General features: G+C 61.6%; 26 protein-coding genes and 1 long non-coding RNA gene across 51 annotated transcripts; 13 read left to right on the forward strand and 14 right to left on the reverse strand.

Moving 5' to 3' along the window:
• Positions 1–14,408: 14,408 nt before the first annotated feature.
• Positions 14,409–18,170, reverse strand: LOC134514922 (uncharacterized). The gene is made up of 5 exons (XR_010070837.1): positions 17,959–18,170; positions 16,542–16,604; positions 16,091–16,146; positions 15,842–16,004; positions 14,409–15,733 (listed from the first exon to the last, which is right to left on the reverse strand). It is a non-coding gene; the product is annotated as an uncharacterized LOC134514922 (long non-coding RNA).
• A 24,673-nt stretch (positions 18,171–42,843) lies between these two features.
• On the forward strand, positions 42,844–46,014 carry MPEG1 (macrophage expressed 1). The gene has a single exon (XM_063332290.1). The coding sequence runs from the start codon at positions 42,913–42,915 to the stop codon at positions 45,073–45,075; it is 2,163 nt and encodes a 720-aa protein (XP_063188360.1). The 5' UTR covers positions 42,844–42,912; the 3' UTR covers positions 45,076–46,014.
• A 455-nt stretch (positions 46,015–46,469) lies between these two features.
• On the reverse strand, positions 46,470–56,349 carry DTX4 (deltex E3 ubiquitin ligase 4). The gene is made up of 9 exons (XM_063332289.1): positions 55,935–56,349; positions 51,935–52,658; positions 51,039–51,100; positions 50,742–50,903; positions 50,534–50,595; positions 50,064–50,216; positions 49,203–49,364; positions 48,735–48,824; positions 46,470–48,343 (listed from the first exon to the last, which is right to left on the reverse strand). The coding sequence occupies exons 1-9, from the start codon at positions 56,143–56,145 to the stop codon at positions 48,110–48,112; spliced, it is 1,860 nt and encodes a 619-aa protein (XP_063188359.1). The 5' UTR covers positions 56,146–56,349; the 3' UTR covers positions 46,470–48,109.
• A 4,668-nt stretch (positions 56,350–61,017) lies between these two features.
• Positions 61,018–62,601, reverse strand: CNTF (ciliary neurotrophic factor). The gene is made up of 2 exons (XM_063333095.1): positions 61,832–62,601; positions 61,018–61,491 (listed from the first exon to the last, which is right to left on the reverse strand). Exons 1-2 carry the CDS (start codon positions 61,943–61,945, stop codon positions 61,018–61,020), a joined length of 588 nt encoding a protein of 195 aa, XP_063189165.1. The 5' UTR covers positions 61,946–62,601.
• Positions 62,602–63,047: 446 nt separating this feature from the next.
• ZFP91 (ZFP91 zinc finger protein, atypical E3 ubiquitin ligase) lies at positions 63,048–85,322 on the reverse strand. 2 transcript variants are annotated; one of them, XM_063331579.1, is made up of 11 exons: positions 84,265–85,322; positions 83,539–83,564; positions 72,843–73,052; positions 72,556–72,592; positions 71,974–72,063; positions 71,489–71,611; positions 68,632–68,682; positions 68,038–68,116; positions 67,557–67,671; positions 66,946–67,045; positions 63,048–66,570 (listed from the first exon to the last, which is right to left on the reverse strand). In XM_063331579.1, the coding sequence occupies exons 1-11, from the start codon at positions 84,603–84,605 to the stop codon at positions 66,060–66,062; spliced, it is 1,683 nt and encodes a 560-aa protein (XP_063187649.1). In that variant the 5' UTR covers positions 84,606–85,322; the 3' UTR covers positions 63,048–66,059. The 2 variants fall into 2 exon arrangements, with proteins under 2 accessions (XP_063187649.1, XP_063187648.1); XM_063331578.1 differs by having other exon boundaries at positions 71,974–72,066.
• Positions 85,323–85,488: 166 nt separating this feature from the next.
• On the forward strand, positions 85,489–88,303 carry LOC134515355 (uncharacterized). The gene has a single exon (XM_063334232.1). The coding sequence runs from the start codon at positions 85,544–85,546 to the stop codon at positions 87,491–87,493; it is 1,950 nt and encodes a 649-aa protein (XP_063190302.1). The 5' UTR covers positions 85,489–85,543; the 3' UTR covers positions 87,494–88,303.
• A 2,545-nt stretch (positions 88,304–90,848) lies between these two features.
• Positions 90,849–94,016, forward strand: LPXN (leupaxin). Its single transcript, XM_063332573.1, has 9 exons — positions 90,849–90,964; positions 91,816–91,964; positions 92,088–92,143; positions 92,504–92,609; positions 92,684–92,839; positions 92,932–93,105; positions 93,176–93,257; positions 93,517–93,665; positions 93,750–94,016. Exons 1-9 carry the CDS (start codon positions 90,952–90,954, stop codon positions 94,014–94,016), a joined length of 1,152 nt encoding a protein of 383 aa, XP_063188643.1. The 5' UTR covers positions 90,849–90,951.
• Positions 94,017–95,165: 1,149 nt separating this feature from the next.
• On the reverse strand, positions 95,166–126,132 carry CTNND1 (catenin delta 1). 7 transcript variants are annotated; one of them, XM_063331681.1, is made up of 21 exons: positions 125,875–126,013; positions 111,540–111,658; positions 110,416–110,729; positions 109,204–109,275; positions 108,781–108,939; positions 108,039–108,571; positions 103,683–104,146; positions 103,387–103,570; positions 102,995–103,112; positions 102,186–102,339; positions 101,767–101,784; positions 101,446–101,514; positions 99,929–100,056; positions 99,220–99,370; positions 98,756–98,948; positions 98,535–98,649; positions 97,875–97,962; positions 97,511–97,558; positions 97,293–97,390; positions 97,063–97,134; positions 95,166–96,868 (listed from the first exon to the last, which is right to left on the reverse strand). In XM_063331681.1, exons 3-21 carry the CDS (start codon positions 110,608–110,610, stop codon positions 96,857–96,859), a joined length of 2,871 nt encoding a protein of 956 aa, XP_063187751.1. In that variant the 5' UTR covers positions 110,611–110,729; positions 111,540–111,658; positions 125,875–126,013; the 3' UTR covers positions 95,166–96,856. The 7 variants fall into 7 exon arrangements, with proteins under 7 accessions (XP_063187751.1, XP_063187750.1, XP_063187752.1 ...); XM_063331680.1 differs by having other exon boundaries at positions 97,063–97,137; XM_063331682.1 differs by lacking the exon at positions 101,767–101,784 and having other exon boundaries at positions 97,063–97,137.
• A 7,639-nt stretch (positions 126,133–133,771) lies between these two features.
• BTBD18 (BTB domain containing 18) lies at positions 133,772–135,647 on the forward strand. Its single transcript, XM_063331451.1, has 3 exons — positions 133,772–133,890; positions 134,477–134,613; positions 134,733–135,647. The coding sequence occupies exons 2-3, from the start codon at positions 134,484–134,486 to the stop codon at positions 135,554–135,556; spliced, it is 954 nt and encodes a 317-aa protein (XP_063187521.1). The 5' UTR covers positions 133,772–133,890; positions 134,477–134,483; the 3' UTR covers positions 135,557–135,647.
• Positions 135,648–135,659: 12 nt separating this feature from the next.
• On the reverse strand, positions 135,660–137,544 carry SELENOH (selenoprotein H). 3 transcript variants are annotated; one of them, XM_063331455.1, is made up of 5 exons: positions 137,292–137,544; positions 136,726–136,872; positions 136,494–136,639; positions 136,307–136,420; positions 135,660–135,851 (listed from the first exon to the last, which is right to left on the reverse strand). In XM_063331455.1, the coding sequence occupies exons 2-4, from the start codon at positions 136,869–136,871 to the stop codon at positions 136,320–136,322; spliced, it is 393 nt and encodes a 130-aa protein (XP_063187525.1). In that variant the 5' UTR covers position 136,872; positions 137,292–137,544; the 3' UTR covers positions 135,660–135,851; positions 136,307–136,319. The 3 variants fall into 3 exon arrangements, with proteins under 3 accessions (XP_063187525.1, XP_063187524.1, XP_063187526.1); XM_063331454.1 differs by having other exon boundaries at positions 135,660–135,855; XM_063331456.1 differs by having other exon boundaries at positions 135,660–135,855; positions 136,726–136,900.
• Positions 137,545–137,683: 139 nt separating this feature from the next.
• TMX2 (thioredoxin related transmembrane protein 2) lies at positions 137,684–140,374 on the reverse strand. The gene is made up of 8 exons (XM_063331452.1): positions 140,126–140,374; positions 139,444–139,504; positions 139,160–139,273; positions 138,721–138,797; positions 138,537–138,643; positions 138,384–138,449; positions 138,138–138,267; positions 137,684–138,039 (listed from the first exon to the last, which is right to left on the reverse strand). The coding sequence occupies exons 1-8, from the start codon at positions 140,312–140,314 to the stop codon at positions 137,893–137,895; spliced, it is 891 nt and encodes a 296-aa protein (XP_063187522.1). The 5' UTR covers positions 140,315–140,374; the 3' UTR covers positions 137,684–137,892.
• MED19 (mediator complex subunit 19) lies at positions 140,324–142,461 on the forward strand. The gene is made up of 5 exons (XM_063331453.1): positions 140,324–140,753; positions 141,334–141,590; positions 141,677–141,773; positions 141,864–141,958; positions 142,115–142,461. The coding sequence occupies exons 1-5, from the start codon at positions 140,558–140,560 to the stop codon at positions 142,181–142,183; spliced, it is 714 nt and encodes a 237-aa protein (XP_063187523.1). The 5' UTR covers positions 140,324–140,557; the 3' UTR covers positions 142,184–142,461.
• A 1,443-nt stretch (positions 142,462–143,904) lies between these two features.
• ZDHHC5 (zinc finger DHHC-type palmitoyltransferase 5) lies at positions 143,905–165,626 on the reverse strand. The gene is made up of 12 exons (XM_063331449.1): positions 165,518–165,626; positions 157,976–159,327; positions 149,518–149,639; positions 148,907–149,064; positions 148,620–148,792; positions 148,406–148,508; positions 147,811–147,902; positions 147,572–147,704; positions 147,023–147,146; positions 145,944–146,056; positions 144,913–145,787; positions 143,905–144,519 (listed from the first exon to the last, which is right to left on the reverse strand). Exons 2-12 carry the CDS (start codon positions 158,077–158,079, stop codon positions 144,354–144,356), a joined length of 2,163 nt encoding a protein of 720 aa, XP_063187519.1. The 5' UTR covers positions 158,080–159,327; positions 165,518–165,626; the 3' UTR covers positions 143,905–144,353.
• Positions 165,627–165,861: 235 nt separating this feature from the next.
• On the reverse strand, positions 165,862–168,685 carry CLP1 (cleavage factor polyribonucleotide kinase subunit 1). Its single transcript, XM_063333802.1, has 3 exons — positions 168,572–168,685; positions 167,808–168,433; positions 165,862–166,635 (listed from the first exon to the last, which is right to left on the reverse strand). The coding sequence occupies exons 2-3, from the start codon at positions 168,411–168,413 to the stop codon at positions 165,964–165,966; spliced, it is 1,278 nt and encodes a 425-aa protein (XP_063189872.1). The 5' UTR covers positions 168,414–168,433; positions 168,572–168,685; the 3' UTR covers positions 165,862–165,963.
• Positions 168,686–170,270: 1,585 nt separating this feature from the next.
• Positions 170,271–172,359, forward strand: YPEL4 (yippee like 4). The gene is made up of 4 exons (XM_063333804.1): positions 170,271–170,548; positions 171,145–171,188; positions 171,640–171,748; positions 172,080–172,359. Exons 1-4 carry the CDS (start codon positions 170,405–170,407, stop codon positions 172,167–172,169), a joined length of 387 nt encoding a protein of 128 aa, XP_063189874.1. The 5' UTR covers positions 170,271–170,404; the 3' UTR covers positions 172,170–172,359.
• Positions 172,360–172,487: 128 nt separating this feature from the next.
• On the reverse strand, positions 172,488–180,466 carry SERPING1 (serpin family G member 1). Of its 2 annotated transcripts, none has more exons than XM_063334504.1 (9): positions 180,117–180,232; positions 177,340–177,410; positions 177,046–177,115; positions 176,403–176,931; positions 175,728–175,865; positions 175,444–175,647; positions 174,539–174,681; positions 173,996–174,215; positions 172,488–173,370 (listed from the first exon to the last, which is right to left on the reverse strand). In XM_063334504.1, exons 3-9 carry the CDS (start codon positions 177,112–177,114, stop codon positions 173,120–173,122), a joined length of 1,554 nt encoding a protein of 517 aa, XP_063190574.1. In that variant the 5' UTR covers position 177,115; positions 177,340–177,410; positions 180,117–180,232; the 3' UTR covers positions 172,488–173,119. The 2 variants fall into 2 exon arrangements, with proteins under 2 accessions (XP_063190574.1, XP_063190573.1); XM_063334503.1 differs by lacking the exon at positions 180,117–180,232 and adding an exon at positions 180,404–180,466 and having other exon boundaries at positions 172,490–173,370.
• Positions 179,319–182,922, forward strand: UBE2L6 (ubiquitin conjugating enzyme E2 L6). Of its 5 annotated transcripts, XM_063334512.1 has the most exons (5): positions 180,009–180,085; positions 180,707–180,796; positions 181,428–181,614; positions 181,699–181,909; positions 182,728–182,922. In XM_063334512.1, exons 1-4 carry the CDS (start codon positions 180,065–180,067, stop codon positions 181,860–181,862), a joined length of 462 nt encoding a protein of 153 aa, XP_063190582.1. In that variant the 5' UTR covers positions 180,009–180,064; the 3' UTR covers positions 181,863–181,909; positions 182,728–182,922. The 5 variants fall into 5 exon arrangements, with proteins under 5 accessions (XP_063190585.1, XP_063190582.1, XP_063190580.1 ...); XM_063334510.1 differs by lacking the exon at positions 182,728–182,922 and having other exon boundaries at positions 181,699–182,392; XM_063334513.1 differs by lacking the exons at positions 180,009–180,085; positions 182,728–182,922 and adding an exon at positions 180,234–180,314 and having other exon boundaries at positions 180,707–180,774; positions 181,699–182,392.
• On the reverse strand, positions 182,750–185,555 carry SMTNL1 (smoothelin like 1; the record flags this gene model as incomplete). Its single annotated transcript, XM_063334516.1, has 7 exons — positions 182,750–182,898; positions 182,983–183,134; positions 183,212–183,314; positions 183,971–184,111; positions 184,319–184,352; positions 184,609–184,804; positions 185,187–185,555. Coding segments are annotated over 7 exons (1,140 nt in total), but the record flags the coding sequence as incomplete, so codon positions are not given.
• Positions 185,556–187,127: 1,572 nt separating this feature from the next.
• TIMM10 (translocase of inner mitochondrial membrane 10) lies at positions 187,128–188,058 on the forward strand. The gene is made up of 2 exons (XM_063334517.1): positions 187,128–187,288; positions 187,813–188,058. The coding sequence occupies exons 1-2, from the start codon at positions 187,218–187,220 to the stop codon at positions 188,012–188,014; spliced, it is 273 nt and encodes a 90-aa protein (XP_063190587.1). The 5' UTR covers positions 187,128–187,217; the 3' UTR covers positions 188,015–188,058.
• A 625-nt stretch (positions 188,059–188,683) lies between these two features.
• RTN4RL2 (reticulon 4 receptor like 2) lies at positions 188,684–194,339 on the reverse strand. Its single transcript, XM_063334505.1, has 3 exons — positions 194,076–194,339; positions 190,976–191,460; positions 188,684–190,157 (listed from the first exon to the last, which is right to left on the reverse strand). The coding sequence occupies exons 1-3, from the start codon at positions 194,107–194,109 to the stop codon at positions 189,408–189,410; spliced, it is 1,269 nt and encodes a 422-aa protein (XP_063190575.1). The 5' UTR covers positions 194,110–194,339; the 3' UTR covers positions 188,684–189,407.
• Positions 194,340–200,235: 5,896 nt separating this feature from the next.
• On the forward strand, positions 200,236–205,578 carry SLC43A3 (solute carrier family 43 member 3). The gene is given in 13 exon segments (XM_063331569.1): positions 200,236–200,312; positions 200,432–200,513; positions 200,515–200,561; positions 201,068–201,114; positions 201,207–201,283; positions 201,383–201,475; positions 201,886–202,025; positions 202,837–202,943; positions 203,381–203,542; positions 203,621–203,734; positions 203,907–204,093; positions 204,831–204,954; positions 205,313–205,578. Coding segments are annotated over 13 exon segments (1,413 nt in total). The 3' UTR covers positions 205,469–205,578.
• A 1,343-nt stretch (positions 205,579–206,921) lies between these two features.
• P2RX3 (purinergic receptor P2X 3) lies at positions 206,922–211,501 on the reverse strand. The gene is given in 13 exon segments (XM_063334506.1): positions 206,922–207,099; positions 207,326–207,403; positions 207,572–207,637; positions 207,712–207,805; positions 207,896–208,026; positions 208,676–208,817; positions 208,909–208,986; positions 209,095–209,188; positions 209,270–209,312; positions 209,314–209,337; positions 209,438–209,509; positions 209,587–209,722; positions 211,362–211,501. Coding segments are annotated over 13 exon segments (1,221 nt in total). The 3' UTR covers positions 206,922–206,976.
• Positions 211,502–213,571: 2,070 nt separating this feature from the next.
• SSRP1 (structure specific recognition protein 1) lies at positions 213,572–221,821 on the forward strand. 2 transcript variants are annotated; one of them, XM_063334500.1, is made up of 17 exons: positions 213,572–213,708; positions 214,449–214,604; positions 215,303–215,488; positions 215,752–215,857; positions 216,486–216,676; positions 216,761–216,991; positions 217,085–217,188; positions 217,313–217,441; positions 217,804–218,025; positions 218,114–218,186; positions 218,677–218,815; positions 218,955–219,000; positions 219,706–219,829; positions 220,308–220,478; positions 220,629–220,720; positions 220,863–221,046; positions 221,619–221,821. In XM_063334500.1, exons 2-17 carry the CDS (start codon positions 214,551–214,553, stop codon positions 221,685–221,687), a joined length of 2,121 nt encoding a protein of 706 aa, XP_063190570.1. In that variant the 5' UTR covers positions 213,572–213,708; positions 214,449–214,550; the 3' UTR covers positions 221,688–221,821. The 2 variants fall into 2 exon arrangements, with proteins under 2 accessions (XP_063190570.1, XP_063190571.1); XM_063334501.1 differs by lacking the exon at positions 213,572–213,708 and adding an exon at positions 213,713–213,741.
• Positions 221,822–222,731: 910 nt separating this feature from the next.
• TNKS1BP1 (tankyrase 1 binding protein 1) lies at positions 222,732–234,466 on the forward strand. Of its 5 annotated transcripts, none has more exons than XM_063334490.1 (13): positions 222,732–222,981; positions 223,490–223,592; positions 224,228–224,371; positions 224,554–225,199; positions 226,014–226,086; positions 226,784–228,010; positions 228,300–230,788; positions 231,873–232,206; positions 232,443–232,575; positions 232,679–232,815; positions 233,033–233,199; positions 233,784–233,849; positions 234,155–234,466. In XM_063334490.1, the coding sequence occupies exons 3-12, from the start codon at positions 224,275–224,277 to the stop codon at positions 233,842–233,844; spliced, it is 5,364 nt and encodes a 1,787-aa protein (XP_063190560.1). In that variant the 5' UTR covers positions 222,732–222,981; positions 223,490–223,592; positions 224,228–224,274; the 3' UTR covers positions 233,845–233,849; positions 234,155–234,466. The 5 variants fall into 5 exon arrangements, with proteins under 5 accessions (XP_063190560.1, XP_063190559.1, XP_063190561.1 ...); XM_063334489.1 differs by lacking the exon at positions 222,732–222,981 and adding an exon at positions 223,084–223,371; XM_063334491.1 differs by lacking the exon at positions 222,732–222,981 and adding an exon at positions 223,084–223,339.
• Positions 234,467–238,560: 4,094 nt separating this feature from the next.
• On the forward strand, positions 238,561–240,042 carry APLNR (apelin receptor). The gene has a single exon (XM_063334509.1). The coding sequence runs from the start codon at positions 238,701–238,703 to the stop codon at positions 239,811–239,813; it is 1,113 nt and encodes a 370-aa protein (XP_063190579.1). The 5' UTR covers positions 238,561–238,700; the 3' UTR covers positions 239,814–240,042.
• A 4,740-nt stretch (positions 240,043–244,782) lies between these two features.
• Positions 244,783–248,703, reverse strand: LRRC55 (leucine rich repeat containing 55). 2 transcript variants are annotated; one of them, XM_063334508.1, is made up of 3 exons: positions 248,520–248,703; positions 246,996–247,854; positions 244,783–246,902 (listed from the first exon to the last, which is right to left on the reverse strand). In XM_063334508.1, the coding sequence occupies exons 2-3, from the start codon at positions 247,606–247,608 to the stop codon at positions 246,667–246,669; spliced, it is 849 nt and encodes a 282-aa protein (XP_063190578.1). In that variant the 5' UTR covers positions 247,609–247,854; positions 248,520–248,703; the 3' UTR covers positions 244,783–246,666. The 2 variants fall into 2 exon arrangements, with proteins under 2 accessions (XP_063190578.1, XP_063190577.1); XM_063334507.1 differs by lacking the exon at positions 248,520–248,703 and having other exon boundaries at positions 246,996–248,113.
• Positions 248,704–252,375: 3,672 nt separating this feature from the next.
• NLRP6 (NLR family pyrin domain containing 6) lies at positions 252,376–262,990 on the forward strand. 5 transcript variants are annotated; one of them, XM_063334497.1, is made up of 11 exons: positions 252,376–252,991; positions 253,853–254,194; positions 254,436–254,474; positions 254,564–256,295; positions 256,776–256,865; positions 257,132–257,305; positions 258,389–258,559; positions 258,769–258,939; positions 259,854–260,024; positions 260,654–260,824; positions 261,286–262,990. In XM_063334497.1, the coding sequence occupies exons 2-11, from the start codon at positions 253,876–253,878 to the stop codon at positions 261,374–261,376; spliced, it is 3,129 nt and encodes a 1,042-aa protein (XP_063190567.1). In that variant the 5' UTR covers positions 252,376–252,991; positions 253,853–253,875; the 3' UTR covers positions 261,377–262,990. The 5 variants fall into 5 exon arrangements, with proteins under 5 accessions (XP_063190567.1, XP_063190568.1, XP_063190565.1 ...); XM_063334498.1 differs by having other exon boundaries at positions 252,376–252,931; XM_063334495.1 differs by having other exon boundaries at positions 252,376–252,911.
• Positions 262,991–265,574: the final 2,584 nt, after the last annotated feature.

Raw genomic sequence — 265,574 nt, forward strand, 5'->3', positions numbered from 1 at the left:
CTTCTTACCTGCAGTTCTCTAAATGGGATAACATCTCCACCCAAGGAGCTGAGTGGCCTTCAAAGCTGCAATCGACTGAAGGACAGGCAGAGCTCTGGCCCTGGAGATGCCTGGCAGTGGAATAAGCTTCCCCAGCAGAGGCTGTGGGTTACATAGTCTGGCCCTGCCCACCGCCCTTCCCACCATCACCTGGAAAAGGGGCCTGGCTGACCTCCAGAAGGCATAGAGCCTGCCAGAGGAGGAGCCGCTCCTTTTCTGACAGGCCTGAAAATTACAGCATGCAAACACCAAAACAGAGAAAGCGACCCTTACAGGAACAGACAATACATGCTCTTTTATTACAACTATCTCAATTGTGTCAGCAACAGGGCCCAGTAGGTAAGTAAACTTAAACTTTTGCAGGGCATAGACAGAAAGAGAAAGACATCATCCTAACCTAAATAGGCAAGAAGATCATTAAGCACAATAACAATATTTTTATCAAGACTCAATGTGCTTTCGTTTACTTGTAAAAGAAACCCCAGAACGAGTCATACAGCATTTCGAGCAAGACAATGCATATAACCCGACTTCTGCCAGAACCGTGTTCTAGATCGGACCAACAGAGTGCAAGCAGAGGTTTGTACACCGCCTGTAATGCAGCAGCTGAGAAAGAACTGAGACTTGGGGCTGCCACTCTCCACGGCCAAGTCTGCTCCCGTGCCCTGTCCCTTGTTGCTGTTGTGCCTTAGGCCATGCAATAAAAGAAGTGACACATGCTCCCTTTTAACTTCTCTCCTGAGGCAGAAAAGAACAAGAGAGAGAGACTTAGGGACTGAAAGATAAACTGAAATGTAATGAAATCTTAACAGCAAAAATAATACTGAGAAAAGACAACAGTAACAAGAAAACAATTAAATATATACAGGACATACACAACCCGATACGGAGCTCCCAGGATGACCACTGCTTCACCGGCAGGCATGGGGAAAGTCCGGGACCAGACTCGGTGACGGACTGGAACCAGATTCCAGACATGGTTGCGTAAACGCATGGATCAGGGTCAAAGGACGATGAACAGACAGAGGAGTCCTCAGAGGCCAGATGACAGGTATCAACACCTTCGATCCCTCCGCTTTTATACTGAGCGTGATGACGATGGGATGCAATACCCCATCAGTCAGATTTGGGTCACCGGTCCTGTCTTCTCTTCACCGTGGGTGCGACCCCTCTATGCTTTTCCGCTTCCGACCCTCAGATGGGTCATATATAAAAGTTAGCTGAGCTGCGCTGTTACAGCAATAAGTATAAGCAAGAGCCTCTCTGCATGGCATCCCTTGGCATTAAGTGTAAATACAAGGTCTTGGCGCTCTGAAGAGAGATACTACCTGAAAAATGCATCATTATCTTCAGAGAGTTCAGTTCGTTGGAAGAGACTTACCTGAAAAGTAAAGTTACTGGTACAGTGGTTCCTTTGTACCTCAGACCCACACACGGCTACGTAACCTCAAAGGCAAATGTATTCATGGAGCCACCAGTCACATCTTCCCTTTATTACCTTGTGCAGAGCCACCTTTGTACTGCACTCCTGTCGGCTCCTCTGCATCGCCCTGTTCATCTCATCTCTCTGCATCTGAAAAAAACCAAACACCAATATCAAACATTATCCTAATGCAGAGCAGTAGCTTAATTCCAAAGGTCTTCTTTCTAATTAGGAACCCTGTTCACATAAGTCAAACTAAGTTCACCTAAGTCCAACTGCCATCCAAAAAAAAAAAAAGTAAGCCCACAAAAATTACACCCCACAGAAAGCAGCCTTACTGTCTTTGAGATACTGTCTCCTTCACTAACCGTGAACACCCTCTCCAAATTAGCTCCGCTTATGCCAGCGCCCGCTAATGAAAGAACCATCCACACAGCCTCTCGAGAGCTAATCGATTCGAGACGACTATGCAACCTTTGCCTGGGTCTAGGCAGATCCTCATATTCACTATGGACTCTCATCGTGATTCTGCCTACCCCAGACGCTACGCACCTGGGCAGGGCAGCCCCACACCAAACACACACAGTCGTAGACCAACACTATGAAGAACACCATGAAAGACACGCCTGAAAAGACAAGAGAAAACTCTCAGCAAGAAAGACAGAAGGCCTGCAGGACTGTGGTGGTGATGACATGAAGAGGCTCCACGGAACCCCCTGAAACAAAGTGTAGAACATGGCGGTCCCTGATAAGAAGGGATCGTCGAGCCCGACAAGATGTACGCGCAGGAAGCCTGTCTTCAAGACCTAAGAACATAACGATGCAGGGAAGAAGTCCCAGTCACGGAAGCGGGCTGTCCAGAAACTTCCAAGACACAAGACCAATGCACGCCTAAAGCTTCTAACGCAAGAAGAGCAGCAGACAAATGGTGCTATGCCCATGGATCCGAGCATTCGAGACCCTAAGGATGATGCCCGAGTCCTCACGCCATGCTCGTTGAGCTCAAAGATGACCTCAAGACCCAAGAAAGGGATAAGATACACAACACAGACCACACAAACAATGACACGACAACACACACAGGCTGGAACTGCCCTGCCTGGGATGCACTAGCATCACACTGAACAGTAAGCCACATCCTTTACCTTCCCAAATACGACTGGGCCCCGGGACAGCCCTCACCACTACACTAACGTCAAAGACCTCATTTTGCAGTTGTCCACCTCGGCCCCTCTCCGGCGCCTGACTATCTACTTAACTTTTGGATGCCTGGGTGGCATCCAAATCCATCCTTGAGGCAGTCCACGAAAACCAGCCATCCGATACATTCCTGCAGTCACCAGCTTCCTCCTCTTCCTCTGTAAAAAGAAAAGAAAAAAAAATAATCCCAAGAGCAGCCACAGCACAAGAAATAAGCAGCCTGAGAGGAGATGCCGCCTCCACAACACTGTCACCCTCCTGAATGCCGTACCCCGCATGCTGTGGGGAAAGGCAACAAGCCGTCCCACACCCTGAAAGACATTATACCTTACATCCCTCTTCCTTTCCTGAGAAATGCGAAAGCTCCATCTACGACTGCAGACAAGATGCTCACCCAGTCCCTGCAAAGTAATCTCATCATCTGCCCGATTGAGACAAATTCTATTAGCATCTTACCTGGGATACAGCAAAGCCAGTGCAAAAAAAAAAAAAAAACAAATGAAGTTCCATCTTCAATACAGTCAGGGATTCCAGGAAAACACACTGCACCTAGAATAAAGAAGTCATACTGTTAAACCATCTTGCCGCCTCTGAACGGTCATTACAACATGACTGACCTGAAAAACTACAAGGAAAAGAAACAGTATACAAGAGCTCTCTCTACTATACATGCTGCCAAACCTCACCTGGTCCTGAAAGTCTTACCACCTCCAACTTCTTACCTCCGATTCTCTAAATGGGATAACATCTCCGCCCAAGAAGCTGAGCCGCCTCCAAAGCGGCAATCGACAGAAGGACCGGCAGAGCTCTGACCCTGGAGAAGCCCAGCAGCAGAATGAGCTTCCCAAGCAGATGCCCGCCGTGGTCCGTGTACACCAGCCCCTGCCCGCCCCCCTTCCCACCATCACCAGGGAAAGGGGCCAGGCCAACCAGCAGAAGGCATAAAGTCTGCCAGAGGAGTGGCTGCTCCTTTTCTCACACGCTTGAAGATTACAGCATGCAAAACAACAAAACAGAGAAAGCGACCCCTACAGGAAGTGACAATATGTGCTCTTTTACTACAGCTACATCCCTTGTGTCAGCAACAGGACCAGGTAGAGAAGTAAACTTAATTAAACTTTTGCAGGGCATAGATAGAAAGAGATACATGTCATGCTAACCTACACAGGAAAAGAGATCATTAAGCGCAATAACAATATTTTCATCAAGACTCAACATGCTTTAGCTACCCTGTAAAAGAAACCCCACAATAGCTCATACAAAACAACAGAAGAACTGCAAAGAATAAACGTACTTTTGTTACATTGCCAACAGAGGAATTCCAAAAGCGGCACCCAGGCAAAGGCACACAAGCGACTCTGTAGGTGCTGCAGAGCTCAGCTGATGCTAGCTGATTGCTAAGCACCCTGTTTTCACTGGTCTATCAGGGATTGACACAGGTAGAGTTTACTGCTGTTCTTCGATCTTTCCCACAGCAGAGCAGGGGTCTCAAGCATGTTCCTTAGGGTGCTTCTCAGTCTACAACAGGCCTCTTATAAGTCAACAGGTCTTCTACTTGTTAAGCACAGAATACTGAACACCACTTAAGATACAAATGTTTTTCTACACCCCACCCTTAGAGTGACCTCCAAGTCACTTGAGCATGTTCAGAACCATCCTCACCAACATTCCCTTTTCACTGCCCCCCACAGGCTATCTTTGACTGTGGCATCTAAGAGACCAAGACACAGAAAATTATCATTGCACTTGAAAGTAATCGCCAGCCCCGTGCACCTGCTCTCTACTATCCCATTCATCTCAAACGCTCATCTGGTTCCACAGGCCGCCCACACGTACCTGAAAATGAAAGACAAGCACTCCACTGAGCTGCCATGTAGTATTCTGCTGCTACACACCGATGGTACCTATAACCACCTGACCAGTTTGAGTCCCTTATCAGCATGTGGCATCACCCCTCTGAGCCTGGGTGTGGCACTTGCAAAAACCCAAACAGAACAGCACATGCTGAGATACTGCCCAAATCCATAGCCTGCATGCACCAATTCCCTTCTCCCACCCCTTTACCTTGACACCTTGCTGGCCCATCTTCCATCAGGTTGGGTTGCCACCTGGAGGCTTGCACACCACCTGTAAAATCCACATCAAACAGGTTGTTTAAAGCTTGACCCACAACACAACACCTGAAAAAATAACTGCAACTTCAGCTCATCACTTACCTTGCCCTAGTCAGCCCTGGTGGCCAAATCCAACATCACTTCAAGCTCCAAACTGAAAAAATGTTACCGTAACACAGTCATAGATCCACACATCTCGTCTTCACTTTAATACTACCCACTGACCCCCTTTGTTACGATGCTCCCCTCGGCTCTCCTAGGTTGCTCTGCACAGCTTGTCTCTCATGCATCTGATATAACTATATCAAACCAGTCAGCTGGATGCAGCTCAATATTTCCATAACACCAAAATTCTTCTTCCTATTTAGAAATACCACCTTGGCTGTAACTACAGCGTAACATTAAAAACCCCATTAACTTTAAGCCCCACACAAAACAGCCTTGACATCTTTAAGATGCAATCTCCTTCACTGTTGAACAGCCCCTCCCACATAGCTCTGCTCTTCCCATCGAAGATTAATGAAGAACCTGTCCACACGGCCTGCTGATGGCTACTTTGAGATGACTGTAAAAAACCTTTATCTCCGTCTAAGCAGATCCACATATTAACCACAGACTCTTCTTGCTGCATCTCCTACCCCTGACGCTACACACCCAGGCAGGGCAGCCCCAAGCCAAACACACATATATGCACAAGCCAACGCTACACAGAATACTACAAACAATATGCCTCCAACATGAGGGGAAACTCTCAGCAAGAAAAGTGATGCTTATGAAAGAAAAATCTCATCAAGAAGAACATGCCTAAATGGAAGTCACCCATAGGGAAGGTGGCCTGCATGCCCCTGATGGTGATGTGAGGAGGATCTAGGGAAGCCCCAGGAAATCGGTAGAATGACATGGCCCAAGACAAGAAGTGACTCTCAAAACAGAGATGACATATGCACAGGAAGCCTGGATTCAAGACCTAAGAACCTAATGATGCATCTCAGAAGTTTCCAAATGGTCCACTTCCACAACTGGGACTTCTTCCCTGCAAGATCGATCTACACTTTGGGCGTGTAACACAAGAAGAGCAGCAGATGATTGGTGCTATGCCCACAGGTGCAGGCATTCAAGACCCTAGGGATGGTGCCTGAGGCACCATGCCATGCTCCTAGAGCTTAAAGATGACCTTGAGACCCGAGAAAGGTCTAAGATGCAGAACACGGACCACATGAACGACATGACAACAGACACAGGCTGGAACTGCCCTGCCTGGGATGCGCTAGCATCACGCTGAACAGTAAGCCACATCCTTTACCTGCCCAAAGGGGACTGTGCTCCAGGACAGCCCTCTCTGCTACGCTAACTTCAGAGACCCCTTTTTGCAACTGTCAACCTCATCCCCTTGGCCCCTCTCGGGCACCAGTCTCTCAACTTATCTTTCAGATGGCCAGGGGTTGGAATCCGTCCTCGATGCAATCCACAGAAAACAGCCATCCGATATCTTCCTGCAGTCACCAAGTTCCATCTCTTCCTCTGCAAAAGGAAAAAAACCATGAATCACTAAAGTAACCACAGCACCAGCAATAAGCATCTTAAGAGGAGATACCAACCTCTACCACAACACCCTCAGCCTCCCAAACGCCATGGCGTTCCGCTCACCTGCTCCACAACAATTCTGGAGACCAAAGCTGCAGCGACAATTATTCACAGCACCTAAGATACCAAGAGACAAAACGTTACCAATGCGCTTCTGTGAAATCACCAGTTCTGTGCTCCTCCGCACTACTATCTGGCTCACCTCAAGTGTGAGGTGCTAGAACACACCAGACCCCATCAACACCCAAACCCAACTGCAAAACCTGTCTAAGACAGAATTGTGAACCCACCTCCCTTTCCCAGCCATCCCCCGGCACCAAAACTTTAGAAACCCTTTCTCCTGAGCCATCAGGAAAAAACACCACTTCTTCCTGACAACTCCTGCCCTCCGTTGGCCAGCTTGAACCCCCTGCATCAGTCACTCCTCAGGAGCTGCTCTTCCGCACCCTGCCCTGCATTCAGCAGTCACCTCATATATTATGTCTTCCTACAGACTCTGGGCTCTGCTACAGACCCGGAAAGTCAGTGAAGCCCTGATATGACCTACCAGTGGCCTGCTGCAAGCTGCAAAGGCTCTAGGACTACTGTGATACTCTGCATACCATCAGGGAAGACAATGAGCTGTCCCATACCCTGAAAGGCAATATGCCTTACATCCCTGCCACTTCTGCAAAGCACTAAACTCCCATATATAAACACATAAAAGATATTCACCCTAACTCCTATTCAATAATCTTATAACTGGCCCAATTAAGGGTAATAAGAACATCTGTTTACAGAGTGTAGCGCAACACTAGAGAAAAAACTAGAACACCATCTTCAATAAAGTGAGGAATTACAGTAAGACACACAGCACCTGAAATAAAAAAAGAGACATACTATTAAACCACCTAGCCACGCCAAATATTCATTGTGAAACCACTGATCTGAAAAAAAAAAAACCATACAAGAAAAGTAACATATGAGTGCATTTTCTACTATATATGGCATCAAGCCTTACATTAGCTGAAAAGCCTTACCTCTAATTTCTTACTTATATTAGTCTTAATATTAAAAAAGAACTACCCAAACAGCTGAACAAGCTCCAAAGCTGCACTTTGCTTAACAGGCCACAGAGCTCTCACCCTAGAGAAGCCCAGAAGCACAATGAGCTCCTGAGCCGAGGCTGTGGCTCATATACCCTGGGCCCCACCCACTGCCTTCAGGCCCCGCCCACTTCCCTTCCCACAATCTCCTGGGGAAAGGGTGGGGCCAACCCCCAGAAGCATAAAAGCTGCTGGAAGAGCAGCAGGCTTTGTTATTTGCTTTAAGTTTACTGGGTGTGAAGTGGCAAAGAGGGAGAGTGACCTTTTCTAGAAAAAGTGATACCTGCTGTTTTACTACAACTCTATCTATTGCATCAACAACATGACCAGGTAGGCAATTAGATTATTTTTTTGTGGAACATAGATAGAAAAAAATAACAAAGTTTATGTACTTGAGTATCCTCTAAAAAAAAAAAAATCCCAACATGCTATTATGGGCTTATTCTTTGTTATTGTAAGACTGTGTGTACTGCTGAGCTTCTGCCAGAACTGCATTGTGGATGGGAGTGAATGACAAAATAGAATCAGATTTTGTGAGAAAACATTCTCAACAACATGTTCCTCTGCAAAATAAGTTATTTACTATAAATTATTGGCAACTTAGTCATATTGATGATCTCTTTTTAACTTATTTACTTACAGCACTACTTGAGTCCCAAAAGACAGAAAGCAACAAAAAAAGCATGGAAATACAAGTAATGTACCTGAAACTGCATAAAGCACACTGATTAACATCTAAGTAGCTAGAACAAAAATAAGTTGTAAAAGGCAGCAAAAATAATCATGGCAGATATATTGATAAAAGTAGATGAAGGCTAAGAGGGGATCTGAGCCTATGATAGACATTGTTAGGGTACCATATACAAAATAGAAACATACTGTAACGCAGAAATGGAACAGACTGCTCTAGAGCACAGAGATGACTTTGGAAAAGGTTCTGGCAAAACGAGAGGCCAAAGGGGCCAGAGAAACCAAAGATGTCTTGCGATACGACGAGCTCAAAAGGGAATCAAGCAAAGTACGGTTGTCCTCAGGGGACAGACTGCAGGTGCACCAAAAAGATGAGAGGACCAGAAGACTGATGGGGTTAATGGTTGCGGACTCTAGAAAGGTTCTGAGGGGAAAAGAGGGGTTCAAAGTGCACTCCGGGACTAAAACAGGGCTCTGTGGCATAGGGAATGTCTCATGAGAGCTCGGCAATGGGAGTAGGGGAGTCCCCACCTGAGAGACCAAATAAGCCTCAGAGATAACAAGGCAGAACTGTGAATGGGATTCTGACAAAGTACAGATGATGTCAGGGAGCTGGAGACAGAATGAAGGCATCCTAAACAGCAAAGAGGAAGTTAAGGGCACTCTGAAGAGCGCAAAAAAAACAAAATCAAAAGGGAGCTGAAGTGCTGAGAGTGCTGTGGAGTATGAGAAAGGACTTGGAGGACATGGCTTTAAAGAGCAGAGGCACTATGAGGGGGCATGGTAGGAAAAGAAGGCTCAGAGACACAGTGAGGGCTTAGGAGTCTTGGGAGGGGGTCTGGGCAAACTACATGGATGAGTGAGAGAGGAACCAAACGGAGAAAGACGGGAGGCTCTGATGGAACAAAAGAGATAGGGAGATAAAATTCTATGAGAGGCTGTGGAGTTTGAGGAAGGTCTCAGGAAACTTCATAAGGGTGAAGAGAGGAGCGTTGAGGGGGGCTGGTAGACAAAAGAAGGCTGGGGTAGGACAAGGAGGAACTCGGATGATCATCTGAGGGGAGTATGGATGTTCCCGGGTGGCCGGGGACTGAACACAGAAATCCTACGTAGCGTAGAGGAACAAACGAAAGCTCTACAACTCAAAGACGGGCCCACCTAAAATGCTACGAGACGGATGTGGAGTGCCAGGTAACTTCTGGGGGGCATCGTGACCAGGAGCAGAGAAGTCCTGATGGAGCCAGAGAGACAGAAAAATGATAGGGACCGCAATGACTAAATCCAGGGGGGATCTGAACTGAGTAAACATTGCCTTGGAGGCCAGGGAACTAATAGAGGCATGGCTAGAAGGAGGAGAGGACAGAAGAACTGTGCTGGGTGTTGAAGAAGAGCGCGGGAAGACCCTCCCACCGAGTGGTGAGGTTCAGACTGGACCCCCTTGCTTTCTAAACTCCATCTCAGAGAGGAGTCCAGGTGTGGCTGGATCCAGTCTTAGCCTCCAACTGTAAAGACCAGTTTGGACCCGGGTTCTGTCACAGAGTCGGTTTAATATGGCTTGAGCTGGGTACCTCAGAATAGGGACCCCCACAATACTTTTCCTGTGCTTTGTAAAGCCTCACAATCTATGACATAAGCTATTTGTGCCCCTGTTCACGTGACAAGCATGTGTCTCATCTCTGATAAAATTGTTCAGCCATTAAGTGTCCTCTTCGATGACTGGAGTTTTGGTGCAAATGCTTTTACCTTCTGACCTGGTTTTGTGACCTCTTTGTCACATCTGCACCTATATTTTATCCTCCTTCTGCTGACTCGGGATAGAATGGTCCCTTTCTTCATTTCCAAGAATTAGAGTTCCCTTTCCTTTGGTCATAACGGTCACTGCAATTCATAATGTTAGGCATATAATCTTCATTAATGTTACTTATACAATTTCATTGTGTTAGTTAAGTTTCAGTGTATCAAAGTAAAACAAAACTACTATCCATCCTTCTTGGACTAAGAAGCAGTTCAGCCAAAGTTTGCTATGTTGCTAGGTTACATCTTGCAGGTAAGGCTTTGCTGGTCTAGGTACTTATGCTAAGCAAAACTTCAGTGACCGACACCGGGTCACAGATATGGAGTCGGGAAGCCTTCTGAGGGAAGGAGAGGGGTGTGCGAGGTCCACAACAAAGCTGAAGATGTGCTAAGGGCAACCTTGAAGACATCTATAGCTGTCGTGACACCACAGGAGGGGTCCTGAATGGGCCAGAGAGACCGAAGAAGGTACAGGGACATGAGGAGGAAGTCCGGGGGGGATTGCAATGGAGTACAGATGTCCTCAGGAGGCCAGGGACCAAATGGAAGCATCCTAGATGGCACAGAGGATGATAACGGCTCTGAGGCACAAACAAACCCAAGGACAGGTTTCTGAGGGAAAGAGCTCAAACATAAAATTATGTAAGTAACAGGGATTAAGAAAATAAGGAAAAAATTAAAAAATAGAAACAGTGAACTTAAAACACATAGAAAGGAAATTGAAAAACAAAAGGCACTAAGGAAAGACGAGAAATAATTAAAAATAAAGACAGCAAAGGAGATACATGTAGACAGAAAATCTTAAGAGCATCTGTGATTAAAGAAGCAAGGAAACAAATTACAAAATAACAGCAGCAAACTAAATTGGAGACATAGAAGGAAAAATTAAAAAGCAACAGCACTAAGGAAAGAATAAATAATTTTAAAATGACAGCAAAGGGAATAAAAGTAGGCATAGCAAGAACATTTAAAAAGTGCTAGCTGGTAGGGTAAATAAAGAGAAATATTACAAAATAGGGATGGCAAACAAAAACAGATGTAGAAAGAAAATTTTAAATGTGACAGCAGTAAGGAAAGACAAGAAATAATTAAAAGATAAGCAATAAAGACAAACAGGATAAAAGTAAGTAATTTAAGAAGTGATGGGGATTGGGGAAACAGAAGGAAATAATTAGGAAATATGGACAGCAAAGTACAATGGAGATGTAGATAGAAAATTTAAAAAAGCCTCTGCATTAATGAAATAAGGAAAAAAAAAATAAAAATATACCCAGTGAATGAGATAAAAGTAGACAGAAAGAACCTTTTAAAAGCAAGAGCGGTTATGAAAAGAAAGGAAAAAAAAAACCATAGGGACAGCAAACTAAATAAAAATGTTTACAGGCAATGAAGTACAAGACTGATACAGACCAAACAAAAATTGATATTGGCAGCTTCATAAAAGTAGACAGACAAGTTTTAAAGTGAGGTGGTAAGAGAAAGACAGGAAAAATAAAAAGGTGAGGTTGGCAAACTAGATAAAAGTTGACATAGTAAGAAAATTTAAAAAACAAACTGATTAAGAAAAGAGGGGAAAAAATAGGGTCAGCAAACTGAATAAATAAAGACAGTGAAACAAAATGTTAAAAGTAACAAAGTAGAGGACAGGCAAGAAGAATTAAAAACCACAGACGGTAATCTGGGTAAATGGAGACACAGAAAAAAAATTTGGAAAGCAACGGGGTACTGGCCATACAGGTAGGTAGGAAGTTAAATAGCAGGAGATGGAGTTGGATCAATAGCCACAGGCAGAGGACAATGGAAGAGGGATGGGGGGTGGAGCAGAGGGAGGCACTGGAAAAAGAGATGGCTCACTGGGTAGAGAGAGACCTACAAATGCAATTTTCACAAGCAATAGTGAAGAAGGCAGTGTGGGAAGAATGAAATAATAGCACATGGGGAGCTGGGAAGGCAGACTCGCAGAAAGGAAACAGAGAAGGGGACGGAGTACAGGGTGGCATTGGCAGAGGAGCAAAAACTTTTGGGGAGCCAAAGCCTGGGACAGGCAAGGACACAGGCAGAGATCAGGAGAAGTGTGGCAGGGAAGGGCCTGGACACACATGAGAGGGCAGGTGACTCACCGCAGCTCCTGGCGCAGGTGGGAGACCTTCACAGCCCAGAGGCTTCTCTCTCTGCCCCTTCTTCCTCAGTGGTGCTGGCAGCCTGACCCTTGCCTGCCTATGAGTGGGTGGTGGGTGCCCCAATGCTCTTCTCCTGTGAGGCATCCTAGAGGCACACTGTCTCACATGTGCAGACAATGGAGGCAGCGAGCTCCTGATGCTCTGTGCTGGTGGTGCGCTCTGTTGGGGATGGCTGGGAGAGATCCTTCCTCGCCGTGGGGACCGTCTGTTCCTTGCTGGAGGCGCATGCCTGTGGAACCCCCTTTGTGTCACTCTTCAGCCAGCTCCAGCAGGCAGCCATGCCCATGCCCAGGCAGGCCCCTCAGCACAGCAGAGCCAGCTCCATCCTCAGCCTCACTGGCTGAACCTGAGCCTGGACCAGCCCATCCTCACCTCATGGGTCTCACCTGAGCTGCCTCAGCCCCAGCTGGAGCCCACTAGGAAGAGGGGCCATTGCCAAAGCCCCACAGCACATCACCCCCTCCCCTGAGCCTGTCCCCAGCAATGAGCTCTGCACCCTGGGGGCAGCAAGTGCATCCAGGGGCACAGAGGAGGCAGGAAGTGTTTATTCCTTAACATGCCTAGGAAATCCCGGCAGTGAGTTGGCTACGAGGCTCAGCGCCCAAAGGCAGCAGGACAGAGGGACAAAAGGGAAGGAAACAGCAGGAGGAAGGACAGAGGGACATAGAGAAGAGGTGTCGGACAGGAAGCCAGGAAACGGGATGCCACAAACAAGAGAGGAGTGGGAAGCAGGACTGCGATGCAGCGAGAGGAGAGACTGTGCAAAACAAACCAGGGACAGACAGATGGAAGAATATATGAGAGACAGGGAGCAGGAGAGAGAGGTGGAAGGGACCAGCAGGATAAGATGAGGCAACATACAGGAGCGGGGGAAAAGAAACATGATCAAGAAATAAAAAATAGGACAGGGACCCAGGCAGAACTACACATTGAAAAAGAATTTTGAAAAGTGACAAGGTACAAGAAACATAAGCAAAAAATAACAGGCAGATGTAGAAAAAAAATTTAAATAAATGGCAGGGTGCAGACAAGAGAGGGAAGGATTGGGAATTATAGGCAGGGAGATGGCTTGGAGGAGATATAGACACAAAATTTTGAAAGGCACAGGATATGAGAATCATACCCAAGACTTGAAAGATAGGTGCGCAGAACTGCATAGAAAGAGATCGAGGAAGATAATTATGAAAAGCAACAAGGTACAAGAACATGGTAAAGAAATTAAAATTAATTTGGGGAGACAGAGAGAGGGAAAAGTAGCAAGAAAATTTTAAAACCAACTGGGTTCAAGAAACCTAAGCAAGAATTTAAAGAAAGGGATGGAAAGGAAGAAATAAAGTTTCAAAGAGATTGGGTAAAAGAAACATAGTCAAGCATTAAAAAACAAGGACACAAAGCGTAATAGAACTAATCTGTGGTGGATTGACCTCGGCTGGCCCCTGGGTACCCACCCATCCTCTGTATCGCTGCCCTTCCTCAACTACACAAGGGAAGAAGTTAAAATGAAAAAGCTTGTAGGTTGAGACAAGGACTAAGAGATCACTCGTAGTCACAAGAACAACAGACTCGGCTTGGGGAAATTCATTTAATTTATTGTCAATCAAATAACAAGAAATAAGAACTAATTTAAAAAACACCTTCCCACCACCCCTCTCTTTTTCTGGGATCATCTTCACTCACAACTTCTCTACTTCCTACCCCCGGACAACACAGGGTGACAGGGAATTGGGGTTGTGGTCAGTTCATCTCGCATTGTCTCTGCTGCTCCCTCCTCCTCGCACTCTTTTTCTGTTCCAACAGCGGGGCCTCCACGTGTTGCAGGGACTCTCTGCTCCACTCACGGCCAGCGTTGCTGTTGGGCTCGGCTTTGACCAGCAGCAGGTCCCTCTCTGAGCTGGCTGTGCGCAACATGGGGGGAGCTTCTGGTGTCTTCTCAGAGAACTCACCCCTGCAGTCCCTGCCCCTGCAACTCAGCTAACAAAACCTTGTCACTTAAACCCAATACAACAGCAATCTGCTACAGGGCAGAGAAGCAGGGGGTGAAAAACAGGGAAAGGGAGCCACAGGGGAAAGAAAACAGCTATGGACTACAGATCAGACATAGGAGGAAGCAACCGGGAGCCAGACAGAGAGAGAACCATGAAGGCAAAAATTGTCTATGGGATGGATCTTGTAATATGATAAGATTGTTTATATAATATAGTAGATACGGGTTTTTATTTTGAACTCCTTTTTATATACATACAGTCATATTTTTCAATATGTATAAAAATTAGAAGTTGTTCTTTATTTCAATGCCTCATCCCATATATACAGGTTTTATTATTTTTTTAAACACACATTCCCCGCATGAATTTTCAGGCATTTTTGGGCTGTGAACTGTCTCTTTTGGAGGGAACCCTGTGTGACACGCACACACCCTCAAAAAGGTCTTGTTTTGCCTTAGAAATACCATCTGGAGTACAATTACAGCCTGACATTAAAAAAAATAACATACAAACATTACACCCCATACAAAGCAGCCTTAACATTGTTGAGTTGCAGTCTGCTTCACTACTGCTGAACAGCCCCTCCCACATAGCTCTGCTCATCCCAGGACAACCCCATTAATTAAAAAGCTGCCCACAGAACCTGCTGACAGCTACTTGATGGGAGTTGACTGTAACACCTTTGCCTCAACAGTCTAGGTAGATCAACAAACTAACCATAGACTCCTATTGATGTTCCACCTACCCCTGACTCTATGTGACCAGGCAGTGCAGCTCCAAGCCAAACACACACAAGCACAGACCGACGTTACACAGAACACTACAAACAATGCACCTCACAGATGAGACAAAACTCTCAGCAAGAAGGGTGACACCAACATAAGCAACTGTCAGGCAAGAAGACCTGCGAGACCATGATAGTGACACGAGAAGGCTCTAGGGAAACCCCAGGAAATGAGTACAATGTAATGGCCTGGGACTAGAAGCAACTCCAAAGACATATGCGCAGGAAGCCCGACTTCAAGACCTAAGAACTTAAGGATGCAGGGAACAAGTCCCAGTCACTGAAAATGGATGGCTAGAGAACAGAGCTGCTCACACAGTCAGTAACAACACTGCAAACGAGGACCACCCAGAAACTTCCGAGATGCAAGACCAATCCACTGTTTAAACTTACAATGCAAGAAAAGCGGGGCCTGACTGGGGCAGTGCCGATGAGTACTGGCATTCAAGACTCTTGGGATGGTGCCTGAAGTACAGGCTGTGCTCCTCAAGTGTAAAGAGGACATCGAGACCCAAGGAAGGTCTAAGACACAGAAGACAGACCACACAGACAATACAACAGACACAGGCTGGAACCGCCCTGCCCAGCTCACGCTAGTGTTGTGCTGAAGACTAACTCACTCCCTTTACCTGCTCAAAGGGCATGGCTCCAGGACAGCCCTCTGCCCTTCTCTAACTTTAAGATGTCACCCTGCAAATCACAAACTTCTCCCCTCCCAGCCCCTCCCCAGCCCTGGCCACTCAACTTAGCTTTCAGAGGGCTGGAGGTCTTAAATCCCCTGTGGACAAAAAAAAACCAAAACAGCACATCAACTATCTGGGACATTCCTGTAGTCACCAGGTTCCTCTTCATCATCTGCAATTAAAGAAAACCAAACAGTGACAGCAAGAAGTTTCAGAGAGCCCAGCGCCAACCTCTTCCACAGTTTCCCCTTCCTCAAAAGCACAATGGGATTCCACTCACTTGCTCATTCCAGATTCAGAAGCTGCAGCCATCATTGCTTGAGATACCAAGGAACAAAATTACTGTTGCACATGTAAGACATCACCAGCCACAACCTCCTCCTCACTACTGCCTCGGCTCACCTCTAACGCTCATCCACTTCCAAAGATGGCTCACAGGGCACCTGCAAAACCAAAAGATAAATACTTAACCAAGTTGCCGTATAATACTTCACTATTAAAACACCAATACGGCCCACAACCACCTCACCTTCTCAGCCCGCTCATCAGCATGTGACTTAGCACCTCTGAGCCTGCATCCTGCACCTGAAAAAAAAAGCCAACCAAAAGGCATATGCTAAGATACTGCCCAAAACCTCAGTCTGCCTACAGCCATTCCTGTCTCCTACTCCTTTACCCTGGCCTCTCGCCCACCTGCCCTCCATGGTTTTGGGCTGCCGCTTTGAGGCTTACAGACCACCTGTAAAACAGACCCAAAGGACACTAAAAACTTCACCCACAATATAACATCTGAGAAGAATTGCTGCTTCAGCCCACTAGTCATTGTCCACCTTGCCCGAGTCACGTCCGATGCCAATATCCTGCTTTACTCATCACTTCACACCTTCAAAATTAAAAGAAAAACCCACATACCACCAAGCCATAATATAATCACATAGCCACCAGTCACATCTTCCCTCCAGCACCATGCACTGACCCACCTTCTTATGAGGTCCCGCTTGCCTTCTCCATGACTCTTTGGTGCACATCTTGTCCCTCTGCATCTGAAAAAATTAGTAAACAAGTCACCCAGATGCTGATCAGTAGCTGAACAATTCCAGGGGTATTGTTTCCATTTAGGAATACCATCTAGGCTCCAACTACAGCCTACCATTAAAAAAAATTGGGCCCAACATTAATCCCCACACATACAAGCCTTAACACCTTTAATTTGCTTCACTACTGCCAAACAGGCCCTCCCAGAAGACTCCAATCATCTCCATAAAACACTATGGAAGTGACTGTCCCTGCCAATGGCTGCTTGACCCCAGATGACCGTACAACCTTTGGCTAAACATTCTTGGCAGATCAACATATTACCCCTAGATTCTTATTGTTGTTCCACCTACCCCTGACTCTACACCCCCAGGCAGGTCAGCTCCATGCCAAACACACCCATGTGCAGCCCAACACCACACAGCACTAGAGACAATGTGACTCCAAGATGAGAGAAAACTCTCCACAAGAAGAATGACTTTCAGACAAGAGACACTGTCAGGCAAGACCAACAGGGCCACAGCACTGACGTGAGGAGGCTCTATGGCAAAGTTATAAAAGAGTGAAATGTAACGGCCCATTCCAAGAAGTTCCTGTCAAAATGGAGATGACATATGTGCAGGAAGCCTGGCTTCCTGAGAATGTAAGGATGCAGGGAAGAAATCGCAGTTCATAGAAGTAGATAGCTAGAGCTGCTATAGCTCAGAGAACAGAGCTGCTCATGCAGCCAGGAACAATGCTGCAGAAAAGGACCATCCAGAAACTTCTGAGAAGCAAGTCCAATCTGCACTTTAAAATTGTTATGCAAGAAAAGGAGTGCCCATTGGGCACTCTGCCAATTAGCACAGGCTTTTGAGACCCTACAGGTGGTGCCTGAGGTACATGCTGTGCCCCTTGAGTGCAAAGAGAAACGAGGACATCAAAACCTAAGGAAAGTCCAAGACACAGAAGACAGAGCACACAAACTACACAACAACAGACACATGCCAGAACTGCCCTGCCCAGCACACACTAGCTTTGTGCTGAAGAGTAACCCACTCCCTTTACCTACTCAGACGATACTGCTCCTGCATAGCCCTCTGCTCTACCCTGACTTTAAAACTCCTCCCTGAAACTGTCAACCTTGGTCCCCCTCCAGCACCTGTACCTCTACTTAGCTTTCAGACAGCCAGGGGTCTGAATTCATCCTTGACAAAAAAACCTACAACAAACAGCTAACTGATGTGTTCCTGCAGCCACCAGGTTCCTCTTCATCCGCAAAACAGAAAGAAACCATGGCTCCAGCAGTGACCACCATGACAGTAGAGGCCAACCTCTTCCACAGCACCCTCATCCTCAGAGGTGCCACGGTAAGCCACTCACCTGCTTCACGCCGATTCCAGAGTCAGAGGCTGCAGCAACAATTATTTATGACACCTAAGATACCAACAAGCACAAAATTACCATTGCATTTCTGTGAAATCACCAGTCCCACGCACCTCCTCAATACTATCCAGCTCACCTCAAATGCAAGGGACTAGAACAGACCAGACCCTCTTGACACCCAAATCCAAATGCAAAACCGATATGACAAAGACTGATGAACCTGCCTCCCTTTCCTAGCCAACCCCCAGTGCCAAAACTTTAGAAACCCCTTCTCTTCTCCTCAGCTGTCAGGGAAGGACCCCCACTTCTTCCTGACAGCTCCCATTCTGTATTTGCAACCCTGAAACCCCTGTGTCAGCCACTCCTCAGGAGCTGCTCTTCTGAGACATGCCCTGTGTTCGGCAGGCGCCTCCTATCTTCTGTCTTCCCCCAGACTCTGGACTCTGCTATAGACCCACAAAATAAGTAATGCCCTGATACAATCTATGAGGGGCCTGCTGCAAGCTGCAAAAACTCTAGGGACACCATGGCACTCTTTGGGCAATGGGGAAAGGTGATGAGCCATGCCATACCCTGAATGACACTATGCCTTACATCCCTGCTGCTTTCTTGAGAAGTGCTAAGGTGCAATATGCAGATGCATAAAAAATGCTCACCCTAACCCCTACAAGATAATCTCATCATCAACCCAATTAAGAGAAACAAGATCAGCAACTCACACACCATACTGCAAAACTGATGGAAAAAAAAACACAGTTACATCTTCAATAAAGTCAGGAATTCTAGGAAAATGCAGCACTCCTAGAATAAAGAAAAGCATACTATTAAACCATCTGGGTATCCCCTAAACACTCATTACAGAGTTACTGACCTGAAAAAAAAGAAACAAAAAAGCAGCATACCAGTCAACTTTCTACTATACAGGTGGCTGGACGTGTACTGGTCCTGAAGGTCTGAGCTCAGCCTTCTCACCTCTGCCTCTCTAAATACCAAAACATGCCTGCCCAAACAGCCGAGCCTGCCCCAAAGCTGCAGCCAAGTAAAGGACCAGCAGAGCACCAACCCCAGAGGGGCCCAGCAACAAAATGAGCTCCTGAGCCGAGCCTGTGGCTCATATACCCCGGGCCCCGCCCACTGCCCTCGGGCCCTGCCCACCACACTTCCCACAATCCCCTGGAGACAGGGACAGGGCTAACCCCCCAGAAGACATAAAGGCGGCCACAGGAGCAGCAGCTCCTTTTCTTCTGCCTTAATTTCCCAGCAGGCAAAACACGACTCTTTTTTATTTCCATTGGGCACTCGCCTCTGGTGATTGTCTTACCGCTTTTGTTTGAGTTCTGTCTACTTGTTGCTGTAGAGAAGAGAGTTCTGCAGGAGTTGCTTTATTTTTGCGATCTTCAGATATTTTTGTGGTTAATTGTTAATCATGTTTTATGGTTTTGGAAGAGTGCTGGAAGTAGGTGATTTCCAGAAGACTGATGAGCACTTCCAGGATCCTGGAGGACTAAAGTACCATAGAGACGATCTTCGGAGGACTGAGGGAGATCCTGGAGGACTAAGGTACCATAGAGACGTGCGTCGGCGGACTGAGGGGGCACTTCCGGGGTCCTGGAGGACTAAAGTGCCATGGAGAGGCGCGTCGGAGGACTGAGGGGGCACTTCCGGGGTCCTGGAGGACTAAAGTGCCATGGAGACGCGAGTCGGAGGACTGAGGGGGCACTTCCGGGGTCCTGGAGGACTAAAGTGCCATGGAGAGGCGCGTCGGAGGACTGAGGGGGCACTTCCGGGATCCTGGAGGACTAAAGTGCCATGGAGAGGCGAGTCGGAGGACTGAGGGGGCACTTCCGGGGTCCTGGAGGACTAAAGTGCCATGGAGAGGCGCGTCGGAGGACTGAGGGGGCACTTCCGGGGTCCTGGAGGACTAAAGTGCCATGGAGACGCGAGTCGGAGGACTGAGGGGGCACTTCCGGGGTCCTGGAGGACTAAAGTGCCATGGAGAGGCGCGTCGGAGGACTGAGGGGGTACTTCCGGGATCCCGGAGGACTAAAGTGCCATAGAGTCGCGCGTCGGCGGACTGAGGGGGCTCATGGAGGACTAAAGTGCCATAGAGACGCGCGTCGGAGGACCGCGGGGCCATGGAGATTGACACCCGGAAAACTGACGGGGGTGCGGTAACGCGTAAGAGCCGATACTGGAGCGCCGACGGCCGCTCTCGAGGCCGGCCGGGCGGCACCGATCCCGCTCCAGGTGGCGCGGAGCTCGCCGGAGTCCCGACGGTCCTGGGTTCACCCTCCAGCGCTGCGCTCTCGAGACCGGCGCCGGACCGTCCTCCGCGAAGCCGCGCATGCGCACGAGCTGCGGAACCAACGCACAGCGCCGCCCGCGGGCGGGAGGCGGCGCCACAGCGCACGGAGGAGCGCACACCTGCAGGACCAGCCTTCAGCCGCCGGGCGGCACCACTCCCTTAATTATTTACATATTATATATTTAGGGAATTTATATTATCTGTTTGCACTTATATAGAAAATCTGCTTAGACTTATACATTAGTATTTATGATACAGAATATCTACTCGGACTGTCTGCTTACACACCTATTTTGACACTAATATCTTTTTATAAATACATTGTTTAAAAAATTTTTGTATTCTAGGATCTTTTATGTAACACAGAAGCACAGAATCAGAATCCTTAGACATAGAGGTTTTTATTTTGAACTTATTTTACATACATAATATTATTTCTTAATATATATATTTCTCATATATAAATGAGATTGTTCTCTATTTCAATGCCTCACACCCATAGTTACAGGTTTTCACATTTTTTTTAATGCATCCCAAGATTTTCAGACGTTTTGGGGCTGTGAACCACCTCTTTTGGGAGACTCTCATGTAACCCCATGTCCCCCACTCACCTGCTCCTCCGCTGCATCATCGCTGTCCCAATGACATCGAGGTATCCCAAATGACATCATCACAACCCTGAGACACACAGACACCCTTCTATTCACCCCAAAAAAGGCCCAAAACACCCAAACCCAGGGCTGGCCCCTTCCCCTCAGGGGGGCTCCACCACCGGCTGCAAACCTGGACTGGGGCATTTCTCGAGCAGCATGAGACGCCTACAACAATGCACCTGGAAAACAAAAATCCCCAGTTATAGCTCAGCATCTTAAAAAATAGCCCAGAAGAGAGTAGACGAGTTCCGTCAGACTGAGGGACGGGACAGGAGCTGAGCTACAGGATTCTGGGGAAACAGCTCAGCTCCAAACACAGCACAGCCTTCAGAAGCCAGTGCCAGCTCAACTCTTGAAGTCAGGATTAAGTCTAATTGCTACAATTTTGAACATGTTCTTAGCATAACAGTAACCGTTCTCACTGGCGTTGGGAAATACCTTGTCCCTTCCCTTTCGGTTAAAAGGTGTGCATTATGTTTGTATATACCATATAAAAACACTGACACTATAGAAGTATTTGACTTTCCTCTGGCACTAATTTAGCTTCCGCAGCTGTGAATTGACACCATAACACTCTGTCTCTCCAAAACACATAGTTATAATTGGACTACAAGGTTTTCTGTGTGTTACGCAATGAGGAGGGACATCTGGCCAGAGGCACTGCCTGAGAGAGATGCCACTGGACGGCCGGGGAAACACACCACTGAAAGCCAGACAGAAATAAAGTACTTCAGAGCACGCTGTCTAAATATTGGGGGGGGGGGGAAACGTTACATTCAGTTGCCTCTTTCTAAAGGTTTAGAGCAAATACCTTCCTCCATCTCCAAGGCACCTTGTGGCACTTCATCTCCCTTTCCCTCATCCTATCACAGCCCCCATCGGTCTCTGCTCCGCAGCTCCTTTATCCTCCTCTCTGCATCCAGGGGGTCCCCGCTCGGTTCCACTCTCACTCACTCATCTCTCCCTTGCCGAGATGCTCTGTCAGGCTCCGGCATTCCCAGAGCATTTGGCAGGAGCTGGTGTCCCCTGGGAGGTGGAAACAGGTGTAACGGAGGTGCTAGTGGGATGTGGGGGGTACCAGGGGGGAATCCAGGGGGTCCTAGAGGGTTCTGAGGTGTCCTGGGGGGACCCAGGGGACTCTGGGGTGTTCTGGGGGGGGTGTGTGGGAGGGTCCTGGGGGAATGTGGAGGGTCCCAGAAGGCTCCAAGGAGTCCTGGGGGAACATGACAGGTCCCAGGGGGATCCTGGAGGGCCCTGGGGGGGCTCTCAGGGGGTGGGGGGGGGTGTCCCAGGGGGATTCGGCAGGTACCGGCAGGGGGTGCCAGAGGGCTCTGGGGTGTCCTGGGGGGCTCCAGAGGACTCTGGAAGATCCTAGGGGGGTGTGGAAGGGTCCCAGGGCATCCTAGACAGCTCTAAAGGGGCTCTCCGGGGGTGTGGGGGCTCCCAGGGGGATGTGGGGCATACCATGGAGGAGTCCAGGGGGTCCCAGTGGGGAGTGGGAGGTCCCAGAAGGGTCCCAGGGGGGTTCCAGGGGATCCTAGAAGGCACCAGGGGCACTCTAAGGAGGTGTGAGGGGTCCCAGGGGGATCTGTGGGGTGCTGGAGAGGGTGGGGGAGGGTCCCAGGGGGCTACAAGGAGTCCTGGGGGAATGTGGGGGTCTCACGAGGGTCTCAGAGAGTCCTGTGGGAAGACAAAGGGTCCCAGGGGGTCCTGGAGGACTCTGAGGAGCTCTCATGGGACTGGGGGGAGGTCGCAGAAGGGTCCCAGGGGAATGTGGGGGATACCAGGGGCAGGCTCCAGTGGGTCCCAGAGGGCTCTGGGGGGCTCTAGGAGATCCTAGAGCACGTGTCAGAGCGACCCAGAGAGCTCCGGGGGATCCTGGAGGGCTTGGAGGGATCCCAGAAGTCTCCAGTGAGCCCCGGGCGGAACATGAGGGGGCCCAGGAGATTCTAGGGGGCTCTCAGGGGTGTGAGGGGTACCCACAAGGGTCCCAGAGATGTGGGGGGTATCGGAGGGAGCTCCCAGAAGGCTCTGGGGGGTCCAGGGGGGCTCAGGGAGGTCCTGAAGGGTGTGGGGGAGGATCCCAGGGGTCCTGGAGGCCTCTGGGGGGCTCTCAGGGGGTAAGAGGATGGTCCCAGGACAGTGCCAGGGGGACATTGGGGGTACTGGGGAGGAGCTCCAGGGTGTCCCAGAGGGCTCTGGGGTTTTCTGGGGGGCTCCAGGGGGGATCTCTGGGGTCCTGGAAGGGGTGTGGGAGGGTCCTAGAGGGGTCCTGGGGGGAATGTGGGGGGTCACAGAAGGCACCAGGGAGCCCTGGGAGGAACATGAGAGGTCCTAGAGGGTCCCAGATAGTGCCAGAGGGGTCCTGGGAGAACATGAAGGGTCGCAGTACATCCTGCAGAGTTCTCAGGGGGGCAAGGGGTCCCAGGAGATTCTAGGGGGTCTCAGGGTGATCCTGGGGGGTTTGGGGGATCCCAGGGGGTATCAGAGGGCTCTGGGAGGTCCCAGGGTAATGTGGGGGTCCCAGGCTGTCTCAGAGAGCTCCGGGGGGGTCCCAGTATCCCCGTACCTGTGACATGGACAGCAATGGCACAAGCCCCCAAGGAAAAACTGGTGTGGAGGAGGCAACCTGTGCTGGGGGGAAACATGGCAGTGACAGGGGATATTCCCTTGAAGCCGAAGACAATGACCTTGGAGGAGTCACTGAGCCCCTCACAGACCCCCGGGTACAGCTCGCTGTAGGGCTCCTCATCCTGCAGGAGGGGGCACAGTGGGGGGAGGGTCACAGGGACCCCCAAACGCTGGGGGATGCCTCGACCCTCCCCCCCAGCCCCCAGCCCCCCTGCACCCCCCCATCACTCCTCAGCCTGTCTCCATCTTCCCCTCACAGCCCCACTCCAACTCAGAACCCACTTTAGGCCACAACCTCCCTCCCCAAACTCAGGGCTCCTGCAGCACCCACCCCCCACCTCAGGGCTCCCCTCATGCCCCACCACCACCACCACCACGGCCCCCACAGGGCTCCCTTCAGCCCCCCACATCCTCTACCTAACCCCCTTCAGTGCCACCCTCTCAGATCCCCCCGTTTGCCCCCATCACACTCTCAGGATCCCCCTCCCCACCGTCCGGGCCCCCTCAGCCCCCCCGTTCCCCCAGCCCCCCTCAAGGCCCCCGGTCACCCCTCGGGGCCCCCTCGGCCCCCCAGATCCCCCTCAGCCCCCTTGTTCCCCCCTAAAGTTTCCCCCCTCCGAGAGTCCCTTCAGCCCCCCCCATCATCCCTCAGTCCCCCCCCGGGGACGCCTCAGGACCCCCCAGCCCCTCTCAAGGCCTTCCCATTACCCTCAGGACCCCCATCCTCACCCTCAGCCACTCCCCAGGGACAACTCAGCCCCCCCGTTCCCTCTCAGAATCCCCGTATCCCGCCCCTTCAGCTCCCTCCATCACCCCTCGGGGCCACCACAGCCACCCCGCTCCTCCCAGCCTCCCTCAAGTCCCACCCTCAGCCTCCCCAATCCCCATCGGGATCCCCCCAGCCCCCCCAATCACCCCTCGGGGCCCCCTCAAGCCCCCCGCCGTTCCCCGCCACCCCCCGCTCACCTTCAGGCGGTCCAGCTGCCTCACAACGTGCTCGCGGCTGCCCGACGGTCCCGACCCGACCGAAGGTCCGCCCGCCGGCCCCCGCTGTCCGCCCGGACCACGCGCCTCCGATTTCGAGCCAGCCGCCATTTTCCCCCGGCCCGCTCAGCTACCAGAGCGCCCCGCCCACGACGCGCTCCCATTGGCAGCCGCCCCGCCCCGCCGCCCGCCCCCCCCACCTTATTTAGAGCAGCGCCGCTCCATTGGTCCGTCGCCGTCGTCAATTCCCACCGCGCCACACCCCCTGCGAGCGATACGACCAATGAGAGCGCGGAGTTGCGATCCGACCTATAGGAGCTCTGATTGGCCCTCCCGCCCGTCCATCCGCCCGGCAGCGGTTGCAATGCCTCAATACAGCCCTACGGCAGGCAGCACGCCGCGCATGCGCAGTACAGTCCGGCGGCAGGAAACATGGCGCACTACAGAACAGAGGGGGCGCGCACGCATAGTACAGCCGTACGGCGGAAGGGCGCGCATACGCAGTACATAACAAAGGGGGTGCGCATGCGCAGTACAGCCGTAGGGCACGAGCTCGGCCCACGTGCAGTACAGCCCCACAGCATAAAGGGAGCGCGCATGCCCAGTACAGCAATACGGCACAGCACTCACTGCTGGCACTTTGCGGACACAATGCGGTACTGCAGGCGGAGAGGCAACGCATGCGCAGTGCAGCCGTACAGCGGAAAGGAAGCGCGCACGCGCACTACACTCGTACGGCACACGGGGCGCGCATGTGCAGTACGGCCGTGCGGCACAACGGTGCGGGCATAGCATCCTTAGAGATTTTTTTGTTGTTGTTTTGAGCTCCTTTTAGATACAGAAATGATTATTTTTCAATACCTATAAAAAGGAGAGCTTGTTCTCTATTTCAGTGCCTCGTCCCCGGAGTTACAGGTTTTAACCCCACCCCCCCCGAACTTTCAGACATTTTGGGGCTGTGACCTGCCTCTTTTTGGGGGAACTCCACGTAACCCCCACATCCCCCACTCACCTGCTCCTCTGCTGCATCATCACTGCCCCGGTGACATTGCGGTGTCCCAAACCCCCCCGAGACATACACACACACAGACACCCTTCTATTCCCCCCCAAAAATCCCAAAACGCCCAGACCCAGGGCTGGCCCCTTCCCCTCACGGGGGCTCTGCCACCATCTCTCAAGCAGCACGAGATGCCTACGACGAGGCACCTGGAAAACAAAAATCCCCAGTTAGAGTTCAGCGTGCTAAAAAAGTAGCACAGAAGAGAAGAGAGTAGAGGAATTCCCTCAGACCAAGGGACGGGACGGTAGCTGAGCTACAGGAGGATTCTAGGGAAACAGCTCAGCTCCAAACACAGCACAGCCTTCAAAAGCCAGCGCCAGCTCAACTCTTAAAGTCAGGATTAAGGCTAACGGCGAACCCTCTGGCCGGCGCTGGGAAACGCCTGGCCCCTTCCTCCCAGCACGGACACAGGGACATCCATCACCCTGCGTGCAGGGCGGCAGGACCGGGCTGGGCCGTAACACCAGAATCGACGCTGACAGACCCACCGCCACAGCTACAGCCCTCGCGCTGCTGCCGCTGCCACTGCCCACCTCGCTCACTGGGTCGATGCAGCCGAGAGGGAAGGGTAAACCGTGAAGAGCAAAAGCAACAATAAAGAACAAAGCTCGGCCATTCACTTTATGCTGAAAAGGTGTGCCTACATTTATTTGCATTCAATAAAAATACTAACGCTATAAAAGTATTTGACTTTCCTCTGGCACTAATTTAGCTTGCACAGCTGTGAAATGATACCATGACACTATCTCTCCCCAAAACACACAGTTATAATTTGACTACGGGGTTCTGTGGGTGCTACGCAAGGAGGAAGGACATCTGGCCAGCGGCACTGCCCGAGAGAGATGCTACTGGGCTGCCAGGAAAATGCGCCACTGAAAGCCAGACAGAAATAAAGTACCTCAGAGCACTCTGTCATAATAGTGGGGAAAACCCGGTACCATTCAGTCACCTCTTTTTTTAAACCTTTAGAATAAACACCAAACTGCTTAAATATGCCTCATAAATTGTATGCTACAGCTATTTGGCTGTTGCACTTTAAACCATGCAAGTCAGTGGGTAAATTATACAATGCTAACTTTTTTTTTTTTAAGTTTAATTTTGCACAGAAAAATCAGCGAGGTAAGAGATCCCGCAAATGGTTTTACTTTTGAGGGTCAGGGGGGAAATCAAATCCCCGGTGCTGCAATCCATCAGGCTACCAAAAAGAACTGGCAGATTAGAGACTGCTTTTGGCTGTGTAACATGCTCCAGAACAGACCTTATATGATTTTTAGTGTTTTGTTAAAATATTTCATACAAAAACTATAGGAGAGCTGACAAAGCCTTCATGTTAACTTCAAAGTCCACACTATAAGGACCCTAGGAAAAACACAGATGCGCATCGCAGACGTACCTCGTACTTGCAAAGCACTCCGGATCGTTTCCATCTCTCCTGCACTGTCAGGGCACAACAGAAGGGCGACCGTGGTGAAATGCTGGCAGTTGACATTCTGCCGAGAGAGGAAAAAAACCTTTAGCAGAAAGCTGGGTAGGAATCTAAGGCCTCCTTCTTTCGTGGAGCTTTGCAAAGACTACAGCCGAGTGGAGGAAAAACTGTTAGGCATCATCTCTGGCACAGCTGTTGATGCAGGCCACTAGAGTTTTGCATTTTTTTGACTCAGTGGCACCTTTAGTTTCCCTAGAGCCACTTTCTGAGGTACCCTGGGGCTCTGCACTTTCCTGGCGACTTCATCCTCAAAAACACCTTATTTCACTCTCCCAGGGCCAGGTCAAAAACATCAAGTATACAGCAACTGCTCCCACACCAAAGGTGTCAGGAGGCAAAGCCGTGGCTTGTCCTCCCTGTCCCGCCACAGCGCTTTCATCGCCCCAAAAATCTTGGGGCTCCACACTTTCCTGCAGACTTGATCCTCAAAAAAAAAGATTTTTTTCCATGTGGGGGAAAAATTTTTCCCTTCCATCCACTCTCAGGTAACTCCATGGTCTGCCAGGGAAACACGCCACTGGAAGCCAGACAGAAATACAGAACTTCAGAGATCCCCATCAAAACATCGGGGGGAAAAAAAGTTACATTCAGTCGCCTCTCATTTTATACAAGCACAACCAACACCCTACTGCTTCAGTATGCCTTGTAAAATGTATGCCACAGCTATTTGGCAGTGGCAGTTTAAACGGAATCACGGAATCTTCAGAGTTGGAAGGGACCTCTAGAGATCATCTAGTCCCACTCCCCTGCTAGAGCAGGATTGCCCAGAGCACATCCCTCAGGGCTGCATCCAGGCGGGTCTTGAAAATCTCCAGAGAAGGGGACTCCACAGCCTCCCTGGGCAGCCTGTTCCAGTGCTCGGTCACCCTCACCGTAAAGAAGTTTTTCCGTGTATTTGAACAGAACTTCCTATGTTCTAGCTTGTGCCCATTGCCCCTTGTCCTGTCGCTGGGAACCATTGAAAAGAGCCTGGCTCCGTCCTCCTTAAACCCACCCTTTAGATACTTGTAAACATTAATCAGGTCCCCCCTCAACCTTCTCTTCTCCAGGCTAAAGAGTCCCAGCTCTCTCAGCCTTTCCTCATAAGGGAGGTGCTCCAGTCTCATAATCATCTTGGTTGCCCTACACTGGACTCGCTCCAGTAGTTCCCTGTCCCTCTTGAACTGGGGAGCCCAAAACTGGACACAGTACTCCAGTTGTGGCCTCACCAGTGCAGAGTAGAAGGGGAGAATGACCTCCCTCGACTTACTGGCCACAGTCTTCCCTATGCAGCCCAGGATGCCATTGGCCTTCTTGGCGACAAGGGCACACTGCTGGCTCATGGATAATTTGCTGTCTACCAGGACCCCCAGGTCCTTCTCCTCAGAGCTGCTTCCCAGCATGTCCGCCCCTAACATATACTGGTGTTTGGCATTCTTCCTTCCCAGGTGCAGGACCCTACACTTGCTTTTGTTGAACCTCATTTGGTTCTTCTCTGCCCAGCTCTCCAGCCTGTCCAGGTCACGCTGGATGGCAGCACGGCCCTCTGGAGTGTCGGCCACCCCTCCCAGCTTGGTATCATCAGCAAACTTGCTGAGGATACACTCTGTCCCCTCATCTAGGTCATTAATGAATATATTGAACAAAATTGGTCCAAGTATTGACCCCTGAGGGACACCACTCGTTACAGGCCTCCAACTGGACTCTGTGCCGCTGATCACAACCCTCTGGGTTCTGTCACTCAGCCAGCTCTCGATCCACCTCACTGTCACCTCGTCTAGCCCATACTTCCTCAGCTTCCTAATGAGGATGTTATGGGAGACAGTGTCAAAAGCCTTGCTAAGGTCAAGGTAGATGACATCTACGGCTCTCCCCTCATCCAGCCAACCCGTTATAACATCATAGAAAGCTATCAGATTGGTCAGGCATGATTTGCCCTTGGTAAATCCATGCTGACCACTTCCAATAACTTCCTGTTCCTCTATGTGTTTGGAGACGACATCCAGAATGAGTCGCTCCATTACCTTCCCAGGGACGGAGGTGAGACTAACCGGCCTGTAGTTCCCTGGGTCCTCCTTCTTGCCTTTTTTGAAGATTGGAGTGAAGTCAGCCTTCCTCCAGTCCTCAGGCACCTCTCCTGTTCCCCACGACTTTTCAAAGACGATGGAGAGTGGTCTAGCGATAACATCTGCCAGCTCTCTCAGCACTCATGGGTGCATCCCGTCAGGGCCCATGGACTTATGAATGTCCAGCTTGGCCAAGTGGTCTCTGACCCGGTCCTCCTCAACTAAGGGAAAATCTTCCTCTCTCCAGACCTTCCCCCTTGCCTCCAGGGTATGGGATGTGTGAGGGACGGCTTTATCAGTGAAGACCGAAGAAAAGAAGGCATTCAGTAACTCTGCCTTCTCTGTGTCTTCCACCACTAGGGCACCCGTCTCATTCATCAGTGGACCTATATTTTCCCTAGTTTTCCTTTTTCTGTTGATATACTGGAAAAATCTCTTCTTGTTATCTTTAACTGCAGTGGCCAAGCTGAGTTCTGATTGAGCTTTGGCCCTTCTAATCTTCCCCCTGCATACCTTTGTTATATCTTGATAATCCTCATAAGTTGCTAAGCCCCTTTTCCAGAGAATGTAAGCCTTCCTTTTTTTCCTGAGGTCCAGCCAAAGCTCTCTATTTAGCCAGGCTGGCCTTCTTCCCCGTCGGCTCATTTTTCGGGACATGGGGATGGCCTTCACCTGTGCTTCTAAGAGCACCTGCTTGAAGTATGTCCAGCTTTCCTGGGCACCTTTGCTCTTCAAAACTGCCTCCCAAGGGACACTCTGAACCATGCTCCTAAACAGGCTAAAGTCTGCCCTTCGGAAATCCAAGGTGGCAGTTTTGCTGGCTCCCCGCCTCCCTTCACCAAGAATTGAAAACTCTATCATTTCATGGTCACTCTGCCCAAGACGACCTCCAACCTTTACATTCCCCACAAGACCTTCTCTGTTAACAAACAGTAGGTCCAGTAGGGCACTTCCCCTAGTAGGTTCCTTCACCAGCTTTGTTAGGAAGTTGTCTTCCACACACTCCAGGAACCTCCGGGACTGTTCCCTCTCTGCTGTGTAGTATTCCCAGCGGACATCCGGGAAGTTGAAATCCCCCACAAGAACAAGGGCAGATGATCGCGAGACCTCTGCCAGCCGCTTATAGAATACTTCATCGGTTTCTACATCCTGATTAGGGGGTCTATAACAAACTCCCATCATGATATCTGCCTTGTTGGCCTTCCCCTTGATTTTTATCCATACACACTCAACACTGTCATTCACACTGTTGAGTTCTAGACATTCAAAACCGCCCCTAACATAGAGGGCCACCCCACCACCTCTCTTCCCTTGCCCATCTCTTCTGAAAAGCTGGTAGCCATCAATTACAGCACTCCACTTGTGTGTGTCTTCCCACCACGTTTCCGTGATGGCAACCACATCATAGTTTCCCTGCTGCACGATGGCCTCCAGCTCATCCTGCTTATTCCCCATGCTGCGTGCATTAGTGTAGATGCACTTCAGTTGGGTTAATTGTCCTACCACTTTCTTGGGGGGACAGGCCCTGATTTGCACCTGATCATTCTCGGACACTACGGTAGTTACCAAATTATCACTACGCCTTGTGTCTATGCTGCCACACAATTCACTATCCCCCACCATCGCTGAGACAGGCTGCAAGACCTTGCTATCACTTTTACCCATGAGCACTGCTATGTTGCTCCCAGGCACCACTTTTGTGATCCTGGTTTCGTCCCCATCCCCCATCAATCCTAGTTTAAAGCCTTATGGATAAGCCCTGCTAATTCTTGTCCCAGTCTCTTTCTTCCCCTTCGGGTTAGGCTTCCCCCGCCTGATGCCAGCATGCCTGGTTTCCTGTAGATCAGCCCATGTTCAAAAAAGCCAAAGTCCTGCCGGACGCACCAGTCACGGAGCCAGGAGTTAATTTGCTGGCTCCTCCTATTTATCCCCTCGTCTACCCCTGCAAATGGTGGGATAGAGGAGAACACTATTTGTGCTCCCGATCCCTTAACCAGCTGTCCCAGGGCCCTAAAGTCATTCTTCATTGCCCTCAGACTTCTGGTACCTACTTCGTCACTGCCTACCTGAAATATCAGTATCGGATAGTAATCTGATGACTGGACCAGGGAAGGGAGTTTCCTCCGTATGTCCTTAATTCTGGCCCCAGGGAGGCAGCTGACTTCCCTGTGGGATGGGTCCGGTCTACAGATAGGACCCTCTGTTCCTCTCAGAAGGGAGTCACCTACTACAATAACCCTTCTTTCTCTCTTTGTTGAGGACGTCCTGAGGCGTGGGGGTGAGTGACGAGCACTGTGCATTTCACTGGATGGATCAGCTTCTCCATCCTCAATCGCCTGGTCCTCAATTTCCAGAGCCTCATACCTATTATGTAAGGGCAGTTGGGATGGTGAGGGGGGCTGTGAGAGGTTTCGCTTACCTCTCCGAGGAGGGATCTGACTCCACTCCCCCTTATCCCTTGAGTCCTCTCCTTCTGCCTGGTGACAGGCGGGAAGTGGGTCATCCACTTCTGATAGAGCCTCTCCCTGCTGCCTTTGCCTCAGGGTATGGCTCCACCAATCTATTTCGTTTTCACAGTTCCTAATACTTCTTAACCTTTCTACCTCTTCCTTCAGTTCAACCACCTTCCTGAGCAGATCATTTACTTGATCGCACCGTATGCACACAGTGTCTCTGGAACCCTGTGGGAGCAGTGCCAGACTCAGGCATTCATTACAGCCCGAGACCTGCACAGCCACATGCTTGCAGAGGAGCTCAGTCTGAGTTCCCACGTTCTTCCTCGCAGAAGCTTTTGACTGTTTTACAGCCATGTTCTTTTCTCGTGCCGGGAGATGGAGGATCTCTGCTGTTCGCTTCCCCCGCACCCTGAGCCGGTGCCCTTGCACGACGATGTTCCTCTGCTTGTGGTTGCCCAGCTTCTTTACCTTAGACTCAAGGCTTCCAGTGACCCACCGTACGAAATGCTGCTCCTTGTTCGTTCGCTCGCACTGCGGTGCCGCCCTGGGTGACCCACGTAGGCTACCCGCGTGCTGGGTGCGCAGCGGCCGGCCGCTGCGCTCCGGGACCACCCGTTTAGAGCTGCCGCGTGTGATGCTGACTCCGGCCCTGCCGCGTCAGCAGCCCGCCCCCGAGCTGCCGGTTTCGGCACGAGCTAGCCGCCTTTCCTGGCTACAAGAGCCCTCGAAAGAGCCCTCAAAAGAGCCCTTTGCCGGCCTTATCCGCCGCGATCCCCTTCCCCAGTGAGGCCTTACCTGCACTGAAGCTGGTCTCCACGGTCTCCACGACAACACGAGTCAATTTGTAAATTATACAATTTCATCTTTTTTTTAAAAAGTTTCATTTAGCATAGGAAGATCAGCGATATGAGATCCCCACCAAAGGTTTTACTCTTGAGGGCTGGGGGGGAAATCAAATCCCCAGGCTGCAATCCATCACGCCACCAAAAAGCACCGGCAGATTGGCGAATGCTTTTTGCTGTGCTGAACGCATGGAGGAACATGGTTTTATGAGATCTCGACTGTAACAACCGAGAACACAAAGGCCGGCAAAGGGGTGCAAAGAGAGTGCAAGGTCTCGTTGCTCACGACTTCTACTGCCCAGCACTTCATCTCTGAGGACCTGCTCTGACGGGAACTTCACAGAAGGCAACTGCTTTGAATGAGAAACAGTTCCATTTTGGAAAAATCTCTTTCCAACTAAAGTCAAAAGGACACACTGTTGGTCATGGACAAAGGATGTCATTGGAAGCCACAACTCACCAAAACCATATTGGGACTTGCCCTCACTACTTACGAGGCTGCTGATGCTTCGTGGCAGAGACCGGAAAACACGCAGAAGTGACGCCGCTTTGTCCTGTTTGGTCCATGTCTCTTCTTTGACCTTGATTGCTTTTAGGACAGATGCCAGTATCTCAGTAAGGTTTTTGAGTAATACCATAAGATATTTTTAAAATTTATCGACTGAAAAAGCATAAAGCTTTTATCTGAAAACAAAGTCTGCTGCTTCCAAACACGTGAACCCTTGCGAACGGTTTCTTCCCTCTTTTAGTACACAGTTATTTTCACAGTATCATTTAATAGACAGCAGGCAGAAAGAGAAGATTGTGCTTTCAGGAAGAGAAAAATAAATGCAGGGAAGTAAGCTTTGCACAGGTGTAACATGCTCCAGAACAGACCTTATTTTACTTTTAGGATTTGGTTAAGATATTTCATAGAAAAAATATAAAAAGAAAGCCGGCACATCCTTCATGTTAACTTCAAAGTCCACACTACAAGGACCCTAGGAAAAACACAGATGCGCATCGCAGACGTACCTCGTACTTGCAAAGCACTCCGGATCCTTTCCATCTCTCCTGCACTGTCAGGGCACAAAAGAAGGGCGACCGTGGTGAAATGCTGGCAGTTGACATTCTGCCGAGAGAGGAAAAAAACCTTTAGCAGAAAGCTGGGTAGGAATCTAAGGCCTCCTTCTTTCGTGGAGCTTTGCAAAGACTCCAGCCGAGTAGAGGAAAAAGCATTTGTAATCATCTGTGGCATAGCTGTTGATGCGGGCCTCTACAGCCTTTGCATTTTTTAGACAAACCTGCCTTTTTTTGACTCGCTGGCAGCTTCAGTTGCACTAGAGCCACTTTCCCAGACACACGCAGATACATGCTGCGACAAACACAGATGCCTACATACATTTTCTCGAGCCTACGTAGAGACAGGGTTTCCTCACCCTACGCATCCCTAGTTGAATATTTTTGTTAAAGGGTACGGCAACCCACCTGTCCTTCTAAACTGCCTCCTTGCAACAAAGCAGTGGCTTTTGCCAGGACGTTTCTGCCAACAGCCCAGAATCTTGTCAAAATGCCACCAAACCTGCTCAGGGTCCCTCCTGGCTTTTAACTGCCCTTGGATTTACCAGGCACATGCTCTCTTCCACCTTCCAACGGCAAAAGTATGGCACGCTCAGAGCAGAGCGCAACCCCGCGGGGGCCCGGCTGCTTTGATGAGGAGCCCCCGAGCGTCCCCACGAGCACAGGCTGCACACCCAAGGTCAGCTTCACCCACACCCATTTCAGGGCACATGGTTTCTGAAGCTGTGAACTGAATCACGGAATTTTTCAGAGTTGGAAGGGACCTCTAGAGATCATCTAGTCCAACTCCGCTGCTAAAGCAGGATTGCCCAGAGCACATTACTCAGGACTGCATCCAGGCGAGTCTTGAAAATCTCCAGAGAAGGGGACACCACAAACTCCCTGGGCAGCCTGTTCCAGTGCTCGGTCACCCTCACCGTAAAGAAGGTTTTTTTCATATTTGATCGGAACTTCCTATGTTCCAGCTTGTGCCTGTTACCCCTGGTCCTGTTACTGGGAACCATTGAAAAGAGTCTGGCTCCATCCTCCTTAAAGCCACCCTTTAGATACTTGTCAACATTAATAATGTCTCCCCTCAGCCTTCTCTTCTCCAGGCTAAAGAGTCCCAGCTCTCTCAGCCTTTCCTCATAAGGGAGATGCTCCAATCCCTCAATCGTCTTTGTTGCCCTACGCTGGACTCTCTCCAGTAGTTCCCTGTCTCTCTTGAACTGGGGAGCCCAGAACTGGACACAGTATTCCAGTTGTGGCCTCACCAGTGCAGAGTAGAAGGGGAGAATGACCTCCCTTGACCTGCTGGCCACACACTTCCCTATGCAGCCCAGAATTCCGTTGGCCTTCTTGGCAACAAGGGCACATTGCTTGCTCATGGATAATTTGCTGTCTACCGAGACCCCCAGATCCTTTTCTTCAGAACTGCTTCCCAGCAGGTACACCCCTAACCTATACTGGTGCTTAGAATTCTTCCTCCCCAGGTGCAGGACCCTACGCTTGTCCTTGTTGAACCTCATTAGGTTCTTCTCTGCCCAGCTCTCCAGCCTGTCTAGGTCACGCTGGATGGCAGCACGGCCCTCTGGGGTGTCAGCCACCCCACCCAGTTTGGTATCATCAGTGAACTTGCTGAGTGTACACTCTGTCCCCTCGTCCAGGTCGTTGATGAATACGTTAAACAGTACTGGTCCAACTATTGACCCCTGGAGGACACCACTGGTTACAGGCCTCCAACTCAACCCTGCTCCATTAATCACAACCCTCCGAGTCCTGTCACAAAACAGCATCTTGACACTCGGCCACAGCAGAAGCAGTCCACAACGAGAACTCCACAAAAACCTAGCAACACAAATTGCAAACCCGCATTGGCAGCAGCTTCAGACACCGGGCACAAAGGAGAAAAATATAACAGCTTCATCTGGCACACAGGAAAGCGGCAGATGGAGAAAAGAGTCAGCGTTGTTAGCCCTTACAGAAACGGGCATTCTCCTTCCCTTCCTAAACCCATCTGTTAGGCCTAAATATCGCAGCACTACCGTGGCCATACTGAGAGCAGGGAACAACAGCCCTGCCACCGGACATTTACGGAGCAGGAGACACAGACAGAGGCGCTTCTTTTGCCACACACAATACTGAATTTCCTGAAAGCTTATGTTTACCCAAAACAGCCACGTGGAACATACTGCCAAACAACATTTGGCAATTAAACTTGGACGTGTCAGACACGCACAGTTTTTGGGGAACTTGCCTTTTGCTTCCTGCTGCTGTTGTTCTTCCTTCAGAAATTCTACTTGTAGCCAAGTCGATTACCTTCCCAATATAGCTAGCACTTTTACACAGGCAAGTCGCTTAATTGCTCTTCTAAAATGATGCAAATGAAAGTTGTAGCCACGAAAGAGGAGTGACAAAAAAAAGGAGAGGTCAGGCAGCAAAAGAGCTCTGCAGGCTGCCACCTGCAGTCAACAGTGCACTCTGTTTTTGAAAGCGCACACACCCCCACGCCCACAAAAGAAAACAAACAAACAGACAAAAACCGCAGGACCTTGCATCTTTTTTTGTCTGCCGGAGCTCATCCCCATCTCAGCCTATCGTCTCATCAGAGCACAAAGCCACGATCTGTATCTCAAGGACATTTGCACATGACGAATACGTGTTCAGAAATAGCCAGGATCTCTAAGAGTGGTGTCATTTTTCCGGTTTTAATAATCGTAACTCAATTTTATTCACTGGCACGTTTGGGAGGAAACTAATTAACTTTTAAACGTAGCCTCTGCCTGGGGGGAAAAAATGTGTTAGAGACTGAAAAAAAAAAAAAAATTATGATTCAGAGCTCCCACCCATGAGGGAGCTGCAGGGACACTAACGGAAGTGAAGACCAACAGCAACAACATCCAGTGAAATTTGGTTTTAATTCTGATCGTGTACTTAAGAGACACTCCGAGTCTACACCTCAGTCCTAGGAAGGACCAGTCCTTTTCTGGAACGACAAACTTTTTTTGCTTCAAAGTCCTAGAATGAAGGCTCCACGGAACAATGTGGATTGAGCCACAGAAAAACATGCCATCCAGAGTCAAACAATAATAATAAAAAAGAATAAAAATCAAGCGACACATCAGTTTCCATCATGTTTCATTCATTAAATTTCTACTGGCATCTAGGGGCTCAAACGTTAACTAGACCGACACCACAGGCTAGTCAAAATTGAGTTACGCATAGGAAAATAAAAGGCTATTTCCCACTTGCCCCTGGAACCAGTAGGAACAAACAGAAGAGAAACGCTTGACCCTAATGAAGGTAACAGGCAGTTCTTAATTTATCCTAGATGAAAGTTCAGGCTTTGACCCCAAAGGAAACCATTCCTAACTACCAAGGGACCTGCTCAGGCAGGAGGCATGCTCTGCTCACTGCAACTCCTCGTCAGCTTTTCTTCACTGGCAGCAAATTTGCCTTTTCTGCGGCTTTGATGTGGACTATCTGTAGCGTCCTTGAACTCACAAATGTGTCTCCCCACTCCCCCAGCCCCACACGTGCCATTACCTGAGCAGCAAGTGGAATCAGCCGTGCAGGATTTTCTTCCCGTGCCGCAGAAGGTGACCCTGGGAAAAGAAGAGCAGAGAAATTAGCCTGTTTGTCTCACACAGCCAACAGGGACGAGCCAGGGGACCCGCAACCCACTGCTGCCCTCGGGAGCGGGGCCGGGACAGACCCTCCGTGCAGAGAGATGGTGCCTGGCACGGATTTCATCTCCAGCCCATTCCTGATCCCAAAGCCACACAACTCCCTCTCTTTCTCAGCCCCAAAACCAGCCACACGAGCCTGTTTGCCAGCCCCGGGAGCAGGAGACTCGCTCTCTGGGTCGGGCCCCAAACCGGCTCCCGCTCTCTGCCTGTGCGCCCCCTCTGCAGCCCCCTTGGGCGACGCTGAGGGAGCGCAGCCGCCCCACAGCCCGGCACCCCCAGGACCCCACGGGCACTTTCGGGGAGCGCTGGGGAACTGTGTAGGCGCTGGGAAACCGCGTCCCTGTGGGACGGCACCAGCACGGCCCGGGCACCGCTTTCTTACCGCCGTTACGGGCTTTATTTCTCCGGCATCGCCGGCACCGCACCCCAAACCCCACAGGCCGAAGGGACCCCGCGGGGAGACGGGCCCAGCCACCCCCTCCAAGCCCAGCGCGGCCCGGTGTCCCACCCCCACCCCAAGAGCCCCCGGCCCTGGCGGCAGCAGCTGGGGCCCTTCCCCGCCCCTGCGGGCACCGGGACCCGCCCGCCGCCGCCGCCGGAGCCCCCCGGGCCGCCGCTGCCCGACCCGCGCCGGGAGCGGCAGAGGCTGCCCAGCCCCAGCCAGGAGCAGCTGAGCCGGGCGGGGCCGCCCCTGCGCCCCCCGACCGGGCACGGGCTCGGCCCCGAAACCCACCCCCCGCCGGTCCCAGGAGGGCAGAGCCCGGACCCGCCCGGCCGGGGGATCCCACGACGCACCCGCGGCCCCTCACCCGCCCTGGCGCGGCTCCCGCGGAACGAAACTCTGTTACCGGATCCTCCTCCGCCGCCGCTCTGCTGGACGCGCGCGGGCGGCCCGGCGCCGCGCCGGCCGAAGGGTCTCGCTCGCCTCCCCGCTGGTTCCGGCCCGGCCCCGCCGCCGGGGATGACGCCCGGCAGCCGCCCGTGCGGGGCCGGCGCTGCCGTACCGCGCTTTGGCCACAGGGGAGGCGGCAGCAGCGACCGCGGCAGCACCGTGGTACGGCAGTGCCGGTACCGGCGGGCGGCAGCGCGGAAAACGGGCATGCCGCCGCGCATGCGCGGGTCGCGATGTGCCCTACCGGTGTTGGTCGCCGGGTGGCAGCAGCGCCGCGCGGGGGTTTGTTCTCGCACAAAGGCCGCCCCGCGGGGGGTCGCGCTGTGGGGAGGCCCCGCCGCCTGCTCGGTGAGGCGGGGACAGCCGTGTGTGAGTGGGGAGCCCCGCGGGGACCGGGCAGGTCCATGCTGCCTGTGTGTCCCCGCTGCGGGAGGCTGCCCGGGAGCACTGCTGCAGGGCCGGTGCTCTCACCGGGTGTGTGAGCTCGCGTCGGGGCAAACCACGTTGGAGCTGACCCCGAGAGGCGGCTACGGGCGCGCAGAAAGCCATCCGGTATCCCTGAAGGTGCCGGGGAAGCTCTGCTAGCCCTGGACAGCGCTGTGACCCGCGGGACACTGCTGTGCTGCAGCCACTCCCGGGGAAGGCTCGCGTCGGAGGTAGAGTTGAGGCCAAGGACCAACCTGCGGGATGTGAGACCCGGCTGGCTGCAGAAGGGGCTGACGGCCTGCTCCTGCCACCGTCCGCTCCAGGCACGGGGCGGTGCGGGCAGTGCGGTGAGGCTGACCCCCTGCCACGGCCAGGGCAGGGCTGAGGGGGAGCCCCAGGAGGGGCAGCCGGCTTGCCCAGGCTGATTCTCATTGCCTTGTCCTCCTGCCGGGATAGCATAGCCCCCCCAGTGTCCCCAAGCCCACTGTCCCCTTCCTGTCCCCAGGGTACCCTGCCCCACTGGTGGGGTGAGGCCCTTCACATGGTTCTCTCCAGAACAAGCCCACATGTTTATTTACAACAGAGCTTTTTTGAAAAGTGGCAGCTGCACAAACCCTGGCACTGCCACTCCATGGCGTGGCAACCGTGGTCAGAGGCAGAGCTCCCCAGAGATGGGGACACCTTCCTTTGCCACTGGCAAACCTTCTCCAGGACCAAGCGGGGAGTGTTGCCAGTCAGCACCGCTGCAGGACCCTGGGTGCCATGGGCCGGGCGCAGGTGGCATGAGCATGTGTGCCTGGTGGCCAAAGCACTGCAGTGCTGCTGCCAGGACGGGCTGTGCTGGCTGGGTGTCCCTTCTGAGCTGGAGGGTGTTAAGGTGGGAGGTGGCACGGCCATCTGGGCTGGCGTTCCCTGTGGGAGTCCAACACAAGGCCACCGCCCTTGCAAGTCCATGCTCCTGTAGGTGTCTGGGACCACACCCCCAGCCTGGGGAGCTCTCGGAGCTGCTGGGGCACTGCCTCCCCGAGGACCACCACCTTTGCCTTTCGTGGCCTGTCTCAGCCCCATAGAGCTTGGATGCTGTGATCCCCTCTGGAGCAACGTGCTCTCTGCTCCTGTCTGGCCTTGCCATCCCTGAAGGCATGGTGGCCATTGGCAGTCCCAGTGGTGCAGTGAAACTGTCCCCAGGGGCCTCCTGGGCTCCTCGCTGCTTTTGCAGCTCTCTGCTGGGGAATGACCAGACCCTGTCCAGATGGTCCACATCCACATAGGTCCACATAGGTCCACAGAGGCCTAAAAATTTCAGGAGATCACTCATAGAAAAACAGGTTGTGGCTGCCTTTCAGGAGAAAGGGCCTTTCTACCTGAAGGTGCTTTGAGTTTGGGTCTCTCTAGGAGGCAGGTCTTGACACTGGGTCAAATCACCACCTTAATGCAGAGATGTTCATTAAAACAAGCAGCCAGGACCATGCTTACAACCACTAAAGTCATACCTGCATCTGCATCTACATGGCCCGAGTTCCCACTTAGTCTCCATTTACCAGCCTGTGGGCTGGGCATAGAGCTCGCAAAATTGCTCAGTCCCACTTTCTCCACAGAAATCCACAAATCGGGCCACCTCCTCTACCAACTGCTAATAGTCACAGCTGGAAAAAGGAACAAAACTGAAAACATAGTTAATTTTGGTGGCTTTTGAACTCACATTTCTCTGCTTCTTATTGCGACAAGATTCTCCAAGCTTTGCCTAAAAATAAAACATCAACGAGGACAAAAGATTTGTTTTCTGTAAAACTATCCCCTCCCCTTTCAGGTTTCCACATAGCCAAGAAAAGCTTAAATATCTATGTGTGGGAGTGTATATATAGACTCTCTCTCTGTCTATTTATTTGTTGACATGATATATACACAGTTTTTCATCAATCCTAAGCAATTTCCACACTTTGGTGCTGAGCAGATCCAAGCCCGCAAACAACCACTGCCTGACACAAGCCGTGGTGGCTGTGGGATAGCTCATGTTTCTCTGGTTTAACATCAGTCTCAGGTGATCCCCACAAGCACTGATGCTCATGTTGCTCAGTGGTTACAATCTGTGGTTTTTCTGTTCACTGAGTAACAATCTCTAATTCCTCCCACCAGGAACTTTGCTGCAAACTGATATATTTATTAGTAGCCCTTGTACATTTTTCTAAGGCCACCTGCTTTTTACAGCCAGAGCACCGAACTGTGCTGCCTTCCCAGCCTAATTTACTCTCAACATCCCAGTGCCAGGAACTAGCAGCGGAACAAGAGGAGGCTATACGAGCAGCAGGAAGAGGCTATACGAGTGGCAGGAAGAGGCTATATGATGCACCACTGCAGGGAATCCCAGCCCACAGGAAGCCCCGGCACGATGATGATGATGCACGATGCTGGCGTGCTCAGGTGCCATGTCCTCAGGACTGGGACCCGGGTGGCCAACGGTCCCCGCCAGAGCCAGCAATGGGGCCAGAAGTCAGACTTGGCACCCAGCAGCCCTGAAGCAGCACCAAAAAGGTTTTCCATTGCCTCCATCCATCCTGGGCCATGCCAATTTGGGTTGCCCAAGCGCTGTGAGTTGCCATCAGCAGCACGTCCTGCCCCTTGCCCCGGCCCCAAGCATTTAATGTCTATGCTGTTTTCGGGGGGAGGTCCAAACCACATTTCCCCCTCCTGCTCCAGCACCTGCAGCTCCGCTGGCAGCCATCCTCCCTTGCTTCCCCTTCCTCACCCTCGGGACAGCGGCAGCAGCCCTGCCCAGGGCTCTGCCTCCCCTCCCAGCACCCACCAACTGGTGAGGATAGCTTGTCTTCCACTTCCACATTTGCTCATTTCCCGTGATGGTCAGGAAGGAATTATTTAATTTTTTTAATCCCACAGATGAGTGTGGTGGATGGATTTTGCCTTGCTCTGCCGCATGTCGGTCACCACAGCATCGGATGGCTCACAGCAGCAGACACAGCATGGGGAAGCCCCGGTTTCTGTTTGGGAGCTGCTCCTGCATGGTGGAGAGACGAGGCAGCTCCTGTCTGCCCCACAGGGCTTCTCTCCCTCCTCCAATCGCGGGGGTCACAGCCATCGCCGGCCACGGCTCTCTGCCGGGCCAAGCCACTGCTTAGGCTTCAAAGTTGGGTGGCAGTGAAACCCGTAGCTGGATTTTAGGTGAGGTGACCCCACAGCCCACTCTGAAATACAGATGGCTCCAGGTGGTGTGGGAGCCTCCACCAAGGGGCTCCCCACACCAGGGTTTTCCAGCTACTGTGGGCCCAAGCCCCACGCCGGGGCCAACAAGGCCATCCTCGGCCGTGTTCCTGTCGTCTGTCCCCCTGGCTCCCAGCATTATCCTGGCAAACGCACACATGCATCTTCGGTCCCCCTGTCTCGCTTCAGCCTCGTCCCATGCCAGAACCGTCCTGGGAAGAGGAACTACTGAGCAAAAATAGGGGAAGTGAGCCTGTCCATATGGAAAGTCACAGCTTTCACAGCAGAAGCTGCTTTAACTGTTTATTCCCCAAAACACGCAGCAGCTGCCCTGTGCCGCTGAAACTGGGACTCAGCCAAGCATCAGCATCCCTGGGCAGAGCCGGCTCAGTACCACTGTGACCAGCTTCCCGCGGCCCAGAAACCCCACGCAGGAGGTGCTTTTCCCAGCTGGGGCACTGCGGGCCCTGGGGGGAGGACAGGGGTGGGGTAGAGGGAGCTAGAGAGGGCCCTAATGTATGTTTGGGGGGGGGGGGACGACGGATGGACACCTGTGCCATGGGCTGGCTACCTCCAAACCCACCAGTGTCTGCCCCAGGGTCTTGGCCAGCCTCTTCCCCAAGACAGAAGGGAAACAAGCACCACACTGGCCCACCCCACTGAAACCACACTGCACGCCCTCCCTGCTTCCTCTCCTCACCTCTGACACAGAGGAAAGCCTTGGAGTCAGCAACAAAGTCCATGCGACAAAGGCCAGATGTCACCCCATCACGTAAGCAGGACCCCAGGGCAGTGGGGCTGGGGACAGATCCCTTGCACGGCACAAAGGAGCCAGGGTCACCCAGGGGCAGGGGGGATTCATCTGGGGTAGTCACCCAGCCATTGGTCGAGGGAGATTCCCCCAGTGAAATTCCCTGGGCATAGCGAAGAGCCGAAGGCAAGATTTCTCCCTGGCCCATCCCCAGCAGAGCAATTTCATGGGGACAGAGCTTTTGCAACAAGGGAGGCAATGAGCTCTGGGCACCTTTACTTTCTGCTCCCCGCCTGCTTGTCTCAGCTCCACTCAGTCATTTCTCACATTCATCAGTTCTCACTTCTCCTTTCCCTTTTGTTAATTCAACCCCCAAAAGGAGGAACCACCCCGCAGCTGCACCCCCAGACAGCTCATTTCCCCAGCTCCCGCCTCACTGCTCAGACGTCTGGCGAGGGTCCTGCGCCGGTTCAGCCATGGGCTGGGTGCTGTGCGGGCTCCTGCTCGCCTGGATGTCGGTGGCTGGGGTGAGAGGCGCTGAGTGGTCCCAGGAGCTCTCCTCCTCTGTGGGGTTTCCAGAGTGCAAGAGGGCCCTGAAGCTCCCAAGTCTGGAAGTCTTACCAGGGGGAGGCTGGGATAACCTCAGGAATTTGGATATGGGCAGAGTCATCAACCTGGGCTACTCGCTGTGCAAGACCACAGAAGATGGATCTTATATCATCCCAGATGAGATCTTCACTATCCCTCGCAAGCAGAGCAACCTGGACATCAACTCTGAGATCATCGAGTCCTGGAAAGATTACCAAAGCATCACCTCTGCCTCCATCAACCTGGAGCTGTCCCTCTTCTCCTCCATCAATGGCAAGTTCTCCTATGACTTCCACCGGACCAAGACCCACCAAGTGAAAGACCGTGCTGTCACCACCCGAGTGCAAGTCAGGAACCTGGTTTACACTGCCAAGATCGACCCAGGGGCGGTCCTGGACAAGGGCTTCAAGAAGCAGCTGCTGACAATTGCCAGCCACCTGGAGAATAACCAGACACGGATGGCTGATTTTCTGGCTGAGGTGCTGGTGCTTAACTATGGCACCCACACCATCACCTCCGTGGATGCCGGAGCCAGCTTGGTGCAGGAGGATCAGATCAAGGCAACCTTCCTGAAGGACAGCTGGGCCACCCGGAGTGCTGTCACCACCTCGGCTGGCGTGGCCTTCCACAGCATCATCGGTGTAAAAAGTGAGGAGTCCCTGGATGTCACCTCTGACCTCACCAAGCAGTATATGGGGAACCGCACCAATTCCAGGGTGGAGAGCATCGGCGGGACCCCCTTTTACCCAGGCATCACCCTCAAGACCTGGCAGGAGGGGATCAGAAACCAGCTGGTGGCTCTCGACCGCTCAGGACTGCCCCTGTACTTTTTCATCAACCCCAGCACCCTGCCAGAGCTGCCCACCCCCACGGTGAAGAAGCTGGCCAGGCGAGTGGAGCTGGCTATTCGCCGCTACTACACCTTCAACACCTACCCAGGCTGCACCGATGCCACGTCAGCCAACTTCAACTTCCATGCCAATGCCGATGATGGGTCCTGCGAGGGTGCCATGACCAACTTCACCTTCGGAGGAGTCTTCCAGGAGTGTGCCAGGCTGGCCGGCCCCGACACCAGCACGCTGTGCCAGGGGCTGGAGCAGAGGAACCCACTTACTGGGGCTTTCTCCTGCCCCACCACCTACACTCCGGTGCTGCTGGGCGTGCAGGAGCGGGAGGAAGGCCACAGCCATCTGGAGTGCCACAAGAAGTGCACCCTGGGCATCTTCTGCCACCGCGAGTGCAGGGACGTCTTCTGGCTCTCCCGGGTGCAATTCAGCGCCTACTGGTGTGCTATGAGTGGGCCAGTGGCTCCAAACTCGGGCTATCTCTTTGGGGGGCTGTTCAGCGCCCACAGCGCCAACTCCATCACTGGTGCCCAGTCCTGCCCCTCAGGGTACTTTCCACTGAAGCTCTTCGACGAGCTCAGGGTGTGCGTGAGCCAGGATTACGAGCAGGGCAGCCAGTACGCGGTGCCCTTTGGGGGCTTCTTCAGCTGCCAGGCAGGGAACCCCTTGGCGGGGCGGCACCAGGGCACTGCCGAGGACCCCTATGCCAAGAGCTGCCCCCCAGGCTTCAGCCAGCACTTGGCGCTCATCAGCGATAGCTGCCAGGTGGAGTACTGTGTCCAGGCTGGCATCTTCACAGGGGGCTCACTGCCGCCCGCCCGCCTGCCACCCTTCACCCGGCCCCCCACCAACCTGCCGACCATCAACACTGTGCTGGTGAGCAGCGGGGATGGGGACAACACCTGGGTCAGGGACGGGCAGAGCCACGCGTGGCGGCTGGCCGGGCCAGAAGAGATGCAGCACGCAGCAGAGATGGTGAAGGGCCAGGGGCTGACGGGGGGCAAGATAGCTGGCGTCACCGTGGCAGTCCTGGCAGGGCTGGCCACCATCCTGGCAACGGTCTGCTACAGCCGCTGGAGGTACAAGGCGAGGGGGTACCGCGCGATGGGTGAAGGGAACAGTCTGGTGGCTGCAAGCCCTGAGGACAGCACGGTGCTGAGTGTGGGCGAGGGGTACCAGCAAGAGCCAGAGGGGCTGATGGCGTGAGCACTTCCCCTTCCCTGCAGTTGCCAGGCTACACCTTGTGCCCCAAACCCGGCCAAAGTCCCCTGCCCACCCCCCTTTTCCAGAGGCAAAGCTACGCAGCACCAACAGCCCCCTGGCCTCACCCCCCCGGAGCCGAGGGTCCCTGTCCCCACAGAGGCCCCAGGCTCTCCCCTCCATGGGGCAACACATGCTCTCACCCTCCACCAGGCCCCCAAGCTCAGCCTTGAGCACCTGGGAGGCTCTGTGGCCCTTCAGATATCCCTCCCTAGCTGACCTCAGAGGCCAACTCCCAAGGTCAACCCACCACTGGGGCCCATCACGATGTCCCTCTGCCAGCCCCTGCACCTCCATGGCTGCATCCCCCTCCTCAAGCAGTGCTGGGCCTTTGCACCTTCAGAGATAAGTGAGGTTTCCCTCCACTGCAAGCCATGCCCCAGCTGTCCCCCCACCCCAAAACCAAAAAGAGGGGACCCAGGGCCCTTCAACAAGCTGCTGGGGACGCTGAGGTGCCCAAGGAGAAGGAAATCTGAGCACAGACACCTTCTTCCCCCCTCAAAAAGCCAGGGGAAGCTGTGCAAACCCCTACCCTCCCCTGACACACAGGAACACCAGCAGGACTTGCACATCCACGGTGGAGACTTGCTGCTTGTAAAAACATTGGGTGGGGATGCCTGCTGGGGCCCGAGGCCTGGGAAAAGAGGTCCCAGCCCTCTGAGCCCCCCAGCTACCACAGGCACGCAGGGCCAGCACAGATGCCATTAGCAATGCTTCGCCTCAGGGGAAAGGAGGGAGCAGAGGGGCCCCGTGGGGACGCACCGAGTTAGCCACTGATTTCTGCCCGCGGCAACCGAAGGGCAACCCCTGTCTCCATGTATATCTATCGGGATAGATATACACACGCATGCAGAGAGGCACGGATCAGTTTTATTTCAGCCAGCAACTAATTGCGTAGGCAACAGAGCATTAAAAAAGAAAAAAAAAAAGTCACATTGTAAAAAGACTGTGTCACATTAAGAGCCGTCAGGCCGGCAGCTGGGGAGGGTGGGTGACACCACCACCCCCCCTCCTCCCCCCCTTCCTCCCCCAGATCACGGGAGGGTTTTGCATAGCTCCAGCCAGGGTTTTTCTGCAGTGGGGGAAGCCCGGGGCTCGGGTGGAGGAGAAATCACAGTCCTGCAGCTCTCCCCTGGCTGCAGAGCTGCCTGAAAAGGGGTTTTCCGGGGGAGAGGTTTTCTCCCTTGAGGTAGAAAATAACGACCCATGCTAAGGACGGCTGGAGACAGACCGGTGCAAAGGGGCATCAGGGGGATGAGGGGTACCTGGCCCTCCCCATGGTGCCCCCTCACTTGCCTGGCCACACAGACGACGGACAGAAGACAACAGAGAGGCCAAGCCGTGCAGGGACAGCAAGCGTCCCCTGCCATCCGCTTTATTGACCCCCCCTCCCCATGGGGCAGCCAGCTGGGGGCCATGCGTCCCCGGGCTAGGGAGAGGAAAAACAGCGACGACAACAGAACCGTGCACAGCAGGACAGGTCCCCCTCCCACACCACCGTCCCCTGGGACAGAGGGCGAGGTGACCCCCCCAGGAAAACAGGAGGGGAATGCAACAAAACAGGCTGGGAGGCCACAGTCCCCCAGGGAGCACCAGTGCGGGGCTAGGGGCAGCCTAGGCAGCAGCAGGTGCTGCCCCTGATTCCACTCTCCAATGCTGGGGGTCCTATGGGACAGGGGCATGAGCACAGCCAGCCCCCAGGGCAGCCCCCAAGGCCGTGGCCACCTGCCCGGCACCTCATCACAAGAGGGTCTGAAAGGGCCTCTGTGAAGTCCCCTGGGGGCTGGCAGGGACCCAAGATGCCATGCAACAACCCCTCCCCTGCCCCCATCACCCACACTCCCTTCCCCATGCCAACCCCCCCGCCCCAGCCCAGAACTGCTGTGCCAACCCACCGCCAGCAGCAGCCTCCTCCCAGCCCCACAAGGGACCTCTGCGGATGGTGCTGGCACGCAGCAGGAAGGGGAACGGAGCCCACCACACCTGTGTCTGGCCCCCCAGGGACCCACAGGTGACAGCCCCACTGTGAGGCACTGACCCCTTTGGGGCTGGGAGGGGTCCCCAGAGTAGGGGAACGGCACTGCCCCTGTTGCGTCTCCTCCCCGAGCGCCACTGCAGTCCCCAGTCCAGCCGCAGCATCCCATTCTCCCAGCCCCCAGGCCACCTCCCAGAACGCCACCACCTATATGTACATATATACGACAAAACCCCAAAACACGAGGTATATAAAAATTCAACGCGGGGACGCCCCCATACGAACAGTTCAAGGAACCCACTATGGGGCAGGGGGGAGACAGGCCAGTAAACATGTCCCCCCCCGCCCCAACTTTCTACCACCCACAGCCCCCTACCCGGCTGGGGCGGGGGCAGCCCAGATAAGGGGACCCTGCAGGGCACAGCTCAGACATAGCCAGGAGGAGAAGGGCGCACGGGACTGGGGGGCCAGCTGAGGCAGACCGTGCCCCCACCCCCAGCCTCCATGGACACAGGAGACCAGTGGGGAGGTACCGGACAAGACAAACAAACGAATAAATGGCTGAGGGACAAGGCAGAGCGAGGGGGACTCCCACGATCCCCCCCCTCCCACCCCAGGCCAGGTCCCAGCCACAGGTGGGTGTCAGGGGCACCGGGCCAGGCTGGGACCGTGGGACGGATGCGGAGGGAGGGGCAGCCTGGCACCCCCCAAGCCCTCAGCGTGGCAGCAGCAGGGATAGGACACTGGCCAGACAGAAGCGCCAAGCCGGCGTGAAGCCCCGCGGCTCTGTGGGGGGAGGCTCCCTTCCCAGGGGAGTGAAGGGGCTGGTCAAAAGGACCTTCTCCCGCGTCCCCAGACTGGAGATGCTCCCGCTGGGTGGGTGCCACCGGGAGCAGGGAGCCCCAGGTGTCCCCTGCAAAGCCCTCCCCAGACAGGTTTCTCCAGCAGCTTTATCCTTGTGGGCGAGGACATGGGTGCCCCTTCCCTTGCCTCCCTGACGTGGTCTCAGTCCTTCTCCTGTGCCAGGCTCTCCTCCGTGATGCCCTGGGCCGCGAGCTCAGCGAGGACATTGTCCAGGTAGTTGATGTCAGGGTAGCCGTGGCCAGTGAGGTTGGAGCCAAACTCTGTCTTGTGGTGGATCTCGTTCCAGATCACCGTGTCTGACTCGCCTGTGGTGCTTGAAGTCCCGATGGCGAAGATCAAGCGCCGATCCCAGGCTACCAGCAGCAATTTCAGTACCTGTGGAGAGGAGAGATAGGGCAGGCAGCAAGGCAAACGCTGGGGGGAAGCACCCACTTCTGCTCAGGGCACACCTGATCATCCTGGTACACGCCGGCAATGTGGGCAACCCACCATCAAGCCCTCCCAGGGAGCTCAGGATCCCAGCATGGGGTCCTACCCCAACCAAAATAGTGGGACCAGGCTGCAGAGCTCTCCCAGCGCATAGGAACATCACTGGGCTCCTGCAGAGCATGCTGGATGGGCTACAGGGAAAACTTCCACCCAGATTTGATTGCATAAGCCCGATCTGCTTTTCCCCATGCTCCCAATAGCTACTCATTCCCTCTCCCCTGCGATAGGCCCTTGAGCATGCCTTGGCCGGCAGGAGCCACCCGGGTGAGCCCCTCACCTTTCTGCCCTTCTCGCTGTCTGGCAGGTAGCAGTGCCGGGGGAAGCCGCGGGCAGTGAAGCTCTTCCCGGGGTTTGGATGCTCCGGTCCCTGTAGTGTGTGGAGTGGGAGAGGAACAAAACCCTTTTGGAGCTCAGAAGGATGCTCTGGGCACAAGGTAACCCCCCAACCTCAGTGGATGTAGAGATGCTTGCTGCTGTGCTGGGCGACCACGCTCCAGCATGGTGGCCCTAAATGCCACTGTCCCCCTTGCCACCAAGCAGATGGAGCCAACACTTTCATGCAGATGTACTCCAGACTTCCCACAACATCCTTATGGACACATCTCCCAAGACATTGTTGAATCCAGAGCCCTGAGTCAAAGCACGAGCTGCAGCATGACCCAGGGGTGACGCAGCAGCGACAAGAGCCACCAGCCCCCACATGGGACCATCCATGTACCCCCCTGGGCCCAAGGCCAGGCCGTACCTGCACCCCTGGGGGGATGTTGTAGATGATGCGGATGGTTTTGCAGTCAGAGTGGCCAGGCAGCGCATGAGGGATGATGTGATACTCCATCTTTCCCGGGGGCTGTGTCCCCGTCTTCACCCCATAGATGGTTTTGCAGGTGGGACACTGGAGGCTCCCATCCTGAGAGCAGGAAAAGAAGGGAGCATAATGAAACCCGTATCCTCCAGCACCGCGCCAGACTGGGCACTTTGTCCCTGAGCAGCACTGAATGCCGTTCTCATCATGAAAGCGGCAATTTCAAATACACTCAGGAAGCAGGAGGTAGGGCTGGGAGAATTTGCTACAGAGACCTAACATTATCCAAAAAACTGAGGTCTGCGTTTCTTTTCCTCATCAGTTTTACAGTCCTCACTACTTTCCCTACCTCTGTTTTGGGGTTGTTTGTTTATTTTTCAAAGAGGGAAAGATAATAAATATTAAAAAAAAACAAGCAACATGAAACACATTTTCCTGGGAATGTCGAGCATAAGGGCCATTTGCAGGGGGCTCAGCAAAGCCCACCTGTGGCTGGAAAAGCACAGCCCAGTGCCAGATAGCTCTGCTCAAACATGCAGGGATCACAGTTCATCACCACTAACCCTGGGAAGGAAAGCAAGGACATAAAACTGGGCATAGTCGGGGGAAAAACACCTACGCAGCCCTGTATTCTGATTTAGTGGTCCCAGAGTGCTTGCCGCTGATAAAAAATTAAACTCTCCATCAGGGCGGAGAGGTCAGAGTCCTCCAGGGCAGCAGGACTCAAGCACTGAGGGCAGGTGGAGGCCAGCGCAGGTTGCTAAGCCAGGGGCTCGGACATCCCTCAGGTCTGCAGCTTTGCACCTTGTTGCCATTGTTGTACATAGCGACCAGGCAGTGGAGGTGGAAGACGTGGCCGCATTTCACCAGCTTCCCCACCAGGTCGGGCTTGATGGCCGGCTGGGGTCCCTTGTAGCCGGAGGGTGCAGAGAGGCGTTCCATGCAGATGGTGCAGTCCTGCACGGAAGGGAGGAGAGAGTCAGATGGATGGATGCAGCTGGAGTCTCGCCAAGAACACGGGGCTGATGAGCTGCCCTGCTCTTGTCCAGGGACCAGCACCCACCCCTGGTCCCGTGCCATCACCCTGGGCCACCGCAGGGGCCAGCCAGCACATGCATGCAGCACACAGCCCCTCTTCAGAGAGGGACAGGGCAGAGCCACGAGGGGTGGCGGGAGAAGCCTGCATGGCATGGGGGCATCGCCCGTGTCCCCAGTCGCTCTTCCCAGAGCAAAGCACCCTGGGGAGACCCCGGCGCAACCCCCACTGCTCGCACCTCATCCGGTGGATGCCGCACCTTCTGCAGGTATTTTTTCAGTACCTCCTCCGGGGTTTTGCCTGCAGGAGAGCAAGAGTCAGAGGCGCTGGAGGGCAGCGTGGGGGAAACCCACTGCTGGGGGCAGCAGGAGGGGATGGGGGAGACAGGGGAACCAGGTAGGGAAGGGGAGACAGGAACAGGGGCCAAGCAGCAAAGTGCCTCTCACCCTTCTTGGCCTGTTTCTTGGTGGTCTTGCGGCAGGTGTGGGAGATGCCGGGGATGGACTGGATCTCGCTTTTGCTGACTGGTGGGGGGTGCAGCACCAGCTTGGGGGGCCGTGTCAGGCAGACGGGCAGCCCAGCTGCACTCATTAGGATCCCTGTGATCCCTAGGTGAGGGGGTTCGAAATGGCACTGAGGAACCAGCGCCACACCAAACCCCAGATGTTCTCCCAAAAAGCCACCCTGCTGGGGCTGACTTCACCCGGGGAGACCAACACCGTGGGCACCAGCCCCATCCTCACCTGCCAGCGCTGGGTTGACGGGACTGGAGCCAGTGAGGTTCTTCACGGGGACGGTGGGGACTCTGTGAAGAGCCAGCAGAGATCACGTCAGGGCCAGCAGCAGGCACCCACGTCCCAGGGGCCAGACAATAGTTGCCTGAGCAACTGCACGGGCCCTGGTTGGAAACAGAGAATCTCCCCCGACCGGGCGACGTGCCCCCCCCCTGCCCCACCGCCGCCTTTTCTCTTGCTCTTTAGAAACCCTGCCTGCGTCTCCATTCACGGCTCCTTTTTGTCACCGCTCCCTGGGCTGGTCTGTTGTTTTTTTCCCCCCTCTTTTCTCCTACGGCCACGTCGCTGCCACAGCTCTTTCCCCCGCCTCCCCTTGGGGCTGTCTTCCATGGGAAAGTTTCCCAGCGGATCATAAGCGGAGGGAAGGGGGAGGATGGAGAGGGAGAGGAAAGGGGCCAGGCTGCAACAGAAGGCTGACGGCAGAGCCAGACAAAGAGGAGAAACAAGCTCATTAACTGCCCACCCCCTCAAAAAAAAAAGTGTCTTTGGAGGGTGGGGGTCTGGAGGGACCCCTTCTCATGGGGCCTGAATAGGTTTTTCTTTGGGTCTTTTGCAGTCCCCCACCCATCCCCTGCCACCAAGAGAAAGAGCAGCCTCAGCCTCCTCATTGAGATGCAGGAGCCACGCCATCCCCACTCCAGTCGCCAGGCACCCGCGGGGAAGGCGAGGGGCCCAGCAGAGCCCTCCACCCACAGGAGGTTAGGGACCGCCGAGGTCCATCTCCAACCAGGCTCAGGGGGAGCTGCAGTGGCCCCTCTGTGCCCCAGGGAGGGGGAAGAAAAAAAAAATCGCGCTGCCCCCTTTTCCCCCCAACTACCCTCTCGCTCGCACATGGCATGACTCACCCAGAGGCGATGAGCACCCGGGACTGGGCAATGGCCAGGCGCTGGAGGTGGTTGCGGTTCAGGGTGCCAAGGCCAGGACGGGATGCCTTGCCACTGCCGGTGCCGGGGGGGCTGGCGTTGGAGCTGGCTGAGCTCAAGGCGGGCGTGCTGGCTGCCTGACGCCGGCTCCCTTGGGCTGCCAGTGGCTTCAGCGAGCCACGCACTGCGGCCATACTGTCGGGCGCCTTGGTCCCTGGGGCCGGCGCTGGGGCTTTGGGGGCAGCAGGTGGCACAGCAGGGGCTTTGCGGGACTGCAGGGTGGCAGTGCCGGGACCAGCGGCTGACACAGTGGCTTTGACGCTCATGACCAGGAGGCACTGGGGACAGGCGCAGGCAGGGACCGGGGGGGCTGCCGCTGCCCCAGGGCTGGCTGGCCAGGACTGTGACTTGGGCAGGGTGCCTGAGACCAGGGGGTAGACCATGTCAAGGCGACGACGGACGCGTCGCTTGCGCTGGGTCTGACGGTTGATCTGGCCCATGGTGGCAAAATCGATGACGTAGCAGAAGCCAATGGCACTTAGGTCCACCCAGGGGTGCTGCTTCTCATAGGCGCGCTGGATGGTGATGCCCACATCCATGTCGTACGGTGTCCAGGACCCACTGTCGTTCTCCCACTCCCACACGACTCCCTTGCCTGGTGCTGATGATGGGTCATAGTAGCTGCGCCGGACAGGACGGATAGTGCCTGAGGGAGGGTGAGAGATGCCGTCAGACCCTGGCGCCGGCACTCACCTGCGGGCGGGGAGTGAAACCACTCCAACCTGCCCCGCCAGTGCTGTTCTGCAAGGGGACAGGATAGCTTTCCAGCTCAGCTGTTGTCCCCACCCTGCTGGGGGACTGGTGTGCCTTGGTTTCCCCAGGACGCTGCCTGCAAGCTGCCTAGCTGCTGGCACACCCGAAGGGCTGGGGAGCCCCTGGGCTGTACGCGCACGGAACTGGGTGCACCTCCAGTGTGATGGGGGTGAGAGAAGGGCAGATTTCACCCCCGTCAGTCTACAGTGGCAGCCGCCCTCCCAGCCCTAGCGTGCAGCCACTCAGCCCTGATGGGGAAACACAGAACCACAAGCCTGGCCGCTCCAACCTGCTCCGAGGGGTCTTCCATGGGAGCCCAATGACACCAGGAGCGTAGGCACCGGACTCCTGTAGTGCCCTGTCTGCCTCTCAGCTCCAGACCAGGACAGGGGAATAAAAGATTTAAGGAGCAGCTCTGAGCCCCGCCGTGGTGACATGCGCAGGGGAGCAGGGCTTGCACCAGGCCCACCGTCTGCAGCTGACAAACCGGCCCACAACGAAAACCCAGCCCATGGCACAGGGAAAATACCCATGAGGCTGAGCAAAGGAGTGTGAGCAGGGGCCCATGCCCAGCTCCTGCTCCACCATCAGCGAGCATTAAGAGTGAGATGAGAGCACAAAGCACGGAGGCTTTGTGGCTTGCATCCTTATTTTTGCTAGGCGTTTCCTTTCCCACTGCTCCCAGTCGACTAAGATGCATTCAAAGCACGACGCAAATTTTGGAAACTCCTACAATGAGGAGAAAGCCTTCCTCTTTGGGATGTTTCACGGCACAACAGGGCTGGCTGAGCATGGCCAAGCTCAGCCTCGTGGCCCCTCCTGAGCATACGATGAGTGCCCAGTTGTTTGGTTAATAGGTGGGATGAGCTCAGGAGCATTGCTGCCTCCATGCTCTTCTGCAAAACCCCATGGCTTGGCCCCACTGCCAGAGGTAGGAACAAGAAAGCTCAAAGGGAAGAAATAATAAGACTGCTTCTTCAGCTTTTCACCACGTGTCTTGTAAAGCCTGTGAGAATTTCAGTCCCCTTTCACCCCCACCGTCGGTCCCCACACAGGACTGCTTCCCACAAAAAAAGTGGGCCAAAACGGAAAAGCTGTTTATTAGCACTAGTGACAGGCACACATCAAGCACCCTGTTTTGGAGAACAAGCTGCAACTGGACCCCAGGCAATCCAGGCCACCCATCCTGCAAAGGGGCACCCAGGGGAGAAAATCCGCTGGCGCTGGCAGCACAAAGTGCAGCCGGAGGGGAGCAGGGCAGTGATTTATCCTAATCCGGCGCGAGGTGGGGAGGGAGGCAGTGACGGCATGCGGCATCTGGCGGTCCCCGGGTGGCGGTGTGGGAACGCCGTGCGTCCCCCCAGCCCAGCACGGCCAGCCCGCCTCCCATTCAGCACGGGAAGAAAAGGGACAATAGCTATTCAGGGCCTGCCAGGGTCGCGACCCCCCCAAATCAGAACTGTTTAATGACCCAAAATACCAACATCCCCAGCAACCCAGAGAGAGACAGAACAATCCCCCTTTCAGGCCTCCTCCCCAGGCGACAATAGCCCTCAGAGGCTGGCCCCCAGCCCCGCCGCAGAGGTCCCTTGTCCCCACACCCCTAGGCAGGGGAGGGTCCCCACCAGCCCCCAGGGCTGCTGGGGGAAGGAAGACAAAGGAGAATATCTGGCACCCCACTGCACCCAGCACCCCCTGTCCCAGAGATAAGGGACATTGGCTGGTCCCCTTCCCACAGCCATCATGGGGGTGTTGGGGGGACACAAATCCCCTGTGCCAGGCTCTCCCCCACGGGTGCCTGTGTCCCACATCCCAGACACTCCTAGGGCTGTAAGCACCCCATCACCTTGGGAATCCCTCCACACCACCATCACCCTGGGGACCCCTGTGCCCGCTCATTGCCCCCACACCCACAAATACCCACCTTTACCTGTCCAAGCTACCATCCTGGGGAGCCCCCACCTGCCTGTGTGCTCCCTGAGCAGATCCCACCTGCTTATGCCCCCACCCTGGGCACCCCCATCACTGCCATGACCCAGGGCAGGATTTGGCCCCCGAGCGCCATACAACACCTGGGCTTTGGGGTTGATGGCGGCCAGAGGTAGCACAGGGGAAGCTGGGCATGGCACGGTAGGGCCCTGGGAAGGGTCTGCAGGGGACAGGCTCCGTGCACGAAGGGACCATGGGCCAGGAGAGGAAAAGGCCGTAGCATGCAATAGGGTCCAGAGAGGTGCAGCAGGACCCCATAAGAGTCCAGGAACGCGCAGGCAGGACCGGGCAGCACAGGATATGGCAAGCACCTGGGGACCAGGCAGGATGGCATAATGCAAGCAGCAGGAAACTCTGGGCAGCATGGGCTTGGGCAGGAGTGTGGGACTGGGCAGCGAGAAGCAGAGCTATGCAATTCCAGGGCAGGCAGAGCCGGGTAGTGCAGGGTAGGATGGGACCAGACAATGCAATCCAGGATCAGGCAGCACAGCCAGCAACGCAATGGGAGAGCGGGCGATGGGACATAAGGCAGGGCAAGGCAGCACAACGCAATACGGGGCCTGGGGAAGGCAGCGCGGTACAGCCCAGCTCCAGATCAGGCCGTGCAATGCAGCACAGGCCCCAGCAGCACAACGTTGTGCAACACTGTGCAATGCAATTCCAGGTCAGGCAGTGCTGTGCAATACCAGACCTGGCAGCAAAGCACCGCACGGTGCAACTCTGCGCCAACCACCGCCATGCAACAAGGACCTGGAAACACAGCGCAAATCCAGATCAGCCGTGTCAGGCAGGAAAGCACCTGACCCGGGCAAGGCAGCGGGGGCCTGGCGCGGCCACCCCGTGCACCGTGGTGCAGGGACTGGGCAGAGCGGCCGGACGGGACCCGGGAGCACAGCGCGGAGCAGGGACACGGCGGAGCGGGGCGCGCGGAGCGGTGCGGGGCGGGACCGGGCAGTGCGGAAAGGCACGGCACGGTGCGGAGCAACTCCCCAGCGGGCAGCAAGCGCTGTGCGATGCCGGGCACCGCGGCGCTGAGCAACGCGGGGCCAGGGCGGGGAGTCCGGTGGGGCGAGCGGGCCGGGCCGCAGGCACCCGGCGACGCGAAGCAGCGCATAAGCGACGCGGAGCCCGGCGCAGGGCCCAGCCGGGACGGGGGTCGGCCCCCCGCGGTGTGACTCACCGGTGTCCTGGCGGAACTGGTGCATGGACTGCAGGTCGATGATGTAGGGCGCCAGGCGGCTGTCGGCTTGGCCCAGCACCACGCTGCCGCCCGCTCGCGGCCCGGCGCGGGCCACCGCCTCGATGTGGTGGCTGACGGCCGGGCTGTAGGGCCGCCACCGCCCGTGCTCGTTCAGCCATTCCCACACCACCACGGCCGAGGCCAGCAGCATGGCTCCGCCGCCTCCCCCGGCTCCGGCTCCGGCTCCGCTGGCCGCCGCAGACGCCCCCCGGCCGCTGCAGCCCGCCCCGGCGGCACTCGCATGCTCGGCGCGGCGCAGGGCTCTGCCCCCGCCCCGGGGCCGGCCGCCGAGCGGGCGCAGAGGCGAGGCCGCCCCTCAGCGCCGCGGGGCCGCAGCGCCGCTCCCCGGGCGGCGGCGGGAGGCGACTCCGCCCCGCCCCGCCCCGCCCCGCCCCGCCCCTGACGTCACCGCGCCGGCCCCGGCCCGGCGGCACCGAGCGCCCCGGCGGGGGGAGCGCGGCCGGGACGAACCATTCCCGCCGCGGGGGGGGCCGGGCGCGGCTCGGCACTGCGCGCCCCACGGGCTCCGTATCCTCCCCGGGACCCCCGGTGCCCCCGCGCTCCCACCCGGCACCCCTCCCAGTGCCCCCCGCACCTCGCCCGGGACCCCTCCCAGAGCCCCCTGCAGCCCTACCCGGCACCCCCGGGACCCCCGTGCTCCCACACCCCTCACCGAGGCAGCAGGCCGGGTGCTGAGACAGAGCCCCCTGCGCGCCTGTCCCTCTGCGCCGCCCCCGGCCCAAGCCCACCGCCGTTGGGGATCAGGGTGTTGGGGGTCACGTGCCCGACAGCGAAACGTGGCCCGAGTGCTTTCACCATTCCCTTCTCTGGCGACTGCCCCTGGCCATGGCCCCTGGTGCACAAAAATGGGTTCAAAGCCCAAAATCACCATGTGCCTCGAGGAACACCCAGGCCATAACCCCTGCTCCCACACCCCAGCTCTCCCAGCTGCCTGCTGCGGTTTAGTTTCCTTGGGAACTGTTTTTTTGGGAGATTTCACGCAGCTTCAGCCCGACGTGAGGCTGTGAATCCTTCAGGATGCTCCTCCAACTTAGGCGTGCCTTGGCAGCCCAGTGGCTTTGCTGTGCAAGCCGAAACCAGTGCCACCAAAACCCGCGCGCTCCCGCTGGTGGTGTGACACAGATGCTCTGCTTTATGGTGACTCCCGGGACCAGAGCAGCCAGTGCTGTCCCTTCCCCACAGCCCCCAAAGAACTTCATCCTGAGCTTGTTCTTTTGCCAAGGACCACCCCAGGGCAGCCCCCAACGGCAGGATGTTGGTCACAGCCAAGTGCCAGCGTCAGGTCTCACCTCATTTAATGCTCCTGTGCTGACACACAAAACGCTAATTTGCCTGGATGTTAAACAAAACACCCACCATTGCCCGGTTTGGAGAGAACTGTGCAAATTGCACCCACGTCCCACGCGCAGGGATTCCCCAGCACCTGCAAATCCCCTGGTCCATGGCCTGTGTCAGCTCAGAGAGTGACTCATGCCCAGGACGTGAGCTCCGTGGCTGGTGCCGCTCCTCTCCTGACAAACCTGTTTCCCAGGCGCTGCCCAGCCCAGCGAGCATCCACCAGCCGTGCTTGCGGTGAGAAACCATTAGGCAAGATCTAAATAGAGGAAAGAACGGAAGAGAGGAAAAAACAAGGAGGGAAGAAACAGGTGGGGGCTAACTGCTGTGATGCCCGCTGGCGAGCGTTGTGGTGAGAGAGGAGGTGAACCGCAGCAGTTCAGGCAAATCTCCCCTTCCAGCTCGCCCTGAGACACGCAGGGCCACGCTCGAAGCGTGTTTTCCTGCAGGAAGGGAGGGCTCCCAGCCCTCCCCAGGAGGGCAGCGTGGTGACCGAGTGCCGCTCCTCTGGGTTCTCACCTGTGCCTTTGGGGCAGGCGAGCACAGCCAAGGCCGTGGCGGGGAAACCCAGGGAAACCTTTCCGCTGACTCAGGCAGGAGGAAAAGGTTTTCCTGCTATTAAAAAGGAAAGCATTGGTGAACTTTCCCCCCTCCCCAGCTCACGATCAAAAAGTCAGGGGCCAGCACTGCGATGCTGGCACGGGATTTTGCAAGGGGACGGGTGAGCCGGTGGGACTGGCACAGCCGAACCCCAACTGCCTCCGGTGCACGGTGGGCGAGGGGTGAATTTGTTTTCTCTCAGCACCCACTGCCGATGCCAGTGCCCAGGTACAGGCATGCCTGAGGTCAGGGAGCAGCCTCGGGCAGCTTAAAAGCTTTCCATCCCCACAAAGCCTGCCCAACACCCCCAGGCATTTAGCCCAAACATTTATTTTTTGAAATTAAACACATCTGTGCGTTGGTTTTGGTGTCTCCTTCCCCACTGCAATTGAGGAGCGCAGCCCCCCCCCCGCTTTTCCCCCAGCACTGCAAATCGTCTTTGCAAAGCACAATCTCGGATGGCTTTTTGGTGGGTTTTTACTTTGGAGGCGGCCATTTGGGGTCTTCAGTGGTGGTGGCCATGTGGGTATGACTGTCCTCCCCTCAAGCTCTTAATTTCTGTCTCCAAAATCAGCAGCTTCAGTCACCTCCAGGCACACAGATCAACTTAAATCCTGCAGCAATGCAAGTCCAAAGGGCCTCCCAGCAGCCAGGGAGCTCAGCCGTCAGATGCTCCTTGCCAAATCAGTTTATTACTGATTCTCTTTAGGGTCGCAGCTGAAAAGCTGAAAAATAACCTTAGAACCTGGCAGACTCAGACATCATCACCCCTCTACCGTGTGGTGGGGCCTTGCTGGCAGGGAAAGCACGAGACCTGGCGCCTCTTGCTCAGCCAGGCCATGGAGGTTTGGATTATGGTTTGCTTTTTTACATTGTTTTTGGTTATGGTGACGATTTCAAAACGTCGCGGGTGCTTTGCAAACACAGATGCACCCAGCGCCACTGGCAAGGTAGCAAGGAAGGAACAAGGAAGGCTGCAAAAGCATTGTTTCACGCTGCTGGGCACAGGCCAGGGAAGCCCCTGGAGCAATATCATCACCCACCTGCGATCCCTATTGCTGCTCTGACTCCTGGATCGCGGTTGCAGTGGCTGAGCTCGGCTCGCAGTGGCGCCAGCAGCTGATGGGGAAGGATCAAGTTGCAGGGACCCGTGCCAGGGCTGGGGCCAGCTCCCCAGGGATGTGAAGGTCACCTCACACCCGGGCTACAGCGGTGGGAGAAGAGGGGTCTGTTCCCCCCTGCTTGGGTCGGGAGGTTCAGCGATGGGTGTGTGGCACTGGGGCTGTGCGTGCCTTCCAGAGGGTGACGGGCAGCGGGTGGGTGAGGGTGTGAGCACCCGGGCACTGCTGAGCACCGGGGTGCAAGGGGAGAAAAGCAAGACGGCTTCAGGCACACAACGCAGAGAAGGGCGGGAGAGAGAAGTACTTGCTGGGAAAGGGACTTACTTTGACTAATCCTGAAAAAAAATAAAGGGACAGAAAATGTTATTCACAAATGCAGGGAAGCAGAAACATTGCAAATAATCCAGTCTGAGCGGCAAAGCTGAGGTCAGCCAATAAGTGGCAATGACGAAGATCCACATTCCTCCTCTTGGGCATCACCGACAAAACAATGGGCACCACCAAACCACCCTCGGCCCGACCCCGCAGGGCAGCCCCGACCCTGTGGCCCTGCTCGCCATGATGGGGCCGGGGGAGGGTAGGCAGGATGGGTGTTGGGGGCCCCCTGTGCCCACACAGATGCCGGGGCCCCCCGTGCCCACACAGACGCCACTGGGGCAGGCGCTGTGCCTGGTGCTGCCGCCACAAAGCTGCTTTGTGCAGGGCTGGCTGGTCACGTCCCCAGCCTCCTCCTCACCCTGTGCCGCCGGTGTCCCTCCATGTTCCCTTCCCTCTCACAGTTCGGGCAGGAAGGCAGGGCTGCACCAGGATGGGGTACAACCCCAGCGACCCCCCCCACCTCCTCCTCATCCTCCACCACCGCCAGCTCCTTCTTCCCCAGATCCTTCATCTTCCCACAGCATCCCAGTGGGTCCCATCCCCCCCAAACCTCCCACCCCACTGGGACTGACCCTTTCCTGGGGCAGGAACAGGGCAGCCCAGGTCTCCGGTGAGGCTGAGTCCCACAGTTCCACCTCCCCCAAGAAGTCACGTCACCGCAGCAGCTCTCACAGCCCTTTTATTTGCTCGGCAGCCATCACATCCATTCCGCAAGAAAAACCACAGCCCAGGCAGCCACAAAACCTCATGGCATTCCCCTTCACAGGGTGAGCGATGTGGTTGGGCCTGTTTAATCCTCTATGGTGTTTCCAGTCCCAAAATAATCCCTGGAGGCACAAACCTCCTTGCAGAGGGTCTTTTGAATCACAGCCTTAAGTTAAAAGATCCTCTCTGTTACTTTGCCCAAGCGGTTAAGAAATCCCCTTCTGATTGTAACACACACACACACCCCCCCCCCCGCAAAAAAGCCCCCGAGTAATTAGAGCAGAAATTCAATGCGCAGAAAACGCGAGCCAGGCAGAAGAGTCCATGTGAAGGAGGTGAAGCCTTGCGTCTTGCTGCTGGGGGGCAGGTCCCAAGACTCCTTTCACCAGCCAATATTTTTCTGTCCCTTTGCTCCTGCCTTGCCTCTGCAGGAGCCCCAAGGCAGCTTCTGTCCACTGCAAGCCGAGCAGCAACCGAATTTCAGAGAAAAAGGCAGCACTGCTGCAGCCCACTGAGCGCCACAGACTCTGGGCCCTGGGGTGAGCAGCAAAGCTGCTTCCCGGGGTATAATTCCAACCCCCCAGCAGGCAGAGCCCGAGCCACCCCCGAGGCTCGCCCTGCCCGGGGATCCCCCTCCCTCTGGGGTGGAGCATGGCCCGTGCCTCAGTTTCCCCACTGAGAAAGGGGCCCACAGGGAGTGGCACCAAAAGCATGGGGGGCATGGGGGCTAACAATGTGGTCCCTCCCATCCACCCACCTCCTCAAACAGCCCCCTGGGCTGTCAGCAGCCCTCCACAGGGGCAGTCAGGGAGCCCCCCACTATGCCCCAGCAGGACCCAAGCACCCCCGCCCCCCACCCGCCTTCAGGGGCTCTCAGCCCAGCTGGGGGCCGAGCCGCTGCCCGGGCTGGGCTTGGTGAGCTGCCGCAGGTCCCGCGCGGACCTGACAGCCCACTGGGCCAGCTCCCGCAGCACCCCCAGGCCCCGCAGCTTCCTCTCGAAGAGGCCGAGGTGGGGGGCTGGGGGTGGGGGAGCCCCCTCCTCGCTGGGGGGGCCGCGGCTCTCCAGCCGCAGCAGCTCCTCGAGGTGGTAGGCGAAGGCTGAGACCTGGAGCAGGACGCTCGCCAGCGCCCGGCCCAGGGCGGCATCGGCCTCCCCCAGCTGCTCCCGATGCTCCTCCAGCATCTGGGACAGCAGGACGCGGAAGGCCCGGTACGCTGCCAGGTTCTCCAGCAGCCGCTGCGTCCCCGTCTGCTCATCCCAGCGCTCCACTGCTGCTGCCGGCACCCCCTCCACTGCCGCCACGCTGGCTGAGGCGTCCAAGCCCTGCCGCTCCACCTGCGGGGGCGAGAGCAGGCAGGGGTCAGCGGTGGAGGGGAAACCTTGGACCTCCCCACGCTGAGCCCTGTCAGCGCTGGCTCTGGGGGGCCCCGGTTCAGCTCCAGCGCTGGCCAAGAGCCATTTGGGGCAGTGCAAGGCCCAGTGCTCAAGATTTGCCCAAGCATCAGCCCGCTGTGCCAAGGCCCAGATACCGGCAGCATTTCATCCCCCACCTCTACGATGGCCCAGAGCCCTCGTGCCCAGCACAGCTGCCAGAAGCCCCCCAGAGCCCGTCAGTGGCAGCCACCCCGCAGCACTCCCAGCCTGTGGGCAGCCGGACGGAGCATGGCAAACTCACATAGGTGTCCAGAAGGTCGACGACATCCGAGCGCATCTTTCCAGCCAGGCGGATGCCTCGGCTGCAGAGGTCGCGTCGCCGCAGGGCGGCTGAGGGGCTGTCTGCTGCCGCCATGGCCTGGGCAGCCGTCACGGGCACCAGGCTCCCAGTGCAGCGCCTGCCCGGCCCAGGGAGGACAATCCCTTGCTGAGCTGGTGCATTCCAGCTGGGAGCTCCGCTCACACGTCCGCCGGCCTGGCTCTCCCCCTCTTCCGCGCCTGGGGCCTGGCACAACGCTGCAAATTCCCGCCACTGGGATCAACAGCGACAGATTATTTCCCTAATTCCCCCATGCTTTGCTACTCCAAGCGCCTTGCCCAGATGGTCTTGCCCGGTGGCAGCAGGCTCCTAGCCCTGACCCATTCCTCCTCCCAGCCGCGCAGTGCAACGAGCAGCACGCTAATCCCCCCGGCTCATGCCAGAGCGCGGGAAACGGCTGCCGGGAAGAGGCGAGCAAAGCCCGGACATTGCTCAACACCTCAGCCCGGGCAGCGGCCGGGGGCCTGAGCAGGGCAGAGTGCTGGGGACTCGCCAGCAAGGGGCTGAGGGGAGCCCCCAGGCTGGAGACCCAGAACCAGCTGCCGGCTGGGCTGCAACCCAAACCCCGTCAGAAGGGACTGTCTGCCTCCAGCCCTCTTACTCCCCCACGGCTGCATGGGGCTGGGGCCCCCAGGTCTAAGCCCCCCTTTCCCAGAGGGGTCCTGCCCAAAAAGGGGGGCTGCAGAGAGGGGAGGAGGTCCCAGCCCCCCACGGCAGGTGAGCTGCATGCACCAAGACAAAAACAGCCCTTGTGGTTGGTTTGGTTTTTCCTCAGTACGTTTATTTTGGTTATGTATTACCCAGATTATGAGAAAAAACAGGAGTTGAAAAGCAGTTTCCCTTTCGTATCACAGTACACCGAGCCTTGCCCAGCCTCGCTGGGGGACTGCCCCGGATCCCCAGCCCCAAGGCCCAGGGCCGGTGGCCAACCCAACAGCGTGGTTGCCACCTGGTGGCTACTGCAGAAAGCGCTGCCGAGCTGCGGGAGCCCCCTGCCACAGCGGGCACTGCCCCCGGCCCAAACCCTGCCCGCCCCGCACAGCACCCCCCAGCTCTGCGGGGCGCTGGGAGCAGGCGAGGGCCCTACGCCCCCTCCGTTCCCTCCCCGGGAGGAGAAAAAAAAAATAAATACAGGGGAAAAAAATACAAAAAAGTTTATTGCAAACTACTACAATAATTTATTGAAGCAAACTGCATGCGAGTGAAGGAGAGACATCGAGGGGAGGAGGAGCTGCAGGAGGGCTGTGTCAGTTTTAGGCTTTCAAACAGGAGTGGGAAGGGAGCTACACCAGTCTCTCCTGCGTCGGGGTTAGTTAGCAGGCTGTGGTTAGAGGACAGACAGGCAACTGGCCGAGACCAGAAAAAGAAAAAGGAGAGCTACGAGAGGTGTGCATGGAAGGACAAGGCAGGGATCAGAGGTGTCCAGGCCGGGAAGCAAGGGAGCTGCTCAGTTCTGCATCCCAGGAACGCAACCGACGTCAAACTCGGGGCGGTTGGGCAGACACAGGACGAGGCAGCCTCCCTTGCCTCCCAGCCAGGTGCCAAGTGTGTCACCGGGGTGAGCAAGCCCTTGACCCAAAAGCATTTTAGTGCTATCCCTCAGAAAGCAAAACCCCGAGCTCTCTGTTTAGTGTTCTGTGCAAGGCTCTGCCCGCTCCGCACCCCCACGGGGCACAGGGGCAGGGCACGAGAAGCAGCTCCAGCAGCGTGGTCTGCAGCAAGCATGGGGAGGACGTGGCCGACCCACACCACAGGAGCGCATGTGCCACCGAGGGCCAGCATGCCAGCGAGGGGACGCGCCACCACACAACGTGGCTTGGCCAGCCCCGAGTCCTCCTGGACAGAAGACCTGCACTGCTGGGGGGTGAAAACATCAGTGCTGGATTTGAACATGTCCCATCGTGCTGCTGCGCTCTTTAGTTTGCAAGGGGAGGGGACCAGCGGGCCACCCAAAAGCTTCCTGCTGGAAATCACCGTAATTTGATCCAAGTGAGAAATTGGATCATGCCAACTGAAGAAGCTGGTTTAGTTGAACAGCGTACCACCACAGACCTGACATGCACCATCCCAGGAGACCCGTGTTCAGGTACGCTGGGCCCCCATGCTTATCTGCACGAGAGGCTCGTGGAGCCATGCCGCTGCCACAGCGTGAGAACGTGGGATGCCCACACCCAGGGCATAAGACACCAGAGCTGCAAACTGTTCAGCCACGAACCGCCCCAGCACCAGAAGTGTTTCAACTTGCTCCGACAAAGATATCGGTGTAAGGGTGGAAGGGAGGGGCAAATCAGGACAAACGGCCCAATAACAGCTGTCAGGCTTGGGCCACAGCTGGATTTCCAGGCAGCAGAGGGGACAGAGTGGGTGTTTGAGTCAGTTTCCTGTAAAAAGTTTCCAATTACATTCCATGTTTCATTCCATTCTGCAGACCCCAGGTACTTGATTTTTGCCTAGCTGCTGCGTGCTACAGACCAATTTAGCTGATCTTGTGCTCGGACAACATACTTCAGCTCTGCTCCCAACCACATAAACCCAACCAAAAAAAATAAGCAAACAAACAAAAAGCCCAGGTTATTCTTCACCTCTTCCAAAAACACTATGAATTCAAGGCCACTGAATTTCCACACAAAGTTTCAGATAAGAGCAAAAAGATCCAAGTCTCCATAGCAGACACATCATATCCTATGTAAACTTTTCCAAGGGCTCAGAGCTGTCCTAACTACACCGGCAGGCAACACCTGAACCGCCACATTTCATGGAAAGCAAGGGTGTGTGCACAGAAGAGAGAAGCTTTGAGAACACGGCTGCACAACACTCTCCCCCAAAACGGGGGCAGGGAGAGAAGCCGACAGCCTCTTAGTCCCGCGTCAGTCTATTGCCTTGGATAAACAAGCCTGAGACAACCATATCCTGCTTCTGTGTCTTTGTCTAGACCTGGACAGGAGAGGCAGAGTTGGATGAGGAGCACAACTTCCCCCAGCAGCAAGCAGCTCACAACTGTCTAAGTCACAAGAACAAGTTCCTGGCTAATGATGTTCTTCCCTGAAAGGCTGGGGAGCAAGGGAGAGGCAAAAAGAGCACTTAATGCAAGGAGCTCATCCTGACCTGGGAGGGAGGGAGACGACAGACAGCTGTTCTATCACTCACCTCATCCTCCTGCTAAAACGCTGCTGCAGAGACCCCCACTGCAAACAGGCTCTTCTCCAGGGGCTCTCCCTCTACTCGGGAAAAGCTGCGGTAGACATCTGACTCCAGAACGCTGCCTTCACCTCGGCTCTCCCAGCTGCTGTTACGATGGCACAACGTGCTCCCTGCAGCTCACTAGCGCGGAGGAGCCTATTGGGAAATAGCCTGAACCCCTTCCACCCCCACCCCCTAAGAACATAACTAAAAAATACCGACCCTTTTTTAATCAATAAATAAGGAATCTTGTTACCACAACACAAAACCGAAACATGTTCAAAGTGCAAATTACTGTCGTCAAACTGGGATGCTCCTCCTTGCCTCTCCCACGCAGGGCTCCCGTAGCCCCCAGGCCTCTCCAAGCAAACATGATCTATGAGCCAGGGCGTTCCCTCTGCTTCCTGCCAGAGCTGGAGCAGAGGAGCGCGGTGGGGAGAGGGACGTGCACTGCTTCACAGCTCGCCCTGCTGAGGGGGCCTAAAGTGCCAAGCCAAACTCCCAGCCCCGGGAGGAAGAATGAGACTGCAAGGACCAGAGTGCAGCGATGCATAGAAGTTGGGACCAGGGGCGAGGAGGAGTCCTAAGAAACTTGTCCAGAGCACATCAAATGCTTTCTCGTTTGCGAGTGGGGCCACGTCATGGAGCCAGAGAGGCATCTGCTTTGGGGTCGAGCAATGGGTTTCAGCAGTCCCCCCTCCCTTGGAGAAATCTGTCACTCAGTCCAACTTGCTCTGGTAATGGCAGCATGTGCCCCTTTCTACAAAGGAGCAGTGGGAGAGAGAGAAGTGGTTGGGATAAAGAGGATGTGCTGTGATCCACGCTGGAAGGGAGCAGACCCTTCAGTTATTTACTAGTATTGTAAGTTTTCTCTCTTTCAGTAAGTGTCTCCTCTTTTTTTTTTTTTCTTTTTTTTTTCCTTTTAAATACAGAGTCCGAACTGTCCCAGCACCCATGTGCTCCCCACCCACTAGGGTCCAGTGGAGTCTGAATCTTCGATGAGCACCTCCGTGGTGGCTCCCAGGATCTCCGTGTTCATGACCAGCCCCTCCGGGTTTGTACTGCTGCCGCTGCCCACAAAGAGCTTGCCATCAGCCACCAGGCTCACGCGCTCTGCACCACCGCAGTATGTCTTCGGCATCCCCTCGGGGTTCAGCAGCAGGCAATCTGCTGGGGCAGCACTTCCCAGGGGGTCAGGAAGAAGGGGGAGGCCCTGGCCATCGGTGGGTGGCGCAATGGCCTCAGGATTAGTGCCCAGGATGTCGGTGCTGGTGATCAGGGCACCCGCGTTGGCAGCCAGTGCTTCAGCAATAAGCACTTCGGGGTGGCTCTTGGCTTTGTGAGCCACGACGCTGTCCTTCTTCTCAAATTTCTTTCCGCAAATGTTGCAAGAGAACTGGTAGAAGGAGTCCGCATCGTGCTTCTTCATGTGCCAGTTGAGGGAAGCCTTCTGCCGGCAGGTGAATCCACAGATCTCACACCTGGGGAGGGGAGAAGGGGGAGGTCACAACAAAGGGACATCCCCACACTCGTGGGGATGGCAGTAGCAAAGAGGCAACCCAGGAAAACAGCAGGGACTCATTAAAGTCGGATTTCACCATAGGTCCAGCTTTTCCAGTTTTATTTGCAGAGGGCTTATGTTCCTCAGACCTCTACTGAGACACTGCCTCAAGGAGCAGGTGAGACAAGTGGCAGCTCAAACTCTCCTACAGGTGTGCATTTGAAGAGAGCTGGGACACCAAGAACAGGTTCCGGCCCTGACTTTGGAGCTGCCCCTGCTCTCAGTGTAGTCCAAGAACGGGTGTATCCAAGGGTCCCTCAAAGTAGGGGAGCAAGAGACAGGCACAGGTACTCACTGCAAGGGCTTCTCGCCCGTGTGGATCATTCGGTGCACCGCCAAGTTATGAGAACTCTTAAATGCCCGGGCACAGTACTCACAGATGTAATCCCTTTGATCTAAAAAGCAAGACCAGTTGGAGCATTACTCTCCTGCAGACCTGCTCCCTTTCCCAGCTCTCACATGTTGCAGGTAAAGCTGCCCAAGAAGCAGCAGAACTAGAAGTGCTGGGAGGCCAGCAGGCATAGCAAAGGAGGAGGTGTCCCACAATACATCACAGCAGCTGATCTGGAGAGTTAAGGCATGATTAAGAATCTCCTAAGAGCTAATTATCCATTCTGACCAATACAGAAAGACTGGAAAATTAGGATAAAGCTTGGCTTGGTTTATTCCTGTACAGAACCCCTGAGTGATACTTGCCAGGGGGTAATTAAAAACTCTATAGCCTATTTCTTTCATTTCCTTAAAAGATGGTAATCCAGAAGGAAAAAATATCCCGCTGCTGCTGCAAATCTATGCCACCTGCCTTGGCTTCACTCTCCCCAGAAGTCCTAGAGGTTCTTCTTTCCCTCTCCCCCCGCTCTGTTCACTGATCTAAGGAGTTTGTATCCCTTTCCCACCTCCCTGTACCTGTGTGGTGTTTGGCATGCCGCAGGAGCTGCTTCTGGAGTCGGAAGAGCCGACCACAGGAGGGATGAGGACACACATATTTTTTCTTCAGCAAGTGCTGGTACTTTATGTGATGCTATAAAGGAAGAGTGAAAGGTTGCAGACTCTGTCTCTATGTGGCTAAGAGAACAGCTGAGACACGTCGATCCCAGATAGCCCCTCAGCAGGCAACCAGACTCTCATCACTGACAAGACACCCTTATACCATGAACAAAGGCTTTGATCTCCACTAAGTGAAGTAAGCCAAACAAACGTGGACATCTAGCAACAGGATAGATACAGAGACACATGTGGCCACAACTGGCCACAATTGATTAAGCCTACCAAAAAGACAGCATTAGAAAGGAGTGCTTCAGTGCCAGTGGAGGATTAGCTGCCTATTCCAAATGGCCCTTCCCTGCCCTCACATGCGCCATTCAGGAAGTGAAAAACCTCAACTAACCTGCAGGTAACGCGGGTGAGCCAAGACTGTGCCACAGCCTTCCATCTCACAGCGGACATACTGTATCGGAGGCTTCTTCCTAAGAAGTCAGTAAGGAAACAGGCAGAGTGGTTAGCTGATGCACCTGAAGCCCAGGCAGCAGCAAGATAAACGAGTGCGAGCGCAGCTCAGAGATGCGACAGTAGAGGATTACTGCTCCAATACTCCTGTTTGGGCTACACTGATAAAGAATCCGTCCAAGAGTTCCCTCCACTCCTAGCACTACTTGAGGGCCCCCCCTCAAGCTAAGAAAATGCCAGGAGACACAGAGTTCTCAGAATGCTATTGCTGGGCAATGCCAGGCTAGGGACCAACTCAGGACTGGGGTCAGGGGCGGGCTGGTTCTGTTGGCAGAAATCAAACCCACACCTACGGGGAGAAGGGGAAAGGAAAGGAGGGAAGTCAAGGCATGCTGCTTTTTTTTTTTCCCCTTCCCCCTTAAAGGCAGATTTCTATATTGTGCAAGAGAGATGGCTTTGAGACAATCAACATCTCTGTGCAGACCGCAAGGAAAACAAGTCTTCAGAACAGAACTGAGTAGAGGGGATCACCTACCTTCTCTTGGGCAGCCTTGGGCTCTTGTCATCCTTTCTCCTCCTTCCCCTCCTGTAACGGGGTTACAGAAACAGAATTGAAAGAAGCTTCTTTACATCATTAGTGGGCAGTTTTTTGAAGTGCATGGTACAAAGCAGGAGCACGCTACAAGAAATACTACAGAACTCTTCTACACTTTTAGGCTGAAAAGTAACACTGTGTCCGGCACGTCACCTGCTCTGCTAAATCAGCCACTTGCTCTGGATCAAAACACCCGAAGAGTTCCTAAGGGAACATTCTCATAGTAGATGGGGAAGTTCCCTAAAGAACTTAAGTAACCATGTGTCACGGTTTGGTCCCAGCTGGCAGCCAGGGCCACGCAGCCACTCATACAGTTCCCCTCCTTCCCCCAGAAGGGCAGGGAGGAGAGGGAAAAAAGGATGGGAAAGGAAAAAAAAAAAAAACAACAAACCCTCATGGGTTGAGATAAAGACAGTTTAATAGAACAATAACAGAAAAGGAAAATAATACCAATAACACAAGTCACTCACCACTTGGTGAATGCCTGGTACCTTCCTAAGCAGCAGTCAATGAATAATCCCCCTACCCTGGCTAACCCCATTTATATACTATGGTAAGGAATATTCCATTGGCCATTCTATCTTTCTGTCTATACTTCTTCTCAGCTGCTATGGGAAGATGAAAAAAGTCCTTGAAAAACATAAGCATCACCTGGCAACAACTAAAGCAATATGCATTATTGACGGTCCTTTCACACCAAATCTGAAAATACAGCAATCATTGGAAAGAAAATTAACTCTGTCCCAGCTGAAACCAGGACACCAGGCCTCTATGCAAACTGTCCCTGCATTTTGCAGAACTGCCACATCACACAGAAGACCATTCCCTGTGGGTCTGTGGTCCCCATGTTTCTGATACCCTGGTGACACTTTTTTCTGCATGACATTTAGTGGCATATGGCAGACCTCAAATCACCCTGGCCCTGCGAACACAGTCAGGCTGTGGCTGCGTGACTACCTGCCAGGTCTAGCATACAACGCATTTTTGAACACAGTTGCCTAGCTCAAGTATGTCTCAGCCCACTATTCACAACTGTGCAGATACCAGTAAACAGGTATCAGACAGCCACAGACCAGCACGCTGCAGTTAGAAATTACCAACTCTTCTGCCACAATGGAGTGAGGAAGGGCTATTTTAAAAAGCCATGAACCAGACATCACATGCTTCACATTTCTTCTTTTAAACCTACAATTGTCCAAACAGTTTGCAACCTTATAATTGAATTCATCCCTTTCCAGGCTGCACATCAGCACACAAGATTCTGCTCTCATAAGTTTCTGCTGGAGACATTTAGCAAGCTATTGCCTCATTAACTGCAAGCTCTAGAAAAATCAATCGAGTGCAAGTTGGAGGCAGATTCAGAGGAAGGCAATATTCTTGAGAAATAAATGCTTCATGTGGTTTGCTCTCACCACCCCTCCCATTTCCTAATGCATTTTTTATAAATATGTAATTTTGCCAGCACAATCCAGAATTGATGGTGCAGCCTGTTTCCTCTGCTCTGTTGGGTAACGTTTCATACCACGTGCAAAACATCAGTCTGCATGGCTAGGAAGAACAGGATTAATGAACAGCTATTTTACAGTCCTCTGAATTAACTACAGCAGCTTATACACCTGTCAAGACAAAAATCTATGCTCTGTCTGAGCAGACCTATGCTTACACGTAAAACGCACCCTCCCAAGCAATCGCTCTGCCCAGAACACGATGCTTGCTTGATCGTGTTGCTGCAGAAACACTTACAGTAGATTGACGGAAATCTTTCCTAGACTGTACTGAGACATCTTTATGGACAGCAAGACCATGCCAGTAATATGCTGAACAGGCACTCAGCATTCAAGCCAAGCCTTCAGAAGAGGCACAGGTTTTGTTATGCACAAAAGTAGTGTCTGACTCAAACAACACAACCACAAGCCTCAGAAATGCATCTCTAGCAGAAAAAAAAAAAAGTTCTCAAAATACCATCATCCTTACTCCTCTCCATGCAAACCAGCTCTGCAGCAGCTTAGAGACACCAAGAGAAATTAAAACGAAGGTGTGCAGAGCCCCATGCCGCAGACCAGCAGAGGGAGCCGCATTTGTTCCAGTTCCTCAGAGAGGAGCTTAAATACAAAAACTGCCTTTCCCCCCGCCGACACACACTATCCCAAAGAACTTCACACACACACACACAAATCCAATCTACCTCAGCTGCTTCTATGTTGAGTTCCAGTGACAGCGTACCCAAAGGTTTTGAGTCTCCACTCAAAGCGCTACTGACTGACTACGTAGCAAAAGTCTGTTCTTTTACTTCTCCAAAACAAGGGAGAACGCAGCTGTTTTTCCTGAGCTGTGGTATGTTAGTCGCAAATGTAAAAAGAGGACACTTACCACACAATGCATACAAAGTATTCCCGTGCCTGCCTCTAGGCACACAACAGAAGAGATGCTGCCTTCTCAGACTGGCTTTCTAATACAGTCTAATCCACTTCAGACATCACAACAGAAACCAATTTTAAGAAAGCTCTAAAGTATTTCACACTGTGTGGACATATCCAGGTAGGCTGACTAAACCACAGTATGGAGAAAAAAAACCTCAACTTAAACTAAATGAAAATAACTACTTGTTAATTTTTCCCTGCTGAACATGCGCAAGATACTAGAAGCAGGACTTTATCAGAATAAAAGGTTCTGCCCCATTATCTTTCAGGCCCAAAGGAGGGGGGGAAGCAAAAAACAACAAAACACTGTTGTACACTAGCAAGAATGCAAAACATACAATACACACTGCTACATATAACTGCAGAGTTTTACTCACTTCCTTGGTGGTTCTTCATCTTCCTGAAATTCACTCTCTTCTTTCACTTCTACTTTAATCTCTTTCTGTTTCTCTTTTTCCTCCTTCCCCTTGCTAGCTTTTCTCCTTTGCTTTGGCGCTTCCCTACAAAGATACAAGTACAACGTATCACTCCAATACTCTTCCAGTCGTCTGCTTTTTACAAAGATTTAAACAAAAACTGTATCGAAGTTCAGGCCTATTTATCAAGTCCCACTTCTAAGCAGAAACATGAACAAGGATTAAGGAAGAACCTGGCAGCCAGCGGGGCTCTAAAGGCTTTAGTCCATTAGAGAAGAACAGTGCCGATAGCTGTAGGCAGTATTTAGAAAACACTGTGTCCAATGGGAGCCATTCCACCTTAGCAACTAGCACAGGTTCTTTTGGGTTATATCAAGTTCACTCAGCTAAGATGTCACGATTTTTTTTTTTGTCTAAAACCACAGTAAGTACATAACCCAATATACTTTTCTAGATGGGGCTTGTAGGTTTCATCTCTTGGATCATCTTTGAAAGGAACTTCTTCCTCGCTGATGAGCATCTCCTCCTCATCATCACTGCTGGGAGAAAAGGAGAACAGAGGACTTTAGTAGCAACAGCTTAAGCACTACTGCAAGAATATTCACGCACCATCCCCTCGGATGGGAGAGACACTGTTACACAGCTCTTTCTCATTCAGCACAACTGGGGAAAGCTAACAGCTTGCACTAACAAAGGAGCACGATGACAGCCAAAACAGACAGGCTAAGAAGAGCAGTCTCCTCTTGTGAACCCACCTAACTACAGCATCTGCTCCTGAAGCTATAAACCTACCAGGTGAAATGCCCAGATCAAATCTTACTATCCACAACACCTCCTGACATCTGCAGTCTGTCTGCAATCCAGACTGAAAATGCAAAGGTCCAGGACTGAATGAAAACAGAGCTACTATCCGTCCCATAGATCTTTTCACAGACGCATTTATTTAAAAGAAAAAAAAATCAGGACAGTATTTTCCCTTCTTGAGACACTGAACAGGAAGAAATACCACAAAATAAGGAGTTTCCTACCTGATTCCAGCTGGAGACTGATGCTCTTCTGTGACCTCTGAAAGGAAAAGTCACCATTAGGTTTCAATCTGTGTTCGCTGCAGTGAGCTCATCTGTCTCAAGACACCTCCGTCGACATTGCCAGGAGTGCTGGTGGCAGAAGGTACTCATGACCAAGCAGCACCACACCTGTACCAGCCACAGTCTGCGTACAGCTCACAGAGTTACATCCACACCCAGCGCCCTTCAGAGGCTCCCAAGACCTGACTATCTCTCCAGGCACTTTCATGCCAGGGCTTCCCACGTACCGTATTCAATCTGGTCCGTGTTTGGCTCTGATTTGCAGACGAGCTGCAGGGAACCAGTCTTGGATCTGGAGGCACGCGAATTCTCAGTGTCACGCTGCCGGGCTGCAGCAGCTGACCTGCTGCTGCGCCAGCTTCTGCTGGGCCTGCTGACGGGAGAGCCATGGCTGAGGGCACCGGAGACCTCCTCCTCTTCCTTCTCTTCTTTGGGATCTGAAACACCCATTGCAATCATTTAGTAATAATAAAACGCATAAACCCCGTCATTAATTCACACTCCTCTCTGTTGCAGGATGTTGAAGAGCTTAACTGCCCTGTCTGCTCCGACGGGGAAGCCACCGCCTCGTATGGCTTTGGAGCGTCGCTCTGCCCAGCCAGACCGGACACACCCCAGGCCCTACCTCAGCAAGCCTTCATTTCAAACCCTCATCGCATTTCCTACTGCCTCTAAGTAAGGACACAAATATTTAAAAATAGCTTACATGTCCCTCTGATAAAGGCATATAAAATGATTATTTACTGGCTCTGATCTCCCCTAGGCACTACAAGAGAGACACCCATAAACCTCAGCAACTGCTTTATAAAAGAATAGCTTCAAAATTGGACCACAGGAAAAGTCGTGTTTGGATAATCCCCCAAACGCATATTTAATCAGAGTTGTACACCTGGTAATAACCTTGAGGAATCTGAGCTGGATGTTTCTGGTCTTATGGTAGAGCAAGAAGCATCGCAAGCACTGCTAGCCTGAGGTCTTTGCACTCCTTTATAGCTCCCACAGGTGGTTTCTTTTTGGATGATCTCCAGATATGTTTTGGCGAGGTAACAGAACTGGCTAAAATGTCTACATAAGCAAGTTCATCCCTTAAAAACTGAAATTCCCAAGAACAGTTCACTTGATCTCACGTTTTTGGTGCTTACTGTGATACTGGGCCTTAATGAACTCAAACACCTTTTGAAATGTCACACACGATGTTCCGAAGAAATCAATTCCAAGTAGCTGGCTGTGCTCAGTACTCCAGATCGACCACTGCTTTAGTACACACAAAGCCACCTGCAGCACTCCACGGGGCCCGTGCTCTAGGCTAAGCTCTGACCCCACTTCTTTCTACCTAAATACATTTACACTGCTGTCTGGTTTCAGGTGGGTTTCTGCTGCCTAAGTACCACTGAGATGACAGGGAGTTCATCAAGCATCTGCTGGCAAAGTCAGTGGACAGTCCTCAGGACTGGCTGGGGAGCAGCTCCGCTACACGGGGAGTGCTGGTGAAGAGCAGACTGCACACCGAGAGGTCCACAGCATCCTGGGTGCCATTCCCAGGAGCACAGTCAGGAAACAGAGGGACGCTGTTACAGAATCCCCTTTACTCACTTGTTAGACCACATTTGGACTCCCCCTCCAGCTTTGGACTCCCACCACAAGAAGGTTGTCAACAGGTTTGAGCAAGTCCAGAGGGGACTACCAAGACACTTGGGGGCTGAAACACACAGCCTGTGAGAAAAAGCTGAGCGAAACGGGTTTGCTCAGCCTGGAGAACAGAAAACCCCGGGGGACACAACAGCAGCCTTACAACTTACAGGCAGGTTATCAAGAGTCCAAACCTCCTTGCTGAGTTGCACAGCATGGAGTCATGGCCAGCTTTTCACCCCCAAGTCCTTCTCCTCAGGGCTGCTCTCCATCCCTCCATCCCCAGCCTGTGCTGAGACCAGGGGTTACCCGACCCCACTGCAGGACCCTGCACTTGTATCTCATGAGGTTCACATGGGCCCACTCCTCAAGCCCCTCCAGACCCGACTGGAGAAAGCCCTGAGCAACATGATGCAAACTCTGCGTTGAACGCAGCTGTGTTAAGCAGCAGGTGGGACCACAGATATCCTGAGGTTCCTCCCAACCTGAAATCTCTAATTTTGCATCAAGCCTTTTGAACCAAATGATCTTTTTACTTCTAGCACATAGTTTGCTTTGTGTGACTCATTCCCCAATCCTTGATTAACAGGGTGGGAATAAGCAACATTTGACTGAAAAAAATCTGACTGGAATACAGGATGTGAGGCATTACCATTTCGTTGTAAAACAGCAACCAAGTCTGATGTCTTGCACGTATAAAGCCACTTCACCATCAGAGCATCAACTACTCCTTCTTGGCTTCCTAGTTTAGCAGATCTCAAGGTGAACTACAACTGCTTTATGTTTTTAATCCTAATGGTGATCATCCTCAGCTTTTTTTGAATGCTAAATTTAATCCAAAGACACCCGAAACCTTTCTCTAGAAACTTCTCCCTCAAACACTACCATGTCACCAGTGTCAGCACACACTGCGGTTCCTGAAACAGGTTTATTCCCTTGCAAGATCAGGCATACAGCTGATTTCTTAGCAAGAGCTAGTATTTTAAAGATTAGTCTTATTAGTTGAAAAAGACCTCCCTCAGAATGCATTTTGACAAAGTACACCACTCACCTAGCAATTTTGCTTCATTTCTCTGAAATGAATGTGTTTAACAAGCCTTTCCCCCTGATTTCTCTTTTTTACTTCTTCCTCTACTTCAGCATGCTTGTCTAGCAGATTCAATGCATTTTTGCATGCTGTGAATACCTACGTACCTCAAAAAGCCCCCTCTAGTTAGGAGAAGCATCAAATATTTACTTTGCAGTAGAAGTTGTAAAGCAATAGAGAGCTGTGAGTTGAAAATCCTTATAATTCTAGACCCTCCCAACAGGGAACGCAGGTCTCCATGCAAGGGTCAGAGCTGCACCAAGAAACTTGTATCTGCAAAGTATTCAGCTGCACTAGCAGCTGGAATCAGCACTCAACAAGGCTTTGCCTGAAACCTAAAACTTCAAAAGAAAAGCCCTAGATTTTTAATAAATTTTATGTCTCTTTCCCACACCTAAATATCGTTTTTCCTTCACAAAAACAGCCTTCTGATGAATCCAGCCTGCCTCTCAAAAAACCCAAAAGACAAAGAAAACAAAAAACCAACAACCAAAATAATAAAAAACCCAACACTAAATACAGAGACAGCAACTGGCTTAGAGAGAAAAGCAGCACTTCCACTGCTGCGTTCACGTCCAACACCCCACCTGGCACGAGAGGCAATCACAAGCCTGCCACTGGAGGTGTTGCCATTTCAGCTGCATTTGAGGATTCCTCCCCAGAATTCTGATGTCGCCCAGGAAGCAACAGGACTCACGTCTGCATTTCAGTTAGGAACACGGCTGTCTGTGTCTCTCTGTCACCAGTGGATGGAGTTAGGAGATACCTACCTCTCTCAATGGGCTACACAGGAACCTTATGGTTATTTTCAGTCCTGTTTTGAGTACCATATTTGGCCTGGCGAAATCCAGGCGCTGTGGATGAACGCAGCGTTACCCCTCTGCTCTCACAAGTGTCTCTACACAGAAAGCCACACTCCTCAGTTCACAGGGTTTGGCTAACGGCACAAAGAAGCAAGATAGAGGGAATAAACATTGCTATTACAGATAATCAGGCTCTGTTCTTCCAACAAAAAAAAGATGCTGCTTTAATCTCTTGAGATTGAAACACAGGAGAATTTTAAATTAGAAAGGCTGTAATCAATTCTGCATTTAAAACTGAATAAACTGCTCGCTCTGGCTAGCTGCAATTTCTCTGGAAGGTTCCTGTCCTAACAGACGATGGACGGAAAATGGATTATAGGCCAACATCCTGTTATTTCATTGCAAGTGTCACCAGCGGTGATGGACACCGGGTCATAAGAACTCAGACTCCAGGAGGACAAAAGAATATGTGAGACACAATAGGTATTGAGGCATCCCCAGTGCAAAGCGAAAAAAAGCACCGAGCATTTGCTTTTCAGATCAGCCGCTGCAAAATGAATTACTTGCCTTCCTTGTGACAGAGCCTGCCCACCAGCCGGCACACGCAAACTCGGATTAAGACACAGCGCTGCTGTCTTTTGCCCAAATCACATTTCATGGAGAGGGGTCAACAGAAGCTACGACTTGGCAAATTTAATCTGCTGAGAAACGCCCCCGTGCTCACACTCCCTGCGACTCTCCAATACTGCCATTAATTATTACCCACCACATCCCGCAGCCTCTGCGGGAGTCAGGCTGGGGAGCTGTGTGGATGCCTGCGGCTCACAGGAAGCCATTCAAGAGAGACGAGGAAAACTCACTTTCTGAAGTCCTACCAATCCTTTTGGTCTTTTGGCTCCTGGGTCCTTCCTACCTTGAACACTCCCTTAAATATGTCACTTAATGACAACCAGCTTTCATTCTGAGGCACTTTCACCATTCTGCTGATTCTTCCCAACAGCCTTTGAACTTAACAGTGTTCGGAGCAGAAAACATGTATAGATTTGAGTGATGGTACACAACAGGCATCAAATGTCCTTTAATCTTAAAATTTGTGAAGAAAACACCAGTCACTGGGAGAAGGAACAAGAAAAGGAAACCTCGGAGGAAACTCTGTTGTAATGATTTAGACAACCAAAAGACAAGGCTCTGGGCACTGCTCTGCTTCCTAACAGAGCTTATACCAGCAATACTCCATCCTTACTCAGCATCCTAGTCAACAGAGATTCCCACTTCAGACGTGCGGCAGAAACGTGCTCTCAGTCGCACTCTCATCCGACCCCTGGAGCACCGCATGCAGGGTTACCAAACCAGCGAAAGCATCTCTGTCTCAGAAACCATACCATATTTTTCTACGTACACCAGCATTGTCACGATCTGAAACAAAAGGGATAAACACCAAAGTTTGTCCACTATCTCCCAGTCCAGGAGATGAAACTCATAAGGGTGAGTTTAGCTCCTCTCTATATCATGAATGCACTTTGCAGGCAGGACACTCGCAGGAAGCCACGGAAACCAGCACTCTCATGCTTCGTTTCTTGCTTTGTCTACAGCTGCATCACTCCCCAGCTCCACAGCACTTTTTTATAGCAGACTGTTCCAAGAACGGGGTGCTTCCTGCTATTTTTTTACATCACTGGATGCAGCACGCGTTATGAGCATTTCTGGGTAACTGACAGCAAGGGCCTGGGCAGTAAATACACATATCCCACAGCCGACACCTCCCCGGCCTTCTTTCCAAGCACTGAAGGAAAACAAAGTCCCTGGCACATAGCAATTACTCATTGCAAAGAGCAGAAAGGGAAAGTCCAAACCAACTGTGTTTATTTCCTGAAGAAGCAGTTCCTTCATCACAGGACTTGCATGATCACCCTGTGCTTGTCCATTGCTCCCCTTCTACTGTTCCCCTAATAACCTGCGGATGCAGTGACTAGGTTGCTCTGTATTTTCGGAGAGGTAAGCAGGTAGCCAGAGAATGGAGACCTGAATTACAGCTCCCCACAGAAGGGTGTGTGGGAGTAACACTGGTGCAGGTGCCGTTTTGCAGAGTTGCAGCGCTGCTGGGAGATGCTGCTGTCCCCTCTTCAGTTTCCCCAGTGCCGCCAGGAGATGCTGCTGTCTCCTCTTTGGTTTTCCCAGCGCTCCTGGGAGATGCTGCTGTCCCCCTCCAGTTTCATGGAGACGAAGCACAGAAACCCTCTGGAAGCAGAGCTTCTTGCTTATGCTGCTTACAGCACAGCTTTCAGCCTGGAGAAGAGAAGGCGGCCTTCCAGTCCCTAAAGGGGCTCCAGGAAAGCTGGGAAGGGACGCCATGGGACGAGGGGGAAGGGTTTTAAACTGAAAGAGGGGAGATTGAGATGAGATACTGGGAAGAAATTCTTGGCCGTGAGGGTGGTGAGCCCCTGGCCCAGGTTGCCCAGAGAAGCTGTGGCTGCCCCATCCCTGGAGGGGTTCAAGGCCAGGTTGTACAGGGCTTGGAGCAACCTGGGCTGGTGGGAGGTGTCCCTGCCCAGGGCAGGGGGTGGCACTGGTTTGGGTGGGAAGGGACCTTAAAGCCCATCCATTCTGTGATTCTATGACTTGCAGAGCTGGCCTCAACCAGCCCTTTGTAACCAGGGCATCGCTCTGCACCTGTCCTGCCATACTGGCAGCTTGAAACCCCGCTCAGCTGCCCTCAGGTAACTCCACACACCCTCTGACCAGCCGCACTCGCTCAGATGTTCAAGCTCTTACTTACCAACCCCTTTCTGCCTGCAGCTCAGAGGTAAGCTTGTTGCAATAATAGATTGCTCTCTTCTTTTTTTGACATCAGAACATAACAAATACCCATGCCACTTTATCTACCCTTGACACATAAAAAAATGAACTTTGAACTGTTACAAATTAACAGTTTGTTGATTACTAACAAGACATTTTCTAAACTTTACTTACAAGGCATTTAAAAGCATCTTACTAACCCTGCAAAGTAGACACTTTCAGAAAATACCCGTGTACAATTAAGCGAAATGAAAATAAACTACGAATTAAGTTACAAACCAACTGTTATTAAATGCATCACAATGTATATACATCTCAGACTGCAACTTAAATTTAACACAGTAACCACACAACAGATAAGGTACTGAACCTACAATTTTATAATGGCACAGACAAAAGTGAAACTCGGGGGAAAAAAAAAATCCTAGTGTAAAGCTCTATCCAAATGGCTCCCCCCAGCGAGCTGTGAAATTGTGCATATGGGACACAGGAAAATCCTTGTAGGAGTCAAAGTAGGTTGGGGCAATCTGAGTTATTTAAATTCAGCACATTTTTATACGGGTTTATTTTAAGTAATGACATTTCTCTTTCAAAACACTGACAAAGTCTTAAGGAAAAGCAGTCATTACCAAAAAAACATGAAGCTTTAAGAATACAAACAATGAGGTATAACGCAAGTTATCTATGTTACAAAACCATTTTGTACAACTAGAGTCTTAAAGCGTTCCATCTTTCTTTGATCAGTGGAACCTTACAGTTTTTCTAGCAGTGGGAAGCGGACGGCTACGGAGCAAGGATGTCTTTCCCACCCGTTTCCTCCCACAGCCCCTGGAGGAACGTCTCTGACTCCCCTGCCCCAAAAGCCCCCATGGTGGCAGAAGGGCTGCAACGCCAGCCACCCACACAGCACGTGGCAGCATCCTCAGAAGGAAAGACCGAGGTAAAAATATACCACGGAACAAATCACCAAGATAGCTCTCCACACGTGTGGGTATCTAAGAAAAGTATTCCACACACGAATCCCTTTCTAACGCATGGCTTCTATAACCACGTGCCCAAGTATGTAAATACCACTGGCATCATCCTCTAGCCCACGCCGTGCAAAAAAACTTTGATTTGAGAACGGACTTACAGGGAGGTGATTCTCCCGTGCACATGGCACCACATCTCTTTTGATCGCAGCTTTAGGTAAATAAAGGCTTCACGTGGCCCTGTTTTACCTCTCCAACAAACTCTTCTTTCCACCTTTAACAGCATTACCACGCAGCTGTGTGCCTACGTGCATCCGAAGAATTACACTGGATCTTGTTCTTACCATTGCAAAAAAGCATCAATACCAATGTAAAGTTGCAAGACAAAAACATGCAAGAAAAATAACTTGCATAAACAAGGGTCCACATGGAGTGCATTTCAGCTGCGTGACACAAGCAGAGCAACATTAGACACGGAGATTCAGAAATCTGAGTGTTCACTCATGGCATATTATGTTCGTATGAATGTGCCAACCCCACCCTCCTTCTCCTCAGTGCAGGAGAAGTAACCTTCTCACAACCTGCAGCTCTAAAATCTCAAAGACAAAGCACTTACGTTTTGCCAACACAGTAAGGCAAGGGCTCTACCAGTAAGCACAAACCTGGCATCTTTCTATTCAGCCACTACACCACTCCCTCCAGAGCTTTTTCAACTGTAATTGATTGAAAGATTTCATCCAAACTCTTAAAAGTGATTACTAAACAGCAAAGTTTAAAATCTTACAGAAAGGAGGACAGAATCAGAAACTGGTTTGGGTGTAAAATTAAATCAGAGAAGCAAGTTTTGATCGACTGCTAACATGGCTTTAAGAGTGACAGTAAGCACTGAATTTTTAATTCAGTGATGGAAGGACATGAAGTGTATTCATTAAATCTATATGCCAATAATTAAAATTATTCAGGCCTAACCAAAACGAAAATTATTTCCACAGGAATATATAGCATCGTGGGAAGTCAGATGCGAATTATACTACACAGTCCGACTCTAGCTACATGGATTCATTTATAAGCTGAGATTAAATGTTCTACTTATGTAACTAATATTTCTACAGCAACACATTAGGGAAATATTGCAATTGCATGACTAAGCAGACAAGACGGGAAATACAATTGGTACGGCTGACTTTGCAGCTGCCTTCATGACACCAGTATGGTAACTATCGCCTAGTAATTCTGACACAACATACACCTTCAACTTCAACCTTCCCATAATCTTCCCATCAGACCTGCGCAGCCAGACCTTTGTGCCTGTGCTCCCAAGTCGCCAAGTAGAAAAGCCCTCTGATCCCACGGCACTATACAGAAAGACGCAAAACTTTGCGAGACACTGCCACTGTTAGAGTGTCTCGATTATCATCGATAGCACAAACTTAGCCATGATCGCACCCGTCACCTCTAAGCCCTCTTTACCAACAGCAACACTGCTGATTTTACTTAAAAATAAAATCCCAAACATAAGGCAACAAAACTTACTGAACAAACTTCGGTGCAGCAAGTTCTTCCTTTGTCCAATAGATGGGATGTGTCACCAGGTATACCTCACCTCCACAGGCCATTCGCCTTTACGGCTGAGCTCACACGAATTTAATATTCTAAAATGGATACAGCATTTTATAGTAAAGCATAATAGTAAATTCCATGTCAAAACTCACGCCAGTAAATGCTAGCGCTAAATTCAAAGCCTTCACCAGAACCACTCAGCAGTTTCGCTGGATTTCTTCCTCAACCCAGCTCCACCCAGGGGTGAAATGCTGAATGGTATTTTACCGACCAGAATCACAGAGGACTCCTAGCTACCAAAAACCCTGCTGTGCAAGGAAAGCTGCCATTTCCTTACACCTGATTAAGCTTCTTCAAACATTGTATGCTAACAGCCAAGAAGGGGGGAGCTCCTCTCCCGCTTACTGTGGGATCTGTCTGAGGAAGATGCTTCATCTGGTCTGCTTCCATGTCTTCCCAATAAGCACAAGCGTGCAGCAAGGACTTCATCCAGTGCGCAGCTGGGACACAGAAGTGCAGTTTTCTCACTTCTCCATTTTTAAAGATTAAAATTCAAACAAACAATTCACCAAGGCAGATTTCTTTTGGACTAGAAGCAGTCCACTTATCAGTGCTAATTTCCATGCAAACATTCACGCAATCCATTTTGGCTGCATGTCTAATAATAAAAAAGAGCCCAAGATATTTAATAAATACATTTTCCACCCTCACATTTGAGGACAAATGAATCTTTCAGAGCCCAAAGTTAAAGTCTAAAATGGCTAGAGTGCAGCCAGCCACCAAAATTGGGAAATTTCAGACTGACATTTGCCATTTCAAAGCACATCCCAAGAAATGGGGGTAAAAATGGAACTATCCTGCCTGCTTTTCACCACTACCACATAAAAGTTTCTGCTTAAGGGTATCCAAAACACTGAGAATCATCATTAAAATGTGATGTTAACACTATATGCATATTAAGTGACAGCACCATGCCTTTTTACACATTTCAGCAACTTCGCTTTGACCTAAAAGGCTGAAGCTTTTACAATACTCTTCCCATCCTTTACATAGTAAGAGGTAAATGCACATAAGTGAGGTCCGTGCTAAACACACATTAGTTAAGTCTGCTTTTGTCTGCAAAAATAAACCTTGCCAGACAGAACTGTGATGGATTCCAACACCCAAATGGAATAAAGCTATAGACTTGTAGGAATAAAGTTAGAGAGTTATAGAATTACAAGAATAAAGGCAGCCTTCAACACACAAATGCCTGCAAACAAGAACTGAGCAGCTCCAGCAGAAAGATTAATTCATTTGCACAGGTATATGACCTTCTTTACTCACTATTTCATTCTGTGACAATTCTCCAGTGCCAGATCAAAACCAACCCCACACAAAGCCTTTTACTTGGAACTGTTTCAGAAGTCATCACTGGGTAAGGAGCAGAGGCCTCTGACATTTTTTTTTTGTACAAGAAGCTGTTAAATAGATGCAAAGAGTTCACACAGTTCGCACTGGACGAACGAAAGCTCTGCTCCTGGTCACAGCTCCCCATAGTTGGTCCTTTTTTGGGCAGACCCATTAAGATACTCTCTCCCCTTCTAAACTTTTCTCTTTCATCCATGCAGACACACGCATAAAACAAATTGCCATCCACTAAAGCTAGAAAAGGACAAATGTAAATATCTGAATGCTCTTATTTCCACATATCTTTTGCATGTCTCCTGAGGACCTGCACCTGTATTTGTGACAGCAGCAGAACAGACGCGAGCCCAGGTTTTGCCAGCTACTCAGGACCACTGCCTAACAAGAGCTGTCGAACTGCGATGCAGTGTGGTCTCAACTTCCGATAGCGAAGCAATACCCTAGTGGTTATTTGGAAGAATAAGTTTTTGCACGTTGGGCACGTGCGAACATCATCATCAGCTTATCGCAGTTCCACAGTCTTGACACAGACCTTGGAAAGAAACTGCATGTCATCAAGCAACAAAATATTCTTTAAAAGGAAGATCCAACAGATGTTTGGCTACCTTCATGGGAAAGCCCTGACTTTCTGGATGGAATACAACAGTAGGAGTAATAATTCAACTCTTACCTTTACCAGCTGCTTTATCTGTGCGCCTGAAAAAATACAAAAGGCACAGGTGAGAGGCATGGCACGGCAGCAGAAAAAAGAAACTGAACGATGTGAAGAACAAGCCCCAATTCCCAACTGTGGACAGACTCATCACCTTGTTCTCAAGTCACTGTTTTCAACCCCGTGTACCAAGGCGGATCATTTCACCCAGAGAAAGCTCAGGTGAGCTATAACCACCAGCAAAAGCCCAGTTACGACCATAATAGTTACGTGTGAATCAGAGGGACTTTGTCGGCAGGACAAGGCGGATCGGGTTCGTTATGAAACGCCCCAAGCGCACACGTGCACGTGGCTGGTTCCCCACCCCGGGAACGGAGCAGTACCGGGACGCAGCGACTCGTGCACAGTAAATAAACCCGCCGCCGCCTCAGCTGAGGCTTCTGCCGTGCGGGGCAGAGACACGCCGGGGGCGCGGGAGCCCTGAGGAGGCTGCGCGGAGGGCGGCTGGCACCGGAGGCACACACGGTTTGGCTCCCGACCGGGCCGGCCGCGCTCGGGACACTGCCCTTTCCGGGCGGGGACCGGTGGGCCCGTCCCAGAACAAAGAGGCGGAGGCGCGGGGACCTCGCGGCAGGAGGCAGCCCCGGGGCCTCGGCGCCGCTCGGGATGGGGAGAGGCCGCCCGCCAGCCCCCCACCCCCGGCCCCGCGGAGGGCGGGCCCGCTCGGCGCCGCAGGGCACTCACCCGGCCCGGGGGGCCTTCCTGGCGGCGGGCGGCGTCTCGGCGGCGGGCTGCTCGGCGGCGGGACGGGCCCCGGGGCTGCTCCGCCGGCGACGGGGATACTCGGCCTTACGGCGGCGGGAGGCGGCGGCGGCTCCCCCCGCGGCCGAGGTGGCGGCGGCCCGGCCCCGCTCCCGGCCGCCCCTCAGCACCCGGCTGCCGCCGGACTCCTCCCCCTGCTCGGCAGCGGGTGGCGGCGGAGGACGGCGGCGGCCCGAGGGCGGCGGCCTCTCGGCCGGCGCCGGCGGGCTCTGGGCGGGCGGCTGCTCCTCGGCGCCCCCCGGCTGCTCGGTGCCCGCCGGCATCGGGGCGGCGAGCGGCGGGGCCGCGACGGCTCTGCGCTCCCCCTCCCGCTCCCTCCCGCTGAGCCCGCCCCGCCCGCCCCTGCCGCGCCCAATCACCGCCCGCCTTCGCGTGGGACCGCCAAGCGACCCACCTCCCCCGCGCGCCCGCCAATCCGCGGGCGGGAGGCGAGGGATAGCCCCGCCCCCAGCCCCGCCTCCCCCTGCGCGCTACCCTCCCGCCTTTCTCCGCCGCTCGCGAGCCGCCCAGCCAATGGGCGGCACAGCTCCGGCGGGGCCCGCCCTCCTGCCGCCGCGCGGCCAATCAGCGGACCGCTCCCCGCGCGTGCGCCGCGCAGGCGCCGCTGGGGCCGCCGCGCTCGCTCTCCCGCTCCCCCCCCAGCCGGCCCCGCCGCGGCGCCCGCCCGAGCGCAGCCCCTTCGCCGGCCGCTCTGCCGGCCCGCCGCCCGGCGTGCACCTCCGCCGCCGCGCCGCCGCCTGGTCCGCCGCACCGCCGGGTTCCCTACCGCCGCCGCTGCCTGCGCCCCTCCGGCTGCCCCCGGGTCCCGTCGCCCTGCGGGCGAGGCCTGGCAAGGGAAGCCACTTGCCCCTCGCCCCGCGCGGCCGCTCGCTGCCCCTGGGCTGCGGCGCCGCTCGCGGTTGCGGCGCGGCCTGGTGGCGGGGCCGGCTTTTGGCTGTCGCTTCGCCTTTAAGAAAAAAAAAAAACGCCCCGTCGGGCGGCGGGTGAAAGTCGGTGACAAAATGGCGGCGAGCGCAAAGAGGGCGGGGCTTGCGGCGTCCGCTCCGCCCACTTCCGCCCGGCCCCGCGCATGCGCGCTGCCTGTCGGGACTTGTAGTTCCCCATGTCGGGGGTGGGGGCACGGCCTGGCCGGAAGCGGCCGCGGGGCGCGCTGGGAGCCGCAGGGCCGGGCCTCCGGGGCAGACCTGACGCGGACGGCCCCATGGCGGGCTGCGGGACTGCCCGCGGGCCCCGGCACTGCTCCTGCGGCCGCAGGATCTCGGTGACAGACGAGCACGACCGTTGCGTCCTCTGCCTGGGAGCGGGCCACGACCCGCAGGGCTGCGGGGCCTGTGCCGCCATGGCCCCCTACGCAGCCCACCTTCGCTGGGAGCGCCTCCGCGCCCTGCTGCAGGCCCGGCCCGGCGGTGGCACCGACCAGCGCCCTGAGCGGGTGAGCTGCGGGGCGGTGAAGGGGAAATCCACCAAACGCCGGCATGAGCTCGCCTTCCCGGCCAGCAGCCAGGGCTCTGTCCCAGCACTGCAGCGCACAGCCCCCCTGCACCTTCCAGCAGAGCCTGGGAGAGCGGCTCTGCTGAAGGACCCGCTGTTGTCACCTCCAAAAACTGAGTCACCTCCCCAGAGCAAAACTTTCACAGTACCTGACAACACACACTCCCCGCAGAAGCAGCATTGTTGTGTAAGAACCAGACAGAACCCAAAAGCTTCAAGCCCACAAACACTGAAGCCACCACCTTCAAGCGGTTTTGTGTCCCAGTCTCCCCTCCGTCCCCTGCACTCGGTGCCAGGACTGGAACCGCAATCTAGGGAATCTCAGTGGCTGGGTATGCTCTCAGACCTGGCCAGATCCATCCTCCTAATTGCTGAGGCTGCCTCAAGACCCAAAGAGCCACCTCCAGAACTTGCCGCAGATCCTTTGGTCAGCTCCGGTGCAGCTGGGATGCTTTTGGAACCAAGGATATCCTCTGGATCTCAAGAGCTGTCTCTCCCACTGGATGAACCAGTTGCCTCAAGTCGAATGCCCCCTCTGCCAATGGTCTCAGAGCAGCCACTATCGTCCCCCTGTGACAGAGTGTCCCCTCACCCCACTTCGCCAACAGGGGCTTGTGACTCATCCAGCTGGATGCAAGGTGCTGCTTTTGGGGATGACGGTTGTTGCTATGATTCTTCTGGAGAGGTTGATTTGGCTGACCCTAGCTACCATTTTAAAACAGAAGAACAAGAAGGTAATAGTTCCACATCAGAAAGTCCATCTTTCCCCCAGTTCTTGAAAAGATTGGCTAAACTGGTTGGATTTCATTTAATTCCATTCCAGGAGGCAACAGGAAGTGTCATTGATGGATATCTGGATCAAAAGCCTGTCTGCGCTAGCATTGCCGTGCCCTTGGATCCTATCTTGGACAAGCTGGTAAAGAAAGTATGGCAGACACCCCACACCATTCCTCCTGTGTCAAAGGAAATTGAGAGAAAATACATCCTCCCTGAGGATGCGGTTGGTTATGTCTCTCCACCTGCGCACAAGAGCATGGTAGTTGCAGCAATGGCGAGGGAGAAGGTGGGCTGGGAGCATGGTTCTGCACCCCAAAACCCAGAATTGCAATGCCTGGATTCGTTTGGGCAGAGGGTTTACCAGTCAGCAGCTGCAGCCCTTCGTGTCGTGGACTACCAAGTCTACATGGCCAGAGGTCAAGTTGAGCTCTGGAAGAAAGTTTCTGCGCTAGTGAAACGTCTTCCACAGGACCAGCGCCAGGCCTTCCAGGCCATCATTCTTGAGGGCACGGACCTGGCCAGGCATCAGGTGCAAGCAGCCTTGGACGCAGGGGATACAGTGGCGAGAGCCGCTGCCTCGGGGGTGGATGCACAGCGTTCTGCTTGGCTGCAAGCCTCCAGCTTCCACGAGGAGGTCCAAACAAAGCTCGAGAACTTACCCTACACAGGGGAGAATCTCTTTGGGGAACAGGTGGAAGCTACTTTACGAAGAGCCAAAGAAAGACAGGCCACGCTGCGCTTCCTGAGGTCGGTATACTGCCCCTCAGCCCCCCGCAGCGGGGCTGGGAAGGGGAAAGCTCCTCTGCATAAGCCGGCTTTCACATCCACCGTTTGTTTCAAGGGTGTGCAGTGCCCTTCTGGGAAGGGTGCCCCACCACAGTAGCAGAATGAGCAAAAATACAGCAAAAATAAAAGGAAGTTCAAAGAGCCTGAGGCATTTAGCTGGTAAATCTTGTTTGGTAAACTGATACCTGTAAGTGAGATGACTCTGCCTTTTATTTCCTCCCGCTTTTGAGTTTCACGTCCTAAGCTTTATTATGCATGACTAGAAAACAAAAGTGTATCCCAGTCTCCATTCCTCAGTTCCTGAGAGTGCTCTAATAAACCATCTTGTGGAGAACCGCATACGGTCAGAGTCCTCTTGGGAAAGACAAGGGGCCGTGGGGAGGAGGAATACAACCTAATGTGGAAGTTAAAGAACCAGAGAAGTCTGAGATACTGGCACAGGGATTCCTCTGTCCCTTGTAGACCAAGGCAAGAGGCTGCCGATTCAGCCTCCTGCAGCAGCTGTGGCAGCGCGCTTTCTCAGCAGTGACATTTTTTAAAAGTGAGGTACAAACCACCTCTGGAGCTGGTGACCTGAGTGGTGAGAGGCTCGTTTTCAGCACAGAGACGGTTTGGCTGGCTCTTGCTTTTTGTGAGTCCAATGGCAATCTGTTAGTTTTCTTTCACTTGAAGTGTTTCTCTCTCTTCTCAAGAAGGAAACCTCAGCAAGAATTTAAGTAATGTCTGCTACAGCTGTTTGTATTATAAGTGGCTGAAAATATTCTTTCTCTCCCCAAGGACTTGTCTGGTTGGAAAACTGATTGACATCACCTTCCAAACTAACTGTTCTGCTGCAGTTCACCCATATTCTCTGCTATGAAATGACTTTGCATTTGTTCTTAAATAAAATCAATTTTATTTCAAACTAGAGAGTCTCAATGTGGGAATTCATTCTCAAGTCACTGTCGTGATTGATTTCTCCTTTGTAGGCAAGGCATAGTTGCTTAATTCTTGTTAAAATAGGTTGGCTAAATGATTGCACAGAAAAAGAGCTCAGATCAGGACACAGCTCAACCCTTTGCATCTGTTGGGCTCCTGTTTTATAAGGGAAATTTTATGATTTGAAGTTACAGCTCCAGATACTTGTTTACACCAGGGCTCACATTATCACTGGAGGGGGAGAGTAAATCACTGAGAAGTCTAAAAATAACCCCAAACCTTCCGCAGACAGGAAGGTTCAGTTATTTGTAGAAAGGGAAGTGTCTGATGCAATGATCCTGTCTCGCAGTAGCCGTAAGGGAGTGACACAAGCAGCGCCTGGTCCTGTCTTTTGAGTTGCTCTCAGTATTGCTTGTCCTGAAACATACGACGGGACCCCCAGTTCAGCATCCCACGTGGCTTTTCCCAAGACGGTGTCTGCTGGACGTCCCTACTGCCAGCAGATAACAAAGGAGCTGTCACCAGGCTGGAGTGTCAATAATTAAGTGAACGTAGACGTGCCAGCTTGGTACAAAGGGGCTTAATTCAACCCTGTTCCACTGTGATGGCGCAGCTGGGATCAGCAGCGTGTGAGAACGGGTGGCCGAGACCGCGTCACCTTGGGCTGCGCAGCAAGCGTTGGTTCCTCAGCTGCGCAGGACGCTGCAGCTCTGCTGCACGAGCGTTCGGGGGGTCTCACGGAGAGGACGGACTGAGCCCAGCCACAGACCGAGCCTGCGGGTGCCCGTGAGGAGGTTCACAGGCCCCAGCTGCAGACCCTCTTCCAGATGCCAACAGACGGCTGCATCCTGCTGGTCTGCTGCCGCAGAGCCCCACTTGCTTTTGTTTGGCCTGGGGGTGAACCTCTCCTTCCCCAGGATTGGAAACATTTCTGAAGCAGCCACATCTTGTGTTTCTGGGCCATTTGGTGGCAACTCACACGTCTAGAGGCAATGTGGTGCTTGATTGCAACCCTTTCTTTGGGGGTGTCCTGAAAGCTCTCCTGATGAGTCATAAAGCTGCCAGGGTGAAGCTACGCACAGAACTAGGGCTCCTCTGGCCTGGCAATGCTGGGAAAAAACTGAGGCTTATTTGGCTTTATCTAGAATGTTGGGTTTTTTCCTGAACAAACCTCTTCCCTGGCAATGAAATGGAGGGTTGGTGGGAGAGGGGCAGAGGGAGGTGTGCCAGAGGTGAAACATTGCAAGAAGCATCCCACACCCGCAGGAGAAGCAGCAGGGAGCCATGGACTCTGTCTGCATGGCTCCTAACTTTTGCTCCTGAGGCTTTTATAGCATCCTTGAAACCCTTGAGTAGCCCGCGCTTAGAAGGAGCCCTGCGAGGACACAATGAAGCAGCCTCTGCTTCATGCCCCCACCCCAGATTGCTAACCAGTCCCTTGGAGCTATTCCAACATCCACTGGCTGCTCTCAGCAGTGCTAAAAGATTTCTCTGCTAAAAAGCCAAGCTGTAAATACCACTAGATCACCCTCCCAGGAGCTGGGCATCAGTGGAGGCACTGGGGATAATGGCAGCACCCATGGCTCTGTCTACCCAAATGGTCCCAAACAGCGAGGGACCCGTGGCTGCGTCTCAGGGACAGGCAGAGACACTGTCACCCGAGGCTGTGTCTGCCAGAAGCACCTGTGTTCCTCCTTCCTCAGGACGTGCATTCAGGTGCTTGTGGGCTTATCGCCTGAACCGGCTGCATGGGGAGCCCGGAGACTGAAGGGATCTGGCTCAGGAGAAGCAGAAGAGTGCCAGCGGTGGGTAAATCGCTCCAATGAGCACCACAGTTCGCTGCTCCGCTCTGCTGCTGGGCGTTGTGCCTGGCTGGCAGTGATGTGCTGAGCAGGGGTACCCCGATGTCAGCAGCACCAGGGCTGAGCTGTGCCCAGCAGTCACACACGTGACACTCTGGGAAACTTTTAATTGACCCAGACTTAACGCAGGGAGAGTGTAGCACAGCCACCAGCTTCAGCAGTGCCACCGCCACCTGTGCTGCTGCAGTGACCCAAGCCCGTGCGCTTACACATGCTCTAAGTGACAGAAAGGGATTTGTGTTACCTGGAAATCCGAGATGAGGCTCCAGAAGTATTGCCCCGAAAGGCAAGGCCGCGTTGGAGCACGCTGGTGCTGTGGGTCTGGCGCCTGTCTCCATCACACCATCACAAATGGATTTCCATCCAGCGCAGGGATGCTGTCCCTCGTTACATGCAGCCAGGGTCTTCTGGAAAGGGCCTGGGGCTGCAGGACACATGCGCTCTGACTTCCAGCCAAGAACACCATCCGCGGAGCTCGGACGTTTTTATGAGTCAGGAGCTCCCTGGACAGCCTGCTGGCCAGTTTCTCTCCTCTCCAGCCCCGACCTGGGGCTGCTCTCAGCTCCACTTGCCCCAGCCTCTGCCACTGCTTTCTGCCTGTCACACGTGGCGCACAGCACGCAACCCACAAAGGCAAAACCCCAAGCGACAAACCCCAGCCTGGGGTGGGGCGGAGGAAGGCTGAGAGCGGAACCAAAAGCCTGCACAGCCCAGCCCGCCAGCTCGCTGCCCTGCAGGCACTGCCCCAGCCCCTGGGACCCCATGCCGAGGCAGGATGGAGGATTTAGGTAAGCTGGAGCCCCTTCAGAGCCAGTCCCGCGCCCGAGCTTGGTGCAGGGTCAAGCCTTCCATGGCTTGCGGGGAGCCTTGTCCTCCTTCTCCCTCCGGGTGAGGTGGGGATGCTGCAGAGGGGACAGCGATGGAGCTGCACTCCCTGCCGTGCCTCCCCCATCTCAGGGGACAGACGGGGCCCAGGTGGCCAAGCGAGTGCATGGCCGAAAATGGTGAGCATTTGACAGCAGGAAACAGTCTGCGGCAGCCATGCAATCCCGGCTGCAGGCAACGGGGCCGAGCAGCCCCATTGTGCAGCGCAACACCCAGGGGTGCTGGGAGTCATCCCTGGCCTGGGACGGCAGGGGAAGACGGGCCAGGGAAGCAGCCGTGCTGTGGGGGGCATCCCCCTTGTTTCCTGACATGAAGGCAGTGAGGTGCTGAGGGATGGCCAAGGTGTCGAGGTAAAAGCAGAAAGATCTTTGCCCTCCCTGCAGGAAGAGCTGCTCTGGGTGCGCAGGAAGCACCGAGGTTTAGCTCTCCTGTGCCAGGGCTCGTGCTGGGGTGAAATTAAGGGCTGGCAGGTGTTTCCTCACAAGCCAGAGACGGTGTATGGCGGAAGCAGGACCCCTGTTGCCAGCATTCCCCCCTCCCCCAGTGCATCAGGCACATCCTGCTCTGGGGTGGGGGTCCGGGTGAGGGTGCTCAGGGCCACCACTGCCCCTCAGGGCCCAGGCACCTGGCTGGCGGAATCTGCTGTGAGGCTACTTTTGCTCCTGAAATTTCAGGAGTGGCACAGGACTGCTTTGGGGAGTGCACAGGTAGCGCACCCAGTGGCTGGGGTGCCTGACCCGGTCTCTCCGTGCAGATGCTTTGCTGGCAGAACTGGAGCAGAGCTCTCACCCGGCCTCCAAGGACCACATGCTGCAGGCACCGAGCTCCTGCAAGTGGGATGCAGCCACAGCCAGGCCCCCAGCACCCTGTGGCCATGAGCCGCTTGCCTCAGCGTCCCTGAAGGTAACGCCTCAAGACAGTGGGGCTGAGACCCCGCTCAGCTCGTAGCGGTGGTGGTGCTGGGCAGGCAGTGAAGGGTCCTGGTGAGCATCCTGCAGGCTCGGCCGCAAGGGTTTTTCCTTCCAGGTGCAGCTGCCGCCTCGGGCTCAGCCTCCGGGAGAGGCTTTGAAGATAGTGTGGAGGTAAAAACGTGGCCATGCTGTGGGCAAAGCCATCGGGGTCTACCCTTTCCATCACTTCGATGTGTCCTCTGGGGTCACCTGGGCTCCTGCATGTCCCCCAAAAAAACAGGTCCTTCTGTGAGCTGGGGTGGGGGTTTGTATCCAGCATCCCTGCAGCACTGCTGGGGTGAGGGCTGGGCTTCCAGACACCCCTTCCTGCCACATGTGGCCACCCCCTGACAGCACATCCCCAGGGAGGCCTCCGTCCCCCGCTGGGGCCTGTGGGGAACGGGCAGCGTCTCGGGCGGGTGGGGGGTTCTCAGTCCCGGGCACCCTCTGGCCCGGAGGGGGAAGCTGCAGCATCCCCCACCCTCTGCCCAGCAGCCCCACGCAGGTCCCGCAGCCACTGCTCCCCTCGCCCCCAACCACGGTGGCCGCCCAGCAGCTGGACGAGCTCCTGGCCGACCTGGGCCACATGCAGAGCAAGGTGAGCCGTGTCCCTGGGGAAAGGAGGCTGGGGCCCGGCCCTCACCTGGCCCTCACCACCCTCCTTCCCAGCAGCCGGCGACCGCGGGGCTAGGGGCTGGAGAGCCAGCGGAGCCCAAGCCCTCGCTGGACAACATGCTGGGCAGCCTCACCCGCGACCTGCAGGAGCTGGGCATCACGGCCACCCCTGCCGGTGCCTGCGCCGCCTGCCGCAAGCCCATCGCCGGCAAGGTGAGCCCCTGCGACGCCATGCCGGGACCCCTCTCCTCTCGGCTCATGGCAGCCCCCGGAGCTGCCCTCGCTGCCCCCCTGCCTCCCCGCAGGTGCTCACGGCCCTGGGCAAGACCTGGCACCCCGAGCACTTCGCCTGCGCCTGCTGCGGGCAGGAGCTGGGCGGGCGGCCCTTCTTTGAGCGGGGCGGGCGGGCATACTGCGAGGAGGACTACCACCAGGCCTTCTCCCCGCGCTGCGCCTACTGCGCCGGCCCCATCCGTGAGGTCAGTGTCCCCCCGCCCTCCCACGCCACCCCCTGCTGCCATCACCACCTCACCGCGTCTCTTCCTGCAGAAAGTCCTCACGGCCCTGGACCAGACCTGGCACCCCGAGCACTTCTTCTGTGCCCACTGCGGGAAGGTGTTCGGAGATGATGGTATGTCCCAGGGGACAGGTGTGGGGGTCCTGCCCCCGCTGCCCCCACCCCAGATATCCCCCTCACAGCCCCCATCCCAGGTATGCCCCCCCAGCCCAGCCGTCCCACCCAACCCGGGTATCCCAACCACAGACCGGCCCTCGCACCCGTTGCCCTTTCCAACATCCCCCCCCAGTCTTTCCCTCACCTCTTATCCTGGGCACCCCCGTGGCCATGCCACACTGTGCGGGTGGGTGCCCATCCCGATACCCCTCCGCAGGTTTCCATGAGCAGAGCGGGAAGCCGTACTGCCGCCAGGACTTCCTGGCCATGTTTGCCCCAAAATGCCAAGGCTGCGAGCACCCGGTGACGGACAATTACCTGTCGGCACTGCAGGGCGTCTGGCACCCTGAGTGCTTCGTGTGTGCGGTGAGTGGGAGTCAGGCCAGGGGGGACGCGGGGATGAGCATGTCCCCAAGGCGGTGCCAGCATTCCCCATCTCCTTCTCCCCAGGAATGCCTGAGCAGCTTCACCAGTGGCTCCTTCTTCGAGATGGAGGGTCGGCCCTACTGCGAGCTGCACTTCCACCAGCGGCAGGGCAGCATCTGCCACGGCTGTGGCCGCCCCGTGACTGGCCGCTGTGTCACAGCCGCGGGGCGCAAGTACCACCCCGAGCACTTCATCTGCGCCTACTGCCTGGGCCAGCTGCAGAAAGGCACCTTCCGTGAGCACGGCGACAAGATGTACTGCCGGACCTGCCACGACAAGCTCTTCCTCTGACCCCCAGCACACAGCCACCCTTCCTGGATGTCCCCGGTATCATCCCCACCATCAACATCCCTGGCATTGTCCCTGCTGAGCCAAACATCCCTTGTATTTTCCCATCCATCAACATCCCTGGCATCGTCCCTGCTGAGCCAGCTGTCCCCAGCATCGTCTGTGCCAAGCCAGATATCCCAGGCATCATTCCTTGTCCCCTCCACCCAAGACATTCCTGGCATTGTCCCCTCCACCTTAAGCAATAAAACACCTGGCTTTGCCTTTGCTCTGCTCACTGGTGGGTTTGTGAACAAGGCTGCAAGGAGGGAGGGCTGCCTCCCCAGGGTGCTACAAGCTGGGGTGACTCTGTCCCGGCTGCCTTTCCCCAGTAACCCGGAGGACACAGACCCGGCCTCCCCAGGGGAGCACCTCAAGCTCCAGCGATGCCACACCATGCACGAAATCTGCCCTGCACCACCAGACCCAGGTCCTGCCACCACAGGGCAAAAACTGCTGCTCTTTCCTACAGCAACACAGCTTAGGTGGAAAAGCTGGTGTGAAGCAGAAGCCAGAAAACTGCTTCAAAAAGGTATTTCTACAAGTTTACAGAATTTCTTTCTGTATTTATTTTCATATGCACAGGTGGGTGAAAGTGAAGAGAGTTAACACGGTGTTTCAGCCTGGCTTCAGTATTCCCCAGGAAGGGATGAGCGTGTTTTCAGCCCAGCCATGCTCTGCAGGGGCAGCCCTTGCTCCAGAGGGCTGCCCCAGGCACATTTTTTAAGAATGCACTCAGCACTAGAGAAATTACTGTATTTCTTCACTTGTGCGAAGTCTACCAGCCACCACAGGAGAGGGAAAATTCAGGGAAAGGCTTCCCAGCAGGAAGCCCTGATGCTCTGAGGAAAGTCTACCTCCTGAGCAGCCCCAAGCACCCTGCAAAAACCATTAGGAGCTCAATACAAAGCAAAGTTTTGGTGTCTTATTTTTCCTCCAATGTTTTTCTAGAAAGAGGAGGAATTGTCACTCCTGCCTAAGAAAGATGCCCCACAGAGTGGCATCTTCTAGAGCCACGCACAGCCAAGCAACGCTCAAGAGCACAGCCCTGCCCCTGGAAAAGACACTGGGTCCCAAATGCAAAGCTAAAAACGCCAAGGTGGCAGCCACAGACACACTTTAAAAACTTTATTTATATAAAAAAATCATTTTGTTTCAAAAGCGTTACAAGAGTGTGCACAGGAATCAGACAAGGAACAGCTTGTTGCTCCCCACTCCCCTCCTCCCTCACCCCACTCCCCAGAGAGGAGGGAAGGGGGAAGCTTTGTTTGGTTTTTTTTGGTTCATTTGGAATTAAAAATTAAAAAAAAAAGGAATTAGTGTTTTACATATTTAAAGGAAAAGAGAAGAGTTAGACCCCAGAACAAAACCAAAGTGAGCTGAGGTGGGGCTGGAGGCGGAGAGGGCTCAGCCGGAGCCAGGAGGCGCGCTGGCAGAGGAGCAAGGCACCAGGTCTGCCTGCTGCAGCCCCCCCGCTCCCCACGCTTCGGGGGGAGCCCCAGGCTGGGGAGGGGTCCCGCTCCAGTTTGCAGCCTCCTACAGAGGCTTCCAGTTGCACAGGGAGCCCCTGGGCTCCCAGAAGATCACAGCACTTAGTTGTGCCCCCCACTACCACAGCAGAGAGGAGGAAGAGGATGTGTATGTCCAGCTCCTGTGGCAGCCCAGTCTCCCCAGGACACCAGTGAGGGCAGGGGGGCTGGGATCCCCCCCAAAAAGGCTTCCAGCCCCACTGCAGACAGTTAAGGCTCCCAACGGGGAAGGCAAGCGGTCAGCCCTGCTGGAAGCCCAGGAAACACCCCCTCCCCAGCGAAGAAGCCGGACAGTACGATTCAAAGAGCTATTTCACAGTGGCAAAAGAAAGGCACGTGTCAAGAGAAAGTCAGAGGGGTACCGCCGCAGGCAGCGGGTGCGCGGGGGTGAGGGGGGATCCTGGCTCTACCTGCCTGCAGCCCTGCCAGCGCCGGCTCCTCACACAGTGCACCCCAGCAGCCCTGCCGCATCCCCTCCTGCCACAGGGACCCATTGCCTCCCGCGCTGGGAAGCCCGTCCCAAGCTCCCCACACTGACCACCCACATCGGGATCCCTCCTCACACAGTCACTGGGTAGGGGCCAGCGGCGCCATCCAGACCCCTCCACAGGATTCAGAGCCAGATCCCCCTTCCCGTGCCCCTGAAGCCTCATCTAGAGCAAAGCAAGAGAAGTTATTGCTGTTTTTCCTTCCCCTCACCCCCTCATGACTCCAGCCCCCCTTGTCCTGGTCCCACTGCCACCAGGGAGGGACGCTCCTGTAGTCCCCACAGCCCTGGTTGAAAAGTGATCCCGCACAAAAATATATCCTATAGACAACAACGACAAAAAAAAGGCGGTGAGTGAGGTCCCAGTCTCTGTCCCTGCAGATGTCTCCAAGCAGAGGGAAAGCATGGGAGAGAAGGCAGTTCCTGGTCAAGGCAGAGATCCAGAGTCCTTTTGCAGCATCCACGCTGGTCAGCCCAGCAGAGTCAGGCAGGAGGGTTTTACTCTCTGGAGGAAGGAGGTGGTGGAGGACAGGGAGGAAGAGTTATCGGTCGAGGTGTCCCAGAACGGGGAGGTGCAGCAGTCTAGAGGAGGCAGAGTGGCCCGGGCTGTCCCCAGGGGACCAGGCCCAGTCATTTGGCTGGCTAGTTGGCACAAACAGTCCAGCAAAAAATCCAAAAATAAGACAAGGTAAAAGTCAGTCCATTCCACCATGAAGAGTGTTATATATATATATATTTATATATATAATATATTATCAACCCAGACTGAGTGGAGGCGGGGACGGCAGCTAGATCTTCTGCTGTGGAGAGAGAGTGAGAGACATTAGCATGCCCCGAGAGCCAGGGAGCAGAGACAGGATCATGGCCCCAATGGATCAGGCAGTGATTGCAGGCAGCAGTGATCAGAGCAGAATTTGGCTGGCCAAAGCACCCCTAACAGCGCAGCAGGATCTGTCACTGCTGTTCAGATTGGGCAGGACACTGCGGGACATACCGACATGGGGGAGAACACGGCAACATCCTCCTCTGCCTCCTCTACCTCAGGCTGTGATTCCTGCCCCTCCTCCTGCTGCAGACACACGGGGGTTAGTGGGGGCGATGGAGCGGGGTGGGGGTGTTAGTTGCAGGAGCCCAGCTCTCCCCTCCCCCTGCCAGCCAGGACAGCGATGTGTCACCTGCACCCCGGTCCCGCTCACTCTTCCCTCATTAGCAAGAGCTGCTTACCATCAATGGCGCTGCCTTCACTGGCTCCATATCTCCGACGTCACCAGATCGGTCCAGTGTCCTGCTGTGGTCCCTCTCATTGAGTGTGGAATAGTTGTCTGGAGCAGGAGAGGGGACAGTCAGTCACGTCACCTCCATGGAGGCAGCATCATCCCCATAGGAGATGCGAGCTCTGCCCCCTCCCAGCAAGATGCCCCCCCTTACAGTCCCTCTCCTACCTGGTCCCATGTTGCTCATCTGGATCTCCTCCCGGGAGGATTTCTTGTCTATAAGCACAGGAGAACAGCAGATCAGACACAGCCCCCGCAGCCACGAGCAGCAGAGGAACCACTGCCTGCCCCAGCTAGAGGAGCCCAGACCCAGCTGCAGCACTGTTGACCTACAGGACCTGTGTTAACTACACACATCATTTCTAGCCCTGAAAAGCCACCCAAAGCCCAAATTGATGGCTTTGTGTGTGCAGCTGTGGCTGCCAAGAAAGCCAGGGCTGAAGAGCAGGGAGGGGACAAAGGCCAGCTGTTCTGGGCACCCACAAGGCAGAAGGATGACAGCAGGGCCAGGTGCTGAAGGGAAGACTCATACCTGTTTTTTGGTTCCTGTCGATGAGAGGCAAGGTGCTGTCATCAAACGAGTTGCCCCCCTGGGTCCGAGAAGCATTGCTCAGGTTCACCTGGAGTGTCAGACAGCAACCGCTCACACCCTGGCCCAGATGCTCCTTCCCCATCAGCACATCCCACCCCTCCAGCCCCCAACACGGATGGACCCAGGAACCCTCCCACCTCGAACAAGGGCCCTGAAGCAACCAGAGGGTGCTCCAGAGCCCATGGCTGCACCCGCACCAAGGAGTGGAGGTGGCCTGCCTGGACTGGGTTGGGGCAGCACCCAGCCCTTAAGAAGCAAGGGCAGTCCCAGCTTTTAGGAAAGAAACTGAGTCCTGGAAAACCTTGATCTTCAGTGCTGACACAGTGGCTTTTAGTGCTGCCAACTTTCATACCTGCAGATCTCCACACTTACACATGGGACACGGGGCTTAAAGCTTTTACAGAGCGTTTCTTCCTTAGTAGAGGCTTCTTGCTGGCCATCCACCAAGAAATGGCAGAGGGGACACCTTCGAGGGTCTCCAATCCCACCAGCAAGGTAAGAGCTGAAATCCAGTACTGCTGAGCTCCAGGAACACCCTTCTCCCTGCTGCAGGGCCCTACCTACTGCCCCAGCCACAACAGGGCATCCCCCTTCCCATACCTGGAAATCTGACTTCTTCCAGCCTTCCTTCTCCAGGGGCTTCCGCAGCTCCTTATATCCCCAGACTGTCTGCAAGACGAGGGCAGCTGCTCGGACTTCTCTCTCTGAGCGGTTCCTAGAAATAGGTGAAGGATGAGATGTTTAGAAATACCCATGGCCTTGAGAAAGCTCCTGGAGAAGCCCCTCTCTGCCTCTTGCATTGTCCTTCCAGCAGAGCCTACCCAGATTTGTTGATCAGCACCAACTTCTCAATCCCCTGCGTTTCCCGCAGCTTCTTGGCAGCCTCTAGATTGTCTACAATTACTTCATTGATTGTGTTGAGGATTGACACCACTGTGTCCTCAGAGAGGTTTTTGGCTGGGGTCTGCTGGCCTCCAGGCAGGTTCTTCACTAGGTTGGGAATGGCATGTTTACCTGGGAAGGGGAAAGAGCTGGGCGTGAGCAAGCGAGAAAGAGGACTGCAAGGGAAAAGAAATCACTGCAGAAAGATCAGGGACGGGTGAACAATTTTGATGTCCCTCTCAGTGGAGCTCAGCACACGCCACTCCGTGAGAGAAGCAGCAGACAGATATCAGGCTGATGACATGCCCACATACACTCTCTCAGCTGCCAAGATCAGGAGGAAGTTCCCACCTAACCTGGATGGATACAGACAACACGACGTCCCCTCTCGTGCAGCACTCACCTATCAGCTCTTTGTTACGCAAGTCGACAGCCAGGTTGCGCAGGGCTCCGGACGCCGCTTTCACCACTCGCTCACTGTCGTGGGTGAGGAGGTCAGCGATGGCGGAGAGTCCCTTCTCCTGGCGCAGCGCCGAGCGGATGTACCGGCCATACTGCAGGGAGAGGCAGAGCACCACCGTGTGACCTGGGCAGGCACAGTCTCTCCCGCTCCTGGGGCTGGGGACACCACTGGAGCCTTGCCACCCACCCTCATCTTGGGAGCTGAGGCTCCTGGCTCCACCCATTGCAAAGGGCCCACTGCTGTCCCAAAGCCACCCTGCAGACCAGGCAAGCAAGACTTCCCAGATAGTCTTTCCACAGGCACCAAGGAACGCAGCCCCAAACCTTCATCCCCAGCCCACAGAAAGGAGGGAACAGCAGGGAGCCGGCTGCAAGGAGGGACACAGACAGGCAGCCCTTGGGGAGACGCAGCTGGCAGAAAGCACAGAGCCCTTCACAGCACAGGACGGACCTGGTCCACACCTGAGCTGTGCTGCTGAATGGTATCTTCTTGGGCATAAGCCATGCACAAAGTGAACAGCCTAAAACGGCAGAGCCTTGGCCATCTACAGCTCTGCTGGTACCCCAAGGGTGATGGTCCCTCCTCCCCAAGGCCCCCTTCCCTGCAACACAGATAAACATGGACACGGCCAGCTTCACGAAACACTCACTGTCCAGCTGCCAGCACACAGGTTCTGAATGGCTCCTGCCGAAGCCTCTAGGATGGCTGGAGTCTTGCTCTCCTTTAGAAGGGAGATGTATATCCGGACCACTTCTGGCTGGAAGAGGAGCTCATAGCCTGCCAGAAGAACACAGGTAGGAAGGACTTACTCAAGGGCTCTGCTAGCATCTGACTCAAAGGAGCACCGCTAGGCAGACGAGGCTGGAAGCTTTCACCCAGGCTCACTACTTCCTGGAGGTTGGATCCTTGGTACAGAGGGGGCCAGGCTCCCACACAGTACCAGGAACCCCAGCTCCAGCCCTGATCAAGGACACCACGTCTGCTGCCTGCAGTCCCCAACACACTGCTGCAACTCAGGAGAGGTTTGGGCTGAGCCACAGCAGTGCTGCCATCAGCAAGGAGACCTCAATTTCAGTACAACACCCAGCTGAGAAGTACCAAACCCAGGCAAGGGCGCATGGTGGGGCAGCAAACCTGGCAGCTGGGTGCTGTGGTAGCAAAAGCCTCAGCTCGAGTGGCCACCAACACCACGTTGAAGAAGCTTGGGTTCACCTCATCCTCAGAGACTGAACCAGGTCTCCAGCTATGCTAGCAAGCGGACAGGGATCAGGCCTTCAAGCATTAACTCTTTTCCATGGAAATACACATCCAGAAGTGACTTCTAAAGCAGCGGTGAGACTGCAGTTTATAGTTGCAAGGCCAGGCTTTTCATCTTGCTCTCTGTCCTCAGCTGTGGTGAGGGATGTCTCCAGCCCCCAAAGCAGGTGGCTCCTCAAACTTCCACCAGAGATGGGTACTGACTCTTCCCACAGCCCAGGTCACCCTGAGGAGCCACCACTGCATATCTGAGCTGCTCATAAGGTCAGGTTTGTCCTAAGTTTCCTTGCAATTCTCCTAGCTTGACTCTTTGTACCCCCGGGAGCACCAGGGTCCTCCAGGAACCACAGGTGTTTTGTGGCAGAAGGAACTGAACTCGAGCCCTGGGCTGATGTCCACTGCTTGGCGAGCCAGGGAGAGGCATGACTCACAGCCCTCTAGACAGCGAGACACTTGTCCCGGAGGCTTCTTGGAATGACCCTTCCTCATGCTCATGCTGGAGAACACTTTAAGTCAAGGGGCTTTGGCTTTAAATCCCACCTATTCTTCACAGCCAGAAAAGAAAAGCAAGGCAGCTGTGCTAAGAAGAGGCCACCATAAAGGGCTATCCTTCCTAGGGCTGTGTCACCATGCTGTCCCTCAGTCCCTAGGGCAATACTGCCCTCTGCAGCTCCAGGAAGCCTGTCCTGAGGGTGCGCTGAACTCCTCCAAACACAACAAGCATCCTCACAACTGTCTGTGGCACAGCTAGTGTTTTAACAGGCACTTGGGCAACCAGAAACATACCTCCTCCAAACCAAACCTCTGTGCATTTGAGAAGCTCACTCCAATAGGATATCAACTCCACCCACTCATCTCCTGGACTGCGTGTGGAGCAGCAGCCCTGCACACACGCACCCAGGAACGTACCTTTGGCTGGAGTTGTTCTTTTGGGAAAATCCACTGTATCAGCACCAGGGTCTTCTGGGACCTTTTTACCTTCAAAGGGCAAGCAGAGCGGCATAAGACACCCACTCTCCCCACCCATCTCAGCCCAACAGCTCTTTACCACTTGCCACAAGAACAAGCCCAGAGGTGAGCTGAAGCTAAGCTACCAGCACGTCCCAGGAGGGAATGTCAAGGGCATTAGCCACACTGCAGGCAGTATGTGCCCAGCTGGGAGGGAACAAAGAGAGCTAGAGAAAGCACCCAATCAAACCATGGAAAAATTAAAACCAAGAGCACACTCACCTCTGGAGAACCATTCGTCTATTGGCGAAGCGGAGAGAAGGACAGGAGAAAGGGGAGGCAGGAGGAGAGAAGTGCCGACAGCATCATGGGGCAGATCATTTGGCAAGAAAGCAAAGGGAAGGGGAAGGGACAACACAGGAGAAAAGGGAAGGCGTGGAGTTAGTGGACATCTATCCATCAGCATCCCACCACCACAGAAACCCACCATTAGCTTGTGTCAAACGCTTTGGGTAAGGCAAGCAGTAGCTCCCAAAGCCAGGGGAGGCACGGACCACTGCGTCTCCAGAGAAAGCTGCAGTTTGGCCTTCACACAAGAGATACCAAAAGAGGAGCACAGAGACCCCAGACCACCCCCTAGCTCCGCTGTAGCGGATCTGTCCTTATCCCACCTCCCTCCACGCTGCTGCCACCCAACGAACCTTTGCCCTTCTTGGCACCAAAGCAGCTCGCAGCATGGGGCCCAGCGTTGTTGGCAGGGGCCAGCGGTGTCTCCTGGTAGCGCTCAGCATGGGGGATCTCACGGTGGACTTGGTAGGACAAGTTTCTCAGCAGGCACACACAGTTCTCCACCAGCTAGAGAGAAAGCCAGATAGTTTGACTTGGAGTAGTAGCACATGCCCATCCCGTGTCTCTGACTGAGGACCCCTTCACAGCTTGCAAGCCACAGAGTCCGGCCAAGGCGGGCTGAACTGGGACCAGGAGGCTGTGGAGCCGGAGCATGCCCTCATCCCAAAGCAGGAGGCATGGCCAGTTCCGCAGGCATGAGCTCATACTCTGCTGGGCCAAAAATCTCTCTGCCATAAGCACAAAAGGTCCAAGGCAAGTCTCAAGGAAAATTCAAGCCAATGCCTGGTCAAGGCAGATCAGGGAGCCCTGAGCCAGGGGATACCAGCGTGGGGATGAGTGACACCACTAGACCCCTGTCAGGGGGCCTACACTCCTACTGCAGGCTGAGGGCCAGACACCTCCTGGTCAAACAGGTCACACCCCACACAGGCTACCTCTTCCCAAGCAGAGACCATGGAAAGGCATGAGCCTGGACTGGGTTTTCCCAAGATAGCCCTGTCAGACCAAATCCCCCCCTCCCCGGGTGAAATTGCCCCCATCCATTCTTCATCTGTCTGGGGATGAACCCAGCTTCAGCCACCATGAACAGCAGAGCCCTGCTAGAGCTGGCTGACAAGGGCAGAGCTCTACACGTGCCCTCACAACACCTCTGCTGTGGTACCTTGCTGTCCGAGTCCTTCTGGCCGATCTCAGACTGGACGACATAGATCAGGGCATCCACCAGCCCGTCACATTCCCGCAGCTTCCGACGGGCCTCACTCCGCTCTGAGCTCACGTTCCTGGCAGGCAGGAGAGAACCGTCATGGGAGAGACAGCAAGGAACAGCCCACACCCAGCAGAGCTCTAACCAGGGAAAAACTACCCCCCTCCACCAAGAAACACCTCCAAAAAAATCAAAGACTGCATCACCAGTAGCTGTCCTAGGAGAACAGCTCCTCCGCAGACCTCCTTTGTCAGTCCCAGAAAGCTAGCAGGAGCAGCCAGGAAGAAGCATCACAGCAGCCCCAACCCATGCCGGCTCTCTGCCAGCAGTTGGTAGCCCCCTTCCCATACCTAAGGCAGCCAGCGGTGTTGGTGAGCACTGACTCCCACTCGAAATGGCGGGGTTTTGAGTCCTCATTAGGTTCCCGCTCCCAGCCCGAGCGAGGAATGACAACCTCATCGGTCAGAGCATGTAGTGCATGATCCACAATGGCCATCTTGATGGAGTCGTGCGAGGACAGGTTCCACAGTGTTCCTGCAATGCCACAAGCGGGAGGTGATCACTCAGACCATGTGGGCTTAAAAACCCACACTGTGCATCCCTCAACCAACAGATTAGCCCCTCCGCTCCTCCCTGGAGCCATTACCTGTGATGACCTCCGTGAGATCCATGTCATGGGCCTTCCGCAACAGGCGCACCAGAGCAGGTACCCCATCACAATTCTTGATGGCAATCTTATTGTCTTGGTCCTTGCCGAAGGAGATGTTCTTGAGGGCTCCACAGGCACCATAGTGCACCTCTTTCTTAGGGTGGTCTAGCAATCCCACCAGCACGGGAATACCCTTCAGCTTGCGCACCTCTGTCTTCACCTTGTCGTTACGGTAGCAGAGGTGCTGCAGGTAGGCGGCCGCGTTGGACTTGACGGCGTCCAGCCGGAAGCTCAGCATGGCTATCACCTCCGGCAGCTCTGGCTGGCGCCAGTTACCTGGGGCTGGACCTCCCTTCCGCAGGCTGTCCAGACTGGCCAAGCTACCCCGCTCATGCTGAGCCAGAGGGGCCCAGTAGTACCGGTCAGGGGCCACTTCATCCACCAGCATGTCTTCATAACTCCTAGGAGAGAAGACAGAAGGCATCAGCATGAGTCCTAGCCCTGCAGGGGGAACGCTGTGCCCCCTCCAACCCACCAGAAGATGGGCTGAAGCGTGCACAGTCTAGTCACCACTACCCCGCTGGAGTGCGCCGGGCAGATGCCCATCAGGGCTGGGAGCCAGGCAGCAGAGCAGCACTGGGGCACCTTCCTACTGGGTCCAGCAGCAGTTTGTAGCTGCAGGAGGCCACCTCACACAAGTCCCTGGGCCTGCTCAGAAAGCAGGAGGTTGTCCCCCAGGAGAAGGCAGCCTCAACAGCTCTTCCAGTCCCTTCCCACCCACTCTCCGGGTTTAGCTTTTGGGTCAGAGGCTGGATCCCAGTCTCTGTGTAACCTCCATGGAGGCAGGAGCCAGCCCCAGAGGCACGAAAAACCATCTGGGCCCGCAGCCACTAGAGGGCAAGTTCATACCACAGCAGATCGCTGGGAGAGCAAATCACCCAGGGGCTCCCCAGCCCTTACACCAGCACTGCGTGGGCCCAGCAAGCCCAGAGCCCAGCTTCAGGCCACCCGGTTCTCTGCCACACTGCCTGGCTGCTCCCAGACACACAAGTTGCAGCCAGACCAAGCCACTGCCATTATTTCAGAGCATCATTTTTACCCAGGATGGGGCTCAAACCCTTTTGCCTGTACACGCCTGGTGATACACTCAAGTTGTGCTGCTGCCCAGGGGACAGCCTTAGTTGGGCATCAAGAGACACCCGGGCTCCAGGGATCAGCCCCACCGCTCCCAGCTCTGGCGCAGGGAAGAGCTGTGGTCCCAGAGCCCATGCCCTGGGGAGGAACAGTTCACCCACAGACCCAGCAGCACTGGGAACGAGCCCCAACAAGCACATGGAAGCTGCAGAAAGTGCAACTAGTCCCCCATGAGCCAGTGTGACATTTAACACCCACAGAGCACACACCGCACAAAATCACAGATTCTCGCCCTATTTTTGTAGTCACTGGCAATATAATCCTTCCCCCACCCAGGCAGAGGAATCTAGCAATTTCCAACAGAAAGGGATGGGAGGGGACTTGGCACTTAAACGGAGCGCCCTGACCGCCGCTGTTACCCCTGCTGTGCTGGGACACTGGGGACGCACGACCAAGGTCCAGGACGAGGCATCACCCTCTGGCTCACGTCTGTCCCAGGACTGCTCAGCCACCTTCTGAGCTCCCAAATCAGGTGCAGGCAGGGGAAGTCGCAAGGAAGGATGGCAGCAGGTTCTGCTCCTTACGCCACAGCTTCCCCTACAGCCTCTGGTACAGGACTCCCTAAAACCACCGGCTCCACACAGCAGCTGCTTCCACAGCCGCATCCCCTACACAGTGCCACCACAGATGGTGGCAGTGGGCTGCGAGGCTGGCTTTCAAGCATGTCCCAAGGGGGAATGCACTGCTTGCCACGTGGCCCGGCTACTAAGAGATGCTGAGGACTCTGGCTACTCCGGGGAGTCGCTCCCCACTGCTGTGGCGCAGGGTGCTCAGTGCACCGACACCATCCTCGCAGCAGGAGTGAGATGCAGGCGAGTGCCAGTGCTGCAAACGAGCCACCCGATCCTTGTCATCACAGCCGGCAGCCGACCCAGCTCCCATGCCAAGACTCACGCACCCAGGGAGCTCCTGCCCAGCCACGAGGGTCCTTCAGTGCCGATGCCCCCCAGCCCCTCCAGGTGAGATGGGCTGGCGGGGAGGGGGAGGACACCCTGCACTGCCGCTGACCCCCCTTCTCTCTTCCCCTGCAGAGAGGGAGCTCCGAGAGCCACACGAGAGGGGACCCACATGCTTTGTGGCCGATGGCAGCCAGCACGGGCTGCGTGTCTCAGCTCAACGTGCTCTGCCATCTCCCGCATGCCTGGCAGGCTGCCCCCCTGAAGGAAGTCATTAACAGCCAGGCCCCCGCTCAAGACAAACATCTCTGAGGCAGGGGGGATGCTGATCTCGCCTCTTCCCATTCCTGCGAGCCTGGCGGCCGAGTGTGGATGGTAACTGAGAAGGCATGGGACAAGCCAAGCTCAACAGCGCCTGGATTCCACAGATTGCTGCGATCTTTATCGGTCTGCCTGGGGAGGGAGAGCCTGCTCATGGGCTGCACCAACCCATCTTCAATAGCCTCCACCATCCCTGCAGGACAAGGTGACATCTCCACCAGGGCTGCTCCTTGGCCGTGCTTGGAAATGGGACCTTCTCCCTCTGTTGTGACCCAACTCCCCTGGTCTCCTGCCTGGCTGGAGCTCCTGTATCTGGCTCCACACCCGGCTCCTGCAACTCCTGTCCCCCAGGATCTGGAGGGGCAGAAGAAGCACGGACACCCCCGAGCCCAGCAGAGAGGACTCGTGGGCTCAAAGGACAAGCTGTTCAGACTGGGCCATCCAGGGAGGGCTCCTGCCCCTTCGTGCTGGGCAGGGCAGGAACCCAGGGGAGGTTTGCAAGGCAGAGCCTCTGTCTTGGCTGGCATTTGCTCCTTCCGCAGCCCCAGGTTGGGGCGAAGCAGCCTCGGGTTGGACACGCTGCTTAACCCCTTCTGCCCAGGCTGCTCACCGAGGGGACGGCCATCAAACTGCCATCGCTGGCTTCTGCCAGGCAGCTTGAGCGGGTGCAGGCAGCGGGGGTCGCCTTGCCAGCCCTCCTCTAACCGGCACAGGCTTCGCAAGGCGAGGCAGGGCAGGGAAATCAATCTGGGTGAGCAACCGCCCCGACTGGTTCAGCACAGCAAGAGAAACACTTGCGCTGGCAAAAGCCGAAAGGACAGACAGAGCTCCTCCTTCAGTCCCTTCAGCAGCCAGGAGCTACCGTGGATTTACAGTACGTGCCTCGAGATGGGTGGATCTCTGATGGGGGCTGGCAAGAGCCTCCTTTCCCTCGGGTCTCTCCCCCTGCCTCTGTTTTATGCCCTAGGAGCTTAACCAGCCTGTGCTCAGCCTTACCTGTCCTGCCCGCCTCCCCCAGCCCCGGGGCACGCCGGAGATGCACATCCATCCCGGCCTGCTGACACAGCCCTCTCCCCATCTCTGGGACCCAGGCTCAGCTCCTCACTCCACTCCTTCCTCCCCACCCTCAGAGCCCCCTACAGCACCTCCCCAAGCCCTGCCTGACACCCAGGCAGCAAGCCAGGCCGGCCGAGAGGCTTCAGCAGGCAGCGGCAGTGTTTGTGCGAGAGGCAGTTGCCACAAGACACCAGGCCACAGGAGTCACGGCCTCAGGCACGTAACACCCCGGGACGGCCAGCTGCATGGCTGGCAGGGCAGGTAAGGGACCACCAGGACCCTGCTCGGGGGCAGCGGTGGGGCTGTGTCTCAGCAGTTGGGCTGGAGAAGCCGCCAATCACCCACAGACAAAGGAGGGGGAGAAGCTGCTGCTGCCAAACAGGTTGAGCAGCTTCTCCCGCCCTGCCCTGCAGCCGGGACACTACGGGAAGGCTCCGGGCACCGCAGGGCTGAGCCTCGCTCACTCCAGCCCCGGGCTCAGCTCCGCTCCCGGGGCTGCTCTCAGCTCCCGGAACCGCATCACGAGGCTGCTGCTGCAGGGCTGCACCGCACAGCCTGCACCGGGCACGCTTCCCAGCGGGATACGCCAGGCCAGGGCGCAGATGAGCCCGCCGTCCCATCAGCAGAAGGGGTGGCAGAGACGAAGGGCCCGGAGCTACGTCCGACCGCCCAGTGGAACTCCTTGCTGCAGGACGACCAGCTCAATTAGCACTGTGTTTTAACCGCCAATTAAGCGGACAATTAGAAGCGGATGCAAGTTTTCTCCTGCATGAGCCGCCCATGACTCAGCTCATGGTACTGTCTCTGTGATCATCCTTCCTCTGACGAAGGTGAAGTTAACGGGACCCCCATGGCATCCCCCACTCCAGTGCCTCCTGCCACTTACCTGAGCCGCCGCCGGGGATCAGAGGGGGTCCCTGCCCGCCTGGCTGTGCCGTAGTCAGACATAATCCCGTAGTCCACATCTTCAAAGCCCACACTGCGCTGGTCATCCTCCAGGCCGTACGGCTCGGGGTGGAAGTGGTTGAGGTCCATGTTGCTGCCCCCGACACGCACTTGAGGCTGGGGGCCATAGATGTCCTGGCGGCTGGGGGCCCGGTAGGTGTCCATGGATGGACGGTAGCGCTCGTCAATGCGGGTGACACGGGACAGGCTGCCGTAGTTGTGATCGCTGCCTGGGTAGCCATCCTCGTAGGGGCGGCCATAGCCATCGGGGTAGTGGTAGTTACGAGGGAGGGTGGCTGTGCCCGGCTGGCTCAGGTAGCCACCGGGGCCCCCATTGCCATTCTTGCGGAAGTTCCTGTCCATGGTCTGGACGTAGTTGCTGGTGACAGGGGAGGTTTCCAAAGGTAACCCATCCGGCCCCACCGGCACCTGCTGCACCGTCCGGGTGGTGACAGTCTTCACCACCTTCTTCACCTAGAGGGACACATGCAGGACACGCTCCCATCAGGAAAGCCACCACACCCCTGCATCCCCAGGTTCCCCTTCCAGCCCAGCACCTTTCTCCAGGCAGATCTCACACCCCGTTTTAGCTCATGGCATGGCAGACGTCAGGGCTGCAGCAGCCCAGCCATCGTGGTCCCTGGCCAGAGCTCTGCCCCTTCATGCCCTCCCCAGGCCTGTACCGTGGTCTCTGTACGCCGGGTCGTCCCATCATCTGATGTCTCCACAGACACGACTGACATGGCCCCTTCTGGGTCCTCCTCCATAGTGTAGGTCTCCTCCACAATCTGGCCCGGGTCCTGCATCCTGGGGATCGTGCTGTACAAGAGGTGGCTGTGGTCCTGAGGGGAGCAGGGGACAGGCAGTCAGACCCCACTGCCAGCATGGGAGCCCCTGGAGCCAGCCAGCCAAGAGATCTCACCTCTCAGGGAGCCCCGATATACTCTTGCATGGCAAGGGGTACCAACAACCCCGCACCCAACTCCCCTTCAAGCCAGGGCAGGCACATTGGAGACACAAGTCGCCCTCACCCAGCTCGGGTGGGGACACTGGAGCCCTGCCCTGCTCCCCCCTCCCGGAAAGCGGGCTGCCGACAGCCCCCTTACCTGCGGGCCGTTGAGCTTCAGATCTGGGTATTTCTGCCTTTCCAGGTCAGCATCGCCCAAGAAACGGCCGTTCTGAAACACAGAGCACCATGGCAGGCCTGTTACCAGGCTGATCTCCCACTGCCGGGATCCCATATATCCATCCACCCCTTCCCTGCCAGGCTCCGAGCAGGCCATCTCCTGCGTCCGAGACACCCAACGCACACCCCACATGTCACTCCCAGGAGAGGAACACACTCCACGGGGGTCTGTGCAACTTGCAGCAAACCACCCCCCGTTCCAGCCTGGGGAAGAGTTGGAGGACACGCCATTCAGTGCCCCTCCAGACATCCCAGCTCCCCTGATGGAATGGCCAAGACCCTTCCCTGCTCCCCAGCATGGCCCTGGAGACCTTCCACATCTTCTGACGCAGAGGATGCAAGCGATGTCCCAGAGGCCCCCCGGCACTGCGGGGGCACAGCGCGGATGCTCAGCGGCTGATTGCAGCGTGCTACTGTTTGACTCTCTCACGTTCCTGCTCTGCCCACCCCTTCCTTCCCCCGACCCACACGTCTCTCCTCGCACCACCACCTTCCACAGACAGAAAGGTACCTGCCTTTCCACCTGCCGGCAAGGCACAACACCACACACCAGCCCTCCAAGCAGCCCTCCCCAAAACAGAGGCCGGGAAAGCGAGAACAGGAGAGAGACCTCAAGCCAAGGCAGATGAAACCACATTTCCAGCCCTGTAGAGCTAAGAGATCTCTCCCAGCCCTGGTTTGGCTGTTTGGGGGACAGACCGAGACTGCAGGGACTTGCCCACCATCACACTAGAGACACACACACTCCCCCACAGCTGTACACCAATCCCTGCATTTCGGCCACCTTCCAAGAAGCTGGGTGGGATGGGGAGCCAAGATGCCCAGGTACTGAACACAGACAGCTTCCAGTCTTCACAGAACCAAACCAGAGCTGACCATCCGGGCTGGCTCCTTCTCCCCAGAAGACTCCTGCTGACGAGGTAGGTTTGCACGTCCCCAGACCACCTTCAGCCCCAGTGCACAAAGAGCACCATCAGTGTTGCAAGACCAGCCTAGCCCTCCTCCACCTCACCTACCCAAGGAGGGCCAAAGGAAGGGAGCCAGGCCCAGGGCTGCCCCCACCAAGGCAGGACTGACACAGATGGGGGCTCCGGGAGCCTCCACACCCACCTCTGCCGAGGGGGTTTTTTACCTGGTGCCGCCGGGTGAGCGTGCCGTTGGCCAAGCCCGGGCCGGCGTCCTGTGGGGAGACCCGGACTCGTTCCAGTTGGGCTGAGACATGGCGCCGTTCCTCCTCAAGCGCCCGGGTCAGCTTCTCAAACTGTGCCTCCTGCTCCTTGACAGAGGCAAGGATGCTGGCGGTCGACTCCACTTCTGAGTCGTCCATGGGTGATGGGTGCCCAGGACGGGCAGGGCGGGGGGCACAGGGAGGCACAAGCGGAGGTGGCTTGGTGTCAAGGTGAGGGGAAGAAAAGTGACCCAGAAGGGCAGGAGCCCCTCTCTTCACTGCACATGATTTGGGGGAGGAAAGGAGGAGAGAAGAGCGGTCAGAAGAGACTGATTTCGTTAAGACAGATTCTCAGAACAAGAAAAAAAAAAATTATCTTACAGCATTAACACCCATTCCCACCCACACCGGAGAGCTGGCAAGAGGGTCTCAGAGCAGCACAGCCCTAAGTGAGACTCAGATGGTCCTTGCCCCAGCATTTAAGCTTGGGGAAGCGGCACTTGGGGGGCAGAAGGTCCTCCCCCACCACACCAAACAGCTGGGGTAGAGCCAGGCTCAGAACAGCTGCTGTGTCCTCCCTCTTCTCACAAGGGCCCTCCTCAGGCTGCAGGAAAACTTCCCCTGGAAGGAAAAGCTTCCTGCAGCCAGTGGCGGGGGGGGAGGGCACGTCCTGGGGCAGAACAGGGCACAGAATGAGAAATCACCCACATCCCATTATTTCCTCCAGGGAAGGGCTGAGGGAGAAGGCTGTGTCACTTCTCTGCTACCTCCTCCCCAGTGTGACAAGAGGTGGGGAGTGAGTCCCAGCTCCACAGCTCCTTCCTACCCAGGAAAGGGGATGAAGTGGGACAGGATCCCCCTAAAGGGGACACCATGAGCCCCTTCGACTGCTGCCAAAAGTCACCACTCTCCAGGTTCTCACCAGGGCTCTCAGGGCTGCAGCCGCCCCAGGAGGTCCTCAGCCCACAGGCCTAGGGACGGGCACTGGCTTGGACCCCGCCAGCATCGCCTCCCAAAGGGGAACAGCGAATGAGCACACCACAATCAACATATTTTGACAGAGAAAGGCAATATTCTTCCATACAGACCTGTCAGAGGAGGAAGTTCGGGTTTGATTGGCAAAGGCACAGGACAGCCAGGTCTAGACGCAGAGAGTCATGGGGGAGAGAGCCCAGCCACCACAGTGAGGAAGCGGGAGGGAAGAGAGCTGCAGGGACAGCAGGACAGGAGGTCAAAATCACACTCAGAACAGAGGGAGGGCACGCAACAGAGCGGGGAAACAGGCTCCTCTCTCCCACCCCCCCTTCTCTGAGGGACGGGGCAGTGCCTGTTGAGGGCTGGTGGGGAGGCACACATGGCGCTGCTCCCACAGCGGCCCCCCAGCATCTCCGACTGTTCCCCACTGACGGGGGACCGGCCCAGGCGCAGAGGAGTGGCAAGGGCTCAGCCCTCCGCCCCCCGCGCAGCCGAGTCCCAGCAGGCCCGCCAGAGGTTTTCCCAAACCCGAGCAGTCATGGCAGGCATGTGGGGACTCGTTCGAGCCAGGCAGCCGGCACAGAAGCTGCTTTCCCACGGTCTCCAGCATCAGCTCTGCCCACTCCCCCTGTGCCAGCACCCCGGCACGGCTGTAGCAGTGACCTGGGACCAAGAGCACGGGCAGTATTGTCCCTCCAGAGCCCCACGCTCCCTGCGGCTGCCTCTCCAGTCCCGGCCTGCAGCAGATGCTGGTTCAGAGGAGCTCAGAGCAGGGCTTTTTATTTTTTTTTTTTTATTAATTTCCCACACTATCTCAAGTGTATCCAGATCAAACCCTTCCTGAAATGCCTCCCCCACTCCCAAGGAGTCCACTCCTCCCTGTTGCTCTGCCCCTCAAAGGCTTCCCTCTGACACAGGCAGCCCTGGCGCTTATCGGACACCGTGGCACCACCACGACTCAGCCCAGCAAAGCAGGGTGGACTTTTTCCAAGCCCTTTGGAGGCCGCCTGCAGCACACTGGAACATCTGGTCACCGCCACCCTGTAATCTGCCTTCATCAATAAAAAAATCCAGTTGTTCCACCCGTGCCCATGCGATGTCCAGCAAGAGACGAAGCTGTGGCACACGCACACCCGCTCCAGCTCCCAGCCCGACGTGGGCTGGAATGCCCGCCGGCCAGTCCGCGCCCCAGCAGGAACACAGCCCACCACTCTTGGCTCAGGAGCCCAAGCAGGCTCTTGGAGGCTCCCAGACATGACTCCTGGCTCATGCACGCAGCTTTCCACCCCTCCCACCTTGCAACAGGTATGCCCTAAGGCTTTTTCAACAGATTGACTCCCCAAGCCTTGTATGGAAATGCAGGGACAGCCCTGACCCTTGCTGCTCCCAGGTCTCACCTGCCTCACGCATTTGCAACAGAGATCCTCTGAAGGAGAGGCCTGGTGCCTCCCAGAACAGTGCCGACACATCCCACTTCTCACCCTTGAGTCAAACACTCCCCACCTTTGGTGGGCAGCCACCCACTTCAAGCAGGGACGCAGGTCCTCTGCCTTCTGGAACTCACTGAAGGCCACTGTCAGCCCCCACGGACACAGGACTCCAGCCCCACGGAGTCCCACTGCAGGGGGGCTGCTGCAGCCAGCCAGGTGCTGGGGAGAGGCAGCCTGGACCACTGACCCCCTTCCTCTCCCCCAAGAAAGGGGAGCACCTCCTTGCCGCATCCCAGACTTCTCCAGCAGGTCAGGGGATGGTCCGACCACCCAGACACCCCACACCACTGGAGCATCCAAAACCACAGCCACAAGCCCCATTGGCTTGTTGCGATTCATTTCCAGAGCGGTATTTCACCAAGCCCTTCTAAAGAGAGGAACACCCCCCTGCAGAGAAGGGACCCTCCACAGCATGACCCTGCCCAAGTAGGTGTGCTGCTATTAATGGCTGCCCAGCCTGCCCTTGACCATCTCTATGCAGAAGAGGCATGTTTTTGGGGTGCGTGAGGATGGAGGCAGCATGCTGGCCTCGTGGAGGGATTTAGCTGAGCCCCTGCTCTTGTGAACGGGCTCGCCCGCTTGCGAGGAGCCTCGGCAGTGAGCAGCAAGCACAGACCAGCAGGGTTTGCCTCTGCGGGAAGGCACGGAGGAGAGACAACAACCCCATGGATTCCTCCGGCCCCACGTCTGCCAGGCGGGCCCTGCAGCCTCCCCAGCCCTACGTCCCCATCTCTGCACATCCCCTGGGAACACGGCCGGAGAATGTGGAAGCTAACAATGAAACTTGCAGGGCCGTTAAGGGCCCCAGATAAGGGGCCAGAGCAGCTGCGAGGCTGTTTCCTTCCCGTCCCTTCCACAGGGAGTAAACACAACAGCAGGGGGAAGGAACAGGACAGGTCCCTGGCCCGCCAGCTCTCCTTGTCCCCTCGCACTCAAACATCCCTCCAGCCCGGGTGGGAGGGGTGCGGGAACACGCACGGCCACCAGGTTGGGGCAGAAAATCCTCTGGGAGAGGGGACAGCTGAGGGGCGGCCAGGCTGTAGTGGAGCCCATGGCTCTGCAGACCCAACACCAGCCAACTGATGCTCAAGAGTGGGGTCCTGAGGGTCTCTCCACAGGTCAGCCATGTTCAGCAGTGGGGCAGGGGTTCTTTGAGTGCCTGGCGCCCGCCCTGCGTGCAGGGCTGTCACCCCTGCCCTGAACCGCAGCAGGGCTCCATCACGGGCAAGGGATGCCAGCAGAACAGGGTGCCTGCGGCCGAGGGGCTTGTCCAGCTCTCCTCCTGCGGCCTCCCCCGCCAGGACACACCACCTCCCTCCACTCTCCTTCCAGCCATCTAGTCTTCATCGATCCAGGATTAAAGATGTAATTACCGAGCGTCAGTGCCAGTCCAGGGAGGTTAGCAAGCACTGTCCCCAGCTCTCCCCACAGACACACGCCAGCGCCATCCTGGGCTGGAGCGCAGCCGTTGCCTGACAGCTGGCTAACACACAAACCCCAAACAGCCACTCAGCCCTACGCCCACCCAGATGTGGAGAATCTGCCCCAAATTCCTCCTGACATGTCTCACACAGCGGCACTGCGGGGACAGGGGCTTCCTGGGCACAGCAGAACCCCTCACCACCTCCCAGTGACAGCTTGGGCACTGGTCACCTTCAAAGCAGCACTGGGAGGGGAGGGAAGAGGAGAGCCTCAGCCAGCAAGATGCTTGTGACAGCTCGAAGCCAAATGCGCCTGATCCCGCAAGGGTGAAATTCCAGGGATCACTTTGCGCCCATTCCCCCCCCTCCTCCCCAGCCTCTGAAGATACAACTACAGAGCATTTTTCCAAAGCCAGACCCTGACCATCTTTGAGGACGGCTGCATGAAAGCCTTTTCATCATAAGAGAAGCACTTGCTGACACACCCGTTACTTAAAAACCCCAGCAAGCCAAAAATATTTCAGCTGGCTGGTTCAGGGCAAAACAAAAAGCCTAAAGACAAAACACACCCCGGAGCAGCTTCTGCCCCAGGGCAGAAGAAGCACCAGAGACTTCCCCGATGGCTATCAGCAAGAGGGGACTGCCAGGGACCAATGCAGCTACCCAGAAAGCTTTACATACAAATCCCTCTGGCCTTATCTCATCTCCTGTCTTCCTGGCACCAGCACAACCCTGTGCAGCGCCCAGAGGTCCTGAAGCCAGAGCAGGTCCACCAGAGATCTCCAATGTGCGGTGCCTTCAGAGCCCCCTGGCAGGGAGACAGCCACGAGCCAATGTGCATGCACAGAGCTTCCCTCCACGGGTACCCACCATAACCTTCCTGGCTGGACTCAAGGCTTGGTAGTAGCCTGAAAGACACCCTAAATCCTGACCAAGACCTCCAAAGCTCTTCCTCTGGGGGCAGCTTTGACATGGCACATTTTTCCAAAACCCCTTGCCCCTCCTTCTGGAGAGGACTGCCTTCCCCCAGAACAAACACTTTGCCTGGAAAAATAACTTCCAGGGCCAAACCACAGCCATGCCCACCTAGGGATGACCTGCACCCTCCTCTGCCAGAGGATGGAGCTCAGGCCTTGAAGGCTCCCCATCAGGAGTGCCTCCCCGTCAGCCACAGAAAGATTAACCCCGGGGCCCAGACCAAGCCGGCAGATGGGGAATTGTACACCACAGGCCGGGGAGAACGGACAAGATCTGGCAGATAAGACACGGGCAGGAGGTTTGACAGGCAGTACCTGCTGCAGCACGGGGGATCTCCAGTACCCAGCCCCCACCTGGGTCTTTCCAAGGACCTGTTCCAGCCCCAGTCCGCACCCTGAGTCCCCAGAGAGCTACCACACAAAGGTCCTGGGATCCTTGGAGCTACGGACACTGCCTCAGCATGGAGGATTTTGGGCAAAGTTCAACCCAGGCACCTACAAAGCCACAAGCCACCTCTGCCACATCAGCCGTGCCCCAGCTCCCCGCCGAGATGCTCCAGGTGCTCGCTCCCAACAGCCCTCTGCCACCAGGGAGGGGGACACAGCGTCACATCGGCTCTGACTGACAAGTCATGGCCTCCCCGCAGCTTTGCTGCTTGTTTGTGGGCCCCCCCCGGCACCTGTTAAGCAAGTGGCAATGTTTGTCACCACGGGCGGACACCCCTCGTAGCCCCCCTCCTCCAGCTGCTCCCCACCAGCCGTGGCCAGGGCCAGGAGGGACCCAACCGCTCACCCGGGCTGGCTGAGCCCCTGCAGGGACACCAGGAGCTCTGGGCTCACACCAGGCTGAGGGGAGCCCGAGGAACTCACTCCTGCTCCAACACAGTCCCCAGCACCCAAGAGACAAGAAAAACAGCAGCATCGCTCAAATAATTCGCCTCGCCCTATCAATTTGAGAGACTCTGAGGAGAGCCAGCTGGCTGCCCGCCCTGCAAAAGCCAGCATTAACAGCCCTCAGCACCAGACCCCCGTCCTCCAGAGAGAGAGGAAGCAACAAATTCTCCTGGTTCCAGTTGCCCATCATGATGCACTTAGAAAAAAACAGAACCCACATCAATAATTCAAGCCTGCAATTGTCCGAGCGCTTGCAGCACGTTATACTTGCTTGTTCTGCGCAGGTTCACAGCCCTGCTAATTCACCACAGGCTTCTGGTCAGTCTCAATTAGCTGAAAAACAAATGCGCCAACATCTTTGGCATCTCTCCACCCCCCTGCACACAGGGTCCAGGCTCATGCATCAGTCCTTAGACCTCAGCCTGCCCGAGGCAGCAAGCACTAACGCTAGCCAAGGCGCAGCAAGCCAGCAGGCCACCAGGCAGAACACCCACAGGCCCAAGCTCATCCCTGTCTCACCTGCTTCTGTGTTCAGTTGAGGAGAGCACAGCAGCCCGCAGCCCCGGGGGGAAGCAGCATGGCTGATGGCTGGCAGTAGCTCCCACGTCCCCGTGTGGGCAATGGAGAGTTTTGGCCATGGCTGTTTCCCTCCTGCCACCCCAGAGGTAGGGACATGCCCGCCGCTGGCGCTGCCAGCTCCCACCACAGACCAGCACACCAGGGAGGGACCCGCCTATCTGGGCAGCTGCCTCCTCGCTCCAGGTTGTGCGGGCCACCCTCCTCACACTCCCCAGCCCGCTCTGCCCAAGCCCTGCCAGACCCCACCACTGGGGAGAGGGTCCCCCATCTCCCAACGAGGTGCTCAGCTGCCCCCTCGGCCCCTGGCCCCACTGGAAAGGGCTCTCCCCAGAGGCAGGTCTCGGAGTGCAGTCACAAGGTACTTTGGCCGGGATGGTGGGTGGCCAGCTGGCCCTCCCCGGCCAGGAAAGGGCTGCTCCCGCAGGCGGGTCAGACACCGCCTTGGGCGCCTACCTGCCCCAGCAGAGCCCCACCTTTGGGGTGGGAGCCCAGCCCCAGGCAGCGGCGAGAGCAGGCAAAGCGCCGTGAGCAGCTGCCGCCGCGGGTGTCAGCGGGAAGGGAGCCGCTCGCCTCCACCCATCGCGCCCAACTGGTCGGACCAGCAGCAGGTCCGCCAACTGGGCAACCTCACCTGCCACCCCCAGTGCTGGGGACGAAGGCCACGTCGCTGCGCCAGGAAAGCCTCCCTCCCGAGGGAGTCACCTGCGGAGATGCAGGCAGGGACGCAGCACCGCACCTTATAAGGGAGCGGGCCAGCAGCCAGCTGGGCCAGCAGCCAGCCGGGCCGATAAGGAGGGAGCGATAAGGGCAGGGTGGGGCCGCCGGAGGGGAGGAAGCAGGCTGTGTCCTTCCCCCCCAGCAAGGGCAGGGGGCCCAAGAATGCACCATACCCATCGGGTCTGAGGGATGGGTCCGGACACAGCTGGGGGCTGCAAAACACAGCAGGCGATCCCCTGGGATGGGGTCTGTCCCTGGCCCGACTGAGGTCACCATGACGGGTGCCGTTGGCCGCCCTGGCAGGACAAAGAGGGAGAGGCAGCGGAGCAGGGGCGGCGGGAGAGAGGGGGAGCATGGGGTTGGCCGCAGAGAGCAAGGCTTGTTGTGCTGGTATGCCAGCAATCCGGCCGCAAGGCAGCTGTCCTCCCGGGCAGGCGAGGGGGCCACTTGCCCCTCTCTCAAGCACAGCCAGGACATGGCGCAGGAGGAGGCTCCTTCCCTCCCGTCCGGGACGGAGTGAGACCCCCCCAGCGGGCTGGGGGAGCTGCCGGCCCCCTGCACCAGGCAGGGAAGCGCTGGCCGCTCCCTCGGCACCACAGCAAGTGAAGGGAGACTGAGCTTCCCTCGGCACTCTCGGGGAGGAGAGGACAGGGTCCCTCCCAGCAGGAAGGCGGCCAAGCCGCCGGGCTCCAGGCGGACACCGCCCCCTCGCAATCCCCGAGCGGGACGGCCACAGGGCCACCCTGCTGCCCCCAGCCGCCCCAACGGCCCCACGGGTCCCCCCACCCTGGGGACCGCCGCAGGACGGGGGTCCCTGGCGCAGAGGGGCACCAGCCCCACGGCTCGCAGCCCCCGCCCCAGGAGATCCGCGTGTTGGGAGCCCTTCAGCAGCACAAAGGCGGCTCTCTCTGCTCTGTGGGAATTTGCAGCTGAGCGCTCGGCGGGGACAAAGGGATTTCACAGCAGATCCCGGCCGGCCGCTCTCCCCCCGGCGTTCCCGCTTCCTGTCACAGTAGCGCCAGGCCTCAGGGGCGCAGCGGCAAACAAACACCCAGCGCCGCGCTCTGGGAACGCGGCCAGAGCATTCCCAGGGCCGGCCGCGCTCCGGCGGCCAGCGGGCTCCTGCTTCACCCGGCAGCCCCCGGGCAGGAGGGAGCAGCCCCCCAGCTCCGGCTCCGCCACCCCAGCCCCAGGAGCACGGCAGAGCCGGTGGGACACAGGGCAGCCACCATCTCCTTGCTGTGCCCGAGGAATGGCAGCCACTACGATGGGGGACACGAGATGTCCCCAGGGCTCGGTGGGACCCCCGGCGTTGTGCTGAAGGTCAGTGCTGCCCCCAGGCTCAGCCACACCAGGGCCCTGCCCTTCGCCCTGTCTCTCCCCCACCACCCACCCACCGCCCGGCTGAACTCTCCCATTCAGCTGCCTCTCTCCCACAGCGAAAATAAACATCAGCCGGGCTCTGCAGAGATAAGGGCTGTGCTAGCAGTGCCCAGGGAGCAAAGTCCCCCTCCATTAAACCCCAGGACGCGGTGCGGGAGGACGACCTGGTGCCAGCCCGGCATGGGGACACTGGGATTTCTACCCCTTCCCCAGCGCAGCGGCCTCGCTGCAGCCCCTGTCCCTCTTTCCAGGGAAGCCGCTTGAGATCATTTCCTCCCCCAACACCTGCGGCCAGGCTGGTCCCCAGGGCCTGGCCCCGGCTGCTCAGCTCCAACCAGCACAGAAGGGCACAGAGGATGGAAGCGCAGTGGGAATCCCAGCACCAGCAGTGCAGAGCCACACAGGTCTCTCCTGGGGAGCGCCAGGGCCAGGGACCAGCCGGCATTATCCACCTTCCCTGCAGAGAGCAGCCAGGTCACCAAGGAACCAGGAACATGGAAAGGAGCAGGAGACCAGGGTCCCCCATACACCAGCAACCCCGGGAGGGGGTGTGTGTGTGTCTCCCTGCGCCAGGGTCACCCCAGAGGCAGACAGGGCACCCCTCCCTCTGCCAGACGAGCCCCACACCTCTCCCCACACCGAGCAAACAGGCCAGCAGTGAAGCAACACTCGGTGCAGGAGCGGCACGGAGGGAATTGCCGAGATCAGGCCAAGCTGCCCTCGCAGGGGCAGCAGCCCAGGAGAAGCGGGACCCCTGTCCCCCGCCTCACCCAGCCAGCCTGGGCTCCCCGAGCAGCCAGGGCGGACACTGGGCTGAGTCACAGCACGAAGCACCCAGGGGCCGGGCTGAAAACCCCAGCACCATTCGGCATGACCTCATCAGGTGCCCTGCTCGCTAATTGCATGCGTGCGTCGGCACTCGGAGAGGACTTGGAGAGCCCTGCCAAGAGCAGTAATGAATGGGTGAAGAAAAGCCACCGGAGAAGCATCAGGCAAGAGCCAGCGACTGAATCAGGGCTGGGGGCAGGGAGTGGTGGCTGCTGCCCTGCCAATGGGCCATGGCAGGGTCACGGCACAGCCCTCGTGGTGCTCCGAGTGCCCACCAAGGTACACACACAGGCTGGCCGAGCTCAGAGGGATGGCAGGGCGTCATCCCACCCCAAACCATCTGCTGGTGCCACATCTACCTACTGCTCCCCCCACCCGCCCCTGAGAAGCCGCTTCCCAGGCTCCCATGCGAGCCGAAGGGAAGGAAACCTGTGTTTCCTGGTCAGACAGGAGATGACATCGTGACTTCCCTTTCCCGTAAGCTCTAAACACGACGTCCTGCCAAGGGCCGCTCCCCGCCGCCCCGGCCCACAGGCAGACGCCCTGGAACCCAGCCGGGAACAGAAGGCACGGGCACCACCACCACCACCAGCCCAGTCAGCATGGTCCACCCAGCAGACCAGAGCCCAGCCAGCTTGCTGGGAGCGTCCTGCCTCCAGGGAACACATAGGAGGGCTCCTCGTCCATGGTGGTATCACATTCCTGCCCAGGGCTGAAAGCATCCTACAAGCAGAGGGTGGAAGATGCCATTTTCCAGCCCCAAGAGGACACATCTGTGCCCACTGTGCCCTAGAGATGGGCTTGTTACCCGCAGAGCCGCAGTGGCACCAACACCGTAACTCCAGCACGATGCCCGCTCACCGGGACTGAAGGCGAGCACGCACGGCTGCTCTCCAGCCTCCCCTCACACACCCCACCAGCCAACGGGCACACACAGACAGGGCCACCCCACGCTTTGTGGCATTCCCAAGGCTCCCTGAGTCAGGACGGGGACACTCCTGGGAAGCAGAATCACAAGCTCCCCTCACAGCATAAGACTGCCGCAGCAGCTTGGCTCCCCAGGCCCATCCACCCGCCCTGCCCGGGGCGGCTCCTCTCGCTACCAAGGGAAGTGGTTTTCCACCCAAGCCAGCTGCTGGAGACAGACACCGAGCAGAGATCAAGGGAGAGGACGTTTCCCCGTTTGCGACACTGGTGTGCTCCAGAGTGGAGCTGCAGGGCCCTGGGAGCTCCCTCCTGCAGGTAAAAGCAGAAGGGGGGAAAAAAAATAGAAACAGAGAGGAAGGAGGGCTACAAAGTCGGCCTGGAGCAGGCAGACTGCCCACATCAGAGAGGACTTCTCCCAGAGGCACCCCCAGGCTGTCCCCCTCCTCCCCCAGCAGACCCCGGTTCGCACCACGCGGGATGACATCCCCCCGGAGCAAGCCCGCCGCCCGCGCCAGGCTCGGCAGGCAGCGCTGCGTGCACCAACATGCTCGCAAGAATGTGTTACTCCACTGGGCAAGGGGCCTGCCAGCGGCATGCAAACACGACCGGTGACCCACCCTTCCAGGTCGGAAAAACTCGTCTTTGCAGTTCCACACACTCCCTCCCTGCCACCCCCGGCAGCCGCCCACGCGCGCGGGCTGCCCCGCACCACCATCGCCCCTCTCCTGTGGGGCGCGAGAGGAGCCAGGAGCCCCCGCAGGGAACCAGCCAAGAGATCTGGGAGCTCTTCTCAGAAAAGACCAGCCCGAGTGCCACACGAGACGGGGGTGAGAGGAAAACACGTCAGCTGAGGACAGCGAGACGTCTTCCTCCTCCTGGCCGGGGTGGGAATCGGTTCTCCATATTCATGTACTCTGGGGTTACCCGACTGCCACACTGAGCCACCTCACGCCTGGGAGGGAGCCCACTCCCCTCGCCCCAGGTAGCCGCTCTCCTGCCCAGGAGGAGCCAGCTCATGAGGTGAGAGGGGAGGGCAACTCCCCTTGCTGCCAGCTCCCTCCGCCGTGTCCCGGCTGCTTCCACCCTGGCGTGGTGCCAGCGCCGGGGAAGCGTCCGAGGCAGGTATGGCCGAGGCAGGTAGGGCCCATGCCACTTCCCAATGCCCCGGAGGGGCTGGCAGCAGGAAGCCGATGAACTTTGAGCAGCATTCGCTATAACTGGGGCCAACGCCCAGAGGAACGGTAGCCGTCGGGGCCAGGACAGAGGTACAATAGCAGCTCCTGCCCTCGCACGCTGCTGCCACCGAAGCCAGCCCACCCAGGGCCGTCCCGAAGGGGATGCCCTCTTACCAGCCTCGGATGTTTAAGAAGTGCTCCCAGTATGGCACCAGCACCCTGTCCAGGCCGTAGGAGAGTTACTCCCAGGGCTCACACCCCAACCCTGCTTGCCCAGACCCTTCCCCGCTTGCGCTGGAAACCCAACCACCAGTGGCCTGGTCCGGCACCCCACCAGGACAGTTTTGTGAAGCACCGTGGCCAGACAGCACGCCTGTGATCTAGATGATCTCTAGAGGTCCCTTCCAACTCTGAAAGATTACATGTGCGCCTTCCGACATCCCAGCAGCACCCCGACCATCTCAGGGCCACCCCGCCTTCTGCCACACAGGCCAGGGCTGTGGTTCCACAGGAGAAACCCTGCTCTCCCATCAGCACAAACATCTGGGCAATGAACTGTTAAAGTTAACCTTACGGGGTTAGCTCAGCCTGGGTCAGGTCCCCAGGCCCACACGGGCACAAGCATTTTTACTGGGGGTAAGAGCTCTGCAGCGCAAAGTCCCCGTGGACCTGCAGCACAAGGCTGGGGACACAGGGACAAGCTCCTGGGCATCCGCTGCTCCCCATCACTGTCCCCTTGCAGGAAGCTCACCTCCCCAGGGGCAGAGGAAGCTGGCGCGGAGGCTGCCCGCAGGGAAGAGGAGACTGTTCACTCCCACCCACAGCTGCCCCGGGCTGGAACAAGCAGAGGGAAGCAGCGGTGATGGGCACCCGGGTTAAGGGTTCACCCATCCTGGCACCGTGCCTGGCAGCTTGTGCTCCTTAGTCACCGCTTTGCCCCCGCGCCCAGCAGCCACCTCATCTCACCCTCTGCGCTGTTGTCACAGTTCCCCTCGCAGGGAAAACTCTTGCTTCCTCCCCACGGAGCAGGACTGCGGGAGGACCACAGGGCACCCGCCACCACCCCAAAGGCTGTGGTCACCAGGGAACATGACAGAGCAAATTACTCGACCGGTCAGCCCCCATGTACAGCAGTCACCGTGCAGGGTGAGCACAGGGACTGCTGAACCAGCAGCAGGCAGTGCAACACCCACAGCCGTCCCGGGAGGGAAGGAAGGCAGATTAGCAACAAGCACAAGACAGGCAGGAGCCGGACAGAGTCATTGGCCGGCTGCTGGGAGTTTCCAGCACAAGAACTGGCTCTAAGAAACAGTTTGTCCCCCCCCAAACAGCCTCCTCGGATGGTAGGAAGCAAAGAGAAGGCTGTGGCCACCTTGGGGAACTCGAGGACTTTGGTCGAGAGCCCATAAATCCAGCCCCTTTCCAACAGCCTCGCGCCGAGATGCATTCCTGCACTCTGTGCCAGAGGACAACCTCCTCCGCCGCCAAGCCCTGTGTCACAGCGAGGAGCTGTCTGAATCACCCAACAGGTTTGGGTTTTGTCATCGCATCCAGGCAACACCTGCTGCCTTTTATGGACCCGCACCAGCCCCACGGTTCTGCTCCTCGCTGTCAGCGAGGCAGGGACAGAGGAAAGCCACCACACTGCAGAGAGCGGGGTTTGTGGAGCCAGGAGGAGAACTCTGCACTTCCCCGGAGACAGCACCACCACAGTCTTGGGAAAGGGCTCCGTCCTTGCCAGCAGTAAATGAGAGACATTTACGAGGGGTTGTTGGGAAGAGAAACTGAGAGACTTAACCAGCACTCTCCCCTAAGGTCACAGACACTGGTAAGCTATTTTGAGAAGTCAACAGCCTTCCAGGCATGGTCCAAGCTATGCTATTATTTTCTGGGTGTCCTAAAGCCACCCCAGCGCAGATACAATGGACCAAGGTCTTATCTCCACGCCAGCGGCTGGAGGAGGGAAGAGATGAGAGGCAACCCAGGGACAGAGATGCCGGCTGGAGGGTCCGGGCTTCACCATCTGACACCCAGCCCATCTTCAGGGAAGTGATGGCCTCGAGGGCTCCTCAGCCACAGAGATCGGGGCCTGACCTCCGAGTCGGAAAGGAGGAGGCTCACCCCTCTGCTCCACTACGCGAGCGCTTTCATCCTCCCACCCCTTCCAGGAAGGCTCCGCACAAGATTCCAGCAAATGCTGCACATCGTGAAGGACAGTCGTTTGCATGCAACAGAGCCCTGGCCAAGTTCAGTCAAGTGGAAGGAGACTAGCTTCTTAAAAACTGCCTTTTTAATTTAAAGCGCACAAGTAAACGCTGACAGGTAAGAGAACCTGCCTCAAGAAAGCCCTGGCAGCAGGATAAGCAGGCAAGGCAACCGTGGGGAGACCAACGCTTCCCCTGCTCGGGCCCTTTCCAGCACAGGGTTTTGGGGGACACTGCCTGCTCTCCGTTGGGAGCCCCAGTGGGCTCTGCTGACCCGTCACACACAGGAGCACGTGCTGTGGGCTCCAGAGTCTGCAAGCCACCGGCCAACCACTCACCCCCACCTCGCCACATCCATCAGAGCTTCTGGGAGAAGGAAGAGCGAGGCACACAAATGGGAGCTTCAAACACAGGCTGTGACCGCTCCTGTGGGGTTCCCAGCGCGCCTGGGTGCTGGGGGTGCCAAGTTCTCCCTGCTCCCCGCAAAGCCGGGAAGAAGCCTGTTCCGAGCTCCATGCCGAGGAGAGGGTGGCCAAGTCCCAAAGCATCTGCAGGGTGCAGGAGGGACACGGGGTGGGACTGCGGGCAGCTGTTAGACCCCACCATGACACTCCACATGCCCAGGCAGCCCCACACGTGCCCAGACGCTCCCCCCAGCCAGACAGGAGCCTGCACAGGGCTGGGTGCCACGGCCCCGGGACTGAAGCCCCCAGCCCTGCCACTGGCCCCCCACTGGGGCAGGGGCAGCCCAGGCCCCACAGAAAACGCCCCATTACCCCCACCGGTCCATGGACGAGCCTGGGCACCGGGCCTCCAAGAGGCTCCCCCCCTTTCTAACAATGGGAGGAAGCTTTGTTGTCCAGGCTCCCCCACTCCAAGACCACGTCCCTTCTCCCGGGGGCGAGCCCACCTGAGCCCCACGGACGCCAGAGAGGCACCTAAAGTTCCACGCATTTGCCCCAAGCGGCGTCTCGCCTCGGCGGGGCCGGGCGGAGGCTGGGCAGCGCCCAGGCCACGGAAGGCCCCGCCGCAGGTCACCGACCGCCGGCACAAAGGGCGCTGGGCAGCGGGGGGGGCGCGATGACAGCGGGGTCGGGGGGAGCCGAGGGCGGCCGAGCCCCGCGCCCCGGAATCGGCCTCCCCCCAGCGCCGCGGTGTCAGCCCCGAGCTGCGGCCGGGCGCTCCTGGGCTCGGGTCCCGCCGCCCCCGCGCCGGACCCCCCCGGGCACGCCGGCCCCGACAGAACAAAGGCGGGTAGGACACCGGGGACGAGCCCGTCCTCAGCCGGGCAGGGGCGAGCCCGGGCGGCCGGGACTGGGCTCCCCGGGCCGCCCCATGGCTGAGGTAGTGGCCAGAGCCGGAGCCGAGCCCCGGCAGGGACCGAGCCCGCCCCCGCCCCGCGGCAAGGAGGGGCGCGGGGGGGGCCCCGCCGGTGCCGGCCGCGGGGAGCTGGCACACGGGCGGCCTTTGTTCGGGGCAGGGCGAGCGGCGGCGGGCCGGCACCGGGGGGAGGGAGCGGGACGGCCGCCCGGCCGCCTTTGTGTCGCTCCCCGCGGGCCGAGCCCCGCCAGCGCCGGGCCCCGCCACCCCGGCCCGTCCCGCGGGGCGCGGCTCCGCCTGGCACCGGCCTCCCGGGCACCGACCGGCGTCCGGGGGCCCGGCACCGACCGGAGAGCGCGGCCGGGCGCCGGCCCCGGCGGAGGGCCGCGGGGAGGGCGAGGGCCGGGCCGCCCCCTCCCGCCGCGGGGGCGTGCGGCGCCCGGCAGGCGCCGGCCCGCACCAGCTGCATGCCGCCCCCCTCCCCTTCCCTCCCCCGGGCGCGCGGCGGCGAGGACGCCAAGCGCGGGACTCACCGTGGCCGGGCTCCTCGGCGGCGGGCGTGGGGGGGGCGGTCCCGCCCCGCGGTGGCGGCGCAGCCGCCCGGCCCGCTCCGCGGTGACCCTCCGCGGCGGCGAGGCGAGGCGGGGAGGGCGTGCGGCGGCGCGGGGAGGGCGGTGCCGGGGGCCGGGCGGGCGGTGGTACCGGTCGGGCGGGCGGCCGGAGAGTCCGCGGTCGGTCGGGCCGCGCCGTGCGCCCCGCGCGCTCCCGCACCTAAAATGGAAGTTGCTCCGGCGGGGCGGGGGGCGGGGCGAGGCGGGGCCGGGTTCCGCCCACTGGCGTCAGCGCGGCCTGCGCCAATGGCGGGCGCAGAGCGGCGCGCCAATGGGCACCGGGGGGCGGGACGGGACGGGACGGGACCGGACCGGGGCGGGGCGGGGCACAGCAGAGAGAGTCGGTCCCGGTGGGGTCAGTCCCGGTGAAGTTTGTCCCCCCGTGGGGTCTGTCCCGCTTGGGGTCCGTCCTCGTGGGGTCTGTCCCCCATGGGACCTGCCCCAGGGGGTGCGTGTCCCCCAGGCGGGGGTCCACCCTCGGCGGGACCCCCCTCCGGGGAGTGGAGCTGTCCGGGGGATGAGGTGCTCCTCGGGGACAGCCCAGCCCCCCCCAGCACAGAGCCCCCTCCCAGCCTGTCCCGCCGGAGCAGGGGGAGATGAGAGACCCCATCCAGGGTGGAATTTGCCCAGAAGTAGGATGCGGTGGGAGTCAGGCTGAAGACCCCCCCAGGGCCCACCCTCACCCCTCTGGCTCCAGGGAGCTGGTGCTGGCTGGGGCCTGACCAGCACTCAGCCTGGGGGAGCACCGTGAGCCCCCCATCCAGGAGCTCAGCCCAGCAGGATCCTGTCCCATGGGCTCCTTCACCCGAGGCCACGGGTGGAGGGACACAGCTGGTGGCCAGGGACAAGCATGCTGCCAGTCGGTCTAGTGGGGGGACCTGACGGCCCCACTGAAGGGAGCGTGGCCCGTTTTGGGAAGCCCCTTGTGTGGCCAAGGCCGCGTGGGCAGTGAACAGGGAAGGTCTGGGATGAGTGGCGTGGAGGCACGGATAAGACGAGCCAGGGGGGGCGGTGGGGAAGGCGTGGTGGGGGCTGTGGTGGGGAAGGTGCGGGGGGTCAGCGTGGCATTAATGGTGCCTTTCGCCAACACAACCCGCCACAGCATCGTGCTGTGCACAACTTCCACAGCACAAAGCGAACGGTGCTGCCGTCCCCGCTGTTTCCCCGGCACGGAGAAACAGTAGAAGGGGACCTGGGGAGGTGCAGAAAACTATACAGACGGGAAATTTAAACGGGAGGTTTAATAATTGCAACTAATCCAGCCAGAGGAATGTAACTCCAGAATGAGCAGCACTCTGCAAAGGAGCGGCATCATGTCCCAGCCGCTGCTGCTCCACGGCATGGGGTGGGAGCCGAGCTCGGGGGGAGGCTGCCATGAGCACTCTGGCAGCTGAACCTCAGTGCTGGAGGATCCCCCTGCCCCAGGGGGGCGAGGGCGTGACGCAGAGCCTGCCCCGTCCCACGCTCGGTGAGGTGCGGATGTGGGTCCCCCAAAGGTGACACCTTTCTGCCTCGTCCCCTGGGCTGCGTGATCCAGGCACCAGGGAGGATCCTGCCCGCTCCCGATTGCCAAACCATTAGTAAGATAATGACAATAGGGAAAGAGTTGAGGGAGGTTTTGGGTGGGGACAGGTGATTCTTGGGGTAAACATGCATTGCTTGGCGAGGTGAGGAGGAGGCGGGAGCGATGTGATAGCAGCCTGTGAGTGTTTGAAGAAGGTAATCCCCCAGCCGGGGTGGGGTTTGCTGAGGGTGGCGCAAAAGGGTGCAATAAGGAGAAATGGGATTCAGTGCATGTGAAAGGCACATTTAAGGAGACTGTCAGGGCGTGGGACCCCCAAACCCTCTGTGATGTTTGACTGGTAAAATAGATCACCCAACCTGCTGGCTGTAAAGAGCGGGGAGAGCTGGCCTCTTCCCCCCACAGGGCTGAGACCTTCTCCCCGCACCCCTTCACCCTTGTTGTCACCCAAAATGAGCGAGCCGGGCCCCTCTCGGCCCTGTGCCTTGTGTAAGAGCTGCTCCCAGATCGCAAATAATCCTCGGCTGTGTCCCCTCCTCTTCACCCACACAAGGAGGGAGGTGGGTGCGTCCCCCGAGTCCTGGGGATAAGGAGGGAGAAGAGGTGCTCTTGCAATTCCTTCTGGGAAGGAGAGTCCTCGCCTGCCTGTCCCAGGGACTTATGACACCTCTCCCTCAGGGAAAATCCATCAGGGACACCCTACTCCTCCATCCCAGCACCGGTTGCCACCAGACGCCCTTGCAGGCCCCTGCGCGGGCTGTTTGGACACCAGGCTGTCGGTGGGACATGGGTGGGCCCAGCACGATCGCACAAACCCTGGGCCCTCGGCAAAGCAGGGCTGAAACCAGCAGGAAACAGGCACTGGTGTGGGGGAATCACCAGATGGAGCTGTTCCACATCAGCTCACAAACTACTTCAGCCCACACATGGATTCCGAGCATGGCCTCCTTACCCTCCCCATCACCCCCCGAATACTCCGGTCCCCCTGCCCCACCTTGGGGAAGGTGGGTGGCCAAGAACAGGGCGCGCAGACTGTGCTGAGGCATCCCCTGCGTGTAAAACCCTGTTGGACGCAGGCGGCATGGCCCTGCGCGTGGCTGGGAATGGCGCACAGCAGATGGCTGCCCCTGACACAGACAACAGGTAAGTGGCCACCGGCGCAGGAAGCCCAGAGCAGCCTTCTGCTGTGCCTGCTATGCAGACGCACTGTTGCTATTGCAATCATCCCAGAAATTTAACAGCCTTTAAAGTCTTTAGTTTCCTCACAGATTAAACACGCTGTTGGGAACACACCTCTGCTGGCTCCAAGCTGGAGCTGGAGTCAGATCCCTTTGAAGCCGGGCAAGTGCCTCCTGTCCCCAGGGCTGCGGGATGGAGCTGGACAGGGTCTGCCAGTGCATCGTCAGTGCAGGCTCCGGATTCAGCCGTGCGCCGGTACACCCAGTAACTGTGCCAGAACACCCGGTAACGCACGCTTACATTTGAAGGCAGGCTGAACCCCTATCCTCTGGCCACAGCTCCCCTCGCAGCAGGTCACGCTCTTGTTTGAATATAACTCCTGTGGCGGAGGAGTCCATCCCACTGCTTCCTGGGAGGAAGAGATGTGTTACTGGCATGGGGAAATTTGCCCTTTTACAGCAATTACGTGTAATAACATCTTGCACATCCCCTTTCATCCTTCAGCGCTGCTGATGCCTTATCCAGATGAGACGCCCAGAAAATGCAGTTACCACCGGAACAGAGCACGACGACTTGTTTACAAGACAGACCAGTGCTCCTCGGCGGCGGGGGCAGGAGGAAGGGGAGGCTGCTGCCTCCAGGCCCCGTGCAGGCGGTTCAGAGAGATGGCCTGCATTGTTCTAAATCAGAATAACAAGGCGCTTCCGCAGCCCCTTTCCTATGGGAATCCCGACAGGTTGTTGTCTTCCCCCAGCACGAGGGGAAGTGTGGCACCATGGGGGTGAAACGACTCATCCGTTGGACGCCAGCATTAAAGGGGAGGAGGGAAGCTGGGGCTGATGGAGCTTTTCAGCCCGAATTCGAAGATGCCAGGCAATAAAGCAAGTGCACAGTCCACCCTGACACCTTCCCGGCACAATGTCTGGCAGCTCCGCATGCTCAGCATGGTACCGGGTCAGAGGAAAGCGAGGAACCTGCCTCCCGCCTGCCTCCTGCTGTGCCTGGGCTCTCCCATGCCTGCAAACTGTCCTGCTTTCACCTTTGGTGTCTGACCTGGCTCCATCCCATCGCACTCTTGGACTGTCTAATTCCTGTTACAACTTTTGCTCAAATGTGCAAATGACTGAAGCGTGTACAGAAATCTCCTTCCCTCCCAGCCCTGCAATGATCTATCACTACTTACAGCGTCGTCTTCTTCCTCTCTCCACCTCCATCCTTCTCCCGGCCACGGACCCTGCCCTCATCCTTCCCTTCTGCGGCAGCTGCAGCAAAGTATGAGGTACTTGACAAGAACGGGGAAACAGGCAGCTCCTGCACTGCAGTGCAGCAACAAAAGCAAAAGGGGACATTGCTGGGAAACAATCATGGCTGTAAGTGAGACCACAGATGAGAATTTCCTTTCTCTTAAAGAAACCGGCTCAGAACCTGATTTGAGGGCTGGGGAGACACTGGGAAGACATTTGTCCTGTGGGGAGGCCTCTCTTCCTACCAACTGCAGAGGAGCCTGGATAACCAGTGCAGGCTTAGGCTACCTCCAGACTAAGCTTCCTTCCCTTCCCCTCCCCAGTGAATCCCACCAGGAGATAAACCCCGACTGACGTTCCGCATCCCCTGAGTCACCCCGGGCTGTGCCCAGCTGCCCACCAAGGACGGGGGCTTGAGCCCCATCCCAGCACAGCAGGGGCAGTGCCTGAGGGAACAGCTCCTGCACACCTGAAGGTGCACAGAAAGATTCACAGTCTTATATGTTTTGCTGGTGCGGTGGCAAGAGCTACAGTTGGTTATTTTTAGCCAGCAAATTCTGGCAGTAAATACAGATGTCCATGTTTAAAGAGAAGGGTCAATGGGGCAAAAGGGTGTCGGTGCTTTTTTCAGTTTAGATTATTGGGCTCTGGGTACTAGTAAAAGTTACGCTCATAAAAGGCCTCTTTTGTGTATCTACAATGGGAGTGTTTTCTGGTATTGCTAGATCATGTACTAGTAAATTTTAAGGGCAGACAAGGCTATTGGTGAGGAGGGAGAGGCAGCACCGCAGCTGCTGGGGGGTGCAGTGGAGGAGCAGGCTCTGCATGACGGGGATTAGTGCTGTCACCTCTGCGAAGCGCCAAAACCGCCTCGAAGCAAAGGGCCTGCACTAGGCCAGGGTCGTGTGTCGCTGCCCGACAGTGGCTCTGTGAGCCTGCCGGGACGGAGCGCCCTCGGGAGTGCTCAGAGGCAGACCATCACGGTGGCAGACCCCCAGCTGCCCCACCACCCCCAGGCCCTCGCAGGAAATGTACCTGCCACCCTTCCCATGGCCGCCGCTGGTCCCACTCACTGTCAGGGACACGCTGGGCTGCCCACGGGGTGGCTCTGGTCCAGGCTGTAGGGTCGCCTCTGCAGGACATCGGGATCCCATTGTCCATGGTGGACCATGAGGCAGAGGAGCATCTATGCCACGTTCCACCTGAAAAAACACTTTGTGTAGGTTGGGGAGGCTCGTGTGGCAACGGGGGACTCAGACCTTTCACAGGAGGAGGCATGGGAGCTGTTTTGCACAGCATGAGCCTAAATAATGCCTCTGGAGCTGAGGGACTTTGTCCCTCCTGTCATCTGTCAGCTCAGGAGCCCACGGGGCCCCCAAAACCCCTGTGAACACCAGGGTGGGTGTTCACCCCTCGTCCTGGACACAGCTACCAGCTTCTCCCATGGACAGAGGAGCCGCCGGTGGCCCCGGGTGTGTCCCAGGACAGGGACAGACACGGGTCACTCACCCTTTTATTACCCCTGCCTCTGGGATGGCCTCGGGAGTGAGAAGAAGGACACATGGGGATGTGAAGGGGAGGGAAGAGCCTAGCCATGCCTTGGCCATTGCTGGGGTGGACAAGCAAATGCAGCTCGTTCCTCCACAGCTGGGGCAAGGTGACCAGCCGAACGCCTCGGCCTCTGCTCCCAGCCTGGAGGTGATTTCTCGAGCCACATGAAAGGGAGGAGAGAAGACGCCGCGCATTTCTCCTTTCCTGACAAATGGTGCCCTTGGGGAAGCAGGCAAGGCCAGGGCAGCCTTTCCGTCTCCTGTCGCAGCAGGGCCGTACAGGCACTGGCTGAGCCTGTATGAGAGGACCGAGCCCTGTCCCCAAGCCAGCACCAAAGATTAGGGCTTCTCCAGTACTTGGGATGTTGCCTCACCTGCTGATGGCGAGAGGAAGTCCTTCGATACCAGCGCCTTGGGATTTCGTAATTTTGCTTCACCCAGGCTCTGCATCTCTCCCTTGAGGTCTCTGCCTCACTCAGCTCACCCAGCTGGAAAGTGGTGTCCACTGCTGATGTCCCCCCACTTGCAGGCTCCCCGTCAGAGCTTCCACTGGTGCCGCAGCCTCAGATGGAGAGGAAGGGGTTTTCCTCTCAGCTTTGCTTCTGATCCCCACTCAGTAAACCCCCCTCTGCCATCTCAGCATGGTTGGGGCACAACACAAAACATTACACCGCGGTGGGGAAGCACAGGCGGCTCGCCATGTCCTGGGACCAGCTACGTCCCTTCTGTAGGGTTGCGGAGGCATTCTCTGACAGTGTGTCTCATGGGGAGAGTTCCAGGGATGGGACTAGGGGCCGACGGGGAGCCGCAGGCAGATCACCAGGCTGGGGACGGGTTTAAAAGCACAAGGCAGCAGCAGTTAGGCTCTGAAATCATCAGGCAGGGCCCTCTGTCAGGGTCCGGATCCATCTGCTCCCAGTGAATTCAAGCCTTCCAAGTGACAGCTCTGACCACTGTAATTCCAAAAGATTGCAAGGGGAGGGGGAGGAAACATCTCTATTTTTCTTCTATTTTTAAGAGCATATGATAGCACTTTGATACAAAATTACGTGTTTTGCTGTATCCCTCAGTATTTACGGTTGGGCTGCAAGCCACCCGAGGTCAGTGGAAAGACTGCCACTAACCTCAGCGGCCGCTGGCCTGGGCCCATCATCAGGCACTTTCTTCCTTGGTTTGTGTCTTGCATGCAGCAAAAATGTAGAAAAAAAAAACCCCAACACCCTCACATGTCAAACCAGATGAAAATCCATCTGCAAAGCCACAGAAAATAGCAGGGGATGATACTGCATTTGAAAACTTTGTAGGTTTAAAATCTACGGCGTCATTTAGACTCCTATTCTTCTGCAGCTCTTGAAATTTCCACCCACTTTGGATGTTTGTAAGAACGGCTAATATCTCCGGGCAATCGGGCTGGGATTATTATAATTGTTGTTCGTGTGTGTGGAGTGACTGACGCAGATGTTTTTACAATGGATGCTTTATAAAATGACAAAATACTTTCAGACTAAGTAGGCAGCATCGTTTGCATGAAGGATGGCTTCCAAAATACCCACCATCAATCTTCCCCTTTCTGCCCGCTGTCTGTGTCACCCGCGCCTCCCAAGAGAGGCGTCAGCGAGCCACGAAAACACCATTTCTCACACACAAGGCCACAGTAGATTTTGAAAATCCAAAACAAGGCCCAGCACAGGGCTCTGTACTAATGAACTCCAGTGCCATCCTGCCAAGAAGCGCTGCTTGGCAGACAGCATGCTCCCCAGTTATTTTTGTGTGCTTCAGTGCCATAGGGACGGTGACCAGGAGTGGCACAGAGCTCGTTCCTCAGATTACGGCCTGTCCATGCCCTGTGGGAGCGGGGCAAAGGCCGGGGCAGGGCGGCCGTCCCCTCCTCACCTCCCTGCACCCCTGTGGGCACAGGGGCTCGGTCTTGCTGCCTGCCGCCTTCCACACTCCGAGGCCCAGGGGCTGTGTTGAGCAGAACCACGTAGGACACCACTTAGCGATAGAACACCAGCACTTGCCTTCAGACTCCTGCTGTCGGCATCACCGCCAGAGGAAGGCCAAGGGAAACGTCCAGGGTCACAGCGGGGAGGCCATGTCGGCGGAGGCCTGCAATGGGCACTCCCCCGACCCCGCGCCCGCCCCCGCAGCCCCGGCCCCCCCTCGCCACCGCCCTGTCATGGCGTCCGAGCCCCTCTCAGCCCGCGCCCCGCCCTCGCGTCCTTCCCGCCACAGCCGCTGCCGCGTCTCCATTGGCTGGCTGGTGCGATTGACCGGCAGGATGGGCCAATGGCGGGGCTGCCGCTGGGCGGGGCGAGGCGCGGGGACACGCGAGGCGGCGGGCGCGAGGCGTGCGCGTGGCGCGAGGAGTGAGCGCGGCCGCCCCGGTCCCGGTCCCGGTCCCGGTCCCGGTCCCGGTCCCGGTCCCGTCCCCCGGCGGCAGGTACGGGGCGGGCCCGGGACGGGGGCCGAGGGGCCGGGACGGGGGGCTGCGGCCGCGCCTCAGGCTGTAGGCAGGCGGAGGGGCCGACGGCCGGCTCCAAACCCGCCTGTTTTCCCCCCAAAATCGCCGTGGCCAGCGCCCTCTGGTGGCCGAGCGGAGCCCCGGGGAGAGGCGGGGCCGCTGCGAGGCCCGGTGGAGCTCGGCCTGGCCGCTGCACGGGCGACCGGGCCTGCACGGGGGGTTGCAGGGTCAGCGGATGGACACGCAGGCAGCCCAGGGGCGCGCACGGCTGTCACCGTGGCTGTGGCACGGCCATCATCATGGCATGTCTGTGACATGGATGTCTCACGGCTGTTGCACGGCTGTGGCTGTAGCATAGCTGTCCCATGGCTGCGTGAGCCATTGCACAGACACGCGAGGCTCTGTGCAGTGGCTGTGAGCCGTGGGGACCACCGCATGGCTTCAGGGGTGGTGCAAAACGTGCCTGCACCTGCGCTGGCCCCACTGTGTCCAAACCGTTCAGCCCGGTCTGAGACGGGGAGGCGGGTGCAGTCCCCGTGACCCCAGCGCCGTGCTGTCTCTGCAGGGTGCCCATGGGCTCTCCGCCAGCTGCCCCCAGGCTGCTTTACCGCAGCACCCGCCTGCTTCGCACTGCCTTCCAGCAGCTCCACCAGCAGCAGCAGCGAGACGACGTCTTCTGTGACGTGGTCCTGCAGGCTGAAGGTGAGCGGGCAGCATGGCTACGGAGGTGCTGGCGCCCTCAGGGTCCCTGCCACCCCCCAGGGGAAATCAGGGAGAGCAGGGGGGGCGGCAGGGTGGTGACAGGCGCTGTTGCATTGCAGGTGAGGCGGTGGTGGCCCACTGCTGCCTCCTCTCTGTCTGCAGCCCCTTCTTCATGGAGCAGCTGCGCCGGGAGCTGCCCCCCCAGGGTGGCAGGGTGGTGCTGGAGCTGGGGGGGCTGAAGATCGAGGCACTGCGCAAGCTGGTGCGGTTCCTCTACACGGCCGAGCTGGAGGCTACGCGCGAGGAGGTGCAGGAGGTGCTGGCAGCCGCCCGCCACCTCCGTGTCACTGAGCTGGAGTCACTGCAGCTGCGGGGGGGGCGCCTGGTGAGGCCAGGGCCCCAGCGGCAGCTCGATCGCTCCTGCCTGCAACCCTCCCGGCACAGCTCCCCCATGGGGGTGGGTGCCAAGGCTGAGCCCGGCAGTGCCAGCAGTGCCCCTGGGAGTGCTGGTGTCCCCCTGCAGGGGCGGCCGTGCTCTCCAGGGACCTTGGACCCCAGCCCTGGCCCCGTGGGGCGGGTGAAGCTGCGGAAGGTGGAGAGTGGGGGGTGCTGGGAGGTGGTGCGGGAGAGGCAGCCCCCCGCTGCCTTGGCCGTGGGTGACGTGGGGGCGGCAGAACTGCGGCCCCCACCAGACCTGGGTGCAGTGGGGCGGGTGGGCAGGCGCTGCCCACCCCAGCAGCCCCCCTGGAGGAAGCAGGGCCAGGTGCCCACCCCACCCCAGCAGGGCTGTGGGCAGGCGGTGCTGCTGGGGGAGCCCCTGCGTGACCCTGAGGAGGAGGAGGTGGACGTGGGGATGGAGGAACCATGCCTGCCCCCCGGCATCTGCTGTGTCTGGCCCTGTCCCTCCTCCGGGTCGGATGAGGAGGTGGATGTCCTTGCCTAGGGGGGCTGTGCCCTCCCCCCCCTACACTTGCAGTTCAGGCAGGGAGGCCCCCCCGGCGAAGGGGCTGCGTGGCACTGAAATAAAGTGTTGGAGCTGGCAGAGCTGCACCATGGGGCTGCCAAGCTTTATTGGGGAACAGCAGGGGGACAAGGAGGGGTGTGGGGGAACAAGGGGGGGCCAGTGGCGGCTGCCTGTGGCGGAGCTGCAGCATCGGAGACGGGACTGGGGCTGGCGGGTGCCCCCCACTTCGTCTCGCCTCTTCATGGACGCTCATGCCACAGATGCCGGTCCTGGTCTGGCTGGGGGTTGAGGGCAGTCAGGGTGGGGTCTGTGTCCCTGCCTCCATCCCATCCCTGTCCCATCCCTACCATCGTGTCCCCATCATCCCATCTCTGTCCATATCCCATCCCTGGCCTCGTCCTGTCCCTGTCTCATCCCTGTCTCCATCCCAGCCCTGTTCCCGACCTGTCCCATTCCCATCTTGTCCTGTCCCATCCCATCCCTGTCCCCATGCAGCCCCTGTCCCCATCCCATCCTCATCTCAGCTCTGTCCCGTCCTGTCCCTGTTGCAGTCCTGTCCCTATCCCCTCCTGTCCCCATCCTGACCTGTCCTATGCCTCTTCCTGTCCTGTCCCCATCCCATCCCTGGCCTCATCCCTATTCCTATCTTGTCCCCATTCCCATCTCAGCCCTGTCCCCATCCTGTCCTTGTTGCAGTCCCGTCCCCATCCCCTCCCTGTCCCTGCTCACCTGGCTGCTGTCTCTATGCCAAGCTGCTCTTCAGGGCCTCCACCACGGCCTCCGGCTGGGGGAACTTCAGCTTGCGGGGGGGCCCCTTCCTGATGCCACTCCAGAGCTCCACGGCTGGGGAGGAGACGGGGGACGGGTGAGGGGTGCCGGGGAGCCCCCCCGCCGCCCCCCCGGCCCCGGCACTCACTGCTGCCGTCCTCCTTCACCAGGGACACCTCGAAGCTGTTCCTGCGCGGCGGGCGGGGGTTGATGTCCACGGGGAGGTGGGCGGCGGCCCCGCGCAGGGCCTCGCTCAGCGCCGCCGCCGTGCGCCCGAACACCCGTCAGCTCTTGCTGGGGGGACACGGGGGGGTTAACAGCCGGAGCCCCCCGGAACCCCCCCGGGCACCGGGGCGGCGCTGGGCCGCGGGGCCGCTCACCAGTGCTCGATGACGACGCGGGGGCCAGCGACCCCCGGGCTGCTCTCGCCCGGGGCGTGCGCCCGCTTCGGCGGGGGCTCCGCCGGCTCCGCTGCCTCGGCCGCCGCCGGCCGCGGGGCGCCGCGCTTCCTCCGACGGGGAGCCATCCTGCGGGGAGCCGCGGGCGATGGGGATCCTGCGGGGGGGACCCCGGGGATCCGCTACCGGGGGCAGGGAGGGTCCCAACGGTAGTCCTGCTTTGGGAGGGGTACAGAAGGGGCCGGTCCCCAGGGCACGACCGCGGGGGCAGGCAATGGGGGGGGGGTGTTCCCGCTGGGATCCTGCCCTAGCGGGCGGGAAGGGGGTGCCGAGAACCCCGCTTTGGGGGAGCGGGCGGGAAGGGGGGGTCCCGGCGCTGGGGTCCCGGGGATGCTACCGCGGTGCAGGGGCGGGGGCCCCGGGGTCCTGCTTTGGGGGAGCGGGCGGGGAGGGGGGGAGTTCTGGGTGTCCCGCCGCGGGGAGAGGGAGGGACCGGGCCGGTGGGGTGGGGGTGCTGCGGGTCCCGGTGTAGCCGCACCACCTCCTACCTGCCGCGCCGCGCCGACCACGTGCCGCGATCGCAGGGCGCCGCGCTGGCCGCCGCCACTCGGGGGGGCGCACGGGGTGTGGTGTGTGTGTGTCGGTCGGGCTGAACGGCGCTCCGGCGCCCGCGGGCCAGGGCACCGAGCCGCCCCCCCACCTTTCCCCTCCCCGGGACCCGCTCGCCCTCTTCCCGGGTCGGCGGTGGCGGGCCGGGCCGGGCCGGGCCGCGGTACCGGACAGACCTCCCCCCCCCGGCAGCCGCGGTGGTTCCGCTCGCGCGCCAGCCGCTGCCTGGCCCCGCCCCGCCCCGCCCGCCAATCAGAGCGCGGCGTCCTCCCAAACTCCCTCCCCAGCGGCCCCGCCCCCCGGCGGGTCAGGGTCGGGGTCGGGGTCGGGGTCAGGGTCAGGGTCCGTTTATTGTCAGCGATGAGGATGAGCGTTACCCGCGGCGGGGCCGGGTCTGTCCTACGGCCCTACCGGGCCCCGCCCGCGCCGGGGCTCCCCACGGGGCCGGGGCTGGGCCGGGCCCCAGGCAGGGCGGGGCGGCCCCCAGGGACGGTGCCCGGGGCGGGGTGAGGTGCGATGGATGATGGCCTGGGGCAGCTTCTACTTGTCCTTCTTGGTCTCCCCGTCGGGGTGCCCGGCGGCGGCCTGCGCCCCAGGGGGCTCCTCGGGCCCCTCCTCCCGCGGCTTCGACTGCTTCTTGGCCTTCTGGTAGAGCTCGTTCAGGTTGAACTCACGGATCACGTTCTCCTGCGGACCAGAGGCAGTGTCAGCACCCCCGACCCCACCTTCCCAGGGCACCGGCTGGGTGCCGAGCCCCCTCCTGCCCCGGGGCGAGTCCCACCCACCTCGGAGAAAGTCCAGGACACAGCCCGTCCCTTCTTGTCAATCTGGGGCCGGCGCATGGTCTCTGTCCCGCCCTGGAAGAGGATGAGGGTGGGCAGCTGCTTGGTGAGGGGCGAGGTGCTGACCTTGTACCTGCAGCAGGAGGGGGAGAGGCCAATGGTGACCCCCGGCAGCTGGAGGGGGTGCGGGAGCTCCCGGGGGCTCTGCCCTGGGACAGGCCCTGCTGCCCAGGCTGTCTTCCCCCAGACCTGGTGCTGACATCCGTGTACCGGCCGACGTCCACCTTCCCGAAGTGCAGCCCTGGACAGTTGTACCTGGGGAGGACGAGGACACACGGCTGTGTCACAGGTGACTGCAGGGCCGGGACCACCTCACCGAGGCCCCCGGCGGGCACCACTCACTTGAGAGAGAGGTCGGCAAAGATGGGGGCAAAGGACTGGCACTCGCTGGACCAGTTGGCAAAGAACTCGACGATCCAGGTCACCCGTTTGTCCCGGTCCAGCTCCTCCTGCCGCAGGGGTGTGGGGCTCAGCGGGGGATGGCAGGCAGAGACCCCTGGCACCCCCCTGGGGAGGGGATACTCACATCGATGGTCTTGTCGCTGAAATACTTGATGTACTCGGGGCCCATGTAGAGGGGGGGCTTGCAGGTCATCAGGAACACTGCAACGACAGTGCCCCTGAGGCTTCCGTGCCTCCACAGCGCCCAGGATGGGTCTGGGATCAGGCCCCTCCTGCCCCAGAGCCGTCTGGGGGCAACCAAGGCAGAGCGAGCCCTGCGGCAGGCAGACTTGCCCCTCAAGGCGCTTCCTGAGCCCCACCTGGCCCACTGCCGCCCCCTGAGCCCATAGAGAGTCCTTACACTCGCAGCCGCCTCCAGCAGCGAATTGCACAGGTCAGCCCCACGGCAGAAGGGGGCTCAGGCCCTTCCAGCCAGGTGGGGTAGAGGACAGGCCAAGCTGCACCAAGGGGGCAGCACTGCCGCCCCCAGTGCTGCAGTTTTCCCCCACCCCGGCAGGCCTCACCTATGCAGAGTGTGAGATAGAGCAGGCCCATGCGGATGTCGAGGCGGAAGAAGAGGATGGCGTTTGCCACTTTGCTGAACATGAAGATGTTCCCAATGTGCTGCTCCACGGTGACTGGAGAAGGGAGAGAGGAATAGAAGATGAGGCCAGATCCCCTGAGAAGACGAGAGGGAATCCTGAGGGTAGGCCAGATGTGGTCCTCAGATCCCAACCCATCCAGCTCCTTGGGGGAGGAACCACAAGCAGCCCCCTGTGCCCACCCCACAGCACAGGCCCCAACTCACTGGAGCGTCGGTTCTTCATCATCACGATGGCGCTGAGGAACATGAGGATCTCCACTTCCCGCTGGGACAGGAGAGATGGTGTGAGCAGGAGGCACCCCCGGCACCATGCAGCCACCCAGTGCTGCCGAGATGCAGTGCTGGCCGGAGCCGTACTGCCCTCCCGCAGTCAGGCTGCTCCTGGCCCAGCCTGGCACGGGGACGAGCGGCCGTGCCAGGCCCTGCTGGCCCCAGGTGCCTGCCAGTTCCCTGCCTCCTCCTGGAGCCTTTCCCTCCTGCATTCTGCGGCGGACACAGCAAGGAGGAGGGGTTGCCCCTGCAATGACGGGCACAGCCCCCCATCCTCGCCGGTGCCTGGGGAGCCCCTCATCATTGGGACGGCACCGGCAGAGCAACGCCAGCAGCTACCGGGCTTCCCCCTCCCTCAGCAGGGCCGGAGGCACAGGAGCAGAGGTGGGCAGGGCCCAGGGGCGCAGGGACTGGGGGGGACACGGCAGGCCCGGCGGGCTGCAGGGGCGGGAGGGGAGCCAGGCCCGGAAGAGGGAGAAAGCCGGGGGGGTGCGGGGTCTGCCGGGGGGCGCGGGGGTGGTTCGGGTCGCGCGAGGCCGGGCCCGGGCCGCGACAGGGGATGCGGGGCCGGGGGTGCGGGGCCGCGCCGGGGCAGCGCCAGGCCGAGCCGCCTCACCCAGTCGAAGTCGCAGGGGTTGCCGTCCTCCCGCTGCGAGGGCAGCCCCTGGCAGAGCGGCGGGACCTTGCGGACGAGCAGGAAGGCGGTGGCCAGCAGGGCGGAGAGCGGGTAGTAGGGCCGCGCCAGCCAGCGGCACAGCCCCGGCACCGAGTACAACAGCGCCAGCAGCGGTGCCAACACCGCCATCTTCCCTCCGCGCGCGGCCGCTCCTCCACAGGGGGCGGGACTCCTCCCCCACTGACCAATAGCGAGCGGCGCCGTCAAGGGCGTCCCACACCGCTGCGGACCAATGCAGGGGGGAGGAGAGAAGCCGCCAATCAGAGGCCGGGCCAGAGTCTCCCTTAGCAACGGTGGCAGCGGGCGGGGCCTGGGCGGGGCCGGACCAATCGCAGCGGGGCGGGGCGGCCCCGCGCGGGGCAGGCCGGGAAGATGGAGAACTTCTCGGCGCTGTTCGGCGGGGCCGAGCCGCCGCCTGCCGCCGCCGCCGCCGCCCTGGGCTTCGGGCCCGCCAAGGCTCCGGGCGCGGGAGCCGCGCCGCCCCCCGCCGCCGCCGCGCCGCCGCCGGGCGAGGATGCGGCCCGCAAGGCCACCGCCGGCCCCTTCTACCTGCTGAGGGAGCTGCCAGGTGCGGGGCGGGGCTGCGGGGTGGGGGGCGGGCGCCGCGCTCGGCCAATCGGAGCGGCGGAGCGGCGGCGCGGTTGTAACTGGCGGTGCGGCGGGCCAATGAGGGGAGAGGGTGGTGGGCGGGGAGGCGCGGACTGACAGCGCGTCTGGCCAATGAGCGTGCGGGGGGGACGGGGCCAGGCAGCTCGCGGTCGAGGGGGGAAATGGGGCCTTGGGGGGACCGGGCCGGGGGTCCCGGTGCTCGGGGAGGGGAAGAGGATCGAGACGGAGGGGGACCGCCGGGGCGGGGAGCGGGGCCGGGGGGGCAGGGGCTCGGGATTGGGGGATGGTCCCGGTGCCCGTTGTGAGGAGGGGGATCGAGACCGGGGGGTTGCCGGGGGAGTCGCGGGGCGGGGGGTCCCGGTGCCCGGGGTGGGGAAGGGGATCGAGACCACGGGGTCGCCGGGGAGGGGTCCCTGATGCGGAGTCGGGGTCCCGGGGCGGGTGTGGGGGGATCCCGCCCATCCCATCCCATCCCATCCCATCCCATCCCATCCCATCCCTTCCCTTCCCTTCCCACCCCGCGGCGGCGGCTGGCGCAGGCACCATGGAGCTGACGGGCAGCACCAACCTGATCACGCACTACAACCTGGAGCACGCCTACAACAAGTTCTGCGGCAAGAAGGTGAAGGAGAAGCTCAGCAACTTCCTCCCCGACCTGCCCGGCATGATCGACCTGCCCGGCTCCCACGACAACAGCAGCCTGCGCTCCCTCATCGAGAAGCCCCCCATCTGCGGCAGCTCCTTCACCCCCCTCACCGGCACCATGCTGACGGGCTTCCGCCTCCACGCCGGCCCGGTGAGCCTGGGGCCGGGAGCCGGGGGCGGCCGCTCGGGATGGGAGGCGCCCGGCCCGGCCTGACCAGCCCCATCTCCCCTCCCCAGCTGCCCGAGCAGTGCCGCCTGATGCACATCCAGCCACCCAAGAAGAAGAACAAGCACAAGCACAAGCAGAGCCGCACCCAGGATCCTGTCCCCCCAGGTAAGGAGCTGCGCCTCGCTGCCGCAGCCGCCCCCTCCCCCGCCCAGCCCCGGGGGCTGCCCAGCTCCCCCAGTGCTCTTGTTTCTTCAGAAACCCCCTCGGACTCCGACCACAAGAAGAAAAAGAAGAAAAAAGAGGAGGATCCAGAACGGAAGAGGAAGAAGAAAGAGAAGAAGAAAAAGAAGGTGGGTGGGGAGAGCCGGGGTCTGACTCCCAGCCCGTGCCCACCCCGGGGGGCGTCTGGCAGTGAGTTTGGCCCAGGGCAGGGCCCCACTCCCCGGGGAAGCTGCTGTGGAGCTGCGGTCTCACAGGATACGTGTCTGTCTGTCCTTCCTCTGCAGAACCGGCACAGCCCGGAGCACCCGGGGGTGGGCAGCTCCCAGGCCAGCAGCAGCAGCAGCTTGCGGTGAGGCCGCGCCGGCGCCACCCCGGGGATCCCCCTGCCACCGGGAGCGGCCCCGACTGACTGGGGAGGGACTCACCCCTCCTGCAGCGCTTAGCAGGGGGGCTCGGGCTGGCCTGTCCTCCCCCCCGGCAGAGAGGACACCCCTGCAGTGCCCCGGGACCAGGGGACACAGACTGTGCTGGCACTGGAGCTGCTGACCTTGGCGTTTTATACCAAAACAACCCGGTGCATCGGGGCCTCTCTTTTTTAGTCACCTTTTAATTAAAGTCTCTGCTCTGAGGAGGGGCTGGTGGCTGCTGGAACCCTCGGCCATCACGGCGAGGTGAGGAGCTGAGACCGGGGAAGCCCATTGGGCGCGTGGGGTCAGCGCTGCCCCGACACACTGCGCTGTGGGAGGGAGGGTCGTGGCTGAGCTCCTGCCTCTGCTCCTGCCCGACCAGGGGGCGGTGGAGGGGGCAGAGCCCTGGGCCGGGGGCTCCTGCCTTGGCTGGGGCTGCTGGTCTGGGCTGAGGGGCTCTGCCCCCCCCAGCCCCTCACGTCCCAGGCCTGCCCAGGACGGGAGTCACCCCAGAGTGGCACCGTGTCCCCATGCGGCGGTGGCTGCTGGCAGAGCACCCGGGGCTGCCATCGGCACCAGGAGCTCCAGAAGCAGCCATGGCGAGGGCCGCCTCTGGTCCCAGCCTCTCAGGCAGGAGCCTGGGCCTCCTCAGCTCCTGGGGCACCTTCCCGGAGCCACTTTGCTTGTGCCCTGAAAAAACTTACCTTCTGCGGGAGCGGGGTTTGCCCAAAAGCAGCCTGAGCCTCCCCAAAAGGGGGCTGGGCTGGGCTCTCCTCAGCCCCCCCTTTCCTCTGCCCCTGGAGCGGAGGGAGCACGGGCTGAGACCCTGAAGGGCAGGAGCCCTGTGGGGGCTCCTCCATCCCTGGACGCTAAACAAAGCACACACATGCCTGCTGGGGTGGCTCATTAAATATCCTTTTATTCCTCATTTTTTTTAAATGGCTAATAGTAATAAAAAAAACAATGGTGTGGCTCTGCGGAGGCCACGGGAGAGATATTGCCGTAGAGAAAGAGTCAAGTAGTGCCTGAAGTTTTGCAGGGCCATTTGCCCAGGCAGGGGCGGGGGACGGGGAGCACTGGGCTCCTTGGCTGCAATTTTTTTTTTTTTTTGGCATGTGATGAGAAAATATTGCTTTACGGGGAACGTGCCCCGCTGGCCTTCCTCTTCCCCAAATGGAAATAAAAACAACCGTGTGACAGCAAGAAAACCCCATCAGACCCATTTAAAAAAAAAAAAAAAAAAAAAAGGCAACAAAACCAACAACCCCCCCTCCCCAACCAACACAAACCCTGGGGAAACATAAAAATAGCAAAAAAAAAACCACAGGTGGGGAAGGGCCGGAGCCCGCGAGTGTTTCTCGGTGCCGTCCAGCGCCCACGGGTGGCAGCTGGCACCGGGGTCTGGGGAGGGGGCTGCCCTCAGCCCCCCGGGAGGGAGCCGGGGCTGGAGGCTCCACAGGAACTGGGGTGGGGGAGCAGCACCTTGGCCTTCGCTGGGGCACCCCACGGCCCCGCCTGGGGGAGAGCAGCCTCCCAGCTCATCCCAACAATGCGGGGGGCGGCCCTGGCCCCACATCCCTCCTGCGGGAGCAGGGATGAGGTGGGGGTCAGGCCCTGGGCACGGAGGGTGCAGTTTCTTCCTCTCTCTGGGTAAGATATATCATTTCTGCTTTTTTTTTTTTTAATATTTATATTTATATATATAGATATTTATATATACACACACCTGATAACTCAGAAAGAGAAAAAAAATAGAATCCGTAACAATAATAATAAAAAAAAGTATTCTGGTTTAAAAACAATCCGTTCCTACCACGCTAGGCGAGCGAGTGATTGCACAAGGCCCACGGGCGGCTGCCCAGCCGGGACGGAGCCAGGCTGTGGCCCCCGAGCCCCCGCGCCGGCCGGGGCGGCAGTCCTGGGCGGGGGGCAGCGGAGCAGCCCTGCTCGGGTGTGTGTCAGCCCCCCGAGTCCCGGGGAGGGGGGCGCAGAAAGAGAAAAGCGTTGGGGGCTGCTGGCCCGTCCCCCCCCGTCCCGGCTCTCCCTGGAGTCTGCAGAGTGTCCGGCCGCAGAACGTCCCTCGGGAGGCAGGTGCGGGGGCGAGCGGCCGTGCCCCTCATACCGAGATCTCGTAGGTGGTGCCCCCCACGCCAGAGACCTTCTTGACTCCTCCACGGGTGGGGCTGCTGAGGGGCACCTGCCCCGGGCCCGGGGGGGCCGAGCCCAGGCTCTTGGGCTGCCCGTTGGACTTGCTGTAGGCTGTTCTCATCTGCACCTCGTCCCTGGGGGGAAGGAAGGACGGACACGGGTGTGAGGGGGGAGGCAGCGGGGTGGGGGCAGGACAGGACCCCAGGAGGGAGCCCCGGGGACCTGCAGCACCCACGCGCCGCTCCAGCTCCCCGGGAGGCCCAGGGGGGCGTCCGGGGGGACACCAGCTCTGTGCTGGGAGGAGGAGGAGGAGGATTTCCCTCGCCCTTCCTCCAGCCTACGCGCAGCATCGCTCCCCAGTGAGGGGCGTTTTGCTGCTGCCGGGGGCTGGAGGGGGCACCAGGATCCCTCCAGCGTGTCCTGGCGAGGCCCCCCCCACTTCTGTGGGGCTGTGGATGGCTCTGTGGACCCCCCTCTGTGGGGCTGCGGGTCGCCCCATGCACAAGGCAGCCGTGGCCAGTACTTACTTTGGTGCCAGTAATGGCTGCAAGGCCACCTCCTCCGTCTCGGGGACGCCGGCCTGGGAGGCTGTTTTTTGGCTGCTGTAAGACACGGATTTGCCCAGGTGGGGGGCGGCGGGTTGGTCGGGGGAGCCGAGGGAGCGCACCCGGGGGGGCTCGGGCTTGCCGAAGCGGGGAGGGGCCGGGCGGGTGAGCGGGTTCTTGCCCAGGGGCGAGCGCTTCGAATCGTCCGAGGAAGAGCTGGTGCGGGGCGCGTTGCTGGAGCCCGGCGTCGACTGGATGCCCGAGTCCGCCAGCCCCGCGTCCTCCTCCCTGCCCGGGGCCGGCGGCGGCTGCTGCAGCAGCTTCTCCCGCTCCTGGATGGAGGCCACGATGTGGCGGGAGAGATTGTCATAGCGCACGGGCGAGGGCTCGCGGGGTGGCGCGTGCTTGGGGGAGATGGCGGCGGCGAAGCGGCCGTGCAGGTCGGTCTCTCTCTGCTGGGCGATGCGGGCCGAGAGGAAGGGCGAGGTGTAGCCCACCGGCGGGTCAGGCTCCGGGCCCGCCTGCACCGACTCGAAGTCGGGGCTGTCGGAGGGCGTCAGCAGGCTGTCGTAGGACAGGCTGCCGTTGCGTGTCTGGTTCACCAGGCTCTTGTAGGAGGTGGAGGTGGTGCCCTCCGAGCGGATGGACTGCAGGTGGCCCATCTCGAAGCCCGTGCCCTGGGCCGACTTGAGGCTGGAGGAGCGGGAGCCACTGGAGAGCGGGTCGAAGTGAAAGCTCTTGCCGAAGGTGGGCGAGCGGAAGCTCTCGGGCTCCAGGCTGGGCTCCGAGCGGTAGCTGGGCTTGCGGCTGCTCTCGCAGATGGAGTTGGGCTCCTTCAGGCTGTTCACTCGGCTCAGCTGAGGGGCAGAGATCAGCACTCACCCGCAGGAAGACGGGGCCCCCGCAAAGCTCCCAACGCCCTTCCCGCACCCTCCCCCAGGATGCGGGGATACCCTGGAGGCTGGGCTCCCCCTCGCTCGGCCTCAGGGAGGTGGCGGCGGGCACGGCCTTACCTTGGCGCTGGTGGAGTGGGGCAAAGCTGCCGAGCTGCTGCTGCTGCTGTAGCCAGGCCGGTACTTGTACATGGTGGGTGTCGGGGGGCTGTCCTTGCCTAGCAAGCTGCTGTCTGCAGGTGGGGGACGAGAGAAAGACGCTCAGACAGGTGGCGGCTCCCCGGGGCTGCGCAGGGGAAGGAACGCCACGGGAGCCCTGCCCTCCCTCCCCAAGAACCGGCTCGGAGCCTGGAGCGGACAGACCAGGGAGGCGGAGGTAGAGAGAGGGACAGGCTGGAGGAGAGGCGCACCGGGGGCGGATGAAACGGAGCGAGATGGAAAACATGTCCCCATGGACATGTGTCTGGGGCTGACACTTCCATGCCCCTGCAGCGGCCCCAGCTGGGTGACAGCCTGGGGTTGGTGGGGTGTGCGCTGCATGGAGGTGTCAGTGGGTGCCCGGGCACCCCATGGACCTGCTGGCCATCACCCCACGGACACACATGGCACAGCCCTTCTCTGGGCAGCGGGGCTGTGCCCGGCCGGGGGACAGGGAGAGCTGCAGAGGCCTCTGGCCGGCTGCAGGAAGCGGCTGCTTCCAAGCTCTGCCCTTCACATCCCACCTCTCTCGCCAAGCCCACGCCGGCAGCTCCAAGCGCTGCTTCGCTGGCGCTCAGGGAAGCGGGGAAAGCGAGTCACGCAGGCTGCCACAAATGTGCTCTCTGCTGCCAAGCCAGGCCCACCACTCCTTCGCCTCCGCCGTCCGGGCGACACTCCTGCGCCTGCCTGCAGCACGGCAGCACGGCCGCCCACGCGTCGCAGCTCACAGCGGCTCCGGACAGGCACCGCGCTGCCTCGGCTCGGCCTCCTGCTCCTCTGCGACGGAGCAGAGCTGGCTGTAAGCATCCCAGTGGCTTCTCCAAGTGCAAGGGGCCACATATGCCAGCCCAGAGACGCAGGCATGTCCTGCCCCACAACGCGGCGGTGCTGATGTGCTTCAGGTCTGCCCTGTTCCGCCTACGGCCCTGGCTCCTGCTCTGCCTGGCGCAGCCCTGGGCTCCCCTCCCAGCGGCTGCCTGGGACCCTGCGTCCTTCCTTACCCTCGTTGGTGGCCAGGGTTAAGTGTGTCCTCAGGCCCGTGTAGCGGCTGAGGTCTGGCTTAGGTGGGGGTGGCGGCTCGGCGTCAGCAGACTGGCTCTCCGTCACCTCCAGGCTTCCTTTGGACTGCAGAGACAAAGCGCAGAGGGAGGGTCAGAGGGGTGCCGAGACCTCGGCCCCCCCCGGGACAGGCAGGGAGCGGGCAGTGGCATTCGGGGGCTCTCGCTGCCATCTCCCGGGCCATCCTGAGCGCTTGAAGGCGGCACGTGCCTTGGGTGCTGGGGAGTGCTGAGGAAGAGGAACCTCCGTGGGATGCTGCGAGGGGGAAGGACGGGACCGGGAAGGGCAATGGAGGGTGCAAAGCCTCATGTGGCTGCTGCCGCATGGGAGGGACATGGTTTCCGTCCCGTGGGGACACAGAGCAAGATGACATGGAGGGCAACGGGAACGTGACGAGGCTCACTTGGTTCTTTACTCACGGACGCAGGGCTGCACCCCTGGGCTCCATGGAGGGCCCCAATGCAGGGACCGCTAATCCCCACCTTCCTCACCTTCGTCCTCTTCAGCTCTGTCTGGATACCGTTGTCCATGATCTTGACAGTGATCTGACCGTCCGACACCTCAGGCCGCAGGAAGGGGGGTCTCACCAGCACCGTCTGCTCAGCCTTGGGGCGCCCGAGGTATCTAGGGAGAGGGGCGGGAGGAAGGTCAGGGCCTGGAGCTCGGGCTGGGGCCACTTGCCTGGGAGCTGCAGGGCCAGGGGGGCACCGCCGTGCTGTGCCAGGCTCACCTGGGGGCCGGGGAGCTGCAGAGGACCCGGCTGACATTCTTACAGCAACCGTTGGTGAAGGGGTTGACACCGCCGCGGAACTTGCCCGTCACCTGTGGGAGGAGGAGCATCGCAGCGTACCGGGGTGGGCAGGGACCCCCGGAGGTCCCTGGTCCAGCCAGCCAGGCCGGGCTGCCCAGTTTGTCCAGATCACTCACGGCAGTCTCCAGGGACAGAGATACTTGGAGATACTCCCCCTTCTCCGGGTCCCCGTTCCAGCGTTCAACCACCCTCGAGGGGGAAAACTCTTTCCCTAATGTCTAACGGGAAGCTGCCTTCTTTCCAGTTGTGCCTGTCCCCTCTTGCCCCCTGAGAGGAGCCCGCCCGGCTCCATCCTCCCAACAGCCGCAGCAAAGATCCCGTCTCCCGGCTGCGCAGACGAGGTGCTCTCAGTCTCCCCTCACCGACATCTTGTGCTCCAGCCCCCGACCGACTCAGTGGTCCCCCCTTGCCTGAATCCAGCCTCCCCACGTCTGTCTCATCTCAGGGAGCCCCTAAACATACCCCAATGTGGCCTGATGGGGGCTAGCAGCCCTGCACCAGCACCCAGACATACCTGTTCGTTGGTAGTGCGGCCCCTTGCCACGAGCACCACGTGGAACCCCGTAAGGCCAGCGACGGGAATGAAGAACAAGCCGGCCACGCACATCACCACCATACTGTCAGCAGGCAGCTAAGGAAGAGCCGCAGCCCTGCCCCAGAGCACGCTGCCCCCAGCCCCACCATCCTCCCCCGCCTCGTCCCCGCTCCCGCAGCCGCGCAGAGGATACGTGACCGCCATGCGGACGCCGGAGAGCTCCTCCACCTGGTAGAGGACGTAGAGCAGGCCGAAGCCGAACACCCCCATGATGTGTGTGGTGAGCGACAGCAAGAAGAGGAAGAAGTAACGGTAGTTGCGCCGCCCGATGCAGTTGTTGACCCAGGGACAGTGATGGTCAAACTCCTGTCGGTGGGGAGAAGACACGGTGAGGGGCCTGGCTGCCGGGGCCTCCTGCCCGTGCTACGTATTAAACTCTATGTGGAAAGGGAGAGGCATCGAGACGCGGCGGCTCCTCACCTCCACACAGTTGTCGCAGACGCTGCAGTGGGAGCAGCGCGGCGGCCGGTAGAAGCGGCAGGTTGCGCACCATTTCATGCGCACCTGAATGCCCTTGATCTCCACCGTCTTGTAGAGCGGGGCTCGGAAGTCGTCCTCCTTGTCCTCGTCCTCCTCAGCTGACAGGGAAACCCCAGCACAGCGTCAGGGCGTGGGGGAAGGTGGCGCCGGGGCCCAGCTGCCCCCCCGAGCTGGAGGCGTCTGGCATCGCCCTCCTCTGTCACCAGGCCCATCGCACCCGGCACAGGGACTGGCTGGGGACCCCCAAATACAGGTAGAGGAGCGGGGGGGCTCGCCCAGGCCCTGCCCCGAAGCCACGACACCGGCCTGAGCCCCGGGTACCCAATACGGGGTGCCGGGATTCCCCCTGCTCCCGACGCCTGGTCCTGCAGGCTGGGTGCTGGACCCAGAGCTACTGTCCCCAAAGCGTGTGTCACCACCCGGTCCCACCCGGGCAGGGCATGGAGGGCTCTCCTCCAGCCGTTCGGGGTCTGTTAATCCTCTTTACCTCGGAGGAAGGGTGGAAGGAGGCAGCTCTATCCAAGACACTTCCCGGGCAGAGCCAGACTCACCTCGCGGGAATATGCCAGGGTCCATGAAAGTGGCCATACTGAAGTTGGCCAGCACGAAGAGGAAGACGACGGCATTGTAGATGGGAATGACAGGGGAGATGTACAGGCTGAGCCCCGGGCACCTGCGGGCACAAAAGCAGTGAGACACCGGGCCCTGTCCCACGGGCCACTCCTCGCGCAGCCCCGGGTAGGGGACACTGAGCTCTGACAGCTAATTGTGTCCCCTGAGCACACAGCCGTCCCTGTAAGCCATTCCTGCCGTGCTCGGTGGTGGCCCGGACGGGAAGTCCACATCCCCGCTGTGTTTCCGGGAGGTTCCCTGCCACCAGCTCTTCCTTTCGCTCTCCCCAGCGTCCCCGCACCGAGCTGGAGCTGCACCCGGAGCAGACGGACCTCGGTGCAACCAGACCCCTGCCAAGACCAGCCAAACCCCCGCCCCGGGGACGCCTCTGGGGGCTGCTACAGGAGCGCTCGGGCAAATCCTTACGGAGCAAAACCACCGCTTGCCCCGTGCACCTGCAGCCCCACTGGCGCCGCCGGTGCAGGACCCCGCCACCGCAGGGAGCGACAGCGGGGTGAGCCAGGCCGACGGCACAGGGGACACCAGGAGGGATCCGGCCACAAAGCACCCAGGTGTCACCTTTCATGTGTCACACCCGTGAGCACAGGGGACACAGGGGACCCCGCGAGGGGACGGAAAACCAGCAGCAGCTCTGGTGCCTCCAGAGCTGCTCCTGCTCTTCACATCAGCCCGGAGACAACTCTGGTGGCACGTGGGGACCCGTCACTGCACCAGCTGTCCCCGGGCAGCACCCAGCTCCTCTGCGGGCCTGGCCGAGGGGCCGGGTGGGAGCACGGTGAGGGAATCACCGCTGTCCCCTGGCCCCGGGCAGGCACGGGCTCGGGACAACGGGCTTCCCCCTCAGAGGCGCCAGAGTAATACCCTAATCTGCTTTGCTGCTGGGAGTTTAATCCCGCAGATCTAGGGCAGCATCTGTCCCTCTCTTCCCCCCGCAGCGATAACCGCAGATGGATTTAGGCAGCAGGAGCGGAGCGCGGGGCTCGCAGGCAGGGTGACATATGGTGCCAGCGCCGTAATCCCCCGCAGCCCCCGAGCAGGTAGAGGTGAAGGGGCAGGCGCTGGTCCTGTCCCCTCCTCCACCACCACCCGCTGGGACTCAGCCGGGGGACGGGTCCTGTCAGCAGCGAGGCAGCCCCTCTCCTGCCATGGTGAATGAGCCGTCGGTCCAGGGCTCTCCCCCAGTTCAGCCCAGTGCAGGGCTGGCAGGGCCCTGGGTGAGGGGGACAGGGTGTGAGGGGACAGGGATGGTGCCAGGCGAGTGTCGGGCAGGAGATGAGATGGGTCCGGGCTGGCGGAGCGGGCAGACCTGCCCCGGCACCCAGCCGGCAGCGGAGGAGGGAGAGGCGGGCAGGGCGCACCCAGCACCGGGCACGGCTCCATGCCCTGCACCCGGGGAGGGGGGACGCAGCAGCAGGACCGGCCCTCCGCCGGCCAGGGACAAGGACAAGGCGGTCCCGGTCCAGGCACAGGAGAGAGGGAGGACAAACCCTCTCGACTTTACAAGATGCCCGGCCAGCAAGAGTGCACCGGGACGCCAGCCCTGCTCTGCCACCCAGCACACTCCTCCTTCTGCTCCTCCTCGCCCGACGCGGGGCCGGGCACCTCCACCCTCAGCAGCACCTCCCGGCCCCAGCCCTGCAACCAGACCAGGGCTGCACCTGCAAACTGTCTTCTCCAAAACATCTTCCACACCCCCCCGCTCCTCCATGCTGCTCGGGAGCCCCCCGCGCTCTCCTGGGCACCCTGGGTGCTGCCTCCCCATCTCCACGAGCTCTCCCGCAGGGCGGGGAGCGGCTCCTCCACAGCCCGCCCGGCACCAGCCCCAATGGCTCCGCCATCTCCATTGGAAGCTGGCCAGGCGGATCCTCCGCAGAGCAGCTGGGATGGGCCGGTGAGGAGGAGCCCTCTCCAATCTGCGCCCCGAAACCCTTGGGAAGCAGCTCCGCGGAGGTACGGGACGTACGTGACATCGCGAGGCCGAGGCCTGAGCAAGGGAAGAACACGCTAGCTGCGTCGAGCCCAGCTAGCCCAGTACGACCGGCTGCTGTGGGACTGGAAGCCACGCCAGGAGCAAGGAGGTCACACCTCGCCCAGCCTCCCCAGCCCCTCCGATGGGCTGTGCCCGGGGACAGGGCTTGTCCCACCCGCCCCCAGAAGCCAGCTGCTGCCGGGGCTGCCCCTGGCCACCCACCCAACAGCACCAGCAAGAAACGCTTGAGTGGCTTGCAGAAAACGAAGGGGAGAAAGTCTCCCAGTCTCGCAGAGGGGAAACTGGTACTTGCGGCAGGGCAGGCTGGCAAGGCAGGGAGCCGCAACCTGTGGGTACTGGCCCAGCAGCCGAAGGAGAGCTGGGCAAGGGGCAAATGCCCATCCCCGCAGCTCCCAGCACCGGGGCCATGCCAGTGGTGCGGTTTCAAGGAGATGGGTGGCTTCGTTAGCCCCCACCTCTCTTCATCGCCGCTGCTGTCCCTGTCTGCGAGGGACGCGGCAGGGCTGCTCTCTGCCCTCCTGGCGGGGCAGCCCCTTCGGAGGGGGTTGTTTGGTTGGACTCAATGATCTCAAAGGTCCTTTCCAACCATGAAGATTCTGTGATTCTCTCCTCCCCTGCCCTGGGCACCAGACACAGACACAGTGCCGAGGGGAAGGTGGCCACTCATAAAGTCACTTCGCCCAAAGAAAAGGCAGAGCCAAGCACCCCACATCACTGAGCTGAGCACCCCAACTCCAGAGGAGCCTCCCCGGCTCTGCTCTCCGCCAGGTAAGAGCAGGAGAGGAGAGGGGCAGGGGGGACTCAGATGAGCCCTAAAGGTAGGAAAAGCCCCAGACACCCCGAGCAAGGAGGTCCTGTCTCTACGAAGGGATATCCCAGCCCAAATCTTTGCCTGAAAGGGCCTGAGGGGGGCCAGGGAGACCCGCCGCATGCCAGCCCTCCCTGCACGAGGGCAATGCAGCGAGGCTGAGCCGCACACGCAGCCCACGTCCTGGAGAGACGGGCCCTGGCGCGGCAGGGAAGGGCTGAGCTGCCCTGGCGGCGGTGGCACAGGGGAAAAGCCCCGGGGCAGGCAGAGAGCGGGGCCTTCCTGGGGAAGGGAATGCCTCTCCCATCACCTCCCGTGCCGTCTGGGCACTGAACCCTCCCCAGCAGGGAGAAGCACGGCTCCCGGGGGGCGGCCAGCAGATCCCCCAGCATGAGAAAGACCGACCCTTTAGCTAAGGGAGCACCAGCAGCGTCCAGACACCTTGGCACTGAGGACGCTGCTGCCATAGCGTTAAAAGGGCAACCAATGACGCCAACGGATCAAACAGAGGACCTGCCTGGGGTCACCGATCCCCCTCGTCAGCCCCGCTCTGCTCTGGGGGCTCAGAGGACTCGCTGCAGCGCGTCCTCCAAACCCAGCCTCCACGCCAGGGGGCTGCAAACCCTAAAGCGGGACCCCGATTTCTCCAAGAGCCAACCTGCCAGACTCCGCAGGCAGGTGGAAGGTTGAATGTCAGCCTCCAGAAAGCAGAATCGATTGGAGAAGCTGGCGCGGCGCCCGGGGGCCAGCTACAGCTCCCATCCTCATCAGGTCTCGCCGGCTGCCGGCAGCGGGACAGGGCCAGGGCTGCTCCGCACCCAGCACCACCGGCCGGGGACGCAGAGCCAGCGGGGCTGGGATTTCAGGGGCCAGGCAAGTAGAACACCCTCCCCAGGGCCAGGAGGACCCGCAGCCGTGAGGGCAGCCCCAGGCTGAGCACCACCGGGGGTCTCCTCCCAGCCCACCGCCTGCCGCCCCCCCAGCTCTCTCCAGGGACCCCCCACGCCAGAGGGACGCAGGAATCCTCAGGATACACAGACCACCTGCTACTCGAACCAAACCGCCTGCTGGCATCCGTGCTCATGGCCCCGAACACAGGGGAGTTGCCTCCCCAAGACCAGCCCCCCCGCGGTGGGGACAGGGTCCTCTGCAGCGCAGGGAGCAAAGGTGGCGGCCCATCCCCGAGCGGAAACCTCCGTATCAAAGCGCCGACGTGTTTCTGCCTCTTGCTCTCCCAGACAGAGAGACGGGGCTGCAGACCCTGCCTTGACACCCGGCGCAGCCGGGGAGGAGGAGGGGGAGGAGGAGGAGGAAGGCTGCTCGCCATCATGGCCACACAGGTCCCGGAGAACTCATCAAGTTCCCTCTGCAGATTGGGATGCAAAGCACGCCCATCGCTGGAGGAGCTGTCGAGACTCGTCTCTGGCAGCACATAAGAGAAATCGGGGAACCTGGGGCGAACTGAGTCACATCTGGATCTGAGACGGGCTTTTTGCCACCAGTAACACCAGGAGAAGCCAGTCACTCCCCAGCCTGGCTTCTCCTCCCCTCCGCGTGCCCGGAGCCACCCCGCGTCCCCTGCCCTCTCCAGGGACACCTTCCCCGCCCTGCCTGCACTCCTGGACTCCGACCGGCCACGCAGCGCACCGGAGGGGCCGGCACCGTGCCAGGGCCGGGCTCTCCGAGGGCTGGACTCTCCTGACGACCTTGCTGCCGACACAGCCCCTGCTCACCGCCGCGGTCCCACAAGCGCGGATCCAAGCAGGACTGTGTGTCCCAGCGTGTGCCAGAGGCACCACCGGCTCCAGAAGCTGCCGCGGCCCACCGTGTCCTCACACCTCTCCATTCTCTGCTCCACCAGCGCTGGAAGAGGTGAGAGCTCCTGCCCCAACAAGCGCAGCTCCCTCGAAGCCTTCCCAGAAAAGTCGGGGTCAGAGGTTTTACAGACAGATTCACCTAATTGTGAGGAACAGTTTATACTTCGCAGCCTTTGACACAGCCCCCAAAGCCCTGCTGAGCCATGGCCACAAGCAAGAGCCCAGGTCAAGAGAAGGAAGAGGCCGACCGAGGGCACGGTGTCCATAGAGCCCCCGGGTGCTCCCTCCTCCCGAGGGAAGAGGAGGCTGAGACTGGCTGCACCAGGAGCAGGGATCAGTATAAACCATGGGGAAGACCGAGGAATGGACAAAGCGACCCCAGGGGGGAATTTTGGTCCTAAAGCAGCACTTCTTTGAGACCCCAGCCGGACAGAGACCCCCAGCTGCTGCCAGAGCAGGGACGGGAGCAGCCCCTCTCCCAGCTGCCTGCTCCCTCCAGCGCAATCAGCCCCAGATCATTTCAACGGCCGTGTGTTCTGCAGCATCTCCTAGTTAAATTAAATAGAGCTCTTGGCCCAGAGATACAAATCCTGGGCCAGTGCGGATGGACCAAAAGGTGTCTGGTGGATACACTAGAAATAACACAATTGGACCTTTCAGGAGAGCCGTGCCGAGCTCCAGCCACTCTCTGCCTGGAGGTGTCCTGGGGCCCCCCCACCTCACAGCTGCCATTTCACTTCCCAGAGTAAGAGCTTTGGGACCGATGCTGACAGCGAAACCCTCCCTGGCCAGCACGCAGCCGCCTCCCCACCGAGCGACCCGTGTGAAAGTGCCCTGCACCCCGCCGCTCCGCTTGAGATTTAATTTGGTGTCTCAAAGTAGGTTAAATAACATCCACTGACCTACAATTAAAGCGACCCTGCCCAGGTGTTCCTGTTCCGAACAAACCTGCTCCACGGCCCCGGCGCTGCTCCCGGCGCTGCCTCGCACCATGCTGCTCGCTGATAAGCAGCTGTGGCGACGGCTCCAGCCAGGCACCACCGGCTGGGACACAGCAGCAAGGACGGGGGTGGGCTGGAGGGCTATTCCCCCCCGAAGTGACAAAGCCTGTCCCCCCTGGGTCACGGTGTGCCAGGCACAGCGGCTCAGGGAACATCACCCGCTCCCTCCTCTTCTCCTTCATCCCCCTGGAGTGGCCGCATGGAGTCAGCGACTTCCAGCGGGCGTCTGACAGCCCAAAGCAGCCAAACCTCCACCCTCGGAGCTGCCAGCCACGCCGGCCCGGCACACGCTCAGAGCCTGCACGCCTCTGAGCGACACCACCAGCTGGAAGGAGTAAATCAAACCCGCTCTGTCTTTTGGTCGTCAAATTACTCTTTTATTGCCTGGCGGTTGCCAGGCGTTAAAGCCACGGTGACCTTCCAGCCAGTGATGGCTCCGTCCCGGGAGCGGCAGCAGCCATCACGTATGGCCCTTCTGCCTCCCAGAAGGAGCTGCCTCCCCCGGCCCCAGCTAACAACAGCCCCAGCAGTAAAACCCCATAGTCCCGGCTAACAACAGCCCTGGCTAATGCCAGCCCTGGCAGTAAAACCCCTCGGCAGGGAAAGCTCTGGCCGGGGCACAATTAGAATCACAGAATCATAGAACTGCCCGGGTTGGAAGGGACTCCTCAGATCATCAAGTCCAACCACCAGCCCAACACTGACAAAAAACACCACTAACCCATGCCCCTAGGTTTAACAATGGTTTTTGCCCCGCAGAAGTTTGGCAATGGTGCCCCGCAAGAGGAAGCCACCCCAGGGAGCGGGAGAGGCTGCCGGGAGCAGGGGCTGCACCCCCTTCTCTGCCCGGCCAGGACCCTGTGGGGCAGAGGAGAGAAGGACAAAGGGATCTGGGCTGATCTCCTGCCTCCCCGCAGAGGGCTGGAGGGACAGAGCCCAGCAGTGAGACTGTGGCCGCCCACCTCCAGACCAGCGTGCGCTGGGGCAGGGCAGGAGAGGAGGCATGGGGAGAGGAGGGAGGGAGGGGGAGGCTCGAGAGGCAAAGCAGAGCCAGGGGCAGCTGGATGGAGGGAGGGAGGAAGGAAGGGAGACAACCAACATGCACCGCATTGAGGGGATGCAGGCAGCAGTCACCCACTGCCTCCTCTGCCCTGCCCGGGCCAGTGGCTGCCTGCGCCCCAGGCCAGCGGCCGGCATGTCTCCGGACTGCCCTGACAATCCCAAACCCTTTGCACGGAGCCACCATCAACCCCTCCATGGTGTGAGCACGCAGAAACACCCGTCTTACCTACAGATCTCTCTGCTGACAGCCCAAACGCATCCCCTCTCAGATCCCGGCCCCAGAAGCACTCTGTGGGATTTGATACCCAGTCCCGGTCGCCCTGGTCTGGCATTCCTGCCCCGCACACACGTGCCTTGGCCGCTGGAGCAGGGAGCGCAGGTCCCTGTGGGGCTCAGCGACAGCCCGGCCGCCTCCTCAGTGCCCCCAGGTCCTGCCCCCCCAACATCACCCCAAACCAGCTCAGCTCGGCCCCCAGCGACTGTTAATGAGCTATTTGTCACCCGGGAAGTGAAAATGTTAGGGTGAGCAGCAGCCCTACCCCTCTCCCAGCCCAGGGAGATCCCTACGGTAGGGTCTGGCCCTCTCCAGTGACTGGTACCATTTTACAGCCTGGCTTTTCCCCTCCGCTGGCAGGTCACCTCCTTCGGGTCCTCTCCAGAGATACTGAACCCTGGTGTCCTCAGGGCAAAGCTGACATCAACAGCAGCGAGAGACCCATGCAGGGGCCGGAGTGCTTCTCCTTGAACTTTCCTTTGTGGCTCACAAACCAGTTACAAAACCCTAAAAATAACACGGAGCCTGCCCCAGTCCACCAAACCACTTCACTTTGCTCCGAAGGAGAAAATTATCTATGCCATTTTCCACCTATAGGTCACAAACGAATTCCCAGCCTGGCTGATTCGCGAGTGAGTTGCCAGCAAGACGAGTGAGTTGTGCAAACACCTGAGAACGGGAGAGGAGCGGCTGCCGGGCTCTGGAGCCGAGCGGTGGCAAGGATCCTCACTGGGATCACTGAACGGTCGGGGCTGGAAGGGACCTCTGGAGATCATCTAGTCCAACCTAGATTCACCCAGAGCAGGTGGCACAGGAACGCGTCCAGGCGGGTTTGAATGTCTCCAGAGACGGAGACTCCCTCACCTCTCTGGGCAGCCTGTGCCAGGGCTCTGCCACCCTCACAGCGAAGAAGTTCCTCCTCATGTTTAGATGGAACTTTCCATGGTCAAGTTTGTGCCCATTACCCCTTGTCCTGTCGCTGGGCAGCGCTGAAAAGAGCCTGGCCCCATCCTCCTGACACCCCCCCTTTCAGTATTTATCAGCATTGATAAGATCCCCCCTCAGTCTTCTCTTCTCCAGACTATAAAGACGCAAGTCCCTCAGCCTTTCCTCATGAGAGAGATGTTCCAGTCCCCTCATCACCTTTGTGCCCTGGATCCACCGTGCCCCGCTTCCTCTGGCTCATCTCACGGGAAAACCCAGCAAAACGGGTCCAGCTGAGGCTGAAGTGCTCCCAGGATGGCAGGGCTACTCCATCGGCCATCCCTTCGCACCCAGAGCGCATCATCCCCGCTTTAGTCCAGCCAGAAGCCACAGCTCCTCTGCTGGATAACCCCCCTGTGGTCTCTGCCCCCCAACCTCATGGCACGGCACGGAGGGGCCGGGTCCCCCTTCGCCCTCCCCGCTCTTTGGCTGGGACTCACGTGAAGGCAAAGAAGAGGGTGGTGGCTCCCACTAGGAAGATGGCAGCAGCCGAGACCGGGACGTATTTGCTGGGTTTGAATCTCTTTCCAGATGCTGCTGGCATGTTGGAGCTGTGGTGGGGGGTCCGCCCCGCAGCATAGCCCAGGCCCAGCGGAGTCGGAGCCAGGCGAGAAGGGGAGGGGAGAGGGATGGGGGCAAACCGCTACCCGGCCTCCGCGCCTGCTCCCGGGGCCAGCTCCGACCGGGGTGGAGGGTCCGGAGAAGTCCACGGCGGTCTCTGGAGGCCCAGGAAAGGCGTCCACACTACGCTCTGTCCTGCGAGAGCTCGCGGGTGCAGGGAAGCGGGGTTAAAAACATTAAAAATTCAGAACCGAGAACCAGATTTGGACTTAAAACGTTGGGGCAGGAACACCGAGAGCCCTCATGAGCTTTCCTGCGTCAGGCAACAGCCTGCAAAAAGCAGGTCCCCACGGCTGACAGCGGCACCACGGGGCAGGGAAACCTCCCAGCTCGGGCAAGCGAGGAGCTGGGTGGGCACCTTCCCACCCAGCGAGCACCCTGGGAAACAGCAAGATACGGGTAAACTTCTTGCAAAAAAAGCCACTCCGGGAGCCTCAAGGAAGCCACTTCTCCTTTTTAATCCGCCCCCTGATGTGCTGCAGCCCCCTCCGGTTGATGCTCGGGAGGAGGGGGGTTGTCTCGCAAGCAATCTGCCCAGCTTCCTCCAGCACTGCTGTGCCCCCTCCTCCTCCTCCTCCCCCTCGCTGGGGGGGTCACAGGAACACTCTCCCTGATTTCACCGGGATCCGGGACTGGCTGGCTGGCGGTGGCTGTTTAATTTTATTTATTTCTCTCTTGACTGTTAAAGCCGAGGAACAGCTGGTGCAAGGTTGAGCTGTAAATCCTTTCTTTGCGAGGGGGGCGGGAGGGGAAGGTCCAGCGGATTGTGTGTTTTCGTCCTCTTCCTACTTGTTCCTTTCTCCTGACCCCCCAGGCCTTTCCACAGGCTTAGTATCCACTCGGAGGTTGGGAATTGACGAAAATTTCATTAAATCTTTTCTGCAGCAACCATTTCCAAGCAGCGCAGGGTAGGATAACAGAGAGATCCGGAGGAGAGCTTTCAGGGAGCGCTTTTACAAGCCCAGAAGAGAACCGATGGTGGAAGCGATGCTGAATAGGTCTGTCTCACCCATGGCCTGAGCGGTACAGGGGAAGATCTCAGTTTGTTCCAAATGGCTCCATTTTTTTCCCCCCTTCCTTCAGTAAAATTCTTCTTCCTTAATCCACTCGTCTTTTAAAAAAAAACTACATAAAATCATTAAAACTTGACATCTGGTACGACACAGCTCACCTAAGAAAAAAAAAAAATAAAATTAGCAAAGCAAGAGAAGAGACACGGTCACGTAAAACCACTCCCTGAAGTAACAGCGAGCTCCCCGGGACATGGGGTGGGCATTTAGTGGAAGATGGAAACGGCGCCCGGTAGAGTTAAAACCCCGCTGGCAGGTGCCCCTCAGCACGATGCCGCTCTCCCAGCCCAGCTCTGACACAGGCTGACGCTGCAGCCCCCGTCCCGTCATCCAGCATCAGCAGAACCGAGTGATGACCACCCCGTGGAGGCCGTCATTAGCCACAGGGGCCCGGCTGCGGCTCTGCCGTCTCCCTCCCCACCCCGAGGCCCCGCTGCAGAGAAAGCCGAGGCACCCACCCACCGGAGACCCCCTGAGAAATCCATGCTGAGCCCTGAACAAGACGAGGGACCCCACAGCTGCTTGCCCACTGCCTTTCCGCAGGTGCGGCCCGGGCCGACGGCGAAGGGGCCGATCAGAGGCCTGGAGACTTAATGTGAGGGTGGAGACCGCGGCAGGAAGAGACAGCCGGGAATCTCGTCCCCTTCCCCTGGAAGGCAGGAGGCGGGAGAGGCCGTGGAGAACCTGAGTCCCCCGACCGGAGGAGGCACTCGTAGCTCCGGACGAAGGAGCGCTGGGTTCTCAGTACGTAGCCCCGGCTGTTTTGGCAACATGCCACCCTTGGCTGACCATGGGGACGCAGGAGGGAGCGCCACAGAAAACACGGAAAACCCAACTTTTCTGGAAAAGGCAGAAGGAGACACCGACCTGCCCCAAGCTCCAAACACCCCAGGGCCCACGTCAGCCGCCGGAGGAGCCCGACGCCGATGGTATCGCACCTGCTGTCACTGCCACGGCAGCCATTCCTCCCTTGTCACCCGTTCCCCGCTCCGCTGCCTCACTTGCGCTGTGCCCTGGCGACTCCTGCACTGTCTCCTTCCAGTTTGCTCCCCTTCTTCCTCCCAAAGCTTTTTTTTTTTCCCCCTCTTTGGAGTGGACAGAAAAATACCTAGTGCTGACTAAACACTCACGAAGGGCGAGAGAACTGCAGCACAAAATTAAAGGCACGTTTAATGACAAGAATATATTACAATTAAATCGGTTCAGTCACAAAACAAGGCGTCAGTCACTTTGGCTGACTAATGAAGAAACCGCTCCCACCACGAAGCAGCTCTTCCTTTGCAGAAACGCAGCTCAACTTCTCAAACCGAGTTGGTTTTGTTGGGTTTTTTTGTCCTTGTGACCGAGAGGAAATGCTGGACTGATGCTGGGGAAAGCTCTGGTTTCACCTGGCGGCAGCTCTCGGCCGCGGTGAGTTTCAGGGTAACACCAGGGAAAGTGGCGGTTTCACAACCGGCACAGAGCTCCCGGATTGCAGCAGCTCCCGCCATCGCTCTGCCCCCCAAAACACGGCGCTGAGCTTCAGCGAGAGAAAAGAATGAGCCCCAGAGATGCACGATTTGGGGAAAATCCCGACACCCCGCAAAGCTGCGCCATCACCCATGGAGGGAAGGGCTGGCCGGAGCTGGCTGCCGCTGTGGTCCGGGAGGGCAGCAGTTCTAGGGATAGGTTACTCGGAAGTTTAAAGATGACATCACTGCTAATTACTTTAGCAGGAGCAATCTGCTAACACGCTCATCTGCTGTAACAGAACACCCCAGCCCTTTGAAAGGCTCCGCCATGAAAACAAAGCCACACCTTGAACTCAAACAGATACTGTCAGACCAAAGGAGCTTTTTCCTGGGATATTCCTCCTCCAGAGCCCTTCTCCACCCTGCTCCTCGCCCAGCCCCATCAGCGTGTCTTCCGCCTTTCCCCAGAGGTTGCCCGCGACATCGGAGCGGCCTCCCCGAGCGGGTCCTGCCCCTGACGTTCCACCTGAAGACGGAGACACAGATCCAAGCGCTCCAGCCCCTCGCACGGGTGACCTGGTGCGCCGTGCCGCTGGGAAGGTCCGCGTGCCAGCTCGGCTCAGTGCAGAAATGAGCACCGGGGAGCGCGGGAGCCAGCTCCTCACCGCACAGAGAAGGCGCGAGCCAAGATAATTGCTCCTGGGACACTCCACCTGAGCAAGCACTGCGTGTGGGGGAGAAATCCCGAGCGCCGTCATTAGCGGCACCCAAGCGAGAAGCAATGCAAACACATCCCCCAGCTCCTCGCCGCCTTCACTCCAGAATCACCCCACAAGCCCTCAAACCCCCGAACGGCCGCCGAGCCCATCCCAGAGGGTGCCTCCCGGAGCCCCGTCCGTGCTGGGCCCTCCGGAGCCCCCCAGCCCCAGCGCCCACTCTGCCGGAGGGCTCAGCTGCTGCCCCCAAGCCCCAGCCAGTAGGCAGCGGGTCCCACCCCCTGTGGATGGGGATACCCAGGATGCTGAAGCCACCCAGGGTGCAGCATGGCACGGGGGGCAGGATCTCTGCTGTGCGATCTTCAAGGTGTCTTTTTCTCTTTTCTTTGGGCTAAACCACGTGTCTCACCTCACCCTGACTATCCCTGGCATTTACCCTGGTGTCCAGCAGAAACACAAGCAAAATCCACCCTGATTTCCCACAGATTATGTCCATTCAGGCCACACTCACACGGATTCTCCCAAATATGCGCTTTCTTCCCTCGCCTTCCCCTTCTGCGGCCTTGCAACCCGTCTACCTCTGCTCTACCAACCCCTCCTTTCCCTCTACCTTCTTCCCAAACCCTCTGTCTCTCTGGCCACTCTGTCCCCATCCACAAAGGCCACTCACAGCCGCCCCTGCTGGAAGGAGCCCCAGGCTCATCTCGCCTTACCTGAGGCACACGCGGGCTCCGCTCCTGCCCCCGATCCCTCTCCCTCTGCCACTTCCAGCCCAGCAACTCCTCCCTCCCAGCTTCTCCAGACCTGCCTTCGGCTCAGCCCTGCTCTTTCCTCCCCCAATCAAGCTCTGCCCAGCCTGCATGTCACCGGTGACTCCCCTTTCCCTCTCCCTTGGGAATTACACCTGTTTTTCCAATCCTAGCACCCCCTCATTCAGATTATTTTCCTGGCTCCGCTCTGCGCAGCCACCTCCAGAGCACTCTTCCCCGGTCTCAAGGCTTTCCCTCCACTCATACAAGGGGCTGCTTCTATTTCCCCTCGTCTGCATTTCTGGGGACTTCCTTCACTTTTTAATTCCTTCCCTCAGGGCATTTCCAAGTGCGACCGCTGCCACCTTCCATTTCTTTCAGACTGAGCCTCCTTTTCTTTGGTGAAGGCCCTGTAACATCTCACTCTAATTTCCTCTTCTCCCAGTGCTTGCTTCTCGAAGCCCCGCGCAGCCCCCTTCCTTCCCACCTGGCTTTTCTGGGTCTGCCACGAGCCCCTTCTCGCCGCCTTCTCCCGCAACCGACCCAGACGTAGCCTGAAGAGCCGGGCGCTTTGTGGCTCAATCTTTCTGCAGCATCAGCCGGGACACGAGAACACGCCTCACCGGGCTCTCCCCACCTCTGCTGGGTCGGGGAAAACATGTCTAACCAGCTCGCAACATTCCCTTCCTTATTTCAGTGGCTGTCGATAACCACGGCAGCTCCTCAGCGCGCTCCTGCCCCTGGAAGGAGGAAACACGCACACCAACGTTACCAGCTTCCCTTAGACGGGCCGCCTCTCACCACCGCCCGGGGCCGGGAGCACGGGGAGGGGAGAGCTCGCTCTCGGTTACCGGTTCCCAAGCTTGCGTCACCTCCCCGCCACCCGCCTGCCCCAAACCGGCCAGGTTCCCACGGCGCGGCTCAGACACACACACACAATTCCTTCCACGTGAGGCAACTCCCAGGGAGGGCAGGTGCCGGATCGCACAAAGACGGGATGTGCTTTGGCTGTTCCCCCTCTGTTTTGGGTAGCTACGCCCGGCCGTCGGGCGAGAAGCCTGTTCCGGAGCTCACTGTGTCCTCAGCCTCGGCACCCCCTGCCTCCCACCGCTGAGCCCCAGCAAGAAGGCCATCCTGAGCCCAAGGGCCCCCTTTTCTCCCCCCACAGGCCCCTCTCTGCTAATCTTGAGGTTGCACAATCAGATCTCACCTGCTGCTGAGCTTTAAGGCTCTAAAAATTACCAGAGAGAGCAAAAGCGCCCTCAAACCTGCTGGCCAGCCGCACAGCTGGCCCCAACCAACCAGCGCGGGAATGTCACCTGCCTCCGCTGCCCTCCCCGTCCTCCCGCGGGGAGAGGTACCAGCGGGATGGGGAGGGGGCTCCAGCCAGCACCCCCCGCCGCAGGGGTCCCATGGCCGCAAAGCCCGGCTGGCAAGAAGCCGAAGGGGGATCTTCCACCCCAGGCACCAGGGCTGGACACCGCGGGCCACGGTGCAGAACACACGCTGGAAGGCAAAGCCGTCAGCGGGATGGCACAGGGAGCAGCAAACACCGGGATCCCCCCAGCAACACGGAGCTGTGGGGTCTCCCCACAGGAGACAGTTTTCTCATTGCCCCCACCACGGTGACGCAGAGCTCAGGCTCGACTGCGCTCAGCGCTGCACCTGAACAGGAGTCCCTGCCTCAATGCCACAATTTGGTGACACCTTCCTGCTTCTAGCACAGGAGGAGGATGCGCGGCGACGCATACCGGACACTCTGCAGGAAAGTTCGGAAAACTGGATGGAATTAGGCTTCCCCCACCGCCCTCCCGGCTTCAGGGGACATGGTCTACACCTCGCATAACCGCGCCTCCCGCAGTGAGGCACAGAGGTTGTTTAAGGTGAATAAGATACAGTAAAAGGACAATTACTTTATTGCGGACAACAGCTCGAGGGCTGGCAACCCCTCGGTGCTGATCTGTGGCTTACACCACTCCCGCCCTCCTTCCCTGCCCGCCTCGTCGGTTTACACGGGATTAGCCCCATTTCACAGGGAAGAACCACAGTGGGCGAGGAGCAGCTCCAGCCGCTCACCGCGGCGCTACGAGAGGCAGCCGCCGGTGAGGGAAGCAACGAGCCCCGTGACAGCCGTGAACGGCCCCTGGAACCGGAGTTCTCCCCTTGGAGCCCATCGGCTCCACCCAATTGCCACCGTAACCGTCCCCCGCCTGGGCTGGACCTCAGAAACCAGGAGGAATGAAGGACCCAAGCGCTCTGCTACAGACCAACCACTGTCCCGACCGGAGGGAGCGACGGTGGCCGTTAGATTAAGCCCACTACGAGGCTCCAACACCAGCTGCCCTCGTTTGGATCCAGACGAGCAGATGGTCGTGTTTTGTACCCCCTGAAAAAACCAGCAGTGCCCAGTGCAGAGAAGCCCCCTTCCCCCAACCCCCAAATTCTGAGCTGTGCCGGAGAGGGAGCCGGCCGACCAGGGGAAAAGCACTTCCCAGGAGCTGGCCGGAGGAAGGTGAGAGCGGCCGCTCCCCCCGGACCGCGGGGTTTTATCTCCCCTCAGGGAGACACGACACCGACTCAGTGATCCGGGGGTTCCACACTTTGTTTAGAATTTGGGCTCCGGAGAATCCCGGCCAAGCGAGGGCAGCCCGTCACACCGGCACTGGAGCGTGCTCCCGGGGGGCACTGCGCCGCGGAGGCCCGGGCCGTGGCGGGGAGCAGGGTGTCACCCCCGGCAGCCCCGGTGTGTGCTCGGGCACGGCCGCCGGGAAGCAGAGGTATGGCGGTTTTATGAGGCGCCGGGGAGGTTCCTGCCACCGCCCCGGGGTGCCCCTGCCCACCCCCAGCCCGGCGCCGTGGCCCCCCAACACTCGCCCCAGGTCGCCCTCGGCTTTCCCCAGCCCGGGGCAACGCGCGCCCTCCGGGGACCAGCCCCCCTGGGCGGGCAGGGCGCGGGGAGGGGACTCATGCGGGAGAAGGGCCCGGTGCCGGCGGGGGCGGCAGGGAGCGGGGCCGCCGCCCGGGAGGTGCCTCGGGCCGTGAGGCAGGGCCGGGAGGCGGCGGTGCGGAACGGTGCCGCGGGGCGCGGGCACCGGCACCAGGCGGGCGCGGGGGGCTGCCCGGCACGGCCGGGCGGGGGCCGGGCACCGCCGAGTTGCCCGGGGGGGTCTCGCCACCGGGGTCCCCGGCGAGCACGGCGCGGGGGAGACCGGAGCAGGGCCCGCGCGGCGCAGGGGGGCGGCGGCGGGCGGGGGAGGCGGCGGGGCTGGCCGGGCCCGCGGGGCCTGCGGCGGGCGGGGGCGGCGGGGCCCGGGACCGGCGGGACGAGGCGGGGGGGGGGCCGCGGGGGGAGGAGGCTCGGACCACGTGACTCACCGGCGGCGCGCGGGGGCCGCGAGCAGCGCTCCCGGTCACGGAGGGTCGCCGCGCGCGGCGGCTGGGCACGACGTCACGGCCGCGCCTGCGCACGGCACGCGCCCCCGCCACCGCCCCTCATTGGCCGCCGCGCGCGAGGGACCCGCCCGGAAGGGGCGGTGCGCATGCGCGCGAGGCGGGGCGGTGGCCGGGGTCGGGCGTGCGTCACGGGGCGGGGCGCGCGCGGCGGCGGCGGCGCAAAGCGCGCATGCGCGGGACGTACCACCGCGGCGCCTCTCGGGGAGGGACGGGTCTCGGCGCTGCGCACTGTGGGACGCGGGGGGGAGGACGGTGAGACACTCACCCACGGGAGAAAAGCTCCGAGATTTAATAACAAACGTTACAAAAGGGGTAAAAACGGGCGGGGGGGGGGTGGTGTCCCCGCGGGGAGGGGGCTCCCTTCTGCGCTACTTGAGGTCCATGAACCGAATGTCCATGATGAGGAGGAAGCTCTTGGGCAGGGGCCGCGGGGCGGGGGACAGCACGGTGAAGACCTGGCGCTCCAGGTCGACACCGGTGACCACGATGAACCCGGCGACGCTGGTCTCGGAGATGTTGTCGTCGGGGCCATCGGCCGTGCTGACACTCAGCAGGTGGTGCACCATGTCCCGCCCCGGCGTCACCGGCACCAGCTTCAGCTGGTTGTCCTCCTGCGACATGCCCAGCGGCAGGCAGGAGTCCGGGATGGTGGGAGCCCCCACCTTGTAGATCTTGACGTCGGAGAACTTGACGTCGAAGGCGTGCGGGTAGAAGCAGCCCCGGAAGCCATAGAAGTACTCGCGGATGCGGTCGTCCCGGCACTCCCGGCGGAAGTCCTTGGAGCGCTCCACCACCCCGCCGGACTTGGGCAGTAGGACAGTGCGGACGAAGTGGGGCAGGTCCCGCTTCAGCTCGTTGTAGAGCCGCTCCTGGTCCAGCACCACCACCACGTCCACCTCAAAGGCGGAGGCGGCGTGCACCAGTGCCTGGTAGCCCGAGCCCTTCACCCAGCCGCAGGTGTTGATGACGCAGCCGCTGACCGAGGCGCGGCGGTTCACCTCGCAGCGCTGGTTGAAGACGTCAGCCAGGCGGGACGTGATCTGCGGGGGAACACAGAGGAGATGACACAACAGAGAGACCCTCCTGCGGCACCCGCATCCCTGGGCCCCAGACGGCTCCCTCAGACCCCGCAGCAGCACCACGCTGGCTCCGACCAGGCCAGGAGCTCCGGGGAACGAACAGCAGCCCCTGGATGGCACCAGAAGGGCAGGAGGCCACCGGGCCAGGCCCTGTCCCGCTCCTCAGGGAGGGACACAGCGACCCTCTGTACTGTTCCTACCGTGCTCAGCAGGTTCGTTTACTGCTAAGGCGCAGGAGCAGTGCCTGGCTCCTGGGCAACCGCCTGGAATTAAATCCTTTCTCTCCCACCCACAACTGACAGCTGCAAAGGGGCGATTTGCCATGCAGGAGGCTGAAGCTGTCCCTAAAACACATTACGAGCACTCCAGGGTGCTCGACTGCGGCAGGAGAGCTGCTTTTCTGTCCCAAGGGCTGTAGGACAAAGGCACTGCAGGGCCACGGGCGGCCTTCAGCCAAGCAGGGGCCTCTGTCACCAAACGGCCTCCCACCTCTGTGGGAGGACCCCGGGGACTCAGGTCTGGTTTTGGGCATCTTCAGGTTTTTCTTGGGCTTCTTTGCACCCGGGTTTCCATAAACAGAGTGGCAGGCTGCGGGCAGCAGGCAGGGGGGGTCCCTGCAGGGGAGGGATGCTCTGCAGTGACGGCCACCACACTGTGGCTAATGCTGGCCCCATGTGAGAGCCATCAGACTGTGCCTGCGGCCATTCTCAGCTCCCCACTCCCCTCATGAGTCCCATGGGATGAGCTGGTTCGATGTGACCTGTGGCCTCTGGCTTTGCCATCCGTGGTCAGACACGACTTGCAGCCAAGGGCCTGGTGTGGGGGCTGGTGGGCAGCAGAAAGCTCAATCCTGGTCTCTCAGCTCCTCCTCTCTGAACTGAAGAGCTTCTCCCCTCCTCGGGGGACTCCTCCAGCCCCTCCATCATCCCCATTATGCCTCTCCCCTCACCGCCTTGGCCTTCTGTTGAGCTGGAGCGCCCAGAAGTGGACAACAGGGCTCAGGCTGGGGATGCGCCGCAGTCTTACACAGCAGCAAAAAGGGACAATCCAGGGTCGGCAGGGAGCTTGGGAGCCCAACTCCGAACCGGGCCCGTCCCCAGGGCCAGATCCCCCGCCAGGCTCCCCACGCTCACCTTGTTGTAGAGCTTGATGTTGGTACCAGGCGTGGTGGAGCCGAAGTGGTAGACGAGCGGGGCCTGGAGGGAGAAGCCCTCCTCCACATCAGCCGGCCGCTCGATGTAGAGCGCGCCCATGGTGCCAGGGATGGAGACGGAGCCCTGGCCCACGTCCAGCTCCACGAAGGTGGGCCGGCGCCCCAGCCGCACGGCATAGTTCAGCAGCAGGCGGCAGACGGTCGACTTGCCCACGTCGGTGGGTCCCACCACCATGACGCGGGGCCCCCGCTCATCCTCCCGCTCCGCCTGCCGCCGCATCTGCTCCAGGGCCGTGTGGGTGTTGAGGTAGAGCAGCATGGGGGTGTCCTTGGAGATGTAGGCCACCTCAGTGCGGCCGCTGAGCTGCACGGTGCAGCCGTGCCAGGTGAAGACGGCCACCTTGGCGCCGGCGTCGAAGGTGAACTTCTTGTTGCGGGTGAGCTCGGTGCCGAAGACCTCGGCCATGCCGGTGAGCAGCTCCAGCTGCACCGTCTGCGAGGCTTCCACCTCGAACCGCAGCTCCGTCTCCCGCTCCAGCTCGAACTTGGCCACCTGCTTCTTCTCCTCGCCGCCGTCGTCCGCCATGACGGGGCTCCGGGCCTGGCCTGCGGGGAGGGCAGCCGGTGGTCGGCGGGGCCGGTCTCTGCCGCCGCCCGGAGCGGGGGTCCCGCCCGCCCCCCGGCCCTCAGGCCGTTGCCATGGCAACCCCCGCGCCCCCGCCCGTCCCCGCCTCTCCCACCTACCGGGGCCGCCGCGCTTCCGGGCCGGCCGGGGCGCGCCGGAAGTGAGGTCACAGAGCGCGCCCGGCGCGGCGGGCGGGGACAGCTGCGGCGGGGGTTGCCATGGCAGCAGCCGCGCGGGGTGACGCCAGGGGGCGGAGCCCGGGCCTGCCGCGGCTCATTAACGTCTCATTAGAATGCGACCTCGGGTCCGCCGGCGTGGGCCGGGGCTGGTGTGGGGGGGACACGGGGGGACCGGGGAGACACAGGGGACATGCGTGACAGGGGGGACATGGGTGACACCGGGGGACAGGGGGAATACGGGGGAACGGGGGGGACCGGGGAGGACAGGGGGGACAGGTGTGACACGGGGGGATACGGGAGACACGCAGTGGCCTGGGGGACACGAGGGGCGTGGCGGGGCACGAGGGGCCCAAGTGGACACAGGGTGACATGGGGGACACGGGGGGACCGGGAGGACACGAGGGACATGGGTGACAGGGGTCACACGGGGGACACGGGGGACAGGGGAGGACCGGGGTGACATGGGGGGACAGGGGGGACACGGGGAGACAGGGGGAGACACGGGGCGGCCTGGGGGACACGAGGGACGTGGGGGGTCCCGGTGGACACGGACACGGGGGGCGGGGGGACACCGGGGGGACAGGGGGGACCAGGGGGTGCTGAGAGGCGCCGGCGCCCGCAGCGCAACCCCGGCGGCGCTGCTGACGTCGGAGGTGCGGGGCGGTGACGTCACGGCGGCGGGGTGCGGGCGGTGACGTCGCGGCGGCGGGGGATGAGTCACGGTGCCGTGATGCGGCCCCCGGGCACGCAGGGCCCCCCCCCGCGGCCGCCCGGTGCCCGCCCCGGGGACAGCGGCGGCGGCGACAGCGGGGACAGCGGCAGGCGGTGAGCGGCCCCCGCCCCCCCCGGCCCCGGCCTGTCCCTGGGACCCCCAATATCCCCCCCGGGACCCTCATTGTCCACCCCGGGACCCGCAGTATCCCCCCCGGGACCTCCACCCCCACCATCCCTCCCACCCCACCGTCCCCCCGGGATCCCCAAAACCCCCCCGGGACCCCCATCCTTCCGTCTCGGGACCCCCGATATCCCCCTTGGGGCCCCCACTCTTCCCCCCGGCACCCCCACTGTGTCCCCCGGGACCACCATTGTCCCCCCGGGACCACCATCCTCTCGTCCGAGGACCCCCGATACCCTCCCGGGACGCCCTTTTCCCCCCCGGGAACACCCTTGCCCCTCCCCCCCCCCCCCCCCGCCGAGAGCCCCAATATCCCCCCGGGACCCCTACTGTGCCCCGCAGCACCCCCATCCTCCTGTCCCGGGACCCCCGATATCCCCCTTGGGACCCCGACTTCCCACCCCGGGACCCCCATTGCTCCCCTCGGGACTCTCCCCCGCCAGGACCCCCAGACCCCGCTTAGGAGGACCCCCCCGTCCTCTCCCCAGGCCCTCGGGCCCCCCTCTGCCCCTCCTTTCCCTTCCCCCCGTCCCCTGCGGGGACAGCAAGGACGGGGCACTGCCCCCCCCGCCTTCCTGCGATGAGCTGGCCGGGTCTCAGCCGGCAGCGGGGCGGGGGGGAGGTGGCTGTTGGGGAGGGGACCCCAGGCAGTGCCCCCCCCCTCACCGCCCCCCTTTGCCCCTTTGCAGGCCGCCCCTCTTTTCCGCCTCCTTCTGACCCGGGGGGGCGCGGGGCCGCGGTGCCCCCCCGACCTCGGCGCGGGAGGAACGACGGCTCTCGGCGCTCTGCTGCGCTGCTTCCCCTGCGAGCGGCTCTGCGGGGGGTGCACCCTGCCCCCCGGGGCCCCCCCGCGCCCCCCAGGGGCCCTGCCGCCCGCCATGGGCCCTCCCCGGCGCCGCCTGCCCCCCGCCGCCCGCCTGCCCCCCCGCACCTTCCGCAGCTACCTGCCCCGCTCCCTCCGCACCTACAGCTGCGTCCACTGCCGGGCCCACCTCGCCCGCCACGAGGAGCTCATCTCCAAGGTGCCACCGCGGCTACCACCCCGCCAGATGGCCACCTGCCCCCCCGGGGGACGGGACAGACAGGCACCCCCCGCGGTGTCCCTGTGGCCGTGAGCGTCCTCCTATGGTGGCCCAGGGACAGTCAGCATCCCCCCCCCTTCCCCGTGATGTCCCCAGGGCTGTGAGCTTCCTCCCGTGGTGGCATCAGCATAGCCAGGGACCCCCACACAGTGTCCCCGGGGCCGTGAGCTTTTTCCCATGGTGGCATTGGGACAGACAGAGACCCCCTCATGGTGTCCCTGGGGGCTGTGAGCTTCCTCCCAAGGTGGCCCGGGGACACTGAGCATCCCCCCCCGTGCTGTTCCCAGGGTGGTGAGCGTTCCCTCCGTGTTGTCCTCGAGGTGTTCCCGTGGTGGTCAGCATTGCCCCCGTGTCCCCAGAGTAGCAAGTGTCCCCCGCCATGGTGTCCTGGGGGTGGCAGGTGTCCCCTGCAGTGCTCCCGTGGAGGTGACCATCTCCCCCTCGGTGTCCTCGGGCTGGTGTGGTGTGGGGTGGGGGGACGCTGGTGGCACAGGGGATGCGGTGCCCGGCTGGTGACTCGTGTCGTGTCCCCACAGTCCTTCCAGGGCAGCCATGGCCGTGCCTACCTGTTCAACTCCGTGTGAGTGCACGGGGACGGCGCCTGGGGGGAGGGGGGCACCGGGGTCACCCAGAGCTGCTCTCCTGGATGTGACGGGCTGTGCCAGCCGGTGCCATGCGGTGCCATGCTGGTGTCATGCTGGGCTGTGCCGTGCCAGTGCCATGCGGTGCCATGCTGGTGTCATGCTGGTGTCATGCTGGGCTGTAACCGTGCTGGGTTGTGCCATGCCAGTACCATGGTGGGCTGTACCATGCCAGGCTGTGCCATGCCAATGCCATGCTGGTGCCATGCCAGGCTGTGGCAGGCCAGTGGTATGCAGGTGCTACGCTGTGCCATGCCAGTGCTGTGCCAAGCTGTGCCATGCTGGGCTGTGCCGGTGCCATGCTGGTGCCATGCTGTGCCGTGCCATGCCAGTGCCGTGCCAGGCGGTACCGTGCCATGCCGGTGGCCCACGGCTGTCTCTCGGTCGCAGGGTGAACGTGGGCTGTGGCCCGGCGGAGCAGCGTCTGCTGCTGACGGGGCTGCACTCGGTGGCTGACATCTTCTGCCAGAGCTGCAAGACCACCCTGGGCTGGAAATACGTGAGTGCCCCTGCCCTGGCATCCCCCGGGCACCCCCGGGCACCCCTAGTCTGGGCACCCCAGACCGTGACCTGGACACCCCAAACCCCCAGTCTGGGCACCCCAAACCATGACCTGGGCACCCCCCCCAGCCACCCCCGGTCTGAGCACCCCAAACCATTACTTGGGCACCCCCCTGGGCACCCCTGGTCTGGGCACCCCAAACCGTGACCTGCCCCACCCCAGCACCCCAAACCCATGTGGGGGCTGTCCCCATCACCCTGATGCTGGTGCCTGGGTAGCCGGGGGGTGGCAGCGCGGGAGGGTGGGGGCCTGACGGTGTCCCCCCCAGGAGCAGGCCTTCGAGAGCAGCCAGAAGTACAAGGAGGGGAAGTTCATCATCGAGATGTCGCACATGGTGAAGGAGAACGGCTGGGACTGAGGGGCTCGGCGAGGGCACCCCCCCCCAGCAGCACCCCCGGGCAGGGGGTACCCCCTGCCGCCCCCCTGGGGGCCACGGTGCCTGTCACTGGGGCGGGGGCTGCGGGGGCTTTTCTAGGGCAATAAAGGCTTTTTTTTTTTAGGAAGGTGCTGGGTGTCACCCGCCCCCGGCGCTGCCACCCCCCGGCTCAGCCCTGGCACCCAGCCGGGGGGTCCCTGATAGCACCCAACTTCCCCCCCCAACGCCGGCTATCCCTTCCCCTCCCCAGAGGCAGGAGCCGGGTCAGTGCGTTTATTGGGGCCTCAGGCCCTGAGCTGGTGGGGAAACTGAGGCACGGGGGAGAGTGGGGGGGCAGGGACCCCATAGTGCCCTGTGGGGCTGGGGGGTGTGGAGGGGGAGGGAAAGGGGGGCAGGCAGGGGAGGGAGGGGTGGGAGATGGGGGGGAGGTGTGTGGGGGTGGAAGGAGGGAGGGAAGGAGAGCTGGAGGGAGGGAAGAGGGAAGGAGGGAGACTGGAGGGTGGTGGGAAGGAAAGAGGGAAGGAGGGGTAAAAAGGGAGGGAGGGAGAAAGGGAGGAGAGGAAGGAGGGAGGGACAAGGGATGGAGGGAGGGCAGGAGGAGGGAGGGATGGATGAAGGGAGGGATGGAGGGATGAAGGGGAGAGAGGAGGGAGGGATGGAGGGAGGGCAGGAGGGAGAGGTGGAGGGGGGAGAAGTGGAGGGTGCGAGCCATGGAGGGATGGAGGGAGGGCAGGAAGGATAGAGGGGTGAGAGGAGGGAGGGCAGGGGGGCAGGAGGGATGGAGGGAGGGCAGGAGGGAGAGATGGAGGGGTGAGAAGTGGAGGGTGCGAGGCATGGAGGGAGAGAAGGAGAGATGGAGGGAGGGCAGGAGGGATAGAGGGGTGAGAGGAGGGAGGGATGGAGGGAGGGCGGGAGGTGGGCAGGGGCCGGGGTCAGGGCTGGGGGTCGCTGAGGCGGCCCATGAAGAGGGGGACGGCGTCGGCGTCGTGCCAGAGGACGAAGAGGAAGGGGCGCAGGGCCTCCAGCAGCAGGGCCGTGCGGGCCACCGAGGTGGCCATGGCGCCCGCTGCCTCCACGCCGGCCTCGTCCAGCGCCAGCACTGCCCGGTGCCGCGCCGTGTCCACCGCCACCGCCGGGCCCCGCGCCAGCCCGCACAGCTCCGCGTCCAGGAACAGCCCGTAGTCTGCGGCACACGTCCTCAGCGCCAGCCCCGCCGCCACACAGGGGACGCTGGGGACGTGGGGGACAGCAGGGACAGACACCGGGGCAATGGGGGTGCAGGTGCAGAGGGGGCACTAGGGACATGGGGAGCGTTGAGGGGCCTTGGGGACACCAGGGATGTGGGGGACAGTAGGGGCGCACCAGGGACATTGGGGACATCAGGGGCAAGGGGGCAATGGAGGCCATTGGGGGACATTAAGGGACGTGGGGGACACCAGGGATGTGGGGGGTATCGAGGTGACTGGGGACACCAGAGACAGCAGGGGTAATATGGGGACACTGGGGACATTGTGGGCTCTGGGGACATGGGGGCGGTGGGGCGCATCAGGGGCACTGGGGACATGGGGGACAGCAGGGACACGGGGTCACTGGGGGACCCTGGGGACACCAAAGGCATGGGGACACCGGGGAACAGGGGGGGCAGTGGGGCAAGGGACCTACATGGGGACCGGGGAGGGGCCAGTGATGTCCTGCAAGGTCTGACATCATCACATGTCACCTCCTGCGCAGGACGTGACATCACCCCACGCCCACCCAGCCCCGTAGCGCGGTTGGGGCACGTCCCCGCGGGGGGTCGGTGGCCTTACCCATGTCGTGGACCAGGGCCACCACGTCCAGGGCGAGGTCCAGGCGCAGGCGGGGCAGGGCCAGCGCAGTGGCCTGGGGGGGGGTGCGGGCCACCCGCCGCAGCAGCCCCAGGAAGGTGGGGGGGTCCAGTGCCCGCTCCAGCGTCCCCAGCGCCCCCAGGGGCCCCCGCGGCACCAGCACCACCAGGCTCAGCCCCCCGCTCAGCTCCAGCCGCCCCACCTGTGCGACAGACCCCCCAGGGCCACTGCGGTGATATCGCAGCCCAGCACCCCCCCCGGTGTCCCTGTGGTGACCTCACAGCCTGGCACCCCCCCAGTGCCACCGCGGTGATGTCACAGCCCAGCATCCCCCCCAGAGCCACTGTGGTGACGTCACAGCCCCCAGTGCCACCACAGTGAGGTCACAGCCTGACATTCTGCCCGAGTCCCGTGGCAGTGATGTCACAGCCTGTCCCCCCCCATCCTCCCATGCCATGGCAGTGGTGCCGCATCCCCCCCCTCGCCCCGTGCTGTGGCAGGGGGGTCCCGGCCGCAGGGGGGTACCTGGACCTGCAGGCGGGGGTCAGTGAAGGAAGCCACCGGGTACTTCTTGCTGGTCATGGTGGGCACCAGGCGGGGGGGGCGCCCGGGGCGCAGGAAGGGCAGCGGCATCGTCCACTTGGCATCAAGGGGCGTGCGCCAGGCGGCTGCAGGGACACGTCACCGGGATGGGGGACATGGGGCGGCTGACACACGGGGCACCCCCGGGCTCGGCCCTGCAGCAGATCCCGGCTGGATCCGGGGGCAGATCTCGAGGCTGAGCTCGAGGGCAGGGCCCTGAGACCTTCCCCCAGGTGGGACCCAGGGCAGATCCCAGGGCAGATCCCTGAGCCACCCCGCGGGAGAGATCCCGGGGCAGATCCTGGGGCAGACCCAGGGCAGATCCCTGAGCCAATTCCCCAGGCAGAGGCCGTGGTAGATGCCCAAGCAGATCCCGGGGAAGATTCCCAGGACAGATTCCCACAGCAAATCCCAGGGCAGATGATCCCTGAGCCACCCCCCAGGAGAGATTCCAGGGCAGATCCCAGAGCCGATTCCCTGAGCAGAGCCCAGGGTAGAAGCCAGGGCAGATTCTGGGGAAGATTCCCAGCACAGATTCCCACAACAGACCCACAGGAGAGAAGCCAGAGCCAATACCCAGGACAGATCCCAAGGAAGGTCCTCAGGAGAGATTCCCATGGCAGATCCCAGGGCAGATCCCTGAGCCACCCCCGGGAGGGACCCAGGGGCAGACCCCAGGGCAGATGCTGGGCCAGATCCCATAGCTGATCCCCAGGGAGATCCCAGGGCAGATCCTGGAGCCAACCCCCAGGACAACCCCCAGGACGGATCCCAGGACGAATCCCAGGGCAGACCCCAGGACGGATCCGAGGGCAGCTCCCGTGTCGGATCCCATGTGTGCCGCGTACCGCGGAGGTGGACGGCGCTGAGCAGCAGCAGGCGGGGCTGGGGAGGCATGGCGGGCAGGAGGCCAGGCAGGACCCCCCGGCTGGCCCCGCGCACCCACTCGTTGACACGCAGCAGGTCCAGGCTCTCGTTGCCGCTCAGCGCCTGCGGCCGGGCGCCGTAGAAGCGCAGCGACTCGTTGAGGAAGCGGGTCCGGAGCTGCAGCTCTGCCCGGCGGCATGGTGGGCATCAGCCCCGCGCCCTCCTGGCACGGTCGGCCCCACCGGCGCCCGGCCACCCGCCTCACCTGGGTGGTGGAAGATCTGCGCGGCCGAGAAGAGCCCGGGCGCGCTGGCGAGCTGCCGCAGGGCGCCGTGCAGGCAGGCCATCCCCGGTGGGTACGCCAGGATGGCACCCAGGCGCTCTCGGGTCTCGCCACGGGCGCCTGCGGGCACAGGGGAGCTCAGCGAGGCAGCCGCGGCACGCCGTGCTGTGGGATGGGGCGGCTGGGGGGACGCAGGCGGTGCCCACAGTGGTGCCCGTAGCGGTGAGGAGGGCAGGGACCACGGCAGAACCCATGGCGGTGCCCACAGCAGAACCCGTGGCGGTGCCCATGACAGAGCCCACACCAGAGCTCACAGTGGTGCCGTGCCCATGGAAGTGCCAATAGCAGAACCCACAGCAGAACCCACAGCAATGCCCACGGCAGAGCCCATGGTGAAGCCCATGGTGGTGCCCACGGCAGAAACCACAGCAGAGCTCATAGCAGTGCCCACCGCAGTGCCAATAGCAGAGCCCACAGCAGAACCCAGGGCAGAGCCGATGGTGGTGCCCGTGGTGGTGCCCACACCGATGCCTATGGCAGTGCCAATAGCAGGACCCATGGCAGAACCCACAGCCATGGCCGGGGCAGAGTCCCCGGTGGTGCCAACGGCAGAGCCCACGGCAGTGCCGGTGGCAGTGCCCGCGGGCAGCCCCTCACCGAGCAGGAGGTGCGAGAGCCCCATGGCGACGTTGATGGGGGAGAAGAGCAGGTTGGCATCGGGCTGGGCAGCCTCTGCCATGTGCTGGTAGAAGCGGAGGGCGAAGGTGCCCAACGCCTCGGCCACGGCCGCCCGCTGCTCCCCCGTGGGCTCCCCGCAGCCCTCGGCCGGCTCCTCGTCCCCAGGGCACGGCGGAGCGATGGTGCCCTGGGTGCCAGGGGGACCAAGGGTGGTGCTGGGGGGGGCAAGGGTGGTGCTGGGCACCGGCGCTGTTGTGCTGCCGTTGGCCACGGTGCTCAGCTCCTCGGGTGCTCCTTCAGCCTCCTCAAAGCTAGGGGGGTCTGTGGCGTTGGGGGGGGCGGCATCCGAGCCAGGCACGTCCTTGAGGTGGGCAGGGGGGGTGGGCACGGGCAGGAGGGGTGCCCCCGCATCCCCCGGTGGGCCTGGTGCAGGATGGGGGGGCTCCGGCGTCAGCGGGTGCTGTATGAGGACCTTCAGCCAGCTGGGAGAGACCTCCGGGGAGGGCACCTGGGCACGGGGACCCTGGTGAGGGCGGGCAGGGGGCACCCGGGGGGGACCCAGGTGAGGGTGGGCACGGGGACACTTGGGCGCAGGAAGCCTGGGGCCCTGGGCCACACTTACCGGGGTGACAGTGGCCGTGGCTGCGGCCACCAGCCACAGGAGGGGCAGCCAGAGCGTCATGGTGGGCATCCTGGTGGGCGAGCACAGGTCAAGGGCTTGATGGGCACCCAGTGCCCCCCCCCAGCTCCCAGCACCCCACCTTGGCACCCAGCGCACTCCCACCCACCCCCCTCGGCACCCTGCACCCCCATTCCCTGCCCCACGTGTACCCCCAGCGTGCCCCCCCCGCCCAGGGGAGGCCCCGGTCTGACACCCCTGGGGGGCTGGGTGCGGGGGGCAGCACTCTGGTCCCACCTGGGTGCCGGCGGGTCGGGTCCCTGTGTGTCCGGCCGGGCGCGGGGGGGTCTGGCCGGCTCCGGCCCTGCCTGGTTAAAGATTAAGGAGGGTGGCCAGTGGCTTCCCGTAAATCAGCCGGGCCGGCAGCGGGGGGTGCCTGGGGCAGCGCGGGGGGAGCTGGGCGCAGGCGCCCTGCGCAGGATGCGGCCCCTCCCCGCCCTGACGAGCCCCGCGGCCCCCATCGCGCTCCGTGCCCGGCGCTGGAGGACCAGCCCTCAGGCGGGTACCCTCTGTGAGCTGGGGTAGGGCACTCTAGCCACTCAACTGCCCCCCCTCTACGACCCCTGTGGTGACAAGGGGCACTCTAGCCACTCAACTGCCCCCCCTCTACGACCCCTGTGGTGACAAGGGACACTCTAGCCACTCAACTGCCCCCCCTCTACGACCCCCGTGGTGACAAGGGACACTCTAGCCACTCAACTGCCCCCCCTCTACGACCCCTGTGGTGACAAGGGGCACTCTAGCCACTCAACTGCACCCCCCCACGACCCCCGTGGTGACAAGGGGCACTCTAGCCACTCAACTGCCCCCCCCCACGACCCCCGTGGTGACAAGGGGCACTCTAGCCACTCAACTGCCCCCCCTCTACGACCCCTGTGGTGACAAGGGGCACTCTAGCCACTCAACTGCCCCCCCCCACGACCCCTGTGGTGACAAGGGGCACTCTAGCCACTCAACTGCCCCCCCTCTACGACCCCTGTGGTGACAAGGGGCACTCTAGCCACTCAACTGCCCCCCCCCACGACCCCCGTGGTGACAAGGGGCACTCTAGCCACTCAACTGCCCCCCCTCTACGACCCCTGTGGTGACAAGGGGCACTCTAGCCACTCAACTGCCCCCCCCCACGACCCCTGTGGTGACAAGGGGCACTCTAGCCACTCAACTGCCCCCCCTCTACAACCCCCGTGGTGACAAGGGGCACTCTAGCCACTCAACTGCCCCCCCCCACGACCCCCGTGGTGACAAGGGGCACTCTAGCCACTCAACTGCCCCCCCCCACGACCCCTGTGGTGACAAGGGGCACTCTAGCCACTCAACTGCCCCCCCTCTACAACCCCCGTGGTGACAAGGGGCACTCTAGCCACTCAACTGCCCCCCCTCTACGACCCCTGTGGTGACAAGGGACACTCTAGCCACTCAACTGCCCCCCCTCTACGACCCCTGTGGTGACAAGGGACACTCTAGCCACTCAACTGCCCCCCCCCACGACCCCTGTGGTGACAAGGGGCACTCTAGCCACTCAACTGCCCCCCCCCACGACCCCTGTGGTGACAAGGGACACTCTAGCCACTCAACTGCCCCCCCTCTACGACCCCTGTGGTGACAAGGGACACTCTAGCCACTCAACTGCCCCCCCCCCACGACCCCTGTGGTGACAAGGGGCACTCTAGCCACTCAACTGCCCCCCCCCACGACCCCTGTGGTGACAAGGGGCACTCTAGCCACTCAACTGCCCCCCCTCTACGACCCCTGTGGTGACAAGGGGCACTCTAGCCACTCAACTGCCCCCCCCCCACGACCCCCGTGGTGACAAGGGGCACTCTAGCCACTCAACTGCCCCCCCTCTACGACCCCTGTGGTGACAAGGGGCACTCTAGCCACTCAACTGCCCCCCCCCACGACCCCTGTGGTGACAAGGGGCACTCTAGCCACTCAACTGCCCCCCCTCTACGACCCCCGTGGTGACAAGGGGCACTCTAGCCACTCAACTGCCCCCCCTCTACAACCCCCGTGGTGACAAGGGGCACTCTAGCCACTCAACTGCCCCCCCTCTACAACCCCCGTGGTGACAAGGGGCACTCTAGCCACTCAACTGCCCCCCCCCACGACCCCCGTGGTGACAAGGGGCACTCTAGCCACTCAACTGCCCCCCCTCTACGACCCCTTGGTGACAAGGGGCACTCTATCCACTCAAGCTCCAGCTTGAGCTGCCAGTTCTTGTCTCTCTGAGCCCCCAGTTACTTGGGGGGAGGCCCAGGTGGTGTAACCCCCCCCGGGGTCCCTCCCCCCACATTTCTCTGCTGCCTGGGGTGAGGCAGGGACCACCCAGCCCCTCTGCCCTCCAGCACTGGCCAAGGGAGCTCCTCAGCACACCCCTGTCCCCAGAGCATGGGGATGGGCTGGGGGTCCACCTGCCCCACAACTGTCCAGCACCTTGGGCTACTCCAGGGCAGTCTGGCCCCTCTTGCCTCAACTCTATGATCTCCTCTGCCTGGGACTGGGATCTGGGGAGGTGGGTTCCCCAAGGAGCCCTCCCACCCCACAAGTAGGAAGGCCCAACCTACTGCCTCTGGGCAGATGGGGCGCTGTGGGGCATGGCTGCCCTCGCCCCACCTCCCAGCAACCCTGGGGCAGGGACACCTCTGGGTCTCCCACCCTGACAGAACTGCCATGACCGGGGATGCATGGGGCAGGTCTGTCCCTCCACGGCCAACTTCTCTGTGGCCCCAGGCTGCCCCAGGCCATTCTGGCCCCTCATCCCCACCCATCTCTATGGCCCCGGGGTAGTCAAGGCCTGTCTGGCCCCTCATCCCCACCCATCTCTATGGCCCTGGGGTACCCAAGGCCCATCTGGCCCCACTCCCAGCCCCATGCTTGGGGCGGGGCCAGAGCAGCTTGTCCCGCCCCCCCGGGGGCTGTGTCCCGGTGGAGCCCCGCCCATTGGCACCGGGCATTGGTGGCCATGGCTGCGAGGATCGCCAAGGTGGGTGGGGGCACCGGGGGGGCGGCCGTACCCCCGTGTCATCACGGGCAGCGGGGTCAGACCAGGGGCGCGGGGCCGTGGCGGTGCCGGGGGTCCCGGTGTCAGCACCCAGCAGTGCCAGCGCGGGGGTGGGGGGTGGCCGGGGGGGTGCGGGTGTCGGGGTGCAGGGCAGACGGCGCGGTGCGGATGTGGGGGTGCGGGGTTGCCGGTGCGGGGGTTGCCGGTGCCGGTGAGGGTGTGGGGGGTTCCGGTGTGGGTGCCGGCATGCAGGTGGGGGTGCGGGGGGTGCCGGTGGGGTGCGGGTGTGGGTGCCGGTACCGGTGCCGGTGGGGGGGGTCCCGATGCCGTGCCGGTGCGGGGGGTGCCGGGATGAGGCTGGGGGTGCGGGGGATGCCGGTGCCGGTGCCGGTGCCGGTGCGGGCGGTGCCTCCCCCCGCCGCGGGGCCGCGCGCTCCGGTTTCGTTTCCCCGGCGGGGACGGGCCCGCGGGGGGCGTGGTTTGGCGGCGACCCCGCCCAGGGAGGAAACCCCGCCCACGAGGGCGTGTCCCGAGAGAAAACACCGCCCACGGGGGCGTGTCCCGTGTGTGACCCCGCCCCCGGGGCGTGTCCCCGCCCCGCAGGAGCTGGAGGAGGCCCGGCGCTGGGGCGGCGCCCGCGACCTGCGGCCGCTGGAGGGAAACGTGCTGCGGTGGGGGGGGCTGCTGCTGCCGGTGGGCGGGGGACGGGGGACACGGGGGGTCTGGGGGCTCTGGGGGGTCTGCTGCCGCCGGTGGGCGGGGGAGGAGGGGGCTCGGGGGGTCTGGGGGGGCTGCTGCTGCCGGTGGGCGGGGGACGGGGGACACGGGGGGTCTGGGGGCTCGGGGGGGTCTGGGGGCCTCGGCGGAGGGTCTGGAGGGTCTGCTGCTGCCGGTGGGCGGGGGTCGCGGGGGGCACAGGAGGGCTTGGGGGTTCACTGGGCATGGGGGGCTGGGGCGGGCCCTGGGGGTATAGGGGGTCCCCTGGGGGTGGCCTGAGGGCACGGGGGGGTCCCCTGGGGTGTGGAGGGCTGGGGGAGCCCTGGGGAGCTGGGGGGTTCCTGGGCACAGGGAGTGGGGGGAACATGGGGGTGGGGGGGGGGTCTCCTGGGGGCCACCAAGTGGGCATCCCCATCAGGGCAACACGGGGGAGGGTCCCCCTGGGGACACACTGTGGGGACCCTGAGGCCTGGACTGGAGGTATTGGGGGGGGTTTCCCCTCATGGGGGGGTCTCCCCTGGGTATCAGGGCTGGGACAGGGTCCCCCCCGATGGGGGCTGCGGCTGGGGATCTGAGGGGGGGTGTGTGTGTGTGTGTGTCCCCGCAGAACAACCCCCCGTATAATGCGGGCGCCTTCCGCTTCGAGCTGACCTTCTCCCCCCACCACCCGCTGTCCCCCCCCTGCGCCACCCTCCGCACCAGCATCTACCACCCCGGCGTGGACCCCCAGGGCCGCGTCTGCCAGCCCCTCACCTCCCCCCAGCACTGGGTGCCCACCACCCGCGCCGTCCAAGGTGGGCACCGTGGGGATGGGGATGGGATGGGGGGGTCACGGCAGGAGGGGGCGCCCCCCCTGACGCCCCCCCGGTTGCCTGCAGTGCTGCAGGACCTGCAGCTGCTGCTGGACAGCCCGGACCCCCGGCGGGCGCTGCGGCAGGATCTGGCCCGGGAGCTGCAGGATCGCCCCCAGGATTTCTGGCGGCAGGCGGAGGAACACACCCGCCGACATGCCGAGCCCCGCCACGGCCCCCCCGCGCTGTGAGACACCCGCCATCGCCCCCGCCCTGTGCTGGGGCACCTCTCTGTCCGGTAATTAATGTTAATAAATTTACTCATGCGACGGGCTTGGCCCCGTGATGCCTCGCGGGGACAGTGGGGGGTAGCGGGAGGTGCTTTTCCCCCCTGCCACCCTGGGGGGATGCCCCCCTGCCTGCCTGTCCCCTCCGTGGTGGGGCTGTGCCAGGGCTGTGCCCCCCTGCTGCCAGCTCCTGCCACCCCCAGCCACTTGCCTGGTGCCACCATCCCCGCCACGAGAGACGAGGCCACCACGAGCCTTTGCTGACAGGGGACAAAGCCGGGGGGGTGGCACGGGTGGGAGCGGTGGGGGACCCCCCTGCATTGGGTCTGGCTGAGGTGAGGTTAATGGTGACACCCCGGTGTCCTGGGCAGCGCTGGCAGCACCGGGGCTGCCCCCAACACCCCCCCCGCCAGCGATGGGCTGGGGGGGATGGTCCTTGAGGGGGGATAGGGCCGGGATGGATGACCCCGACTGGCGGAAGGGATATTCCAGACCACATGACGTCATGCTGGGAGGTAAAAGCCAAGGGAAGGCGGGGGGGGACATTCGTTATTACCACGTTTGTCTTCTGGAGCGCCCCAAAGTCCCCCCTCCCTGGGAAGGGCCGGCTGACGGGGAGCGGAGAATAAATTTTAATTTATAAAGTTTAATAAAGCGCTTCTGCTTTATTAAACTGCCTTTTTCTTCACCCACGAGGGGGTTTTTCCCTCTTATCTTCTCCCCCTCCCACCCTGCCGAGGCGGGGAGCGACCGAGCGGCTGGGTGGGCGCGTGGCAGCCAACCAAGGTCAGCCCCTCGCCCCCCCTCAGCGCTTCTTGGTGTTCACCAGCCCCAAGGTCACCCCCCCGCCCCCCCTCAGCGCTTCTTGGTCTTGACCAGCCCCATGGCCACCAGGCAGCGGTACAGCTCCTGCAGGTAGGTGTAGACGCACTTGGCGTCGGGCACCGGCAGCCGCACCATGTCCTCTACCTCCAACAGCGGGGCGCAGCCCGCCCGTTCCCTGCGGGGACACCGCCGTCACCGGGGGACACTGCCCGGGGACAGGGCACTGGGGTGGGGATGCTGGGGCCGGGGGGGCTCTCACTCGGCGGTGGCGAAGGCCAGGGCGAAGTTGTGGCGTCGGTCGCCAGGGTCCAGGCTGCCGTAGTCAAAGGCGTCGGGGAAGAAGCTGTGGAGGAGGGCGCAGAAGGCCAGGCCGCTGCCCCAGCTCCCCGAGAAGTTCTGCACCTCCACGTGCTGCCGCGGGCAGAGGGGGGTCAGGCGGCCCCCCACGGCCTCCCATGGCCGCCCCACAGCCGGCCCCCCATCCTCACCTGGTAGCTGCGGGTCCTGGCGCGGCACCACTCCAGCAGCATGGCCTTCACCGTGGCCGTGCCCCCCACGCGCCGCAGGTGTGGGGCCGGACCCTTGGCTGCCCTGCGGGCGATGCCGGGTGCCATGGGGCACCCCACACCCTCCATGTGGGCCCTCCCCGCCCCCCCCCTTGGCCTGACCCTCCCCAAGGGGACCCCCCCTTGGCCAGTCCCTGCCCCCGGGGGCATCCTTGACCCAGCGTTCCCCATTGGCCCATTTGCCCCATGGCGTCTGCCCAGGGGCTCCCCGCTGGCCAGTGGCCTGACCCCCCAAGTGCCCCCATTGCCCTGTGCCCCCCCAGTACCCCCACTGACCCATGGCCCCCCAGCCCCCCTGTACCCTCCATTGCCCCATAGTCCCCTGTGCCCCCCCAGGACCCCATGTCCCCCATTGTCCCCCAATACCCCCATACCCCCCATTGTCCCATGGCCCCCCAATATCCCCATGCCCCCCATTGCCCCATGCTCCCCTAGCCTCCCCCATATCCCCCATTGCCCCCCAATACCCCTGTACGCCCCATTGCCCCATTGTCACCCAGGTCCCTGTGACCTCCCCATTGCCCCATAGCCCCCCATTAGCCCATACCCCCCCAGTTGCCCCATGGGCCCCAGCCCCCCCATGCCCTCCATTGCCCCTTTGCCCCCCAGTATCCCCATGCCCCCCATTGCCCCATGGTTCCCAGCCCCGCTCTGCCCCTCGGGGGGTCAGGCCCCTCTCACCCTCCGAACTTCTCCAGGATGGCGCTGCGTCCCTGTGCCCGGCCACTCACCCGTGGCCGCCCCCCAGCCCCCTCCAGCCTCGGCCTCGGCCCTGCTGTACCGGGGCGCACCTGGCCCCGCGGCCCCTCCGCCGGTGCACCCCTGCGGGCACACGGGTGGCCCCGTGGGTGGGGATGGGGACACACAGGGACACCCAGGGGTGGTCCAGACATGGGGGGCAAGTGAGGGGTGCCACCCATGGGGACACAGGACTGTGGGTCCCCGCGGTGGGGCAGGGCTATGGGGCAGCCCCGATGCCGGCTGGCCGTGGGGACCCATGGGGCCATGCGCCCCCCTGCCCACACTCACCTCTCGCTGCCCCCCGAGCCCTCGGCGGTGCTGGCTGCAAAGGAGAGAGAAGAGGTCGGTGGGGTGGGAGGGGGCACCCGGGTTGGGGAGCACCCACATGCCCCTGGGCACCAGCAGGGTCCCACATGGGGGGGCACCATGGGGCCGGAGGACGTGCTCCCCCACGGAGAGGGGACATGGGGGACCTATAGGGGACCCCATGGAGGGGACATTGTGTGGGGCAGTGGTGACCCCAGGGGATGCTGGTGCCACTGCAGGGCCCTTCTCGCACTGCCCAGTGCGACCCTTACCTGTGGGGGACGTGGGGGACGCCGGGGATGTGGGGGACGCTGGGGATGTGGGGGACATGGGGGATATCGGGGACATAGGGGACCCGGGGGACGTTGGGGACATGGGGGAAGTGGGGCTGGTGGTCCCCTCTGGGGATGAGCAGGGGGGGAACTCGGGCCACAGCTCGTCCTCCTCGTCCTGCAGCCAGGTGGGCTCCTGTGGAGACAGCCGGGGTGGCACTGCCAGCACATGCACTGTCACCTGCCCCTGCCCCTGCCACTGCCATTGTCACCCTGCCCCTGCCAGCATGGGCACTGCCACCTGGCCCTGCCATTTTCACCCTGCCACTGCCACTGCCACCCTGCCATTGCCATTGCCACCCTGCCCCTGCCACTGTCACCCTGTCCCTGGCACTGCAGCATGGGCACTGTCACCCTGTCCCTGCCGTTGTCACCCTGCCCCTGCCACTGCCACCCTGTCCCTGGCACCGTCACCTGCCCCCTGGTGCTGCCCTCATGGGCAATGCCACCCCCGTCCCTTTTACTGCCACCCTGCCCCTGGCACTGCCAGCCCTGTCCCCCCCCGTGTCCCCTCTCACCTGCCGGCCCCGGCTGCTGCCCGCTGCTGCCGGTCCCCCGGCCCCCTCCTGCCGCCCCTCCGCGGCAGCCCCCACCCCGGCACGTCCCGCGGGGGCCCCGGCACCGCCCCCGGCACCCCCCCCGGCTGCCTCCTCCCCGGCATCGCCCTCCGCAACCCCCGCATCCCCCCCCGCGTCCTGAGCCCCCTCAGCGTCGCCACCCGCGTCCCCGGCGCCCTTGTCCTTCCCCCCCGCGCCCCCGGCATCGCCCCCGGCAGCCTCGGCCGCCTCTGACCCCGTGTCCCCCTCCGCGGCCCCTGCGGCCTCGGTGTCCCCCCCCGCGTCCCCTGCCGGCCCCGTGTCCCCCCCCGCGTCCCCTGCCGCCCCCGCCCCCTGCCCGTCCCCCCCATCACCCCCCTCTGCCGGGGGGTCGCTCCCGCCGTGCCGGGCTGCCGCTTCCCCGCTGCTCCCCCCCGCGCCCCCGGCCCCCGGCCCCGCGGGGGGGTGAGGGGCGGTGTCCGCCGTGGGGGTGCCGGGGGTGGGGGTGTCCGAGATGGTAGTGCCGGGGGTGGGGGTGTCCGGGGACGGGGTGTCTGGGGAGGGGGTGTCGGTGTCTCCCAGGGGCTCCATGCCGCTGCGGTCACTGCTGCAGGGGCACAGGGCTGTCACTGTGGTGGCCCCCCCGGCTTGCCCGTGCCCCCCATAGACCCCCCGCCCGGCTAACCCCCCACCCTGCCCCGTCCCCGTGCCCTCCCCGAGCCCCGACACCCCCATTCCCCCACCCTGGGCACCCCAATACCCCAGCCTGTCCCCCGCCTCCTCCAGCTCCCCCATGCCCTGTACCAACCCCCCCTTCCCCTCCTCACACCCTCCCATCCCAGTGCCCCCCGTGTCCCATCCCGACCCCCCCACACCCTCTCCCGGCCCCCATTAATTCCCCTCCCGACCCTCCATGTCCCATCGTTACCCCCCCAACCCCGCACCCCGATCCCCCCGTATCCCCCCCCGACCCCACGTGTCCCATCCCGACCCCTCCGTTCCCCCTCCCGCCCGCCCAGTTCCCCCTCTCAACCCCCCTCTAACCCCATCCCACCCCCCTAGAACCCCATGCCGACCCCCCCAGACCCCAGCACCCCCCCAGAGCCCCCCCATACCCTCTCCCGCCGCCAGCCGCCCCTCGCCCCGTACCCTCCCGCCCGCTCCCGGCTCCGCCGCCGCCTCTCTCGCCGCCCCCCCCGCCCCAGGGCTATTTTTACCGGCGGGGGCAGGTGCCGCCTTCACTCACCGCCCACCCGCGGGGCACGCGTGGGGCCCGGGACGGGGACACGGCGACACGCGTGGGGCCCGGCAGGGGCGGCACCGGAGAGGGGACACCCCGACACCCCCGCCCGGGCAGCGGGGACACCCCGAAGGAGCCCGCGGCGGGGGGGCACAGGGAACAGGGATAGCCGGCCAGCGCCGGGGTGGGGCGGAGGGGACAGGGGAGATGGGGACCCCAGAGAGGAACAGGGAGACTTGGGGACACCGGCGCAGCGGGGACGGGAGGGACGCGCGGGGTCTCAGGCACATGGGGGACACCGGGGTCACGGGGACACGGGGGGTCAGAGGCACCCGGGGGGACCCGGGGGGGCAGGGGGGGTCAGGGGCACCCTGGAGACCCGGAGGACCCGGGGACAGGCCGGGCAGGGCGGTGGGGACACGGGGGACACAGCGGGGTCACGGAGCCGCCCGTGACCCCCGGGACGGCCGGGGGCGGAGCCCGGAGATGGCCACGCCCCCTGCGGGCTGACCCCGCCCCCCGCGGGGCAAGGGGCTGGCGAGGCGCGCGCCTCCCTCCCTCACCTTGGCCGCCGGCGCCGCCACGCCCCCTCCCGCCACACCCTATCAGCGCCGGGGACGCGCTCCCTTTTCCCCGCCCGCCCATCTTCTATTGGCCGAATCCGGCGGCGGGGCGGGACGCTTCCCGGTGCGGGCGGAAGCGCGGCGCCCACGTGTTTCCGGCCGTGCGGCGGCGCGGGGTGCCGGGCGAGGCGAGGGGGGGGCCCGGCGGCCATGGACCCGCTGCGGGCCCAGCAGCTGGCGGCAGAGCTGGAGGTCGACATGATGGCCGACATGTACAACCGGTGCGTCCCGCGGCGGGGCACGGGGCTGCGGGCTGCGTGGGGCTGGAGGTGCGGGGGGCACTGGGGGTGCTGGAGGCACCGGGGGGCGCCCCTGGCTGGGGGGGCGCTGGGGGTTATCAGAGGCGCTGGGGGACCCCGGCGTGCTGGGGGTGGAGGGGTGTTGGGGAGTGCCGGGGGGTGCCTGGGATCTGGGGGGGGCACTGGGGGGTATCTGGGACATGGGGAGCACTGGGGGTGCTGGGGAATGGGGGACATGGGGGGCACTGGGGCTGCCTGCGGAGTGGGGGGCACTGTGGGATGCCCGAGAATGGGGGACATAGGAGGTTCTGGGGGTGCCTGCGGAATGGGAGGGCACTGGGGGGTACTGGGGAAAGGGGGACATTGGGGGCACTGCGGGGTGCTGGGAGTGGGGGACACGGTGGGTTCTGGGGGTGCCTGGAGATAGCAATGGCACTGGGGGGACAGGAGGTGTTGGGGCGCTCGGTGGGTGCCGGTGAGGGGCTGACGGCAGGGGTGCCGTGCAGGATGACGCAGGCGTGCCACCGAAAGTGCGTCCCCCCCCACTACAAGGACGCGGAGCTGTCGAAGGGGGAGAGCGTGTGCCTGGACCGCTGTGTGGCCAAGTACCTGGAGGTGCACGAGAGGATGGGCAAGAAGCTGACGGAGCTGTCGCTGCAGGACGAGGAGCTGCTCAAGCGCATGCAGCAGGGCACCGGCACCGCCTGACCCCCCGCTCCCTGGCTCCCCAATAAACTGGAGCCTCTGGGCCAGCTGGTTTGCTTCCCTCCCCCCCCCCAGGCCTGCCCCGTGCTGACGTGTTGGGGTGCGCGTGGGACCCGGTGCTGCTGCTGGGCAGCCCCCCCTTGCTGTCCCCAGCCGCCACGTGCCGTGTCCTTGAGGGGGGCACCCCCGGGTGCCCCCCCTCTCCCCTGGCCAGGCCCAGCCCATGTAATCCCTGGGATTAGGCAGAGCCAGGCTGAGCCCCTTGTAATCCCCTGCAGGGTGGGGACGGGGCTCTGCCCCTCCCTGTCTGCTGCCCAGCTGGGGGACACAGGGGGGACCCTGCACAGGGACACCCGGGGGGGCACAGCCCTGGAGCAGCTGGATGGGGACACCCGGATAGGGACACCCCCGAGACACCCAGCCCTGGCTGGGGACACACAGTCAGGGACCATGCGGAGACACTCCAGGGACACCCACACCTGGACAAGGACCATGCGGGGACATCCAGGGACACCTGGGGAGGGACCGTGGGGACCCGAGCGGGGACAGCCCGGACACGCGGGGACGTACTCGTGCGCCCACAGGGCCAGGGACACCCGCACAGGGACACCCCGAGAGCTGCACTGGCGCGGGGACACCCCGGCCCTGGGTGAAGGACACCGGAGCAGGGACACCCCAGGGGTGACACCCACCCAGCCGGACCCAGGCCAGGGTGGGCTCCGTCCGTCCGCAGCTCAGCACCATCCATGCGTCGGCGGCTGCTGGGAAGTGGGTCAGGCCGTGCAGGGCGCGGGGGACGGCGCTGGTGACAATGCGGGTGACAGCGCGGGTGGTAGCAGCTTGGTGGCCCTGTGGCTCCCGTTACACCCGCCTGTGGTGCCACCCCCCGCCAAGGGTTTGGGGTGCCAGCGCCACGGGTGTCACCAAGGCAGGGTGATGGCGGTCGTGTCACCGGGCCCTGTGGTGGCAGGGGGTGCCTGTGTGTGCCAGCCCCACGGCTCGGGGGGCAGCACTGGCCGGGGGGGTGTGTCTGTCCGTCCCCCCCCTCGGTCCCCGCAGGGAGCTGTGCATGCCTCGCTGCCCTCCAGCCGCCGCGGCGGTGACGGGGACATCAATATTTCAGGAGGAGCAGGCGGTGACCTGGAAAGGCAGCAGCCCCCCCGCCTCCCCCCCCCGCAGCAGCCAGGCCTCGCTCTCCCAAAATAAGACCATTTTTAATAAATAATTTCCCACCTTTTGGTTCCTGTTGCGGGTTTTTCCCGTTCAGGATTGGGGGGACGACCCCCCTGTGTCCTGCACCCCCCCAACCCCAGCTGCCCCCCACAGTTCTAGGAGCCCCCCTGGGGAGAAGGGGGGCACAGGCCCCCCCGAGGAGCCGGGACCCCCTTGGGGGGGCTCAGAGCCGGGTCAGGAGCAGCCCCAGGAGGGGCAGGAGGACGGGGGGCAGGAGGACAGTGGCGGCGGCCGTGGGGGCGCAGGGTGCCCGGGGGCAGCGGGCATCACTGGGGGGGCCCCGGGAGTCGCGGGATGGGGGGGGCGGCCGGGGCTGGGGTCCCCGCAGGTCGTGGGGGGGCAAGCCGTCGCGGTAGAAAGCAGAGGGCGGCGCAGCCGGGAGGGTGCCGGGGCGACCCAGCGCCCGCCCGGGGGTGCCCATCACCGCCACCCCACCGCCATCTTCCTCCTTCTTCTTCTTCTTCTCCTCTTCCTCCTCCTCCTCCTCCTCGTCAGGGCAGGCGTCGAAGTCACGAGGGCGGAGGTGGCGCAGGTCGGTGCCGCGGCGGTGCGGGGGGCTGGCGCAGGGCACAGGGGAGCTGGAGACGCGGGTGCGGCGGAACCAGGCCCAGAGCGGGCGCGCGCGGCAGTCGCAGGCCCAGGGGTTGGCGTTGAGGCGCAGGAACTGCAGGGCGGGCAGGGCGGCCAGCGGGTCCCCTGGCAGCGCCGCCAGGCTGTTGTTGAACAGGTAGAGGATGGTGAGACGGGCCAGGCCCCGGAAGGCGCGGCGGTGGATGGCCACCAGCCGGTTGGCGTGCAGCAGCAGGCGGTCCAGGCTGGGCAAGCCGCGGAAGACGCCTTCCGACAGCGCCCGCACCCGGTTCCCGTGTAGGAAGAGGTGGCTCAGGTTGGCCAGGTCGGCGAAGAGGTCGTCCTGCGGTGGGGAGGGGGGAGAAGGGGGTGGGCGTGGGGTGCGCAGCCCCACCGGGGGGCCCCCAGCCCTGCCCCGTGTCCCCGCGTGGCGGGCATCCCCCAGAGACCTGCCCACGGGTGTCCCCAGAGCCCTGCCCCACGTCCCTGCTCCATGGGCTGTACCTGGAGCCCTGCCCCGTGTCCCTGTCCTGCAGCCATCACCCTTCCCTGTGACCCTGCTCCATGAGCACCACCCGCCACCATGTCCTGTCTCTGTAACCCTTCACCCTGCCCCATGTCCTGTGTCCCTGCCCCATGGCCATCACCCAACACCTTGTCCGTCCCATGCATATCTCCAAGAGGCCCCTGCCATATGGCCGTCACTCTGTCCCACATCCCTGCTCCATGGGTGTCACCTGTCCTGCGTCCCTGCTCCATGAGCATCTCCCACTGCCCTGTCCCATGCCTGTACCCCATGGGTATCATCCATGTCCCTGCTCCATGGGTGTCACCCGTGTCCTGTGTCCCTGCTCCATGGGCATCACCCAACACCTTGTCCCATGCGTATCACCGAGAACCCCCTGCCATGTCCCTGCCCTGCTGGTGTCACCCACGACAGTGCCCCATGGCCCTCACGCTGTCCCATGTCCCTGCTCCATGGGTGTCACCCTGTCCTGTGTCCCTGCTCCATCCGTGTCCCCTGCCACCTTGCCCTGTGGTCTCCCACAGAGCCCGGTGCCCTGAAGGCACCCCCCACCGCCCTGTTTGAAGCGCCTCCCCCCTCCCCTGCCCCACGTCGCCCCACAGCCAGGCCGGGGCAGCCCCGGGGCCGTGGCGGACCTGGAGGTAGAGCAGCCCGTTCTCCTGCAGGTAGAGGTACTGGAGGCTGTGGAGGCCGCGGAAGATGGCGCTGGGCAGGCTGGCCAGCTGGCACCGGTAGAGGTGCAGGGCCTGGAGGCGCCGGAGGCCGTGGAAGGTGTCGGGGGCCAGGACGCGGAGGTGGGGATTGTCACCCAGGTCGAGCTCCTCCAGGGCGGGCAGGTGGCGGAAGGTGCCCGGCTGGATGGAGGAGATGTTGTTGGAGTAGAGCCAGAGGGTGACGGTGCTGGGCCCGAAGGTGCCCGCCCGCAGCGCCCCGATGACGTTGTTCTGCAGGAAGAGGCGGCGGGCGCCGGGCGGGAGCCCCGCGGGCACCGAGGAGAAGTTGTTGGCCTGGCAGCTGACGGTGGGCGGCGAGACGTAGCAGGTGCAGAGCGCGGGGCAGGCGGGCGCCCCGCCGGGCACCCACGCCAGCGCCGCCAGCAGCAGGGCCGCCAGGCGCCCGCCTGCGGGCACAGCGGGGCGTCAGCGCGGGGCACCGGCAGGGACGCTGCCCCAGCCCGGCCCCGCGCGCCCACCGCCCCGGCAGGGTCCTCCCAGGAAACATCTCCTCATCCCCAGGAAACATTCAGGGCCATGCCCACCCCATAGGCCTGGACACCCCTAGGAGCCCCCCAAGGCCATCCCCACCCGTGTGGCCATGGTACCCTTGGAGAACCCCAAGGCCATGATCACCCCATAGAGCTGGGCAACCCTAGGACCCCTCTGTCCCAGGATGATGCCCACCCTCATGGCCATGGTCTCCTTGGGCAATCCAAAGACCATGACCACCCCATAGGCCTGGACATCCCTAGGAGACCCCCAGGGCCATGCCCACCCACATGGCTGTGGTTTCCTTGGGGAAACCCAAGGCCATGACTACCCTATAGAGTCGGACAACCCCAGGACCCACCCCCCCCCTCATTGCCACATGGCGATGGTCACCTAGGAGAACCCCAAGGCCACGACCACCCATATGGCCATGGTCCCCTTGGAGAACCCCAAGGCTACTACTACCCCATAGGGCTGGACACCCCTAGGAGACCCCCAAAACCATGACCACCCCACACAGTCATGGTGCCCCAGGAGTCCCCCCAAGGCCAAGAGAACCCGCATGGCCACAGTCCCCAAGGGGAACCCCAAGGCCATGACCACCCCATAGCGTTGGACACCCCTAGGAGCCCTCCCAGGCCCATGTCAGCCCCACAGCGCTGTGCCCCCCCAAAGAACCATGCTGCCCCATAGGACCATGCCCACCACACAGGGCTGGCCACCCCAAAAAGGACTTCCCTACTGGATCTTGTTCCCCTGAGACCTTGGGGGGGGCTGTGCCCAATCCCTGGGGGCCACGGTCCCTCGGGACCCACACAGGTCTCTGGCCACCCCATGTGGCCACGGTCCCATGGGACCGTGCCCATCACACAGAACCATGCTCCCCTGGGACCCCCCAGGGCTATGATTACCCCTAAGGGGCTACGGACCACCCCCACGGCACCGTACTCACACCGTGGGCCCATGCACCCCTGCCACACAGGGCCACACTCCCCTGGGACCCCCCCGACACCGAACCCACTCCATGTACCCCCTCCCCCTGGGGACCCCCCACCCCACTCATGTCGGGGGGTGTGTGTGTGTGTGTGTGTGTGTTGGGGGGGGGTCCCCCTGACAACGGGGTGGTGCCACGTGCGCGCGTGCGGCCGCCACGTGCGAGGCGGGGCACGCGTGGGCGCGGGCTGACGCTCTCGCCGGTGACACGCGCCCGGCGCTTCTTTCCCACTCCCCCCCCCCCCACCCCATTCCGTGTCCATACCCCCCCTCCCCACCCCCCCCCCCCAACCGCGACGAATTCCACCACCGCCCCCCCCCCCCCCTTCCCTCTCCCTCCCTCTCCGGGCTGCAACCCGAGAGCTTCATCCATAATTCAACCCATCGGCCTGGACCCACGCCCGGGGATGCGGGGATGCTCTCACCCTCCCTCCGTGGCGCACCGGGGGAGGGGGGGGGGGGGGGGGGCTGTGGGCCCCCCCGGTGCACCGGGGGGGCCCACAGCCCCCCCCCCCCCCCCTCCCCCGGTGCGCTAAGGAGGAGGGGGGGACGACGACGACGACACCCCCCCCCACCCACCCACGGAGGCGTCCGGCGCATCTGCTCAGCACCGCCCCCCCTCCCCCGGCGCCCCGTGCCGGCGTGCGCCCCCCACCCGCGTCCCATCTGTCACTCCCCCACGCCGCGGGCTGACTCAGTTGGGAGCTGAAGTCACCGGTTCCCGGGCACCGGGGGTTTTTTTTTCTTTTTTTTTTTTTTTTTTTTTTCCGCCACCCCCCCACCCCTCCGTTCCAATTTCCGCACACACCGCCCCCCCCCCACCTCCCGCGCCCAAGTCCCGGTACGGAACCGTCCCGCCGCTTGTGGGGACCCCACGGAACCCACCCGTGGGGTGACACGGGCACTCTCGGCACCCCAGACGTGCCCACACGGTGGGGTGTGGGGCACCCCCACACACACAGGGGTGGGGGTCCTGGAGTGGCAGCAGGTAGCCCGTGGGTCCCGGGACACCCCCACACGGGGCTGGGGGTCCTGGGGTGGCACTGGGCGCCCCGTGGGTCGTGGGTGACCTCCACGCTGGGCTGGGGGTCCTGGGGTGACGTCGGGTACCCCGTGGGTCGTGGGGCACTCACACATCGGGCTGGGGGTCCTGGGGTGGCTCTGAGCACCCCGTGGGTCACCCCCACGCCGGGCTGGGGGTCTCGGCGTGCACCGGGTACCCCGCGGGTCTCGGGTCACTCCCACGCCGGGCTGGGGGTCCCACGGTGGAACGGAGCACCCCGTGCTTCGTGGGTCACCACCACGCCGGGCTGGCAGCCCGTGGGTCGCGGGGGGGCGCATCCTGGGGCGCCCCGTGGCTGCCCCCCCGCGCCGGGCTGTGCACCCCGGGGGTCACGGCGCTCCCCACGCATCCCGGGGCACCCGCACCCCGGGCACCCTGAGCCGGGACGGCGCTCAGCGGGGTGTCACCCCGGGTCTTCCCCCCACCCCGGGGTACCCCGACCCCCGTGGGCCCCCCGCCCGCCCCCACGCCTACCTTGGGGCAGGTCGCGAGCCGTGGGGGGCCGCATGGCGGGGCCGCCGCTCAGGCGCTGCCCGCTGCCCGGGGGCTCATGGCCGGCGCCGGGGGGGCTGCTCGCCCCCTTCACCCCCGCCGCGCCGCCGGGGCATGGCACGGGTGGGCGCGGGTGGGCTGCGGGCGCGGGTGGGCTCGGTGCTGCCCGCAGCTCCGGTGGGCTCAGCCCTGCCCCGCACCGCGCCTTATCCCGGGGCGGCCGCGCTCCGCCCCCCGCCGCCGGCCCCGCCGCTTAACCCCTCCCGGGCCGGCCGCCCCGCCCCACGCGGGGGGGGCCACGGGGGACCCCGGCGGGGAGGGGAGGGGGGCACTCTGCGGGTGCCCACGGGGGACGTGCTGTGGGACCCCCAGGGGGAACCCCCACGGGACACGCGGGGGTCGGTGGGCATGCGCCCACTGGGGACGGTGGGGGTCGGTGGTGGGTGCCCCCACTGGGGACGGTGGGGGTCGGTGGGGTGCCCCCACTGGGGACGCGCGAGGGCTGTGTTCCCCTCCCTCCCTCCCCCCACGGTGTCGGGACCCGCACGGGGTCGCGGTGCCCGCGGGGATCCCGTGGACCCCGTCGTGGGGCGGGGGCTGCTCGCGGTGGGTCGCGGCGGGGCGGGGGAGCGCGGGGGGGGGTCGAGGCACCGCCCCACTCCCACGCGGGACCGGGCTCTGTCCGCGGTGCTGGCGCCGGCGCTGTCCATGGTGCCGAGCGCCGCGGCCATCCGGGACAGAGACACCCCCCGCCCCGCGGGGCCGCCAGGGGGTTGCGGGGGGTCCGTGCCCCGCAGCGGACCCCACGTGGGGTGGGGAGGGGACACGCGTGTCCGCGGCGGGATGCGGCGGCAGGAGCTGGCACCGGCAGCGTGTTTGCGGCGCCGTCTCCGGCGCGGCTCCCGGCGAGCGAAATACCACAAGCTGGCGCGGCGGGCACCCGTGGGAGGGGGCGTGGGCGGCGCGGGGCTGACTCAGGGGCCGCCATCCGCTCCCCCCCACACCCTGCCCCACAGCGTCCCCGGCACGGGCCCACGGACACCCCGGCCCAGCACCCCTCTGGGAGCTGGGTGCATCAACCCCGTGGGGTCTGCAGGGGGTCTGAGGGGATGTGCCCACCCGTGGGAGCCTGTCCGCACTCGCCCGTGGGGGATGTAGGGCCGGGGGGGGCAGAGCGATGGGCCCTGATGCCACCAGCCAGGCCCGGGATGGGCAGAGATGGGTGATGGCTGTCCACGAAGGGATGTGTGGGCAGAAGGATGGTGGGGTGGGGAACAGCTGGAGGGGCAGACAGATGGACAGACGGGTGGTGAGGTGAAGGACAGAGGGACAGATGGACGGCTGGGGAAGGGCAGGGCGGCTGGAGGGTGGTGGGACAGATGGACGGCTGGGCGGGCACGAGGATGGACAGAGTTGTGGTTGGAGGGGGACAGATGGACGGGTGACAGACAGACGGATGGGTGACGGACAGATGGATGGATGATGGACAGACGGATGGGTGACGGACAGACGGAGGATGATGGACAGACGGATGGGTGATGGACAGATGGATGGGTGATGGACAGACGGATGGGTTCTGACTGAGCAGATGAACGGCTGGCTGGAGGGGTGGGGACGGGTGAGGACAGGAGGGGTGGCTGCAAGTGACAATGGATGGATGGGTGGATGGATGGGGCGTCAGGAGGGCAGACGGACAGACAGAGGGGAGGCAGAGGGACACAGGGCCGGGCAGGCTGTGGGGTGGGTGCCAGGGACAGGCAGGTGACAAGACCCCCAGGGCAGGGATGGCAGCGGGCATGAGTGGGCAGAGCCAGGGGGTGGCACGGGGTGGGGCGGGAGGGCTGGTCAGGGGCTGTCTCTGGGGTGACACAGCTGGAAGTGGCCCAAGAGTGGTCCGTGGGTGACACGAGAATAACCCAAGGGTGATACAAGATTGACCCAAGGGTGTCCCAAGGTTGACCCAAGGGTAGCTCAAGGGTGGCTCAAGGTTTACACAAGGGTGGCCCCAGGGTGGCCCCAGCTGGAGAACATCTCAGGGACACCAGGTGAGGTGGCACACCTGCAGATGGCGGGGTGGGGCAGAGGGGTGACACGGGGGGCGGGCACAAGGGGACACGGGGGTGGCAGAGGGGTGACACACCCACGGGTGGCACAGGGATGGCACCGGGGGGAGGGGGAAGGGGGGTGGGCAGTGCCGCGGCACGCCGGGGGGAGGGTCCTCATCCGGGACAGCCCCTCCCGGGGCGGACCCACCGGGTGACCCCACCGGGGCCGCCTCCCGCGTCCCCCCACGCCCGGGGGCGGGACCGGGACCGGGCCGGGCCCCTCCGCCCCGCCCGCCGCTGGCGAGGGGCGGGAGCACCGGCGGCACCGGGACCTGCCGGGACCCACCGGCAGCACCGGGCCGGGGGCTGCGCGGTCCCTCCCCGCCGCGCCGGGCCGTGGGAGGCGGGTGAGCAGCGCCCGGGGATGGCGGGGAGGGGGGGGGTGGCGGGAGGAGCCGAGCGGGAGCGGAGGGGCCCGGATGGTCCCGGCCCCCCCGGGGGAGGCAGCGCGGGGGGCTGTGGGGCCGCGGGGCCGTGGGGTGGGGCAGCTGGGGGCTGTGTGGACGCAATGTGGGGCGAGCGGGAGGGGAGGGGGGTGCGTGTCAGGCCGGGCCGTGGAGCTGTGTCAGCCCCGGCGCTGTGGGGCAGGGCTGTGCCTGGGGGGCTTCCCCCCCGCAGCTCGTCCCCCTGCCACCATGTGCCCTGCACCTCCCCCCCCCCCAGCACCCTCGGGCCTTGCGGGGGTCCCTGGTGCCCCCGTGGCGTGGGGCAGGCTCTGGGCGCTGGCGCGGCCGTGCCCCACGGCTGCCCACCCCCAGGGGCACGTGCGCCCCCCCTCCCTGTCACACGTGCAGGGGCAAAGTCCCCATGGCTGGGGCTGCCACTGCTGCCCCTGCCCTTGCCCCACACCGCTGCCCCTCTCCGTGGGGCGCCGGCATTGCCCACCCCGGGGGCACCCCGCGCCCCCCTGGGGAGAGCAGTGGGGCAAGGAGGAGGGGGGGCCCGCAGCCCAGCCCCATAGCAGCCTCTGGAGAAGTCACACGCTCGCTGCCTGGGGACCAGGCGGTCCCCGCAGGAATGGACTGGCCCTCGTTACAATTAATTATTAAAATGAACGAGGAGCTGGCGCGAGGCCTAAGCCATCCCAGTCCCGCAGGACGCCCGGGTCCCCTGGGGCCGGGATCGGGGGGGGGGTGGGGGTGTGGGGGGGTGGTTGTCCCCTGTCCACACCTGCCCCGCCCCGGTCACAGCTTGGGGCAAGCTGGGGGGGACACGTCAGGGCCAGCGCCGCTGGAGTCACCGGTGCCAGGGGCTCCCGACCCTCCTGCTCCCCCGTGGGGGTCCACCAGTGCGGGGGGGCCACCAGTGTGGCTGGGGCTTGCCAGTATGGCTGGGTGGCAAACGGCACCCACGGTGGGTGTCTGGGGGCACCCCAGGCAGCGACACCCCTGACGGGATGTCACCAGCGGTGCTGGGAAGGTGACGTCCCCGGTGCCCCCCCCCCGGTGCCCCCGGGTGGCTAAAGATAGCCTGCCCATAGCCTGCCCCCCCGGCGGGCGGCGCGGCCCCCCTGCCCCGCGCGGGTTAATCTTTAGCCGCTCGTCCGCTGTAATGAGGCCTCATTACCGGCCATTACACGGGGACAGGCAGGGTGGCACGGTGACACGCTGACGGGGGGCTCGGGAGGGCGCAGGGAGCCCGCGGGTGAGTGGGGCGGGGGGGGACACGGGTGACGGTGACCGGGGACGTGGCCTTGGCGCCTGTGGCACCCGGCTGCGGGTGGCGCTGGTGACACCGAGGGACAGGAGGGGGGTTCCCAGGCGTCCCCTGGGTCTGGCAGCCCTCCGGGGGAGGGTAACGGGCCCCCGGCAGGGTGACAGTGTCCCCAGTGTAGCGGTGGGGTCCCCAGGGGGTGACGGTGTCCCCAGGGGACATGTGACAGTGCCCAGCAGCGTGCCGGGGTCCCTGGGGGGTGTGATGGGGTCCCCAGGGGGGGTGCGCCGGGGTCCCAAAGAGGGGACGGTGTCCCCAGGAGCCGTGCCAGGGTGCCCAGAGGAGGTGCCAGTGGCCCCGGGAGGGTGTGCTGGGGCCCCGGGGGGGTGTGTCAGCCCGCCCGGCAGCGCGCCAGGTTCCCAAGGGGTGCCAGGGCCACCGCCTGCCCGCTGCCCGGCCACGGTGCCAGGCCCCGGGGGGTGCCGCTGTCCCGGGGGGGGGGGCGGTGTCCCCAGGGCGCACACCAGGCTGCCCCGCAGCGTGCCACCGCGCCCGGGGGCTGTGCCAGGCCCCCCGGGGGACACCCCCGGGAGGTGGCAGGTCCCCGGGACGGGCTGGCGGGGGGAGATAAGGCGGCGGCGGGGGGGTCCCGGCGCGGCGCGGGGGGGGCCGAGCCGCTATCGGTCGCCGCAGCCCCGGTGGGGCCGTGGGTGCTGGCGGGAGATTGGGGGGGGCCGTGCCAGGGGGCGGGGGTGCGCCCCGGGCTCCGCGTGCCAGGGTCCAAACTCCGCGGCGGCGGCGGCGACAACGGGGACAGTGACAGGGCCCGGCCTGTGCAGGTGGGTGGGGGGCGCGGGGGGGGGGGACAGCACACGTGTGCACGCGTGTGAGTGTGTGTGCATGTGTGTGAGCACCTGTGCACGCCTGTGAGCGTGTGTGCGTGTGTGTGAGAGTGTGTGCGTGTGAGAGTGTGTGCGTGTGAGTGTGTGCATGTGTGGGAGAGTGTGCACGCCTGTGAGTGCATGTGCATGCCTGTGAGTGCGTGTGCATGCCTGTGAGCGTGTGTGAGTGCCTGTGCACACGCGTGAGTGTGTGTGCACGTGTGTGAGAGTGTGTGCATGCCTGTGAGCACCTGTGCACGCCTGTGAGCGCATGTGCATGCATGTGAGTGTGTGTGCATGTGCGTGAGCGCGTGTGCACGTGTGTGAGCGCGTGTGCATGCGTGTGAGTGCATGTGCATGCATGTGAGCATGTGTGCATGCCTGTGAGCATGTGTGAGTGCCTGTGCACACGTGTGAGAGCGTGTGCACATGTGTGAGTGTGTGTGCACGCTTGTGAGCACCTGTGCATGTGTGTGAGTGTGTGTGTGCACGTGTGAGGGCTCATGCACGCGTGTGAGTGCATGCCTGGGAGTGTGTGTGCAGGCGTGTGAGCACCTCTGCACGCGTGTGAGTGTGTGTGCACGCGTGTGAGTGGGTGTGCACGCGTGTGAGTGCGTATGCCCGTGTGTGAGTGTGTGTGCATGCATGTGAGCACCTCTGCACGCGTGTGAGCGTGTGTGAACACGTGTGAGCCCCTGTGCATGCGTGTGCAGAGCCCCGGCTGCCGGCAGGGCCCTCGCCGTGCCCTGGCGTGCGCAGGGCACTGGTGGTAGTGGCCAGCCGAGGGGACAAGGGGCAGAGCCGGGGCCGGGGTGGCCTTTGCCCGGTGGCCACGTGCCCCGAGCCCCCCGCTCCGGCGGCCGGTGGGCGCGGGGGGTTGTGACCGCTGGGTGCCCGGCGACGTGTGACCCCCCGGCGTCTGTCACCCCGCAGGCGCGGCGGGGACGCCCCGGGCCGGTGACATGGCGGGGGGTGGCGCGGGGCTGGCCAAGCGCCTGGGGACGCTCCTCTCGGGGCTGCTGGAGTGCGGCGCTTCTGCGGCATCATCTTCGGCTGGGCCTCCCTCGTCTTCGTGCTCAAGGACCTGGGCTACTTCGAGGAGCTGTGCGAGCCCGCGGCCACCTCCGGCCCCAACCACACCATGCTGCCCGGTAGGGTCCCCGGCCACCCACGGCCACCGGCCCTACCCTTGCGGTGGCCCTGGCCCCGCTGTCACTCTGCCTTGTGTCCCTGTGTGTTTGTGTCCTGGCATGCTGGTGGCCGGTGTCCACCTGCTGCCGCGCGGCTGAGGTGACCCATGTCCCCACTGTCCTGGTGCCCCAGCTCCCTATTTTTCCTGTCCTCTGTGGCACCCCGTGTCCCCACTGTCCCCATGCCCATATCTCTGCCCTCCCCACACTCATGTCCCCACTGTCCCGGCCGTCCTGGTGCTCTGTGGTACCCCATGTCCCCATTGTCCCCATGCCCACACTCCTGCTGTCCCCACTGTCCTGATGCCCTGCGATGTCCTGTGTCCCTGTTGTTCCTGTGCCTGTGTCCCCCCTGTCTCCATACCCACCTCCCTGCTGTCCTGATGCCCGGTGGTGCCCTGTGTCTCAGCTGTCCCCGTGTCCCCGCTGTCCCCCATGCCCTGTGGTGCTCGCTGTCCCCATGCCCGTGTCCCCATGTCCCCGCATCCCTGCTGATGGTGTCCCTGCAGACTGCAGCGGCAGGACGAGCAGTTCTCCCTGGTCTTCACCATCGGCTCCTTCATGAACAACTTCATGACCTTCCCCATGGGCCTTCATCTTCGACCGCTTCGGCACCGCCGTCGCCCGCCTCGTCGCCATGTGGGTGGGCACGGAGGGGTGGGCACAGGGACAGGGCACCTGCGGGTGCCGGGGGGGCTCGGCCGGGCGCTGGTGGTGGGGTGGGGGCTGCTGTGGGAGCGGGGGGTTATCGGGGGGTTATCAGGGGCGGCCCAGGCTGGGCGGGGCCATGACGGCACGGGGGGGGGCACTGGTGATGGCTGGGGGGACCCATGGCAGCACTGGCTTTGGGCACTGGGGGGGCACAGCCCCTCCTGGCCCCTCTCCGCCAGTGCTACCAATGTCCCCACTGTGTCCCCCATGGCCCCAGGGGGGCCCCCATTGCCCCCAATGTCCCCCAGGGACCCCCCATAACCGTAGGGCCCCCCCATGTCCCCACATGTCCCTGGAGGGGTGCAGGTGGTGGTGGGGCACCCCTGAGACGTCGGGGTGCCGGGTGCCGATGTGAGGGCAGCGCCGGGGCGTGGGGGGGCCAGCTGCCCCCCAGGACCCCGTCCCCACGTGTCACCGCTGTCCCCACCTCTCAGCTCCCTCTACACCGGCGGGACCCTGCTCGTCGCCTTCTCCACCCCAGGTGAGACCCCGCCGGCATCAGGGGACCCGGCCCGGGGTGGGGAGACCCAGCAGGGACCCCCCCCCTGTCCCTGCTGACCCCCGTGTCCCCAGAGCTGGCGGTGCTGCTCTTTCCGGCCATGTCCATGCTGTCGGTGGGCGGCATCCTCCTCATCCTCACCAACATGCAGGTGGGTTTCCCTGGCACCCTCACCCCCACCCAGCAGACGGGGGTCCTGACGGCGTGGGGGGTGGTCCCTGACGGCGTCGGGGGGGTCTCTCCCTGCCAGGTGGGCAACCTCTTTGGGAAGTACCGCTCCATCATCATCACCCTCTACAACGGCGCCTTCGACTCCTCCTCTGCCATCTTCCTCATCATCAAGGTGGGCGCTGGGGCGGGACGTGGTGGCGCTGGCACCGCGGGGAGGGGGGGGGGCTGGGGACAGAGCTCGGGACATACTTGGGCACACATTTGGGTCACAGCTGGGGATGTACTTGGGGACGCAGTTGGGTCACAGCAGGGGACATAGTTGGGACACAGCTGGGAATGTACTTGGGGACAGGGGAGGGGACACAGCTGGGTAACAGGAGGAGGCACAGATGGGGGGACATAGTTGGGACACAGCTGGGGACATAGTTGGGACACAGGAGGGGGTGTACTTGGGGACACAGCTGGGCCACTGAGCTGCTGCTGGGGGCCACACGTGGGGACACAGCCAGGGCTGAGCAGGACCATGGCCCTGGGCTGGGGGTGGCGGGTGGCAGCCTGTCCCTGTCCCTGCCCTGTCCCCAGGTTCTGTATGAGCACGGGCTGTCCCTGCGCGCCATGTTCCTCTTCATGGCGGCCTGCAGCGCCTGGCACCTGCTACGCACCCTCTTCCTCATGCCCCGCACCCGCATCCCCTACCCGCTGCCCCCCGCCTACGACTACGGGTAGGGGGACCTCACCCGGGGGGTGGCGGCGGTGCCTGTCCCATGGTGGGGTTGGTGGTGCCCGTCCCATGGGTGGTGGTCATGGTGGTGCCGGTCCCATGGGTGGTGGTGGTGGTGGTGGTGGTCCCCATCCAGTGGGTGGTTGGTGGTGATGGTGGTGGTGCCCATCCTGTGGGTGGTGGCCATGGTGGTGCCTGTCCCATGAGTGGTTGGTGGTGCCTGTCCCATGGGTGGTGGTGATGATGGTGGTGCCCATCCTGTGGGTGGTTGGTCCCATCCCATGAGCAGTGGTGGTGATACCCATCCTGTGGGTGGTGGCGGTGCTGACCTGTGGCTGGTGGCGATACCCATCCCACGGGTGGTGACAGTACCCATTGCATGGGTGGTGGTGGGTCCCGTCCCGTGGTGGTGGGTCCTGTCCCATGGTGGGTGGTGGATCCCATCCCATGGGTGGCAGTGGGTCCCATCCTGTGGGTGGTGGTGTGTCCCATCCCATGGCGGTTGGTGGGTCCCGTCCTGTGGTGGGTCCCGTCTTTTGGTGGTGGGTCCCATCTCATGGTGGTTGGTGGGTCCGATCCCACGGGTGGTGGTTGGTCCCATCTCATGGTGGTTGGTGGGTCCCATCCCACGGGTGGTGGTTGGTCCCATCTCATGGTGGTTGGTGGGTCCCATCCCACGGGTGGTGGTGGGTCCCATCTCATGGTGGTTGGTGGGTCCCATCCCATGGGTGGTGGTTGGTCCCATCTCATGGTGGTTGGTGGGTCCCGGCCCGCGGTGGCGGGTGCGGGGGTGATGGCGGGTGGTGCTACAGGCTGCGGTGCCCGGGGCGGTCGCAGTCGTACCGCACCTACGAGGAGAAGCGCCCGCCAGGAGAGGCCGGCCCCGAGGAGACCCCCCTGGAGCCCACCCCCCCCAGAGGTGCCGGGGTGGGGCTTGCCGGGGGCGGGGCTTGTTTGTGGGGGCGGGGGCACCTCGGGGGGGCGGGGCCATGCTTGGCCTATACGTGAGGTGGGCGTGGCCACGGGGGGGAGCAGGGGCGGACAATACGATGAGGAGGGTGTGGCCCGGGGGTGGGCGTGGCTGTGAGTGGGTGTGGTCGGTGGGTGGGTGTGACCATGCAGATGAAAGGGGTGTGGACTGGGGTGGGTGTGGTCATTTGGTTGGGGTGTGGCTGTACAGATGAATGGGGTGTGACCGGGGGTTGGGCGTGGTTATGCGGGTGTGGTCGGTTGGTGGGCGTGGCCATGCAGATGAAGGGGCCTGGTCATGTGGGTGGAACGGGGGTGTGACAGGGCGGGGCGGGGCCTGCGCGGGCGTGTCCGGGCGTGTCCCCAGCGCTGTCCCCCCCGGCACAGGCGGCGGGGACCCCCCCGGGATGCCCTTCGGGGCCTGCGTGCGCTCGGGGCTGTTCGCCTGGCACGTGGCCTGGCTCTCCGTCATGCAGCTGCGGCACTACCTCTTCATCGGCACCCTCAACCCCCTCCTCGACCACCTGGCCCGCGGGGACCCCCACCTCGGTACGGTGCAGCGGCGGGGGGCGGGGGGGGGATGGGGACACCCCGGGGACCCTCCGCCCTGACACCGTGTCCCCGCAGTGAGCACCTACACCAACGCCTTCGCCTTCACCCAGCTCTGCGGGGTGCTCTGCGCCCCGTGGAACGGCCTCATCCTCGACCGCCACAAGCGGGGCAAGGCCCCCCGCCCCGAGGGTAACCAGCCCCGGCAGCCCCCGCGCTGCCAACGCCCCCCCCGGCACTGCCAGCGTCCCCCCCGCGCCCGCAGCGGGGACCGTGGGCACTGCCACCGCCGCCGTGCCCGCACCCCGCTGCGCCTGGGGACGCGTGTCCCCCCTCGGTGCCCTGATCCCCCCCGTCCCCGCAGGAGCGCTGGGGGCGCTGGCTGACCTGCGGGCGTCCGTGCTGTCGCTGGCGGTGACAGTGGCGCAGTGCCTGCTCTTCTCGGTGTGCGCGGCAGTGCCCGTGCTGCCCGTCCAGTTCGCCACCTTCGTGCTGCAGGTGCTCAGCCGCTCCTTCCTCTACGGGGGCAACGCCGCCTTCCTGGCCATCGCGTGAGTCCGGCTGACACCCCCGCGGCGGGGCGGGAGACGGGGTGATGGAGTCAGGGGGGTGGTGGGGGACAGGGCAGTGGTGGCAGGGGACAGGGTGGCGGTGGCAGGGGATGGCGGCAGGGGACAAGGCGGTGGGGTCAGGGTGGCAGGGGATGGTGGCAGGGGACAGAGCAATGGTGGCAGGGGTCAGGGTGGTGGTGGCAGGGGACAGTGGCAGGGGACAGGGCAATGGTGGCAGGGGACAGGGTGGCAGGGGATGGTGATGGGGTCAGAGTGAGGGTGGCAGGGGAGAGGGTGGTGGGGTCAGGCAGGGGTAGCAGGGGATGGTGGCAGGGGTGGGAGGGTGGCAGGGAACAGGGCAGTGGTGGCAGGGGACAGGGCAGTGGGGGACTGGGTGGTGGTGGCAGGGATGGGGCAGCAGGGTCATCGTAGGGGTGGCAGGGGACAGGGTGGTGGGATCAGGGTGACAAGGGGACAGGGTGGGGGTGGCAGGGTCATAGTGGGGGTGGCAGGGGATGGTGGTGGGTCAGGGTGACGGGGGGGGTACGGGATGGTGGGGTCAGGGTGGCAGGGGACAGGGTGGCAGGGTCCAGCGGAGGTGTCAGGGGATGGTGGCAGGGGATGGTGGCAGGGTCATCGTAGGGGTGTCAGGGGATGGTGGGGAGGTGGCAGGGGACGGGGTGTCAGGGTGTCGGGGTGCGGTGGTGACACAGCAGTGACGCGGTGGTGGCTGGCAGGTTCCCCCCGCAGCACTTCGGGAAGCTGTATGGGCTGGCCATGGCGCTGTCGGCGTTGGTGGCCCTGCTGCAGTACCCCTGTGTCACCCTGGTGCGCGGGCCCCTCCACGGGGACCCCTTCTATGTGAGTGCCTGCCCCATGGAGGGACGGGGGTCCTGCCCCATGGAGGGACGGGGGTCCTGCCCCCCAGGGAATGGGGTCCTGCTCCGTGGGGAAATAGGGGTCCTGCCTCACGGAGGGATGGGGGTCCTCTGACACACGGGAAGGGGGGTCCTGCCCCATGGGGGACGGCGGTCCTGCCCTATGGAGGGATGGGGCTCCTGGCCATGGTCCATGGTAGGGTGGGGGTCTCGCCCCATGGGGAATGGGGGTCCCATGCCTATCATAGGGGGTCTGGGGGGCTGTGGGGCCGGCCCAGGCGCACCCCCTTGCAGGGGCAGTGTCAGCCCCCCCAGCCCCATGCCCTGACACTTCCCCCCAGGTGAACGTGGGGCTCATCGCCGTGGTGCTGGTGGCCTTCGTCAGCCCCGTGGTGGTGGCCCGCGAGTGCCGGCGGCGAGCCAAGGAGCTGGGGGCTGCCGGCACCCCCCTTGCAGCCCCCCCAGGCGCCGAGACCCCCGACGAGGTGCCCCGCTGAGCCCAGCGCTCGCTGCCCCCCATTTGTCCTCTGGGCTGGCGTGGGGGTGCTGTGCCGCGGGACCGTGTGTGTTCGGGGAGGGGGGGGCAATAAATATGGATGCCCCCTCTGCTCACTGTGCTGCCCCCTCCCGCCGCCCCCAGCCGTTGGAGCCTCTCCAGCCTCTGCTGTGGGGCTGGGCACCCCACTGCCTGCCAGGGCTGGGGGGCACAGACCCCCCCAGGCCCCCGGCACACACAGCCTCGGGACACCTCTGGTTCCCGGGGTTGGGGACAGGGGCCGCCACGGGTCCCTGGGGCTGGGGGGGCCATGGCAGCACCCCGGGTGCCCTCGGCACCGGCAGGCGAAGGGGCGCAGCTGGAAGCAGGATTTGCTTCCGCATCGGGGGACGGGGGGCAGGGGCAGCGCCATGGGGTGGCCCCCAGTGCCCCCCTGTCCCTTCCCAATGCCCCAGTGTGGTGGGTGGGGGTCCACCCCCAGACCGGTGGCATCGCCCCGACGTCCCCTTCCTCCTCCCCTGCGCCCCAGCCCCTCCCCTCAGACCCCCACCACCGCCCCTCGCCCCCCCATGGGCTGCAGACGGCGGGGTGCTGCGAGACCAAGGTTTATTGGGGCGGGGGGTGCAGCCCCCCTGAGAGGGGGGCCGGCTGGCAGCAGGGAGGTGCGGCGGGGTTGCAGAGGTGGGGGGCATTCGGGGGGGCGCAAAGGGCAGCACCCCCAGCTGCCTACGCATCCCCAGTACCCAGCTGGTGGGGAGGGGGGGGTGTCACCCCTGGCACTCCAGGAAGCAGCACCCAGCCCCGGGGGACCCCCCCCAGCCCCCCTGGATGGAGGAGTGGGAGCTGCAGGGACCTGGTGGGGGGGGTGTTGGGTGGGACCCCCCTGGCCAGACCACCCCCCCCCCCCCGGCTGGGTGGCACCTGCTGGGGGAGCACTGGGAACATGGGTCGAGGGGGGGCAATGGGGCTGGGGCACCTGGGGACAGCGCTGGGACGCTCAGGGTGGGCACTGGGGACAAGGGACAGGGCTGGGACACGTGGGGGGGGACACTGGGGACAGGGCTGGGACACCTGTGGGGGCGCTGGGGACAAGCGACAGGGCTGGGACACCTGGGGGGGGCACGGGGGACACCGGGACAGGGCTGGGACACTCAGGGATGGGTACTGGGGACACCGGAACAGGGCTGGGACACTCACCCCTATCCTGCCCCCCTGTGCCCCCACTGTCCCTCCGCCATCCCCCAGTGCCACCCCGTCCCCTGTGCTCCTGCTGCCACCCCCATGGCGCTGACATCGTCCCTGCAGCCACCCCTGCCCCATGGCCACCAGCGTCACCCCCGTGGCTCCGAATGTCCCCCCCGCGCCCCATCCCCCTGACAGCGCAGGGAAGGGGGTGGCAGCCATGGGAGGGACTGGGGGGGGGACAGCAGGGGACTCCCTGTCTGGGTTCGGGTCAGGGGCTGCCCCACGGCGGGGGGCAGGCAGGGGGCTGCCCCACGGCGCCCAGGGCTAGAGGCCAAGGGAGCAGGTGCCCGAGTCGGTGGACTGCTTGTCTCGGCTGCAGCCCCCCAGCGCCCCGGGGGGGCACGCCGTGGGGCTGGTGGAGGGCGCAGGCATGCCAGCTTCTGGTACCTGTGGGGCAGGGGACGGGTGCTGGCTTAGTCCCTGCCCCATAGCAGGGGGCCCAGGGGCACTGCCTGCACATGTCCCCCGGGGACAGCCCCACGCATTTCCCGGAGTGGTCCCATCCAGCCCCCCGGGGGTGACCCTGGCGTGGCCCCAGCCCCACGGTGGCCCCACAGTGTCCCCAGCCCCATGGCGTCCCCAGCCCCACAGCAGCCCCAGCCCCACGGCTGACCTCCTCGAACTTGCGGGCCTTGTAGTGCTCGGCCCCCTTCAGGAAGTTGAGGAGAATGATGTCGCACAGCACCGTGCCCTGGGGGCGGCAGCGTTGGGGTGGGTGGGGGGCCCACACCACGGGGCACCCCCCTGACACCCCACAGCCCCCCACGGAGCCGGGCTGCCTGGGGGCTTCGCTGTGTCCCCTCCAAAGCACCCCCCAGGAGGTGCTGCCACACAGGGGCTGAGAACGGCCACAACTCACCACACCGATGGAGGTGAAAGCTGCCACCGTGTTGATGAGGGTGGGGACGATGCCAAACTTCCCAGCCTGGGGGTGCAGAGACCCCGGTTGGAGGGGGGTCCCCGTCCCCCCCAGGGCCCCCCCGAGCCCCCCCCACGTACGTTGCCGTACACCAGGATGTCAAAGCGGATGCCGAAGGCCTTGGTGAGGGTGCGGCGCTCGGTGCCATCGTGCCAGCGGTAGTACCTGGCGTGCCTGCGCGGGGACAGGGGACAGGCGGGGGCCGTGCAGGGCCACACACACGCGTGTGCCAGGCGTGTCCCCGAGCGGCGGCGCGGGCCCCACCTGAAGTTGTACCCGGGGGCGGGGGCCGGGGGCCGGGCGTCCAGGCGGGTGAAGGAGTATTGGGGCAGGCAGCGCTCCCAGGAGCGGTCCAGGTCACACACCCACCCGATCTTGATGCCCAGCACCCCCCCCTGCCCCGCCGGCCGGTCAGCGCCCCGTGTCCTGCGTCCCCATGTCCCCTGTCCCCCCACCCTGTGCCCTGCATCCCACTTCCCCGCCTCCGCAAGTCCCACATCCTCGTGTCCCCACACCCCACGTCCCATGTCCCCCCCGAGATCCCAAACCCCATGTCCCCACACCCACGTCCCTGTGTCCCCACATCCCTGTGTCCCTACATCCTTGTGTCCCCATGTCCCCCTGCTGTGTCCCCGTGTCCCCATGTCCTCATGTCTTATGCCCCCCCGCTGTGTCCCCACGTCCCCCCCGTGTCCCTGTGTCCTCTCCCCTCGCTGTGTCCCCACGCCCCTGTGTCCCCACGTGCCCCGCTGTGTCCCTCCATCCCCACGTCCCCCCTGCCGTGTCCCTGTGTCCCACACCCCCTGCTGCATCCCCGCATCCCTGTGTCCCCATGTCCCCCGCTGCGCCCCTCTGTCCCCCTGCTGTGTCCCCGTGTCCCACACCCCTTGCCGTGTCCCCACACCCCTGTGTCCCCCTGTCCCCTGCCATGTCCCCACGCCCCCCCAACCCCGCCGTGCGCCCCGTCCCCGCGTGTCCCCCCCGCCGTGTCCCCCTGTCGCCGTGTCCCCACGTCCCCTGCCCTGTCCCCGTGTCCCCGCTCACGGTGGCGGCCAGCGCGGGGAAGTCCTGCCCGGCCAGCCGCGCCACGTCGCCCAGGCGCAGGATGGGGCAAAGCGGCTGCCGCTGCGGGTGGAACCGGCACCGGCCCAGCGTCCCCCCGCTGCCGGGGGGCGGCAGGTTGGCCCTGGGGGGCGGGGGGGGACGGGGCCGTCAGCCTCCCGGCCTGGGGTGGGGGACGACGACACCCCCCGCCCTGTCCCCCCGCCGCCACCCACTTCTCGAAGCCGAAGAGCGGGAAGCGGATGCTGTTCTTGATGAGGAGCGTGAAGTTCTCGGCCTCCAGCATGACGGGGCTGGGGGGGGGACAGGGGGGGTGACCGCGGGGACCCGGCGGGGAGGGGGGTGACACGGACCCCCCCCCTCCCCAGCACACCCCCCCAGCCCCCCCCGGCGGCACTCACACGTCGACGGTGTCCACCTCGGGGGGGCACCAGCCGCGGATCTCGCAGGTGCGCAGGGTGCGGTTGAAGGGGACGCAGCGCCCGGTCAGGACCCCTGCGGGACCCCCGTCAGCGCGGGGGGGCCGGGGGAGCCGCCCCCCCTCACCCCCCCCCACCCCGCCCCCCGGACCCTCACCGCTGCCCGTGGTGGGGGTCCTGCCCCGGCAGTCGCCGTCGGCCCGCGCAGCGGAACTGGGTGTCACTCTGGGGGGGGGGCGGTGAGCGTGGGGGACACACACACACGGGGGGACCCCCATGTGTCCCCCACCCCCCCGGGTGTCCCCCCCCCGCCCCGGCCCCGCACCTCCGGGCAGACGCCCTGCGCCTGGTTCTCCGTCAGGATCTGCTTGGTGACCACCACGAACACCGAGGTGCCCTGGGGGGAACGGCGCTGTCACCCCCGCCCCCGGCCCAGCAGGGACACTGCGGGGGGACGGCGGGGACACCCCGCACCTGCGGGGGGGTGACGTAGTCGGCGGTGTCCAGCACGCGGCCGCCATAGCGCCCGATGCCCTTGACCTTGGTGACCACCGAGGACTCGATGACGCTGTCCCGCACCTGGTAGGCCTTCTCATGGAGGAACACCCAGCTGGGACAACACGGTGGGTGACGGCGGGGACAGCGGGGACAGCCACCCCCGACACCCCCGGGCACCTCACACCCCCCCACACAGACCCCTGCGGCACTCGCTTGTCACCCGACGGTGTCCGCTGTCACCCCTGGGGAGCACCCGGGGGACGATACCCCCATCACCCGCTGCGGCCATGCTGCCCCTCTGTCACCCGCAGACACTGTCACCCCCCTGTCACCTGCACCACCATGCTCTCCTGGCTGTCTCCACCCTGTCACCCGCACCAGGAGGCTCTCCTGGCTGTCCCCACGGTGTCACCCGTGCTGCCACCCTCCTGTCACCTGCACTGACACACTCTCACCGTTGTCCCCACCCTATCACCCACGTGACATGCTCTCCTGGCTGTCCCCATCGTGTCACCTGCACCGAGACGCTCTCCTGGATATCACCCTTGTGTCACCTACATTGCCACCCCACTGTCACCCACACCAACATGCTCTCCTCACTGTCCCCATCGTGTCACCTGCACCAAGACACTCTCCCGGCTGTCCCCCTTGTGTCACCTGCACTGCAAACCCCTGTCACCCACCCTGTCACCTGCACCAGCATGCTCTCCTGGCTGTCTCCCTTGTGTCCCCTGCACTGCCACCCTCCTGTCACCTACACTGGCACGCTCTCCTCGTTGTCCCCACCCTGTCACCCACACCAGCATGCTCTGCTCGTTGTCCCCATCATGTCACCTGCACCGAGACGCTCTCCTGGATGTCTCCCTTATGTCACCTGCACTGCCACCCCATTGTCACCTACACCGGCATGCTCTCCTCGTTGTCCCCATTGTGTCCCCTGCACTGCCACCCTCCTGTCACCCACACTGGCTGGCTCTCCTCGCTGTCCCCACCCTGTCACCCACACCGGCATGCTCTCCTCCTTGTCCCCATCATGTCACCTCCACCGCCACACCCCTGTCACCTGCACCAGCATGCTCTCCTCCCTGTCCCCATCGTGTCCCCTGTCCCAAGACACTTTCCTGGCTGCCCCCCTTGTGTCACCTGCACTGCCACCCTCCTGTCACCCACACCGGCATGCTCTCCTCCTTGTCCCCATCATGTCACCTGCACTGCCACCCTCCTGTCACCTGCACCAGCATGCTCTCCTCCTTGTCCCCATCGTGTCCCCTGTCCCAAGACACTTTCCTGGCTGTCCCGCTTGTGTCACCCGCACTGCCACCCTCCTGTCACCTACGCCGGCATGCTCTCCTCCCTGTCCCCACCCTGTCACCCTCACCCGGCATGCTCTCCTCCTTGTCCCCGTCGCGTCACCTGCACCGAGACACCCTCCTGGTTGTCCCCCATCGTGTCCCCTGCCCCGCCGCCCCCCTGCCACCCGCACCAACGTGCTCTCCTCGTCGTCCCCCTCGTGTCACCCGCACCGCCACACACTTGTCACCTCTCCCCCGCCCTGTCACCCCCCCCTCCGTCCACCTCCCCCTCCCCAGTCTGTCCCCACCCGGGGGTCGCTCGCAGCAGCCCCCCCCCCGTCACCCGGAGGGTGACGGGGGGGGGGGCTGCTGCGAGCGACCCCCGGGTGCCACCCCCTTGCGAGGTGGTGTGTCCCCCCCCCCCGGGGTGTGCAGGGGGGGCGTCGGGGGGGGTCTCACCCGATGAAGTAGGCGAGGATGAGGAGCTGCACGCCGCGGTTGACGGCCCCCACCACCCAGCTCTTCACCACCACCGACTTGGGGGTCTCGTAGGAGAAGAAGGCGGCCAGCCAGCGGCGGGGGCAGCGCGGGGGGGGCATGGAGGGGGTGGGTGTGTGCGTGCGGGGGTTGGGGGGGGGTGGGGGGTGGGGGGTTGCCTGTGTGCGGGCAGGCTGCGGGCAGCGCAGACGGTGCCGGCAGGAGCGGGGCAGGGAGGGGAGGGGCCGGGCGGGGCCGGGGGGGCGGGGACACGGGGGGGGGGGGGCTCACCCCCCCCCTTCCTGGAGGGCGGGGGGGGGTCTAGGGGGGGATGGAGGGGGGGTCGCACCGCCTTGCTGAGCAGGGGGAATGGGGGGAAGGGGACTGGAAGGGGGATGGGGGGGGGGGGGTCGCACCCCAATTCCTGGAAGGGTGGGGGGAGGTTGGCGGGGGGGGGATAGGGATCTAGGGGGGTTGGGTGGGAGGGGGATGGAGGGGGGCTGGGGGGGTCGCAGCCCCCTTTCTGGAGGGGTGGGGAGAGGTTGGGGGGGTGTCGCAGCCCCTTTCTTGAAGGGGGGGTCTAGGGGGGCTGGGGGGGAGGGGGATGGAGGGGGGCTGGGGGGGGTCGCAGCCCCCTTTCTGGAGGGGTGGGGAGAGGTTGGGGGGGGTGTCGCAGCCCCTTTCTTGAAGGGGGGGTCTAGGGGGGCTGGGGGGGAGGGGGATGGAGGGGGGCTGGGGGGGTCGCAGCCCCCTTTCTGGAGGGGTGGGGAGAGGTTGGGGGGGTGTCGCAGCCCCTTTCTTGAAGGGGGGGTCTAGGGGGGCCTGGGGGGGGAGGGGGATGGAGGGGGGCTGGGGGGGGTCGCAGCAGCCCCCTTTCTGGACGGGTGGGGGGGAGGTTGGGGAAGGTTGTGGGGGGATGGGTGGCCGGGGGGGGGTCGCAGCCCCCTTTCTGGAGGGGTGGGGGTAGGTCTAAGGGGTGGATGGGGGTGTGGGGGGGGTGCAGAGAGGGAGGGGGGCTGGGGAGGGGGTGCACCCCGCTTCCGGGAGGCGGGGGGGAGGGGGGAGAGGAGGCAGCTTGGGGGAGGGGGTGGGGGTTCGCAACCCCTTCCTGGGGGTTGAGGGGGGTAATGGGGGAGGTATGGGGGGTGCAGGGGGAGAGGGGAATGGAGAGGGGCGGGGGGGTGTCGCAACTCCCTTTCTGGGCGGGTGGGGGGGGCCGGCAGGGGGGAGATTGGGGGTAGGGGGCTGCGGGGGAGGGAGGGGGATGGAGGGGGGGCTGGGGGGGGTCGCAACTGCTTTCCTGGAGGGGTGAATGTGTAAGGGGGGGGAATGGGGGGGCCTGGGGGTGCAGGGGGGTGAGAGGAATGGAGGGGGGCTGGGGGGGGTCGCAGCCCCCTTCCTGGGGGAGTGGAGGGGGGCAAGGGGAGATTGGGGGTTGCAGGGGGAGCTGGGGGGGGTGTCGCACCCCCCTTCCTGGGGTGGGTGGGGGCGGTGGGAGATGGGGTTACACGGGGGTGTAGGGAGGGAGGGGGCACCTGGGGGCGTGGGGGGGGTTGCACCCCCCTTCCTCGGGGGCCGGAGGCGGGCAAAGGGGGGTCTGGGGGGTGCGGGGGGGGAGAGAGTGCTGCAGGGGGGGCTGTGTGCCTGGCAGCTGGGGGCAGCTGGGGACGGGGGGGGGGGGGTGTGTGTCTGTGCCTGCCCCCCCCGGACTGGGGGTCCCTGTGAGGGGTCCCGCGCTCCCCCCCCGGGACTCCCCGCCTGCCAGACCCGCGGGCGGGGCCGGGGAGGGGCTCGGTGCCCCCAGGTGGGGTTGCAGGGTTTGAGAGGGGTCCCCATGGCGGGGTGCTCATGGGGGGGGGGCCATTTTGGGGTGCCCCCCATATTTAGGGTGCCCCATCTTGGGGGTGCCCCCTGTTTGGGTAGCCCCATTTTGGGGTGCCCCCCATATTTAGGGTGCCTCATCTTGGGGGTGCCCCATTTTTTTGGGTGCCCCCGTCTTGGGGGGTGCCCCCTATTTGGGTGCCCCCCCAGCGGGGTCCGCCCCGCCCGAAGGCCTCCCGCCGCTCTATGGTGCCCGGCGGGGCAGCGCGGCCGTTGAGCGCTGGGGGAGCGGCCGCTCTATTCCCCCACACCCCCCACCTCGCTGGCGGGGCGGGCGCGGGAGGCGCGTCCTCTCTAGCCGGAGTCCTCCTGGAGCTCTATGGTCGCGCCGCCGCCGCGGCCGCGCGGTCCTCCGGCCGGCGCCCAGAGCGGCTTCTCTCTATGGCGGAAGTCGAGACGGCTTCCGGCGGCGGCGGCGGCGGCGGCGGGGGGGGAGGTTTCGCGCGAGGTTCGTGTTGCGCAGGCGGGAAAAGTGGCGGCGGTGCGGGGGGGGGGCCGGGCCGGGGGGGTCGCACAGGGGCGGGGGGAGCGGGGCCGGGGGGGGCTGGGACCGGGGGGCGGGGCGGGCCGGGCCGGGCCGGGCCGGGCCGGGGCGGGGCGGGGGGGGGCAGGTCTGGCATTGGGGGGACAGGCCCGGGATGGGGGGGCCACAGAGATGGGGTGCGGGGCCGGGATGCGGGGGGCAGGCCCGGGATCGGCAGGGCCGGGGAAGCGGTTGGACCCCGCAGGGGGAGCTCAGGGCCGGGGAGAACTGGGGGTTGGAGCAGCGAGGGGGGGAATTTGGGGTGCGGGGGAGTGGTTTGGGGTGGGGTGGGGGGCACCGGGCAGGGGAAGGGCAGGGCTGGAGGCACTGGAGGGCGGTGCGGGGGGGACACACCGGTGGGGGGGGCCCAGGGGAAGGCCCTGGGTCTGTGGCAGGTCTGGGGAGAGAGGGCTCCCGGGAGGGTCCGGGTTGCCCCTCACGAGTGGGTCAGTGTCACCCCGAGAGGCAGCGTCCTGGGGGGTGAGGAAAGTGGGGGTGGGAGCAGGAGCAGCTCTGGGGGGACAGAGGGGGTCTGGGGGTGCTGGCATGGGTGAGGTTGCAGAGCGGCTCCCTGGGAAAAGATGGCTCCCTGTGGGAGGGCCAGGAGCCATCTTCCCCCGGTAGCCACCTGGCCCAGCTCCGCTCACCCTCCGCTCCCCCCACAGCTGCTCTGTGCCTGGGGCATGCCGGGCTCGGGGGGGAACTGAACCCCTCGCTGCGCTGCGCCTCCTTCCCCTCCCGCACCCCAGGTGCCTCCCCCAGCCACCATGGCTGACACGCTGGAGTTCAACGAGATATACCAGGAGGTGAAGGGGTCCATGGTGAGCGGGCTGGGGGGGTTGGGCCCCAGGGAGACCCCACTTGGGCCCCACCGGGCAGCACATTGCAGTGAGACCTGCAGCTGTGGGCGCTTTCGCCCCTGGCGCCTCCCCCGTCCTGGCAGAGGGTGTTTTGCTGATCTCGCCGGGGAGCAGAGGCGCCTCGTTTCCGGGGCTGAAGTGTTTTGGAGCATCGATGGGGCCTTTTAGTGCCAGCCCGGTGCGGAGCAAGCGAGGTTGTGGTTGGGAACGCTTCCAGGAGCAGGGAGCGGGGATGCCAGCTCTGCGCGTCCACCCTTTCAGGCCGGAGCTGCTGCGAGAGGGCTGTGTGTTGGCCGTCAGCCTGTTCCAGCACAGGGGGAACGGGCAGGGGGCGTTCAAGGGGTTGCTGGGGCACCCTTAACCCTTTGGCTTTTGGGAGATCGTCCCCAAAGCCCGATGGAATTACAGCACTGTAGTGGCACCGAGGGTGCTGACGACTCTCTTGTGGGCACTCGAATCCCGAATTTGGGTGGTAAAGAGCGTGTGAGGAGCAAAGCTGGTGGGCAGTTGGGGAAGTCACATTATTCTGCATGGAGGGGTTGTGCAGCCACCTGTTGCGCCCGAAGGGCGACGGTTCCCTGGGCCGGAGCTGCTGGCGCCATTGGGCTGTGCCCCTGCATGCGGGGCGAGCCCCCCCTCATGCCTGCCTCCCCCGGCAGAATGATGGGCGGCTGCGGCTGAGCCGGCAAGGCGTCATCTTCAAGAACAGCAAGACGGGGAAGGTGGACAACATCCAGGCCTCGGAGCTGGCCGAGGGCGTGTGGCGGCGCGTGGCGCTCGGTCACGGCCTCAAGCTGCTCACCAAGAATGGCCACGTCTACAAATACGATGGTTTCCGGGAATCGGTGAGTCCCCCAGCCTCTGCGTGCCTGGCCTGTCCTTGTCCCTGGCTGGCGTCTCTCCACTTGCTGCCTTGCGCTTATCCGGTATCGAGCTGTGCTCCTGCCGAGTCTCACAGCGCTGAGCCCCTCAAAACCAGCTCTGACCGCTGTTTTTCTTGCCAATTCCTTTGTGGTGGGGGGGCTGCATCCCAGTTATGGGCTCTGGGCAGCACCTGGCTGTACTCGGTGGTTTCTGACAGATGTTCCCTCCTTCTCACCCCGGCCAGGAGTTCGATAAGCTCTCAGATTTCTTCAAGGCCCACTATCGCCTGGAGCTGGCGGAGAAGGACCTGTGTGTGAAGGGCTGGAACTGGGGGACGGTGAGGTTCGGAGGTGAGTGGTGGTGATGCCATTACTGGGGGAAGGGAACCTCTGTGCCGGGGCGGTGTGGCTGTTCCGGGAGCTGGGATGGTTTCCCAGCAGCGCGGCTGTTCCTGCATCACCCAGCCCGTCCCCTGGGCAGTGGCCTGATTCCTGGTGGTGTCCTCAGGGACAGCGAGGACGTTGGCCATCCCAGGAAAGCAGGAGGTACCTGCTGGCCCTGAATCGGCGGGGGGAAGTTTTGCAGGCAGGGAAAGCTCAGTGTAAAAGAAGGGTCAGTGCGGGAGCTGCGAGCGTCTGGCAGAGCCCAGCGGTTCCTGAAGGAGCCTGGGGAACTGGTGGACGCTTCTCCCTGGTCTGAGACCAGGGGAACATGGGAACAGACGGTTCCCTCCTGTTCAGTTCTGACTGGTGTCGATCTCTGGGGCCGTAGCCAGAAGGGGAAAGCCTGGAGCATGGGAATGCAGGGGGGGAGAGGAGAAGCATTGCTGGATTTTGGGAGAAGATGGAGGCTGCTGTGTGAGGTGGGATCTAGGAGGACACTGTGGGTCTGCCCCACAGGGTGGGCCTTCTCCCTGCCTCGTAGCAGGGTGGTTCTGATCCCGCTGTGACGGGCTGCGTTCCCCTCCCACCCCCGTAGGGCAGCTACTCTCCTTTGACATTGGGGAGCAGCCCGTGTTCGAGATCCCCCTCAGCAACGTCTCCCAGTGCACGACGGGCAAGAACGAGGTGACGCTGGAGTTCCACCAGAATGATGATGCCGAGGTCTCGCTCATGGAGGTTCGCTTCTATGTTCCCCCCACCCAGGAGGATGGCGTGGACCCTGTGGAGGTGAGCTGGGGGCCAGGGGGCCGCAGGTCGGGCAGAGCGGGGAGCTGGGTACCCTCACCCAGCCATAACTCCCTTCCCTTGCAGGCCTTCGCTCAGAACGTCCTCTCCAAGGCAGACGTGATCCAGGCCACCGGAGATGCCATCTGCATCTTCCGGGAGCTGCAGTGCCTGACGCCTCGCGGGCGGTACGACATCCGCATCTACCCCACCTTCCTGCACCTCCACGGCAAGACCTTCGACTACAAGATCCCCTACACGACAGTGCTGCGCCTCTTCCTGCTGCCGCACAAGGACCAGCGGCAGATGTTCTTCGTGGTGAGGAGGGGATGGGGGCTCATCCCTCCCCCGGGGAAGGGTGACAAGTGATGGGTACAGGGCATTTCAGGGCCTTGCCTCTTCTCTTTTCAGATCAGCCTGGACCCCCCGATAAAGCAAGGCCAGACCCGCTACCACTTCCTTATCCTGCTCTTCTCCAAGGATGAGGACATCTCGCTGACCCTCAACATGAACGAGTGAGTTCCTCTCCTGCCAGGCCACTTCCTTGACCCGCTCCCTGAATCTGGGGGCCGTGCAGAGGGAGGTAATCAGCCTCCTTCCTGCACTCCCCTTCTCACCATTGCCCTCTTGGACACGCAGGGAGGAGGTGGAGAAACGCTTTGAGGGGCGGCTCACTAAGAACATGTCGGGCTCGCTCTACGAGATGGTCAGCCGGGTCATGAAGGCGCTGGTGAATCGCAAGATCACGGTGCCTGGCAACTTCCAGGGGTGAGGCGCGCTGCTGCCGGCCGAGGCGGGTGTGATGGGGGAACGTGGGATCTTCCTGCCGCAGGAAAGGGTGCGGAGGTGGGGAGGGATGCAAAGCCTTGTCCTCCCTAGGGCGGGAGAAGCTGCTGGTTTGGCAGCCTGAGGCCAACTGTTTGAGACCCCCCCGACTCTGGCAGCAGGACCGGCCCCTCTCCTTCTCTCTTGTTCCTGTGGTCAGGGAGAAGGGGCTCTCTGAGTTTCGTGCCGGGGGAGCTGCTGATGGCCTCGTCCTGGCTGCTGGGGCCATCTGTCTCGCTGCGGGGACGGGCACAGGGAGGGCGTTTGCTCCCCGTGGTGTCAGGCGGCTGCGTTTGCTCTCGCAGGCACTCCGGAGCCCAGTGTATCACCTGCTCCTACAAGGCCAGCTCGGGGCTCCTCTACCCGCTGGAGCGCGGCTTCATCTATGTGCACAAGCCGCCCGTGCACATCCGCTTCGACGAGATCTCCTTCGTCAACTTCGCCCGTGGGACCACCACCACCCGCTCCTTCGACTTCGAGATCGAGACCAAGCAGGGCACGCAGTACACCTTCAGCAGCATAGAGAGGTGCTGGGGCGCGGGCCAAGCTCTTGCCGTACCCGCCGGGCTGCCCCCTGATTGCCCCCCGTCCCTGACTGCCCCCCCTCTCCTGCAGGGAGGAGTACGGGAAGCTCTTTGATTTCGTCAATGCCAAGAAGCTGAACATCAAGAACCGAGGCCTCAAGGAGGTACCTGCTGAGCAGGGCTGGTTCCCCGCACCCCGCTGGAACCGCTGCCCCGCCGGCTGGGGTGGGGAGAGGGCTGGGGGCTATCTTCTCTCCAGGATTTTGCTGCTTTTCCCCTTTTTTTCACCTCTCTTTTCTCTCCTTGCCCTTGTAGAGGAAAAAGGTCCGTGCGATATCCCTTCCTCTTTCTCCTCTTCCTCTTCCTGGTGCAGGTTTCCTCTGCATGGCCGTGGTGGTCCCTGACTAAACCCAGTAACTCGGCATGATTTGCGAGAGGGGCCCCCCCTAACTCAGATAACTTTTCTGCTCCCCTCTCTCTGGAGCCCTGATGGGGAGAAGGAGGGGACGTGGCGGGTGTCCCGTCCTCCCCGCCCCGTGCATGTGTCCGGGGCTGTGCCCACCCAGGAGCATGCCAGGAGTTGCAGTTTCCAGGGGGGAATGTGTGCAGGTGGGGTGGGCGCAGGGAGTGGCTCTCACGCCGTCTCTCCCGCAGGGCATGAAGCAGAGCTACGACGAATACGCGGACTCTGACGAGGACCAGCACGATGCCTACTTGGAGAGGATGAAGGAGGAGGGCAAGATCCGGGAGGAGAACGCCAACGACAGCAGTGACGGCTCTGGGGAGGAGACGGGTGAGGGCTGAGGCTGGGGGAGGCGTGAGGGACTGCCGGGGGGCTGTCTTGGGCGCTCAGGCTTCTCCCCCTGGCCTACGGTGAAGTCCTGTCTGTCCTCGCCTCGCTATAAGCTGACCCCTGCTCTCTCTCCTTCCAGATGAGTCCTTCAACCCCGGAGAGGAGGACGACGATGTGGCTGAAGAGTGAGTAGAGGCCGGGCAGGGGTTTGTCTAGGGGGGCCTTTTGGAAGGTGCTGTTTTGGGGGTGTCGTGTGGGGGCAGTGGCGGCGTGGGGCTGTGTGAACGTAGGGGAATGCTGCGGGCACAGCCAGTATCACCTTACAAATCCCTGGACTTAAAAATCTCGAGAAGCGGCTGCAGTTCTGGGCACTCTCTGCTCTAATGACATTACACGGCTTGAAAGGGTTCGGGAAGGGCCGTCGGGGGGATCGGATGGCTCCTGGAGGAGGCCTCGGCCGCTCAGCCTGGGAAAGAGAATGGCGGGAGGAGGATGGGACGTGGCGCCGTGAAATCCTGAGCTGGGGGTGAGGGTGGGTGAGAATCGCAGCGTGAAGGGCTGTCGTCTGCTGGTGAGATCCCGGCTCGGCCCAATGGGAGGAGGTGGATCTCGGTGGAGTTGAGCTGTGTGGCGTTGAGTGCCTAAAATTTACAGGAAGTCAGAAAATGATGAGCCGTGTTCGTGGAAGGAAGGTCCCCCGAGAGCTGTTAAGTGTGCACACAACAGCTTCAGCTCAGGAAGTCTCCGAGTTATGGGTTGCCAGAGGCTGGGGGAGTTGGGGGGCAGGTCTTGCCGCCTGCTTGTCGCTGCTGCGTCCTCCCCACCTCGTGCTTCGTCTTCTTGGGGTGGGGGGTCTCGCGCTGTCGCTGACGCCAAGTACCTCCACGCAGGTTTGATAGCAACGCCTCGGCCAGCTCCTCCAGTGGTGATGGCGACAGCGACCGGGATGAGAAGAAGCCAGCCAAGAAGGCCAAGATCGTCAAAGAACGCAAGCCCCGCAAGAAGCAGGTGGAGGTGAGCGGTTGGTGATGGTGGGTTGTGGGGACCAGGAGCCGCTCCCGGAGCGTGGATTGCTGTTCCCTGTTGGGAGCGATGCCGGCAGAGCTGACTCACCTCTGCCTCCTGCCGCAATCTGGTCTGGTGCCACCACTGGCCGTGCTTGCCCTGGCCGGGTCAGTTGTCCAAGCCCGACTTCGCTGCCTCCCGCAGCTCAGTCTCAGTGGAGTCTTTGCCAAAGGGCACGTTGTGCCTGGCCAGGCCTTTGGGTTTTTGGAGGACTTGTCTCCTCCTTCCAGCAGCCCTCTCTTCCAGCCACCCCAGGTGTGCGCTGCCAGCCCCCCTCCCCTGGCGGTGCGGCCTGATGGCCGGTGGGGTGTCGGAGGCGAGCTGAGACCCAGCCCCTCGTCTTGAGGCAGCCCCGGGTGCCGCGGCCTGCAGCGAGTGGTGCCGTTGGAGGCTGCCATGCTTGTTGTCTCCGCTCTCTGCCATCTAGAGCAAGAAGGGGAAAGACCCCAACGCTCCCAAGCGGCCGATGTCGGCCTACATGCTCTGGCTGAACGCCAACCGTGAGAAGATCAAGTCGGACCATCCCGGCATCAGCATCACGGACTTGTCCAAGAAAGCTGGGGAGCTCTGGAAAGCCATGTCCAAGGAGAAGAAAGAGGCGAGTGGAGTTGCAGGGGCCGTCTGGGTCGGCATGGGACGTGGTGGAGAGCGCTGGTGTGGTGTGGGTGGGGGCGGTGTTGGGCCCCGGTGGTTCAGAGGGTGGAGGAGGAGGAGGGAAGTCCCTGCTCACCCGCCGCTCTTGCTGCAGGAGTGGGATCGCAAGGCGGAGGACGCCCGGAGGGACTACGAGAAGGCCATGAAGGAGTACAGCGTGGGCGGCAAGTCTGAGAGCTCGAAGGCGTGAGTGGGCTGGGGAGGGGGTGGCAGGGCTTTACCCTGCTGAAATCGGGTGCTCCCCGCCGTCGCGGTGCCGGGGCCCCTGCAGGGGGTGAGGAGCATCCTGGGCTCTTGGCGTGGGGGTCACGCGTCTCCTCGCTCTCAGGGAGAGGTCGAAGAAGAAGAAGAAGAAGCAGGAGAAGCAGACGAAGGGCAAAGCGGAGAAGAAAGGCGCTGCCTCCAAGTCTTTGTCCTCCACCAAGTCCCCTGCCAAGAGCATGAGCGAGAGCTTCAAGAGCAAGGAGTTTGTCTCCAGCGACGAGAGCTCCTCCGGGGAGAGCAAGAAGGAGGTAGGGCGCGGGGGGGCTGGGACCCACCGGTACCGCTGTGTCCCCATGTCACCACTGTCACCCGTCCCCGCTGTGGGGCACGGGAGAGGCGGGGGAACAGGAGCACTGCTCTGACCTCATCCCCTGCCACCCTGATGACCTCATCCCCCGCCACCCTGATGACCTCATCCCCTACCACTCTGACCTCATCCCCCACCACTCTCACTTCATCTCCCATTGCCCCGACCTCATCCCCCGCCACCCTGATGACCTCATCCCCTACCGCTCTGACCTCATCCCCTGCCACCCTGATGACCTCATCCCCTGCACTGGTAACTTCATCCCCACTGCCCTGATGACCTCACCTGCGCCACGGTGACCTCATCCACTGCCCTGATGACCTCATCCCCCACTGCCCTGATGACCTCATCTCCCGCTGCCCTAATGACCTCACCTGCGCCGCGCTGACCTCACTCCCACTGCTCTGATGACCTCATCCCTGGTTGCCCCGTGATGTCATCCCTGCTGCTCTGACCTCACCCCCTGCCCTGATGAGCTCACCTGTGCCGCACTGACCTCCCGCTCTCCCGCAGGACTCGGAGGAGGAGGGGGGGCCCAGCCCGCCCCCCAGCTCGGAGGACTCGGCATCCGGCTCGGATTAGCCCTCCCCCCCCAGCCGCTCCTGGGGACCGCGCAGGGCCCGGGGCTGGGCTCCGGACCCCCCCACACCCCCCGGCGCCAAGGGGACACGGCCACGGGGAGCCCCCCCAGGCCCCCTGGGGAGCCTGACCCGTGGAGGGGGTCCCTGGGGGGCGGCAGCCCCCCCTCAGCCCTATTCCGCATCAATTTATTTTTTTTAAATACTCGGGTTTGTTTCCTTGTTTCTTTCCTTGTTGGTTTTGTTTATTTTTTGTATTTTGGGTCCCTCTTCGGATTGAATAAAAAAACACCCCCCCAGGGCGTGCGTGTGGGTGCAGAGCCGGCGGGGGCATGGCCCCCTCCCCGCAGCCAGACCTGAGCAGGGGCTGGGGCTGAGCACCCCCTCCCCGGGCTGCGGGGCCGCTCCCTCCCGGTGCCATGGGGGGGGTTCTGCCGCTAGCCGCGGCCGCTGGGGGGGAGCCGGGGGGGGGCCGAGGCCATTAGTGCCGGTCCCTACGGCCACCGCTTCCCACGTGGGCTGTGGGGGGGGGCTGCAGGCGGGTACTGGGGGGTGTTGGGGGGCTGTGGGGGCTGCAGGGACGGTGTTGGGGGGGCTTTGGGAGCTGGGGGGGTTGTTGGAGGGGCTGCACGTGAGTGCTGGGGGGTTGTGGGGAGGTGTTGGGGGGCTGCAGGGAGGTACTGGGGGGCAGGGGGGCTGCAAGGGGGATCTGGAAGGGCCTTGGGGTTCTGGGGGGGCTGCAGGGGAGTGTTGGGGGGGTCTTGAGGTGCTGGTGGGGCCACAGGGAGGTGTTGGGGTTGCAGGAGGGTCTGGGGGGGAAGAGGGTGCTGGGGTGGTTGGGGGGGCTGCAGGGGAGTGTGGGGGGTGTTGGGGGGCTGCATGGAGGGTGTGGGGGGGGCTTTGAGCTGCTGGGGGGGCTTAAAGGGGGTGATGGAGGTGTTGGGGCTGCAGGGGAGGAGTTTTGGGGGGTGAGAGGGTGTTGGGGGGCTGTGGGGGCTTCAGGAGGATGCTGGGGGGGACTTGAGGGGCTGGGGGGGGGTGCTGGGGGGGTCTGGGGGGGCGTTCGGCGTGTCTGGGAGGTGTTGGGGGTCTGGGGGAGGGGGGCGGTTGCCCCTCTAGCCTCCTCTCTATGGTAACCCCCGGCGCCTCTCTATCCCCTTCCTCTCCCTGCTCCGCCCGGCCACGCGGCGCCGGGGGCCGCTCCGTGCCGCCGCTCTCGCTGGTTGCTGGGGGGCGTGGCCAGTGGGGAGGAGGGGGCGTGGCCTCTCATGAATATGCATCAGCAGCCGCGGCGGAGGGTGAGCGGGGGTCGCGTACCGGGAACCGGGGTCCCCCCGGGCCCGTTGTGCCCGCCGGGGGACGAAGCCGCGGGGGACCCCGCGGCTTCGTCCCCCGGCGGGCACAACGGGCCCGCGGGGACCCCATCTCCCCTTCCCCAAAATCGAGAGGGGGGCTCCGTTGCCACGGCGACGGGACTAGGCCCCGCTGGCCTGCGGCCTACCCCGCTACTCCAGCGGGGGGCTTCGTTGCCGGGGCAACGGGAGTAGGCCCCACCGGAGGAGGAGGAGGACTTTTTGAGGGGGGGGACGACGACACGACGACAAGGACCCACATCCCGTCCCGGGGCCTCGTCACCGTCCCGGGGTTGCCAAAGGGGTTGGGAAAGGGGCCCCCGATGGCTTCCAGATGTGGGTTGGGGCGGCCGGTGGAAGCGCGGGGCGGGGGGGGGGGGAGAGCGAGGCGGGGAGAGGAGGGGAGGGCCGGGCCCGGGAGGAGGCACCGAGCGGGTTTTTCCTGTCCCCGCAGCCCCGGTGAGTCACGGGAGAGGCCGCAGCGTGAGACCCGTGGGGACGGCAACCCCCCACCCGCGGCCCCGGCCCGCCCCGGACATGAGGCTGCCGTGGGGAAGGTGAGCGGGGCACCCCGCGGGGGTCGGGGGGGGCTGGCAGAGCCCGCGGGGCTCAGCCCGGGGCTGGGGCTGGCGCAGGCGAACCCGGGGAGAGGGCGGGTGTGGTTACTGGGCAAACTGGGGGGTGTGTGGGGGCGTTTGGGGGGGCTGGCACAGGTCGCTGGGGGTGAGGGGTGTGTGTTGGGGGGCTGGGACGGGCTGACGTGTGCGTGTTGGGGGGCTGGGGCGGGCTGATGCCGGACTGGGCTGGGCAAATGAGGAAGAGCAGGGATTTTGGGGGTTGCGGTGTGTGGGAGCCGCTCCAGGGTACACGCCGTTATTGCCGTGTGCGAGGGGCGCAGGCAGAGGGGGGCTGAGGCGGTGTTGGGGTCCCTGCGCCCTGCCCTCGTGGTGTGGGCGAGCCGGGGCCGGTGTACACAGGGCGGTCCCTGTGAGGAGAGGGCTGGCGGTGCGATAGCGGTTTGGCACGTTGTCCAGCTGCCGGCACAGGTGGACACGAGGCTTTGGCACAGGGTTGGCACCATGCTGCAGCACGGCTGGAGGAGGCAGCTGCTGGCCCCTGGGTCCTGCCAGCCTCAGCCCCTGGGCAAAAGGACCCTCCCCGTAACGCTTTTCTCTCCTCCTTCTCTCCCCAGGGGCTGACCCTGTGCTGTGTCTGCCGAGCCCCAGCCCCAGTTCTGCCATGGCCTCGCAGCCGCAGCCCCTGCGCCCTGCCGTGCCCTGTGCCTCCCCCACGGGCACCGGCGGGGCTGGGCTGGCGGCCGGCAGCCCCGAGAAAGGTCTGTCCCCGTGGGGCTGGGAGAAATTGGGGTGGGGGGGTGTTTGCTGGCCTGTTCTGCTCTGGGGAAGGTCCCCTGGTGCCCGAGGCTTGTGCTCGGCCTGGTGTGCCCCGCTGGCCTTCCCTGGGGAGCCCAGCGGGGCTGCAGAGCTCCTCCAACGTGGTGATTCTCCTCTCTCCCAGGCACTGCTCGCCCCAAGCCACCGGTGCGGCCCAAACCCCGGGTGCTGCCCAAGCCGGCCGTGCCTGCCAAGCCCTCCCTGCCACAGCCCCCGCCGGGGCCACGGCACCCTCGCCCAGAGCTGCCCTCCGCCGAGAAGATGAACCGCCTGGCAGGGCCCCAGCCCTACAGTGGGGGTGGCTCGGGGGGGCCCCTCAGGCGTCCCTCCTTCACCCTCAAGTCACCTGAGACCCTCAACGGGAAGGGGCATCCATCCCCCGCAGTCGCAGCTGCTGAGGACCCGGGTCCGGCCCCCGTCGAGGAGGTGCCCCCCGCCCCACCGACACCCTCTCGCAAAGGCCCAGCTCCCTTCAAGGTGACGCCGGTGCCGGTGGCCACCAAACCGGAGCGATTTCCGGGCACCACCGTGGAGGAGATCCTGGCCAAAATGGACAGCAGGGAGGGCCCGGGCAGCCCGGACCGAGCCCGGCTCTCACCCTTTTGCCCTGATCCCTCCTCTCGTTTCGGCTCCAAGATTTTCACCGCCTTCCGGAGACGTCCGAGCGGGGAGGCGGACGGAGCCCCCCCTAGCGAAGCCCGCCAGACACCCCAACCCACGGCGGGCGAGCTGGGGACGGGGGAAGGCGAACACCCGATTGCTGAGACGAGGTGAGGGGCTGGGAACCAACCCGGGGGGGCGAGGGGCTGCAGGGACGGGGAGATTTTGCTCTGAGCCGTGCTGGGGATGGGAATAACGGAGCTGAGGTCTGGTTGGCGGTACGAGGCCGGTGTTCCTCCTGAGCAGGCAGCGCCTTGAGCTGCCTCCGTGGGAAGGCTGGGGCGGCCGCCGCCGTGCCGGGCGGTTTGCTCTGACCACAGGAACGGGCCGTCCTGGCCCGGGAGCTGCCGCCGCGCCTGCCGCCCCCGAGGGCCGGGAATCCAGCCAGCCAGCCATCCCGCTCCCTGGGCAGGGGCTGCCCTGGGGCTGGGAATAACGGGGAGGGGGTCGTTCCCCTGGGGAAACGTTCCCTTTTTCCCATCCTTGCTATTTTTTTTCCTGCCGGGCTGTGCCAAGGCGGAGGGAACTCAGCAATCTGCGGGACTCCTGGCTGCAGGATGTCCTGGGTGAGAGCCAGCGCTTGGCCATGCTCCCGAAGGCTGGGCACCTCCGGGAGAGCGAGACGGGGGCTATTTTAAACCAGAGTGTGAGAAACTTGCTCTCCAAAGCACTAAAAACTTTCTGGAAAGGGGATTGAGGCTGATTTGCCTCCCTCCGTTCTGCAGTCAAAACCTTGCTGATAATTTGTTCTGGTTTTGGGTATGGCTTGCAGCGATTGAAGGGCCTCTTGTGGTTCACCCGACCCCATCCTGCTGCGGCCAGAGCGGGTGGTTTGGGGCTGGGAGGTGCCTCGGCAGGTGGGGGGAGAGAAGAGTGGAGGCGCAGGGGAAAAATTCATTCTCCTTCCCCATTTCTCTCTGGCAGCGGCTCCCCCCCAGCCGGCCCAAGCTGTGCCGGGGACCCCCGCGGACGCCGGAGGCCACCTACCCCCCCTGACGTGAGTTCTCGCCTCGCCCTCCCGTGCTGCGGCAGCTCCGTTCCTGGGCTCTCTCCTTCGGGGCTCTCCTGTCTCCTCCGGGGCTCCCTCTCTGCGGGGTGCGTGTCTCTCCTTTCTCCTCAGGGTGCCCACCGCCCCTTCCTCCGGTGAAGCCGGGTTCCCCGGGCACGGGGCCAGGTTCTTCTGGAGGGGGGGTGGCGTGTGGCAGCGCTGCTGCCGAGGCGTGGGCAGGGAGCAGCCGTGAGTCACCAGCCAGGGTTTGGTGACCCGGCAGGTATGTGGCAGGGCAGGCCCTTTTCGGGCTCCCTGCCAACCCCACTCCCCTCTCCCCGTGCTTGGCTGGGACACCGGGCCGTGGTGACACCAGGGTGGCAGCCGGCAGGGTGACACTGGCAAGGGGGTGCCCAGCCCCACGGTGGGGTGGGGGATCCGGGCTGAGGGTGTTTTTACTTCTTCCTGCTTCATTTCTTCCTCTCCATCTGTCTCCGCACTGCCGGAGGGTGGGTGTTGGAGGGGGGGACACTCAGCCTGGGTGGCTCACAGTGGCCCCCGGCCATGGAATGGGGTTGGGGGCCCACTGGGAGCCACCCGGGCTGCCTTGGATTTGTGGAGAGGGGCTGTGATTTGCGGGTGGGTGACGCCTGGGGCGTTCCTCTCGAGTGACAAGACATCCCCTCTCCTCCGGCTCTTTCCACAGCTCTCCTCTCTCCAGCCGGGTGCCCTCGGACCCCCTGGCTCCCCGAGGTCCCCCATCTGCCCGGCCCCAGGAGCTCCCTTCCAGCCTTCTGCCTCGGCGCCCGGCTCTCCCGATGCCCCCCCAGAGCTCCCAGTCCCTGGGTCCCCCACCCTGGCCCCTGGCTCCCCCGAACCCCCACCTCAGCCTCCAGCTGAGGTCTCGGCCGCCTCCATCCAGGCCCCCGGCGCTCCCTCCTCCACAGCCGAACCCCGGCTTGGCATCTCCCGCTCCCCTGGCTCCCCCCACACTCCTGGGGAGGGATCCCCTGATACTGCCAGCCCCCCTGGCACTCCCGAACTGCCTCCCAGAGTCACCTGCCCCCCCGGCTCTCCCGAGGCTGCCACTGAGTACCCAGGTCCCCCCAGCCCACCCCCAGAGCCCCCTGCCAAAGCCTCTCGTCCCCCGGGCTCCCCGGAGGGACCTGATGACTCCCCAGTGTCCCCACAGTCCCCCGAGGGTCCCGATTTCAGCCCCCCTCCCTCTGGCAGGGACTCAGGGCTCCGGCGCTCTTCGGAGGGGGTGCTGCAGCCCCCGATGGCGGGGCAGGGCATGGGGGCGCTGGGGGGCTCGCTGAGCGCCCTGCCCCGTCCCGGGGACCCGCCGTCGGAGCTGTCCCTGGGCAGCGAGTCCGGCTGGAGCCTCTCCCAGTCCTTCGAGTGGACATTTCCCTCGCGGGGGGCACGGCGGCTGGCGTCCCCCCCCCAGTCCCCCATCCGGGAGACGGCTGACTCGGGGCTCTCCGCAGAGGGAGAGTCGGATGGGGAGGACCCGGCCCCGGGCCCCCCGTGCTCCCAGGGGGATGGCGAGCCCCAAGGGGCCGGTGGCTGGGGAGCAGAGGGGGCTCCATGTCCAGGGGGCCCTGTGCCCCATCGGGAGGCTGAGGGCTCGTCAGAGGAGGAGGAAGAGGAGGAAGGGGAGGCAGAGCGGGATGCCACTGTGCCCTGCTCCTCTCTCTGTGTGACAGAGCCTGGCCAGGACCTGTCTGAGCCCAAGCCCCCCACCCAGCCCATGCCCCTTACTGAGGCTGCCCCACCAGCTCTGGGCACCGTGGACGACTGCCCTGCCAGCCCGCAGGGCCCCGGCGGGCCAGGCCAGGCCGAGGGACCCCCGAGGGACCTCCAGCCCCATGCCGACCCGGGCTGGCTGGTGGAGCTGCTGTCCTCACCCAAGGCCCGTGGCTCCCCGCAGGTAAGGCGCCACAGGAGCCGGGAAGGGTTGGCACCAGGCCGTGGTATCGGTGGGTCCCGGGAGGGGAAGGGTTCAGGTTAGGACCCCCCAGGAACGGGGGGCCCCATGGGGTGGGGTGGGCAGGTGGAAGGGTCTGGCCTCCCCTTGGGATGGGACCTAGTGCTGTGTCCCTCAGGTGTCCCAGGGTGTTTCCCCCTCTCTTTTCCTCTCCAACTCTCCTCTCTGCTGCGTGAGCCGGGGCTGCGACCCCTTTAGCCCCCTCTGCCCCTTTCTTGCCCTCTTTCCCCAGGACCTGCTCGGCTGGTCGCGGAAGGACCTGTGCAGTGAGTTCGGCATTGGCAGAGCTCAGCAGGCCGGCACCTTCGACTGGACCCCTGAGGCTGTGGCCAGGGACAGAGACTGGCCTGGTGAAACGGAGCAGGACCGGGAATTCAGGACCAAATCAAGCTGGGACAGCATCCACAGCACCAGGGATGGGGACCGGCAGGATGAGCCCTTCGGCACCACCAGGAAGGACTGGGGCAGAGATTACAAAGGGACAGAGCTGATGGGGGAAGCGAGACTGGGCTGCAGCGACTGGTCCAAGTCCCGTGGCGCAGAGGAAAGCTGCCTGCAGGATCAAGACTTCGGTGCTGGCAAACCCAAATGGGGCACGGGCTATGGCTTGGACAGTGTGGGCAGTGGGGAGGAGATCGGCTCCAGGAAGGCCAACTGGAGCCGCAGCTACGACATGGGACACGGCCAGCAGCAGGATGAGGAGCCGAGCTCCAGGCAGCCCAGCTGGGCTGGCAGGTATGGCCCCGGGGCCCCGGAGAGCCGGGATGGGGAGATCACACCTGCCTGGGCCGGACAGTATGGTACCAGCGACGCGGAGGTGGGGGACAGGGAGCTCGCCCCAGACTGGGCCAGTAAATACAGCAGCAGGGACGCTGAGAGCAAGGACGAGGATTTTACGCTGGGCTGGGCTGGCAGATCCAGCACTGGGGACACTGGGACCCCAGAGAAGGAGTTCAGCAGACCAGCCTGGGACAGCAAATACAGCACCCAGGACATGGAGAGCCAGGACCGGGAGTTCAGCCCCAGCCGCCCAGCTTGGACTGGCGAGTACAGCACCCGAGGCATGGAGAGCCAGGACCGGGAGTTCAGCCCCAGCAGGCCAGCTGAGGCCGGTGAATACACCACCAGGGACATGGAGAGCCAGGACCGGGAGTTCAGCCCCAGCAGGCCGGCTGAGGCCGGTGAATACACCACCAGGGACATGGAGAGCCAGGACAGGGAGTTCAGCCCCAGCAGGCCGGCCTGGGACAGCAAATACAGCACCAGGGACACGGAGAGCCAGGACAGGGAGTTCAGCCCCAGCAGACCGGCCTGGGATAGCGAGTACCGCAGCAGGGATGCAGAGAGCCAGGACAGGGAGTTCAGCCACAGCAAAATGGCCTGGGATAGAGAGTACTGCAGCAGGGACATGGAGAGCCAGGACCGGGAGTTCAGCCCCAGCAGACCGGCCGAAGCCAGTGAGTGCAGCACCAGCGACATGGAGACCCAGGATGGGGAGTTCCAGCTCAGGAGATCAGCATGGGATGATGGATACAGCAGCAGAGAGATGGAGACTGAGGACAGGGAGTTCAAGCCTAGCAGACCAACTTGGGATGATGAGCACAGCAACAGGGATGCGGAGAGCCAGGACAGGGAGTTCAAGCCCAGCAGATCAACCTGGGATGATGAGCAGAGCAGCAGGGATGTGGAGAGCCAGGACAGGGAGTTCAGCCCCAGCAGACCAGCCGTAGCCAGCGAGCGCAGCACCGGGGACGTGGAGACCCAGGACAGCGGGTTCAAACCCAGCAGAGCAGCCTGGGATGGTGAGCAGAGCACCAGGGACGTGGAGACCCGAGATGAGGAGTTCAGCCCCAGCAGACAGGCCTGGGCCAGCGAGTGCAGCAGCAGAGAGATGGAGACCCAGGACAGCGGGTTCAAACTCAGCCGACCGGCCTGGGATGACAGATACAGCACCAGGGACGCGGAGAGCCAGGACCGGGAGTTCAGCCCCAGCAGACCGGCCTGGGCCAGCGAGTTCAGCTCTTCGAATGCCGAAAAGGAAGAAAGAGAGTTTAGTCCTGGCCGGCTGAGCTGGGCTGGGGAGTGTGGCATTGGCCAAAAGGAGCTGGTCGACACGTTCAGTGTCAGGAAAGATGACTTGCCTGGCTCCGGTGCCCCCGATCCCCCTGCCCAGGAGCCCAGCTGGGGCAGCACCGGCCGGCAGGAGCGCGGTGCCACCGATAGCAGGGACTGGGCCAAAGAGCTTGGGGGAGCTGAGCGCCACAACCAGTTCGGCATCATTGGGACAGAGTGGGTGATGGATCCCTCTAGTGCCAGAGCAATATCAGATGGCTCCACATCCTGGGCTGGCGGAATGAGGTCCGAGGGCCTGCGGGAGCCCCTGGGAGACTGGCAGAGGGATCTCTCCTTCGGCACCCCAGATGCCGCCAGCTGTGTGGGCACTGGTGACGCCAGCGGGGTTGGACTAGGCCAGATGGCCTGGGGTCAGGGCCTGGGCCACCTGCCTGCCCCGGGCAGCTCTGCCCAGCCCCAGGAGGCTGGGCTGGAAGGGCCAGGCTGGAACTGGGAGCTGGAGGCAGCCGGCTGGAGCGTGGAGCTGTGCGATGCCGAGGCCAAGCGCCGGGAATGGGCCAGTGCGTTTGGTGCCCGCTGCGCGGCCCGGAGCCGGGACTTCGGCGCTGGGGAGCAGAGCCCAGGAGATGACGCCGGCTCAGCGGATGGGTAAGGAGGAGGGCGCTGGCGGTGGCAGTGCAGCCCCGGGGGGGAACCTGTCGCCCTCGGGTGCCCATGCTGTCCTGCAGTGGGGACTTCTGATGACATGGGCCTCATGCTGGTGTCCTACCATGCCTCACACGTAGCCGGGGGACCGGCTGCCTCTGGCCCTGGGCTGCCAGAGCTCCTCTGCCCCAGCCTCCGCATTTCCTCCTGCAGCCTCCAGCCCCACAACTGGAGCAGGAGCTTTTCGAGGGACTGGGTTTCAATCGTCCCGGCAGGATCTGCTGTCTTGAGCTGATCTAGGAGGGGATGATGCCTTCGGGGCTTCTTGGGCTGATCTCCCTCTGACATGGAGAGCCCTGTATGAAGTCTGGGGGGTGCTGGTGTTCCCTCGCCTCCCAGAAAAGTGGTAGAATTAGCCCCGTGCCCTTATTGCTTTGCCAGGATGTGGGAACCCTGATTTCTGCCAAACTTGCAGAGCTGGGGATTCCCAAAATGATAAATTCCCTCAAGCTGCCTGAAAATAAGGATCCCAGGAGGAGGGAAGCAAAAGCCCCACGGGGCTCAGGAAGGGCCCAGCCTGGTCGCCCTGTGTGGGGCTGTGGGGACCCCTCACCTCCTGCCCCGGGAGCCATGTGGGTTCCTGCTGCCAGCGCCATCCTGCACCCAGCTGGCCCTGATCCTCCTCCTGCCCCTTGGTCACCTGATGTCCCCCTGGCCACCTCCTGAGGGCTGGGGACCCTACTGGGGGGTCTGGCCCCTTTCTCTGCCCCAAGGGGGAGAGTTGGCCTGAGGCCCCGGTGAGTCTGGCAGCCTCCTTGCCTTCCCCAGACCCCAAATTCTGTGCCAGCATTTGGGAAGGGGCTTTGGGGAGACTTCACAGAGGTGCCACCCCCTTGGTGTGACATCCCGGGAGAGAGGGGAGAGTCCTGGACACCTGGGTCCTGCCCTCACTTCCCGGGAGCAGCGTTTGGCCCTCCCCATGCCTCAGTTTCCCCTGGAGGCTGACGGAGGCGAGGTTTGGGGCAGGGGAAGAGCTCGTGTTAGCTGGAGCTGGAGGAACTCTGGGGTCTTGTCTTGTCTCCCTGAGCAGAAGCATCCGTCTCTCGGACCCCAGCCCGCCCATGGGCGACACTCAGGCTGACCCCCCAGCTGCGGCATCCCCCCGGCATGAGCTGCCCAGCCCCACTGAGGAGGAGAGGGGCCTCCCCAAGCCGGCCACTGCCCCGCGGAGCCCCAGGGCCTCCCCTCTGCTGCCGGAGGCTGCCGGTGGCACCCTGCTGGACATGGGGAGTGAAGAGTCCCCCTTGGACCACCCGGATGGGAAGAGACCCCCGAGCTGGGAGGAGAAGCGGCTCTCCCTGGGCGCCCCTCAGCCCGAGGGACCCTCGGACCACGCCGGGCAGGAATTTGCCTTCCTGGAGGTGAGTGGTGAGGGGGCAGCCTCCAGCCCCCTGGGGGTGCCCAGCTTGTGTGGGGGCCCTGTTCCTGTCCTGCTCTGGGGACGGGGGCTTTACCCTCCAGCCTTAACCTCCTCCGAGGGACAGGCTGCGGATTGAGGGTCCCTCTGTGCCGTTGTGGGCGTCCGTGGGCATGCTGGCTGGGGGGGCCCCACATCTCCCGGGTGCTGGGCACTAACCTGTCCCCGCGGGCTCTGCAGGACACGGAGGTCCTGGACAGCAGCGTGTACCGCAGCAAGGCCAACCTGGGACGCAAGCGCCGGCACCGGGCACCGGCCCTCCGCCCCGGGGCCACCTCGGAGGGGGACAGCTGGATCTTCCGGGACTCCACAGGTGAGAGCCCCTGGGGTGGTGACAAGGGGAAAGGGACCACAGGGCCCTCTGTCCTGGGCAGAGGCATCTCACAGTGACACTGTCCCCCACGTCCTCCCCACAGAGCCCCGTCCAGCCCTGGCAGCATCCTCTGACGACGAGGCAGCGGAGGAACCCAAGAGCCGGCGGGTGCGAGCGTCCCTGTCGAGCAAGGGGGTGAAGGTGCCGCTCTTCCCCGGCCTCAGCACCTCTGCCCTCAAGGTGGGGACCCCCAGGATCCCCAGGCAGTGGGGTGATGGCTCCTGGCCAGGCAGGAGAGAGGGAGCGTTGAACAAGGGGAGGGGAAACTGAGGCAGGTTGGGACTGGGGGCTGGGCTAAAGGTGGGCAGTGTGGGGAGCGATGGGGAGGAGGCGGTGGGTGGATGTGGAGGGGGCAGAGCACAGCGTGCCCCCCCTGACTTCACTTTGCTGCACCCAGGCCAAGCTGAGGGGACGAAACCGCTCGGCTGAGGAGGGGTCACCGGCAGGGGACAGCAAGGCCACCCCTGCCAAGGACCCCCACGTGCAGCGCTCCAAGTCCTGCAAGATCCCCGGCTTGAGTGGGAAACCCCTGGCGCTGCCCCCCAAGCCGGAGAAGTCCTCGGGGTGAGTGCTGGGGGCGCAGGACCCTCATGGGGAAGCGAGGGCTGGGCTTAGGGAGCCACGGGGGCGGGAAGGGGGGGGCTTGGGGGGCTGTGTGCGCATCTGGGGACAGATGCTGTGGATGGGGGGAAGATGCTGAAGGGTGGGGAGGTGCTGGGGGGCTGTCACGTGGTTCCGTGCCCCACTGTAGCAGTACCGAGGGGGGTGTTCCAGAGGCATGGAGGGTTTTGGGGTGCTTTAGGGGTGTGAAGGGGTTTTGAGGGGTGTGGGGGCTCTCCAGGCTGGCACCTCCAGTGTTCGTAGGCAGCCAGAGCTGGGCTGGGGGGAGCTGGGCGCCAGGGGAGGCTTTGCTGCGTGCGGCGTCCCCAGGGCCGGTGTCCTGGAGAGCCCGGGCTGCTCCCCCCAGACACTGCCTGGGATGCAGCCCTGAATGCCCCAGCTCCCCGCCTGTCCCCCCAGTCTCCCCCCAGTCCCCCAGGGAGCCTAGATCAGCCGGGGACCCTTCTTGGTTGTGCCCCTGGGGGTTGGTCTGGGTCCCGGGGGTGTTTTTGGGGGGCTTATGCCAATGCAGTGCCGACACCTCCCAGGTCCGAGGCCTCCCCCCCGCACTGGCTGCAAGCGCTGAAGCTGAAAAAGAAGAAACCTTGAGCAGGGTGAGTGCGGGAGCTGGGGGGTCACTGGGGACTGACCCCGGCCCTCCCAGGGCAGGGCACAGCTGGGGACCCGCTCCTCGTGGTCCCCACATCGGGCTGTGTGTCCCAGGGGGCTTGAGGGGGACGTGACACCGGCCAGGGTGGCCCAGGGGGAAGTGTGTCCCCACGTCCCTGGGCTCTGTGCTGCCAGGAGGGGCAGCCCCCCCTCCTGCCCGCTCCAGCTGGGGACCCCCAGGGCTGGGTCACCCCTGGGGCTGGGGGTCCCCGCGGATCCCTCACCCCCCTGCCCGCTCCGTCTCTTCCAGGCTCGCTGTCCTGACGGCGCGTCCCCGAGGCTGACGGACGCTGTCCCCAGGGCCAGGCCGCCCCCTCCCCATGGCGGGACACACACACACATCTATGCACTTTGTATGATGCTCGCAGGGTCCCCATCCCCCTCCCCACACCTCCTCCCCCCTCCTCGGCCCACGGGCCTCCCCCGGTGTCCCCCTTCCCCTCGGTCCCCGCCTCGCCGGGGCTGGGGAGGGGGGGCCAGTGCATCCCCCTTTCCCCTCGCCCCCTGCTCTTGTATCACCCTCAGACAAAGAGCAACAGGTCAGGATTTTGGTGCCACTCTGACAGGACAATAAAACTTCGTCGGTTGGTTTGGGGGGACCCTGGGTCTTCTCTCAGCCCCCCCAGGACGTCTGCTGGCCGGGGGGGCCTCGTGGGGACGCTGGCGTGGGAACTGCCACCAGGAGGAGCTCTCTGCCCGCAGCCGGCGCCGGCACAGACCGCGGGCACCCCCGGGTGCTGCCTGGTGGGGGGGCACAGACCCCCCCCAGGGGTGAACCCCCCCAGCCCCGGGTGTCGGCGCAGGGGCAGCGTGCGCAGCCGTGGGTGTGCTCCCGCCCCAGCGATCGGGGGCCCATGCGGGCGTCCACCCACCAGTGGGGTGCCCACGCTCCTCCCCACGGCACTGTGCCCCCGGCGTACCCCCACCTCCCCGCGCCCCCCAGCATCCCTCTGGGGAAGCAGCCCCTTGCACACTCACCTTGCACGCGTGCCAACCCTTGTGCACGCAGCTGGGCACGCGTGTGTGTGCACACCTTTGTGTGTGTGCGCACCTCTGCCTCTGTGTGTGTGTACACCTTCGTGTGTGTGTGCGCGCGTGTGTGCGTGTGTGTGCACCTCTGCCTCTGTGTGTGTGTACACCTTCATGTTTGTGTGTGCGTGCGTGTGTGCGTGTGTCTGCACCTCTGCCTCTGTGTGTGTGTGTACACCTTCATGTGCATGTGTGTGTGTGTGCACCTCTGCCTCTGTGTGTGTGTACACCTTCGTGTGTGTGTGCGCACCTCTGCCTCTGTGTGTGTGTGTACACCTTCATGTGCATATGTGTGCGTGTGTGTGTGTGCACCTCTGCCTCTGTGTGTGTGTACACCTTCATGTGCATATGTGTGCGTGTGTGTGTGTGCACCTCTGCCTCTGTGTGTGTGTACACCTTCATGTGCATGTGTGTGTGTGTGCGCACCTCTGCCTCTGTGTGTGTGTGTACACCTTCGTGTGTGTGTGTGTGCGTGCGTGTGTGTGTGCACCTCTGCCTCTGTGTGTGTTTGTACACCTTCGTGTGTGTGTGCGCGCGTGTGTGTGTGTGTGTACCTCTGCCTCTGTGTGTGTGTGTACACCTTCGTGTGTGTGTGTGTGTGTGTGCACGCCGCTGCCTTCCCGTGCAAACCGGACCCGCGTGCCCACCCTGGCACCGAAGGGTCCCATCCTGCCCGTTCCCTGCCCACCCGGCTGCGGTGCCGGGGTGCCCCCGAGGAGGAGCGGGGAGGATCCCACCCCAGCCCCGCACCTTCGCGCCCGCCCTCCCTCCGGCCGCGGCGCGGGCTGCGAGGGGCCGATGTCCCCAGCCCGCGGGGGGCTGCGGGGCGGCCGCCAGGCTGGGCCCTGGACGGCGGGGGACGCCGGTGCCCTGGGCTCCAGCCGCCGCAGGAGGGGCGCCGCCGGCGGGCGCCGTGCCGTGCCGGTGAGCCGAGCTGCCGCCTGCCGGGACGGGGACCCGGGGCTGGCTGTCCCCTGTCGGAGGGGGGAGCTGCGGAGGGAGAGCTGTGGCCGAGGAGCTGCGGCTTCCCCGCTCGGATGTGGTAACTGCCCGCGGCCCCGGAGGAAATCGCCGAATCCCGCCCGGCGGCACCGCCGGACGCGGCCCCTTGGGGCGCGGGGTGCCCGGGCAGTGCCGGCAGCTCGGCCGGTGTCCCGTCCCCCCCGGGGGCTGCCGCATCCTCTCGGCGCCCGGGGGGCTGCCCGCGGACGCCGTGGGGCCGGTCACGGCTGCCGTCCCCCGTGGGCAGACCCCGGCGCGCCTTCGGGGCGGGGTGCTGTGCCGGGCCCGGCGTGTGTCGCTTGTGCCCGGGCCAAGGGCACCCGGCAGACGCTTGAGGGGCTCAGCCGCCCCCGCCCCCCGCGGCAGAGCTTCGGCCCGGAGCTGGTCCCGGGCCTCCCGCTCGCCCCGAGCCCTCGGCTCCATCCCGGGGCTGCGGCGGAGCCTCAGCCTCGACCCTCCGGCCGCGTCCCAGGGGGCTGCTCCCGCCGGCGGGATGGGGGCCGGCACCGGGATGTATTCCCGGGGGATGGGGGCCGGCACCGGGATATACTCACGGGGGATGCGGGTGCCCGGAGCCCCCCGCTGCAGGGGAGAGCGGCTCCTCCGGAGCCCCCCGCTGCCGGGCTCGGCCCCAGGCCCCCCAAGCCCCCTCCCCACATTCCCGCTGCCCAGCGGCGTTACAGATAACGTTGTTCGTTATCAGCCCCGCCGCTGATAACACCCCGCTGCTGCTGCTCCCCGCGGCTCGGGGCCCTTGGCCCAGCCCTGGCCACCGACCCACCGCCCGTGGCTACGGCAAAACCCCCCCCGGGAGGGGGTCTCCATCCCGCCGCAGGAGGTGACCGGGGACCCTTCAGCCCCCCCGGCACCGCCGGCGGCATCTCGGCGGGGCTGGAAAGGGTTACCTGTTCTCCTGCGCTACCCACAGGCGACAGAAATAGCCCAGCTCGTTATTAATAGTGATCTTCATTACCGGGCTGGAACATCTCCCTTTGTAGCAGTTTCTGGCGATACCAAGGGCCTAATTAGCATTTCTTTTATTTCCCTATTTTATTCCATTTATTAGCTGATAGGCTTAAGTAACGTCTTCATCAGGCTCGGTTTGTGTGGGGGTCCGTCCCTTCTTTAAACAAACTTCAGGTTTTGACTTAAATCGGCAGCCGCCGCATTTGTGCCGCAATTTTTAGCAGCTTTTAACGTTAATTCCTCACCGAGGCGCTGGCGGTCGCGCCCCCCCCGCGGGTTACCGCGCGTTTCCGCGGGCCTGGCCCGGGCCCTTGGAATGTTTGATTGTTCCTTATCTCCAGCCGATTCGCCCCGGCTCGTCCTCCCGGGCCGACGGCCGGGGGTGCCCTTGGGGCTGCTTTGGTGGCCGCCCTGACCACCCCTGCGAGGGTCCCGCTGCCCCCCCGACCCGCACCCCCTGTCCCGGCCCCTCTCCCGCCCGTACCGCTCCGTGTGCTCTGATTTTGGAGACCCCTTCGAGCCGCCCCCCCTATTTCAGACAGGAATTAACCCCCTCCACCGTCCCTTTACACCTCTTTGCCGGCACAAGGGACCCGCTGCGCTGCCGGGAGGGGGGGGGGGGGTCTGGGGGGTTTTGCCCCCCGGTTCGTCCCCGCGGTTCCCACCGCCCGGGTTCAAACCATGCTGTTCCCGCAGCCCGTTCCGCTGTGATTTACCGACTCCCGCAGCGAGGGGCTCCTCCGGCCCCGCGCCCCGAGCCCCCCCCGCGCTTTTCCCGGCGGACTCCAGCCTTTGCAGGTTTTTCCGCAAGTCCCGCTCGGCTTCTCCGGTGCTTTTCCCCAAAGCCGCAATTGCCGGAGTTCAGCCCCGGGGGACACCCCAGAGCCGAGCTCCCCCCCGCTCCTCCTGCCCCCTCCGAATGGTTTATTTTGGGGTGGGGGGTGATTTTTCTCCACGCGTTGCTGCGTTCGGCTCCTTCCCGCACGGCGCAGCCCGCAGAGAGCCGGGACCGGCCGGGGCTCCCCGTCGCCGGCCGGTCCTTCGGCAGAGGCTGCCTTAAAAAGGTCATTTTGCAGCGTGGGGGGGGAGCCCCCGCGCTCCCCCTCCCCTCGTTTTTGGTAAATGCACAAAGGCCCCCCCCGGCGCGTCACCCGCGAAATGGGGCCGCGGCAGTTCGGGACCCTCCCGGCGCCGCGGCTGTTCGCCACATGCAAAACCCTGGAAGCAAAATGTAAAAATCCCAAATGCCAAACGCCAAATGCCCAAACGCCAAATGCCACCCCCCGCACCGCCCCCCCCCCCGCCCCGGGACACCCCCCGCTGCGACGCTCCCGGTGCCAAATGCGAAGCCCGAAGCGCGAACGCCCCGACGGCAGCGCCCAAAGGCGAAAGCCCAAATGCCAGTTGGGAGCTGCCGGGTGGCGGACCCCCCCCCCGCCCCTCTCAGCCCCCCGGGGCTGCTCCCCCGAGCCCGGGCGCCGGCGGGGTGGCCGGAACCCCCCGGGGGGGCGGGGGGCGGGGGGACGGGGGTTATCTCAGGGGCTGACGTGTTGACACTTGGGTGAGAGCTCGGTAAAACCCCCCAGGAAGGAGCCAGATGGAGATGGTGGGGAGGGGGGAGCTGTGAAATTTCCCACGGGGGCTCCCCCCCCGGCCCCGTCCTCCCTCCCGCCCGACCCATCAGGAGGAGGAGGCGGAGGAGGAGGAGGAAGGGGAGGTAACGCGGTGGGATGCGCTGGGCCGGGCTCAGAGGGCCGGGGGAGCGGGGTGAGCCCGGGATGAGCTGAGCTGAGCTGAGCATGGAGGAGGCGACGGACGCCTACGCCTACGGGGACAACGAGACCGAGTGCGAATATGCCGAGTGGGGCCCCTCGCTGGCCCTGCTGCCCGCCATCTACCTGCTGGTCTTCCTGCTGGGCACGGCGGGCAACGGGCTGGTCCTCTGGACCGTCTTCAAGGGCGGCCGGGACCGCCGGCGCTCGGCCGACACCTTCATCGCCAACCTGGCTGCCGCCGACCTCACCTTCGTGGCCACCCTGCCGCTGTGGGCGGCCTATGCCTGGCTGGGCTACCACTGGCCCTTCGGGACCGCCGCCTGCAAGGTCAGCAGCTACCTGGTCTTCGTCAACATGTACGCCAGCGTCTTCTGCCTGACGGGGCTGAGCTTCGACCGCTACCTGGCCATCGTCCGGCCTCTGGCCACCGCCAAGCTGCGCTCGCGGGTCAGTGGGCTGGTGGCCACAGTGGCCCTGTGGGCGCTAGCGGCTCTGCTGGCCCTGCCGGCCCTGGTGCTGCGGCGGGCAGCCGCCCTGGGTGGGGACACCAAGATCACCTGCTACATGGACTACGGGGGCCTGGCCGCCCCGGGGACGGAGGGCGCCTGGGAGGTGGGGCTGGGGCTCTCCTCCACTGCCCTGGGCTTCGTGCTGCCCTTCGCCGTCATGCTGACCTGCTACTTCTTCATCGCCCGCACCGTGGCCAGCCACTTCCGCCGGGAGCGCGCCGAGGGGCCCCGCAAGCGCAAGCGGCTCCTCACCATCATCACGGTGCTGGTGGCCGCCTTCGGGGGCTGCTGGCTGCCCTTCCACCTGGTCAAGACCCTCTACGTCCTGATGGACCTGGAGGTGCTGCCCTGGTCCTGCGGCCTCCACGCCTTCCTCAACAACCTCCACCCCTACTGCACCAGCATCGCCTACGTCAACAGCTGCCTCAACCCCTTCCTCTACGCCTTCTTCGACCCCCGGTTCCGCCATGCCTGCGCTGCCCTCCTCTGCTGCCGCCCCCCCGGCCCCGGCACCGACCGCTCCGCCAGCTACTCCTCGGGGCACAGCCACCCCCCCGGCACCAAGGGGGGGCCAGTCCCGGGGGGAAAGCTGGACCCCGCCACCCAGGAGACGCTCTTCCGTGCCTGACCCCCCTTCCCCAGTGCCCCCCGAGCTGGACTCCTCGGGGGGACCCCACCACCTCCCCCTCGCCCCAGAGCCTGGCTCGCTCTGGGGCCCCCCCCGCCGGAAAGCCCCACTCGTGGGAAGGGGAAACTGAGGCAGGGGCTGGGAAGGCCCTGGGAGGAGCCCCTGGGGGGCTCGGGTGGGGTCGGCTCCCCCTGGCATCCACAGGGCTTTGGATTTTGTGACAAATAAATGAATTTTGGTTAAAAAAGGAGCAGGGTGTGTGCAGTTCCCTTGGCGGGTAAGGGGAGGGAGTGGGGTTTGTAGGGTCACGGTGTGGGGCAGCACGGGGGGGCGGGGGAGGGTATGGTTGGGTTTTAGGGGGTGTGTGAGCGGGGGGTTGTTACATCCCGGTCCGACTCCGTCGGGGCCGGGAGAGGTTCGCGATGATTCCAAGCGTGAGATGGAGACACGGAGGTCAGACGCCGCTCGCCGCAGGTTTATTGTTACTCCCCGGCAATAGTCGCTGAGACGAGCGACAGGGTAGGGGTGGAAGTAGAGGGAAGGCAGAGAGGAGCAGCAGTATGGCGGAGCACAGCAGGAGTATAGTCACCACCACGGGCCCGACGACGCCTCGATGGTCCCCTGGAATTTCAGCGGTGTCCCGCTGATCCGTGGTTCCCAAGCCATGATGATGGTGGGGGGTTCCGGTTCCCAAATCGTGGTGGGTCACCGCACCAGTTACAGTCCAGGTCGGTCTGCGGCTTGACCCGTCAGCGTGACGGTGGCCTTGCCCAGCTCATTGTCTTTTGACACGGTCGCCGTACGAGCTCTGCCCGCCTTTGCTGCTCGGCCAGAGCTTGGCTCAGCACGGCCATCGCGACGCAGCGAGCCCGGGGGAGCGGGACGGGTCCTGGCGCCCAGGGTAGGCAGGGTCTGGCCGCTCTGATAAGCAAAGCCCCGCGCCCTCTCCAGCTGGTGGCAATCTCGGGTGGCGTGTGCTGGGGTCTGCGTGTGGTAGCACCAAATCCAGCCCAGCCCCCCCAGTGCCTCCCCGCAGGGTGGGCGCCTGCCCGCCCCAGCCCCCCCAGCTCTGATTGCATCAAGCAGCCGCCTGGTCCCACCAAATCCCATTTTCGGGCTTTTCTCCTCCTTATCTGAGGCCAGAAGGAGCCACGGGTGACTCACCCCTGCGGGGTGAAAATGGGCCGCTGATGCTGTTAAACACCCAGACCCCAGACGGGGACACGGGGCCGTTTGGGTTTGGAGGGGGGCGTTTGGGTGCCCGGCAGGACAACGGCCCGCCTTTGCCCAAGGTTTTGATGAGCCACCAAATGGCTCCTCTCCCATTTCCCTCCCGGCCCCCGCCGCTTCCTGAGGCTCCGCTCTAAATAAATCTTCCCCCTATTTGTTATTTACATCCTTCATTTACTCGTGATGAACTATCCTGTCTCCTTGGCCTTTGTTCCTGCTTGGAAAGGATGCGGGATCATTACTGGGTTCCTTGGGAAGCTTCCCATGGGGGGGCTGGATTAACCTTCCCGGTTTTGCCACTACCTAATTTTGGGAGCCAGCCCAGCCAGCGTCACCCCTCCTCGGGGACGGTCCTTTGTCTTCACCGAGTAAATAACGGAGGTGGGGGCCGCGGTTGGGTAAAGTGCCCGGCGCAGAGGGCTGCGAGGCTGCCATGGCTCTTTTCACCACAGTTGGGGATTTTGGGGTGTTTCCCCTTGGTTCCGGGCTGATCTAAGAGCCAGGAGGGGGAGTTGGGGGAGTGGGGCTGGAAATGCTGCATCTGGGGCCACAGCCCAAAGCCAAATTTGGGGGAGAAGCGTGATTCCATTCAAGGTGCCTTCCTGGCCTGCTTGCCCTGGAGAGACCCCCTGATACTGCTCACCCATCTGTCCATCCATCAATCCGTCCATCCATCCATCCATCCATCCATCCATCCATCCATCCATCCATCCACCCACCCATCCTTCCCTCCCTCCATAACTCACCCCTTCTCTCCCTCCCTTTCTCTATCCCTCCATCCCACCATCCTCCCTTGCTCCCTCTATCCATCCATCCTTCCATCCCTTCATCTCTCTCCCCATCCCTCCACCCCTCCCTCTCTCCATCCCTCCACCTCTCCATCTTTCCATCCCTTCATCCCTTATCCCCTCCATCCTTTATCTCCTCTATCCTTTATCCCCTCCATCTCTCCGTCCCTCTATCCCTTGTCCCCTCCATCCCTCCACCATTCCCAAATGACCCAGCGCCAAAGGGGGTGACAGGGTCCCATTTTTCGGGGGGGGACCCCGTGAGGGCAGTTTCCTCCCCGGCGCGGCAGCTGGGCACGGAAATGGCTGCAGGGCGCCCTGCCAGCGGAGACGGGAGCCGCCGACTTTCTATCCGCCTCTTGGAGATTTCCCTTTCCCTTCCAGGAGGGAAATGTTTAGCCGAGGAGTCTCTGGGGGGAAATGTGGGGACACTTCAGAAAAACCAGCCGGCGGGAGCCGGGGCGGGGGGAAGGGGCAGCGGGGCCCGGACCACCCGTCGGAAGGAGATAAGGAAGGTGTTGCCTTCCTGCGGCGGGCGGCGGAGGAAAGATGAGGAGGGGAGATAGTGGGGGGACAGCCGAGGGGCGGGGGGCGGGACCCTGCCAAACCGGGAGCATCCTCGGGGAAGGCCGGGGGCTGGGGGTCGGCTCCCCCTGCGGGCACCGGGGGACCCTCCGTCCCCAGAAGCGATTCCTTGGCTGGCTGCGGCCGCTGCCGGGGTCTGGGGGGCACGGCCAGGTGTCCCCAAACCATGTGCCGCGGGGACGTGATTTGGGAGAAAAAGGAGGGGTTTTTGACACAGGGGACTTTGGTTGGGGCTAAAAGTGTGTGTGTGGGCTGGGGGAGACGGGGTGATGGGTGAAGGGGACAGGAGCCAGCCCCCCCGGCCCAGGGAGCCTCCCAGCCCCGAGCTGCTTTTTCAGGCACCAAACGGCCAAGCAGGGGGTTCAACCCCCCCCCATCACCCCTAATCCCGCCCGAGGTGGGGCAGAAATAATTTGGCGTTGTGCTGAGCCGGGCCGATGTCCCCGGGTGTTCCCTTTGAAGTGACCCCCTTGTTTGCAGCCCAGCTGGGGGCTGCCTTCACACCTCCCACCCCGAAGCAAAAGGAGGGGGGGACCCCGCACCCCCGTGCCCTGGTTGCGGGGGGTGGCAGCAGCTCCCATTTCTGCTGGGAAAACACGAATTTGCCAAAGCCACGGCTCCCTCGCCGCGCAGAGGAGCTTTCGACAGACCTGAACCCGTCGGGTCAGAAACAGCCGAGACAAAACTGCGGGGCGGGAGCTGTTGGAGAAGCGATGGGGGGGCATTTTGGGTGGTCCCCACCCTGGGGTGTCCCCACCAGCCAAGCCCCGGGTGACCCAGCGAGACTTGGCCCCCGACACCCCGTGGGGGGCTGGTTGTCCCCGTAGTAGGAGAAGAAAATGCTTCAGGTGGTTCTGGCGAGCGCTGGGGGCTCTGGGGAGGCAGAGCTGGGCGATGAATAACGGGGGGGCGGAAAGAGAGACAATTGGGTGAAATGGAAGGAGAGAGTTTGGGAATTTTCCTCTCCCGTGTTTCCAGATGTTCACGCACCTTCAGCCAGTCAAGGTGGGGGACAGGCGTGGGAAGAGCTGCCGCGTGGGACCCCGAGGGTCTGGTGGTCCCCGCACCCCCGTGTGACCTCCCCCGGGCTGGGGAGGGGATGGAGGGAGGAGGAAAGACAGAGAAACTGGGGCGGACAAGATGGGTGGAGGGAAAATTTGGGAGGATGGGGGAGGTTTGGTAAGGGAGGTGGGGCTGGAGTGTGTGGAAGGACGGATGGACGGACGGACGGACGGACGGACGGACGGATGGATGGAAGGAAGGACAGGCAGAGGCATTGGGAGGGAGGGAAAGATGGGTGCGTGTATAGAGGGATGGGAGGGGTTGAGGGATGGATGAGAGAATGGGTGGATGGACGGATGGAGGGACAGTGTTGGGAGGGAGGCAAAGATGGGTGCCTGTGTAGAGGGATGGGGGGACGCCTGTACGGATGGACAGATGATGGAAGGCTGGAGGGATGGATGGGTGGGTGGAAGGACATACGGACGGACGGACGGCTGGAGGGATGGGTGGGTGGACATCGGGACAGGCGACGGGGGCTGCCGTGGTCCGTCCACTGCCCCCCGCCCGCTCCCCGGGGCTCCGGCGCCGGCCGGACGCGGCTCAGCTGCTGCCCGACCCCTCGGCCCCGGCCAGGAGAAAAGGCCCCCGCGCCACCCCCCCGGCCACGCGGCCCTGGGCTGGGAGGGGGTCCCGGGGAGCGAGGTGACACAGGGGTGACCCGGCTGCCGGCAGCTGGGGCCGGGAGATGCTGCCGGAGGAATAACAGGAAGGACCGGGAGGGGAAAAACACGGCTGATGCCTTCTGCAGGCGGCGGGACACCCTGGCCCGGCCTCCAGCCCCGCACACGCGTGTCCCCACCGCACACGCGTGTCCCCGGCCCGAGCCAGGCTGCACTGATGCTCTTTATTGTTGAGGTTCAGCTCTGAAAAAGTGCTTGCCGTTTTACAAAATCCGCGGTTATAAAATGTGCTCCGTACAAAGACCGGGGCGGGAGTCGGCTTTTCCCCCTTAGCCTTCCCCACGCACCCGCGATGGGTGTAGTGGGAGGGGGGGAAGGGTGAAGGAGGGAAAAAAGAAGAAAAGAAAAGAAAAAAGAAAAGAAAAGAAAAGAAAAGAAAAGAAAAGAAAAGAAAAGAAAAGAAAAGAAAAGAAAAGAAAAGAAAAGAAAAGAAAAGAAAAGAAAAGAAAAGAAAAAAAAGAAAAGAAAAGAAAAGAAAGAGTAAAGAGACATGTAAGAGAAATAAGACAAACGAGAAAAAGAAAAAGGAAAAGAAAAAGAAAAGAAAAAAGAAAAGAAAAAGAAAAGAAAAAAGAAAAAGAAAAAAAAGAAAAAGAAAAAAAAAGAAAAAAGGAAAAGGAAAAAGAAAAGGCAAAGGACAAGGGGGTGCGAGTGGGGCGAGGGGCAGAAGCCAGGGGAGCGCAGGGCGCTGCTGCCGTGCCTGCAGGACGGCGGTGGCCGTGCCATGGGGACACCCACCGCAGGGCTGGCACCGGGCAGACGCTGCCAGAATGCGGCACCCAAAGGCGGGTGCCGGCCCCCCCGCAGTGGGACACAGCAACGCGCCGGGGCCAGGCCATTCCTGCTTCAGACCGAGAGCACCCGCGTCTGGCCGGGGAGCCGGGCGCTGGCAGCCGCCTTCGCTCTTCTCCGCTGTCCCCACCATGAAGCCAGGAGCTGCCGGCGGAGGGAAACGTCCCGTCCTGGGTGTCCAGAGGGGGCCTGGGGTGTGGGGGGGTGTCTCCCGCTTACCAAAAGGGAAAAAAAAAAAAAAAAAAAGAAAAGAGCCCAAGTGCCCCTTCCTGGGACACTGTGCTGGGGGCTGCTGCCACGATGGGGGTCCCACCTCGCCGGGGGGTCCCACCTGGCCGGGGGTGCAGCCCTGCCTCGCCGCAGCTCGGGGTGGCCCGTCACAGGACACCCGCCTCCCCCAGGGGGGGCACAGGGCCCCCGAGGGGCCTGGCAGCCTCAGGGGGGCCACGGCCCCATGGGGGTCTTACCACCGGCACGGCAGCGGGGCGGCCGTGACCCAGCCTTCACCGCCACGCTGCTCGAGGGGTCCCGGTGCCGGCAGAGGCTCGGTGGCGGGGGTGGCATCGCCGAGCCAGCACGGCGCCTCGTTTTCCCCTGTTTTCTCTTTTCTTTTTCGGTTGGTTTGGCTTTAAACTGCACCCACAGCTACACTCTGCCTCCACGCAATGTGGGGGGGACACAGTGAGAAAATAAAGCAACTCAGGGGCAGACCCTCCTCGGGAGGTGCCGAGCCCCCCCTCAGCCCCACTCCTGTCCTCAACGCGCGCTGGCTGCGGGGACGGCCACGGAGAGGGTGTGAAACACGCACATGGGGACGGCGGCCGCCCCGGACGGACACAGGGCTCGTTGGCTGGCTTTTGGGTTTTTTTTTCTTTCCTTTTTTTTTTTTTTTTTCTTTTTTTTTTTGGCGTTCCTTTTGCTTCCCAACCTTCCCGCATCGGCAAGCCAGGACGTGGCGAAGGGCGTCCGGTTTGTCCCCGAACCTGCGCCAGACTTTGGAAGAGAAAGGCAAGGACGGGAATGTGGCCGGGAACACCGTCCCCAGGGGCTGCTCCCACCGCTGGGCACGGTGGCCCCGGTGCTGTCCCGGCATGGCCTGGTGTCACCAGCAAGGCGCAGGCGTCCCCCGGGCCCCTGCCGCAGGAGCGGTGCTGCCCAGCTGGGCGCCAGCACCGGGTCCCGGGCTCAGCCCCCCACGGCTTTTCGGAGAGGCTGGAGAGTGTGGGCAGGATCCGGGGGGGGCTCCAGCTGTGCTGCTTTTGGGCTGAAAGTGGTGATTTCCTTGGTTTCCCCCTAGGGAGGGTGGCCAGCGTCCCCCGAGGCACACGCCGCTTTTGGGGGGCTCTGTCCCAAGCCGGGGGGGTTGCTCCCCGGCTGCAGCCCCCAGCCCCCACCGACTGGCACCGTGCGGAGGCTCCCCCGGGACCCCCCAGGACCCCCGTGCCGCTGCCTCTGGGTGGTGGGGACAGGAGGGGGTCCAAGCTCACGGCGCTGAGGGGGAGACCAATCCTGGAGGGTGCCCGCCGGGGCAAAAACTCCCCATTTTGGGGCAAAATGAAGAGGATCCGTCCCCCGGTCTCCCCCGCCACAGCCGGGGAGGCGTCTGGAGGGCCACCCCGGGCGCGGGGGGCGGTGGGAGGGGACGAGGACAAGGCACAGTCAGGCGTCCCCGCCGCGGCGGGCGGGTCGGGGGGACGTCGGCGACGTCGGCGCTGCCTAAACGTCCTCGTCCTCGCTGGCCTTGCTCCAGCGGTGGCAGCAGTTGGCGGTGATGCCCAGCAGGAAGTTGGTGGCCACCGAGGCGATGGAGACGACGAAGCCGACGAAGGCGATGAAGAGATAGTCGTCCAGCGTCAGGGTGAGGTGGCAGGCCTGGAAGCTCTCCTCCGTCAGGGAGAGCAGGGGGGCTCCCGCCACCTCGGGGGGGGCCCGGCACTCGGCCAGCTGCGAATCTGCAGGGAGAGCGGCGTCAGGGCCGGCCGCCAGTCCCCGTGCGGGGGGCTCCGGGGGGGGGCACGCGCGCCCCGGGCCCGGGCGGCACCTACCCGAGGCGCAGCGCTGGATACGTCCCCGCAGCCACTTGAGGAAGGGCTCCATGGCGCAGCCGCACACCCAGGGGTTGCCGCCCAGGCGCAGCCCCACCAGCCCCGGCAGCCCCTCCAGGGCGTCCAGGCTGATGGCCGACAGCCCCCCGTAGCTGAGGTCCAGCTCCCGCAGCTGGGCCAGCCCGCGGAAGGCCTGGGGGTGGACGCGGCGCAGGCCGGGGTTGTGGCTGAGGTCCAGGCGCAGCAGCCCGCTGGCCTCCAGGAACATGTCGGCGGCCACCAGGCTGAAGTTGTTGTAGCTGAGGTCGAGGTGGGCCAGGCGGCGGGCCCCCAGGAAGAGCCCGGCCGGCAGGGCCGCCAGCGAGTTGTTGCGCAGGTCCAGGGCCCGCAGCTGGCCGTAGCAGGCCAGGTAGCCCGGCGGGATGCTGGCGATGCGGTTGTGGGCCAGGCTGAGGTTGCCGGTGTCCAGCGGCAGCTCGGGGGGCACGGAGAAGAGCCGCTGCCCGCTGCAGTCCACCGCCTGCCCGCGGCACGTGCACAGCACCGGGCAGCCCGCCCCGGCGCCCGCCGCCACCGCCGCCGCCGCCGCCACCAGCCAGGGGCCCAGCAGCATGGCGGGGCGGCGGCGAGGCCCCGCGACGGCGGGGGGGCCGGGACCCTCACGGGGCGGCGGGGGCCATCCCCCCGCGGGGCTGCCGGCGGCCTTGGGGAGCGGGGCCGGGCTGCGGGCTAGCAAAGAGGGGCTCCGGGCACCCTGGCGGCATTCGGGGGCCACGACAAATCCCCCCGCCGCAGCGGGAACGGGGGTCTGCCAGCCCCGGGGCAACGGCGGGGCCGGCGTCCGGCCGTTTTCGGCTGCCTGCGAGGGAGAGGGGACGGGGGGAGCCATGCTAGCCACACGCCAGGCTGGGGGGGCCACGGCGGGGGGAGCCACGCTAGCCACACGCCAGGCTGGGGGGGCCACGGCGGGCGCAGCCCGGGGCCCCCACAGCCCCCACCCCGGGGCCACCCCGCTCCTCCGACCCTCCACCCCGGGGATTTCGGCCCAAAACGAGCCCCCCGGCCCTGCTCACCCCCCCGGGGGGTGCCCGCTCCAGCCCCCCCGCCAGCCCCCGCTGCCACAGCTCAGCCCGGTGCCGGGGCGCCCCCCCCGCCCGTCTCCCCCGGGGACAACCCCCGCCCCGCGACACCCCCCGGGGGTCTCCAGCATCCTCCCGGGTCCCCTCCCCAGCGCCCCCCCGGGTCCCCCCCCGGCACCCACCCTTGGCCCCCCCGCCCGGGGTGCCCCCCCTCCCTCCCCCCGGCTCGCCATCCCCCGCGCTGGCGTGCCCCCCCGGGCCTGCTCGCCCCCCGCCGCTTGGCCATCTTGTCTCCTTCCTCCCTCGCCCATTTCCCCCCCGTCCCCGGCTCCATCCTCTCCCCCCCGCCCCATCCAACCGGACACACACACACACACACCCCCCGCCCCGGCCACCCCCTTCCCCACCGGCCCCCGAGCCCTCGGGGGGTCCCCGGGGTACTCACGCCGGCCGGGGGATGGTGGGGGGGGGGGTCCCCGGACCGCCCCCGCCCCCGGGGCCGCCGAGTTGGGCGAGCGGCTCCCGCAGCCGCGGGCGAGGCTGCTGCCGAGGCTGGCGACGGGAGCGGGTCTTTCCCCACCTCCTTCCTCCCCTCCTCCTCCTCGGCCTCCCTTGTCTCTCCCTTTCTCTCTCTCTCTCTCTCCTTTTTTTTTTTTTCTTTCCTCTTTTTTTCCTTGAGGGCCAGCTACTGACGTGTCGGTGTCTCTTAGCAACTGCCTCCACATCTCTGAGCAACAGGAGAGCGGGATGCGGAGCCCGGCGATGGAGACGGCGGAGGGGAGCGATGCCCCCCCGCTCCCCCCCCCCCGGACACCCCGTCTGGTCGGGGGACCCCCCACCCCAATGGCCGAAAGACAAGGGGTGTCCTCCTGCCCCCCCCCTCTCCCGCCCCCGCTCGGGGGGTCCCCAGCCCTCCCCGCACCCCCCGGCCCCGGGGAGCATCCCCGTGGGATGGGGTGAATCAGGGTTTCCCGGGCGCTGAAAACAGAAACAAATGACGTCTCGGCAGAGGGGACAAACCAGGCAGCCGGGCCCAAAGCTGGCTGGTTTTACCCCAGTGCACCCAGGCCGGGGGCGGGGGGGGCACCAGCTGTCCGGGGGGTGCAGCGGTGGCTGCAGCAGGGACGGCTGCGTTGCCACGCAAAAGCCAACCTCAGCTGGCGCACAAACCCCCTCCAGCCTGCTCTGACATGAAATGTTGTTTTTTTTTCCCTGCTCGCAGACCTGGAAAATGCCTCAGGTTGACACTCATTGTTTCGCGCCGCTCAAGCCGAAAAAATTCTGTTTTCCTTCTTTCGGATGGGGAGGGGACGAAGCGGGTTTTAGCAAGCTGCTTTCTGCCGTGGAAACGGCCCTTTCGGGTCACAAGGGTGCCCATGTTTTGCTCTGGAAACGTTGCAACGCCACGGCTATGGCATTTTTGGAGAGGAGGCACTGTCAAATCCCAGCCTGCCAGCATTTCAGCTAGGGGGGGGTGTTCCCTGTTTCAGTTTTCCTGCTGTTTTCACGCAGTTGCTCCCTTTCCCAGCTGAAACCGCCAGCCCGATCCTGGTATATCATGGCCGGGGGCTGTTTGGTGCCCAGGTCCTGTGGGACGGCTCTGCCGGCGCTGGGCTGGCAGCCAGGCGGCGTGTGGCCACCTCTCCCGGGCTCCCAGCGGGCTTCCAGGGAAACTCTGGGAGCCAAATACAGCCAGCCACCCCGGGAGCCAGCTGCAGCTCAGGCAGACAGTAATTAGAAATAAGACCCAAGCCTGGCTGCAGAGCTCTTCCCGGCATCTATTAGCCCCGGGCTTTTTTCCACCCCCCTCCCAGCATTTTTGGCTACATTGACAGCAAAGAAACGAGTGAATCACCCCAACCGGGGCTCAGATATGGCCCCCTCGCCAAAGCCCCCGGGGTCACAGCCACAGGGACACGGCAGTGGTGGCTGGGCAGCATCCCTGATGGAGCAGCCACCCGCTCCCCGCAGCCAGGGCTAGGACACCTGCCTTTGAGCTGGGATGCTCACCTTTGGGCTAGGGCGCTCACCTTTGGGCTAGGATGCTCACCTTTGGGCTAGGACACCCGCCTTCAGGCTGGGACGGAGCCTGGGCTGCTGCCCATGAGCTTGCCCGTGGAGCCCCCCCCGCCAGAGCCCGGCCCCATCGGAACAGCACGGAACAGCCTTTCTGGGACAAAACCACAGGCGGGAGACTGCCGGCTTTTTGGATGATTGCTCCAAGTTTGCTTCCAGCTGCGCCTTTGCAATTTTAGTTCCCCCCTCCTCTCCCACGGCCGGCTTGCCAAGTCTCGGCCCCGCTTGCCCGCAGCCGCCAGCCGGGCTCATCCCCATCCCCAGGGGCCCGGGATGGCTCCAAGGAGCCCGGCTTGATAAATCTGCCTTATATTCAGGGCTTTATCTCTTTCAGAGCAGGCAGCATCCGACAGCCCCCTTCGTTTAACCCATATGCACCCAAGCGTTGGAGAGGAGGAGGGAAGGGGAGGGACGGCTACATCTCTTCTTTTGGGGGTGGTCAAAGCTGCCGGTCACAAACAGGAGCTCCCCCGGCCTCCGCGGCATGCTGGCTGGCAGCGCAGCTCTCGGTTTGCCGCCTGAAAAGCCATCAGGACACGTTCCCTGCAGCCTCCTCCTGACTCTCGCTGGCTGGGCAGATCGGCTGCAGTGACATCCGGACCCTCAAAAAACCACCAGGTCTGCTGTATCTGCCTCCACCGCCGGCACCCGGGCATGAAACGGAGCTGCAGGTGACTCCGGTGGCCATAGTCTTCCTGTGCCAGGGAGCAATGGGGAGACTGGAGCAGGGCTTGGGCACATCACGAGCCCTCTCCTCGCCCCTGCGGCCGAGCGAGCCCAGGGGTTTCGCCAGCTGGGGGACTGAGGGGGCTGCCGGAGCGCTGGGGGTGAAGCAGTTTCGCTCCCGGCTGCCAGTGAGGCCCCGCACCCGTGTGAGCATCACCGAGAAACCACAGCCCCTGAGTCTTCCGCGAGGGCAGGAAGTTCAGGGGAAGGGCAACTGGTGAGAGCTGGGGCTGCCGCTGTGCCGAAGAGCCGGATGAGCGCCGACAAACCTCCCCACACCCAGCACCGAACCCTGGTGTCCACCAAACCACCCCGCACCCAGCACTGAACCTCCACGTCCAGCTCCTGCGCCACCGATAGCGAAGCAATAAAACTGGTGTCGAGCAGGGCTGGCTTTAGGTTTCTCCAGCGTCACTCTCCAAATGTTAGACCAGCCCTTAGCGTTTTTCCTTTAAAAAACTGCTCCACCACCATTAATGAGTTTGCACCAATTTAACCCGGCCCGAAGCCATCACTGCAGGATGGCTAAAACTCAGGGAGACAGGAGCGGGCCGGGATCCCAGCAGCAGTAGGGCTGGGTTTGACTTCGGTTGGGTGTCTCTGCATCCAAAATGCATTTTCCTTTGGATGACACTCCGCCACCATCAGCTGGTGGCAGAAACCCCAAATCCAAAGCGACTTTCGGGGCTGAGCGTGGCATGCCCGTGCCAAGGTGGGGTGTCTGACACCAATCCCAGTCTCCGGTGGGACTGGCCTCGGCGCGGCACGGGCCACGGCCGCGGTAGGGGTGGCTGGGGCTCTCTCCGGGGGGTGCAAACACCACGAGCATCATCGCGGCGGAGCAGGAGGAGCCGTTGCTGGGGCAGCACCTGCTCTCGGTTTCTTTTCACACCCCACACGCTGTCACCCGTGCAAAGTTACTTCACAGGCTTTTTTGCATTTTCAGTCTCAGAAAGAGTTGGGTTTGTTTTTGCTTCGTGCCTGCGTTGTCCTGCCTGTGCCCGGCTCGGGGCCGCAGAAGTGATTCCTGGGGGGCTGGGCCACTGGCCCCCCCCCGGCCCCTGCCCTCCCTGCGGCGCCGGCTGCGTTGCCCAAGGGGCTTTCGCACCCTGACCTGCCGGCGGGCTCCCCGCAAAGGGCCCCGCGCCCACCCAGCTGCTCACGGCGCTTCGCTCACGCCGGTTTTTGGTGCCGGGAGCGTGCGGTGGCTGAAGGGGGGCTGCAGCCTGGGGGCTGCTCCTCAGCCGGCCCTCCCCCGGCAGATCCCGCTAGCCTGAGATTCTGAAGCTTTTTCTTGCCCAAAAAGCCCGTGATGCGACCTGTTCCTACCGCAGGACCCCGCTGCCTGCTCAAGTCCCCGGGGGAGAGCAGAGCCACCAGAGTCTGGTGAAGCTAGCCACGGGCCAGCAGACCAGACCCCTCGCGGGGCAAGGGACACCAGAACTGATGCTCAGCTCTGTGTCAGGATGAATTTCAAGGTGAAGCGGCAGAAGCCACCCCCTACGCTGCGCCTGGCCCAGCCTGGGTTGTTTGGGCTGGCCGGCATTCCCCAATCCAAGCTGCTGTGGCCGAATAAAAAAGTCTCCACGCCTTCATCACAGCCTTCCGCATCGCTGTGAGGAGGGAGGAGCTGGTGCTAGGAAGAGAAGAAAAGAAAAGAGGAGAGGAAAAAAACCGAGGCGCAGAAAGAACGAGAAGCTTGAAAACCTTGACCTGAGAGGGAAGGAAACAGCAGCAGACTTTGAGAACGGAACCCTGCCCATACGGGAAATCAGAGCGCCTGTGCAGCTTTCCGGCTTGATTTTGCTCCTAAGATGAGCCTCCAGATGCATCATCAAACCTGGTGGCTTGGTGGCACCATGTGGTGGGTCTCACCTTGCTCTGGAGCAGGGCCAGCTGCCCGGCTGTGACCCTGGTGGGACTTTGGTTCTTCTGGCAGGGACATGAATGTCCTCGTGGGGATACGGCTCTCCTGGTGAGGACACTGACCTCCTGGCAGGGACGCTGCACTCCTGGTGGGGACATTGCTCTGTTGGTGAGGACGGTATTTGGCTGGTGAGGACATTGATCTTCTGGTGGGGACACTGATCTTCTGGTGGGGACACTGCTCTGCTGGTAGGTCCACTGCTTTCCTGCTGGGGACGTCGCTCTGCTGGTGGGGACATTTATCTCCTGGTGGGGATATAGCTCTCCTGGTGGGGACACTGCTTTCCCGTGGGCCATGGGTCTCCTGGTGGGGACATTTTTCTCCTGGTGGGCTAGAGCTCTCCTGGTGGGGACACTGCTTTCCCGGTGGGGACATTGCTTTCCTGGTGGGGACATTTTTCTCCTAGTGGGCTAGAGTTTTCCTGGTGGGGACACTGCTTTCCTGGTGGGGACACTGCTTTCCTGGTGGGGCATGGGTCTCCTGGCGGGGACATTTTTCTCCTGGTGGGCTAGAGCTCTCCTGGTGGGGACACTGCTTTCCTGGTGGGGACACTGCTTTCCTGGTGGGGCATGGGTCTCCTGGCGGGGACATTTTTCTCCTGGTGGGCTAGAGCTCTCCTGGTGGGGACACTGCTTTCCTGGTGGGGACACTGCTTTCCTGGTGGGGACACTGCTTTCCTGGTGGGGCATGGGTCTCCTGGCGGGGACATTTTTCTCCTGGTGGGGCCACTGCTTTCCCAGCAGGGCCACCGCTTTCCCGGTGGGGACACTGCTCACGTGGTGGGACATGGCTCTGGAGAGGCTTGGGTGGCAAGCCCCTTGACCGCTGTCCCACTGCTCCTTGTGCTCATGCTGTTGGAGATGGCCGGTCTGGGGGTGCAGGGGGGTTCCTGGCTGCAGGCAGCCCAGCCCCATCCCTGGGGAGCGGTGCAGGGGGCGGCGGGGGCTCAGCTCCCCGGGGCAGGGACAGCCTGGCCGGGACGGGGCTGGGCTGTGGGGCCGGGAGCCTCCTGGCAGGAGGGTTCCCCCAAACCTCATCCCCCCTCACAGGGCCGGGGGCCGGGATTCTCCCCATGGGGCAGTACGTCAGCAAGAAGCACACCCCGAGCAGGGGCATCCCCCCGGGCACCGCCGGGGATCTGCTGCTCCACGCCCTGGAAGACCTCACCCAGATAGATTTTAAAAAATTTCGGGATGTGCTGGCGCACGGAGACCTGCAGGGCAGGCGCTGCATTCCCAGGGGGCGGCTGGAGAAGGCTGACTGGATGGACACGAAGAACCTCATGCTGGATTTCTACGGCGGGGAGGCTGCCCTGGATGTGGCGATAGCTGTCTTCGAGCGCATCCACCTCCGCAACGCTGCCGACCTGCTCCGGGAAAGCAGGGAGAGAGGTGGGAGGGCTGAGCGGCTCCCTGGCCAGTGCAGCGTCCCCCAGGGCCCCGGCACCCTGTCCTGGGGGTCAGGTCTGCAAGAGCCCGTGTTTGGGGCCAGGGGGACGCTACTGAAAGGGCGGTGGGTTGGGGTCCCCGTGGCCAGGTGTGGGGGGCTTCTCCAGGGAGGAGGAGGCGGAAGAGGATTTGGGGGTGTCAGGGGCTCAGCGGCGCTGCCCACTGACACCCCTTTCTCCTGCAGCCCTGGGGCCCGCTGCTCTGCTGGGTTCATCGTCACCAGGTAGGTGTCGGTGGGGAGAAGCGCGGGGGGCTCTGCCGCTGCTCACCCTGCAGTCCGCAGGAGCCTGAGGTGGCCTCCCCCCCTTCCAGATTTCCAGAGGAATTACAAAAGAGCCATACGCCAGGCGTACAGCCGCATAAAGGACCAAAACGCCCGGGTGGGCGATAACGTGAGCCTGAACGCCAGGTACTCGAGGCTGGTGATCGTCAACAAGCACCGCGACGAGGAGGAACGGGAGCATGAGATCGTGGCTATGGGGCGGAGGCACGCGGAGATCATTAAGGAGCAGGCCAGCGCCTCCATCGTGGTGGGCGACCTCTTCAAGCCCGGCCCCGATGGCTGGACCCCCAAGGAGGTGGTGCTGCTGGGGGCCGCGGGCGTGGGCAAGACGATGACAGCCAGGAAGATCATGCTGGACTGGGCGTCCGACAAGGTGTTTGCGGAGTTTGACTACGTCTTCTACATCCACTGCCGGGAAGGCAACCTCCTCACCAGCCAGGCCAGCATGGCCGACCTCATCACCCAGTGCTACCCCGGCAGCTCTCCGCCGCTCGCTGAGATGCTGGGGCAGATGGAGAGGCTCCTGTTCATCATCGATGGCTTTGACGAGCTCCGCTTTTCCGTCGACCGGCCCCTGTCCGAGCTGTGCTCCCAGCCCTTCGAGCAGAGGCCGGTGGAGATCATCCTGAGCAGCCTCTTCCGCCGGAGGCTCCTGCCCAAGAGCTCCCTGCTGGTCACCACCAGGCCGGCCGCCTTGCGGAAGCTGGGCAAGTGCCTGGAGTGTGAGCGCTACGCCGAAATCCTGGGCTTTGACGAGGCGGAGAGGGAGGAGTATTTCCACAAGTTCTTCGAAAACGCGGAGCAGGCGGCTGCCGCCTTCCAGTTCGTCAGAGGCAACGAGATGCTCTTCACCATGTGCCTGGTGCCCATTGTGTGCTGGATCGTCTGCACCGTCATGAAGCAGCAACTCGGCTGCGCCGGGGGTCTCACCCAAAGCCCGAAGACAACGACGGGGATCTACATCCTCTACCTCTTGGCCCTGCTGCGGTCGCTGAGTGGGCCGGTGAAGCGAGGCATGCCCGCGGTGCTCAGGAGGCTCTGCTGCCTGGCGGCCGACGGCGTCTGGAGGCAGAAGGTCCTCTTTGAGGAGAAGGAGGTGCAGGGGTACGCCCTGGACCAGCGGGAAGCCCTCCCGCTCCTGCTCAACGAGCACCTCTTCCAGAAGGACATCTCCTGCGTCAGCACCTACAGCTTCATCCACCTCAGCTTCCAGGAGTTTTTCGCGGCGCTCTTCTACCTGCTGGAAGATGAGGGGGAGGCACGGGACCCCCCCGCCGGTCCCACCAGGGAGGTGAAGGCGCTGCTGGAGAGCTACGGCAACTCCAGGAACTACTTCATGATGACCGTGCGGTTCCTCTTTGGGCTCCTCAACAAGGACCGCAGGAGGGAGCTGGAGGAGGAGATGGACTGTAAAATCTCCCCCAGGATTACGCAGGAATTACTGGTGTGGCTTCAAAAGAGCCAGCAAACGGCCCTGGCTCTTCTGGAGGAGGAGACGGCGGTGATTCGTGAGATGGAGGTCTGCCACTGCCTGTACGAGCTCCAGGACGAGCATTTTGTAGTGACTGCCTTGGATCCCTTCATGGGGGTGTACCTGCGAGGGATCAACCTCAACCGCTTCGACCAAATCGTCCTGGCCTTCAGCATAAAACACTTCCCCAAGCTGGAGTCGCTGGACCTGGGCCACTGCTCCTTCCTGCGGGACCACCCCGAGCACCCTGCGGGCCCGCAGCCGGCCCAGCCGGCACGTCGGTGCGTACGGTAAGGGCTGCGGTCGCCCCGCGGTGAGGCTGGTCCCCTGCCAGGTACAGCCGTCACTGAGGGACACAGCCGGCGGGCAAGGACCAGTGTTGGAACGGGGATAGAAATAGGAATGGAATAGGGATAGGGATAGGGATAGGGATAGGGATAGGGACAGGACAGGACAGGACAGGACAGGACAGGACAGGACAGGACAGGATAGGATAGGATAGGATAGGATAGGATAGGATAGGATAGGACAGGACAGGACAGAACAGGAAAAGAATAGGATGGGAACAGGGATAGGATAGGAATAGGAATAGGAATTGGAATGGGAATAGCAATAGGAATAGGATAGGAATGGGATTAGAATAAGAAAGGAATAGACTAGGGTAGGAATAGACTAGGACAGGAATAGAGCAGGAGTAGGGATAGGAATAGGAATAGGGGTAGGAATAGGAATGGGAATAGGAATGGGATGCAACTCTCCTTTGTTTTCAGGGCAATACAGCAAGAGGAGGGAAAGCAGTCGCCCATCCACCTGCTTTGTCAAGCCTTGGAAAAATCAGGCTGCAAATTAAAGACATTAAGGTACGTCGCTCTCCTCTGCCGGGTGAAAGGGGAAAACAAGCGAAGCCCAGCCATGCCGGCCGCGTCTCCTCGCTGCCCGGGGAGGGCGACCATGTGCCACCACGGCGGGACGGGCCCTTCTCGGTCTCCTGGGAGGCCACCCATGGAGACCAGGTGGGCTTGTGGGCACCATCGGCGGTGGCCACCTCAGCGAGGGGCTGGTCGGAGTGTCCTCGCAGCGGCGCCTGTGCCGAGCCCCGCGGCTCCTCTCCCCGTCTCTCCGGCAGGTTTGATCGGTGCCAGCTCACAGGCGCCTGCTGCGGGGCTCTGGCCTCCGTCCTCAGCGTGAAACCCACCCTGGCGGAGCTGGACCTGGCTGGGAACGAGGACCTGCGGGACGGTGGCGTGAAGCTGCTGTGCGAGGGGCTGGCGTGCGGCGGCTGCCGGCTGCAGATACTGCGGTAAGGGACGTCCCCGGCTGCGGGAGGCTGCAGGTCCACGTGCCACTTCTCCTTGCAAACCTTGGAAGAGCAAGGAAAAAGGAGAAGAGAAAGGCCCATTTACCGATGCTGCCATTGCCAAAGACAGCTTGAGGCATCGCACACCTACTTGTCAGGGCCTGACCCTTATTATTATCTTTTCCATCTTAATTTAGTTCCACATTTTTAAATGAATGAGTGACTGCTAGGATGCTGTAGGAAAGCAAGAGAGAGAACTCGTTTGCAGTGCCTAGGCCAGATGGAGAAGCTGGAGGAAAGGTCTGTGCTGCCATTGCTGCTGTTCGCCCGTCTGTGGGTGTCTGTGGGCACCCCAGGAACCTTCTCCCCCGGCTCCTGCCCTGCAGCTGCGGGGCTTTTGGGGTCCCTGTGTGCCCGGGCAGGGGCAGGGCTGGCCATGCACCGTGCAGAAACACGTAATTGCCGAAGTGGATTCACCCCACAGACCATTTCTGGGAAGGGGATGAACCATCCCTCAGTGGTGTCTGCATTTTCCCCTCCATATTTTTTTTGGGGGTGTTTCCATTTGCCCCCGTATAGGCTCAGCCCAGACAATGAGATTTGAAAGAAGGAATCTCTCTGAAACTTCAACAGTGAGGCAGATTGGCCTCAGGCATTCGAGCGATACTGTTTGCCCCCAACCTTTGTTCCCAGTTGGGCGGACGCCTGGGCGCCTGCCCTCGCCGTTCCCATGCTCCGGCACAGCGGGATTGCTGCCGAGTGCGGCCTCGTGTCTGCACTTTGGCATTTTGTCCCTTAGAGTTTGCAGATCTGGGTTGTGGTTTGCACTCTGTGGTGCATTCCAGCTGCTCTCAGTGTCCCTGCCCCCGGGGATGCCGAACAAGAGAACTTGGCAGCCGAGAGCAGCGAGCAGCAGCTGCCGGTGTGCTGCCTGCGGGAGAGGGACGGGGAGCGGGCAGGGAGCTGCTCCCCTCGCTTTTCCGACACAGTGTCCCCAGAGTCACCGCGGGAGCCGCCTGCGTGCCCGGGCTGTGGCGGGGGACACCGGCCGGGTCTCCTCTGGCCTCACCGCCGTCTCTCCCGCAGGTTGGGCTGCTGCAACCTGACGGCCGCGGGCTGCGGGGCCCTGGCCGCCGCGCTGGGTTCCCTGCCCACCCTGGCGCAGCTGGACCTGAGCGACAACCCCCTGGGGGACGGCGGCGTGCGGGAGCTGTGCACGGCGCTGGCGGGGCCCGGCTGCAGCCTGCAGAAGCTCTGGTACGGGGCGTCGGGCTGGCGCGTCCGGCTTTGCTGCCGGGAGGTGTTTCTGGGGTGTGCGCAGGGGGCTGCGCCGCGTCACCCGCCCCGAGCTGCACTGATGAAAGAGCCCGACCGCATCCCTGGGCTCGAAAAGCAGCGGGTGATGTTTTGGAGGGAAGCAGCTGCCGTGGCCGATCCCGGCTGAGCCCCGGCACTGTCCCCCGCAGGCTGTGGCGGTGCCGGCTGACGGCGGCGAGCTGCGGGGCTCTCGCCGCGGTGCTCCCGGCCAGCCCCAGCCTGACCGAGCTGCACCTGGGGGACAACGAGCTGGGGGACGGCGGCGTGCGGCGGCTGAGCAAGGGGCTGCGGGATCCCGCCTGCCGGCTGCAGACCCTCAGGTGAGCGGTGAGGGGCTCGGGGGCATTGCGGGGGGGCGCCGAGGGCTGCTGCAGGCGGGATGTCCACAAGGCAAACCAGAAAGCAAGTAAACTGCCTTGTGCTCGGAGGACGTAACGCGCTCCTGGGCTGCCATCCTAAGACCCGGGGGCAGAGGGGACGTGCCACCTTTCACCAGGGCCACCACCGCTGTGACAGCTCTGGTTTTCCCATTTGCTTTTAAGCTTGAGTTTTTTACCCACTTTTCCTCCGGAGCTACGAACGAGCCCCATCTCAGCCATCCTGCAAGCACCGGTAGCAGAAAGCCAGGCAGGAGAACAGGCTGTAGAGAAGCAGGAGTGGTAGAATTGGAGTCGTGGTGTTTGCCAGGGCTTGGGCAACATCCCAGGGCTCTGGGCTCGCCTGGTGGAGGTGCCGAGGGCAGGTGGCTCACCGGGGTGCGGAGCGGCACCTTTGCTTTGGAGGGCGTTGGAGCCGGAGAGGAGGGAGCCGGGCAATGCAGCCCTTCCCTCGGGGAGCGGCTCCAAGTCCTGAGCTCTGGCGGCGATGCCGAGCCAAGGGCAGGGGGCTCCAGTGCCCCTGGGGGGGGACATGCCTCTGCTGGGGCTGGCGGCAGCTTCCAGGTCCTGAAGGACCCGAGAAACCCCTCACCAGGAGCCAGTGTCCTCAGGGGGCTGTGGGTGCCGCCCACACCTGTAGCTGCAGGAGTCAAAGAGGCAAAACCTACACAATTTGGGAGGAAATACAAAAGCGCGGCACCTCAAGAGCAGGGGGGGTTCCCTCTGGTGAGACGATCTCCTCCCCATCGGCCCCGGGGCAAGGCTGGTCGGGGGCTGCGGGCACTGTCCCCGCAGACCAGGGGGCTCCAGGGCGGTGGTGACCACCGGTGCCCCTCTCCTCCGCCTGTCCCCCGCAGGCTGTGGCGGTGCCGGCTGACGGCGGCGAGCTGCGGGGCTCTCGCCGCGGTGCTCCCGGCCAGGCCCTGCCTGACCGAGCTGCACCTGGGGGACAACAAGCTGGGGGACGGCGGCGTGCGGCGGCTGAGCGAGGGGCTGCGGGATCCCGCCTGCCGGCTGCAGACCCTCAGGTGAGCGGTGAGGGGCTCGGGGGCTCAGGGCTGGGAGGACGCTCTGCAGGGACCATCTCGCTGCGCTCCCCCGATGAGTCTCCCTGCGGATGGGCACCACCATCCCTCCCCGGGGCAGCGGAGCATCTTTGGGTGGGTGCCAAGAGCTTCGGCAGGCAGGGTGCTAACAGCTTAAATGTACACAATTATTTATTTGTTAGATAGATGCCAGATGAGATAACAAGGATTTAAAGCTCTCGCAGGCGGAGCAGCAGCACGCTCACTGCCCCGGCTGCAGTTATTCCACCCACCAGCACATTTCAGATGCCCCTACGTAGACCTTTGCTCCCTAAAGACCTCCCCAGTCGTGCTTCGGGGTTGTGAGAGGCAATCGGGGGGTTCCCCAATCAAGAGGAAGCCCAGTCCTGCCCATGCCCATCTGAAGGGATGTTCCCCATCCTGGGGAGGTTACGTCCAGCCTCAGACCTCACGAGAAGCCTGGAGCAAGGCTTTGGAGCAAGTCCCCCCCTGGGAGCTCTTTCCAGGCAGCCAGAGGGCCTGGGGCGGGTGGGCAGGTGGCACAGGCAAGCTTTGTGAAGGACCGTGCATGAAACATCCAAACGTCTCCTTTCTCCGAACCTCCCCGGCAGCCTGTGGCAGAGCCGGCTCACGGGCGCCTGCTGCGCCGACCTCTGCGCCATGCTCAGCCCCAGCCGGAGCTTGGAGTTCCTGGACCTGAGCGACAACGACCTGGGCGACGCCAGCGTGCAGCAGCTCTGCAAGGCGCTGGGGCATCCCACCTGCTGCCTGCAGAAGTTGTGGTAAGGGCCTTGGGCTCCCCGGGGCATCGTCCTGGCAGCATGGCCAGAGCCTCCCTGCGCCGCGGCTCCCCGCCTGCCCTGCGAGGTGGGAGAGGGTTTTCCGTGGAGTTACGGCTGCTCCAAAGGGTCTTGGGACGGCTCCCTGCCTGCACTACCAGGTGGGAGAGTGTTGTCTGTGGAGCTACAGCTCCTCCATGGGGTCTAGGGACGGCTCTCTGCCTGCCCCATGAGGTGGGAGAGGGTTTTCCATGGAGCTACGACTGCTCCAAAGGGTCTGGGGATGGTTCCCCACCTGCCCTACCAGGTGGGAGAGCATTTTCCATGGAGTTACGGCTGCACCAGGCACCCTTCTCCAAAAAACCATCACACCAGCCGCTTTCTGTCCTTTTTTTTGGCTGTGCAATGTCAAGGCCAACAGTCAATAGCGCGGGTGGATTTAACCTCTCTCCTTCTCTCCAAAGGCTGAAGAAATCCGGGTTAAGCACAGAGACGCTGCAGAAGCTGGATGCCCTGAAATGCGGAAAACCCACCCTGAATATAGGCTACATGTGAGGAGCAGGGCTGGCTGCGGCGAGGGCTCCTCACCCGCTGGCACAGTGTCACCCACGCAACCCCCTGAAACGTCACCAGCAACCAGCGGGGAAAGGCCTGGCGCGTATCCCCATGAATAATGAGGACTCTACCCTTGAATTTATCAAGCGCGAGCTAACGAAAAGAACTCCTCGCCGCGGGAGGCGAGTGCTGTGTCGTCTTCGAGGAAGCACGTCAACCACGAGGACCTTGAGGATGGCACAAATCTACACGTTTGGAGAAGCTCAGCCGGCTCGGCAGGAAAGTGAAAACTGTTCGTGTGCGAAGCTGAACGGCCCTCACGGTACCACTGACAGTCACGCCCGCAGGCCGAGCAGCCCCTCGCCCCGGTGCAGCCCCTTCCCTCGGGCACGCGTGGCACCTCTAACCTGACGGTGTAACCGAATGGAACCGACCAGCCAACCAAACACAGGCAGGAGCTACTAATACTACAACGGTGTTGTAAAACACGCGGGAACATCACGCAGAGCGTTCTGATGGGCGTGCGTGACAGGAGGAGAGACCCCCCCCAGCACCGCAAATAAACTAACGTCGGCTTTGCCAAACTACAAACCTGGTTCAGAGAGTGGCAGCTTCGTTACAGATTTTGGTAGCCGAATTTGGCGACCCAGGTGGGACAAGCTCTCCGAAGCCTCTCCGGACCAGCGGAATCGTGGGGCATCCAGCCGCAGCGGGGTGTTTTCAGGGACACCTCCCGATTCCCTGGTCGGGTGAGCCCTCCGGTCGGCCCTCCTGCTATTTGGGTTTGGCACTGGGCATTTGGATTTGGTATTTGGCTTTGGTAACTGCCTGCAACGAAGTCGTACCTTGGCACGGCACGCGCTGTCGGGGTGCGTGATTGCTGCGCACCGGAATCTGGGCGTTTGTACGCTGCAACGGGGACGCCCGGAGTCCAAGTCCGTTTTGGTCGTCGTTTTGGTTATTTGGTATCACGGGAAAGCGACAATCTACCCAAGGGGGGATCCCCAGGTGGTCACCCCCAGCGTGCACTCCTAGCCATTGGAGTAAGTTCGGTGGTGACCCAGCCTACACTTTAGAAGACTGGGAGAAACGGCCAACGAAGGGAAGTTTGAAGTATAACGCTGTCACCGTATTCCTCCGTGCAACTACGACTACTGTGTCCTCGTGAAATCAGTTGCGGAGATTGGCACAGCTTCTTAGGATGAAAGTATTCACCCAGCGGAGCAGGAAACAAGAGGCCAGCTGATGCAGCATTCCAGCGACTCTCTCGGAAACCCAGATTCTTAAGCCGCGCAGGGATCGCTCGAGGGTGGTTGTAGCGGTTTTAAAAAAAATCTTGTGTTAATATGCTAATGTGAAATGTGAAAGCCTTTTGAATGACGATAGCAGAAGCACAGAAAATTGTTACCAAAGCTGTTACGTTTTTTTACTTCAAGCTAGGATTGGTGATATTTTCCCTGGGTATACGTAAAGCAGCATCAGCTTATTTTTCTTTAAATGGGCAGTAAGGAAGTGTTTTTATTTGCTTTCTTTACGGTAAAGCTAAGGAATTCCTGGTTTCCTTGACCTCAGTGATAACTCACCTGCCTGTACATTAAAACAAACCCAACATTATTTATACATTCTACTTTGGGGTTATCTGTAAGACACTAATTAATTGGACTGTGAAATCTGTAACAGCCAAGTCACAGACGCGTGCTGCTCTGGACCGCGCTGTCTGGCGCAGGCGGCTGCAGCGAAAGAAGCATTTGGAGGTACGTCCCTGGGTGACTACCTTCCGCGGCCGCGGCGGTCTCTGGTTCTCGTGCAGCGCCGCCGTTCGCGTTGGGCAAAAACCTTGTCTTACAGCGCTGGACGACGGCGTTAGACCTTGCTCGTAACGGGAGGGGATTCACCTGCTGCGCTCGATAAAGGAAAGTTACAGTTCCTTTCCCAGAAATTGCATCTCTGTGGGAAGTCCTGCGGTTTAATTTCTAAAATGTCATTTCCTACTTGAAAAAACTGCTCTGCGCAGCCGTAGGTGTGTGCTAATATCTCTCTGTTCAAATGGGACGAGGTTCCGTGTGTTGGTTTGCCTTTCGCCTTACGAAGCGATTACGGCGCTAGAAAAGAACGTGGCTGGATGAGGAAAGAGAGCGCAGCGCTGGCGTCGGAGGGGGCAACACGAAACCTCACAGGAGAGGTGGTCCGGCGCCTAGCACGGGAAAGAGGTGTAATAAGCACAAAGGGCCCGTGTCGGAGGAAGAAGAGGTAGAAATGTTGGTAGGAACCTCGGGGAAACGATGGTAGGAGAGGGGGACGTGACGGAAGGGGACGGGCAGCGGCGGGGCAGGAGCGCGGCTGGGCAGAAGTGCGGTGGGTGGGGGTCCCAGCCCCACGGCAGGCGGACAAGATGGGGCGACGCGCAGGAGATTCAAGCCCCCCTCGGGCAGGGCGTTGGGGCGGACAGGCCGGTGTGGGTAAAAGTACCGTTTTCGGTCCAGGATTTGTGAACCAGCCAGGAAACGGACGGATTTGAATCCCGAGGATGAGGGATGAGGTGGCTCTTACTCCATTGTCTGTGGGACAGCCTGCTCATCAGAAAAAGCTGCAGAAAGTGGATGGGGGCGTCGGGAATGTGGGCAGCAGGGAGGAGGGAGAGGAGAAGGAACAGCAGAAGGAGAAGCAGAGGAGTCGGAGGCAGCGGGACAACGTTCCGGCTGCTGCTGTCCGAGCACGAGCTGCAGCTCGTGGTGGAGGACAAGGAATGTCCCCGAGGGGACGAGCGCCTCCGGGTGTGGATCAGCGTGCCCTTTGCAGGGAATACGGGCACTGGAGAAATGAATGGCCTAAAAGGATCCAAGGAAACGAACAGCCAGGTTCTGTCCCAGAGGCGGATTTACCGATGGCGGGAATAGGGGATTCCGACCGAAGGGGACCGGGAGCAAATGCACCAAAACGCCCCAGCTGAGCCCCTGGCTCCAGTAAAGCTGGGGAATGAAACAACGAGCTTTTCAGTAGATACAGGAGCTACATGCTCTGTTTTAAATAGTTGTAAAGGACCTTTAAGTAAATTTACTATGACAGTGATAGGTAAAATCCTTTTTATAAATGTAGAATTGGCAAACAGACGCTAGTTCATGAGTTCTTACGTGTGCCAGAATGCCCAGTACCTCTCACGGGAAGAGACTCGTCAGCTACAGCCGAGAGCACAGACCAGTTTTGAACAGGGAAAAATCCAGGTGAGAATTCCCGAGGCTCACGCTCGGCCGGCACGAGTTCACGTGTTACGGAACGCAGAAAACCAAGCCCAAACGCAAGCAGCTGCGGGATGCCGCGGAGGCGCCGCTGGCAGACGGGGGTCGTGTTGTGGTCAGAGGAGGAAGAAGGGCCGGATTGTGCTGCTGTGGCCCCGGGAGCCGAGCGAGGGGGGACACCTCTGCCCTCTGCCACCTGCGCCCAGAGGCAGAGCTGATGGCCCTGACCACGGCTTGGAACTGGCTGAAGGAAGGAGGGTAAATGTTTGTAAAGACTCTAAATACGCTTCCGGGGTAGCCCGTGCTTACAGGGCTACGCGGAAGGGAAGAGGACTCTCACCATCGAGCGGTACCAGAAGTTTTACTATTATTGGAGGCAGAAGAGAAGCCGAAGGAGGTGGCGGTGGGTCACTGCAAGGCACGTCAGGGAGGCTGTGGTAAGAGGCAGCCGCAGAGCAGACGAAGCAGCAAAAAGAACAGCTACAGAAGCAGCGACTGCCGCTTCAATCCCAGACTGGGATTTACAAGAGCTTCCACAATGTTCTGCGGAAGAAGGCAGACTGGCCGAATTATTCCAATGTGAGGAGGAGTCCAATGGCTGGTGGGTCACTGCACATGGACAGAGCGTGGTTACTCCTGCAATCACCAGAAAATTAATGACCAAAATGGACGCGAAATGCACACGGGACCTGAGGCATCAGTAGAATCTGGCATTAAGATGTTACTGATTGCTAAAAGTATACCTAATAAATGCAAAATCTGTCATAGGAATAATCCAAAAATACAGGCCAGGCCTTCTCCTGGAGAGGGAAGAAAAGGAGTCACACCGGCTGAGTGCTGGCAAATGGAGTTTTCCGAACCGCCATGAGATAAGCAGTATTGATACCTACTAGCCACGGTGCGTACGCTTTCTGGAGGGCCTGAAGCTTTCCCGTGTCGAACCAATCAAGCTGGGGAAGTAG

This window comes from Chroicocephalus ridibundus, chromosome 4 (assembly GCF_963924245.1).
Source record: "Chroicocephalus ridibundus chromosome 4, bChrRid1.1, whole genome shotgun sequence".
Classification (NCBI taxonomy): domain Eukaryota; kingdom Metazoa; phylum Chordata; class Aves; order Charadriiformes; family Laridae; genus Chroicocephalus; species Chroicocephalus ridibundus.

Excerpts from the sequence above, each read along its gene's own strand:
- ZFP91 (XM_063331578.1), bottom strand. The coding sequence starts at position 84,605 with ATGCCGGCGGGCACCGAGCAGCCGGGGGGCGCCGAGGAGCAGCCGCCC. Across the intron at positions 72,067-72,555 it reads CAGTCTCCAGCTGGAATCAG|CAGTGATGATGAGGAGGAGA; the intron begins GTAGGAAACTCC and ends CTTTTCTCCCAG. Across the intron at positions 66,571-66,945 it reads ACGGGCGAGAAGCCCTTGCA|GTGTGAGATCTGTGGATTCA; the intron begins GTGAGTACCTGT and ends TCCCCTCCCCAG.
- YPEL4 (XM_063333804.1), top strand. The coding sequence starts at position 170,405 with ATGGGCCCTCCCCGGCGCCGCCTGCCCCCCGCCGCCCGCCTGCCCCCC. Across the intron at positions 171,189-171,639 it reads GCCTACCTGTTCAACTCCGT|GGTGAACGTGGGCTGTGGCC; the intron begins GTGAGTGCACGG and ends TCTCGGTCGCAG. Across the intron at positions 171,749-172,079 it reads CCACCCTGGGCTGGAAATAC|GAGCAGGCCTTCGAGAGCAG; the intron begins GTGAGTGCCCCT and ends TGTCCCCCCCAG.
- ZDHHC5 (XM_063331449.1), bottom strand. The coding sequence starts at position 158,079 with ATGCCAGCAGCATCTGGAAAGAGATTCAAACCCAGCAAATACGTCCCG. Across the intron at positions 149,065-149,517 it reads CCCTGGCATATTCCCGCGAG|CTGAGGAGGACGAGGACAAG; the intron begins GTGAGTCTGGCT and ends TTTCCCTGTCAG. Across the intron at positions 147,147-147,571 it reads CAGAGCTGAAGAGGACGAAG|TCCAAAGGAAGCCTGGAGGT; the intron begins GTGAGGAAGGTG and ends TTGTCTCTGCAG.
- MED19 (XM_063331453.1), top strand. The coding sequence starts at position 140,558 with ATGGAGAACTTCTCGGCGCTGTTCGGCGGGGCCGAGCCGCCGCCTGCC. Across the intron at positions 140,754-141,333 it reads CCTGCTGAGGGAGCTGCCAG|GCACCATGGAGCTGACGGGC; the intron begins GTGCGGGGCGGG and ends CGGCTGGCGCAG. Across the intron at positions 141,591-141,676 it reads TCCGCCTCCACGCCGGCCCG|CTGCCCGAGCAGTGCCGCCT; the intron begins GTGAGCCTGGGG and ends TCCCCTCCCCAG.
- TMX2 (XM_063331452.1), bottom strand. The coding sequence starts at position 140,314 with ATGGCGGTGTTGGCACCGCTGCTGGCGCTGTTGTACTCGGTGCCGGGG. Across the intron at positions 138,798-139,159 it reads CTATCTCACACTCTGCATAG|TGTTCCTGATGACCTGCAAG; the intron begins GTGAGGCCTGCC and ends CTGTCGTTGCAG. Across the intron at positions 138,040-138,137 it reads TGTCCTGGACTTTCTCCGAG|GAGAACGTGATCCGTGAGTT; the intron begins GTGGGTGGGACT and ends TCTGGTCCGCAG.
- CLP1 (XM_063333802.1), bottom strand. The coding sequence starts at position 168,413 with ATGGCGGACGACGGCGGCGAGGAGAAGAAGCAGGTGGCCAAGTTCGAG. Across the intron at positions 166,636-167,807 it reads ACATCAAGCTCTACAACAAG|ATCACGTCCCGCCTGGCTGA; the intron begins GTGAGCGTGGGG and ends GTTCCCCCGCAG.
- CNTF (XM_063333095.1), bottom strand. The coding sequence starts at position 61,945 with ATGGCGGCAGCAGACAGCCCCTCAGCCGCCCTGCGGCGACGCGACCTC. Across the intron at positions 61,492-61,831 it reads TCGACCTTCTGGACACCTAT|GTGGAGCGGCAGGGCTTGGA; the intron begins GTGAGTTTGCCA and ends TCGCCCCCGCAG.
- UBE2L6 (XM_063334512.1), top strand. The coding sequence starts at position 180,065 with ATGGCTGCGAGGATCGCCAAG. Across the intron at positions 180,086-180,706 it reads TGGCTGCGAGGATCGCCAAG|GAGCTGGAGGAGGCCCGGCG; the intron begins GTGGGTGGGGGC and ends CCCGCCCCGCAG. Across the intron at positions 180,797-181,427 it reads GGGGGGGGCTGCTGCTGCCG|AACAACCCCCCGTATAATGC; the intron begins GTGGGCGGGGGA and ends GTGTCCCCGCAG.
- SSRP1 (XM_063334500.1), top strand. The coding sequence starts at position 214,551 with ATGGCTGACACGCTGGAGTTCAACGAGATATACCAGGAGGTGAAGGGG. Across the intron at positions 216,992-217,084 it reads AGCGGCAGATGTTCTTCGTG|ATCAGCCTGGACCCCCCGAT; the intron begins GTGAGGAGGGGA and ends TTCTCTTTTCAG. Across the intron at positions 221,047-221,618 it reads CCGGGGAGAGCAAGAAGGAG|GACTCGGAGGAGGAGGGGGG; the intron begins GTAGGGCGCGGG and ends GCTCTCCCGCAG.
- APLNR (XM_063334509.1), top strand. The coding sequence starts at position 238,701 with ATGGAGGAGGCGACGGACGCCTACGCCTACGGGGACAACGAGACCGAG.
- RTN4RL2 (XM_063334505.1), bottom strand. The coding sequence starts at position 194,109 with ATGCGGCCCCCCACGGCTCGCGACCTGCCCCAAG. Across the intron at positions 191,461-194,075 it reads GGCTCGCGACCTGCCCCAAG|GCGGGCGCCTGGCGGCCCTG; the intron begins GTAGGCGTGGGG and ends CTGTGCCCGCAG. Across the intron at positions 190,158-190,975 it reads ACGGGCTGCTCTACCTCCAG|GACGACCTCTTCGCCGACCT; the intron begins GTCCGCCACGGC and ends TCCCCACCGCAG.
- SERPING1 (XM_063334504.1), bottom strand. The coding sequence starts at position 177,114 with ATGCCCACCATGACGCTCTGGCTGCCCCTCCTGTGGCTGGTGGCCGCA. Across the intron at positions 176,932-177,045 it reads CCACGGCCACTGTCACCCCG|GTGCCCTCCCCGGAGGTCTC; the intron begins GTAAGTGTGGCC and ends CCCCGTGCCCAG. Across the intron at positions 174,216-174,538 it reads ACCCCCGCCTGCAGGTCCAG|GTGGGGCGGCTGGAGCTGAG; the intron begins GTACCCCCCTGC and ends TCTGTCGCACAG.
- TNKS1BP1 (XM_063334490.1), top strand. The coding sequence starts at position 224,275 with ATGGCCTCGCAGCCGCAGCCCCTGCGCCCTGCCGTGCCCTGTGCCTCC. Across the intron at positions 225,200-226,013 it reads CACCCGATTGCTGAGACGAG|CGGCTCCCCCCCAGCCGGCC; the intron begins GTGAGGGGCTGG and ends TCTCTCTGGCAG. Across the intron at positions 230,789-231,872 it reads GACGCCGGCTCAGCGGATGG|CAGAAGCATCCGTCTCTCGG; the intron begins GTAAGGAGGAGG and ends TGTCTCCCTGAG.
- LPXN (XM_063332573.1), top strand. Across the intron at positions 92,840-92,931 it reads GCAAGCCCATCGCCGGCAAG|GTGCTCACGGCCCTGGGCAA; the intron begins GTGAGCCCCTGC and ends GCCTCCCCGCAG. Across the intron at positions 93,666-93,749 it reads CTGAGTGCTTCGTGTGTGCG|GAATGCCTGAGCAGCTTCAC; the intron begins GTGAGTGGGAGT and ends CCTTCTCCCCAG.
- TIMM10 (XM_063334517.1), top strand. The coding sequence starts at position 187,218 with ATGGACCCGCTGCGGGCCCAGCAGCTGGCGGCAGAGCTGGAGGTCGAC. Across the intron at positions 187,289-187,812 it reads ATGGCCGACATGTACAACCG|GATGACGCAGGCGTGCCACC; the intron begins GTGCGTCCCGCG and ends GGTGCCGTGCAG.
- CTNND1 (XM_063331679.1), bottom strand. The coding sequence starts at position 110,610 with ATGGACGACTCAGAAGTGGAGTCGACCGCCAGCATCCTTGCCTCTGTC. Across the intron at positions 109,276-110,415 it reads CGCTCACCCGGCGGCACCAG|AACGGCCGTTTCTTGGGCGA; the intron begins GTAAAAAACCCC and ends TCTGTGTTTCAG. Across the intron at positions 98,650-98,755 it reads GTGCTGATCAACAAATCTGG|GAACCGCTCAGAGAGAGAAG; the intron begins GTAGGCTCTGCT and ends ACCTATTTCTAG.
- LRRC55 (XM_063334507.1), bottom strand. The coding sequence starts at position 247,884 with ATGGCTCCCCCCGTCCCCTCTCCCTCGCAGGCAGCCGAAAACGGCCGG. Across the intron at positions 246,903-246,995 it reads TATCCAGCGCTGCGCCTCGG|ATTCGCAGCTGGCCGAGTGC; the intron begins GTAGGTGCCGCC and ends CTCTCCCTGCAG.
- DTX4 (XM_063332289.1), bottom strand. The coding sequence starts at position 56,145 with ATGCTGCTGGCCTCGGCCGTGGTGGTGTGGGAATGGCTGAACGAGCAC. Across the intron at positions 50,904-51,038 it reads CGTCAACCCAGCGCTGGCAG|GGATCACAGGGATCCTAATG; the intron begins GTGAGGATGGGG and ends CCCCTCACCTAG. Across the intron at positions 50,596-50,741 it reads CAAGAAACAGGCCAAGAAGG|GCAAAACCCCGGAGGAGGTA; the intron begins GTGAGAGGCACT and ends GCTCTCCTGCAG.
- MPEG1 (XM_063332290.1), top strand. The coding sequence starts at position 42,913 with ATGGGCTGGGTGCTGTGCGGGCTCCTGCTCGCCTGGATGTCGGTGGCT.
- LOC134515355 (XM_063334232.1), top strand. The coding sequence starts at position 85,544 with ATGGCGGGCTGCGGGACTGCCCGCGGGCCCCGGCACTGCTCCTGCGGC.
- NLRP6 (XM_063334495.1), top strand. The coding sequence starts at position 252,824 with ATGTCCTCGTGGGGATACGGCTCTCCTGGTGAGGACACTGACCTCCTG. Across the intron at positions 258,560-258,768 it reads TGCAGCCTGCAGAAGCTCTG|GCTGTGGCGGTGCCGGCTGA; the intron begins GTACGGGGCGTC and ends TGTCCCCCGCAG. Across the intron at positions 260,825-261,285 it reads TGCTGCCTGCAGAAGTTGTG|GCTGAAGAAATCCGGGTTAA; the intron begins GTAAGGGCCTTG and ends TTCTCTCCAAAG.
- BTBD18 (XM_063331451.1), top strand. The coding sequence starts at position 134,484 with ATGGGCTCTCCGCCAGCTGCCCCCAGGCTGCTTTACCGCAGCACCCGC. Across the intron at positions 134,614-134,732 it reads CGTGGTCCTGCAGGCTGAAG|GTGAGGCGGTGGTGGCCCAC; the intron begins GTGAGCGGGCAG and ends GTTGCATTGCAG.